Below are 223,204 nucleotides of genomic sequence, written 5' to 3' on the forward strand. Positions count from 1 at the left end.
AAAATTCATGTAAAGAATATAATTTCTTATTTATTCCTGTACCTTTGAACACTAGAAGTAACATGATATTAAATTTGGTAGGCTTGTCTACAAAGAATTATTTTTTTAAAATGTCATTTCTAAAAGATTAAACTTTTATTTGGCTTCTTAGAGGTATTTGGCCCAGTTTACTAAGGAAAGCAGATTTTTGCAACCATAGCACACATGCCCTGTTAATAGGTTTTGAGCACATAGACTGATTTGAGACAATTTTGATAGAAGAGTAGATACTCCTTTAAAGTAATACAGAACTTCAAATTTTTGTAAAAGAAAATACCCAGGGTGAGACTTAGAATGAAGAGATGCTCATTCTCTCCAGGAGAGGTCTGAGAAATGCTACAGCTGTGGCTTCCATCAGCTTGCAAGCAAGAATCACAATTCATTGTGATTCTCACAGACCTGAGTTCAGAAAGGGAAAGCACCGTTATATCCCAGTAACTCCTGAGCTCTGAGGCCGCGGATGGCACATGAGCAATCAGAGTCTGAGTTGGCTTCCAAAGAAGAGCTAAAGTCCAAATGACACTCTATGTGTCATTCTATCACCTCTAACATTTCTTAGCTGTTTTTCACAAACAGAACTATTTTGCTGAATATCTGTGTATTACTTTTATTAGTCCTACAAGTATTCTTAAAACAATGATAGTCTTAAGTCTTAAACTAGAACTTACAGCTCTTTTTATGCAGCATATGTAAGAGGGAAAGAAGACCATTTCTGTGCTAACCTTACTTCTAGTTCAGTATCTTTGCTCTGTTTCCTGTATCTCAACACTCCATGCTGCTCTATTTCCGCTCAATATACCCTATTATTATCCCTGTTTCCAGGGTTGCATAAATGCATAAAATGAGTAAAAATATCCTTTAATTTCTCACTTCAACTTCTGCGTCTGGCTGGCCAATATAACTTTTCAGCCCAGCTACAGTAAAGGTAATAGCTGTGTGTTGTAGACTCCCATAATGGGCTGGTAGCAATAGAGGCCAACATGTCATCAGAGCAATAAAAGACTGTAGAGCTAAATCTTAAACAGTAGAGTTATAGGACAACAAAGTTTGACAGATGTTTGTTTGATCTCTGAGTGAGGATTCATGGAGAGAAACTGGAATTTGATAAGACATTGCAATTGATAGTATTACATAGGCACTAGCTGAAAATTCTTGGGTCTGAGGACAACAGAAATGCCATTCTGGTGTTAAAACAGCTAAAGATTAACTTTACATTATATGAACAAGCAGCATTAAATCACAACAATGCAATGGCAATAAAATCCATTCTGACAAAAAAATACAGATGAACAGAAGCAGCACAGAATTCTTTAAGGGATCTTGATCATAACAGTCTGCATCACACAGATTTCTAGCAAATGTTTTTTATGTGCCTGCAGCAGACATTTGCAGGGTGATTTCCTTAATTATGCTACTATATTAGTACAAATCTGTGTGAATTAGAAGGTTTTTTTTGTAGACCTTAAATACCTAGCAACACAGTGAAGCCCTAAACAATTTGTGGTTTGCAGACAATTTCGTTGTCACAAACAAAAAGATGTCAGACTAATAGTTTTCTCTAGTGTCCCACTTCTAGGGTATGGGTTCCTTGGGAAGCATTAACAATGAATCAGTCAACTGCTCTGTTTAGACAGGTAGAGTACAGGTATTAACCTTCTACAATAAACAAGATACCTATGTGAATCTGACAATTTTAAAAAACTGCATTTTGGCGTGTTTTCTAAACTACTGTAAACACTGTGCATATCCTTTACTATAAGCCAGAATTACCCACCAGATCTGCCAGTCCCCAGAATCAGTGTTTTAAAAGGCCAATGTACAAGTCAGTGAAAAACAGCTCATCATTTTGGTGGTTCAAGATAGGGTAATATTTTACTTTTCAGGAAAGAGAAGTATGAGATCTCAAGAAGAATATCAAGAAGTGGTATATATGAAGCAATGGTACTTAACCTTCTGTTCAGAGCTGTTATTCTAGAGAAGACTCATTGGCATTGACAGAAAGTTAATTTTTAAATAAAATAATCTTTTTGGAATTTAACCAAGTGGAATTCACTTACAGATTTAACATCACACCTTGCTTCTATCTATATATACTGTGTGGACTAAAGCTGCAACTTTCAGACAAAATGCCAATACCCTGACAAAATATATTAAAAAATGTGCCTGTGAAAAATTGGGCATTAATTATAACTGTCTCTAGTGGCTTAAACTACAGGACTGCTCTTGTTGTTCAGTAACAAAGTGCTCACTTGGGGAACTTGTGTTATTATTTTAGAGCAGTTTTTCAGATGAGTTTTCTATTTCAACAGCTAATTGAAAACGATTTGCAGGAGCAACCACATTCATTCACGTTGTTAACCACCTAATGATCTATAATAGGGGAAGAGATACTGTTTCCGTGGAATCATACAGTCATCTAATTCTTCTAAGGTACTTTCAACTTGATATTATTTTGGAGAGGAATGAAATGTATCCACATGATAAACTTATCATTTTAAACATCCACCCCAAGATATTCTTGTGTCCATTAACACAACATAGCTTCCTCACCATATAAAAATCCAATATTGTGCTGATTTGCATAAAAATTATTTAATTTTACTAATTTCTACTGTAGCTTATTAAAATAAAATGTTTCTAAGTTAGAAAGGTTTCTGCAGTGTCTTTACCCAGGTATTTATTGTTTTGGTTCCATTTCTTATGAATTTTAGAAAATACCAAGGAAAGGGCAACAGATACCATAAATTAAAATCCTGTCTGAAGAGGAGTTAAACAACTAAATTAAGCAACTAGAAATTAGGCAGGTGCAGAGTAGCAATAATTGTGATGACATCAGTTTTAAGTTATGCTTTTCTTCTATGGTCTATCCCATACAGATATAGGACACAGCATCTTCAGAATTTTTTCATAGCAAAAAACCAACCCAAATTTATTTGGTACTCTTTCTGCCTAACTACTTTTTCTCTTTTCATCAGTCATTAAGAAGTCAATCATCCAAATGCAGCATATTGCAACCTAATTCCATTTTCTAATTCCCGGTAGTTGAAATCAGTGCTAAGAACACCCTGCACATGATTTCCATGTTTTTATGAAAAGCCAGATCTTAATTAGACTTCATGCTCACCCTTTGAAAAAATACATTAAGTCATTCACCATTTTCAAGGAAACCACCTCTCCAATGCACATATTGTGCTTGATTTCTGATTACTCTTGTTGGACTTTTTAATAAGGTATAGTGAGAAAGTGGACATTATGAGAATTTTAAGGAATAGTCTGAAGTAAGTCTTCTTTTTGACTAGTGGAAAAAATTGCTATCCTGTCTGTCACCTGGACACAATCTCAACATGAGGCTGAAGTGAGGAGGAAGGGCTTCATTCAATGAGGAAAAAAGCTTTAAAAAATGCCTTTGATTTACTTTATATCTGCAGTAGTCAAGACCCAGATGGCGAGATGGCTGAATAAATGGAAACTTGGGCACAGGAGATAGTCTGGTCTGTGGCAGAGCCTCACAGAAGTGAGAGAAGACCCATGAGAGATGAAAATCAGCTTTTGCTTCAGCAGACCTAGGTGGACTGCTGTGACTTACAGTGCCACGAAGGCAGTAGGAACCAGTGACTGCCACTGCCCTGATCTTTGTCACTGGTGGCCCTGAGAACATTCAGCAGCAGAAAAAAAGGTGGGTAGTTCATTGCTGTTTGGGCAGAAGTCTTGCTTTTACTACATGAGATGAACCACATATTTGACTTCACCCCAGCAACTCAGAAATAATGTCATTTCGTGTTCTTCTTGGCCACTATATAATAAATTTAATTGTTCTTAATGCAGCCTATGTCTATGGTTGCTGCAATTTCTTTGTTGCATGAGTAACTCTATTGGTCTCACCAGATGTTCTGTACAGGAAATCTGACTTTGTAATGATTTTCCTCTTCCCACAACTGATTTAAGATTGGCAGAGCTTGACCTGTAACACAACACAAAGTACTTTGCAAGCTTGTCTCTGTATGTCTTCCTACGAGCAATGAATTTTTGGGCTGCTGTTCTATTTTTATGTCTTGCTTATATCAAAATCCAACACTGATTTGCTACATTTTTTTAAATGGCCAATGGAACTTTAATTTCATCCTTTGCAAATATACTGCCAACCTAGAATTAGCTGTTTTGGTGGGAAAAGCTTACCTTAGGAGCCATAAAGCACTTGTCCTTCTTTTTCCATATATCACCTTGTAAACAAGGTATTGTTCTTCTCACACCATGGATTTCTCTTACAAAAAGCACCAATACCAAGTGAGTAATCTAGGAGGCTTTCCACTCCCAAGTTCTTGCACTGACTACCAGATACTATAATAATCTTCATTCAGCGGGTTAACATGTTAACCAAAGGTCTCACTACACGATTCTCAGTGTTAAACCGTAATGTTTTATACTATTCCATTTTAAGTGACAGTATTGCTCTATACACCTTTGTCTGAATCTGACCTTTCTCAAAGAATATTAGAAGAATTCATTTTAAATGTGAGCAAGAACCTAAATAACCTGAGAGTCATTATAATCTGCAAGAAATATATCCCACACAGTAAAATATTAAATTATAAACTTACTATATGTTGAATACCAACCAAAACATCAATTTTAGGGTGTAATCAAACTGATCATTTTGTACCAGTGTCTCTTTAAATAATATGCAGACTTATTGTATTAAAAAAGATGGGCAAAGCCTTTTTTCACCAATGTTCGTGTATAATAATCTGAAAAACCTGTATTGAGACCTTGAGAATAACTCTTGCAAACCTATGACTGCTTTAGGAATTCAATTCCATCTGTATGTTCTACGAAGGTCTCTTTTCTACAGGTATATCATATATTTTACAATACTGAAGAGGATAACAATGCAGCATGCAACAAGGGCACATTGCTAATAATCCCGTTCCTATTAAATATTTAGAATTCTGTCATATTTCATAATTGGCAAATAGAAGTAACAAAGTAGAACAACTCCATGCTGATGAAAATGACTAGTTAAGTATTAAAAGCTGTGCGAGGAAGCCATTGCTTAAAAACAAAATCCTCAAAGGGAGAAAAAAGATGCAGTTACAGTAATTTCTAAATGTTTCTTCCCCTTGATTTTTTGTTTTCCTGTTGCAGTACTAGGGCAAGAACAGAAATTTCTGGATATTCTGGACATGTCTGTAATACCAAAAGAAATAATTTGATCTCTCTCATCTATAAAATTGAAATATTACAGCTTATATAGGCTCGGGGCCGTTCTCATGAGAAATGGAAAACCTTAGTTTGCAGTGATGCCCCTGAAGTTTTGCACTGAGTCAGACCCTGACACAAATCATAGCAGCTCTAATGCTGTTCCAGTTGAAGCAATGGGTACAAGTAGTTGGCTCTGTAGCTGTTACCACATCATGAGATTGGAACTATTAATGAAAAATTGGAAAGTACAAACAGGAAGAGCTGCAGCCTCGTCGGGTTCCAACGAAGAAAGTATTTGAGCTTCTCAGCTCTCAGGCAGTTTTTAAAGGTTCAGCCAGAGACCCTGACAAGCAGTACAGAGCTACAAAGCTACATCCAGTCTTTGGCAGCACCTGCGTGGGAGAAGGGCAGCAGGGCCTCAAACACATGCAGCAATGCCAGGGATTTCTGCTTCCTGTAACCCGCCCAGATTTGAGTTTGCTCTGTGCAGTCAGATCAGAGCAAAGCAGATGGGCCGGGCTCCACAAGTACTGAGTAACACTGGTTATAGCTTTGGATGACAAAACATTGTCCGTTTTTCTTTTAGGAAAACATAGATCGAGAAGCACCCACAATTTCACATTATAGATGCTTTCTAGTCATCTTTACTTTTAAAGATCAGTCTTCGATAATCGTGTTTGAGCTACTTCCTGACAAAATCTGTCATAGTCCATCTATGCCTTTATAGGGGTCTACAAATTAAATGAAAGTAAAACATCTCCAAATATCATAGTTGGACATTCTAAAGGTTTAGGAATATTCTAGCACTTATATTTTAAATCTTATTACAGAAAATGTGTATTTCCAAAGGACAACACAATTTTTATTACCAGATATCCAATGGATTTCACACTGCATTAACAAGTTGTGAACAATTAACAAGATTATTCTATTCTTTGACTTCAGACTTCAGCCTTCTTCCGGCTGGAATACCAGTATTTTAAGATTAGTATTTTGTATCTGAACATTAGAAATAGAACTAAAACCAGTTAAGATCCTTTAAATTAAATCACAAATCATATCCAACATTAAGTTGATATGGTGCAGCACAGAGCGGTCTACAGGGAGTGACTTACTCCGTACTATTCATAACACATGGTTTTATCATAAGCTTCCTTGGTCTGCAAGTGTAGATGATGTGGATTTCCTGAAATTTTGACGTACACATTAAGAGTTTGATTTAGAGTAATTTTCAAAATGTTTACTTGCTTTGCTTAATGTGAAAAGAAACATTTTGAAATTTAAGAATTGCTGAATTAGGCTCTAAATCTCTTACACTCTCAACCAAAAATGCTGATAGTCACTCATGTCATGTAAAATACCTCTTAGATGATTATCCTCAGGGACAACCCAAGACACCCTCTCCTAAGCAATATGTTAACATCCCACCAGCTCTTGAGTAGTGTAAGAATTTCAAATAGGGACTCTGGGCATTTGTTCTATTGGTTGACCTGGTTATGCCTGTGAATGGCATCAGATAGATCAAATATAATAACAGAAGATTTATAAATGCTTGTGTAACATAGAAAAAAGGCTTCCTGAGAAACAGGGAACCTCTGGGCCAGCATAGGCAAAGCTCCAATAACATGGCTAAGAAACTGCCAATTAGTTGTGGTTGCTAATCAGCTGTTGTTAGGTGCTGGTGCTAAAACCAGAACCTTTGCTAGAAAAATGTAGACAAGAAACAAGAATGCATCATAGAGCTTTTTTTTGAAGTAGGTATTTCAAAATATCTGCAAGATGTTATATCTTTATCACCTGCTCAATGCAAGAAAGAAATTGAGTGTTTCATGCTGGGATTTATAATCTCTGTGGACTGTACCATGGTATCAAAGATTAAGTCAGCTACCATCTGCTTCATTTTATGCAAAATGGATGTGGCCCTTGAACTTCTGGCAATTTTCTAATTCAATCCTCCACGCAGATTTCTAACACTCCTGCTTTACCGGATTTGCTATTACTTATCTCAGACAGTAAATTTTACTAATCGTGGTCAGCTATTTGTTGACCACATAGACTGTGAGGGAGTGGCAGGGCAGAAAGGCTTATACTCTTGTTTTTCATAAAAGTCCTAGAAGAGTGTTCTGAAACAGTATGTATATGTACACTTTTCACTGTAATGAACCAAATTCATTCTTTACCACAAGATTTCTGCAAGTGTCACAGGAGTGCTTGATTACTAGGTTTTACTCTTTTAAACTTTTTTTTTGAATACACAAATCCTGTTAAAATTCAAGACTAAGGGCTGAGAAAGATGGTAATTCAAGAAGCCTCATGCAAACAAATATTTTAGCAAACTCAGCCATGTCATTGCAGTAAACATTTTGATTTTGAAGAAAACCTGCAGAATCTGAGATCTTTTTCAAGGTATCATTCAACTTCAATAATGTAAAAATATAATTTTTCTGAATTGTCAATACTGCTTAAAAATCTTTATTCAATGGTTAGATTTTTTATGTTTATCTTCAAGACAGCATTTTATTACATGAGGCTGAGGTAATACTTTGTAGTTACTATTAGGAAAATCTTGTAATATTTCTATCTGCAAAGATTCCAGATGTGGTGGAATGCTGTGACTCTGTTCAGAATGCACTGCAAATTAACACTGTGTTTGTTACATTGCAATGTGTGAAAAACGCTATTGACATTTGACTTCATTTAGAAAGTTCACTTGTGCTTAGTTTTGCATTTATTAAAAATGAAACACGGATTATTTTCCCAAAAGTCACACCCTGATCTGCCTGTAAGATACTTTCTTTTTTAATTTAAAAATGTTGGAACAGGAAGTATAACTCCAAAAAGCTGTAATTGTTTTCACATCATGTTTTTAATTTTACTATTTATTATTAGGAAAGATAGAAATCAAGAATAGCAAGCATACAAAGGTGAAATTAATTCACCTTTTGAACTCCCAATGTACACATATTTAGGATTCGATCCTGGTAGCCCTAAACAGTTTATCAAATCCAGGGACCCATTCATATTCAGATAAAGCTGTGATAGCCTGGCATTTCTTATCTTCAAAGAAGGAGAGAATTCAGAATCTTAATAGAAAGAAAATCTCCACACTCCTGATAAGAACTGTAACTGTTTCCTTTGAAGACTGACACTATGAAGGATTCCTGTTCAGAGAAACCCAAGTGATATCTTTAAGTAATAATTTCTGGACTTAGATGTCACACACTGCAAAATGCAAACATTTTGATGAGAGAGCATGCTAGAATTTGGAACTTCCAGGAACTGCAATGGGTACAGTAGCAGACTGAACTAGAGCAGTAGCATCCTGGAAGTGGCAGTCTAAACAGAGCTCCCATGGTTACCAGCATTTTCCATTTGTTGTCATTTCACTCTCATCAGGGAGACATTCATGTCACAGTGACTACTGATAAAGGAGTCTGCAGCACGACTGCAATAGTGACTCCAGGTTTGAAGGACTGATGGCTTTGCAGAGACATTCCTAGTTTAGTTGCTTATGATGGATTTTGGCATGATGCCAAGACTTTAATTTTGCAGTGTATTAAATAAAAACCCAACCAAATAAAAAGAGCAAAGTATTAGCTATAGTACAGATAAGGCCCCACTTGTCTGTGCAATTTTTTTGGCAGAATGTTTACTTTTCAGGCTATTATCATGACCAAAACCAGAAATTCTAAGGCTTAGGTAGGTCCAGGTGCATATTTACTGTCACATCTCTCAAAAGCTGTTAGTCTATTGTCCCTTTGTTAAATGTTAAGTCAAGAAGTCTGTAAATGCTGTGAGGCACAGAATGTGTTCAAATCGTCTTCAGGACAAGAAAGAGATTATGTGCTTCCTAGGGGCTACCTGGTAGATTCTGGAACTGAAAAGGATGCAACAGAAAGCATTTGGGAAGTTTTGAAGGAGACCGTATAATGTTCCTCAAATGTTATTCTCATACTATCTCATTCCCTTCTAAATTGTGCAGTTTTGACCTTTAAATTTTTCCCCAACTTCCTTCCAAAAAACGTTTGAGCCCACAGGACAATTTTGAAGATGTTTGTCTTCCAAACTTACTAACTGAACTTACTTTGAAGGGGAACAAGGCTGGCAAACACAACAGAGAAGTTATTTTTCCCCTATAATGATATATCCTTTGATGCACAGACAGATGGTCATGATCTCGTCCTCCTCCACCCATGGATTTTTCTAAAATGACACCCAAGTTTTTCTTGGCAGCAGTTAGAAAGTCTGGCAAACACTCACTTCAGCTCCAATTATATTGACCACATTAATGCAGAAGATCAGCAAATGAAATGTTCCATATTCATTTGGAAGAGACAAACTAGAATTCGCAATGAAATAAAATAAACATGAATTAGAAACAAATGCCAGCTACTTACCTCCACCCTTATATCTAAGGATTTCCTATGGCATGTTTTTTTTACAGAATGAATGCTTCTTAAGGCAGTAGCACTTAATAGAATTAGATTTCTGAGAATGTTTTCATGGACAGAATAAAACCACTTGCTCTGAGTGTTTTAAGGAATATTAGAGAATAACACTTTCCTTCCAATCTCCAGGGACACCAACTCTTCAGATGAATGTTATCTCTAGATTTAATATCAAAGCTTTTCACACTTCTCTGTGCTTGTCACAAACTCTCTGGGGCACAGGAAAAGCAACCAAGAATGTGACTATTTCCCACTCAAAGGCTTCTAGCTAAATATTTTTTTCAAGGCAGTACCTACCATCCAAAATATATTTCTTCAGCAAGGCAAAAATGAGGAAATCTTGCTGGCAATTCTTTTTCCACACAGTTACAAGTTAACTTTTTGCTGGTACTGTGTGCTGTGACAACTGCACGTTAGCTGCTGCCTGCTTGGAACTGCTGGGCAGGTTAGTACTTCTCTACCAGTATATGGACCATCACAAACAGCTTTACCTGTGGCAGCTAAATAACAAGGACAAGGTATATCTTAAGCCAGTTATAATTATTTATTCACCTGTAATCATGACTGAAGGCTGACCACATCTCTTTAGAAGGGACAGTAGGTAGAACTGTTTAGCATCTGCTATACACATACATGTATGTATGTAAATACAAATAAATCTCATTTATAAAAATCCTATTTTTTTCTACAAAACTTTAAATACCAACAAGTGCATCAGTGAAGATGTCTTGTGATGATAATTTGTTATTCCACCCAGGCCATCTGATGATCTGATTCTGAGTCTGATTCGTTGGCATGAATAGTATCAAATTAATTGTACTCAAGGTGTTCACGGTTTAAACTATCTAAAATAGATTTCTAATTCTTAGATACTAAGTTATCAAAGCCTTCTGATCATTCTACTTAACAGGGAAACTCTTGTGCTTGTGCAACTGTGTTTATAACAATTGGACCTGGGCAACTGTAATTGCCTAATTCCCAGCATTGTATTTACACACACTAAAGCAAGTTTATGAATCAAATTATCTTCTTTCAGGTCTCTGAATATTTTAAGGAAATGCCCAGTATTGAATCACAGACAACAGGATTTGAAATGACATCTTAAATCTCAAGCACGTCCAGTCCTACTTTTTCATCAATTCTTATCTTTGCCATAAATCACACCCTCCTCTGCTGTAAATATTCATTACACAGCTGCAGCTCCTCCTTTAAGCTTGCTAGCACAGCTGGAGCTGGAGCATGCAGACCAGATGGCCAGTCACACCCCTACTTCCTATTGTCTGCAAAACACAAGAACTATGGCAAATAATCTCTGCTTCTGGGCCCATATCTTGTGTGTTTTAATTAATACCACCATTCTTCCCTCAGTTAAAAACTGGCCTGTATCACACATTCAACACCATCATACTTCCTTAAGGGCTTTTTCTATATTTTATTAGCATCCTCAACTAATTTTTCTTCTTTTATTTTTTCATTAGAAAAGTTTACATTTAAAACACAGGCTTTTTCACCTGTTCTAGCCATATTGTGCAACGGAATTCTATTGTGCATTAAATCCAATATTTGTCTACTTCAGCAAGAGAGCAAAAAAGAAAACAGCTTTTTTTTTTTTGCTCCACACTTGACACATAATTTCCACAATAACATAAACATAATAAAATGATATATATATATTAAGAGCAAATTCATGAGGAGTTAGAGAAAGCACCAGACTTACGGTAGAAAACAGGTTTGGCAGTTCCTCTACAGCAGTTTGTAGAAGCGTGCCCATCAGCTTGAGTAAGTGTCAAGACTCCTCAAGGAGAATAGTGGCAACAGCAGCTTGTAAAAGAAATGGATGAAAAAGCTTGCTATACTGGAAAGATAACAAATGGGATCGTTTTTCTGGTGGCGCAGGGAAGCTGTGTCTTGGTATACTAATGCCTCAGTAATGTTATACTGAAAGGGCTGGCTAAATACATACTCAGTTTTTATTAAGGCTTTAACATTTGAAATAGACAATACTTACCATTAGTTCCAATGATATAGAAACAATATTTAAAATTACTAATGATTTTTCTGTCTGTTTGGGTGTTGAGGTTTTTGTGCAGGTTTGTTTGGGTTTTTTTAAATTACTATCATTTGAAAGGAGTTTGAAAAGCATAATTAAAATAAACCCAAAAAAAGTCTGCTCACCTTGGGAAGTATAACATCAAAATCTCTAGTTTTATTCATCAACTTTTTAAGTGAGCCATTTTGTTGGCAAATTTTTTATTAAACAGGTGCACTCCTCCAAGCCAGTACAGCTGAGGCCTCTCTACTAATATGTTTAACTCCATGTGTGCAAGTTTTATTGCTAATAATCTAATCGCATTTTATGAGTCCAGCCTTTCTGCTGTACCTGTTGTTCCATTTTCACAAGTATAAACCCAGTCCCCTAGTCATTTTAAAGTATCAATCATTTTCAAGTGCAACTGTTGTTAACCCCTGTGCCCACCAGTTCTTTCTTTTTGAACTGTTCCATTTGAAGGGAAGCCAAACATTTCTCTATGGGTAGCTTTTGAAAAGGGGGAAAATATTCCATCACATTTGAATGGCCCTTAATCTCTAACAATTAGGGGGAGAAAACAGAGTCTAAAGAAGCTGAATTTTAAACTGTTTGTTTGGAACATAGAAAAAAAAAGGATGTTTTCAACCAAAATACTCACAATCTTTCTCATTCTTTGAAATTACCCTTTCATAAACCAGTAATGCCTACAAACTCTGTGCAGCAAACAGCAGATAGTGCTTCTCTTCAGAACATTTGAAAGAGTAAACCCACTTCTAATTCCAAAGAGAATCTTCTCAGCAACATCTCTCTCCTGTGAAATTCCTGCAGCTTTCTAGACTTGCTCAAGTTAGCAACACCTGCCAGTTAAAGACCAAAGGGAGGATGTGCCAGTGGGGAGAGATGCTGGCAGACAATCCTGCCAGTGCAAGGCAGCTCCCTCTGTCACCTCTGCTGCTCACCGTGGAACAGAGAGGAAGAGATGTAGTCTCTCATTTAGGGCAAATCCAGGATGGTAACACATAGTTAGCCCAGTTCTTGCAAGACTCCTCCTCCAACACAACCAAGTCAGGATGAAACACTGATGTGATTTGTTTGATTTTTGGTTTCTCATTTTCACCGTTAGGTTTTAACATCTCAAACAGGTTCATTCTCTCAGTGGTCATGAGGCCTTGCCCTATTGAATCAATTACAGTATTCCAGTTTCAAAGTAAAAGGCATAAATCATGATGACTGCATTAAGGAAGGTAGTCTAATTACAGAATCACAGAATAGTTGAGGTTACACCTAAATAGTGGAGTGAGTTACACTTAACTTGTAGATTCAAACAGCCCTGCTCAAGGGGGAGCAGCTAGAGCAGGTTGTTCAGGGCCATGTCTCCAAGACTGGAGTCTCCGCAACTACTCTCAACAATCTATTCCAGCATTCAGTCACCCTCAAGGTGTTTTCTTATGTTTAGATGGAATTTAACATGTTTCAGTTTATGCCTATTTCCTCTTGTCCTGTCATGAGCACCACTGAGGAGAGTCTGGTCATGCTCTGCTTGAAAAAAAGAAAAAAAATATATTCCTGATCCTTTTGAAGTGTAATTGTTTAGTAGCACCTGGAAATCCAATCTACCTCCAAAATTATATAAACATAGGTATGAAGTGATGTGGTAAGCCTTCAGTCATGATTACAGGGAATATCTTCATGCTCATCATCCTGAGCACGTTTAGTAGTGTCTATAGTATATAAACAATTCAGAAAGGGTAGTATGAAAGACAGTGTGAGCCCTGAGACGAACCTTCTCATGGCCAGGATAGAGGCACTCCTTAGTGCAAGAACTGCAAGAAATCTTGTTCAATAGGTACATAATTCTTTCCTGTAGCAAATTGCTGCTCAATGGGGAGGCTAGAGGAATTGGAAGAGTAGTACAAATTATTTGCTGTTGTAGTTATGTTTTGGCTATAACAGATGTCAGCAGCTTGGGAAATGCTCTAATACTTCCTACTTTCCACTGGGACTGGGGTCCCCCTCATCACCATTCCCAAGGGTGCTGTGGTCACTTCCCCCATTAAGACCAGCAGCTATGGTTGGGGAGCTGTTGCATCATGTTTCCCTCATTCTATCCTTGCTGTCAGGCCTGCATCTTCCCTTTCCTTACTGACTGAGAAGCACAAAATTCAGAAACACAGAAAATCTGTCCCTTTGAACTTGTTCCCTGTATGCGGTGAGATGTGATTTTTAAGCCATAGCTTTATTTTACCATTATATGATATAAAGAGAAGGTATGTGTAGAGAAGACAGGAGAATATTTACATGCAATTTCCATTCCTCAGTTCCACTGTTACTCCAAAACAGTCTTTGGATTTATTCCACTGTACTTTAAGATATCCAGAATCATTCTCCTCCTTTTGTAACATTTGGTGAGTCATTTATGAACTTTCTGATATATGGTGTCCCAAATGCTCATAAGCTTTTGAAGACCCTTCATAAGTGATAAATTGTCTTATAGCTGCCTCCAGAATGTGACAGACTCAATTTCCTTGATTTCTCTTGCTTTGGTGTCTGTGGATGCCTTTAGGAAGCTCATTAAACTACAGCTATATCTAAATCTATAGTAAAGAGACTATACTCAAACAACTACTTGAGACATCTGTTGAAAACAAATATTGGTTTAACGAATAATATTTTTAACAATTATTTTATAGTATGCCTTTTCAAATACCTTTTGCTATAGTTAACATATGTATATGCAGATAAATACGTATTTAAATGATTGACAACTGCAGCTACATTCTCATGTGTAAGTGGTCTGCCACAAAAATTTTCATTTAATGATGAGGAATAGACAATTCTAAGAGCTAAAAGTCTATCCTAATCACAACACATTATGAAAGAAGAAGGAAAAAAAAGCCTAGTGTAGAAGTACGAGAAGATGACAATAGTTACCTCTATATACACAATATATGGATTATATTCACATCCTCTCATGCACACAAGAAAAACCTCCTATAGTGCCTAAAGCTTTAAACATATTCAAGTTGTGAATTCTGACAGCCTTCCTGCACACAGGGATAGCTGTTGTGTCCAGCAGTGGCTGAAAGCAGAGGGAGCCCTGTCTACATCAAATGATCACCTGTTGGAAATACTAACTGTGTACTAATACTAAATGTACTCCAGTGCAAACTTGGTAACTGCAGTCAGAGCCAAGAGGGCAGTCAGTGCAGCTCTAGAGACCATTCATGAAATGCTTTCTGGTGCTGAGGCAGTTAGGCCTTGTGCTTTTTGAAGCTTCTCACTGCACAGAAAAATACTCTGTTGTGATTATTATAGAAACTTACGTAGTTAGTAGTCCCGTATCAAGTCCAGTGTGAATTTCTGTACAGATTATTAGAAAGATGCAAAAACCCACTGGAAATAATGTTTGTGAGATAATCCTAGTCTTGCTCAATGTGGGTTGAAATTACAAAATCTTCTGAAACTGGTGCCTCTAGAAGCAATTGACAGATGGGTAACCTTAAATAAAGTGGGCAACAGTGGGAGCCACTTTGTCAGTTCTTGAAGAGCTAACAGATATCATCAAGAAAATTAAATCATACAATACAGGAAATATGTCTCTGAATGCATTGCTTCAAAATAGGAAAATATTTTTGCTCAGTGCCTCATCTGTTTCATGTCAAACTTCATTGACTTTGTGAAATGTATTCAGCCTTGTGAATTGTTCCGTGATGAAATTTGTATACAATATTTCTTCTGTTATACTGATAAAATTCCAGTGAGTGGGGCCTTCTGTTCTGCAGAATTAAACTATAACATTATGGTGATTCTTAATGTAGTATCTCTAAAGATACAACTCCTTTTAATCTTCACAGAATACATACATCATGCCCATAGCAGTAATTCATAAAAATAAATCACATTGACACATTCCATGATATCTTGTAAGGCCCTGCAGGGTGGCAGTGGCTGCAGCCACTTTTATTTAGCATGTGTCTATTCCCCCAAAAGCTTTGTGTCCTACTTTTAATTTGGCTTTACATCATGCTAAACAGTCTCTCAAATGTAGAAAAAAACCTTGAAACAAATTGTCTGATATTTCATTGCTAACCTTTCTAAAGGTTGAGTAGGTCAGAGACATCAGTCCATCCTCTGTGATGAAGGTCTGTATACCTATAGAAGTTTTCCATGTGCAGTTTCTCTGCTGGTGTGAGGTCTTATTAGAAATGTTAAACCAACTAATATGAAGAGTCACAGGACCACAAGATCATAGGGCAATTCACATTGGAAGGGACCTCAGAAGGTCAATGAATCAAATGGTATGTCAGGATGACCAGCTATCCAGATACAGCAGAGCTAAATCAGACCAAAAAAGGTGGCACTGAGCCAGTCACTAGACCAGTATCATGAGCACTGTGAGGTAAATGTAACAGCTCTGGTATTACCTTGTATCGTTGCAGTTGTAGTTCCTTATATACCAAAGTATCGCTGGTTATCATTCCCTGGTAGTCTGAAAAGCAATGCCACAGGAAATGGGTCTTGTCTCGAGAAATCTCTTTAGGCTTCTTAAAACTGTTTTCTTATCAATCAAAATTAAGTCTCTCCCATGGGCGCCTCTTTTTAACAAATAGAAGCTGTCTGGTATTATGTATTCTGTAGTGGGGAGGTGAAAAATATGCTCTGAAAATGTGAAATGCAAATAAGTAATAATTCATAGTAAAGAGCTAAGTTTTATTTTATTTATAAGCTACAGATGACCAAATAGCTGTAAAATTTACTATGAAAAAAATTTCCTGCTTGTTTGGAGTTGCTGAAGGAACAGCCTTGTCTCACAGACTAAGGAGTAAAACATTTCTATTTTTAGATATATATACCTCATGCTCTTTTATAATTGCAGTTTAATGACCATAAATGCAATATAAACTTATATAGCTGCAGCATGAACACAAAAATACCTCGTCCCAGCAAGCAGGTCTCACTCAAATGATATTCCAATAGTTTCTCTTTTGTTATTCAATTTAAGGAGAGTTTAAAGGCTATATTGACATAGAGTTGCAAAATGTTTTACAGGGTTTTTATAATATCAGGTAGAAGGTAGAAACATAGAAACTGTTTCCTATTGAAATGAATACATATTTTAAAATGCGATGAGTGAAATTGGGTGAGTGGAATTTCACATAGAAAACTAAAGTTAAATTCATGATCTTTGCATTTAAAAAATTAGAAAATAATTGCTTTCACAGGTAATAGAAACTTAAGGTATTCTTTAGGTATTTTACAGGTGTTAGGAAATGCAGGTCGTATGTATGAATTCTAATAATACATCTACCGGCAGCAATTTTTGAATATATTTCTCATAAAGTTTGAAAATATATTTAAATCAGTTGTAGGACAGAATGTCTTCAAGTATTTGTGTATCAAATAGCAATAATGAGGGGGGTTTAGATTAACATTATTAGCTTTTTAAAATGAAGGTAGTATATCCCTAGTGGTAAACTGTATAAATTATCTAAGTTTTTTCTTGATATACATCTACCCTATAATCCAAAATTAAAGTACAGTCTTTTAGGTATGTAGAATGTTTCCCAGTTCTAGTTTTAAATGTCAAATTACTTAAAGTCTTTTTTATTATGTGTTTCATTTGAAGATCTTATAGTTTCTTTCTTCTTGGCAAGCCTTTAAGGGAGGTTATTGTCTACTCCTATTTTACATGTGAGGCAACTGAGATAAAGAAAATGAAACTGACCTATACGAAGTTACTTGATTATTGGCTGAGTTGAAAGCCCAGAAAGAAAATCATAGGTCCCCTGAAGAGAAACCTAAAACTTTGAGATAGTTCTGGAGGGCAAGATTCTGCTGCAAGTCTTCTACTTGTGCTGCTAAAATGTTTTCTTTACCATTAAAAATAAGAACAAAGATGGTAATATTTCAAACTATGAACTGGAAGGCAGTATTCAAAATCATCTACACAACAGTAGACTTTTAGAAACTTTAAACTGAGTCTGACATTGAAAAAAAATTTCAAACTGTACAATAATTCTTGCCTCCCAGAAATAAAAGTATGTTCTTAACTTCAGCTTGGGCTCAGCAAACCCTCAATTTTCAGTTCTGAGCCAGGACCCTGATGGCAATGCAGCTGCTCAGGTCTCTAATAACCATCACTTCAATCACCATCAGCAATGAATGTAAACTTTGGAATTGCCTTGAGCTATATGATTAATATAAAATTTTTGTGCAGTTTGAAAAAGAGGGGATTAATACAAAACAATGTTAGAAGAAAAATCTCTTGACTTTGAAATAACCATTTTTCTTAAAGAACATAATGAAAAATTTCTGCATGTAATGTGAATTATTTTGACAGGCTGTGACATTTCTGCTGGAAGTAGTTCTGAAGGGACACTGGATGGGCTGTACTTTGGTCCTCCTTTGAAGCCAGTAGCTTCATATCCATCGACTTTAATCAGAACAGTATTATGGCAAGTACCTTTTATAACTGCTTTATTCTGGTTTTAGATTATAGAAGATAAGTTTCTGCAGTTTCTGCACTACCAGTTTATCTGTTTGTCTTTCCAATAACTTTTAAATATATTTTCCAATTTTAATTCAATTTAATGGAGGGTACTTGTCTCCCAGATAGTAAATTTCTACCACTTTCATGAACATAAGAATCTGGGTAGAAGACCCTGAGCCCTACTAAGTCAAATGCAGAGAGACACTGACCTTTAACCGTTCACCTTGGTCTGCCCAACAACCGAGAGGCAACAGCTTGCATATAGCAGCAAACTAACCATGATACCCTGGGCTAATCACAGCCTGTTCCATGTTATAAAACCTCAACTTTACAACTAAAGATAAGGTGATACAGGGAATGTAAAGTGACTGACCAAAAGTTCATATTTTCACTTGGCCCTTACAGCTTTCAATGGCAATATATTTATCCTGTATTTGATGAAGATCAACCGCAGCTCTTCCCCATCAATACTAGGATCTCCTTTACTGACTTTCAAAGAGTTGCCCTCTTGGAGTATATTTACCCCGTTGACAGTATTAAAAAGTTCCACTAGTTGATGACTGGTTTGTCATGATTTCTGCAAATATGGCTGCTGAGTAGTTAAAATAATTCAATATGAACCAAAGAAATAAATGAAGGATGAGCTCTCAATAGCCACTAAAAACAATAATCAAATGCAACTTCTTGCTTGAGAAATTATTCATTTTCTTATTGGCAGAATGGGGAATATGTCAGGTACAGGATTACTCCGCTCATGCCTGGTTCTTACATACTTCCCTGAGTGTCCTGCACTGGCTAATGATTGATCTTTCTCATTAATCTGGAAATGATGCAATACCAGGAACGGGCACAGAGCCAAACCCATTTCTGCTCTCCAGAATCCCACTGAATAGTCACTACATTGAGAACATATGAGAGACTAAACTGAAAAGAATAAACACTATACTGGGCTGTTATTTTGGAAATAGGCTACTGGTATAGGTGGACCTTTGGTCTGAGCAGCATGGCTTTCTTATGTTCCCTGTTCTTATAAGCTGTTGAAACTTTAAGGTTGTATTTCATTCAGAAGCCTGTTTGCCACAAGCCAGCTCCCCAGAACCTGCAGCTATGGTGGAATTATGGCCCTGGAGGTCATAACTACTACTATATAAGTACAGAGCAACTGAAAGCATAAATATGCTGTTTAGAATGTAAACTGCTCTTCAGAAAAGAAAGTTAAAACTTACATCTCAAAAATTCACTTTCTTTGAAGTGTCCTTTAGCTCTAGACTTGAGACCTGTATAAAACGACTCTCTGCATGGTATAACATTCACATTTTCCTATGTTAGCTTCTAGTTTGAGAGCAGACTCAAAATTTCTGATGGAGATAATTTTGCATGGGATGCTATACTGTTCTGTAGCATCTGGAAACTATGTAGTTGCAATAAGTATCTGAATGTGACTGTCAAAATCATGTGAATGCATAAGACAGCTGCATATGATAAAAGAGAGGTTCAGATGAGATAATACAAACTAGTTCATCAAAAGGACAGGTACCATTCTTGAAGTCATCTGGCCTTGTATATTTGCATGTCTGTCATGGAAACATTTTATGATCAAAATAGCAATATGCTGTGTACAGTAATCCTATCACATTATTGTTTCTGACACGGGTTTTGGTTGTTCGGGTTTTTTTTTTCTCTGAAAAAGAATAATCAAGATAATCAAGTAACTTCAGTAATTGAGAAAACTCCCCCGGATTTTCCTATGTTAAGAGCCACATAAAGGCAAATTATAGGGGACAAGATATATTTTATGAAGCTTAATCTTAAATGATTCATGTAAAAAGAACGTTAAATGTAGTCAATCAATAGTGTTATGGGCAGAGCACCTACAATACTGTTTCTTATTTCTAACAGAAATATTTATGTTAATTTCAATGAAATTATAAATATGTATGTATGATGTATGACAAGGAGACTGTCTACAATGGCATTCCCAAATGAAAATTAATCTGATGTATACTGCAGATACTGTTCGAAAAAATAATATTGATAATATATGAGGAAGGAAATGCTTTAGTATTAACCATTGTCTTCATACAAGAGTCCACCTATGATGTAGCTGCAATGGTACTCAAAATTGGATTTAAACTCTGAGCTCTGTTTTTCTTCCAAAAGGCTTAAACAACTCCATATTATCATTCTACTGATTTAAGAAATTAAGCTTCTTTCCGAGTAGTTTGAAGTGTAGTTTTATATGTGCTTGGTGTAAAGATTTCCTACTATTCTTCAAAGTTGTGATTTTCCTCTGTAAATTTGGTCCTCTCTGTCATCCATTAGTTCCCCAAAGTGCATCATCTGACGGTCCATTAGCTGTGTGACAGACAAGAAACTGTTCCCGTCAGTGCCAAGCAGGGAATTAGTGCTGGGTAGGAATCCCATGCATGAGGGACCCATCTGGGACTGGCTGATGCATGGCTGTAGTCAGACTTCAGTTAAACTCTTTCAAGCAATTTTAGAATGTAAAACATTATCTATGTGTTATATGGCTTTTGATTACTTTGAAGCAATTATTTCCTGGCTCTTGTGAAACTTGGGAGATGAGGAAACATTCAAAAAGTTCAGTGTAAAACAGATGGTTGACTCCACTTCCGGTGGCAGACAGAATACCAGAATTTTTTCTGCCAGAAGGGAACTGCATAAAGTTACCTTGCCCCGGCTTTGCATCGCTGGGTTCTTTGGTCACTAACAAGGATTGACCTTAACTACTCCTTTCTTCAGTAGATGCCCTAAGAGTCTCCTTTTTTTCTCTCCTTTAATCCTTGCTTCCATTACATGCATGAATGTGATCTAATTTTCCTTGGCTGAAATTAGCAAGTAAATTTGTGATTTATTAAGAAAACTCATCCATCCCCATGAACACAGTGTGGTTGTCTGCAAGTGATTTCCTTAGGAAACCAGGCTAAAAGTGGTGATACTCATGTTTTATCCTTTCTGCAAATTAGCTCTATTCTGACTACCTAGCCAGCATGAGAATTTAAGTGAGAACTTATTGGTGGAAGATGCTTTGTCCCAATGGCTTGCACCAGTAGTAATCATCCTAGGGATACTTCAAAACTGCTCACGTTGAACTGTGTGATGTGATGTGATCATCATAAAAAAATGTGTAGTGACAGGCATATAGTTCACGTAAGAAACTTAAAACATTGTATTATTTCCTCACTGAAAATAAGTCCCTTTTATAACCTCAGTTACATGATTCTTTGTTGTAATCTCTGTCTTCTGAGCTTATAAATGGGTTTTCTTAAAATGAAGTAGTTCAGAGTGCTGCAGCTGCACAGCCCCTGGACTGTTTTTGCCAGCAGTCTGTCCCTCAGGTAGCGGGGCCGTGCTGCCTCCCACACCCCGCACCGGCCGCTCGGTGGGACTGGCTGGCTGCGACACCACGCCGTGGAGCCGGTGCTCACCTCCTAGGAGCAGTCGGCATGGCCATGCTGAGACCTCCTGAACAGAAAGGTTGAGATACTTGAAAAAACCCCACTTTCTCCAGGGATATCAATCTGCTTTCAATTTAATGAATGCTTTAATTAAACATCTAAACACGTTTCTATTAAGCTTTAGATGACACTGATTTTTAAAGCCACCTTTAAAGACAATATAATTTAGATTAATTTTATTAAGCTTGTGTAAATCTCTCGTGACTACTTGCTTCCCTGTAAGTAGCAAAGTACTGCAAAAGGAAGAAAACCTTATGTTGCTTTTAGCATAAACTTGTTGATTGTTTTTAGGTAATTTAAGAAATATTGGCTTAAACAAAATGACTACCCAAGCCAGCTTAACGTCATTTATTTATTTAAACTGCTTACTTCTTCACTGGTGGTATTCAGGCTCATTTCTTGAGCTAGGGGAAGATGAGAAGTGTTCCAGGCGCACATGGCCACGAGCTGCGCCGCGCTCGTACGGAGCCCTCGTCCCGCAGGGAGCGGGGAGTGCAGGGCTTGGAGCACCAGCAGGGAATACGGGAAATCAGACCTTTCCCCCCCAGACGAGCCGTTCCCAGTGCTGCTGCCCCGCCAGCCCCGCAGCAGTAGCCAAACCGGCAGGCGCAGGGCGGCGGGGACGGGACGGGGCAGAACGCGGCGCTGCTCCTAACGCGGCTCCCGCAAGGGCCCGCGGCCAGCGCAGCGTTCCACAGTCGCACCCGGCCTGCCCCCGGCCTGGGCGGGACGGGACGGGGCTGGGCTCCCCGGGATTTCGTAACCGGCCCCGGGGAGGGCTCAGCCGACCCGCTCCGCCCCGGGACCTGCGACGAGGAGCGGCCCTCGACCCTCCCCCGCTGCCGCCGCTCCCCTCCCCCGGCCGGCGGAAGGACAAATAGTCCTTGCCGCATTTTTCGGCTCCGCACAACTTTGGGCCGCTCTCGGCCGGCGGGTGGAGGGGCGGCTCCGCGGAGGGGCGTCGGGGCACTCACGGCCGCTCCGGTCTCCCGCGGCGGGCTTCCCGGGGCAGCGGGACTCGGGGCGGCGCTGGGGGCGAGCTGCGCTCGGCGCGCCCTGGGGGCTCCGCCGCGGGGTTCGCGCAGCCCGAGGGGCCGCTGGCGGGGCAGCTCCCGCCGGCCTCGGTGCCGCCGCCCGCCCCCGGGCTCTGTGATCGTGGTCACGGCTGGCGGGTGGCCCCTCTATGCCCGGCCCGGTTCTCCCGGGGGGAGCGGGACCAGGAGGAGCCATCTCTGATGGGGCCCTCCCGCTGCGATTTCTCCTTTCAGTCGCCTTTTTTTTTTTAACCTGCTCTCCCCAGACAACTTTTTTGTAGGAATTCCTCTTGAGAAGAGGTCCCTTACAGCGAGCTAAAGCTTTTACTCACTCCCTGCTCAACCACAAGCACTTGGCAAGCATTTTGTCAACGGCAGAAAACAAGTGAAGTGTAGCTGTCAGTGCCCCACAGAAACAGGTTTTGACTTAACAATAGTCACTCTGCATATGTTTTCTCTGGTCACCTCCTAAGCAGTACTCTTTGGTGACAGGTTTCACCATTGTAGCCTCCTGCAAATGCTCTAAATCTTTCCAATTGTTACATAATATATATGTTATATAATTTTAATTACCGCGAGGTAAATATAGCAGGCAGCAAATTCGGTTATCTGTAAGATGGGCTGTACTGATAACAGCAAGCACTGTGCAATCATGAGGCTTGGGCATAGGAACACAGCTCTATGCTCTTTTGTAGGATACTTTTCTAGTCTGTTTTGTAAGGGAAGGCTGTACGAAGAACAGAATGCCTCCCCAAGAGCTTCATCCAAAAGCTTCATTCATTGCAACAAAAATATTTTAAGTTTTTGTTGGCTCAAGGCAGGTTCCAGGTGAAGGAACACATCAGTGAGAAAATGGAATTGCTTTGTCCATCCTAGTGCAGGAAACAATGTTGTTTTCTCCTTATTGCTGACTCCAAATGAGCATTGCTCTCTGTACAGGGAAGTTTACTAGAAGCAGTAGAAAGAATTCAGTGGTTTAGGTGAGGGTGGGAATTTGTTGTAAGAAACCAAACAAGAACAACAACAAACTGGAGCAGGAAAGAAGGTTTGCTGACTTTTCTCCAGGGCTATGGATTTGCTGAGCAATAGCATTTATCATGAATAAATTGTTGGCTGTGGATGCAAGCTGAACACATACATGTTGATTTAAAGGAGCCATTCCAGTGAAAACTCCATCCTTGGTCAAGTGCTCTGTCGGGGATCACCCTAGGAGTTTGCACAGTTTGGGTGGTGATGGTGAATTAATTCAGCACCTGTAAATTTAACAATAAATAAGCCAAAAGGAGACATGCAAGCTTAATGATTCTATTCACACAGGCATGATACATTAAATAGTAATACAGAATACATTTTCTCACATCCCTGAATGCACAACAGCTGTCTGCTGTATCAAATATTTTTCCTTTAAGGAGTGGGTGGAAAGCAATTCATGAAGGCTGTGAAAACCATGTATGAGCGTGATTATTTTCAGGGAGTTGTGCTCGAGTGATTTGGTTTTATATTCCTCTTAATTTTTTTATGTTCTGTATGTAATTCTTCATTTTCATGGTCATGTTGAAGCATGTGGAAGAATGCTGCCATCGCCATCTGGCAAGCAGCAATTCCCTGATTGCTCTGGTTGGTCGCTGACCATATTGATGTTGGTAGCTCAGCTGTCAGGGCAGTTACCATAAAGATTTATAGTTGTATTGTGTGTTCTGTTAGCATCTGGAGTTCACTGATGACTTTGTATGCAGAGGTTTACCTGCCTATTACTTGCACTACTCCATGAAAGACCGAAGACTTCTCTAAGGGAAGGTTATTTATCTACAACACTGATATTTATCTTGGTAGAAAATTCATTGATGAAAATATTTTTGGGAAAGCAGCTACAGGAATTCAGTTCTGATTGCCAGAGTCCTGGCTTGTGAAATCACCAGCAAAATTATTAGTGCTTGTGATTGATCCTGTATTTTCCTTCTACCCATCTGAATCGTTGCTCACTACATAGTGAAGAGCTTTTATTTTTAATAAAGTGAATGAAAAGAGGGTGTAACAGTCACAGAAGGGGGTAGCATTTTAGCCTGCTACATAATGTGCAGGAAAGGTACAGTTGTGTCACAGAAGGGTTGGAAGGTTTTGATTTTTGTGTGATTTATAGACTATGCTTGCTGCATTTGCACACATGCAAGGAAAGAACCACATCTAGGAGTTGCAGCAGGAATGAGACTGAAAGTATTTTCTTGTTGCAAATGGGAACCTGTTTGAACCAAGTTTCAGACACTGATTTCTTCAGATCTTTTAAAATGTTTATACTATATAATGCTTTGGGTTTGGATTTTTTTTTCTTTTGAATGTTGTCAACATCGATTTTTGTTTCATTTTCTGTGTGGGGGTATGACAGGATAAGAATACGAAATGCATTTTAAAAAAACTTTTATCTTTACAGTGAACAGGAATAATTTATAGGGCGTGGCAGAACTGAAAGGATTCTAAGTAACACCTTGAGCATGGGGTTGGATAGGTGAAAGACAATATTGCATAGACATAGAATATCATGCCTTAATGTTTTGAGTGTACATGGTAGTTCTGACCAGTGTTACATGATAAGGGGTTAAAAATGGAATATGTTAAAGGTTCTGAATCTCACGAATGTGGAAGAGTATGTTCTATACACAGGAAACATTAGGTTAATTATCTTTTGAATTTTACTGTAACGAAGGATGTGATAGTTACTAATCTTCCAGAACAGTTTTAGTCAAGCTACCTGCAGGAGTATATTCTGAAATTTCTGACTTGGCCAACTCACTACAATTTTATGTCCCCAAGCAATCTTCTGTAGGTCAGACTCATGGTGTATTTTGGGTCAAAGCATACCTTCCCTGAGGCCTTGTGTACTTGCTAAATTGTCTGGCATAATTTCTGGAAAGTTCATTTATGTTTTGATAATTTTTCTCTGAGTTTCTTGAAGTTTTTCTGAGAGGACCGCCAAGGTGTGGAGATGTAACGCAGAAGAATGGCTGCTACAATGTGACTTTCAGCAATGAGCATGTTTACTCAGGATCTCCACGAGAAAGTGACGTCATTCTGGAGCAAAGAAAACATAGTATGGTATTTTGTGTAACTTTAAACCCTGTGCCATGTGGATATATCATCTTCCACTCAAAGTTTCTAGCTGCAAATAAAAGCCTATAAATGTGAACCTTAAAATCTGATGTTAGAGGGCTAATACAAAGTATTTGTATTAACAAAGAATCTATAATTATCTATGTCTTAACAAAAATAAGTTATAATTTTAATCGAATTACATGTCACTACAAATAATTGTTAGCATTATTGCTTCCACTTTCTTTACATTTAGCTAGTTTTCTAATCAATGCTTATCAGCATTGCAGCTGTACTAACTGGTACTGAGTGCCACTACTGGTTAAAAAGTAGCACTTCCAGAGAAACAGTATCTTCTCAGTAGGTATATAGGGGTTCTTGTAACAAAAATATGTTAGAGAATGTTGCTCATGAAAAGTATAATGATCTCCTTCAATGGGTACTTTCCTCTTAAGTGTAGTATTATTTATACATCAAAGAGAAAAAGTACATACTTATTTGCCTCAGGGGCACAGAATGGAAGTCATTGTGTTGGTATTTTAATACAAATTGCTTCCTGCATTTCTAAGTGGCAAATATATGAATATTCATAGAATCACGAGGACAAATGATCATCCAGCACAAGGCATGTAAGGGAGAAAAATGGAGGAGAATCTCCAGAATCTCCAGTTTGTCTTTGCCTGGGGATGGTAAGTTTGTTACCACATTCCCCTTCCTTCAGAAGATGTCACAGTCAGGGCCTGGGATGGGGACAGTTGATTTGGAAGGGAAGGGTGTGTGGCTGGAGAGCCCTCAGTACAGCCTGCTGCTTTCCAGAGCTGGGGGACTGCCAAGCAGCAGCCTGTGAGGGATGCGGGCTCCTCCACACAGCGTGCCCTTCCTCACTGCTCTTACCGGCTCCCCCGAGCCTTTCAGGTTCTCTGGGATTTCAAGTATCCTTTTCCATTGTCCTTGTGTTTTGTAAATACCCTTGCTTCAAAAGAAAAATATGCCAGTAGCTGCATAGATTATAGCTTTATAAATCTCACTTTCGGAGAGAATGGTAGGTGGCCCTCGGCAGCTGGGGTCAGAAAAGAGCAGGCCCAGCCCCAGGTGGTGGCAAGTAGGTGCCACCTGGGGGCTCTGCAGGCTCGATAGACGGGTGTGCGACGGAGCACCGGCATCGCACCGGCTCCGCTCCGCTCGGTGTCGGGGAGAGGCGTGCGCTTGCCTTAGGCCGGTACGCTGGTGTGTGAGCTGGCTTTACAAACACGAAATAAACTTCCCAACAGGACAGGCTGGCAGTGCGGTTTTGTGAGGAGACGGAACACAAAAGAGTGATTTGTCTGTAGCAGTGGCAGGACCCAAATGAGGGTGCAGGTTCTTCGCACGCTGCTTCCCATTCCTTCACGGAAGCCCTTGGGCTGGTTCACCTTTAGCATCACCTGTTTCAGAGAGCTGCAGAGTTTATCTGAATGTGTGTTCTTGTAGTAACAGCCATGTTCTTGTGCTTTAACACGTTACGGTTTTAATGGTTTTAAGAGGAAGCTGTTAATGAATGCTTAAAGATTTATGTAATTTAAACGCCATTTTATTTTGAGCAGTAAGATTGTGTATTGATATATTAAAAGTATTCAGGCGTATTTTAGCGTATGTGAATTCGGGGTGAGTGCGATAATGTATCTTGGGGCACGTGCGTTGCCGGCAGTGCTGCATGTCGAGGTTTGCTGTCGGTTTGGCTGAGCTGGGGAGCGGTGGGGAGGGGTCTGTTCCCGTGGGGTGCGTGTTTCCCTGAGCGGCCCGAGGGGACTCGCTTCTCCCCAGCTGCTGGGGCGTCCCGGCGCTGCGTCCGGGGGCGAGGCGGGTGCCGGGGCGGCTCCCGGGGATCCCCGCCCGCCCCGGCCGAGAGCGGCGCGGCGCGACAAGGGTTAAGGCGGCGGTGCTCGGCGCGGAGGGATACGGAGCCGGAGCCGTGAACGTGGTGCTGAGGCTCTGTAAGCAAAAAAATGTCCGCCTGAGGGAACCCACAAGTTCCTTCCAGCGGGGGGGGAGCGCTCGGCTCGTCGCCTCCCACCCAGCCCGCGGCCCGCCCGCCGCCGCCGGCCCGGCCCTGGTCACCGGAGCGTACGGGGGCAGCGGGTAAGTGCGGGCGGCCGCGAGAAGTTGGGAGAGAGCGGCGGGGGGAGGGAAGCGGTGGCCGGGCGCTCGCAGGGGCAGAGGCGGCGGCGAGGGGACGGGGCCGCGGGCACGCGGGCGGGAGTGAGGCTGCCCGGGGTGGCGGCGGGGAGGCCGCGGGGGAGGCGGAGGCTCCGCTGGGGAACCCGAGGGGCGGCAGCCGGGGCCGGCCGCACGGGTGGCGGGGCGGGCGTGCGGCGTGCGGGGGTCTCCGGGCCGCGGACCGCGGGCAGGAGCGAGTCGCCACGGGCGGCGCTCGGCGGCTGCCCGCGGTCATAAAGGACCGGGCGGCTCTGAAACTTGCCGGGGCGCGGGGCCGCCCGGTCCCCCGCGGCGCCCGCCGGCACAAGGGAAGGCGCGGGCCCCTCCCGTCCCCGCCGCCGCACGGGCATTCCAGCCCCCCCGCCCGCCCGCCCGCTGGTGGCGCGCGCGCCCGGTCCCGCGTGTGCGCGTGCGGCGCGCGGGGGCGGCTCCCGGCCCGCCGCGGTCCCGAGCGCGGAGCGGCGGCCGCGGCCCCCGGTGGGTGGGTCGGGAGAGAGGGGGAGGGGGAGCCGGCAGCGGCGGTGGGCGATAATGCTGGGGCAGAGATGGCTCTGCTGAGGCTCGTCCGGCCCCGCTCGTCAGCCCCATTGTTGCGGGGACAGTGAGTCACTTAATCTCTCGCTAATTCTCCGGACCTCGCCGGGCCGTGGCTGTTTATTTGCTTTCGCTTGCCTGAGGGGGACTTAATTCCTCTCGGCGGCCTTTCTGCGGCGTGATCGTGCCTTGCTCGAGCTTGGGGGAGAGGTGGAATGAGGGAGAAGAGGGAGCCTGAGGAAACTTGAAGAGAGTTGGTTAGTTCGGGGAAGCTCCTGCTGCCGACTCCCTCAGCCCGCCCGGCCAAGCGGGGCTCCCCTGGGAGTCTCTCCCCCGCCCCAGGGGTGCAGGTACCAGAGGCTCCTCTTCGCTGGGGGCCGGGTTCGCGCCGTGAAGTGCTGCCTGTGCCTCTCTCCCTGTGCCCTAGAAAGGTGATCGGAGGAGAGGAGGAAGATGAATTCCCAGCAGCAGAGGATGGCCGCTATAGGAACTGACAAGGAATTGAGCGACTTGCTGGACTTCAGTGCGGTAGGATATTCTCCGAGGTCTTCTCATGACTTCTCCGTGCTCATGCGAACTAAGGAGCAGGGGCAGCAGCGTGCAGGGCTTGGCTGGGTCTGCCTCAGCCAAGTTGGACACCTGAACTTTGATGTAATGTCTAGACTTCCAGATTTAATACTGTAATACCAGCTGGGTCAATTGGTTTAACTGGTTAAAATCAGGCTGACCCAGTGATGGCATAATCTAATAATTAACGGTAGTTAATCTGGCGTGTGGCACTGGCACTTTGGCTCTTCGGTTTTTATTTTTTTTTTCTTATTTAAACAAAAGAAAAATTATTGCCCACAAATAACAGAAGTTATTAATTGATGCTCTTGGCTTAGAAAATTATAGGTATTTTCTGTGTGATACTTTTAACATACCAAAAAGACTCTTGATTTATAAATATAGTAGAAAACTACTGCCTCTTAAATGTTGTCTTTGTGCAGTGACTTTATATTTGCAGATCAGCAAGAAATATAATTTGAGTAAAACAATTTAAGACTTGTAACTATTTGAAATTGTCATAGTGGTAATAGGTGTCCTTTTAAGTTGTTTGTGTAGAAATGAGGTTTTAGTCCTATTAATAAATTGCAAGGAGTGCTTCAGCTTATTGGTTTTGTGTGTCTAAACATGCATCTTGCATTCTGTTTGTTTTCAGGCAGAAAATAGAAAAAAAATTGTTTCCTATTAACCTTTTTTCTGTTTGCATTAATAATTCAACACAGACTTTCAAAGCCAACTAAAACATGTCTTTTTCGTCTTGTTTTGCAGATGTTTTCCCCACCTGTTAATAGTGGAAAAACCAGACCAACTACGCTAGGAAGCAGCCAGTTCAGTGGATCAGGTAGGATGCATCTGAGATACATAATGTTCATCTAACTAGGTCTTGGTGTTTGAGCATAGTCTTCATGTTCTCAAAGTATTGTAATCTTTCATTTGTACATATTCTCATAAGATATTCAGATCAGTTAAAGATGTGCTGTTTTGATCTTTATAGAACATTTTGCTAACTTTAACTGTGGTTTTCCTCTATATGTCTTAGACTATTAGTCACAGTACAGTGAAGTGTTGAGCATCTCTAGCCGTACTGACATGGAAGTTGTATATTTGTTATATTAAAAATGAATGACTGTGTTGTTTTTGTTTGAGAAAATCAAACCTACCTGTTCAACTGAAGAATTTCCTAGCCCCTGTATGAAAGGAGAAAGCTTCTGTAAAATGCCAAATAGCTAAATACTCTTGACTCAAGGACATGTTATTTTTAAATGCAATACTTAAGGAAATTGTGAGTTTAATACAATTTTCTAGTACTGTGTAGCTCCCAAAGACTTGACAAGTAGAATTTTCTCATGTTGCAACTTTGTGTGCATCTGGAACATAAGTAACTGTATTTACGTGTTCCATGTGTTTTGTGGCTTCAGTGTATTATCATGGGCTCCACCTAATAGCTGTGTCAGAGACCTTTAAGCTAAGACTGTAATAGGGAATAGTGCAATTTTAAAACAGATGCTTTATATCATTCCCTGAAGGGAATACTTATTAGAAAAGAGAAACCAAAGTAAGTTTCTGATAAAGTAACTTTTTGTGTAGATTCGTCTTGTTTGAATACAGTGAAGTGATATTTTTGGTCTTGTGGATACAACAAAGTGATGTTTCTGTTTCAGTTAATGAAAATAAATGTTTAGAATGCCAGTAGAGAAGTGAAGTAGTGGCTTGAAGTTTTGCAGTAACATCCCCCATTTGCCTCTTAGGTTGTCAGAACTGTTACTTTGAGAGTCCAAATGACACCGCATTTTACTGACACTTGAGAATTTTTGTTTTTAAAAGCATCCTAAAACTTCTCAATTGAGTAATTTTTCAAGCTTTCTAGAGACTGTCTCTCACATTTAATTTAATGAAAATATGTAGCAAATGTAATTGTTGCGTACTTGAAGAAGTCTGTTAGGTTTTCTCTTAAAATATATGACTGGCTTTCTCTTCCTTTTTGAAAGAACGTCAAGTTTAAATTAATGGCAATAGTAACACAGCAAATCTGTTTTACAATGTGGTTAATATTTAAAATTTTTAAAATGCGAATGTTTAAGAGAGTTGTTTCTCTGAAGCTTGTTTTAAAAGACATTCAGGCACCTAAAACCTAATTGTGGGGAGCACAACCTGAGCATCTCATCCCACTTTGTCTTTGCTTTTCCTGAATGAGTAAAATAATTTTCTGTTGAATAATGAAACTTTCATTTTTACTTTAGGTCTTAGAGCACTGCTAAATACTGTGGCATGCCATATTTGTTGGTAATGCTTCCCTTTCTTTCCTTGGATGTCTTAGTAAAATAGAGAATGCCAGAATAGTTATTTCTTTAAGAGAAACAGTGTGACTCCTTGAATTTCTTTACCAATATGGTGTATCCTCCCATAAATACCAATCCTGAGTAATACACCACAACTTCCAAACAAGCTACAACCTCAGCTGAGTTCCCCTTGGCATGACAGTAGTATATATTTGTGGATTTTTATTAAAAACATTTCTAGTTGTAGAGATTTACTGGTTAGTGGGATTATATGCCCTAATTCTGGTAATGTTATGACCTAAGCCTTGACCTAGGGGGATTACTCTGCAGGAGTGAGAGGTGAGAAACTTGTTCATTAGTTGTGTTCTGAGACAGTGTTAAGTATTGTAGAAAAACTGTGTCAAGATCAGTGATGAAATACAGCATTTAATTTCTAAGTACTTTGATTTAATTGTGCTCTTGCTATAATTTTAAGTGTTTTGTAACTTTTAGGACAAGCAATACTTGAAAGCGCTTTTTTTTAACTGACTAGAGGTCACTTTTTAAAGAGAAACATGAAAAGATGAGGTATTTTGTCCTTTGAGCTGTCTAGGACTGAAAATCACACTATGTGGAGATTCCTAAAAAGTACTTCTTTTTTTTCTTCGGATGTTGCTGCCTCTTACAGAGACTTTCAGTGGTTTTATTGGCAATTAGAGAAGTGAAGCTTGCTTTATATCTTTCCCATTAAGCTGAGTTTTATTTTTGTGATATTTTTACAAGCATTCTAAAGGAAAGTGCTTTCTTTTTCTTAGTTGGAGTAAGACTGTGTTCATTGGTTTTTTTTATTATGGAGCCTCTTCTTTCTCATTTAAACTTAAAGTAAGCATCTGAAAACACCTCCCCTCCCCCTCCAACCTGTCAGTGATTTGAGATTCAGCTTAATGGCCCCCATTAAATAGGTGAAGATCAATTGTATGTCTGCATGGCTCTTAAGACTGTATATTTCTGGGAAATCTTATTTAGGAGGAAGGAATGCTCATGATGCTTTTTCCTTACCACCCCCTCGTTCCTAGTTTAAAAGGACAGATTAGTTACTGTTAAAGGATGGTTAAGTATTGTTTGTTTTTCAGGTGTGGCTTTGTGAAGTGTTGGAAATACTGGGGTGTATGTTACTAATTCTGATGCAACAAGCTTGATTTGCTGTAGTTCTGCAATATTTCTGTTTATTATATTTTAAAAATATATGTGTAGTTGGGTTGCATGAATAAAACAGCTAATACAACTGGTCTATATCTTGTAAGAAATTGTTATAATGGATTAACAGAAGAACATTGTGTTTTGATTAAAAGATAACTGGGGCAGGCTTGCTTTCTACAGGTCAATCGTTATGAATGAAAGCTGCAGATAAAATAAGTGAACTAATCTGCTATATCATAGTATATTATGACAGTAAGTTGTGCAAGCTGCTGATAAAGTCAAATAACTTGGTCAGACTACTTTTGAAAATAAACATATTGGAAAAGTAACCTGATATGTAAGCCAGTGAGTTAACCCACAAAATATTCCTTGTCATACCTGTTGTAATTAATTATTGTTTAAAACAGAACTTGTAATTATTTTCTTCTCCAAAACCAACTTATGAAGATAAAGCCATTTCTGTCTTAGAAACTGTAGTAGACGGTGGCAAAGGTCAGAGATTTGTTCTATTCGGCTTTTTAATCAGGCTTTTTTTCAGATTTTATTTAAAATCAAAAATTTCTGTTGCTATTATGGCTAACAGTAGTGTTCGTGATTTACAGTGACGTTTTGCCTTGTTTTGCTTTTGTCTAAGCTACTACACATATGCCAATACAAACTTGGATGGTTACTAATTTTACCCAACACCCTTTATTTATTACAGTAATTCCATTAATAACCAATATCACAGTATGCGGGTGCCTGCCATGAGCAATGGTAATGCAGTTTTCCTATGGTTTTTTGTAGATTTGATCTCAATCTCAGTCTTTTCCGTAACTGATTTTTTTTTTTTAATCTCAGGTTTGGTACCCTAAAATAAATCCCTTTTTTTTTTTTTTTTTTTTTTTTTTTTTGTCTTTTGCAAAGAAGAGTAAATCCAAGGCAATATTTTTCTCTGGCCTACCATTTTCAATTTACTAGCTTCTTCAGCGTACTAATAGCCTTATTTATTATTTTTACATGTGGCTGTGCACGTGCATCTATGCAGTATCAGTCAAAGAGATGAAGTAAGAAAATGTGGTTGTAGCAGAAAAGAGGGATAAAAGTTTAAAGTAAGAGGTACAGTTTAAGAGCTAAGTTGTCAAAATATGACACCTCTCTTGCCTACAGGATTTTTCTGAAGTTCATGAAAAATAAATATGCACTTTTGAGTGTGAACAGCTTTGGCCACAAATCTTGTGTGTACCCAGACATTCCTCATGCATGCAAAAACTTCTGAATGTGTCTGTTTAGATATCTGTATTGCTTTGGTCCCCTTTGATACAAGTTCAAGAGACTGGCTGCCCTTTCCACTTCTCTCTACTAATGTACTGAGTTTGTAAGGGGTGCATTGGATTGAGATAGGCCACTAATTAGTGGCTTGATGCAAAGACCATTTAAGTTGATAGCCTGCCATTAACCTGAGTGTCCCTAAATTAGGGCCATGTGTCTTGAGAATGGACACAACGGCAATTCTTGAGCAGGTCTATTAATGCAGTGTTTTCAAAATTAACAAAACCTGACTTTGTCAGTCCTGTAAACTCTTACTTCCTTTTTAATTTTCCATCAGCAATTCCTTGTAAAAGAAACAAAAAAAACCCCCAAATTAAAAGAAATTGGGAGAGTTACCTGGATGAGCAATGGTTTAGATATTCTGTTCATTGATCTATGCAAGTGCTGAAGAGAAAAGGCACTCTTATTGTGTATTAAATGCTAGAAATCTGGAGTGGTCTGTTAAACATTAGGTCATGCAGCAGTGTAGCTTTGTCATTATTTTTAATTTTTTGGTGTCTAGTTTGTCCTCTAGCTTCATTAAAGGTGAACCAGCAGACCTTGTAACCTGGTATTTCATCTTTGGTCTGAGGGATGCTGAATTCTGCCCTCTTCTGAAGAGCCTTGGGAGAGCAGAAGAAGCCTTGAAAGCAGAAGAAGCCTTGAAAGCAGAAGGGTATCCGTGGCTTCTTTACCTTCTATTTTTTTGTAGGGGAGACGCATGGATTACTCTTCAAATTGGCCCAATGCAAGTGAGATCAAGATTTCAGTCTGGATCTCTCACCTGTTGCATTTAGAAACCTGAAGGGTGAGGCAGAGCCAGTAAATACATGGCTCTGCAGCTTGCCTGTTGGCAGCTCCTGTCTCACTGTTGCTGTCTCCTTTCCTCCTTCCATTCCTGGCCTTTGGAAAGATAAATTACTAGGCACTCCATGAAAAGTCTTGAAAAGTGTAGCATATATTCCTGTGTAATACAGCTTCCATACTCCTGTTTAAGACAGAGAAGGGGAAAAAATGTTGGAAAGTAGAGAGAACTGACAACCCAGCTTTAAAGCAGTGTTTTGCAAGGTGTTTGTGGTCATACGGATATTGGGGTCTTGGGGACTGAGGAAAAAGGGAGAGTTACTGAAACAGCTCAATATTCTGAATCTAGTTTGGTGAGCAGAGAAATAGGTGTTAGTCCATAGTTCATTGCTGTTGACTTTGATTTTGAAAGATGACGGTATGAAGCTCGTGACAATTGGTCAGAAATTCTTTGCTGTTTTCCAAATAGATGATTTGAGAATTTTTAGTAGTGCTGGCCTGTCTTCTGTTTAGAGGTAGATTTCACACCGTTAATAAGGGAAACTGACTTTTGCTGTGTTAGTGTGTAGAAAGCATTCTTTCGAAAAGTTAATCCTGTATTTTCATCAACTTTTTCCTTGGGTGAGAGCAGCAGTGTGGTCACTGTGTTACAGGCACAGCATCCAACCTCCAATGCCCATATAAATGTTCTACTTCGGGATGCAAGGAAGATCTTTGCTATGTTATTTCTGGATGGCTTCAGAAGATCTGGGATTGCAGTAGTGCCTTGTCCTTTCCTGATGTGGAACTACCTTGGATGGGGTACCTTCCACCATCAGCCTCCCCCAGCCAGTAACTGTGTTCTGCCAAATGTTTCTGATCTACTGTAGGTGATGAAGAGTATTCAGATGCTTTGGAGAGTGGTCTTAATGGCATGTGGGAAGGAATATGATTTGAAATTTTGTATTTATCCAGAAAGTAGTATTGATAGAAATGTAAATGCGAGGACTAAAGGTTTGGATAAAGAGAAGGAAGAGAAGGATGAATGAGATTCTCATGTATTTGTGCATCCTTTAATATCAGCGGGACTTGTAATCTTTCCCTGTAAAACTTTTATGTCTGAAGCTTTTGCTAAGTTTTAGCTTTTTTGGGGGGGTTTATTTGTTTATGGTCTCTTTTTGATCTTTAGCAAAGGAATTTCATGTTAAAAGCTTGTCATTCATACGTGCTTGCCAAAGCTCCCCTTCCCCCCACTTCTTTCCAGCTGTCACATAAAGAGGATTTAACCCCTTAGTTGTTTTGCTATCAAGTTGCTTTGACAGCTGTTTGTCTCAGGTAATTCTACTTTATCCATAGCTGAGCCTGCAGATACCATTATATGAGTTTCTGTTAATTTACCTTATACTCTATTATGAACTTGGTAAACTATATTTTCCTGAAATTGCTAAAGGAATAGCGTAACTTTTTTATGGTTCAACATAGGGTGTATTTATGAAGAGAAGGATGTTGAAGGCAGTAATATACTACCATCCCACTTAGTATGACTGAAGTTTATGGAGACTGTTTTTAAAATGGGAAGCTGCACATAAAGAGAAATAGTTTGGTAGACTTCTTGAAATGACCTCTCTTGCCCATGGAGATGCGGTTCATTTCGTTACTCTGGTGTTGAAGGATTGTTTTTGGGAAAATAGCACTGAGTGTTTTCAGAACTTTATAAAATTTATTTAAGTACCCACAGAACCAGATGTGATCTTTGACATATAATAATGACATATAAGTCTTCTATCTTAAATTTACTTTATTTCGTGATGTCGTTTATTGAAACTGAATTTTCAAGTATGAAAATTAGTATTTATTTTTAAGTATGTTCTCTAAACCTTTTTTTAGAGCCATTGTCTAGTTTAATGTGTTAGCACTTCTTCAGAAATACATAGCAAAACTTGATTGGTTCTCTATGTTCTCCTGTGAGGTCACTAGATTTTAAGTAAATAAAGAAATAAACAAAGGCAGTATTTTCTTTTGCATGTGAATTATTTGGAGGTTGTTATTGAATATGCATAACTAGTTTTAAATAGTGTATTCACCTCAATCACTTTTAGTTATTAAACATTTTAGGAAAAGGGGGGAAGTATATTCGTTCAGTTAAATATTATCATTCTAAGGATAGGAATTTTATTTTTAATATCAGAGGGTTTTTTCCTGTGTTAAATTGTAATATAATGGCCACTCCCTCATTTTGTGAGTTTTGTTTGCCTTTTGTTTATTTTTTAATTAATTTGAAAATGTAGAAGTCCCCAGTTGTATTGTATACCTCAACCTGATGATTTGGAGGTACTTTGTGTTACTTGATGGACTTTTAAAATACTACAATGCATTATTTACTAGTGGTTGTAGGGGTAAAGTTGTTTGTTTTTTATTTTTTTCTATTACGAGTCTAAGATGAGATAATGATAATTTTTTTTAATGTCTTGAATGAATGCCTTGTTTTTTCATCTGTAAAACAAAACCGTGTTTGTAAATACAACATTCGAAAACATAAAGGACGTACTTCTTCGGTGAAGATGTTAACTGAATACCAAGAATGATCAGAAAGAGTAGCTTTTGTTATATTTATAATATCTCTCTGTTTTCAGAGGATAATGAGGCTAAAAAGTACCCAATCAATCTTCAGGACTTTGTTAGAATCTTGTATGCTAGAGATGTGATTTATTACTTTTTTTAAGAAAGGGCTGAAATTGCTTTAAAATGCACAAACTTCGTGTTCTTACTAGTGTAATGCAGAAAAGTCTTGCTTGATCACACCAGAATAATTGTTGCTGGTGTTTTAAAGTAGTATTTGGAATGGTGGGGGGGTAAAGTCTTGACTGAAAATGTTTACTTTGCAGCCCTGTCAGTAGGGTAATGCTCTCTTTGAATGGTAGTAAAAACTTACCATAGAACTAAGTAAAGTTTGTCTTGGGCAGGCAAGATGTACAATTTGATATTAGGGCTATGGAATTGCATTTAAAAGATGGTTAAAATGTGTACATTTTTGTTATGGTAGCAATTTATTGTTAAGTGGGAAATAGGTAGATTCTTTTTTTACATAGAGCTGGCAATTTTTTTCTTTCCTGAAGTAAATTTTGTTTATTGCAGTCAACCTGATATCTTGCTCCTGATCTTCTACAGAGGTTGCCTATATGGTTTTTTGTAAGCATGTGAGATATTTGTTACACTTTTCAAGTTTTCTTTTTTTTTTGGTAGCAGATTTTGTTGGGTTTTTGTCTGTGCCAGTTGTAGTTACAGAGATGGTGATGTCTCTGTCTTGATCAGGTTGTTAGTTGTGTGGACTTCTAGTAAGAAGTTGAACCACTTGCTTTCTACTTTACTTTTCATGAACAAAACTGTGGACACATTTTGTGTTTGCCTTGTCTCTGTAAGATCTTCGCTGTTGCTGAAGCAGTGGTAACACAGCAAAACTTAGACTGGGCTGGAGTTCTATGTTGAAATGTGCTCTGAGCCATATTTTGTGAAAATCGTATTTTAGATGGTGTATTTTTTTTCCTCTATATTTAAAAAAAGTATTAAGATGAATAGGCTGAACTAATTGTTAGAAAAACATACCTAGTTAATCAAAATCCAAATTTGGCTATTTCAAGTTTTACATTTTGCAGGTAAAATGCAAATGAGTGTCAGACCACAAGTGTGCATGTTCTGTGTTTTAAATTGAGTTTTAAACACTTTTTACCCTTAATTCAGTATAAACAAAAAATCAGGAGGTATTTTTAGTCTTCTGTAGGAGAATGGAATTCACTGCATATATTTTTTATTTTTTGTTTACTTGAATGCAAGATACTATTGTCTTGGTGTTATCCCAAGAGCTATTGTGGCTACCCTATGAAATGATTAAATCAGATGGCTTCACTTGTGGGACAAACATTTTTTGTACTGTGGTTTTTCGACCATTTTCAATGCGACACCTATCCCGTTCCAGTTCTTTATGCGGCAACTTCATGAGTCATAATCCTTGCAAAAGAACACAGCTTAAAATAATCACTGATTGTTTCTTTGCAATTCTATTCACTGCCCATTGCAAATAAATAAGAGCAGAAACTACAATATCATTTAATCCTTTACTGTTTGCTTTTGACGTGCAAAATATTCTCTTGTAATAGAGAAGTAATCCATAAGGAGGGTAGCTGCTCTTTCATCTTCCTGAATGCTAAATGAAGCCAAGGCTTTTATGAAGAGATGGTGATTTAATGAAGATGACCGAGTTTTGCAGTAATGAAAAGCTTTTGTGTATTTCTAAAACTGATGTCTGGTGCTTACTACCGTAGAGCTCAAATGGCTGTATTTTGTAGTTTGTCTTTGCAAGATTAGTGCTTGTGATGCTTGGATGCAAGAGGATTGAATGGAATGGTAATGCAAAAATTTTCTCTTAGCTGGATTTTATAAAACAAATGCACATTTCTGCCAATTCGTGTATAAATGCATGTAATGTCTGGCATGTGTTCTCTGGTCTGTGTAATACTTTTATTTTGGTAACCTTGGAAATATCTCTGATATCATATTCCCTTGCCAGAGGACAGCAATAAGCACACAAAAAAATCAAGCATAAACTTTGTCAATACTACTTATGACAGGAACATCTGAATTAGATGCTTGCAAGTATTTGTAAGATGTTGAATTTAAAAGCTCCTCAACTAAAAAAAAATAAAACCAAAATACCCAACCAAAACCAAAACAACACAAAAAAATACAAACCAAAAAACCCAATACAAAAGCCTAAAAAACCTCTCAAAAATGCTAACTCAAATAAAACACAAACAAACTAAATTCCCCATATTTCTTCCCTTCTCAGTTGTTAATTTTATTAGTTTATTTGAAATATTTTTTTAACAATCTGTAATATTACTTCTTGCAAAGCAAGTTAGATAATGCCTGATACTTCAAAAGGAAGAAGAGAGAGGCTTTAAAGAATGCAAGACCATATCTTTTCCAGCACATACACCCAACAGTCTTACCAGGCCTTCAGTATGTAAGGGCTGTACAGTACAACCAGAAGTAATCTTAAAAGGGGCTAAACTATTCTAGGCATTGTCAGAAACACATGCAACCATGTTATAGTCTTCATTGTGTACAGGAAAGATATATCTGATTGTCTGGGGTGAATGAACTTAGGTGAGCAACAACAGGCAGGATGTTGTCTGTTTTTGTAAACTAATGTAATAAAAGTGCAGAAATGGATAAATAACTTAAATTTCCTTGTGGCACTTTTTAATGGCTGGTCCCTATGTAGTATTATAAAAAATCTTAGAAGCGTATACTACTTACAAGTAGTATATGGGATGCTTAAAACTCAGCATGCTTGGTGATTAAATCTCAAGATGTCAAGGGTGTGTGTTTGTGAATACATTTCTGGCTAGAAGGTGAAGCATTGTAAAAGATTGTTTGGGTTTCTTTGTAGAGTAGTAGAACTAGAGTTTGTAGCCACATGTGTCTGTTATACTCATTAAATCCACTTTATTTTAAGATACTTGTTGAGTACTGAATAATGGTTTCAATAATTTGCTTCTTTACTATGTACTAACCCTTCCCTTTTCCTTTATCCTCATCCCATTAGGGGAAATTGGGACCAGAAAAGCAGTAAATTCCTGCATATAGGAGATGGTGTGTAATGCAATTTATATTCTGTGCTAATGATAATATTCTTTTTGGCCTTTGAATAATCTAAATTTGTTTAATAAGGTGAATGGTATTTTTTTCTCCTAGATGCAGCAGTTTATAGGCAGGGATCCTAAGTGCCCCGTGGACTATCATAAAAGCCCCCTGCTTTGTACCTTGCATTTCTGCAAGTGCTAACTGGCATGTGTATGACAGAGTGGCTTGTGCTGCAGCGAGCACTCAGTCGGAGTTTGGCCATCTCTTCTGAGTGTGTCACAGGTTGTCTCTGAATTGGATCCTGGAGAACATGCTGTTGCCATAGCAATGAAAGTCCTTCTGAAGGCAGGATTCCTGGCAGAGCTCTTGCATCTCCTGAAGTGCTTGGTGCATTGATCTGAAAGTACCTTGTCAGTATTAGCACATAGCTGGAGTAAAAAGAGCGGGAAGCAGAGATTTCCTTGAAATATGTTATTTCCTTCTTTGGTTGCTTGAACCCAATATTCATAAAGCTACAGCTTTTTAAAATCTTTCTTTGTGATTTTTTTGTGTATTTAACATACTTAACTTGAATGCACTTAGAGGTTGAGTGGTTCTAACAGCTAACCAGGGTTTATTGCAAAAGTATCGCTGTCTGAGTTTCTCACAGTATTTGTCCCTTTTAGTGCCTCGAAGAAATATTTTTTGAGGATTTCATCCATAATTTTGGTTAGTGCAAAACAGTTGGGAAAATATGCTGCTTCATTCATCATCCTTTTCTCATTCCTGTTTTTGTTTTTTATAGATAAAATGGTTGTCTTGCTACCATATTATTTATAAATGTGACACTAATGGGGGAGAATCACTTACAGAGATAAAACGTTCTGTATTTGGCAAATATATCTTACATAGGATCCCTTTCTCAGCAAACTTGGCTAGATCTTTATGTATAAATGCTTCCTCCTCAGACTGTAGTTACCAAATGTTAATTGTTTTCAAATTAAGAAAAGGCTATAAGTTTATTGTCTCACATCAGATAATATAGTTTTGGGGCTTTTTCATATGTGAAGTTTTTCCTCAAGATGAATTGTGGGAAATCAGAGACAATTTCTAGAGCACAGATGCTCTAGACAGCTGTAATATTCATTTCTACATGTGCTGTGAGGATGGAGTTGGTTAATTTTTTGCTTATTTAAGAAGATTAAAAAAACCTTAAATCTGAAGAATTCAAAGAAAAAGTGGAATTTTTTAAAGTTTGGAGACAATGTGATTAACACTGTACAGCATATTCTTTTATGTGGACTGGAACGTCCATGTGTAAGTATTTCTTTTGTATTGAAGGAGCCTCTAGATGAGATGAGTTCTGAAGTTATCCATATAGCTTGCTCCATCCTTTACATCTGTTTATGTAACATAGTCTTTAGCTCTATCACTTTCCCTGAAATAGATAAAAGTGAGAATTAAGCAAACACTTGATTCTTCGTTTTTCTCCTTCCAAGTGAAATTAAGGAAGAATGAAATGAATACTTTATTTTACTTGAAAAGAACTTTCTGTCTGCTGCAGCAGATGTGTGCATGTGCCGTACTAGTGATCTTTAGCTTGGGTTTTGTTGTTCAGTCTCTGTCTGCCCTTGCCCCTTTCTCAGTGCAGGAAAGCAGCATAGCTCCAGGTTGGCTTGGCCTTGGGAAGCACTGCTGAGCTGCTGCTCTAAGCAGTTCAGACAGGACTTGTTACTTACAGTTTCTACATGTGTTGGCCTAACCTGCATAGACAAGTTGTGGTGTAAGTGGCCTTGGCACGAGGACCAGATCCTGTACTAAGCAGAGGTCAGCATTGATTACAAGGAGAGTATGAACCAAGGGAATTGGACTCTTCAAGGTCTCTGCTTGTCGTTGTTTTCCCCTTTTAAGCAAATTTAATGCTGCCTCAGCGGACGTGTGTCCTAAAGCTCTCCAGCTATCCTTGGGAACGAACACAGCATTAATAACCCCAAGTATCCTCTGACTGTTGTGCCAGTTGGTCTCAAGTCACGTTTGAGAATAAAAGGTCTTTCACAGCTCCAACAAATGTTCTATTTATGTGTCCTTTTAGCCTTTGAGTCAGTACGGATTGAGTAGGCACTGTTTTTGGGATTGTGGCAGTAGGGTCACTTACATACATTGAGATAAGCTCATTGTGTTCTGAATATGTGTGTATAAATACTGGCCTGATTTTGTCAGCGTTAACAAAGATAGCATTTAAAATGGATTTAGTATGAGAAGTTAGGTATTTATCTTTCTAAATTCTAATTCTGAAATAATTTTCTACTTGTATGACTAATCCTTAAATGAAAGGCACAGATCATTTAATTCATGTAACAAGCTTCCATATTGAGATATTAAATGCATTTCAATATTCTCTGGTTTTATAATCTATACTATTGTTTCATTGGATCTGTTAAATTATAAGAACGTGGAATACTAAGTAATGAGCAAAATACAATATGCAAGAAATGTGATTTTTTTTTTGTCTGAATGACTCTTTTAATTCATATATAAAAATTCACTAGGAATAGCAAAATCCTAGGAAATATTATTACTCGCTTAGTGCTGTATTTTTGTAAAATTATAAAATTTTGTAGAAAGTTAAAGCAGACTTTTTATTTCCCTTAAAAGCTTTTGTCAAGATTGTATCATTGCATAATGAAGAAAAGATATTCTTGAGTTTTAAAGGACATAGCAAAGAGGCTAAAATTTCTGTTCCTGTTTTGCTCCATTGTTGAGGAACTGCCTTTCTTTTTTCGTTTTCTATTTTCTGGTTTCCTCAGCTGTAAAATGGGGGCTAGTGTTTACACTGCAGAACAGACAAGAAGTGTTTTTGAACTTGCTTAGTTCATGTAAAGGTAGTCTTGGAATGGGTTAATATCAATAACCTCATATGACCTAAGCAGAGTTAAATTAGCGTGCACTGTTTTCAGTGTCAATATTCACTCCCTCCTTTTGTATTTAGTTTGATATCTCTGCTTGTTTAATTCAATATTTTAGTTATCTTGATCAAGTTTTGGGCTTTTTCTTCAGTTCAGTTCTTGCTGTATTCGCTATACAGCTTCTTAAATGTATGCTCTGTTACTTAAAAATGTGGAAATGCAAATTTCAGTCTGGGACTTGTATCAGCATTGTAGAAACTGTTTCAGCACACCTTCACAGATTACATATGGGTCTCATTTCTGTAAATTTTATTTGAATCTTATCCAAATAAGAAAACACAGATAAACACATTTGCCCAATTTTCTTCAAGGAAAAAAAAATCTAGTCTAAAAAGGTTTCCGGATACATAAACAGAAAACAACCCTGTCCATAGCTATCCTTTGTATTTAATGGATTAAATTCACTTTGACAGCTGGATATATGTACCAGTGTCTAGCCTATGGCCATGATCTAATAATCATGGATATGGTAACAAGTCGTCTAAAAAGATTCAGTAATCAAGTGGGTCTTTTGACAAAACCTACTCTGACTGAAACAAGAGATGAAGCTGTGTTAAATGTGGCTGTATTTGCTACTGTATCTGTATTCTGAATACTTAAAAAATATCCTTTGGGTTGTTGTAGACAGAACCTACTCTCTAACAGCACTGGAAAAGCTAATTGTGCTGCAATGGAGTGCGTCTTAAAAGTTAGGAAACAAATTTGATTTAACCTAAGGATCATGAAAAACTTAGTTTCAAACCAATAATTTTTACTTCCCCTGAAGTGCTTTCTAACTTGTTTGTTTCTTCTGTCATAAAAATAGTTGTATATCATTAAATGGAGCTTTTTGTGAAATAGATGATTTTTATATCGTAATTCTGGTATGTGAGGGGAAGTTCAGGAAGTACTGATGAGTAAGTATGTGTCAAAGGGGAAGACTTCAAGCACTACAGATGTTTTGAAAACAAATACTTCACATATTAACAGAGCACTTTGGTCTCAGTTCCATTTGATTAATGAAACCTATTCTGTTAGTAAATATTATTTAAGAGAAAAACAGTGTCTTGGCCCTCAAACAATTCTTTGAAACTCAAAATTCAACTACCTTGTTTTGCGAAACTAGCCTGTTATGACTCCTGTTTTATGTTTGGTTCTAGCTTTTGGGGGAAAAAAAAAAGCTGCTGTAAACCTCATGAAAATGAAAGAAAGGATAAAGCTACAAAGTTTGGATCACTTGTTTTTATCCCAACTTCGTTGATTTTAAATGGAATTTCTGATATAGCTAGTGGGAACAGTATTTTAGAAAACACTGAAAGGGAGAGAGTGCAAATGAATTTAAGGAATTAAACATTTCTTTAGGAAGGTGGGCTAACTATTGACCCCAATTCATAGATTACATTTCATCAGCTTCTGAATGTGATACTTATTTTGAGGGTTTTTTTTTTTTTTGTTTTGGGGTGGTTTTGTTTGTTGGTTTTTGGGGTTTATTTGTAATTCATGTCTAGTTTACCATCTCTTTGTAATTTGAGAGATTTGAGGTACTTATTTTTAATTCACAGCAGCTTTAAGGAGAAATAAGATGTTTACACTGAAGCAAGTATTTAGCAAGTACTAGTATTTTAGACGCAGAAAGATGGGGAAATCAGGAAGCAGAGGTATTTTCCAGGGAAGCCCATAAGATTATCTGGTTGAAACTGTTAGTGTGGAAAGGCTGTTTGCTTTGTGACTGATGTACAAGCAACTTTGGAGATTCTTAGCTTTTCATTTCTTGTTGATGCGCAAAATATGCATTTGATCCTTGCCTGTTTTATTTTTGTAGGTTGGTGTCTTCTCCAACTTGTTTTTGAAGAATGTATGGTTTTAAGTGGTAATGAAACAGAATATGAAAGCAACTTTCATGTTTATTTTGGTATGATTGTGTTATCCAAAAACTTAAAACAAATCTTAAGAGCATCAGCATTTGTAAAAAGGAGTGATTACCTTTGAAGCCAGGAAATAAAGAACTACTGTGCTCTCGGGTTCTTCATGCAGATGACCACATCCACTCCCATGTGATTACTATTGTCCACTACCAGATTTTGTTACTGGTTAAGGTAGTTGAGGATGTCTTTCTTCTGGGCTTGATGTGAGTACTTCTTAATTTCTGAAATAATTATTTTTGACTAAAAACTTAGTTTTCAATTCAAAGGCAAAAAAAAAAAGAGAGGGTGTTAAAGAATTACTGAGTTTTATAGCAGTTTGTTAGTGGTGCTGCTTCTACTAGTAAGTGTTAATGGCATCAATAAAACTTTGCTAATGTAATTGCCATTGGGTAGCAAGGAGAACAGTAAACTTGTTTTACTTGGGGTAGATTTGAATTGGGATGTTTGGCTGAAGTTTATTAATTTTTAAATTTTATTTGGTCATTTGCATTATCCTGTGCTTAGTTTCATCCATGTGGATAATACAGTTAACCGTTCCTAGGTGTGTGTGATTCCTCCAGGCATTTGTACAGTATTAACCAAAGGAATGCCAGTCCTGAACACTGCATTCTGTGTTGTGTTTTCCAGTTAGGCTTTCTAACATCTGTTGATGGACAAAATGTGCAGGGACAATTCAGTAACTTTCTCTTTCATTACTGCTCCTTGTGGTGTGATTTAATGTTTTTTATGGGGATGTCTTTAACAAGAAAAGAAAGTAGGCAGAGAAAAAAAAAGTGTGTGGACATAAATACTAAGAATAGTGACTGTGTTCTGGAGTACAGTTTGATTCACTTTTACTGTAAAGATATTCTTTGAGAATGCCTCAAGATGGTCATAATCACCTTTGAGCAGTTTTAAATATTTTTCCTTTTAAAAATAACTTGTATTAAAGTTTCTTCTCACACACACGTATTTCTGGAAATGTACAACTGAAAATGTAAGTGGGAGGCACGGCAGCGTCTGCAATCACCCCTGAACCAGTGACAGATTTAGTGTTTTGAGACTTTGCATTCCCATGGGGCTGTAGATAGGCTTTTGCATGTTTTTTACCCTGCTTTTTCCTCTGAAACTTCATGATGGATTAAATTTGAATGCAGACAGATTAAAAATACAACTAGTTTCCAGTCCTTTTGGAAATGATCTTTGAAATGTACAATATATAGATCTAATTTGCATGCATCTGGAATGATACTATTGAGAATTATATTAATATTTCTTCATAGGAAGTTTGTTGAACTTATTCAGACAAAATCTAGGACTGCAGGGAAGAACTTAATTTCTCAGCAGTCTGGTAACTTCTTTGGAAATACGGGCCACCATTATGATAAAATAGAAATTTGGTATCTGTACTTCTTGTGTGAAGACTATGCCTTTGTTGGTTTCCTTTATGCATTTTCTGTTTTCCTTTAAAAAAAACAAAACTAACAACCAACTTAATGTAAAGCATGCTTACATGTGTGAAATTCCATGTTGTGTTCTGTAGCAGCAGTAGTAATGAACAAATTGAAAGTGGAACATGGTGCTAACAATGCCAATAATGCAAGTTTGATCCCCATACAGTTCATTAACTTAAAGGTTGAGCTTGATGATCCTTTTGGGTCCCTTCCAACTCAGAATATTCTGTAATTCTGTGAAAAAACACAACTATCTGGTGTCCTGCTGCTGTCAGCACTGGAATATCTGGCCATCTTTTTGAATTCTTTATTCTTGATTACTTTTTCCTCTGACCTTAAGGAATTGATGGAGTACATCCAGTTAGTACTTTCTTTGTTAGTTTTCCCAGATTTTAGATAATTTGCCTTTCTTTCAGTTCAGTTAAAGATGTAGCTTTTGATCAGTGAGCATGTCAGTGATATTACCTGTGTTGTAAGTCAAGCACTTACATACCTGGTTTAGTTGGGGGAGTTCACTGGAATCCTGTATAGACTGCAGAGGTAATAGTGATATTGTAAAGTTCCTGCAAGACTAAGTAGTTTATATGTTATATAATAAAGTAGTGTCATGACCTTTATTCAGACAGTATTTTGCTGTGGAAGTGTAGTTTGGATGCTGGCTTAATAATCGTATACTATTGAAGTCGCTTGCATGCTTGTAGTTTTTACTCTTCACTTTGTATATAAATTCACATGGTCTCAGACAATTTGGGACTATTGTTTTGAATTCTAGTTATCTCTATGCTGTAACATTTTCTTTTCAGGATTTCTGTAAAGGGTGTCAGTGAACAGAAGTTATTGGCATAATGGCTCCAATTGTGCAAATAAATCTTCTGTTGCTGTCCCACAGTGAACAAGCCTTTGCTTAAGTGGCCTGTCTGGTTTTCTTCCTGCCTGTGAGTGATAGGAGTCAAGCTGGCTGGGAGCCATTTGTGAGTACAGCCAGCACTGCACATGTGGTGGGGTTTGGTTGTGGTTTATGTTCTGCAGTGAAATTCATTCTGTGCTTACTGCCAGCCTGTTCTGGAGAGCAGAAAGAGGCTGTTAGGGTTTGTCTGTCTGGAGCGAAAGAGCTCAGCCAGGATGCTAAGGTTTTCTGGGGTGTGGAAAGTTAGGTTCAGAACCTGTTATCTGCCTGTCCATAACTGTTGTAACAGCTTGGGGCAATGCCAGCCATTTGGAAGTTGTCTCTGACCTTTTGTGTTTAAGTAGTCATTCACTCTTTTACAGGATTATTTGTAGGGAAGTCCAAAACAGGTGTGCTTTCATAGCCTGTAAATCTCCGTTGGTTTTTGGATGTGAATGTGGCCTGATACTGGAAGTGCCTTGCAGAGGAGAGAGCTGCCTCTGGGATCAAAGTACACTCTTCTCAATATGCCTCTAACTTACTGCTTCAGGCTGGAGCTCTGTTTTAATATGACTGTTCAAGTATTTCTGTGCTGGATATGACACATTTTGGCCTTTTTGTATTTGGCTTTTCTAATTTGACTTTCTCTTTGAGGATGTTGATGACTTGTCTTAGCACTTTCCTCTTGTTCTCCTTAGTATTAGAGTTAGAGAAAGTAGTCCTAAGAAGGATTATATGCTCATTTGTTTCAAATAAAATTTGATAATATTGCATGTTGTTAAAAAATATTTCCTGTAATATATATGTCTGGAGCTGGGAATGGAAAACTTTTGAAGTAAATGTCATGGTAGCACAGGGTGAACTGCAGTGAAAGAAGTGCCTTGGTAAGCATAGATATTGAGAAGTAGAAGCTTGCTGAATGTGCCTCCATCTCTGTGAACGTGAATTCCCTTTCCTGTTGACAGTGCTGACAGTGGAGGCACTTACAGGTGGTCAGTTGCTTCACATTACTAAAAAGCAACAGCAACAACCCCTTCTTTTTTCTTACACGTCTTCTGATTCAGCTGGATATATTTGGATGTCTGTTATTAAATCTGTACTCTATAGGAGTGGCAAATTGATTAAGAAGTTTGTCCTTTATTTTTATATTGTGGCTTGTAACCAAGTTAGTTTTTAAGGAAAAAATATCCTCTCTCAGAAAGGAGCTCTACTTAAAACTCTCCTTTTATTATGAGGATTATTAGAAATAGACACCTGGCTGCAGGTTTATATTCTACTCAAAGGCTTGCATGTATTTTGATTCAAATTAAAAGAATTAATATATTTTTTTTTCAGAATTGAGTTTTCCTTGTAACAAACAGAAAAAGAAATCGAGGTACTTCAGTTAACAGAAGGGAATTTAAAAAAATATTATTTTTAGTAAATGATGGCAAGAATGGGTGACTGGCTTGTGTAAGAGTATCCTTATTTTAGTTCTTCCTCCTCAGCACACTCTATGCATTGTGCATGCACAATGAGCTCCTGGTAACTCTTAGAAATAAAATGGAATTTATCTGTGTGTCTGTGGTTTGAGATGTCACTTATACAGAAATAAGGACCTTGACTAGTATTTACTTAACAGAGGTTTTGATTGGACAGAGAACCAGGTATGAAGTCAAAGGATGTTGACTTCTACGTTCTATATTTCAAATTTTTTTCCCCCTAATCCTGGGACTGGCTCATGCTGACATACTAAGTAACGTGGATTATTGAATGCTGAAGTACCATTGTACAATTATTTTAATGTAAATTTAGTTACTGGATCTAGTAAGGGTGATAAGGTAAGTAGGATGTTGGTAAAACAGTTTATATGCTGTTTATCATTGCTGTTGACCAATCTGTTTTGGCAAATTTATGTCATTACTAGTCTAGGACTGTAGGAGTGTTTTCTGAAGGCATACAGATGATATAAGAATAGCTGTGTCTGTGTGTGGTGGACATGGGGTTAAGCATGCTCAAAACTGCAAAAGTAGGTGAGGAAACAAAACCAAGTTTGTCTGGTGCTGTTTGATTCACTATAGTACTTATTTCTGTGTACTGATAGAGGGCAGGTGTGATTGGAGTGCAGGGGTGTGGGGTTTTGATTTCCTACCTATTTTTACTTAATGAATTAATGGTTACAGTTCTTGATGCTTATTTAGTCTGCCAGCTTGCTTTTCCCACAGAAGATCATAATATCCCTTTTTCTCTGCATTTGAAAAAGAAACTGTTGTGTACTGAGTTAATGTACATATATTTTTACTGATTTCTTTAAGGGTGTTGGACATGTGGTTTAAATTTTCCAACTATGTGCCATTACACTGTAAATACACTGTTATTTTGAGAAGTGAGATTTGCAAAAAGGAATAATATATTAGGTAAACTCAGTATTATCTGCCTTATAGCTGTTACATGGATCATAGAAACTAGAACACTACTACCCTAAAACTAGCCACCAGAACATGGCTGCTTTATCATCAGTGTGAAATTTTCAACTACATCAAAACTACATTTTTCTGTTGATGTTTCAGGTACTAAGCTTTGTCACAATACCTTCATTATGAGCTTAGGTTGGTCTTCTGGCTCATATGTAGTCATCAGGCTTTACATTTCATTTATAGAAAATGCTTATGAGCACCTTTTAATGTACTGTAATCTTATTAAGCCAAGTTGCTGATGTTTTGCGTTAGGTTTGTGCTTTGTATCCCTTCATGCTGAAGGATGCAGTTGATCATAAATACAGCCTTGACTATTCCCAATTTAGAAAAAAAGATAGCTTTATAAGTACTTTGAATGTATACTGGTATTACATTTGTCTGTGTATTAAAAAAAGTAGTAGCTCTGCTTTGTAATTACAGTTCTTTAGCGTTTGGCACTAAATTCTATTTACTTTTGAGCCAAATATTTTGGGGAATGTTTAGTTTTCATCTAAAAATGTTTTAAGCATAATATTAATGTGTGTTCTTCAGAGGTGCAAACAAAGTAGCTTAGTGATTCCCATTAGAATGCTTTTCACTTAAATCTGTGAGACTTCTCTGTAAATCCTTAACAGTTCTTGACATTGCTACCTCAAGGCGCAAAGCCAGCATGTGCAATCTCAAGGGAGCAGACCCAAGTTCGAATCCCAGACTGCTTGCTCGAGGAGGCATTTTGCTCAAATCCTTAGGGGAATGTTGACCTTCTCTTTCTCAAAAAAGTGGCACCTGCAAGCTAACCAGGGAATTTGGAAGAGTATGCTTTGGTCTTGGTAGGCTGAGAGACAAAACTTGGATCAAGGCTAAAGAAGTACTTGGCTTGAGAAAAGGATGGATAGAAAACAAAGAGAAATTAAGATTCTTGTGAGAGAAGCACTGTTTTTATCCATATCTAATGCTCTTTATTCAGGTCTTTGTACTCACTCATAATATGATTTTCCTTGGTGTTCCCTGTTTCTCAGTTATTTGGATTGTGCTACAAAATGTTTGAACTGCTTGTGTGCAGAAGTAGTGCCTCAAATAGGTGGTGTTAATTAAAACAAAACAATATTTACTTGATTTCAAAATAAATAATTAGATTCTTATAGACCAGCTTAATGCTGAGGGATATCAACAATCCTCCAAGTTCTTAATTTTTAGTTTGGTAGAACGACAATGGACCAAGGAGAAACTGTTTCCTATTTGCAAAGTCAGTACATAAAATGCTATTCACAGCTTTTTAATCTCATTTTGTAGTTTTATGGTCTGTGTATTTAATGAAAAGTAATATATTTGGTAGGGAGCAATGAGATTTCATGCAGTTATTTCCAGAAGATAGCTTATACAAGACAAACTCTGTTTGTCTTTTTTGTTAGATTAACATAAACTTAACCACAGTAATTGTGCAGTTTTGAGCTGAGAGTTAAACACACAGAATTCTGTTTAAGCAGAGTTTTTTCCCTTCATTCCTTCACAAAAAAAACCCCAAACACCAAAAATTTAAATCTTCAGATGCAAGAAAATGGGTGGTGTTGAGAGGAAAAGAGATATAATTTGTATTACATCTAAGTCCAAACCAACTTTTTTTTTTTTTTTTTTTTAAATAAGCTATTGAGTTATTGAGTGTTAAATTCTAGACTGCATTTAGTAGGGTAAATTGCTTATAATTCTGGAAGCACTGATCCTGATAGAAAGGGTGATAATTAGTTTCTAATATGGACAGAATTGCTGTTATTAGCTGTGCTCCACATGTTTGCTTCCCCTGTGGCATTCCTTGAGGTGCAGCAGATGGATGAACCAGGGGCAGAGGTAATGTGTGCCATGATTGGCTGCTGCTTTCCCCTGGGGATACTTCTAGAATGCTGATCTCTTCTTTTTCCTTTTTTTTTTCCTCTCTCTTTTCTCTTTCAGCAACTTTGCTGAGATGTATCAGAATTAATTTATGGTATTACTCCTTTATAATCCATTAATCCAAGCATTTAATACCAATATGTTAATTCTTAGAAAAGGATGGGCTGTTTGTGTGCTGGTATCTTAAATCTTACAAAGTCAATATCGTGCTTAAATACTTTTCTCCGTTCTGTGAGGTTGTGTCATTAATAGTCTGATATTGCCTGATACTGTTATCTAATCTTCTGGAACATGGTCATGTTGAGAAATGGAGCCTGCTATTGAAAAGGATTGGCTTTTTCCTTTAAATCTAGCCAAGTAATATCTGCTCTCATTTTCTTTTCTTCCTGTTCTTGATTAAAATGTAGGCAGTGGGTTGTGTGTGGGCTTTTGTATCTGAGTTTTTTTCATGTTATTTTATTTATTTTTAAAACCAGACCTATATGAGGTAGTAATGTAGATTGCCTTACCTTTTTGTCATCCAAAAAAGTAGCCTTACTTAGGTGAGTACAAGGAGTCTGCCTTTGCCACGCTGCAGCTAGGAAGAAGCCCTGCACTGGTGCAGCTGCTCCCACCTGATGGCACAGCTGCAGGAGCCCAGGGAGAACAGCCCAGGGAGCCCCGGCCTGCTGGGAGGGGGGAAAGGACAGGGAGCTGTGTGTGCACATGTGTTGATTATTAGGAAATACTTTCTTTGGTGCTTTTCAAATGTTTTCACTTTGTTTATATATGTCTCTTCTTTTTCCTTGTCCTTTATTTGTTACTCTCTGTCCCAGCCCATTTCTCTCCCTGTTGGCACTTTGCTGGAATCCACAGTATTTTCAGAGAAATTAGTGATTTTAAACTAAGTGACTTTGAAAGTGAGGCTCCATGGTTAACTACAAGTTTGCCACCAGGGAGATGAAATTTGCTGAAACTCTCTGGGTCTTATTTTTGTGTATTTTTTGCTGTGTAATAGCAATAGAAAAATACCTTCCTCTGCATTTTAAAGATGACATGCGTATTTCAAAGTTGGGTTGGTTTTTTTAAATTTTATTGCTTTTTGTTTTTAACCTGGAGTCTTGATCTGGAATGCCTAAAGGAAACTTCTGTAAATATGTATTTTTATACATGTTTGTGTGTGTGTATGTATATATATATGTATATATTTGTTTTCTTTGTTGTGGAATCATTTCATTATTTTTTTCCTGTCTGCTTTTGCTATCACATATTGCAGATGTGGGTATGCAGTGGAAATCTATTGACAAGGAAGTTGCACCTTCTGTTTGAGATTTGCAATCTTTCTAGCACAGTGACTGCAAGCATTTTTTGTTTGCAGACTTAGAGAAGACATCCTTTATGAGACAGGATTTCAAGTGAGTTTTTGAATAAATGCTAATCCACGTAAGGCTTTCAGAAATGGCTGAGTACTCGAGTGCTTCCTAAAATTAGGTGAAGTTCTAAGGGGACAGTGTCTGTCACTGCATCCAGTGGCTCTGGCAGTGGTAGGGGAAGATCATATTTGCCAGCTATGGCAGTGTTTTCTCCAAACCGTGGTAGACAACTTAGAGTTCTGTGTAACTGGACATGAAACTGGGAGGATGCTGCTGTTGTTGGTACTATTTGTTGATGGTGTGTAGTCAGCAAAAAAGTTTTGCTCTGAAGTAGTTGTTCTGTTATTTGATAGGCTTGCTGTGAATCTGGACAGTGTGAGATATTTAATTTTCTAGTAATGCACTCAAGTAATTCCTTCACACTCAGGCTGCTTAAATAGTTTGAAGAGTGCAGAGCTCCTTGATGCGGGGAGTTCTACTGGTAGGATTTCTCAAAGGTTGTGTTACTCAAAGACAGTTTTTCTTGCTTTGTCTGCATACTTGGATAACATGAATGTTCTGGGTTAGTAGATGGATTCCTTGTTTTTAATGCAAAAGTTGGGAACAGCCAAGACCATGACTTGTCAGAAGGAGGCTCTTAAATAAATGCCTTGTCAGATCCAGCCATTGACCATTGCTGCCAGGCTCTGCCTCATCAGTGATTGTCTGGAGATGGGATTGTTTGTTCAATTCACAGCCAGAGCCAAATACTGTAACTAGAAGTGTATTGAGGAGGATGGAAACTTGGAGAACCTTGAGCAAAAGTATTTCCCAGACGGAAGGTTTGGCAGTCAGAAAATAAATAATCATCTATAGCATGTCCTAAAGACCAAATGCAACGGTAAGCAAGCATAAGAGAATGAGGTTAAACTATTTAAAAACCAGTAAGTTAGTGCTCCACAGTGAAACACAATTTTGTTTAAATCCACTCTGTTCATATAGATCCATTTCAAGCTGGATAACTGGCTCCCGCTTCATAGTGTTGATGTCTCTTTTAAAAACCCCTTTGAATTGCTTTGGTTTTATTGCTAGAGGCTCATAATATATATGTATTTCCTTTTTAAATTTTGGTTTTTCCCTGTGAAAAAGACTAACTACTTTTTTTCGTGAGCCTTTCCTTTTTAGCTTTATAAATCAAAGTCAAGTTGCTTCTTTCTTCATGCAAGGAGCAACCTCACCTGAAATGCCTGGGACAACACAGAAGAATTACGTGTAACTAAAAGAAACAAATCAGAGATTTTCTGTAGCAGGTGTTTTTTTGCTACTTTCCTGCTGAAATCAACAGGAAATTTAGATGGAACCTGGTATCTTGCCACACACTCAGGGAAAAAATGCAATGATCAGAGTTCTTATAACCTTTTTCACCTTATGGCATAATAATATAATAGGTACTCTTTTCTTTCTAATGCATTTTCATGATCTAGTAAAAGATATTTGATTTGTTATACAGTATGTTAAATATTTGAAATGTTTGAGCATGTATTTCTCAGTCTTCCAGAAAGACCTTTACTATACCATATTCATTTTATGATATGAGCTGAGCAAAACTCTTTGCTCTGGGAAGGAATTTTATCATTTGATATACTATGGAAATCTTTTAATGTAAATTTGAAAGTTGCCTGTGCCGTCTATGTATTAATTTTCCTGTTTAATTCTCTATAGAAATTCTTGATATTAAATTAATGAAATATTTAACACAGTGGTGGCTCTTTTCTGCCTTAGGAAACTGGTTTTTATTCAAGTGTTACTCCTGTGATGAGCCAGTTCAGGAATTTTGTTTTCATCTTCTTCCACATTGTATTAATCACAGCAAAATTATTTCCATGCTAAAGGACAGAGGATACATGATGTGTATAGATGCATTGGATTATCATTATTCAATACACATAGCATCAAATTTCTCCAAAACAAGGAATTTGACATTTTGTTACATTTTTACTGATACACTTTTAGAATGCTGACCTCTACAGGTGGTTCATTCTTCTTCAGGCTGTTGGTGGCCTTGAATTTCAGTTGCATTTGAAAGAGAAACAAAATAAATCCTACAGAGATATTTTTCCTTTCCAGTGAGGTTGGCAACATCAAGAGACAAAGAAAAAGCTGGTAAAAACCTAGCTAGAGCAGTTAACTCTTATTTCCCCTTATCTCTCTTCAATAGCATATTGTCTTCCCCCCCCCAGTAACATTCTGGTGCTATAACTATATTTGCAATCACTACAGACAGTATTCCATCATTAAGAGTGCTCCTGAAGTAGATTTTGGGACTATCTATACTTTTTTTTTTTTTTTGGTTGAAATATATGCTATTTGTGGTAACATGTATCATAGGGTTTTAGTTAACTCATGAACTCCGGTGGGTTATCCATCCTTTTATGTTGGTATACTTGAGGCTTTGAGGATAAAGTACTTTTGCCTGTGTTTTTAGTTGCTTCATGTGATTTAGATTCAGTTTGGGGCTCTCAACTGCCATTAGCAAGACTCTGTGATTGAGCTAATCAGCCCTGCTATGAACTGGCTGCGATCTGGAAGTTTAACAGCCTTAAGATTGCTGCAGTTACAGACTTCTAATTTTGGATCTGTTTTAAAAATGGCTTTGAGTGGATTTTCTTGTGTAAAAGATGGCATACACATAATAATGACACTCTTGTTATTCTAGTCAGTATTTTTCTTAGGCCTAATATCAAGACCAATAGATCTTTTTAAAATACAGATGTTCCCTTTTATAGTTTTTATATTTTTCTGTTTAGCAGAAAATTTCTTGTGATGTAAAAAAAGTCTTGTAAACTTTGTGCTAGAATGACAGATGTGGGTGTGAAGGAGATGTAATTGACTCTCAAAAGAAAGTGTTCAGTACAACACTAGATCAATATAGGCACCACAGCAGTTTCTTCTATTACTTCTCTGTAAGTAGCATATAGATGGCGTTACTGTGGATTAAATCAAGTACAGCCAGTACAGAATTTTGATTTCAACTGTACTTCATTTCATTCTTAATGGAAAATACAATGAAGTGGCTTAGCTTCATCTGTGTTTTTACAATCTCTTATAAACTGCTAGACTCTGATTTTACAATGAAAGAGTTAAGAATCTATATTCAATTGAAATTCTGTAGGAATAGGGTGTATTAGATGTTAAGACTTCTTGAAAACCTAATTAGTCCTCAGATGACTTGGAGGCTTCACAGGTCTTAAGAGGTTCCACCATGTGTGAAGTTCTTGTTCACTTTGAACCTTTTTTACAAAAGCAGATATTGATTGTTTTTCTGTGCTCTTCTTACTCTGTTATTTGTCCTCTTTTTAGTGTAATATTTCATAGGATTTTTAAAAAAGTGTTTTTCTCTTGTCACATAATAGACTCAGCATTAAAATAATGATTGCTCTGAGTCCTTTAGGAAAATGAAAACTAAAGAGATCTTAGGGGATAAAATGTATATGGTGTTCTAGTTCCTTGATAATTAGTTAAGAATATCTTAGGGCAAGTTCTGCTCTGATGTTTAAAAATTCAACAGTAAACTTGAAGATGTAGAAGGGAAGGGGCTTCAGATGTATTCTTTGTTTGGCTTTTCTTTAAAAAAGACAAGAAGTGAAATCCAAACAAAAATTCATATTCCTGGAAGTAAATTTGGTGTTGTAGTTGGTAATATACACAGAGTTTTTTAAAAGACCAAATTGCATATATACATCTGAGTGAAGCACATGTTTATTTCCTTTTTGTGACCTTTTAAATATAAGCTTTTTCTGTTAAAAAAATGAAGCAGAACAAAATTACTGCTGGAGCTCTTGTACTTGAATTTTACATTTGTTTCACATGATTCCTGCCAGGTGCCTTAATATGTGTTTAATTCATGGGGCTTTCATATCACTTGTTGAAATTTGGTCAAGAGCTTGTGTTGGTTTGGCTGCCAGGGAAATCCTGTGTGTGTCTGTGGAATGGGCACAAAAGGACACAAATGTCATATTGTTTAGCCTTTCAGTTATGTAAGCCTATCACATTTGTTTGAGTTCAGGTGAAGAGTGTTAAGTTATGAATTCACTTTGGTTTACAAGAATTTCTTAATTTTCTTAAAGGTATGTGAGCCAGCCTTGTCCCAAGGAATAAGCTTTGCATTTTTAGTTCATGTGAACATATGTTGTGGAGCTGTATGTGATATTTATTCTGAATTGCCCTATTACATGTGCGATTCTTCAGAATGCTCTTGTGCATCTGGGAGGGAGAGTTGATATTTTTCTTCTGAACCTTCTTCAGTAATCCTTCCCTTATAAACTGGGATGTGAAGACATTTGATGCCTTATTACCCTTTCACAAAGTGTGGTCTGCAAGTTAAGTAAATTATATTATGTTGAAGAGTAATAATATTCCTTGTGACTGTAATATAAGAAATTCATTCCCAAATACCAAGTCATGGTTGTCTTTTTCAAAACGGCAGAAACTCTGTTCTCATTTTTGTTGTTTTATATATTTAACAGAATGGGAAGAGTCTGTCTTGTGTTAAAATTACTTGATAACCCTTATAAATGGTAACATTTTTATTTTTAGTGGTTGAGCAAATCTGGGTGCTTATACAAATTTCATTGTATTGGAGTGCTGCAGTATGAACAAGTAAAGTACAAAGTGAAGCAAAGTCTGAAAGCTGTTGCCAGAGCTAAAAGCATCTATACAGAGAGCTGCATACAGGATATAAGACAAACAAAGTCACCACCCAAAGAGGCAATGTAGTTAAATTGACTTGTTTTGGCAATGCTTAGCATTCTAAAATGCAAAAGAGAAAATGGGATATTGTAATTCATAGAAGAAGCTTATTGGGCACATAGAACTCAAGACTCATTTTGGCTAAATTTCAAAACATACTTTGAAATTTTAAAATAAAAATTCTTTTTTTCTTTGGAATTACAGAAGAAACAGAGGGAAGCAAAATGCTTGGGTTTTGTTGCCATTTACTTTGAAGTAATTTAGTCTTCTTCTGACTTTTGGCTAAAATTCCAGTAAGTGAACAATAAAGTATGTGTGGGAGTTTTCTGGCAACATTGAACTTCCTGGTAACCTGTCTCTACCCTAACATGGAGCAGATTTGATCTTTTAAAGATTTTTATGAGATTATTAGTGTTTAATGTAATTGAAACATGCATTTCTTCAGTTATTTTTCTCACACACTGGCATAGTACCAATGGTTCAATAAAGTCAGTAATCTCAAAGTAGACTGCAGGATTTTATGCATCACCACATGGTGATAGCTGGGGTTTTTTCTTATTATTTTTTTCCCCTAAAAAAAAAAAATCACTGTTTTTTTTCCTTTTAAATGCAGCCAGTCTCAGAGGTAGTAAATGCTTCAGAAGTGATGGGCTGGCTTCCCTGGCCCTTCTTTGGGGAAGGGCCAAAGACCTGACAACCCTGACTTTAGCTTTGTTTGATTCTCATGCTCTTCCTTTCCTTTCTGCCAGCACTGGTGCTGTTCTGGCCCGGTAGTGAAATACTTCTGTGAGCAAGTCTGGCCAGAAACCAGTGAGGGTTTGTTATTTTTAGGGGTCTGTTTTCTACTAGTTTCTTCCTGAACAGGTTTACTGCAGGTCCCTACAAAACCCCGGTGCTAGTGTGAGAGAAGAAGACATGAGAGCCAGGCTGTGGGCAGTGGGGACGGTGAAGTGTTAAGGGAAGCAGGATGGCCTCCTTTTGGGTGGCAGCCAGCCCTTAGTTGTTGGGAAGATAGGCTGTATTTGCATACATAAGCCTTTACGCATAAGCTGTTGTTTGGCAGTGGTTCCTGCATCAGAATCCCTTGTTGGAGTTGGGAAGTGCTTCTAGCCTGTGTGAAGGCTCACTTTGCAGAGGAGGTTTTGTGGGGCTGTACTTGCAGGTTGGCTGATGGCTCTGTTGGACATTGTGCTGGCAGATTCTAAAACCCACTGAAGGGTTTTAGAATCCTTCCACTTCTTATTCTTGTTCATCTGTTACATTAAACTTGGAGTATTTTTCCTAATTTTAATGTAAAATCATTCACTTCTGTGTTCTGATTAAATATCCCTGGAAATTGGTTCCTAAAACTAAGGTGTAATTTTTACAGGAATGAAGTTATGAGACTATTTGGTGCTTTTGAAAAAGGAGAGACACTTAAAACATCCTGGGAGGAGGAATTAAAGAAAAATACTTAGTTATTGATTGCTACTTGCTTTCTGACTACTTAAGTAAATGTTTTAAAGTCTTTAATACCGTATTATTATTGTAAGAAGGATAATTACTAGGTAAGGCTGCTTTTTGCCATGGAAGAGCTGTCTACCATGTTTTATTGGCTTTCAGTATTTTCTCACTATAACCTACAGAACTGCTGTAACAGCATACTTGAAGAGGCAGCAACAGCAAATTTATTTTGTATTCAAAGTGCAACTTGCCCTCATTTAAAAAAAACAAAGGCATGAGTGCACTTGAACAGCAACAGGTATGTCTGTTCCAGCTGTTAGAGTATGAAGGCAATTTAAATGGGTTACTTGACTATAAATTCCAATTCTAACTTCTTTGTCAAAGTTCTGCTTCTGAAGCATGCATGGTTTCTAGGTGCATTTTATTAAGAGTGTTTTAACTCATGTAACACTTGTTACAAGAAAAGCATTGAAACTCAGATTTCTATAAAAAGTGTGATATTTAGGATTTAAGCCAAGGAGAAATGCTATGCAGTTGAACCAGACTATGGAGTATTAAATGAAAAGCTAGCGGAAGAAATAAAAGGAAGATCAGTAAAGTCTTCAAATAGGGAAAAAAAGTCTTTGGTTAAGAAGTAAAGTTGGAGAAATCTCAACATCTTCACTAGCAGATGGAGATATTTCTGGATTCACTTCCACCAGAGCCAGACCCTGTCAGATTTAGTAGTTATTTTCTAGAATAGAAAAGTAAGTTGGTTTTTTTAGTTAGTGTGATAGTACTATAAGTTACTTTCATAATAGTTGCATGTTTCTGCTAAACTAGCAAAGTTAAACTATTTTAATTATTTTTTAGCATTTAAAGACCACAATGCTGAACACAGTCTTGATTACTCTAGGAAGTTGTTACTTCTGTGCTGCTGATCCTCTAAAGGTGTGATTTTGTTGTTTAAGGGTAGTCTTTCCAGAATTACAAGCTCTAACAACGTGGATATACTACCAGAAGAGCATTAAAATGTGGATTGTCCTGAAGTGCAGCAGAAATCAGTAGATCAGCTGATACCTTTTGGTTATGAGGGGAGAAACCAGTGAACACAGGTGTCATGCGACTTAGTACTGCCATGAACTGTGGTGACACATCTTAGTTCAAGGGGAGGAACAGCCTTTCTTTTAAAAAATGGGAAAGTGTAGAAACACCTAATGAAGAAAAACAAATGTTTTGGGGGATAGAAGGTGAACCAGGCTCCCTCAGACATCTCAGTTGCTGCAGTGCTGCTGTGTATTAGTGCAAGGCCCATTAACATCAGGCACCAGTCGTCCTTCCACCTCGTTTGTTGATGTAGGAGACTGAACTGTATCATATCAGCTTTCCAGCATTGTGGGCACACCATCATTTACTGCCACTCACACTAAGGGAGCTGTCAACACAAAGCCTGCCTGCCTGCCTCAGGAGGCAGCTAACAGCCCAGGCAGCAAGGAGCTTGATTCAGAAAATATCTGAACTGTTGTAATGGTACCTGGCACATTTAAAGACACATTACTCTCCTTTGTCGGAGAACATAATTTTTTCTTAATTTGAGAATGAAATTTAACAATACCTGTAAAATCTCTGTCTAATAAGCTGTTGGAAGAAATGTCTCAGTGTTAAGGAAAGAAAGGTTTCTTGGAGTGCTTTTTTTTTTAGTTTGAGTTTTTTTTAAGGTGTCTCAGGGCCCTGCTGGCAGCACAGGCTGTGCCAGATCTCCATTTGTTCAGACTGGATTCTGGCTTTGACTTTTGGAAGTAATGGAATTATTGAGAACTGTTGGTTTTGGACCTCTGCAGAAGGAGAACATCTGGCAAGAGCCTTACTACATTCCAACTTGCTTATGGAGGGGGAAGCACTTGTTGGTGTAAAATGCATACTGGAAAAAGTAGACCTTGACACGGCAGGCTGTTACTAACTTCCATCACTTCAAATTATCAGTCATATGCATGCAAGTAGAGATGCTTCTAGAAACTTTTAAGTTTACTTTAAGCCTTTTTTTTTTTTTCCCTTCATGCCTAAAATAATAGAAAAAAACACATTTTGCCCTAGGCAGCTTTTTTTCTGAGGCAAGAAGGTGCTACCTTTCCCTTGGACAAACCGGTAGGCATTTCATTGTGCTGCAGGACAAATAGCGGAGCCCTAACATCGCAAAAGCTTCTTTCTTGATTGAAGATGCAGTATGGAGGATTTCTTCTTGATTTTATGCAAAAGAGGAGAGAAATAAGTGAGCCAGGTTGTAATAGTTACCTAAGTCAACATTGGCTATATTTATTTTATTGTTTTTTCCACATCTAACTTAGAGTTAGCCTACCACAGCTCTGGCTTAGGTGCTGTGTTTAGGAGCAGATGTGCAGTGCTTCCATTTATCTATTAAGCATTCTTCCCTGTTTAAATACTGAGCAGATAAACTTTGTTTTCAGAGTTAAAAGAGGGTGTTTAATGCTGAAATTTTCATACAGTATACACTTTCCCCCAGCTGTATTGAAAGAACCCGAAATCTCTCATGACAAACTGAAGTTCACACAACCCTGATGTGTAAGTTCTGTTTTGCTTAGTAATGAGAGTTAATTCCTGCAGCTGACTTAGATGTGCTCTTTAGAGCAAGGAAGTGTAAGAAATAATCTCACTGAAGACATGCCTGTCTAGAGGCAAACTTGAAAACCTTTCAGATTTCTTTGTATTCTACATGCTTTGTTTTATGAAAAATGTAAGATGTTAGTGTATAGTTGTTTTAATGTGAGACACTGAGATGCCATGCTGCTGGTAATAGACTTTTGATTTCAGTATTGTAGGAATGCCAAAAATCAGATAGAGAGATACTGTATACTTTAGCAAAGTATAGCTTTTCTTCCACATTCTTTTATGAAATGGCTTGGTCTAGATCTTCTCAAGTTCCAACTCAGGCTTCTGTGATCTTGACTGTGTATCTGTAAATATCTTTGTTTCCAATCACATTATTGTAAATGTGGAGTTACATTGGCATTTCCTTGGCTATACTGTATAGTATGCTTGCCATTATACTTAAGGCTCAAAATTCTGCCTCACTAAATTACAAGGTTTTTGTCTGATGCTTGATTTCTCCACTGATTCACCTTCATGAACTTGGAAAGTCAAAATATATGCTGTTTCTCAAAAACTTTATCAGGTTTTTCCTCGCCCCCCCCACCCCGACTCTCTGCTTGATATGTCAGAGGGTCTCTTTTTCCTTGAAATATTTTAGTGTTAAAGTATTAATGATCTTCTAAATAGCAACAAAGTAATTTTAATTTGCTGCAATTGGTTATCTTAATTGTGTGTGTATAAAGATGCATGGCAATCGCTAACACCATGAAAAAATACTGACCTCAGGTTGATCTTAGAATTTGTTTTCAAGCGGGTCAAAATTTGCTGGACCCTTGTGATATCATAAATGATTAAAAATACTTTTTCTTAAAATTTTTAGACACGTTGTTAGAAAAGCTGTCGCACTTGCCATGTTTTCTTTGCTCATGAGAGTTAGCACCTCAGTTACACACTGTGTAACTCAGATTAATTGTGTGCCTGAATTGGCAGTTTTCTGTACAATCATGTTGTAATACAGTTGGTAACAGTAGCTGTTGCCTATGAGGCCGTATTAGAATATTTTTGGCCTGGTGTATGCAGTCTTGTGACACTGGCCTTGATTTGGTGTGTATATATAAATATATATGTGTATATCTATATTTTAAAGTGTGTGGTTATATAAAGCAGTTGAGTCATAACTGAACTAACCACAGGAAAATTTGCCAGTAGAATGGATTATTTTGATAGCTGGTACTGTAGGGCTGAGACTTGCATGTTAGAGCTGTTCAGCCTGATACTTCATGGCTGAACACAGAGAGGGAATAAGCAGCACGATGCAATTTAATAGCAGTTTAGCTGTGTGTTTGAGTGTGAATAAAAGCTCTGGGTTGTACCCCTCTTAAAGGCTCGATCTCTAAGCTGGTGTACTTTATTCACATTTGTAACCAGTGAGGCTTCAAAATATACTCTGTGTGCGCACATGTAAATATTATTAGTATACAGGATAATTTATGAAGATTAGGATTTCAGGGTTTTTTTTTTTTAGAATTTTAACCTCAAATTTGATCAAAGAATAATATTAAAACTTGTATTAATATAGGGAATTTTTTTTGGGAGGGGTGAATTGTAGCTTTACTGTATAGTCCTCTGAGCACCTCTGTGGATTTATAAGAAAATTCCTTTTTTTAATAGTTTAAATGCCAATTTTTATAGTTTTTGTCATTAGCTTTTGCTTGAACTCTGAATAACTACACACAACTAACAAATGCATGTTGCATACAATATTGTAAATATGCTCTCCTCTTTGAACAGTACCTGATGTACTTTTTCTGGCAAGATGGGTGTAGCAATGTGCAGTTTTCTGGTTTAGCACAGTTTGTGTGGGAAATGCCAGTTCCAATTTTATTTTGAGTGTGTTGTGTTGTATTTTATTTAAAGTGTCCAGGCCATTCCAGGTCACTTGGTGTGTTCAGTGACATGATTTAGAGTCTAGGAAGCAGAGAATATGAGGAAAGAGAAGCAGGTAATTTCTGACATTTCTGTAAGGGCACTGCTCTTACAGGAATTAATAATCCAGTGTTGTTCTTAGGGAATACATAGGTCTTATTGCAAGAAATGAATAGGACTGTTTGTGAAATCAAGTTAAAAGTAGTAATTGCCTTTTTTTTTTTTTTTATAGCAAATTGTATTTAGGTAATGAGTTGAAACAAATCTAAAACATACGTGATAGTTATACAGGAACCAGTACTGAGTTTTGATGCTAATAGACACTTTAAAAATATATTCAAGATTTTCGTCAGTTGTTCTGAACCAGCATGGATTTTTTCAATTGTTTTCTGGATTTATACAATGTCTTTTGTTGCTTTAGAAAAAGTAGAAGAAGCATACACCCAGAAGTTTAATTCTGTCTGGAGAAAATACTGTTCTTGCAAATAATTTTCTGTATGAAAGTATAGGTTTTAAACAGTTTTACATACAGGGAGAATTCAATTTGCTGATATATTAGATTACAACTAATTTTTAATACCTGCCAATGTTGGTCTAAGTTTTGGTTATTGCCTAGGTAAGTTTTGTACTTGCTGTACATTCCTCCCATTTGAATAATTTTGTTCTTCTGAAGTTTTAATTGTGGTTACCTGTTCTATAGATAGAAATTAACTTTGTATAGCATATCTTCTGACTTTTCTTCAAATAATTTCCACAATGACTGGCATAGTAGATATTTAGTCTTTGCCATGTCAGATAATCATGCTCTGGAATTCTCTGGGATAAAGAATGTTTCAAAAATGAATATAAATTTTTTTGCTACTATTAATAATCACTGTTGATAGTTTGTACACCTGTTTGAAATGATCTTTGCAAAGATTAATATTCAAATGGAAGCCAGTGTTTTATGGGTACTAATTGAGGTAACCAGTGTCCCCTCAGCAGGCCTTCAGTCCCTGCAGGGCTTCCTTGTAGTTTTAAACCCCTGCCATTAGAAGCTGGTAGTTAAAAATCTCAACTCCCATGGTTATGAACCTGGCTGGGCAGGTGGGGAAAGATGTGAAAACTGATAGGTAAGCCCAGGAGAGATCTCACTTTTACACTGCGCAATGAATTAAGTGTTCAATCTGTGACACTACGACTCAATACAGGGAGGAGAGTGAGCAGCATTGTGCAATTTAATAAAATTATCTTGGGAAGTTCCGTGAAGTAATTGTAAAGTCCAAAGTTGGTACTAGATGACAGACTCAAGATGGTGTTTCTGTGACATATCCATAGCTCTTCCATTCATTTTCTCTGGAGCAAAGGTACAAAAAAGGATACTGTTCTGCTACTCCCACTGGTGCCTCTAATAAGCAACTCTGTTACTGGGGAGGAACTTTGTTTTTTGATCTGGAGGGATGGGGGGGAGCTTGGTATTCATATGCTGGAAGACAATTAGTACATTCTCCAAGAAACAGTATGCATTGAGATTTGAAAATTTTTTTTTTCGCACTACCTCTTGCTCCACCTTTATCGTGGAAGGTGGATGGAGAGAAAGTTCTCTATTTATATAGTTTGAAATGAAAGTGGTTTGTCTTTTGCCTAATTATAATGTTGCATCTGAATTTATCCCACTGGCAATTAAGTGGTTAGACTGTTGGTAGGTGGCCTGCATTTCATGTTTCTTCTCAATTTGGTTAATGCCCTCAGCTTTGGATATTTTAAGCCTACCACATTGTATCTATTGTCAAAGCTGCTTTTGGTTTTGAGTGTCCTGCTAGTCCCCTTGTCGTCCATGTTTCCTCCCACTTCCTGAGTAATAAATGTGTGGAACTTTCTTGTCTTTATTTATTGATTTTTTTTTTTTTAATCTGACTTGTGAATTTTGAGTTCTTTGTTAGAAAATAAATATTTTTATTATCTTATTAAAAATATTACATCTACTGTAAAAAGAGAAGTAGTTTTAATTGAAAATACCAAGAAGAGGCTGGAAACTAGTCTTAACCTACTGAAAGTTAAAATATTTGAGTATAGTGTTTCTCCATCCACTCTTATTACTCTTTTCATCTCCTTACCAGAAAGTCTAGACCTAAAATATAATTTTGGGCAATAATTGGTATCATACTTCACAACAGACTTCTGCAATATATGGCCTAATGGTAGATTGATTTGTTTGTGTGTCTGAAATGCAAAACACAATCAACGCTGTTATGGTTTGTGCTGTAGGTTTTTTTGTAATTGATTTCAGATGTTGAATCTTATCTGAAGGAATATCATTACTCTGAAACAAAATTGGATAAAGAAGCTATAAAAGATAGAAACTCATACCTTGAGTACCTAGTATAACAACCTACAATGTGATTTTTTTGTCAAATCATTTATTTGATCAACATCGTAGCAGATGGTAACCCTATAAAGTATATTATCGTGTTTACACGAACATTAGAGCCTGTGTCTCTTGAAATAAGTTTTAAATATAGTCTTCTTTGTCTTATGCCAGCAAGAACAACCTTCATTTCAGTTTGATTGTAAGATCCAATTTTTTTTTATTAGATGAATGTTTGAATCTGTTTCTTGAGAATGAATACATATGTTGAAATAATGAGGCAACAGGTTTCTTCAGGTTTTCTTCTAGAAGAGCTTGAAATGCTCACAGCAGGTTCATAAATGTGATGTTAAGCAAAGCCTGTTTAGAACCCAATGCATAAAGCCAGAAAGCATCCTCATGACTTGGCTGGGTCTCCCCGAGGTGAGTGAGGAACACTCAGCCTTTCCTGTGGGCTGGCCAGGCTCCTGGATTTGGGTTGTGCTCTGTGTGCACGGCTGACCAAGGTCAGGAGTGTCCTTGCTGGGACAGCAGCAGTGAGTGCTGTGGAGGTACCCTGTGAGCCAGCCCAGCCCCAGACTGCCGGCTGAACCCGCTCGAACAAACGTGGTATTAGACTTATGGTATTACTCCCTAATTAAACTGCAGCATATGTGCTATGGAACTAGTCAATTTTAATTGAGAACTATGAAATCATGAGTCATTTCAATTACTTTCCGTCCTCAATGCCTACTAAAAATAGGAAGTGGGGGTAGAACCTTGTTGTACCCCTGTCTGCCTGAATGCAAGTCTGCATTACTGGACCTTTGTAACAACACAGTTGTTCAATTTCCACCTTTTTTGCTTTACCTAAAGTGGCTGAGATACTGCAGCCTTGTCCTGCATGTCTTTCAGTGCTCTGTTAACTGTCACAGCTTTCCCGTGCCCTTTGACATCCATGATGAATTAATAGATAGTGCAATTGTTCACTGCCTTTCCTTGTGGAAGGGGTTATACAAAGGTGATGATCCCCCTAGTTCCTCTGTTCTCTTTTGCATTTCCCAGGAAAACACTAGAACTCTTTTTGTGATACTTATGCTTTGAGACTTTATTGAATTTATTACTATAGATCACTTCCATGTTATTTCTTACCAAGTGTTCACCACTTCAGGATCTTCACATCTAAAAGGTGAATCTGATGGTCCTGGCTCAGTTACACAGAGTTACCTTCGGCTGTGTTAAAGTATGCATTGTTTTTTGTTTGTGCTCATCCTGCTAGAAACTGTCTGGGTCTTTGTCTCATCCAGCATTTGGGTGGTTTTCATCTGTCATCCATGGAAAACGCATTGGTGTACAAAGCAGAAGAGATTCCTTGAACACCATTGTAGGCGCACATCTGATTTCCTGGTTGAGTGTTGCTGAATACCTGGGTCAGCACTTGTTTGGTGTCTTAGGTTGATGGAGACCAAGGGCAGCAGGGGGTATCATTCTGCGTGCAGTATAGGGTTTCTTTTTTCTTGTAGCCTTCACAGAGCATCTAAAATGTGAAAGCATCTTCCTTGTGTGAAAATTTTGTGTAAGGGACAGGTCTACATGCAAGCCTGTTTGGGGCTTGTAAGAATAAAAAAACTGAAAAGGAGGAAAAAATGAAAAGGAGGAAAAAGACACCTGGCAGCAAAAAGGAAGTTTACTACTCTAGCTAACTGTACTGGGCTTTTTTAGAAAAAAGAATTCTGGGAACTAGTCAGAAATTAGTTTTCTTCCCCATCTGAAACAGCTACCTTTTGGCTTAGAGCAGTTTCTTTAAACAATTTATTTGCATAATTCAAATGGTAGAACTAAAATACTAGAATTTTTAGCTGTACATGTGCTGATTTAGCAGAACCATAACGTAAGTCCTTATGTCGCACTGACTCACATTTTTAAATGAGTAGCATGTTTTACTGATTAGGGGTCATGCATCTGAATGCTCTATGCATAACCATTATCTACTGACATATTTCCTGAAATGGGTTGATATAACCTACTGTATCTTAAACTTTCCCAAGGACTTTGTCTTGCAGTAAGATACTTTCCTTTTCTCCCCACACATATGTATCTTTTGAAACTAAGGCAATGGAAGACATGTTATGATAATGACTGGATTACTAGCACTGTTGTTTCTGGCAGAAAAGAGTCAATTGTGCCAAAAGATTACTTTTGCCTTTGTCAGTGCCAGCCACGACTCTTTACTCAGCTCCTGGACCAGTTACAATGAAACAACAACAGTACTGTCAGCTGCAAAATGCAGTAAACTTCCCCAAACTGCTGGCTCAGTATAGTGGTGGTCTTGCATTTTCAAAGAGTGTTCGTCAACCTTGAGGATCTTTCCTGCAGTACGCCAAAAGTGTCTATAGTTTTTATCTGAGTGATTTACTGTACTTTCAGTTTAACGTTCCCTTTTGCAGGCTGTCTTCGTCTAAATAATATTTTATAGTTTCATAAAGCACATTTCTTAAGGAAATAATGATTAGAATAGTAGTGGTCCATAGGTAGTTATTTACAGTATTAGCTTACATTCTATTTTGCAGCATGTCCAGTCTGAGAAATATGCATGAAAATTTTATAGCTGCAATATAAAGTTAGAGTTTAGAGATGACTGTATGGAGTAGCTTACATTCTACTCTTATTTATAAATTGGGACACTTAGTTCTTATTTATAAATTATGACATTATAAAACTTCATAAATAGTTCATAGTATATATTACATAAAAAATTTATGCTATATATCAAAACTCTTTAAGGGAGAAGTTCATGTGATAGGGAAGTAATGAGCTGCATTTTGTAGGCCAAAGTGCTTGGAAGCCTGCAGTTTAGGATGTGTTCCACATATTACAAAAAAATATCTTGTGAAGCAGATAATCAGGAACCTAATTGTTAGAATATTAGCTTTATCCTTAATGAAGGAATTTGCTATAGGAATTCAGGTGCTTTTGCAATTAGCTGTTTGGGCATGTGGTTTAAAGATGGTTTGACCAATTAAATTTGGATAGAAATTGGATAATACATGGGATATATATATGTTCTGATACAGTGTTTAAAGATCTCCCCGTCCTTTCCTTCCCCTTTCTCTTGTGAGCTATAACCTGGATTTGCATAAAGGGAACTGATTCTAAAAGAACCGTTACAGAGTGTAGAAAATATTACTGTTTTAGTAGGGCAGAGACCATGATCCTCTGAGGTTTTTAAAGCCATTGAAATATAACCAGTCTGTCTTGCCTATTTTCCCCATTATGCTAAAATATCTTGTGTGTCATGTAAAGGCCAAGTGGGGGAAATAATTTTGCACATTTTACAATACTTAAGCAAGACATGAGCAAAGAGTAGATAACAAGTATGTGTTTCACACTATGTGCTGCAATATTCAGTGCTTGCTTGAGATGCAGATAAATCGGGCTGTTCAAAAAGCCATGATGTTCACATCGTTGTGCTTGGTTTGTTACTCATGCTAATTTCTTATGGATTGGGTAGGGCAGACTCTGCAGGTTGGCAAATTTCTTGCCTTTTTATGCTCCTGTTTTCAGCAGCTGCAGGTGTCCAAATGAACAGGTTCCTCTGTAGCCAGCTTAATTAATAAGGAAACTCTTCATCCGAAGTTTTGCTTTTAGAAACACTGCTTTAAGTATACAAAAGCAGATGAGTTTACTTTAAGTGTATGGAAGTGGATGAATATATTTTCAGGTTTTATCAGAGAATACTGGTTTTGCTATCATTTCTTATAAGTCTGGTTTGTTTTTTTTTAATTTCTAGGTATGGATGAGCGAACAGGTGCCACATCCTGGGGAACAAGCGGTCAGCCAAGTCCTTCATATGAATCTTCAAGGGTAAGATACCCATGTAATAATTCATAATGAAAGTTTATGGGAATGTACAGCATAAATCAGCAGATGATTTGGCAAAGTTTTTGAAGGGAAACTCCTTTAAGTACACAGATTAGCATATTTTAGAGACTTTAATGACTTTGATGGGCTACAGTAGCAATTTAGATTTCTAAGACTAAAAAATATATAGGCTAAGAATTAATGAAAATAAACCATATGTAACTGTATGCTTGAATGATGAGCATATATTTTATTTACAGAAAATGAAAGTAGAAGTCATGTTACTTGGAAGCAGATTTATTGGCAAAGTGTGGGGAAGGCTTTCCTCCCTGTTAAACCAGCTATAGTATGTGCTGTCATGATGCTGAAGAGAGGCTTTTCTTTTTAAATACTTTCCTCCTGTTCTCGTTCCAGCTTCATCCATCCCACTTACTGAGCTGAAGGCTCTTGATAGTATCTGATATCCTAAAATAACATGACCATTTGAAACTGAACTCAATGGTCAAAAGCAATCTTCTTCCTAGTAACTCAAATTCCCTTTCATCTACTCCATTTTCTTTTTATGAATATTTACTCTCTAAAAGGACAATGAGCTAAGTACCTTAACTGGATATACACAGCATACCTTATGTTCTGATTTCAGTGCCTTTGAGCCAGAGAGTTGTGTTAGCACTTGCACCTTTGCAGCTTTCTTGTGCTGTGGAATGAAATGGGTAGGCTGCAAGATCTTATTCAGCTCACTGGATGCTGTTAAAGCCTCTGCCTTACTTTGGAAGAAAGCAGTAGAAAGATTTCTTACGAAGTCCTAATTTTTCCATTGATCGTTAGTAAATAAATTATAATAAATGTAGAAGTATTTAATGTATTGGAGAAATATTTCTGTGCAACGCGGAAATTAGGCATTCATTTAAAACATCCTGCATAACTTGGGGCATAGAGTAGAACCTTCAAATGCCTCGTCTACATTTAAAATGGAATCTTAATTATGCAGGTTTAAGTAACTCATATTTTTACCATGTGTTTGGTGTTTTTACACTAATTTATTATGTTGCTGATCAATTTTAATCAATTATGAGTTAAGCTGACCTAACTGGAGTTTGAGCTTGTGATTCATTGGCTGTGTGGCTGTATTAATCACTTTTTTTTTCATGTTAGAGGATCAGCCAGCTAATATTTGAATAATATAAAGTCAGTGATTCTTGTATGTTAGCTTGGTTTTTTTTTCATGAGGCAATAAAGAATGTTAATCTGCAATGTCATTTAGGTTACAAGAGTTTTCTTTTAAAGAAAACTCAATTCCTTTTCACAGGAAAACTCTGAATGGAGTTTTCTGTGTTCTCCCCAGAAAAGTGAACACTAGAAATATATATTCTCTGTGTATAGAATTGGTAAGGATTAAGAGTCACATATTAATTTGTCCTGTGGCTGGAATCTTATGTTAAAAAAAAAAAAAAAAAAAGTAGAACACAGGAATTTATCTTCTGAATTCACTGAAAAAGCACTGGACTTTGTTTACCAGTTTGAATCAAGCTTACATGCATAAATTTTGGCTATGATGTATGGCCTTTAGTTTTTGGTTTTCTTTCAACTAATGAGGCAAATTACTGATTCAGGATTTTGAATAACGATAACTTCTGTCTACTCCTACGTGTGCTGCTAGACCAGATGTCTCGAGAAAGTGCTAAAATGAGTGTGTGGGTCTGTATTGTAAGAGTATAGATCAGTTTCTCAGAAGGCGGGGCAAATGATACACAGCCTTCTACATTTCTGGGTTGTTCCATGTGTTGATTAACACAGAGTTTAAATAAGTTGTAATTGTCTTACATGTTCAACTTTCTAATCCAGTGCTTTTCCCCATTATTTCAATATAGAATGTCATTCTTGTCCTAATTTTTCTTACTGCTTCCTTGTCTGTTTACAGGAAAATGGCAGTCTTCATGGAAAAAGCTCAGACCTCTCCACAGACATAGAAAAGTTGAAATCTCAAGAGGTACCACTTATTCTTTTTATATTGTGTGTGATTTAAAATTTTTTTTAATCAATGTGCAGCCTACTACTGGAGTTTTCTGTTAAAGGTTACAATATAGTGACAAAATATTAAGAATTTAAAGTGTTGGCTCACTAGTGGCTGGAATTTCCAAAGACACAGAAAGTTAAGCAGTTTTCAATTGAATAGAAATGGAATTTAGTGATAGTTTAGTGCATACCTATTGAAGGCTAATGAAAAAAGATGGTGGAATACTGGCTAAAGGACATTTTTCTTTTCCAAATCCTGCCGAAGGTCTGTTCAGGTCAGTACAAATGGTTTGATTGTGGCCAGCAATGATGCATAAGGAAAGAGTGTAAGTATAGGGCAAATATTTTGCCACCTTTACTGTGTTCTCTCTTAGGAAAACCCCAGCTCTTGGCTTAGATTTCCTGGACAGAGGCAACATTTTGGACATAGTCCTTACAGCTATTGGTGGGCTTGCTCTCTGATATTTGTGATTTTTTTTCTGGCTTTGGCTATAGTTTTGACAGTAATTCTGAGGATTTTGTCCTAAAACTTATTGATTTTTTTGTCTTATATGTGGCGCCCAGTGATGTAACTGATTTCCACCACGTTTCTGTGTTCCAAATAGTAATGATTGCTTGTTACTGATGTACTTCATAATTTTTATTCTTTTCCTCACAAACACCTTTATTTTACATGCCACCTCTATGTTCTCCTCAACCAAGCTGGGGTATTGTAGTTTATTCGTATCTGCTTGTATAGCAACTGCTCCTAACCTGCGGTTAGTTCTTGGTGCCGTTCCCTGAATCTTTCTGCTTCTTCTGTATACCTTCAGAGTTAGGGTGATTATGACTACGTGCACTAGTCGAGAGGAGAGTATACTGTAAATTTAGAGGAGGGTATACTGTAAATTTCTGCCTCACGTAATGATAGATTTATTCTCTGTTCCTTTCTTACTTGTTACTAAGTCATTTTTTTGATTGTCACTGAGCTGTGAAGTGATACTCTTTTAAAAACTGTGTAGAAAAATAGTATTTTCTCTTACGTTGCACCACAGTTACCACATTGTTATGACATTAAGTTATTTTTGAACATGTTCATTTTGTATTTATTTGCACCAAATTTTATCTATTCTTTTATTACCAATTTCATGGAGAACTTGCTTTGCAACTCTGCACTAACATTTAGTTAGGATTATTTAAAATTTTGTTTTGTTATCAGCAAACTTTACTATCTTTGTTTACCTACTCTTTTTGATTTATTTATGGAATTATTGAAGAACCTTGGTATGGGTACAGTTTTTTGGGAAGTGGGGAAGACATATTGGTAACTTTTCACTGTGGAAACTAGACATATATTCCTGTGCTTGGGGCAGGGTGTTTGTCAGGTATTTTAATCTTTTCATCAATAATTAATTCAGACTAGAACCTTCTCTCGTATGTAAGAGCAGTTTATTTTATTTTAAGAGTGTCTGGTAATACCTTGTTGAAAGCTAAACCCTTCTTACTTCAATAGTGTTTTGAGGTAACATTAAAGGTAAGGAATCACAGCAGGCTTGAAAAAACCTTATATAGGAGCATTGTCTTTTTATTACCTAATGGTAAAGAGTGTTCTAACACCGAAAGAGCAGCGGGTATTTGTTTGTTTTTCCTGTGATGATCTTAGATTTGTGAAAAAGTACAAATCGAGACATTAATGACTTCCGTGAGCAAATTCTCTTTTGCATAGGCCAACTGTTTTGTTAGAAAAATGAATAATTTGAAAAGATACCTGTTGGGGGGAGTGGTGAAAAAAGTAGGAAAGCCTTATTGTTTGTAGGAATAATTCAGGAAGGGTAGTTAGCAAGTCAGTGCAATTCTATGAAGTGCTGATGGCCTGCCTTATTCTTGAATGGTTGTACTGAAGTCCAGATACAATACTGTGTACCAAGTTTGTCTTTTGTGGGGCTTGTTTTTCTTTCTAGTCTCCAGTCTTGTTTTTACCTTTCTACGTGCAGTAGTAGTGGGTTTTCAGTGAATATCTTTGGTTGGTGTATGCAAGTCTCTCCCTTACCTGAGTGATACAGAGCTACACATATTTTTTGCATGTGTTCATAATGCCTTGCACTAGCTCTTAGTGTGTGTTGCAGAGGATGGTAAAGCTGCTTTTTGAAAGTCTTGCTCTACTGAGCTCTTAGAAGCAAATTCTGAGGTACTTGACTTGAGTACCTTGTCTTCTGCACAATAATATATTGCCCTACAGCACTTGAAAGTTTTGTCTTCTTGTTGTGAGATGATACTGAACCTTTTAGCTTTCCTGCTGTATTTGGGAGTCATAATTTGTACTCATAACATAGCAACAAATTGGTATAATCGCTTTTTTTGGGGAGTAAGAGTGGTATTGTAATTAAACATTTTTTCTATTATATTCATTATTGTGGTGTGGCTAATGATTGCTATTTCATGAAGAATAATGCTCTGCAAGGTTTTCTTTCATTGTTTTGGTTTTGTCGTAACACGTCTTTACAATAAAAGGAGCAAGTCAGTTTTTGATCTGTTTAGATTGCTGTCTCCAAATCAAGAATATCTAAAATGTTTTTCATAAGATATTTCCTTGATGGATTTCCTTTTATATATACATACATAATAATTGTAACTGTTAAAAATTTAACATAAATTAGCTGAGGCGTTTTTCTTCCAAAATCTGAATTGTGGGCGTTTGAAATAACTTGCAACATGTACATTGCACTAAAAGCTGTGAGTGTGCATTTTGACCTGATTTAACATGAATCTAGCTTCAGTACTGAGGGTGCAGTTTATCCTCCTGTTCCTTTGCATAACTCTGCTAAGTATTTAATTGAAGCCGGAATGGAGCCGATCAATATCGCACTGCTAGATTAGATGGTTTTGTAGCATCAGGCAACAGGTTCTTCCCTCTACTGTATGTAAAATACTCAGACATGAATTGGAACCTGAAATACTTTATGCCCAAACTGTAGTCCCTTCCAAGCAGTACTTTTAATTTGCAAAGAAGTCAAAAAATAGTAATGAGATAGCAGGTTTTGAAATAGTATTTTATACCTCTTAATCTCAGGTACATAACAAGAAGGAAAGCTGTTAAATAGCAAAACAAGACAAGAGGGACACAGAAATACAGTAAGTGTTATCAAGTCTGTTGTATTTGTGTCCTTTTTGTCCTCTTTTTTGTTTTGTTTTTTTTGTTTTGTTTTTTTTGGTTTTTTTCTGGGGAGGGAGGTTGTTTGGTGGTTCTGCTGCTGGTTATTTGCTTTTCCTGATGTATTCTACAAGGTAGCAGATGATTCACTGTGGAATTAAAGCCCATATTAAATATTCCATATTCAGTGCTCAGGACACTTGCAGATGCACCATACTTTATAATTTGATTAATGAGCAGCACTTTTCAAAGCAAGTTTTGTTTCTTAAATTCTGAATGCTTTAGTTAGGTTTTCAAGTATTTTCTTTAAGCACTTGTTGGCATATAGTCTGTTGGCTATATTTGTATTATTTTATTTCCTGATTTATAGCTTAGATAAGAGCTAGAAAAATCTGGTTTCCATCATATGAATTTTTCATTTCAGCTATGTTGGAGAAGTGGATCTTTTGGTTGTGGCTTTTGTTTTGTTTTTATTGCAACTACCTACCGCATTGAAATTAGCATTGGAATCTGTTCACAGATTAGTTTTCTGTGTGGCCAGGGAATTGTTCCATTGAATGTCATGTTGATATTTGTCTCACAGGAGTTTAGAGAGATGTAATTGGCTATTGGGTTTAGTTGTTTAAAATCAGATTTGTCTTTCAGTAACTTAACTTCTTGGAAGTGGATTTAGAGCTGGAGAAAATGATGTTTATTAAAAAATAAATAATATTTGAAATAAATTTGAAAAATAAATAAACTATGTTTTCAATTGTTCTCCATTCCTGTACACACAGTTTTCATGTATTTCAACTTGATATGTGAAAAGAAGCTAATGAATAGTTTTAGAACTCTGTTACCAAGCAGGTTACTTACAGTGACACTTAAAGCATACTTGTGAAAGCTCTCTTGACTTTTCCCAATAATATGTGAAATCTGGGGTAGTGATACCTGCTTTCCCCCCACCATGTAGCAGGTGGCCAAATAACGGAAAAAGCTGCATTTCTGTCTTTAGGATATTGTAGTTGTATGTTAACGCTTGCTGATGATGATGAAAAATGAATCATAATTAAAGCTAGAAAGTGGAGCTAGAAAGCTCCTTGTTTTGGGTGCAATTGGGTGATCTCCATCAGCAAACTGCGTTCATTCCTGTGTTTAAGGATTTTTGTACAATAAAGGGAGATGAGGTTGAAGTACTGGCTGTTCTCAGGGGGCTGGGAGGTGGCAAACATGGAGCTTGCAGAAGGAGAGGTGTTTGTTTCCTGGCACAGCAAATGACAGCAATATGGATGAAACAGTGTAAGGACTATGGGGAGACTCCCATCATCATCCATCTGCTCCAGACTTTGTAATATGATTTTGGTCATTGCTTGGAAACATTATTCCTACTGATAGTTTGTTTCAAGACTGTTAATGATTTAAATGGAGTTATGGCCATGACCTGTGACAATGTGATGTTTCTTGATGTTCAGTTAAGATCAATGAATGTAGTGCAAGTGATCCTCAAGGCAAAAAGGAAGAGTACTCTTCTGTGGATTTATTTTTATCTTACCTTAATTTTTGCAGCATTCTTCTTCATCTGTGTGTTCAGTAGACCAAGCCAGGTTTTTGGCTCTTTTGTCTCTCCTCTAGGAGCCATTGACAAATACATGGATTCAATGGCACAAAATACTCTTTATTTTCTTTATTTTCTTTATTTTCTTTATTTTCTTTATTTTCTTTATTTTCTTTATTTTCTTTATTTTCTTTATTTTCTTTATTTTCTTTATTTTCTTTATTTTCTTTATTTTCTTTATTTTCTTTATTTATTTTTTTTCCCCCCCCCTTTTTCCCCTCTTTTTTTCCCCCTGTGTATTTCTGGAACCATACATGATCATATAATCCATAATCTTTTTAAATTCACTAGGACACCTTGGTGTGGCTGATTGTACAGAGCCTCTTGTCTAACCTTCAGTCAGTGACTCAGCACAGTGTTCCTGGATGTAGTCAGTCTCTCTGGTCTGTCTCTCACTGCCTCTGCATCTTGCTTTCTTTCCTCGCTTCCCCTCCCCCCCCCCTTGTGTTTTTTCCCTTCTTGTTTGTCTTTAGAACTTTCAGATTAGTTTGAAGAGCCAGATCATCTGAAAGAAAGTGGATTTTAGCAGTAGATTCACTTGTTTGTTTACACATTAGTCATTTGGATGACTGTTGCCTGATTCATAAGTTCATTGCCAAATTTAGCTTGCAAGGGACCTCAGTATTCCTGAGCTTTAAACAATTAATATTTGTTATTTAAAGTCAGCCAAACTATAAAACTCAAGGAATTGAAAGCAGCATTCACTAAGTTTAATCTTTTGGTCTGCAGCCACATCAAACTGTGAACTCAACCATTCATTTTAGTGGAATTTTAATGTGTTAAGTTTAAAGGCAATGATTGAACCATATTGTAAATGGCTAAAATGCAAATACGTGCTTAGTGGTCTGGCAGTTTGGTTATGAGCCTTAGATTTTGGTCTGTTCCCAGGGACTTGTGTAGGAGAGGGCTTGGGGCTAAGGGAGGAGAAACAAAACCCCTGTTATCTCTAGTCTAGCAGACTTGAGCAAATGAAATTCTGTGGAGTAGTAAATCATACAGGGAGGACAACTCAATGAGTTGAGTATGAACTCAATAAATGCATAGGAAAATGGTGTGCCTTCTTTTTTCAAATTTTACCCTGAAATGGAAATAGGATGTTTTGCTTATTTAGAAACAAAACCAAAAACCCCACAACTTGAGTTAGGGTCAGGAGTACAGTTTTGCTTCTGCATGGACAAATCCTGGTGTGACTTCAGAAAACAATTGCTATGGGACAATAGTTTTATATTTTTGAAGGGGAAGTAAACGGGAGAGGATTAATCCCACAGAGGCTCTGGAACCAGTGCAATGAAAAAAGGATAGGGACAGTGAACTGGGAAAGGTTTTCGACTTGTTCTTAGGTGAGTTCTGTAATTAACTTGAACCAAAATGACAGAACTTTAATGGTCATTGAAAGATACTGAGTTTTAGGAAGTTAATTGCCACTTTGTTTGTAAAATGGGGCATAGACTCATTGTGTCAGGCCTTCTCTCATGGTTTGGTAGGACAAACATGCCTAGTAAGGAATGTGTTTCCTCTGGGTGTATGGGCTGGGATTTTTTTTCCCATTTTTTCTTCTGAGTCTTCTAGAATAATACATTATATAACATAATTTTCAGGTGTCCCGTGTACAAATGTTTATGATTTTGTAAATAGTGTCAGATTTTTAATTGGTTTGGCTGTGTTAGCATCCCTGTGCTTGGAAAATCCTGATACAGATACAGCCTAAATCCCTTCGGCACTTGGGGCATCTTACCTCAAAGAGGTAGGAATGAATGTTACAGCTGTGGAATTTTTTTTAATTGGTGGACTTTATTTATTGGAATGATTAGAGAACATCACTCTAATCCAGTGAAATCCCTGAAAAACGAATAAAGTTAGAGCATTCAATGTTGATAGTGCCTGCACTACTCAGTTAAATTGCAGCACGAATTAGTAGTAGTCTTTCTACTGCATTTCGTAACAGGTATTAGTAGACAATATTTGTTGCTTTTATTTGTAGATGTATCTGACCTGGTCTTCTGATCACAAACATTCAGTCAGTCTGAAATCCAGGGAGAGGCCTGTGCAAAATGAACAGTGACAACATTACAGAATGCTGTAAGGGAACAGTTAACCCCAATTGCACTTTACTTGGGCTATAACAGCACAGAAAGAGAAGTTTTGTCTTCCTTTGGGAAAGTTAAAGCTTGTTTTTGTAATAGCTATGTAAGAGGTTGGAACAAGCAAGATAGTTTTGAGTTTACAGCTATGTCATCTAATCATATTCAAAATCAGTTTGCTTTCTGCAAGCAGAAAAATGCTCTGAGCTATCTGCAGTCCCTTCAGAACAGGGTGCTTAGAACAGGAAATGAATTTGTCCAGTAACTCCTATTTTGTAGACTTTTTGCCAGTTATTTGCTAAACACTCCAACTGTGCACTCTGATGTATACTAATGCATTGGTAGGTTTGCTGAGGAGCCACAGAGGCAGAAATGGGGATGTGTACTCAGCATGGAGTGTCTCTTTCCAGCCTTTCTATGTTAAACGTGCCCTGCAGGTAACAGGAGGTAGAAATGCTCCGAAGGGCTTTGGAAGCCCACCTGTGGTCCAAAGAATGACATCACCAGCCAGAATATGTACCATCAAATAGCTCTTCCCAAGAGGGGACAGTAACTTTTGGCATGACTGATTAGTTCCTTTTTCTGTGTGGCGTCTGTCCCAATCCAGCTATATTAAAGCGAGCTTCAGTAGATTAGTCTTCAAAATTGCCAGGAACTGAGATTTCCTGCCTTTCTCAGAAAGGCAGAATGAAATTTGGCAGCATATATTATTGAGTCTTGCTTAAAACATGGATTTGAAAAGGGTCTCTGATAGAATTTCATATAAATCCCCTCCCGCCTTCTGTTGCTTTTGCCAGCTGATTGTGTCTTCTCTTCATTACTCAGTCAAAAAAGTGGGGTTTGTCTTTTAAAAAAACACTATCCTCCATTGGTATTCCAGACTTTTTAAAGCTCTCAACTGTGTTCTTCTTTGAGCAGTAAGCATATGTTGTCAATTTGCACTATTGTAGTTGTTAAATACATTTTTAAAGCTTTGATTGTGTGACTAGGAGCTTCCAGTAGCTTTTCAGAAGATATTGGAAGGTTCTAAAGATTTATCTGTGTTTGGTTAACAACTCTTGGCAGGAGTAGAGCTGTGCTGTTTGCTCTGTAGGTTAATACAGATGCAAAAGCAAGGAATGGTATCAGGAATGCAATTTTATTTGAAGTACAGCTTAAATGTGAAGAATGCTCTGAAAAAACTGTGTAATTTAAATCACTGTCCTTAGAGCTCTTCTGATTTTTCTTAATTTGCTTTTGTGAAGTACAAAAATTGTTTGTTAAATCAAAACTGCACTTGTTTGTGGTTATTTTGCGTTCATTTAGTGTGGGTGAGCTGTATGTGGGAACCAGCCCAGGGTTTTTAATCCCAAACAAAACTCTGCAGCCTGAGTTGATAATCCATACCTGAATACTAAGACTCTGAATAACTGGTGTCAGACATGGTGGCCAACATAAGACCTCTTTACATTGGTCCACTGTAGATGAAGGCATAGGTTACAATTTGCACAAGTGTAAATTCTGTAGTGGCAAATAATGAAATGCCTGATACAATGAATTTTAGGAATTGCATTGAAGTCCAGAAAAGACCAATTCAGTTTAAAAGGCTTGCATATCCCTTGGTACATTTTCATCCTGTATACCAAATGTTTTGTTTTCAATGGCTTTGGTGTTGTGAAGGATAACTTGGAGCATTTCCACATAGATGAAGTAGTTCATTTATCTGGTGGTGTAGAAATACAACTTGGATACTGTGGTAGTTGGTTGCAAGTGCATTTTGGGAAACTGAGAGGGTATATGAAAAGAGCATGATATCAAGTATTCTTTGAAGGAATTTTGATGATAGAAGGAAGAATATTCCTTTTCATGTAAACTGCCCACCCAGTTCTCCAATTCCTCTATTTTGTGAATGGGATATGCAATATTAACATGGGGAGGACCATTAAGAATCCTGTGCATTAGGCAGATTGTGTTGCATGATGTGCAACTGTATATGAAATGAGTTTTACTCCTGTTATATTTTCAGTAGTTCCTATTTACTTTGTAAATAAAGATATCTTAAAGATTTTGGTTTCTGGGCCTCATTTGGGCACCTCTTACTGAATGTCTGAGAGATATGGATCCTCTTTTATCACTGATAGTGTCCTTTATAGTTTCCTTCTTTTAAAAATAAAGTATAGCTGAAGTATTTCCTTAGGGGAAAAGGTTTTAAAAAAACAACCATGATAAGGAGTACAAGCAGAGACACAAATAGGAAGCTACCTACTTAGGAGCTTTGGTTTTCATCCTGTATTTGTAAATTTTTGTGTCTTTATTCAGCAGGTTTAATTTCTTTCTTGTTTCATTTCAGCATAAAAATAAAGCACATGTGGTGACCTTAGCTAGGAGCCACTCCATCTCCTCAGCAGCTGCTGCTACACACTGTTTGTCTGACAGACGGGGCTAGGTCATGGTTTCCAGAGGACACCCTTGTGGTCATAACCAAGTTGTAAATGTCACTAAGATTGTTTCTGAATGCCTATCACAAGTGTATCACTGATTCTGAAGCAGATAAAGTCAGCCAAAGATTCAGTGGGGAGTTGGCTCTCCCGGAAGATTGCTGTGCAGCCGAACAGCAGCAAGAGCTGTGACACGCATCCATAAGCAGCGGTAGTGCTGTGACAGTTCTTTAGCCCTCAGTTAGCAGCCCTTTGGTAGAACTGACAGCATGCCTGCAAAGATAGGGAGGCCTGTTTCAGCCCCATTAATGTTGTCTTGAATGTGAGCCTGCAGTCTGGAGAAATGATAAATGTTCAGTGATTGATGATTTTATAGTACCAGGGCACTTGGGATGGTTTCTGGTAGCTGTGAACAATTTTCTCTCCTCCCTTAATTAGGCCTGAGCTTTAGGTTTCTGAACAAGAAGTGACTAAGTGTGAATTGTAAGATAAGGTTTACAAAATGTTTGTCAGAACTTTGGCTACAAAGGAAGTACAATTTTGAGTGTCAGGTCTTTCATGTTTTGGTACAGAGTAAGTGATTCAGTGTGCATTTCGTAAGTCTGAATGGCAAATGGCATATTCATACCTTAATATGGAAAAACTGACGGCATTTCGAAATGTATTGAGAAGAGCTTTACGTAACTGGTTTAATTAAATAATACGTACATCCAAGGACTTCTTTGTTTTCCATCTCTGCCTTTGGTGTAAGCTTTCAATAAGCCAGTGTTTCCTGACTCTGTAAGGGTTGCTCCCAGTCTGGTAAACTGGCTGTGCTAATGGTAGAAAAATGCAAAATAGTATTTCATTTTCAGTGCCTGTTTGCAAATCGGATGACAAAGTTGTTTATTTAATCGCTGTATGGAAGTAAACCTTTTGTCAGTGAGCTATGCTGTTTAGTAATGTGATAGTGTCAAAATGCCTATTAATCTGTAACATTAATAGCAGGCTGCAAGAAGAAATGGAGTTTGTTCTTCTCACCTACACCAACATTTTTTTCTTAACATCGGTGACTCTTCCTGAACTTTTTACTGTCTTTTATTAATGCAAACAGAAAGCTTAGGGAAAAAAAAAATCAGTTGCAAGTTCTTCAGACTAATTTTATTCTCTGTGGTTAGTGACTTAACACTAAGAGGATTCAAATATCAAAATATCTCTGTATTATTCAATTTTTAGAAATCTTGTCCATGAGGACACAGCTTATTAAGAAACTATGTGGTTTCTTTTTGATGGGGAGAAAGTAATATGTGGGCAGAGAGTAATTTCTGTGAGATAGACCTGAAAGCCAACTTTTGTGATTAATGACCAATTGTGACTCTGCACATTTAATTAGGAAAGTGTCATTACACTCAATTAGCAGGGCTGCCAAATAATCTGTTTAATACTCTGGTCTTTTTTTCTCTAGGGTTTTGCAGACAGTCCTCATTACAGTGATCACTTGAATGACAGTCGATTAGGGCCTCATGAAGGATTGTCCCCGACACCTTTCATGAACTCAAATCTGATGGGTAAGTAGGTAATTCTTTACGAGTATCCCCTCAAAGCCTCTTTGGTCAGAAAGAGACATTTTTCATTCCCTTGTCTAGCCCTGACATGTCAAGCATCTGGAAGTTGCTCTGTTTCTCATAGCAACACTGACTTTCCCATTCAAATCTTTTTATGTTGGGTGAGTTCCTCATAAAGGCAATTATCCAGGACTTTTTAGAAGAAGGAAATACCAAGATTTTCTCAAGTTGATCTAGAAAGCTGATATATTTGGATTTGATGTAAATTCTAAATTATTTTAAAGATTAATGTTTCTTAATTTTGTTTGAGAAGACATTTATAGCAATTTTTAATCTGTGCTTTAAAAAAAAAATATTTTTCTAACATTCAATTCCTGAACGACCTACCAATTCACTGTAGGCTTTCCTCAATTAATAATTTGAGGGCTTGCTTCTTATTTCTAATTTTCTAATTTCTTTGATATTTGTTATATTAGAAACTCTGTCACTTTTAAGAAATAGATGGAAACTCCTGCTTCCAGACCTGTTTGACATTTTCTGCTTTTGAAACTGGAAAAAAAAGCAAGCAAATGGTGTATTATATTGTAGCCTTAGGTATTGAAAGCTTCTGTTTCATTGCCTGCACTTTGTGTTACCTGAAACATGTTAATGTGTTGATGGCATTGGTTGAAAAATCTCATTTTGTGTGTTCCAGTTTGGAACATTAAAATGTTGATTTAAAAATATTTAATTTGGCAGTACATGGTCTTGGGACCATTTTTGTTTTGTATCTTAGATTTCAGGATGACTCTGAATATTTGTTCTGAATTTGTACATTTCACATTGTTTCACTTCTATATTCCCCATCCTGTAGACATGACCTATTTTGTGGTCTCAGTATTGTCCTTTTAAGACATAGCCATGGTAATCTAAGTGGATTACTTAAATCCAAATCCTGGTGGTCTGCAATTTCTTTTGGAAATCTTTCTACTTTGCTCAGTCTTTGTTTACTACTTTAATTTTCTCTGAAATAGAGGCAGACAAAGCTCAGTTATTGCTGAAAACAGAATTTTGTTTAAACTTCATATATGAAGTGGAAAACACGCAGTTTTAAAATGCCCGTCTCTGTAGACTTTGATTAGAGAGAGTACATGTCAATTGGTCAATGACACTTCTATCTGAAGACAGCAAAGCTAAAATGCAGTAGTTATTTTGCTAAAGCAGAGTACACTTTCCCCGAATACTCTTTCAGACATGTTGTCTTTTTGCTAATGCAAAAAGCTAAAAAAAAGACAAGTTACTTCAATTGCTTCTCCAGTATTTTGGTCAGTAGCATGTATGGAATGTCTCTAGGCTTTGTAGCTGATACTGATTTCATTTTACAAAAATATATAGCAAAGTTTGATTTTTTTTTTATTTTTAAATTCATGTTACCAAAGGCAAGTTAATTGCTTGTGTTTTTAATTTAAGCCATCCAATTTCTAAACAATATATGCCTTTAAATATATGACAAAAATAATTGGTGCAACTATATGTTCTTGGTTTTTCATTTTTATTGAAGAGATGATTCTATTAGATATAATAGAATTACATCATTAATACAGATTTGAGACAAAGCCTCCATTTAGATGATTTTGTAGAGAGGATTAACAAATTGCAAGATATGTATGTGTCAGTCACCCAAAGCAGCTGAGGACTGAAATAGTTTTGTAAAGCTTTATGGCTAAGAGTTCTTAGGGATTTTATTTTCTTGGAGCAAAAATACTTCATTTCCTTCTATATGCAGCCAAGAATTACAGAAAGCTTTCAGTATATATTGCTAAGATATGATCACATCAAAACTCTGAAAGTATGCCTTTCAAAGTATTCCACTTGTGGCTTTTGGCTTGTCATAACAAAAAATTTTGTTCATTTTACTTATGTTACTGTGTAGGATGCAGCTTTGTATATTTCACTTATGCATTGTATTTTAATTGATGGTGAAAGTTTTGAGAGAGGAATGATAAAAGCTTCATGAAAACATAGAGTAGTAGTTTTCTGTGTAGTACTATTGTCTGTTTGTAGTTTCTTTATCTATTACTAAGAAAATGATAATTCTTCTAAAGGTATTTTAGACAAAAAGATACTGAAAGTTTTTTAATACCAAATTGTGGACACGTTCCCACAAGCAGAATGAACACATTTATTTTATTAGCTAATGTAGACATATGATATTTAAGGTGTTGGTTCATTATTTTGTGATCTTTGGAGTTTAAAAGGAGATGGAGGCTAAGAACATAAACTTGATGAGCTTATAGGAAATATCTCACCGGGCTAATAGCAGTGATTGAGCATCTGGGGTTCCACAATGAAGATCTAAGAAATACATCCCTTCCCAACATTTTATCATGACTGAAATACATTTCTGGAATAGTTAAAAACTATTAAAAAAGAAGAAGAGAGAGCAACAACATATTTCACCATTGCTGTCAACACTTAAGAGCACCATTAAAAGAAAGAATTGTGTGTCAAGGGGATGTTGTTGTTTTGTGTATTATGTTCAGCCGTAAGCATATTTGCCTGAAGAGATAGTGGATTATAAAGTGCCACTGTCTTTCATGATGGAGCTCTCAAACATTTTAATGATCTTGTACATTGCAAAAGAGAGAAATTTTGTCTAACAAGAGTTGATAATGATTCAATAATGAACAATTTACCACAGAAAGATGCATTTCCATATTCATTTAGATATTTTTTGAAGTGTTTTGCAGAGGAAGTAAAGCTATTATGCTGGATTAGTTAGTGTTCTTCACTAATGAATTCCAGAATTATCGTGTTGATTTGGTAGTATAAAAAAAGAAGGCCGTTACTTATATTTTGAGTAAAACCACTGAATCCTCTTGGGACCAGCATAGTCTGTTGGTATCCATAGAGATATGTAGAAAATCGGGCTAAGATATACTGGTGGTATTGTAGCTCCATTTAGACTTGATAATCTTTGCTTATTCAACACTTCTCTTTTAATTACATTCTAGGAAACTATTCACAAGGATATGAGATTCTTTTCTCTGTAATTATGCTGCCTTTTAGTACTCTGCACTTGCAAGGAGAGGTCAGTTTTTGCTAGGACCCTTCAAGCATGTGGTATTGTATCTGCTGTTGTACTGTTCCCTGGACTTTATTCTACTGAGCATTTTTGCTACTACTTACCGGGAAGAAAGAAAGCAGATTATTCTTGAATATAGCTTAAAGGGGTTTTTATTGGTCTGTCTTGAAAATTTGAAATGGGCAAATTACTTTCTTTGTGTGTCTGTCTTTCCACAAGAGGTAGAAAGGATAACAGCCATACTTTTGTGCTCCATGTTCATCATCTGTGTACTGCACAGTTCCACAAGGTTGTATATGACAAAAAGTCATTAGAAAATTTAGTCAATAGTGAGTGAAAAGACAGTGGTTGGATATCAGCTTACCATGTTGAAATCAGTCACTTGAAGTAGAGAGATCATTCTTCCAAGTTTTCTTTCAAATATATTTCCTTGTTTTCTCATTATTTCGTTAACTAGTTCCTTTAAAGTTTAATGGGGTTACATTTTAGAGTTTTAGGTATTTCTGCGCTAACAACAAGGTTTGAAGACCTGTCAATGAAATCGGAGATTTTGAATGTATGAGAATGGAGGATTTTGGATTATCTTCATTTTCCCATCCTCATTTACTCACTGACTCCAGTAGACCAGCTTCAGGTTGTAGTTACTAGTTTATTTCATACCATCTGGTGATGTTGTAACACTCACGTCTCTTAGCATCCTGATGGCTTTGCTCCTCTTCCTAACAAGCTTCTGCTGTATGCTGGGTAATGCCATGGTGCTTTCTTATGGCCAACATTAAGAGATGGAGTGACTGACCATGTAGAGAAGTCAAGATGCAACAGCTGGTATTTACATGGTGGGAGTAGAAACTTGTTACAATAATTAGAGCTATAAATTATTCAGATTGATAATAAAAATACAGCTTCTTTTACTCTGTTTATAATGTGAATATAAAGGGTAAGCCTGATTCTTTTCCTGTTTGGAATAAATAGGTGAAAGAACCAAAAATAGTACTGTCAAGTGGAAGCAGAGTAATACGTGTTCGGGTTTTTGCAGTGTGACTTCCTTTCCCGTTGGTTGTACTTGATGCATTTGGGTTGCTTGTGTGGTTTGTCATCAGGCATCACAAAACAGGGTTTCTGAGTAAATTATGTCTATATACACCATGAATTTTACCCTCTCTTACTGTTCAGCAGTCTTGTTCCAGTGTAGCAGGGGTTAATAGGTATGTGCTGTATAAACTACTGTGTGAAGGTTGGCAGGAGCAGAGAGGTGCTTCATGGGTGGAAGCCAAATTTTGAGAATTTTCAGATCTAGTCTTTGGGTTACTGTGAAACTCACAATGGATTTTGTGTATTAATCATATGAATGAGTGATCAATATCTGGATTGCGATGCTTTCTGGTTTTAGAGTTACTATTAATTTAATTGAGTTGGTTGCCTTATTGTGCAGGTTTCTGAGAATGGCTGGGCTTCTGCCAGTGCATCTTTCGAACTGAAATTACGGTCTTAATTTTTATTGTAAAATCTATTCTTTGACTTGTAATTTAAGCACTCCAGTTGGCTTGGATAGAGTAGGAGGTATTTTTAAAGATGGACATTGGAGGGCATTTTTTGAAGCAACATGGTAAATAGCTGAAGCCTTTGTAAGCCTTCCAGTACTGATACAGTTCTTCAACAGCTGATGTAAGCCTTTAAAACCATAATTTGTGAAAGGTTATTCTCAGTAAAAGGTGAGGCTTTTGAACTTTAAAATAGAATTAAAAGAAGGCATGCATCTGAATTGGTACTCAGTTAAGAATCTAACTAATCTTCAGGAAAATTGGTAGTTTTCTTCCTCAGTAACCCTTCAATAAAAGAATTTTGGAATTGAAGAGAGAGATCTTGTTATCAAATGACTTTATAATGGTGAAGGCATTAGTAGGAATAGTAGGAAACCAGCAAGGGTAAATAGTTATTAAAATGGCACACATTAAGAATGATGCCATTGTACTTTTTGCTAGGAATCTTGTTTTAATTACCTTTTAGGAAGGGAGAGGGCAGATGCAAGTAGGGAGTTGGCGGACCCTCTATTTGTCCAAAATAATAGTAGATTTCCTTGAATTGCTTTCTATAGTCATTGATATTTCAAAACATGAAGAAAACCAGGCATTACAATGGAAATTATCTCCAGAGATGTGAGTAATAGCAAGATTGATCTGAAATAATTTATATGCAGTTACATTGTTATTAACTTGGAGAATGGTGTAGACAGAGTATTTTATATCCTTTGGAGAATTCATTAGGAAGAAAGAGGAAAATGTTAAAAGAAGAAAATGACAAAACCGTGACATAACAAAGATTATGACAAGTGGTTTAGTCCATCTCATTTTACAGGGCAGTAAGTTGAAAGAAAAATGTAAAAGGATAGTTAATAAGATTCACATTTTGCATAGTTTTCTGTCAAATATTACTGAGCTTAGAAAAAACTTTCCCTAGTAAAAAACACGAGTATACATTATCCAGAGTTACAATAAATACTTAGAGGTAGTGGTACTGAGTCCACCACAAGCCATAGATTGTAAACTTCCTGTGCTGAAAAAGTTCCTTAACATTGGCTATACATAACTGTATTGTGCAGTTTCACAGTATTATGTTTACGTTTCTTTGAATCACTTATTGTTTTGATTATTAAAGCTAAAAATACCAAGGTGCTGGCTCACCTCTATGTAATACATCATGGCTACTTTTCCCAAAGTAAGTGTTACCATTGATTCACCCCAGTAATGCTTCTTGTCTTTTTGCTTCTGATAGGCTTATGTTTTTTTGATAATTAGCATTTTCCAAATCATTGCATATAATGAATCTAGCAAAGTGAAGATTTCCATTTAAACTCCCTTCTAAGATTGTTTTCCTTTTGGGGCATGTCACTGTTGAATTGGTGCTGGTTTTATATGATATAGATTGGCTAAAAGCCTATTGTGAATTTTGTGGTATTTTGGGTTTTATAATGAAATTTCAAACACAGAGTAATGTTTTAAGTTAAATTTCAATTATTTCTTCCTCTCTTTCAGATAATTATTTGAATAATTTTCTTCACATATGAATATATAAAACTGCCATAAATAAATTGAGGTTCCTTTTTGTTTGTTTGTTTCTGTTTTGAGTGCTAGCAGTTCTTTTGTTCTGGAGTGTTTGTGCTTCTGGCTGTGCCCCAGCTCTGGCGTGGTGTGTTGGGCAGAGGCAGCTCTCAGACCTGGGCTCTGACACAGTGGTTACTGCCAGCACAGAGCTGCTGCTCTGTGGGCTGAAGCTTTCTAGAGTTGCAGTGTTTTGTATCTGTTCATACAGTTTCAGATTTATATATTTTTTTTTTCCCCAGGTATTACATTAAATAAATTCCACTCACACCAAAGAACTGCTCTCATCTGCTCTTAATTTTCCTTTTGTGAAAGCTAATGGGTTTCTGGGAAATTAAATTACACAGTCATTTAGTGAAAGTGCTAAGTGCAGGGCATTTTTACCCTTGGGTTTTTGCTCACGAGAGCGTGTGTTAAGCTTAGTTTTCCCTTTTGTTTACGGTAATATTTCAATCAAATAGCTTTCCTAACATTTCTTTAACTGCAGTAATACCTTGAGGCTTTCTCCACTCGCAGCGGGGGGCTTGTGTCCTTTATAACGTTATGCTGTAGCAGGTGTCCACGTGTGCTCTCTGCCCCTTGAGACTTTGATCTCTCTCCTGGTGAGCAGCTGCAGCAGAGGGGCCCTGGTAGCGCTCCTCAGGTGGTGCTCAGGTGTGGCTGTGCCAGGTAGGTGCGTGGGCACAGCTGCCTGCCTGCTCTCCTGCCTCCGCTCACACGCGGCGTTTCCTGCCTTTGGCAGCTCCCGGCGCAGGAAGGTGAGGAGGGGTGAGCAGGTGCATGGTGAGCGGCCTTCCCCCCCTTCGGTGATCCGCTCGCTGCAGGAGTGTGCTGGAGTGTTGAGACACTTCATCCTTAACCATGCTGTAGTATTGTACACGTTTAGACTATGTTTGTATCTCCAGATCAGTGTTGGAGTTGTTAACAGGCTTAGTCTGCAGTGCTGCGGTTCAAGGAAGAAATCAGAAAGGTTTTCTTTCTGTCAAATAAGCAAGTGAATAAATTTGTTCTTGAAAACCCATCAAGCTGTATGATTAAACATTGTGCTAGGAAGAGCTGATGATTTATTTTCACTGGATACTACCAGTGCCACAGGTATCTTGACAATGCACAGTGTGTCCCAGAAGCAGAACTTGCAGCTCTGGGGGTCCATGGACGGTGGTGGTGCTTGCACTGTGCACTAACGGAGGAAAAAGCTAGTGCTAATTGTGTTGGAGGAAGATGAAATGTTGCCTCCTTCAAAATGGTCTCACACTTGAACCCAGATTTTTTGTCATACTAAGTACTTTTGAATTGCCAGTCTGGGAATAAATATGCAAAGTCTGTGGCTTTTACATTTTGAAATATTTTAGTTCTGATAAAATTTGTTCTGCCAAGCTTGGGTTTTAGTTAATGCAGTCTGATACATTTGAGTGTTGATTTATTCACAGTGTACTCTGCCTCTGAAAGGGGAATAAATAGTAATCTGATGAAATTTTTAAGTCTTGTATTTCCTCTTTGTTATAACATGTCAGTTTAGCTGCTGTAGGGTATGTTTATCTGTTACAAGGCTCATCAGTGCATGAAATGCTGAAAGGGCATATTTCTCTCCTGTGGTTCCTGCCATCCCTGGGCACTTGTAGATGTGTTCCAGTGGATGGGATCAGCTGGGTGAAGCTGTAGGATTTTTAAATTTGAGTCTGTCTGAAGGCGCCAACCTCCCTTCTAGGGAGGAGGGGGTGATTCTTTCCCATACCGGTGATGTAACTTCCCCATGAGGCAGTTGCTTAGGGATCTACATAATAACTATTATCCTGTTCAAATAGGAGACTGTAGAAAGCTCACTGGTGATTAAAAGATAATTTTGTAATTTTTCATGGCTTGTCTTTGTTTTGTAATAAAGATGTTTGCTTATCGCCAGGTGCATAAAAATCATTTACTTAATCTCTATTTCATTCCATGAATTTTTTTTTGTTCTTGCATGCATGTAGCTGTAGCCTGTGAGTTGCAGTCCAGTTTTTAATAAATGCAGCAGCCTGTATCCAGTGATTAAATTCCGAACTGATCAACCAAAATGTTCTAACTAGGCTGCTCATGCCAAAAAAAGTGGCTTTTGTGATTTGGCACATTATAGTATTTGCATTAATGTGATTTGAAGTTGCTAATAGTTTTCTTTAGAGACTGGGTTTTAGTGAGTCAAATGTTTTGTTTCTGCTGGAAACCTGACTTTGTTTAGATAACAGACATCTCTGAGGGGAAAACAAACCAGATGAAAATAAAAGATGTAGGTTTATTTTTCAGGTGCATGGGGGTGTTGGACCTCTAATACTATGGTATTGTGAGTTGCCTGAGCAGCTGCTGCATTTTCCATAGAGCTGTAAGCTGCTGTAGGTATGTAGTGCTTCAGGTACAAAATAGATTAATAGGTCAAGTATCATCAAAAGAAAACAAAATTTTTAATCTATATTTTTGGTAAGAATATCTGGACACTTTCACATCAATCTAATGTTGTATCAAAGTTGTGTTTTGGAAAAGTGGATGACAGATTTTCATGTAACAGAAATGTGCAAAGACCAAAGGAACTGCAACTCATTCTGTTAAGAGATGGTTATACCTTGCTTTATTTGCAAGGCTTTCTTGGTTGCTGGCTTTTTATATTCTTTCTTGGAGGCTGTCAGCATTGTAGTTTTCCCATAGGTGTGCAGCTTCTGTCGCTCTGACGTGTGCATGTATATCGGGAAATCAGGAAAATTCTGCAGAGTTATTTCCTTGGCATCCAGATGGAGGGTCACTTGGAGAAATAGTGCGTGTGGAAGCTTCACCAGGATGGCCTTTGGTGGAGGAATGGTGCTGCTTGGTTGGAGTTTTTTTGGAAGATGCTCACATGGGTCCTCCATCTGAATATGAAATAGGAGGGAGAGTTGATGCATAATTTTGTGATGATGTGTTACATACACAATTAAAGAAATTCACACTCTTTGGGTTTACTGTTACTGAATCTTTTAAAGAAAGCAGTAGCCGTAAGTTGAGAGGTAAAGTAAAAAAGGTTCATTGAAGTGGGAATGAGGAACAAACACAGTGGTTACTATTAAGATGAGTTGACTGATTTTACAGTTTTTTATAGAACTGGCAAGGTCTGGCCACAAGACTAAAGGTAGTAGGGAACCAAGTGCAATAAAATAAATGTGTAAATGTACAATGTGTAAATTCAAACTGGAATTGTACAGACCATGGGCAAAACTAGTGCTATTGTCAGAATAACTGCAGTGAAATTTTAATTCACTTCCCATTGTAGTAGGGACCTCTAAAACAATCCTGGCACTTCAGATATGTGCAAGACAAGTAAGGCACCTTGCAATGTCTGCCTCTTATATAATGGGACATAGAAAGCGGAAATCTTGAGAGTAATGTGTGACTTTTAACAGTCTTGTAAGCTTCAAGGCTGACCCCTGGGGTCTGCGTTGAATACCTGAGTGCGTGACTGTATCATAAATAAACTTGTATGGTGTTTAAAAAATGTTTTGCAGTGATAGGAAGGAGTGTACTTGCATGCTCTTTATCAGGATACTGCAGTTTTAAGTATGTTTGCTCCATGGTAGGAGCAAAGAGAAGTTTGTCTTATTATTTTGATGTGATAAATAACACTTCTGTTTCTGACTGAATTAATTTCTTTCCTATTACATCATTTATTTATTTCACATATTGCTGGTCCATTACAAGCTGTCATCTCAGATTTAATTTATTTATATATTTATTTGAAGCCTAGAGGTACTTCCCAGCTTAAACTGATTGACCTGCTAGAATCAAGATACACAAAAGTAAACTCCTTACAGAACCATATTTCTTAAATTATGCCTTACCTGTCTTAAAAGTTGCATTGCATTATGAAATACTGTAGAGAATCTTCTGATCATGTAATTCTAACTTCAAAGGAGTTTGCAGAAGCTCTTATGTGTTTTACTATAGAAAGCACTTAGCACACCTTAATATTCTACCTATCAGGCAAAAAATGAGAATTTCTCCCCCATATTTCTTTTTGCTTTAATTTTAGAGGAGATTTTGTTTCCTTATGGATGTGCTGCATTATTATACAGCTTCATGTTTGAAAGGTACTGAAATTGGTACAGATATGCTAGATCAGAAACTGAGCTCTTGCTTATTTTCCAGGATACAGTTTTTACTTTGTATTTAGAGAAATGTCATCCTTTCACCTGGCATGAATTAGACCTTTCTTCTCAATGATAGGTGAGGTGACTTTTTTTTTTCAGCAGTGCTGTGTTCTGCGGTGAAAGATCAGCTACTATATTTTACCCCATCACTGAAACAATTTTTTTTTTACATCTTCTGGGATTGATATTTTTAAGCTTAAGATAAATGTTGTTAGCATTACTAGTTTGTTTGAAAATGTTTCAAAATTATTTTAGATATAATAAAGCTGAGAAATCCACATGCCTTTTTTTTTGTGTGTGTGAATCTTATCACTTTGCTGGGTACTTTGCAGGTTGAGCTGTGAGAGCACAGCCTGAGGTCACTTGTTCATGCAATGCTCTGTTTACCTTGCACCACTACGTTGCTCTTGCCCAGCATAGCCCAGCGTAGCGGGGGCTTGAGGGTTATTTTGTTTTGTTTGATTACAGAGTGGTGGGAGGAGGAGCGATGATTGCCTTGTCTTTCTGAGGCTTGGCTGCATTTTTAAAATTTTTTTGTTCACTGCTTTTATTCATCAGTGACAATTTATAAACAGTGCATGTTTCACAATGATTTCAGCCTTGAGTGCCAAACAACTGTATGATTTTGTTTCTTTGTTTGACAGCTATCTGGCACTAAGCCCTGGGCACAATTATAACAAATAGTTTTGTCCAGTATACTTGTATGTTCTTTATTTCAATTACATTTTTGCTATTACATTGGAAGTGTATCTTCCTAGAAATGTGGTTCAAAACGTACATGGTAAAAAAAAAAAAACAAACCCACTTAAAATCAGATAAAGGAGTTGAGTATAAATTTGTTCCTTCAGTATTTTGGAGTTGGGGGGCAGCAGGGTAAACAAGACGGGCCAGTAGAAAAATACTGCTGGGTTTAGTTGGTTCAGTAGCACAGTTGCAAACTATGAAAAGGAATATGGTTTGTTGGCAGGAGGAAAAAGCCCATGTGTTTCTCCAGTTGGTGACCATTTTATCTAGGATAGTTTGCGTATGTATAGACCATAAACAGTGGGCTTTCAGCTATTTATTTAGGACAGAGTAAAGCTAAATAGTATTTTAATATAGAATATTTTCTGTATTGATTTATCTCATTTTACTTACATAGAAGAAAATTTAGAGCCCAAATGTATTGAACTCAAGGTTCTACGTTTAGTTGGCTTGGTTGACATTCTACAATATGAAGGAGGAACGCTTGCCTGTTACTGTGCGCCTCGGAGTTTCTGTTTTGTGTGCCTCCTCCTCTCTCCCCAGCTCAGACACAGCTTGGTCTCATGATAGAGACATAGTGCAAATGCCAGTAAACCAATGTGAAATAAAACACCAAATGGAAAGGCAGTGATTCATCAGGAGAAAATGTTATCCAGGCCCCAGTAACTTTTATTCTTCTTTTAACCTGTGCTCTCAAGCATTGTTATTCCCTTGATAATCACTTTCAGCACCGTTATTGAACTGAAAGCTGTGTTTTTAAAGTTGCCACTGCCCTTCTACTGATCTCTCCTTCTTTCTTGATGGTACTTTTATGTTGCTTTCTTGTTTGTTAATGCAATGCAATTGTGTCATTGGTCCAGTTTATTTTCTTCAAAAAATGCCGAAGCCTCAGATGTAGGAAATGTGTACTTTAGTTTACACTAAAATAATTAATAGAATTATCTGTCCTCAAATCTATAGAGTATAATTTTACTGTAGTCTTACTTTGTGGTTAAACTCATATTTTTGTCCCTTCAATGCACCCGTCTGGATCAGTACACTGTTCTGCCTGAGCACTTTCATGAGGCTTGTGCTCAGCTGCACTTTGGGATTTTTCCTGTCTTTACCTGGCTTGTCGGTCTGCCTGCCTTGGTCTGTTGACTTGTTTTGGCTCTTTTAACAAAAGACCATTTTTTTGTGGTTTTGTACAGATGTGTTGCTTTTTGTAAAGATTTTTTTTTTTTCCTTCATCTTGAATATAAAGAAATTCTAAAATTGTTTATGCTCTGTTACTTGCCATGTGATATGCACTTGGCTATAATGCCTGACTGTTGAAGTCTAGACCATATAATTTTTTCACATTCTCTCTGGGCTTTTGTGGTTCTTTCTCTGTGCACCTCTTAGTGGCCAGTGCTATCGGTGGGACACCATGGTAGAGGAGTCTTTCTCCAGCATGGGTCTTTTTGTTTGTTTGTGAGACATTTGTATGCTCAAAATGGGCATCTTCTAAGAGGCCTTTAAGTGCAGATTTGGAACAGGGGTGCTGTGTAGCAGTGTAAATTCTCACCTTCACAGGACAGATTATTGGGCAATAGATCTGGAAGATGAAAATTTCATATTGCAATATAGTTATAGTAAAGTATAGCAATGTATAGTAATGCATTCAGTGATTCTCTGTTAGAAATGCTAGAAGTTGTGGTGAATGGAGAAGAGAATAACAAAAACCAATATAGGAAAATACATTTTAAAGTGGAAAAATAATAATTTATTGATGGCCAACTTCTAAAGGACATCAAAGCTGCAGGACTACGGCTTAGTTAAGTTAGAGGAAGGAATATGAGCCAGATGATAAAATTAGACCTGAAAGAGTTTGAATGCAAAATTAGTAAAAATTTGCTTATTTCAGTGTTAGGCCAACAGTATGGCTTGAAGGGGAACTTTGTAGTTTTCTACTGCAAAAAGCAAATTCAGATACACATTTTTAGTGTCCAGTATTTTGTTTTTTGAAATGTGTCTTTTTTACTGAAGCTTCTGAGATGTGTGTGGACGTTTTTCAGAATGCTTGATCCCTTGTAGCGTGTACCATGCTGCTCAAGGCAAGAATCTTTAGATGTCACAGTCATCTTGCCACACATGATGAATCACTTTGCCTAAAGATTTTCTGCCCACAAAGCCTCTGGGGTGGCTCTGTCTCCCTAAAGATGTTCTGTTCAACTGGCCATCTGAGCTAACTGTGCTGTGACCAGTTTGTAAAGTACTAAATCCAAATTTTTTCACATTTTTATTTCTGTTTATACATAATAAAAGAGGTCATATGCAGAGAAGTAGTTCAGCTTTAAAAAAACAGTATTGCCTTGAACTTGTTTGAATTTTTTTTTGAAATTTAATTTGTCACAAGAATCACATCAAATTATTATAACTGCAGGATACCATCCAAAATGTGTTTTTCTAGATTTTCCCTTTCTAAATTTTTTTTTTTTTTTAATATTGCCAATAAACCAGTGTGTGTAATGAGTTTTGTGGCTTTCCTGATCGTGTCCCTCTTTGGATACAGTATTTGGTTGTATTGGCCTGTGAAACAGAGTAAGTGGCAGCTGGTAGTAAAACCTGAAGTTTCAAGATACTGAACAGATATCTGATTAACTGTTTTCTTGCAGAGGTCCATAAACTTGCTGAGGGGAACTAGGGGGACCACTCTAAGAAGAACATTTGAAATATAAATGTTTTAAATGTTTTTAGGATTAAAAAGCAATTAATGCTTTTTAAATAGTTCAAAATTTGGGGTAGGTAAACTTAAATTCATATCTTGCTGTTCATTTTTCAAATTCCGTGGGCTGAAACAACATGCATTGAGCACTTTGTTGTGACAACTCTGTAGAAGTAGTGTATCAACAATAAGACATAGGAAGTGACAAACGGCAGCAAGTAAATTTTATTTTCAGCTTTCTTTTTTCCCCCCATTATTAATTATTTATATTCTTACCCTTCCTGCCTTTTTGCCTTTGGCTGTCTTTATGATAATATGTATTCCTGTGTTCTCCCCTTCCCGTGTGATCACTGGAGTCCCTAACTCCCTTTGTAGCCTGTTCAAGGTCTGTTGTTGTGAGGAGGAGGACGTGGCCCTTTGCCTGCTCTATTCCTTCCCCCTGAGAAAATCCATGAGCAGACCTCAGTAGTGATTTAAAAAGGGAGTGGCAATGTAACTACAAACTATTAGATGGCTGTATTTCATCTTTTGCATTTGTACAAAGAACCACCTTTTCTAACTTAGGCCACCTTTCTCCTTTCTGTCCTGTTGACCCTTTTCAAATATTTGCTTAAATAAGCATTGATGGGAGAACTTCTCATCTATTTTCTTTTTTGGAAGACAAATACAAATTAAAAACTTTTCCCCATACTTCCCCTTTTTCCCCTGTGGATATTGATTTTTTTTTTTTTTTAAATAACTATCTATCTTGCAGAAAATATTTTCACTACCCAGAAATAAAATAGCTCTGAGTAGTGTATACATTCTCTCTGTCATAACTTAGAAATACTTTTTGTTGAAAATGTAAAAGATTTCAACTCCTTAAGAACCAGCTCAGTAACTACAGGGAAAAAAAGCCCAAAATATTCCTCATAGCTTTTTAAAAAAAGTTAAACCAAACCCACCCTCAGCCTCCATGCTATTCCAGCTCTTCTTTGCAAGGAGATTTTTACTTATAGAAGATAAATTCTTGGTCCTTGTCCTGATTCTTTTTCTCTCATTAAAGATTTTGGTTTTGTTAGCTTCTTTACATTTGCAGCTCTTAAATAGATGCAGTCTATGTCACATTCAAAAGATTGTATTGGAATGAATGTCTTATTTAATACCTGAAAGTATAGCATGATTAGTTTAGGAAAATGCTTATTTGGAAGTCAAAGCCAGTTACGCCTGCCCAAGGTTTAATATTCCCTTTTTTATGATGAATCCAGCTGTGAAGCCTGAATGGAAATCAGACAGCTTGACGCTAACAACTGATCATAAGGAGTCCAGTTAGGAAAAACGCAGAATGATTCATTTTTGTTGACCCTGGATAAAGCTGAGTAACGTCAGTACAGTTGATTAGATAGAAGGGAGCAGTTAGGCAGTACCTAAACTCTAAAGCATTCAATGTAGCTGGGTTTGAATGTTTCTGTAGTAGTTAAAGAAAATTCTTAGTAGCACTGAAGATTTTCTTTGGATTTGAATGCTTGAAAGAATTGCTTTCATGGAGGGAAGTATAGTTCTAATTTGAGCTGTGCTTTCAGTTTTAAGTTTCATTCGTGGAATGAATTTTTTAAGACTTCTTTTAATATTGGGCAAATGTGTGTCTTTTGTTAGGGTGATGTTTGCCTTGCCTCCCTCTCATTTAACCATTTTCACTCAAGAAATTGCAAAACTCTTTCAATCTTAGCTATCTACTGTCATAAGCTTCAACACATTCTTGCTTATGTTTATTGTAAATATTAATTTTGCTTTATTTTTCATAATGTGAGTAGTTCTTACAGAAATCCATTTCAGGATATTGCACTGACAAGATGGGGCTGTTTTGTTTTTTTTGTAACTGTGTTGTTAATTAACTCCTAGCTCCCTCTTTCCAAACAGCGGTGCTTGTCTAATTTTTAGTGAATGAATACATCAAATCTACTTTTTGCAAGATAAATTTGCTAATTTATATGCTATATACTTGTGAATTATATATAATGTTTATTGATAACTTTGCTTCTGTATATTTTGGGGATACGAATTATAATGTATCTTCAGTTGAGTCCTTTGCTGTAGAAAATGCTTCAGGAGTTATGTATTGGTTTTTTTTATGGATTAAAATTTGTGTTACTGTTGTCATGATTCCTTCACTGATTTCAACAAACTGATTAAAATCTGTTAATATTAATCTTTATGTCCTTACAGCCTATATAACTTCCATAACAATTAGATCCCTGATACCTGTGCCATGCACTTTTTAAAAACTCTTCTCAGAAGTTCACTAAAATGTTTCTGGTGCATTCATCCTGTCTTTGTGGAAATGCCCTTGCTCACAAGCAGTACCACCTTTTGCCATCTTGGAATACCCTTTCTTTTGAAGTTTTTTTGGTAAATCTTAATCCTTTTGTGCTCTAGTTTCCATGTGTTGAACTGAACCTTTTAAAGGTCTAATTATGTCACAAGCAAGCGCAAGCAAAGTCCCGCTGCTTTCCCGTCCTAGTTAATGAGAGGCTCAGTTTTATCTGAGGACCAGAGGAGGTTTAGTGGCTGGGTTGTGCTGCCTACCAGAGTCCCCTATGCCCTTGACTTCACTCAGACAAAATTTTAGTACAGGGAAGGGAAGTGAGATGCTCAGATGGACCTGGAAACATGAGCCGTCCCCTTGCTCATCTTACTTAATGCTTCCAGGTAAGGGTAGGGTTTACTGAGGCTCTTTGATTTTGGATGAGATTCTTTGTCAAACTCCTCCCAGCACTTTCCATTGGGAATGTCACCAGCTGTTAATTTTTTGGCTCTTAAGAGATGTCAAGTCTGTGGCATAGCCATCAACTTGCCCTGTGTTGCATATGAAGTGTAGTGAATATTAGTACTTAATTCATTATATGATTTTCATTTCTTTTCAAGAGCTTTCAAAAGAAAAGGAGCTGAATTTAATCTAAAAACTGGATCTTATTAAGGGAGAAATTCTGATTTTAACATTATAGGTTCCCCAAACACTACAGTAATTAGCATTCTGTAAGTGCCCAAAATAGAACCAGTCGTCAGGCCCTTAATTTAATATTTTATTGATTAATGATTTTTGTATTCTAGTGAGGGAGAACACTTCCTCTGCTGCTGGTCAACATAATTCTGCAAAAGGATGTGAATATTCCTTTGATAATACTCATGTTTGTGCTTTAACCCTTCCGTGCTCTTCTGTTTAACGCCAAGTGTGCTCCCTTTTTATTGTGTGTAGTTTTTGTATTACAGAATCAGATTTGGCCCTGTGGTTCTGTGAATCATACCCAGACTCTGAATTGTTAGCAAAATATAAATACTTCTGTGTATTTATCTGAGATCTTTGTAATAGGGAACGAAGGAAGTCAAGGAAAGAAGATTAGAAGGCCTCCAGCACCGCAAATCACCAAATTATCTGGGTGCTAACTATAAAAACGTGTGCTTTTTGCTTTTGACATTATTTTTCCCCCCTCCTTGTATTAATGAATTAAATTATGCTGTAGGTCCTTTGTGTAGCCTCCCAGATAGGCTAGGAGAAATTGCCATTGACCTAACGCAACATGTAGTGCTTCAGAGTGCAACCTAACAACTGTACTCCTATCATGCCTACTATACTTATTTTCCCAAATTCTCAGCCATTTATGCCCAAAAGCAAAACTGAGTTGGTTCAGTAGGTGCTATATTTGTGTAATTTTTAACTGTAAAGTTTAGAAGTGTCTGCTCTTCATATAATCAGTTTAAGGAATACATAAGTAAAACTAAGCTCTTGTCTTTGGTACCAAGTGGTGGAACCCTACCTACCTGGGCACTTACAGGATTCTTAACATTGTATGTGTGTATTAGTCATTTGTTTAGTCTTTTATGTTTCAATTGCAACTCAACTTTTGGCCCCGAGGCATAATGTAATTCCAAGAGAAGATGTGTTCCTTATCACATTTGCTTCCAGAGTTTCTTTTTAACAGTGCAAATCTTAACAGTATAGTGTGATATGCTCTGGCAAAAATGTCGCCGTATCCTTATGTCCGTAGTGTTTATTGTACTCCTGAGTCATTAATAACACAAACATAAATTAACATTTGTAATTGACCTTTTTTGCAAACTAGTCAAAAGCAGCAAGTGCCCTGATCCAAGTCTTGGTGTGTTGGGATCACGTCACATTATACACTTTTTTATCTGCTTGTATTACAACTAATCTGTGATACTTGGCCTAAAAGAAATAAAATTATTTCTTTCCCTGAGAGCATTGGTAAGCATATCAATAATTTTTTTAATAGTTTTTTTGTTGTTACCGGTGTTCCTGTTTGTTTCAGAATTTTGTCTTGCATATCACCAGGTCCAGCAGCACATTCTTTCATTGATTTTTCATCCCGCTTTGTCCTTTATCTCTGCTTGCTTGCTATTGTTCAAGGGTCATTTGGTGGAAGGTGTGAGCATCGTGCAGAGTTTATTTTGGCAAAATGAATAATGTTGCCATTGATCTGGGTCTGAGCCGAATCTTTCCTCGGGCAGAAGTTCTTAGCTTCAGGTTGTTTCCTTCTTGCAGGCTCTGCTCGAATTGCAGCGTGGAGCCGGTGGTTGAGCTCTACCCGGCACTCTATTAATATGCACAACATGACCGGTTTCGGGGGAAGGTTATTAGAATGCTGGTTTGTATCCTCCAGTGAATGAAATGATGTGTGATTATGAAGTCATCAGGCATGGACCAGTAAGGCTCGAGAGAGCCTCCCCCCCAGGTCCTGGGGGTGCCATTGATTGGTGACCATGTGTTTGTGCCCGATAGACTGTGAAATGGTGTGTTGCTACACGGCTGTGTTGCACCTGCGCCCCACCGAGGTGATTGATTGGTTTGGTCATGTGGAATGTTCCCATCTGGTCTGCAGTAATGTGTTTTTTTTGTTAGGGTGTTTTTTTTTTTTTCCTTCCTTCCTCTTCTCTCCCATTTCCCCTTCATCCACAAGCCGCGAGTGCTGGCTGGGGAGTCAGAGCAGGCAGTCGCAAAAGGCAGAGCTCGGCTTTGCCTTGAGAACAAAGTGGAGCTGCTGCAAGCGCAGCAAGCACTGCTCTCATTCCTGCTCAGAGATCAGATAGTCTGGGGGGGGGGGGGGATCATGAGCAGCTTTTCTAAAAAAAAAAAAAAAACCAAACTGGAGGAGGGACGGGATACAACAACCAAACCCCAAAACCTACATGTCACTGCAGATTTCTTACTGATTTTACAAAAGCGCTGTGCTATTGTAATTAGATTACCCAAGTAGCAGTGCATGTGGAAGATCTTATTTAACCTCAGGAAAGTAGTAGTTTATTTATTGAAAACTACTGATGTTGCACTTTAAATGCCAAGAAATTATTTTAGTTCCTTTAAAAAAAATTCTATGGTTACATTGGGCGGTCTTGTTTGATATTTCTTAATCTCACTCCTTTTTCATAATTGATCTATTCATTCCACTTAATGACTAATTACATATCAGAGCACATCATCAGCAGCATTCATCATTGTAGAATGTAATAATCAATGACATTTCAACAAAGGAAAAAATAAATATGCAAATAAGGACTCATTAACATTTGCATGAGCTGTTTGAATAATCACGTTGCTGACAAGGCTGTAATTAACAGAAATTGATGCTGAGTTCAGTATTTGATAGTGTGTTTTCTCAGCGTTTTATTGTTGTCACTGCGGGGGCTGGAATGAAGTTCTGCTCTACTTGTACCTTGACTTAGGCTTGATGTGATGGGTTGTGCCAGGTAGCAGAGGCTTCTGGGAGTCCTTAATTCATCTGTGACCTACACTTAATGCATAGAAAGATATTTACTGAAATTGCCATAGTGCTAATGAAAGATTGTTAAATTCTTGATAATTATCTAACAACTGAAGGCAAACCTTCTTTCCAAAGTCAGGAAAACTAAAAATTTTTCACTTTTTTTTTTTTTTTTTTTAACATTGATAATCTTTTGCATGAGTTTGAAACTATAGAATATGTTATTTGCATTGAAAATTAGGTACTGATGTAGGGGTTTTGGGTTTTTTTGTCTCTTGTTAATCTGGCACACTATCAGTGTCAGGAGCCTTGAGCTTTATTGTAATTGAAAATCACTTGCTAAGGAAAATGTTGTGTAATTATGAAATGTACAGTCTCTGTCTCTTCCCCTCCCTTTTTATTATTGCAACTTTACTGCCTCCTCCTTCCTTTCTTTTTTTTCTTCTTTTTTTTTTCCCTCCCACCGAAGCTTCCTCTTTTTGTCATGGATATCAACTGAAATGCACAAAACACAATAAAGCTGTTTATGTCAGTTTTTTTGGATGACTGTAAGTGCTGATTATAACAAGTTTAAGGAATTTCCTTTGTTGAGTGTGTACCCACACCATATGGCTCAACATGGAACATTAACTTGACAGGGATAATGGATTGTGGTATATGGAGACAATTTTGCCTGCAGCTTCACTATAACTCATTCTGGTTGGGGATCACAAGTTTATAATATAGGATGCAGCAAACATCCAGATGGATTTACTTTACATAAAAGAGTTGCGTTTCTTTTTATTTCCTGCCTGTAATTGGAAAAAAAAAGACTTTTAAAAAAAGAATTAAAAAGTAGTAAACAAAGAATGGGCCTTATTCAGGGAAGAAAAAATCTTAGTGAAACTGTGTATATATGTAGCTGAAGTGTTTTGGATACATTGAAACATGATAGGTGAACTGTAACTTACACACATGCGCATAATTTTTGAAATAATATCTCACGTGCTTTCACTTTTCAGAATATTTCAGTGTAGCTCCAGTTCTAGAAATACATAATGTTCGAGGATAGTGTGAAAAAAAGCTATTTAAAACATATATCTGATTTTTACTTAAAGGCTGTTTTTGTCATAAGCAAAGTGACTACTTAATTAGCATTGTGGTGCTCTGGTAATGCTTTGATAGTACCCTGGGTTTTTTTAGGAAAACAATAATCTTTTTAAGATCTTTGTGATATGTACAAAGAAAATACTGCTGAAATAGTTTTACTTCACTGTTTACCTGATATAATAGAAGTGTCCAAATGTCTTAGAAGTATAACAAAAGTCAGTATAAGTCTAATGAGTCCTAGTGATCCGCACGCCCAAGGTAAGTCCTAATTTTACGAATACTTCTGCATCTAAGAGACTTTAAGCACACATAATCCCGTTAAGCATGTATGTAGCTGTTTGAAGGATCAGGGTCATAAATCCATATTTAGGATTTCAAATAGAGCTACATGAGATGGCGTCAGCATTCCTGTGGACTTGTGATTGAGTTATACTTCAAATAATATTGGGTACTTTGCTATCTGAAAAGCAGACATCTTTTAGCTGTGAGTTTTGGAGATTCTTTTAAAACACTATTTTTTTGAGACACTGTGAATTTTGACCTTCTGTATCCGAAATAGCTGCTTTAATTTTTTTCTCTTTGAACCACCATCACATAGGTAAAAATGTATTAATTTTTTTCAATTTTCTCTTGAGGTAAGTACCTGAGCAGATGGACAAGACATGGTTCATGGTTGGGGAAGAGAGATACTGGTTGTGATTATAATAGATACTGTTTGTCTGTCCAGTCTTCCTCCCCTGTTACTGACTTAATAGGTTGACATCACAATCTAGCATATTTAGATATTATCCAAAGTTTCAGAAAGTAAACAGCTATAAAGAATCTGCATTTGAGAAGGGAGCAATAAAAAGGATCACTAACTATTGACCTATGAAGAATCTGTGTTAGCTTAAGATGTGGGGTTTCTTTCAGGTTTTCATGCTGCAAATTATACTTGAAAAAGCTTCTCTATGTTCATTCATCTTCCCCCTGCATGCCTGGCTCTGTGTGTGATAATCACAAACAGGTGGGATTTTACTATGGACTTAGACATTGTTGCTTGTATTCTTCCTATGAAGTCCCTTATTTGCTACTGCCACTACAGCTACAAAAAGACAGTCTCGGGAAAACACATGGATTTATCTTCAACATTTTTAATAAAACTGGCACCATATTTGATGTAAAGGAACAAAAACATCATCTCCAATATAGCAGTCAGATGGTGGATCTTTAATTTATTGTCTGCTGTTTGGGAAACACTAGGATAGGGAAATGCACACCAGTGTTGCAATAAAGTTGAAGAATTTATAGATAAGAAAATTCTTTCCAGGAACTGTAAGGGGAGTTGACTATTTCTGCCAGCTTCTGGACTTCTTGTCTCCTTTTAAGCTTCAGAGGGAAAAAAGGAGTCAAACCCTCAGCAAACACTTAATAAAATTGAAATTTTGAAGATAGCATTTTTGTCCTGTATCAGCATTTACTGACCCACCAAAGAACTTCTGCAGGACTCTTATTTGCAAAAGAACGTGAATGTTCTTCCTAGGTTACAGTGATGACTACCTGCAACATAGATTATACCCCAGTCACTGGAGTTCTGTGAAGTTGTAAGTGCTGTGTTGGCAATAAGAATGTTGCACTCTGTGTGCATGTTTCTTATTCAGGCCCTGGAAAAGCTACAAAAGCAAGCTTCACTTTTTTTCTGATCTTGTAATCTGTAGTGGCCTGTGGGGAGTGCACTGATGATCTACTCTTGTTAATGGCTTAGTGTGAGGATGTGATAAAAGTCCAGTAAGTTGTCAGTAGAAAGGCCATCAATAGAAATTTATTAAGAGTAATGCTTGAAAGTGAATTCCACTGGCCTGTGACAGTAAACTGCTGTAACACTCTTTGATCCTGAAGGGTCTGCTGAATCTCAAGTTGAAGTCAACGGTTTGAGTATAAAGAGCAATGATTTAATTTCTGTTTCGCTAATGATTTATTACTAAATATTGCTGCAGCCTTTGGATTACTGTTTTTCTTTATGGAGCTGTACTTTAAAGGGATTCGGTCGGAAGGGGAGTCTCGGTCCGTGCCGGTGTAAGGCGGTGCCTCACACCAGGTGACATTTTCCGTGTGCGGTTTCTGTGGCGCTGCAGACGCGGGGCCGGGAGGGGGCGCTCTGGGCACGGCGGCGGCCGCGCCGCGGGGAGCGGGAACGGGACCGCGCCGGCGCCGCCTCCGCTGCTGGCGCTGCCCGGGACGGCATTGTCACACCGGAACGGCGGTGCTGGGCTCCCGCCGCTCCTCACACGGCGTGCTGCGAGCCACCAACATGTTTCTGCCCTTCGAGAAGGTGGATGTGTTACTACTGTATTTATGGCAAAACCAGAAATTCATTTCTACCTTAAAATAGCACTTCTGTTAAGTTGCAAACTGGTTATTATTGACTTAGTACTTTTTCAATATTTCCAGTAATTTTGACGGAATTTCTTGAGAACTACATTAAGAGTAGGCTGGGATGATGTGTCTGCCTTTGTCAGATTTCTCTGTGATCTGCCTGCAGTCCCCCATCAGTCTCCTAAGTGTGTAGTTCATATGAGCAGTCCCTGCTGAATTTAGTCCATTTCTATACCTGGAAGTAGAAATGTGCTTAGTTGCTTTATTGTTTTCATGCCTAAACCTACTTCTAATAAATGTGGAGTATTGATTAGGTCCTGTTTTCAATGGGACCTTCAGAATCAAAGCAATGGGATTAAGTCTCAGTGTTTGTTTAACAGTAGTATGGTGACCATTGTGAAAAGGGGAATGACCATATACTTAAACTGAATCTCAAACAGATGAAAAGTTAACTAATATGGGGCAGGATTAAACTATTAGCAAGTGGAAGTCTTGCATCTTGCCCTAAAACAGAAGACTGTCTCTTATAATATCTTTGTTCTAAAGAGACATGCATGCTTTAATGCTCCTTTTGGGGAGGGAAGCAGCTCTGAAAGCTCAGTGCCATTCCTTGTCTCTGGACTGCCACGTGACTTTCTCCATTTGCCAGTTTTAAAATGGTCCCTGTAATTTTTCTTCAACAGCTTACTTGAAGCAAGTGAGTTGGAATTGTATCAAGGAGCAAAGTTTAAAATTCTTTGGCCAAAAATTTCTTTTTAACTATGGGGGCAGATGCTACTGTTACCGAAGCCGTGTTTCTGGTTATGTACTTTGTTCGGTAATTTGGAAGACTTAGCATTAGTATCATTACTTACAGAATTGAATAACTTTTCATTTCAAGACAGAACAGCAGCAGGATTTGAAATGTTTGAGTTTGGCAAGAAAGGGCTTGTCTGTAAAACAATGAAATTGCGTTGGGGAAATACAGTGCCTCTGTTCAGCTGGGGCAGGCTGAGGTACACTGCGAGCTGTTGTGAGCTGCAGCTGCATTTACCATCAAACACTGAGCTGGTGCCGATGAATGTTTTGTTTTTAGTGTCATGGAAACTGTGAGCCAAAGAATGGATATTCTATTCATCTGGGAAAATAGCAGTTCGCTGCATAAAACATCAGTTGCTTCCAAAGCAGTTCTTAAAATAGACTTTGTGAATATAACCCTAGAAGTAAAAGTGCAGCAATTTAAATGACCTCAGTACTACTTTGTTTTTTTTAAATTAGAATATATGTGTGAATTAAATAAACATAGAAGTAGTGAAATTTCAAGATACAACTGTGGCATAGAACTCCTACAATGATTCCATGTTTTACTTTACTATGCAACTTTTAATTTAAAAAATGGAGAAACCCAGACATTTCAATATCAGTCTTAATAATTTCTGTGATTCTTCTTCAAATGGCGTGCTCGAAGAAGGATAGTTTTGGTCATCATTCAGTATCATTTACTGTTTTGTACAGCATAGTACAAATCAAACTCATTGCAGAGATCGGATATCCAAGAGAGTGCTCTCATGGGCAAAGAAGAAAAGAGGTATGGAATGGTGTTGTCTGGGTTTTTAAATGCATGAGCATTTTTGCAGAGCCAGTATGTAGTGAATAATTAAGGGACTTAATTCAGTTGAATTGGAAAGCTTAAATTTGTTTCACTAAATTTTGATGTTGAGGGAAGAGTAAATGTGAGAGGCAAGGAGAAACCAATACAGAAAAATAGATATACAAAGTCATTGCAAAAGGAAGCTGAAGAAATTGGAATTAGTTTGACCTGATGGAAGTTGGGGGGAGAATTGCCAGTTGCAGGATTTCAGAATCCTGGATTCTGGAATGGATGTGATACTAGTTAAAAGAAAGGAACTTTTGCATCCAGTGAAAGCAGTGGGATTCTTTCTGTTTATTGCTCTCTAGCTTAAGGTTGGTTGGTTGGTGTTTGTGTGCTGGTGAGGTTTTGTTTTAATTGGGGGTTTGGAAATTAGATGCAATATTTTTGATCTGGTGTAAGGCGTGCTGAGCAGAGGTGGATGGTCACTGCCCTGGCCATGCTGTCTCATGTGCAGCTGCCCCTTCAGACCACCAGTCCTTCTCCACACAGCTGGATCCCAACCTGCACTGGTGCAAGGGGCTGCTCCATGCCAGGTGCAGAGCTTTACATTTGTTATGGCTGAATTTTATGAGGTTCCTGTTGGCCCAATCCTCTAGATTGTTTCTATTCCTCTGAATGGTAGTCCTGCCTTCAAGTATACCAGCTGCACGTCTGAAACTGGGGTCTGTGCAAATTCTTTTAGGGTGTGCTCTGTGTTTTCCTCCAGGCTGATAAAGACAATAAGCAAGTAAGGTTCCATATACACTGTATAGTTGATAATAACAGAATTATAGATGAAGGGAGACTGATAAAAACATACATTTAAGTTGAAAAATCTGCATGAGAAGTAAAATAGGTGCTTCAGAATCTGAGACTTAGATCAGTTACTCAGTACAGGATCAAGAAAAGTGTTTTCTAAGTGTTTATGACTGTTTGATATCAAGAACTAATGTGTAGTTGAAAGCTTACAGCAGAGATAACAGCTAGGTATGAAATGGGAAATGTCTTTGAAAGTAATCCTTGTTTCTGTATTAAAGGCTTCCACAACAATATGCGAACTCCACACTATCTGTTCTATAGTCTGGGGAGTTGAAGTACAAGCAGGAAAAATAGATAAAAAGATACAAAACCCATGTGGTTTTACTTTCACTCATTAATACTGTTTAGGCTTAGAAGGATGATTTTCAGTCTGCAATACTTTCAGGTACCATAACCACATATCCTTAACATCAAGGTGGACATTTGGCCTTTTCTAGTGAACACCTCAGAAGGTTCCCTGTGGGATTTTCCAAGGCCAGTAGGCCTTTTACAGAGCTCTGAGGTAAGCCAACAGGAAAGTTTAGGATAATGAAGGAACATGGAAAGTTTCTATAGCTGCCACCCTCCTCCTGAAGGGTAAATCCAGGTCCTGGCTGCACGGCCATGTCTCAGTCCCACAGACATCCTTCTGCGCTTGGCTGAGTAAGAGGCAGTTTGCTTCCTTAAGTACAGTTCACAGCATTCCACCAACCTGTCTTCATTTGTTTCAATCTGCCAACAAGCTCTGAATTTCCAGTAATGCATTGGAGATTTAGACTGACAAGCTGATGCTTTAAAAAAAAAAAAAAAAAAAAAAAGACTAAATTTAGGGGCAAGGTTTGAGTCATGTTGATGTTTTCAGTTGCATTTAAAACATTGTCTGGTGCCTAGCTTTTACTCTCTTTGTGCATTATTATTTTAATAGAGTAATAAGGTTATTCCTTTAAATTATTATTTTAAAATGTATCCTATTATTGTCAGTTTTTCAATGCACATAGCTTACAACATCGATACTGTACTGTGCCAGCTTACAGTGAAAAAACCACACCTTTCCCACAAATTCAGGCTGAAGGGCATTACCATTAGCCTATTAATCCTTTATTAATAAAATTCCATTTTGGTGATGTCGGTAGTTACGATTTGCTATCAGAGCAATAAGTTATTTGTGTAATCATATTTGTTTCTTTTAAATATTTTACAAAATGAACTTTCTTCTGGAGATTTTGCACTTTATGAGTATTCTAAGACTTAGTAAAAACCAGTCTTAATATCTGAGAAAACCTCCTAGTTTATATATATTTGAAAAAAAGTATTTTTAATCCTTTTGGAGTCAGGTTACCTCAACCTGCTGATACAGACGTGCAGAGTGTTAGCAATTGCTTTTACATTCTCCTTGCTGTTGATATAGAAAGTATTTCATCATTCTTATTCATATGACCATTTCTATAAAATAATTACCAATATTGCAGTGAGTGTTCTTTTTGTTCTTAACATGCTGAAGAAAAGTGTTTTCCTTATCTGCTTTAGGTCATTTAAAGCCTCTGGAAAGCATGTGTAGCCAAGCAGAGAGGTAGTATTCATTGATATATGAAGTTTTATTCTTTAGTTCATTGAGCAGCTCCCCATGTTCCATGGTGTTTTTAAACCTGAGACTTATAATCCCCTTGACTATGTCTGGACCTGGATTATTACTCTTAATGTTTCTTCAGTTGCGTTCCCACACCTGTTATTATCTCTTATAAATACTGTGACTTAAAAATCCAGTATTCATCCTTGAGGTGCCTTGGCAGTAAGGTATTGGTGTTTTCGTGAATACACGGAGATGTGAGGTGCCTACAGATGAGGGATGGTTTAGAGAGTTCTGTATTTTTTCAGTGTTTTTTGGTAGACAGTTAAAAGTTCATTCTGTGTGTAGCTCCAATAGCAGTTTACATTTCTGCAGACAGTGATGTTCTCTTGTGCAGTTATTGTCAGTGTTTCAGGGCTTGGGAAGATTTCTTTCAGTTTTTGAACAGTCTAAAGTTCCGTACTGTAAATACTGTTTTTCTACTAAAATAAGAACACCTATTTTAAGCTCTAAGCATTTTAAGTATTTTGCATTAATCTAGACTATCTAATTATTTTTTATGGGGTTTCTGTTTCACGTTCTTTTGGCTCGATGTGCCTTCATATAATGCATGTGAATAGTCAGGAGTTTCCAGCCCCCAAACAGGAGATGGCTGCTTTCAGGCACCGTCTCCTGAGGATTTCCCCTCCTATTTTAACAGGTAACTTGATTATTCTGTGGTGCCTGTGGGAATTGTTTCTAGAAGAAGTAATACTCAGAAAGCACTTAACATGTTGTTTTGTCTTCTAAAATGTGTTTTAGCATCTAATGTGTGTTTGGGGTTTGGTTTTCTATGTTGTTTTTCTGTGTTGTTTGGTTCTTTGGGTGGTTTGGTGGGGTGTGGGGTTTTTTTCTGTTGGTGGTTGTTGTTTTTTTTTTCTTCAGCCTAACTGAAGAACTAGATACTGCTAGTTTGGAGCCCACAGTTTGGGAATTCCTGTTTTACAAACCTCTGTGCAATTGAGATGGCTGTGAAGGGTGAAGTTAGAAAAAGTTATGCAAGTCATTCAAATAAGAACAGTCAAAGGTGTTGTACAATGAAGGACTATTGTATGCATTTGCCTTATGGAAGATGGTTATAAATGTTTGTTGTGTTTGTGCCTGTGTTTATACAGAAAATGGGCAAGGGGGGAATCTTTCTTTGTTGACAAGCTGACTTTTCACATTTAATGAGAATTAATAGATCTTGGATAGTGAGAGAAGACATAGATATCTGCAGAATTTTTTTTTTGTGTGTGTATATATATATATATCTGAAGTAATCTAGTAATTTGTAGTAAGTAGTGTCACCAAAATAATCTTTTAATTGGAGACAGGTGTAGCAGTTTGTTGTAAAGTGTGGATTCTCTATTCATTTCCAATTAAAAAATCCTCTTGACTTTAGACTTAAGAATCTAATTGATGTTCAAAGTAATTTTTGTGCTTAGATCTGGGACAAATTCCACACCAGGAGAGCAAGGGATGCTTTTCATGTTAACTATAAGTAGCAACTTTGTTAGTTACTTGAGAATTTTAACCGAATCCCTTGGGGATGAGGTGGGGGAAGATGGCAAAAGGAGAAATATTTTAATAGACAAAGTGAAGACACTTGGATACTCTAGAAAAACATGGGATGGATAGGTGAGGTAAGTAAATGTATATGACAAATGCCACCAGTGTGGAATGTTTGTGTGTTCATATGCAAATTCACTTTGCTTATTGTTTTCTGCATATTCAATATCCCCGATTTCCCTCATTTTTGGTATATTTTTAATCTGTTTCTCACTGGATGTTCTCGCTATGTGTAACACATATTAATGGGTTCATAGAGTGTTAACATTATTTATGGTAAGGTTAGCCTGGGGTAGACATACTAGTGGAGAATTTGAAACTGCATAAAACAGCTATTCAGGAACTCTTTGGATCTCAGATACTTGCCCACATATGCTTGGGGGAGGAAGAGAAGAAAGTTCTTTCTTCAGGTTTGTACCCCTCTTCCCTCAGTTACTGCTGTGCATTCTTCCTGCCAGCGACTTCAGTGCCTTTTAGCCTTGCAAACATTTGATTTGTTATTCAGCACAGTGTAAGCCTGCTAAGTGGAGGGACAGGAATAGTACTGAGGAAGGAGCCCTCATGGATCAGCCTCTGTTGGAATAGAAATGTTCTTAGTTTGACATGAGCATATAAATTATGAGTTCATAGGGTCAATCCAAATATAATGTGGAATTTAGTCCACCTTTACCTCCTGTGTATTTGAAGTACATAAGAACGTTAATAAATTGTTTTTATAGCACAAGATCTGTGCAGTGATCTGCAAACTGACAAAATACTCCATCTTTTCTTAGATGTACTTACAAATCAATGGGATGGATGTGTCAAAGGCATGTCTTTGAGAAGCAGGTCTTTAATACCTCTTCACACACTGACATTATTTTTTAAAAAAAATATTGTGTTAAAGAAGTTGTGAGAAATTCCTTGACTTCTGTGTTTAACATCTTTATAAATATACTCTGAGATTTATTGCCTGGCTGGTTCAATCAGTAGAATTTTCATAGTGAAAGGCATCTGCAAATGCTGACACAACTGTAAATATAAAAACTTCTGATCTTTAGAGTCTCTGGAAAACAAACTGAATTTTTTTTCCAGATCATCTTGTCCAAATGTCAACAAAAGCAATAATTCAATATTTGTTCCTAAATTGCAAAAGTTATAATGGGAGGTTGGTTACAGGTAATTCCATCTTCAGAATTTTCACATTTTGGATTATTTGAATGTGAAAAGCACTTCTTGCTCCAAATAAGTAATAGGACTAGCTAACAGAAGTATAATGCTGTCTTCTTACAAATGAGAATTTAAGGCATGGAGAATCCTTGGAGATTCCTGGCAGACCTGAGATTGGATGGTTAAATCCCATAAATCTCATTCAAAATCTTAGGCTTTTACTTCTTGACAGTCATTAATTTCATAGGATCCCAGTCTTTCAAAATTTTGGCCAAAAAAAGGAGGAGGGAACAAATCTGTAGTGTTAAAACCAAGTTTTTCTAAAACATTTACTTCTGCTGTCTGGGAAAATTGGTCTTAGAAGGTGTCACAGTATGGGGAAAAAACACTCCAACATTTTTTCACTAAGTGCAGTCTGTACATATAATTTTTATGATGAGCTATATAGACTGCATTGCTGATAAACACTTGGGCATGGCATTTCCGGGTAAGTATGTTTGTAGTTTTTCTTCTGTTCTGTTACTTTATTACAATTTTTCCAGTAATGTGATTTTATTGTGTATTAATTACTTATTAAACTTAAGGTTAAAAATTTGTCCTACAAGTTTGCAGATATTCCGTATTGTGTAGGTTTGACTGCTTTGTTAAAAGGTATGAGAGCATGGATGAATTTGCAAGACTTAGAGGGGTATTGATTGGGGAAGCTGCTTGCAGTCAGAAGACTGAGCTAAGATGGAGCATGTGATGAGATAAAGGCTAGGTTAGGAAAGTGATTACGACTGGGGACCTGCTAATCACTGACCTCTGTAGGGATCCTGTAGTTTATCACTAATCTCACTTGCACTTGGCATTTTCCTGTGTTGCTGCTTCATTGTTCATAGCTGAGTGAGTAATTTGGCTTGGGATGAACAGGAGGAGGGTGCTGCAAGTCCAGCAGCTGCACTTGTTGGCACTGGGTTGTTAAACATCCTTAGTGCAGCCAGCAGCATGCTTGGCACACATCAGCCAATAATACTTAAACATTGTCATGAAGAGAATAGGAGGTCATTTGTTTTAAGCCATTTCTTCAAATTGTGTTGCTCCAGATCTGTTTCATTTCCAGGAGTTCTGGTCTCAAATATCATAAGGAAAAATGTATGTTGTATTTTGATATGTATTCACAATATATACATGTGTGCATTACAGATCTTTTAAATGCTAGAGAGAAGATACTAAAACTGTTACAGCCTCTATTAATGAGTAGGCTATATAGCAGTAGAAAAGGAAGAAATTATTCCTCTGCTGCTGTGGGAAATGTATGGATATATAGTAAAAATTTTTATGGCTGCATGTGTCAGTCTTGCCTCAATGAAGGCAACACAACAAGTCCTAGGAGCAGGGATGGACTTGTGTTTTAATCAAACAATTTTTTTTCCACTGTACTGAATAATTACTGAATAAGAAATTTTTAATGCCAACAAAATTTTAAAAAATAAAGAGCAGACCTGCAATAATCTTATTCTATGAACTTTGTGTACTTTCTACTTCATGGTAATTTGGAAAGCAATATTGATTAGTAGCAAAATGTCTTTGTTGAAGGTTTTTCTTGTATCTTTTGTATGTGCCTGTCAGTGTAGCTTGTGAAGCTTGTTCCTTGATACATTGGATCTGCATATGAAAAATTATTTGAATGTATTCATTCTGTGGGTAACAAAGACACATACTTTGCTGGATGTGGAGGGGGAGAAAGCTGTATAAAAATTCATTTCTAGATGAATTACCAACACTATTTTAATAACTTGAAAAGAAAAATAAATTCTCAAAGTTGTCAACAATGTTTTGTTATAAACTGACTTTTGGGTAGGCTATCTGTAGGGACCAGTTCAAAGTGTTATATCAGTGATGAAATGATGTTTAGAAACTGTAAAAACAAGCTTCAGTATTCACTTGGATTCTCTGTACAAGTAGGGCAGACATATTTCATGTCTGACAAACAGAGCAGCTGCCAGCTGTGGTCACTATAGCATTCATACTGAATGATAAACATTGCTTCATTAAAAGATGTTGTTGCTTTCCATATTGCCAACCAAACAAATTCTTAGCAATGCACAGAAAGATCTTCAGTCTGTAAAGGGTTAATTCTGTGGGAATTGAAATAATTTTTTGAGAGTTCTGTCATCTTCTCATAAGCCAAGCATTATCTAGCAGTGGGAAAAGGCTGTTTTATACTGGCAGGCATTTATAGCACATTCACTGAAGTAGTCCTCAACTGAGTTAATGTAGTGCTGTTTTCAGCTCACTATCACTTTGCATCTTGCTGTTTCAGTTCGTTCTGTGTTAAGAGTATTTAGGCTGCACAGCTGTTACACATGTAGATGTATTGTGGAAGACAATTCCTCATGTGGTATTCAAAGGCTATATTAAGTTGTGAGCATATCACATTTAGACAAGTGATTGCAAGAGAAAAAAAATTATTTACTAAATGCCTATTAATGTTTGAATTGATAGAGAATGTGTCAAGGTTTTAAATTTACACCGTTGGGAAATATTTGTGGTTCCAAATGCCTAGTGGGATTTTCTTGGTTGGGTTTCTTTTAATTCCATAGTCCCTGAACTTTAAGCCTGTTAGGTGGTGACTCGGTCCTTGAAGTTTTTCCTGATAAAAACACATGAAAATTCAAAAAAACCCCGAAATCCCAATAAAGCACATTAATTCCAAGTTATTAAAATATTCAAATGCCTTGTGAATTGACCTGTGCAAATGTAAATTTTTTGTATATAACCATCTCAATTGTTTTTAAATGTCTCTTGCTTTATTCCAAATCTGCTTGGAATGCACAACTCTGGTATGTAGAGCCACTAGTACATAAACTGAAGAAAAGTTTACCATGATGCTTCTTTGTAAGCAAGACATAGATTTTTATTCTAAAATGACAGCATCTAACTTTTTTGTTGTGTGAAAATAAAATCAGATCTGAAGAGGAAATAAACTTCATCTGGGCATCTGCTTTACCTTCCCAGCTGATATGTCTGCACATTTCCTTACATCCATGTCTACACAAACCTGTGCAAATGAAAGTGTTCGATGAGGATTTTGTAATTTAGTGTTTTTTGCAGACTCCTCTCCTTCTAATTAATGTCGGGTGCCATAGTGAATTTCCTTATGTCCCCAAAATGCCGAGCATTAGTGTTTCTGAATTTCCAGCTGTAATGCAAAAGAGACTACTGCTATCTGTGTAGTGAGCACTGACTGAGACAAGACCTGAGAGGGGGTGAAAAAGACCCAACTGCAAGTCTTCTGGGGTAAACCTGCAAGTCATTTCAGGGTCTGCTTTGGCTCTCAGTCTCACTGTATTTTTAAAGTTTGCATTCTCATAAGCGCTGGCACTCCAGTAGGTTTGGGTTTTATTGTAACCTCTACATTTTTATGCTCTTCTGTCAATCTGTAGAGAGTATGAGTAAATAAGAAAGGTATTTCATAAGCTAAAAACCAACAAAGGGACTCTCCTTTGATATATTTGGCCATGTGTATGAACTTTACTGGATGCTAGAGGCTGCCCATGCATTGATCAGAGAGTGTGTATGGGACCTACCTTCTTGTAAACCAACAAGAATGTTACCCACCTTTCAAGTACTTGTGAAGTATTGCTAAGTATTTTCTCTTTCTATTGAGAAATAAACATTACCTGTGACATTAGCTTACAAAGGTTTGAATAGTGAGATTAGCATTTTGCCTAGACTGGAGCAGCTGAAGTGTGTTGAAATGACAACAGGCAATTTGAAATCTGTACTGTCACCTTTTCCATTGTGTTGGTAGTGAAGTGCTATGGCCAGACAGCATGATGCTGGGCAACCTTGATCTTTTCTCACTGAAGCTTCAGGGGCTTCAGTGAACTCCTGTAATGTGCTCTAATGGTGCCCAGGATTGCTCACCTCTGTCCCATCCTTGTGCTGTGCTAACCTGACGATGAAGTTGCTGACATTGTTCCAGTCCCACATGAGGGACCACAGGGTGCAGTTCCATAGTTTGAGAGACAGCCAGGAGCAGGGCTTGAGTGTGGGCTCGATGTGTGTTGCTGTAGTGTGTGCCTGTTAATTTTTGGTGTTTAAAAAATGTGTACCTTTAACATTGTGGCACTACTGCAAGTTTGAGAGTCCTGTCTAAGTGCTTGCACTGGGAATGTGTTTAGGACACTATCTGTGAAAGGCATCCTCTCATAGTTGATCCTAGGTTGTTTTCCAAACCCTTCATTGAAAAGCTGAGGCATTTGAACACAGGTTAAATGTTAATTTGCTCCAACTAATTTTTGATAAATATTTAGGCACTACAGCATCAGAAAGCCTTGACTTTTCCTGGTCACTTCTCAGAACCAAATTTACCATGGATTGGGCTGTTCTAGTAAGCTTTTCTCCTTTAATATGAATCTGCCATACTTTAAAAAAATATAACATTTAAATAACTTTATTTTATGCATTCTTATCTAACAATTTCTTGCTTGCTACACAAACCATAATTTACATCATAATTTTTCGAGCCTGTGTAATTGACTCTTGTACAAATATTTGTTTTAAAGCCTGCCTGGAATACTGCATACTTCAGTCAAAGTTGTTTATCATGTGATATGAGATTCTCATTTTCTGGAAAGAAAATGCTGAGTCTGGTTTAATATGAACAGCATGATTCATCCTACTACTTATAATTTTGCATGCTAGGTATTTTATTTGCTTGGTGCTTGATAGTTGTTAGAGGCAAATTGCTTCGGCAGAAAAATGTAAAATTTTTCCTCCCTTTGTTACAGCAGAGCTGCCATTTTTCAAGCAAACTATTGTTGACCATACCAGTGCTAGTTATCAAGATTATAATCTTGCAGAGATGTGGTTCCAAGAGATTCAGACTTGTTTTTCCTCCCTGCTTACACAAGATGCACTTTTAAAATGACCAAAAAGCATACTTTATATTCTCCTCTTATGAAATTATATTTAGGGATTTTTGGTACTAAGAGAGAAAAATCAGAAAAAGCAAAGGAAGTCCTATTCTTGAAGTGCAATTGCAATATCATGTAGCTATTTATCCCTGAAATGGGAATGTGGAAGAAAGGCTACTTTTTCTTCTTATTAGGACAGGAGAACACACACATTGTTTGCAAAGGGAATGCCTAGTTGGGTGAGATAGCATTCATTTTCAAATGGGTAGATCTGGTTAATTAATGCTTGCTTTTGGATAAGACTCTGAGTAGTGGTACAGGGTTTTACTGAGTCCTAACTGTGTCATAATTAGGGCAGGCACATGCACGGTGTTTTCTGTTATACACATACTTGATGAGTGTCTGATGCTTGGCATTGTTCAGCGGGCTTCTATTCAAGATTTTTTTCAAGGTGTTGATCCTGAGCTCTACTGGAGAACTTGCACACTGAGTTTTAATATACAAATATGCCATTTTGGTGGCATACCTAACAAATACAGCAGTAAGTAGTTTTCCTGGAACTGGCAAACCCATTGCTAATGTCTTGTGACCTCAGACAGCAACATCAGAAGGCAGCCACTCTGCATGAGGCACAGTGTTCTGTATGTGCTACCTACAGGCAAAGATTGCATATTTGGCAAAAATAATATATGTTTTGCTGTCTTGCCCAGTTGTCTTGCTTGAGTTTTATACCTGCTTATCATTAAACATTAACACTAACATGTACATTAAACAAAAAGATTTTTAAGGATGTAGGGGTGAGTGTTGAGCTGAATGAATCAGCCGTGGTTTAAGGTTGGCGTGAGTTTTACTGTTCTGAATGAAGTTTTTGTTTGCTTTTCATGTGGTTTTATTTTATTGCTCAGTATATTCATTGTCTAAGATGGATACCAGCTAAGTGTTAGTTTCATGCAGGAAGGAGAAATGTCTCAGTGTCTCTACCTTTGCTTGTTGATAATGGAAATGAAAATGGACCTTTGCCTTTTGTATTTAAACATACTGAATAGGAATATTTTATAGTAACTGACTGGTTACAAAAGGAATTTTATTAGGTAAATATGTAATCTATTATTGTAGTGTTGTTTGAGTGTGTGAAACACAGATGTATAAAAACCTGATTTTTTTCATTCAACTTGATGTTTGTAAATTTACTATGATGTGAATAGATTTTCTGAATTGCATATATACGGACAATTGATGTGGATGTCTAGGGGAGTTTAAAAATAACCACATTTTAAATTTCTTTCTTTTGTAGGAAAAACCTCAGACAGAGGTCCATTTCCACTGTATGGTAGAGACACGGGCTTACCAGGCTGTCAAGTAAGTAGAGTCTCTTCATTTTAGAGTGATGATTTCCTTCATGTGATTTCTAATGAGCCAGACTAAGCATACTTTGATCATTGTTTAAAAGTCTGTTTCGAATGTACAGGAAATTTGACTGTTAGAAAAGTATAATTACCATGTGATTACATTCAGTGTCTGTTGATAAAGATTTAAATAACTAATATGTTTATAATTCTAAGATCCTGCTTTATGTTTATTTTCTCAAAGAGGAATCTTTTTTTAATTTTACTGTAGGTTGACTATTTCCTTTGAACTGATATTTTCAGGGGTGTCTTTCTTCTGGAGGATAAAATTTAGCATATGAGTTTGACATCTTGGTTTTTAACTAGTAGCTTGGGAAGTGTGAATGGGCAGCACCATGTGGCAATGCTTCCCCTATTAAGAAAGGATCATTCTCATAGCCTTTACTACTTCTCTGCAACGCAGATGTGGCAAACAAAGACCCATTTGTAGCTGTATGGGTGAGCTTTCAGTAACATTCTCCCAAAAAGCAGTATAGCTCTTTACCTTAAAGTTATGGGCGTCACATTATTGCCAGTCTAGACAGTAAAACATTGTATTAGTGTTGTTACTATTGTTGAAATAACTCTGTATGTACTGTATTTAAATATAATAACTTAAACTTGACATTAGTTTGGAAGCAAATTAATTTCCACAGTACTCTTTCATTAAGTTAATGTTTTGTATTGGAAAATGGTTTTATATGAACTTTGCATAAAATCCTATTCTGCTTTGCAGGAACGAGTGTAGTTTCTGTTGTTTGGTTTCTCAGTGAGGAAAATCCTTTTATAACTCTATATATTTAGGATTGTTTCTACCTAGTACCATTTAATATTAATTTTTTACATATAGCTATTTTAAACCTAGAATCTTACACATATTTGTTTCTATTAACATCTCTTTTAGTTCTGTTTATCACTTTGATAAGCTTTCTACTATTTAATCTCCCTCAGTTTCTTTTTCTTTAAAATGTTTAGTATGTGGGGAGAATGTTACTGTAGGTAAATCTGTATTGGTTTTATATTCAGGATAATAAAAAGTGAACATAGAGTTAACCTTGAATTAAATTTTAATTCCATTAGATTAATGTGATAAATTACAGTTTGTATTTTATTTTGGTCTTTGTCAGGTAAATCTGACAGTGTTTGAATTCATTTAACTTGGAATGTGGTGGGATTTCTGAATCTTTAGAGGTTTTTTTTGGTTTTGTAAATGGCATGGTAGCGCTTGAAATACAGCTCTCATTGCAGCTCCTGTGTTTGAAATCTGTCATAGAGAAGGTCTAAAGTGATCATGAGAGGTCATTACAATCCAAATGAAGAATTGGCTGCATTGTCCCTTACAGAGGCTTCATGTTCTCAGTTCTCAAAAAAGTCTAGAGATGGAAGAGACTGCATGACCACTCTGGGTCTTGTTTTCCACTACTTGAGTGTAGTTACTCTCAAAAAGTTTCCCTGGTGCCTTATCTAAACATCACTGTAATTAAAGTAGCTAGCTCTTGTCTTACAGACAGTGGACATGGAGAAGAATCTATTCTCTTTTAAGCCTGTAGAGGCTGGAAAAACCATTAGATGATTAAGATGATAAGGAGTCCTTAGAAAAGATAGACATAACTGCAGTTAATTTTTACATGGGTGTGTATAGTGCAGGTATATTTTAGCAGTGGATATGTAACAGGTTCTGTCTCAGACTGAAATATTAGTAGAAAAGCTTATGCTTTGCTCTGAATGTTCTCCAGTAGGTTCACAACCCTAGGGAATTCCAGTGTTTTAAGTGAGGTCAAGGAGCTCACCTTTAACACTATGGCAAAAAGAAATTTCCTGGATCTTTCAGACAATACTGAACTTTTTCCTGTGTGGTATTTGCCTATTTTGCTAACAAATCTCCAGTCTCAGCTACATATTTCAATCGCAGTGATCTAAAATTTTCCAATACCTTTTTATGGTAATGCTGGCTAGCTTGTTATTCCTCACCCTGTGTTTTTCAGTTTACAGGTTCCATGTACAAAAATCTATTTACTTTTTTAACACGTTCCTTCTACAGTCTCTAAATTTGTTAGTGCAATTTTGAATTCCAGGCTTGCACTGCATTTGTAGATCCTTATGGGTTATTTGCTTTGTGAATTTAGTAAATGTAGTCTTCATTTTTCATCCAAGTCACTAATTAAGAGGTGGAATGATGCCCAAAACAGATGCCTGCAAAGTCTCAGTTAATACATTCACCCACTGTTGATCATAAACTCTTGACTGTTTTTTAATCAGCTTCGCTCTGTATTCAGCATTAGTTTTAGTTGTCCTCAGTTCCTCTGTTCACCTGTGAAATGTGGAATTGGTAAAAGCCTTATTAAAACACCTCTTATGCAATCTGAGAAGGAAATTAATTTTACATACTGTATTCCAGCTGAATCACTATCAATTCTTCATTATCTTCTGAAATTTGTAGTCTATTTCTTCCAATATTCTTCAAAAAAAAAAAGGAAATTTAGGTTGTTGAGGAATTACAAGCCACTACTTTTCTTCCTCTTGGAAACCAACCAACGCCATTCTTTCCTAGTCTCTGCTCTGAACCAGGAGTTCAAGGACAGTGACTAAGGTTTCTGAAATGGTAAAATGGCAAGAGCCAGTCAGTCTCCTGAGTGTGTTATTAGGTACAGGTGAATTGAAAATACCTAACTTCCCCAAATACTCTTGAATCCGTCCTTCTTCTACCTCCTTTCCTTATGTTACTTGTGTAAAGGGTATTAATAACCTGGTACAGAAGTGGGAGGAGTTTTAAGTTTTACTTTCTGAACTTACAGAAGGCTGCAATGAAAATTTTCAAAACCACTGTAAACTGCGATGTTTCAGACTCATTCTCACCTTTTACTGAAAATAATCTAAGCAGTGATTTGTAGGGACTGTTCGCTACCTACAGGCTTTATATTTAGGCTGTAGGAGTTGAAGTGTGATTGATTTTCAGTGTAGCTTAAGAACCTGAGCAATTTAGGTAATGGAATCTGATTCAGCTGTAACATTTAGTCACAAGAATGTAAATATGGCTAATTTGCCAATATTTTATTAGCAGGAAGTGCTTGTTTTCAGGTTTTTGTTCCATCAGGTGTTTTAAGCAAGCCAAAAAGGAGAATCCAAAAGTATATAGACTCTAAGTGGATAGGTAAGATGACAAATTGAGGCTTATGCAGAGCTGATTTAGATGAACATAAAAAATCTTTACCTGGAGAAAAAATTGACAGCTTTTAGAAGAAATATTAAAAACTCTATTTTCCTGTCAGAATGAAATGTGATGCTACATGACTTGACACAAAGTCTCTTTTTTGTGTCTTTGAATTGGAGGGAGGGTGGTGGTTTGTGATTTTTGAGGGGACACCACTATTCCTTTTGGCCATGTAATTGCAGTTTTGGGAAGGGCTTCTTTTCACAAATTATAAATCAGGTAAAGGTTAAATTTTAAGAAAGCTTCTTGTAATAAAAAAGATTTTAATCACATTTGTGTGATTTAGTACTGAAAACAGTAGCTTATGTAAAAGAAAGATTAGACTTCAGATATTGAATTCATGACTCCTATTTCCAGTATCATCAAAAAGGTCCCCAGCTGTCACTGCACATTGGTTTGACAGGTCTGAGCTCAAAAAAAGCCAGGGGTCTGCACTATTTTTAAAGTGAAATTGAGATAAATGTGCAGTACATGTGTAGCTGTTAGACTAATTCTTCTAATTGTTTGTGTGGGTCTTCACAGAAGGTAACTTCATCCCCAGGAGCCCATGAGTGCCCTGGATAATTGGCAGGGGGGGTGCTCCTTTGGCCTCACAGTGTCTGTTCTCATGTGCCTGGCACATTCTCTCCCCACTGGCCTCACTAGGCTCAAGATAGTAAATTGTTGGTGACTATTCCCTTAATGTTCTATTTTCATTCTAAACAATCATGCATGAAAAATAGACATGATGGATTTTTTGATGTGTGGTGATAACACATTTATCCTCCCTTCATAATAATTTGAAGGCTACACACTGTCCTGTGTTTGGGAAGGGAGGTAGAATCAAGTGCTGAATGTAATGGATGCTAGGCAGGAATAAAGAGGCATTCACTACTTGTGGTTTAAAGCGTGGCCTTCCTGTAAAGAGTCGTATCTTAATTTACTCCATTTTTCTTACTCATTAATCTCGATGGTCTACATGATGATGGGACACTTCAGAAGTTGTAAAACTGTTAGAAAAAACTGCTGCTGATAAAACTGTAGAATACACAAATGCTGGAAGGAGCTACGGATTGAATTTACTAAATACATTTCACTTAGACTATATACAATCCTATATATATAAAATAATGTATAAAATATACACTACTCTATAGTACCTGATATTTATACATACTGCATGAAATATATAGCACTACACTGAGAACATGTGGACAATCTATATGATACTGTGTATGCTACCTATGTTTTATTTAGTGGCTGATGGATTTTTAACTCATTTCTGCTGCTCTTACTGTATAAGTTTTGCGTGTGTTGGTAATAAATAAGGCAGCTTTTTCTTGGATGAAAAAAATTCAATAGAAAGCTGGTCCATCAATATTTCCAGTAATATTGCTACCCCATTTTCCCTTCAATAGCCATCAACTCTGCTGTTGCCATGAAGCTAATGTGAGGTGACTCATTTAGCAGCATATTATTGCATCATTGCAACATGATGTAAGGCACATCAGGCTTTATTAAATTAGCCTGAATTTTGCAGTATGACAGTAGCATTTTATGCACATTAACACCATACTTAGTGCTCCTTATGGGAATATACTTCAAGTAAACATATTAAGACATGATTTCAGACAACTTTTCAAAATTTACCAATTTCTCCTTTCTTCACCATTTAACATGGAACTTTAAAGGTTTACATCTTGTTGTCTGCAAATTTAGCTATTTATTAAAGAATAAAATGGTGGCATGTTAAGACTGTATCTGTTAGCTGTAACATCCTTAATGGGCTCAAAAGTTTGTTTTATTTTTGTGCAAAAAAATTTGTTTCTTAGCAAACACTACAAGAACTTTTGAAATAAACTCGAAAAATGCCTTTAGCACCAATTTCTTGGGCAATTTAACAGATGATCACTTCAGCAAAAGAAATGTCTGCAAGTGTGTGTTACTTTGTCTTTGCATAGTCAGTAATTTGCCTCTTAAAAATTTAAAGAGACTTTAAAGCAGCTTGAGCAGAATTCAAACCTAAAGAACAATTCTGCAATGTCGGGGCAAGTACTATCTCAGAGCTCACTCTCTAACAGCTATGGAAGTATAAGGGTACAACTCCAGAAATTTGAGCTGTCTAGGGAGAACATAAAAGCCCGTTCATATTGTGCATAGGCAAAAATGGCAACTTTTTTGTATTACTGTCAGGGTGGTGAGGATTAAGCAAGCAAAAGTTAAAACAAAGACATAGATGCCAGTTTAATGCATAGAGAAAAATTAATAGAAGAAAATAGCACCAACTTAAACGTAGTTTTAATATGTTCCTAAACTATGTAATTGTAAGATGTGTATTTGGTGTAATGGAGAAGAGTAACTGATTTTAATGTTTTTAGTAAAGCATCAGGTAACATTAAACAGCTGTAAGAATAAGCATACAGACAAAAATGTGAATGGTAGGAGATAAGAATGTGTAAAATGTATGTGGGAAGCAAAAATGAGATTTACTGACAAAAATGGAAAAGTAGTGAAGAATATGAAAAATGTAATTGGAAATACAAGTTTCGTGAGAACAAAAAATTCAGAAGTGACAACAGTGAAAGAAATGAGTGATTATGAATAGTGGGGTAGAGTAGGGTTTTAGTGGCTTCTGACAGCTGAGGGGTTACTTAAAATGCAAGAGTTAGACTAGAAAAATATATTTGTAGCACATTGAATTTTCCAAGGTGGTTGTTCTTCAGATGGGTATGGAGGCACCCAGATAAATCATCCTCAGGCTGCAGGTGTAGCCCCGAGGATCAGTGTGGCAGCCTGACACTGCAGTTGCTCCTAGGATGCTTTGCCAGGGTTTCTGCTAACCAGTGTCTATTAAACAAGAAAGCTCTTCTTCCTCACTCCTAGTGTATGTTTGAGGATGCTTTAGATGGATCTTTCCAATGAGGCAGAAGATTACATCATTTTCTGGACCTTTCTGATGAGTGAGACCTTAGAAAGACTACAAGCGGTGGCACCAGTTGCTTTTCTTCCTTCCTCACAGTTTTAGAAACAGTATAGAGAACATGATGTCTCCTTAAATCCAAGTAATACTGAGTTATAAGTATAAAAAATATTAAGGCTTGTACATGTGTGGATTTTTAATACCAATATAACTTTAAAGCTGAAAAACTGATTTTATTTTGTAAATTTTCTCTTTTTAATCTCTTCTTCTCTGACACTTTTGATATCAGGTGTCTCCCTGAAGCAGATTTTTACAGCTGAGCTATCAATCTCTAAGAAATGCAGCTGCTGAAGGAAAGGCTGACACAATGTTAACTGAAGCAGTGACTCTGGATGCTGCCAGCTGATACCATCTTAAAAGATTGGGACTGGGGAGAGGGATATATAGTTTTAGGGCAGATGGAATGCCTGAACTTTAGTTTATTTTGCTTCATTTTACTTCTCGAATAGAATCAAGCAATATTAACTTTCTGTTCACCATGATTTATTAGAAGTGAATTACTTATTGTGCTATTGGGAAAATATCTCCTGTCACTCAGCAGATAAGGAGTCTGCAGAACCTTTTTAGAAAGTAAAAATGTATGGGGCACAGGCTAGATTTCTTTTTCCAGTGCTGGAGGTGACCACCTGAAGTTAATCAGGGAAGACATTCCCCCTGGAATGAAGTGGGTAGCAGGTGTTAGGAATTTGTTGTAGTTGGAGGAGGGATGCTATTTTTAAAGGGTGAGCAGTTCCGTAAGGAATAATTTTCAATGCCTTACCAGGCAAACAGTTTCTTGTCTTTGCCCTTCTCTTTCTCACACTATTTAGGGTTGTCAAATTTTCTTGCCACCTTTATTTTTTGCTTGTGTTTGATTGTATTTAAGGTTATGAATATTCTGTAAATTAATATATATACACACTATCTTGCATGTTGCTACATAAGGAAGTAAAAATAATGTTATAGCACAGAGTGCAGATAAAACTTCTTTGGTGAATTACTATTTGCATCCAGCTAAACTGACTGCCTCAGAGCTGGGTGCTTCTCAGTTACAAATTTATGGTATTAGTGGAGGATGGGGAAAATATTAGCTCAGCTCTGTACTCCTAGTCATGCCTGTTTATCTGAATGAGCTGGATTGCCCTTTGGATTTTCTTGAAGTATGTATTCCTTTTGTCTGTAATTGCTCTAGTATGTTAAGCCCCCATTTACTTTCCTTTTTTAATTAATAGGTAGGTAGAGTCCCTTCCCAAACTTCACATCTGCACAAATAACTGGTGTCAAGAGTAGAGGCCCTGAGTAGGATTGGGATGGGGGAGTTGAGTGATGTAGGCAACCTCTTACTGAGCAGTGCTTCCTGGGATGGGTGGGAGAGACTAGAGCTTGGGCAGTCACTCAGTGGTGGAAGGAAGCACAGGATTTCTCATTTACCTTCCTCCTTCATGGAACTAAACCATCCAGCTTGTATTAGTTTCAGCTGTGTTGTGGAGTGCTTTTCGAGCCACTGGTGCTCCTGATGGTACAGGTTTCTAAAAAAGCAGGAAGAGAAGTATAATGTTTATTCAGGAGAGAGGACTGTAGCCTAAGATATTTCCTGGCCATTTCCTAGCACCCTAGTATTGAACTGAGCTCTCCCTTGATCACATGTGAAAACATATGACTTCTCCATGTTAAGTCCTAACAACTAACTGGTTGCTTTATTAATGTACCCTCATCATGTTAATAATTTTCTGACTTGGTGCTTAGAGCAAGAGAGATTTTTTTTCTCTTAGTTGTGTGGGAGAGGAGATGTACAGCTTCCATACTGTATGCATGAGATGATCTACTAATGTTCTGAAATATTTTTAAATAATTTTGCTGAAGATGCAGAGGGATGAACAGATGCATAGTTTGAGCTTTATACTATCCTTTATAGTCTGGCTTCTGTAAATAAGACTCAGCATAAGATCTTTTATTTAAATATTGACTCCTCATGCTAATATCTTATAATCATAAAGGAAAGCAAGGAGGCTGGTACCATAAAAATTAAAAAAATAAATGAATAACCACTCAGCAGCTTCTCTTGTAGAATTTTGGAGTTCTCCAGAAAGTAGCTTTTGTATAATCATAGTAAGGAAGCTGTTCAAATTACTGTTTTCATAATGTAGTGAAAAGATTCAAAGGCAAAGGGAGGGGTGCCTGACCTGTAATCACAATGCTTAGTAATGCCTTCCTAGAATTCAGTCAGCAACGCAAAAATACCTTGCCGGGGGGGATGAATGAAGACAAGCTGAGCCAGCATAACCTCCGGGATTGGACACCAACATCAGCAGGGTGCTGCTTTAGAAGCGTAAAACTGAATTTGTAGTCTTGCCAATATGCAGCATCAGTGCAAGAAAGCCAATATTGCAAAGGAGAAGGAAGGGACCCTTCAAAATATTTGTATTAATCAGGGGCTTTAAAGACATTTAGATGCAAAAAGAATACAAAATGATTCCTTCCCTTTGCATTTAATCTTTGCTTTCCTCACTGCTAAACCCCCCCCCCCCCCCCCCATATATGTAATTCTGAATAAACTCCTTTCTTCTCTCTCTTCTGTCTCTGTGCTCAGTCCCAGTATATTTACACATGAACAGAATTTGCCATGGTAGCAGCCTCTGCTTAGGTACACACATGAATAAGCAGCTCATGGTGATCTGGAAAAGCATTGGCATAAAAAGAGAATATATTGATAACTTGATCTTCATTGGTGTAAACATTAATTGGAAAGACAGTAAGGCTAAATGTTATTTTGTTTACGATGTTGCATCGCTTTGGTATTTAGTACCCTAGGTAGCTGGTTTTTAATCCAGTGAGCTAGATTAGCCTGATTACACTGGCAGGATGCAGTTGATGGATGACTGTCATTATCTTCTCAAACCTGCATGATACTTTAGGTATAGGAGATGATAATTAAATTTTCAAGAGACTACATTGAGATTATAAGACCTAAGTATTTTTTAAAAATGAGGGATATGTTTGCAATTATCAACATGTTGTTAGAGGATCCTCTCCTGAGATGTTTTATTAGCAACCCCTGATTTCCTTTAAATTGATCAAGAAAAAAAAGCTCAAGTTATCATATAACACTTTAGATGTTGTTTTGGTTTTCTAATTCTGATATTTTCCTCCACCTGAAACAGACCAAAAATGTATCTGATCAAATCTATTGGTAATGGCTTGAAGATGTACAGGTTACCACAATATATTTAATGAAACCTTGTTTGAGACAAAACACTAGAGAGGATCATAATTAATGCCTCATTTTCTGCCAGTTGCTATTGATTACTCATTCAGAGTCCCTTTGTTCTCAAAATGGTAACACTGTATTTCACATTACTATTTGATGATATTCTCAGGATGAGATTCTTTAACAACATGCTGATAATTGCAAACATATCTCTAAAATTTAAATTTAAAATGAATTTACATCATATGTCAGTGTTTTTCCCAAATTCAGCTCCTATTTTGGAGTGCATATTCATTACAGTTTCCAAAGACTGGAGACTTGAGTAAAGTGAAATTCAACACTTTATATCTTAGTTATATTTTTGTCTTAAACTGCGTGATGTGGAACTTGAGTGAATGGTCTTTTTACAGCTCTAACCTCTCTACCATACTAGGATTTCAGAGCAATTATTTGTTAATGTTTTAGTGTTGTGCTGGGTGTTCCTTTGGAAACACCATAACAAAATATACAACTTTGCTGAGGGATTTTGCAAGTTTACTAGAGTTTGGCTTTTCTTTTTTGTTATGTTCTTTTAACCCAGCTTATGCAAATTTTTCATGTTTATCTATAAGGCAAGACATGCAATACTGAGACACATTATATCCATGCTCTAAGTCAACCAAAGAGCTCATTGAGTAAAAACGACATGCACATGAAACTTGTGCTCTACCCAGGACAACATTTCGAGTTTACAGTAAGGCATGGAATGCACTTGCCATCTGCTCTGTGTAATTCTGAGAAATAGAGAGATGCCAAGTGAGTTTGTCAGCGACTGTGGCGGGATAATGGAGGGATTTGGTTGAGATGAGTGGTGTTGCATTACATTATTTTGTAAAAGTAAAAACGTATCCAAGCTCCCAATTTTTAACTAAACACTCAAGTACTTATTTTTACCTCTAGACAGTTTTCCTGCTTTAAGTAGGTACAGCCTGACTACTAGGACTGAAAGCATAAACTTTATGAAAAGGAAGCTAATGCAAAAAAATAGAAAAAATAAAATCTAGTTGAATCTAGTTGACTGTTGGGGAGGTTTTCAAGATCTAAGTTTGCGGTTGGTGAGTTGCAGCTCTCATTTCACTGCCAAAGCAGCCTGCCTTATTATGCCAGCATAATGGGCCTGTCATAATCAGTTGCATATAATGGGCTAATGCTTTTATTCTCAACCATATTATTCTTTTGATAGAAAATAATGAATAATGTAAAGGCACACAGTTGTATTTGGATGAAACTATTGCACAGTTTGGCTATGGTTACACTGGGAAAATTTGAGTTCTTAAAAGTGTTTGCCAATGTTTGTGTTTAAGAAAAGAATGTGAACAAGATTTCGACCAAGAAGCACAAGGCTACCTGCCTATAACAAATGCATTTTTGAATAGGTAAAACTTTATATAGGCAATGTATAGAGTCTATTTGTTAAAACTGCTTGTGTACTTTTCAGGACAGCTTGGCTTTCCTGTCTGCATAGAGCCTAAATTCTAGAGAGCTGCAAGGAATATTACATAAGGACATCTGTAGGCCTTTACTTGTCCACTTTCTTTTTTATATCAAAGTAAAATCAAAGAATTATTTACCAACATGTTAGAATTCTGCTGGCTGGTGTCCTAGAAGTTCACTGAAGGCAGAGCAGTGTTTTGGCATCAAATCAAATCTAAAGAGTCACAGAGTTGGGCTGGGGAGAAGAAAACTTTGGAATTAGTCAAATTACTTTTTACTTTCACGCTTAAATTCTTTGAAAGAATCAATTTAAGAACCATTTAAAAATAAGTTGACTAAGGAGCTTTTTTTAAAATCTCAGGTATATCATTTTGATATAAGCATATGGTTGATTGGCTTGTTAATTTGAATGGAAGTTACCTTTGCAGCTGCACTTTCGTGCAAGCAATGCAAAGTTACTTGTTTTCTGTGACAAAAGTGCATAAATCCACCCCCTATATGTAGATATGATTCTTTTTCCCTCACCCTTGCAATTCTTGAATAGATGACTCCCCTGCATTTCATTTTTATGAGAATACTCTTTAGGATAGTGACCCCTTTAAAGCATTTGTCGATATAGTGGCCCTTGTGAAGGACTTTGCTATTTGGGTCAGGCCATTTCCCCTGAGGCTGTCAAAACTGTTTCTTGGTTTCTCTGAAAGGGATAAATCAGAAAAGTAAAGCAGGCATGTTTACATCTTTTTCTCTTTTCTCTTTGGAATCAGGCTTGCCGTGCTCTTAGCTGATTGTAATAAAAGCCTTTTTTTCCTTTTTTTTTTTTTTCCCAGTTGGTTATTGAACACTCATTCCTTAGGGAAAACATTTCTTTAAATAACTTTTTGTGTATCTTGAGACTGGCTATATGCATTATAAAATCCAAACAGTTAAATTTTTAGGGGTGATGCCTGTTTATTGACAATGGTAATACAGACAAGGACTCGGACAAGCATTCAGGAGAATAACCAGTCATTGATTATTCTTTAGTAATTGGATGTGTGCTTGGCAGATGAGGTTCAGAGTGAGCATGCAGGTTCTCTGTGGAGAATGCCCCTAACTACATGTGTAAGTGATCTGCCTCTGCGCAGGGACCTCGGGCACTTAGTTAGGAGAAGCTTGATGCTGATAATACAAAGCTTTTTTGCTATCCTCAGTGGTATTTTTGTATTCCTTTCTTTATCAGATGCCCTTAGGAAAGGATCAGTCCTAATCAATATTTTTTCTCAATTGGTTCAAACAGGCAGAAAAATCAATGAGCTGAACTAATGACATCTATTTTTATTTTCTTTTGGAAGATTGAGGAACAATTACAAAATTCTAAACAGATGTTTCATTTGATTGGACCAATGGTAGAAGAGGGTTGTGGTTTTGTGTTGTTTTGGTTTTTTAATCCTTTTTTATAAATAAAAAAATTCTTACCCCAAAACAGTATAGATCAGAAAACTTCTTCAGAGTGTGTTGCACAGCTTGAGATTTACTGTGTATTTACTATAGTGATTATATGCTAACTTAATGTTATTGAAACCAGGCTGCTTTGAAATTCAGGGTCCGGTGAAAATGTCAAGAACTGGAACACTTAGGACAAGAGCAAGAGTGGCAAATGCCATGAAATAAAGGTTGGAGGTTAAGTCTGGAAAAGTTACAGACTCATGCCTTTTAGAATGACTTTGTAGAAATGTATTCAAGAGTTTTTACTTGTTGGTTTTTTGGTTTTTTTTTTTTTTTTTTTAAATCTTTCCCCATCTCCTAATGAGTAGGGGAACAGAGGGACTAGGAGCCTTCCCACCCCCTTTTTTTGGAAGCATCTGTATGGATCCCATTGCATTTCCAAAATCCCTCCAGTGATCAGGAGGGAGGGTTGTCTTTAATGTGAATGGGCCGTAGCTCCTAATTGTTTTTGGCAGCTGCTCTGAGCAAGCAGGGCTGCAGTAGCTGACCTCCAGAGGTCCCTACCAGCTTCAGTGGTGATTCTGGGAGGGGGACCTTGCCTCAGCTACTTGAAATGACAACTATCGTAATACTTCCTCCCTTCCCCACAGGCTATGTAAAGAAATTTTCCTTCAGTCCTGGGTATTCTTGGTCAAGAAGGTCAAGTGTTGGGCTAAGTGAGAACTGGTTTCATATCTTCTTCTGGCCAGTGTTGGTTTGGAGGAGCTGCTTTTCACAAAACATTGGCCATGTTTCCCACACAGTGTTCACCTCTAAAACTGTAGTAAATGTTTAGAATAGTATCTTTGCTAAATTCAGATTTATACTGAGTAAGCCAGATATTCTGCTGTTCATAATATTTTCTGCAAAACAATAAACTCTTAACTATATGACCAAAACAAAAATTAGAAGACCTTGGAACAGCCCACCAGCAGATTTCCCCATGTGTGTATTTGCTGTGTACTTTTGTCTCCCCTATCAGAGTATCTCATTTTAATATGAGTTTCAGATTAAGAATTCTGATTCAAAGACTTTTGTAAGAATAACAATGAAGAAGTTGAACTGAGGGGAAGCTATTTCTATGCACTAACATTTTTAATAAATTTTGATCTTCTCACTTTCGTATAAAATAGTGAACAATCTTGGGCCCTCCTTTAGTTTGTGACGGGGTGATTCTTTCACATCCCACTCCATTCAATTAAAATATAAGATTTTCATGCTCAAATTAGTCATCAAACAAGTAAGAGAGAGAAATTTCAAAGGTGATACAATGCAGAGAAAAAGCTTATTTTGTAAATATTCTGTAATTCTATATGAAGTCTGCATTTTCTGCTAATCCCAGTGCATGGCACGGTAGAAGGCATTTAGTGTACCTTACTGTAAGATGTGAGAGTGAAGCTTGCCTTTCACAACTCATCATGCCAGAAGAATCACCTTCGATGATCTAGTATAATCCAAAAAATACATTTATTTATAAATGAGGTATTTGGGCCTCAGAAGGGAAGGTGAGGAGAGGCAGGAGCAATGAATGGCCTCTGCTGCTATCCCAGTGGGCTGCTGTATCCCAAGCAGGCAGCAGCACTGGAGTGGTTCCTGTCATAATCCAGCCCACAAGCAGGTTTTGTGAAACCTCTGGAACCTTCAGGGGCATGAGGGCTCCTTGTGGAGAGCAGTTTGAGGGGATGAGAAATGTTGGCTTGAGAACAGTGAGGCTGAAGGAGAAATTTGGTGGGGTTTTGGTATAAAAGTTACTCCAGTCAGCAGTTTCTGTCTTAGCATCACCTGACAATGATGAGTCTAAGCAAAACAGCTGACAGCTATGCTTTGCCCCCTTATACTGGGAAGGCTGCACCATGTACTGACCATGGCTGAAGAAATCAAATTGCTTCTGAGGCTCCTTTCTGAGGAAAGCTGTATGCAACAGCCAGGAGTGAAACACAGTGAATTTTTACCACCTGGTACATTTTCTGTACAGTTCCATGGGTTTCACTCCAAGTCAGAATTTTTCAGACTAAAACAAGGCTAAGTGTAGCACCACCTGTGGAAAAACTTCATTCTTCTAAATCACCAACATTCATTTCAGTTTTACAGAGGAAATCCAAATGATGTGAGGTCAAATAACATATAATGCACTTGTTAATTGTTTAGAATGTTTTCATTTTTACTGCATGAAAAGGGAACAAAAAGAGTAGGGTTCAACTACATTGTAAGTTTGAAGTTTTTAAAGTGTCAATTTATCATGTTCTGTTCATTAATTTACTCTGTTATCTCTTGTCTGCATTTGGTTTTTTTTTGGACAATTTTATTCCATGTTTTTATGAACATAATCTAAGTCTTGATTTCTACGTATGTGCTAAAACTTAATGTCACACTATAAACTCTTTGCAGTTTTTATCAATTATGTTTATATTGTGTAACAGAAGAGGTGTTATATTGCAAAATAAACAAAGCATTATGATTTTTGTTTAAAATTTAAATATTAATTGATTCTTTCAGATGTTTTCAATTGAAAATGGTTATGGCTTTTTTGGAGGCTGACAGCCGAACTTGATCTGCCTTTCTGAATTATGCTGTGGTACATACTCTGAACATTGATTTTTAAAAGGTCTACATTTTTTAAAACTCTAGAACCTTCACTAAATCCCAGTAAATTCCTATAAATGCCAAGAGCAGTATGTGTGGTTAATAGTTTGTTAGCCTGGCATATTAACAGCTGCATTGTTATAGAGCTTACTTTGACTTTTCCCTGTGCGTTTTTGTAGTCTAGTCTGCTTCGGTCTGATATGGGGCTTGGAAGTCCAGGTCAGCTGTCATCCTCTGCAAAACCTGGAACACCCTACTACCCATTTTCTGGCACGAATCAGCGCCGAAGACCACTTCATGACTCATCAGCTCTCGGTAAGTAATACAGACAGTTTTTAAACTTTTGTTCATGATGCTTTTCTGCAGACTTTATTGTTTTCTATGACAGTTCATTTAATATACTGGAGATTGCTCTGTATTGAACAATTGAAATTACACCAAACTGCTATATAAGAGAAAAACTGGAATTATTAATGTTTTCTTTGAGACACTAGCTTGGATTCCACACTGGTCAGTATGGCTTACAAAACAAACAAGAAACTCTAATAAAACCCTTAATTGTGAAAGCAATAATGACAGATGGATAGGAGCTGATGACCAGCTGAGTGCCCTTAACCCGTGCCATCATTAACTCCTGGAAATGCCTGACCTTGAGGTCATTACCATTATTTAGTAGGGAAAGGACACAAAGGGGAAACAATTATCCTTTTATATGCTAAAAGTAACTTTATTCAGGGCAATATATAGTTCATTGTAATTGGTTCAACATGCCTTTAAAGATCTTAGCAATTGAAGGCTAGTAGTTTATCCTAAAATCAAACTACCTTGCAAAACATGCAGGCAAGAACTTGCTTAAAAATTGCTATAATCCTGTGACAGTATTCATATTTTATTCTGGGGATAGTTGGAGGTGAATGGAATTTTTGTACTTGGTCATAGACAGTGGTAATATTTTATAGCTCTCTAATGCTGTTGAATCAGAGAATCAAGAATGACCCAACTGTTCTATACTATCTTCTATAAGACTTTTTTGAATAATTGGGTGTGCAAACTAAAATAAAAATCTTTTTTGGTATAAAAAGAGAGACCGTAGCCTTATATTCTAGTTTGCCATATATTCTAGTTATATAATCTTATATTGTAGTTACCATATATTTCACTGTTAGTATGATAGGTCATTAGAATTTCTCTAGTTATATGGTTGAATCTTTAATGACCCTCATTCTGTACAGCACTTCTATTCCATAGTAAAACTCTTGTTTGTTGGAACCATGTAACTCCAACCATAGCTTACCCAAAATAAAATTTTCAAATGCAAATTGCTTTATGAAGTAACTTCATAATAATATTAACTATAACTGCAAACTTCTTGAGCACTAAAATAGTCCTGAACATGCTTGAAATTGTTTTTCAAATCTTTGTTTATAAAAATATTACTTTGGAACTTAATCCTATATATCATGGGATCATTTCATTTGAAAAAGCCCTCTAAGACTACTGAGTCCAGGCTTTAACGCAGCACTGCCCAGTCCACCACTAACCCATGTCCCCAGGTGCCACATCTACACATCTTTTAAATCCTTTCAGGGATGGTGTCCACCACCTCCTGGGCAGCCTGTCCCAGTGCCTGACAGCCCTTTCAGTGAAGAAATTTTTCCTAACATCGAACCTAAATCTCCCTTGGTGCAGTTTAAGGCCATTTCCTCTTCTAATATATGCGTGTATATATGTGTTTTAAAATACCATATTTGTATGACTTTTTACCTTGTTGTTGAGCCAACTGCTGTTTAACTTGGGGTTGGCTGTCTTTATGAAGATTGTTGTAAGTATTCCTGTTGCTCAGAATATCAGAACAAACACAGCAGTTCCTCACACCTGTTTCAGAAAAGGAACAGTCTTAGAAAAGTTCATTAAAATTGTTTACACTTGAAAGGGTGGCTGAACTTCAAAAGAAAAGAATTGGGTTTTAAGATGATGATGGTGTGTTAGTTCACATTGAATCAGTTTTAGGGAGAAGCTAGTTACAGTAGTAGCCTGCCCTGGGTTTGAGTAGCAGGGGGCTGTTAGAGCTTGGCTTTGGGTGCTGGGCACAGGGTGCTCGAGACCTGCAGGAAGGTCACTGTGTGCAGCAGTCATTGAGATGGTCCTGAATGAGATTCTTGTTTCCTATGCAAATTGTATAGAGTTTGGGAAGTTCTCAATGTTATTAAATTAAACAAATGGAAGTGAAGTGTGGTGTTTTCAGAGTGTATTTAGCCTTTTCTTTGGAAGAGAAGCTCAGGATAGATAACGTGTTCAAACTGGTAATATTCCTCTTTCTGTCGTAGTTGAGTCTGGGGATTGTAACCTGGGATATGGTGGGTGGTGGTTACAAATTTATGGAAATGTTTTTCCAGGAAAGTCGGGAGGATGAAGAAGTACACTTTTATCTCAAGTATTTTCCAATGGCTTGAGAGAGTATGCCTGAATTTTAATTTTTTTTTTTTTTTAATGGACTTCTTAAGTGCTACAAACCTGCTGCCTGAGAATTTCTAACAAAGTCAAATTATGGCCATTTTATCCCTGAGAAGGAGTTGTCTGACCAGGATTATAACAAGCTCTTGTTAAATTTCATATTAAATTTCACTGAAATCAACCAGTGTTCTCTTCCAGGTGACACTCAAAATCCAATGTAAATATCTCTTCCAAAAGTCCTTTCCTTTTCTTTGTGACCATGCCCGATGGGGAATGATGAGAGTAAAGATATCCAGCAGATATTTCACCTTATCTCACCTTTATTTTGTCATATCATCATCAGTGTTCTAAATGAAAACAGAAAAATAGGAATTTTGTGTTTTAATTAAAGACTCAATTGGTTAACTGTAGAGCTGGTAATCTCACCAGATACTCATCTTCAAAACATCAGTTAACTTGTAATTTCCATGCAGTTTTCAGATTAATTGTATTAGCATCTGATTAAACTGGCTCAGATTCTTGGTTTAGGTAGTGAAATTGCTGGGTACTTCTGTTATATTACAGTAACTATTGGAAGGAAGAAGCAGGTATCATACATCCAACTTTACTATTACATGCAAATTTGAGATGTATTGACTTTATTACTCAAGGAAAGTAATTAGGTCATTAAATTTGCTGTTTATTTACAACCTTGGTAGTGTCTAAAACCTATAAAATTTACATCATGTTAGTATTCTTAGAGTATAAATCATATTTTAACATGTCAAATTCCTTTTTGATAGTTCTGTCTTTACTCTGATGTGGAGAAAAAGCATTTCTCTTGCTAATAAGTCCCATTTTCCTCCTTGTATGTCTCAAAACCTTACTTTGTTTCTTAGGAAGTGTATAAGGTCATAAGTGTACCCTTCAGAGTAACTGTTCTTAGGAATAACTGTTTTCCTTAGGGAAACAATTGAAAGTAACTATTCAGCAAAGCTTTATTTTAGAGAACATCGGTATGTTACATTTTTATATTGATGTGAAAGACAAGTCTCATTGCCAGAGAATAAAAAATACATGAAACTGGAAAATAAGAAATTCATCATGGAAAGAAAAAACTGAACAGTGTAGCTATTTATTCTTTTTCACCTGTAACGTAGATACTTGATGAAATGCTATTTTTCTGTGTACAGATCCTCTACAGACAAAGAAAGTAAGAAAGGTGCCCCCTGGTTTGCCTTCTTCTGTAAGTACTACATTTTTTACTTATAGTGATAAAAATTAGGCTTAAATTGCATTCTCTTTACCTGCCATACATACAAATTACTTAACTTTAGCACTAGGAGGGCTATCTGCTGGACATGAGCAGCTAGGCTAGGTAATTGGGAGTGGTTCTGCAGGACTAAATGCACATTTGATGTGGAATTTTTAGATTTCATAGCAGTGATTTGTAGCTCGCTCATATGCTCCTACCCACTTGTCCCTGTCATTTGAATTCCTCTCTTGGGAAGAGAGCTGGGCCAGGAGCTGTCAAAGAAGATCTCCTGTACAGGTCTTTTGATGTTTAATTAGTCATTATGTTGCTGAACAGGAGGACAGACAGAGATTAATAGCTGAGAATCTTAGAAATTTACATTTGTAATAATCCCAGTGGAGCTGAAGACATTAAGATTCGGAGGACATGTACAGCTCAGCTTGCCTCAGTAGGACTGAGGTTATTAATATGCATAAATCACCGAGTCAGATGTTCATTGTGAAGCCCTGGTGGATTTTAAAGCCTTCATTAAGCCTTTCCTAACTTCAGCCTAGCATCAGGAAAGCTTTCAAGCAACTAGTTTGTTGATCCCTCTTTGCTTGAAAATTTATCCTTCGAGAATAAAGGGCTTTGATAAAAAAGGTTGGAAGGGTTTTGGTGGAAAAATCATTAATGGCTGTGATAATCTAATGCTATAGGGGTGTTTTGTGGTATTAAATATGCTTTATTCTTAAAAGGAAGAAAATTGTTTATAAATGAATCTGCATTTAAAAATCCACGTGAAGTGAAAAATCCCCAGTGAAGTGAAGGACAGAATTATTTTTTCCCCTGCTCAGAACAAACAGGAGGGGAGGGGGAAGCTCCGCTGCCTTGCGGGATACGTCTCTTTGTTGTGTAAATGGATGTTGGGCTTTTATTTGGCAGTACTTAACACATGGGCGCAGGTGCACTTGGATGAGTCATAACTCAAAGCCGGATAGGCTGAATAGAACATACTGCACAGGCAACAGTAATATAGTGGGAGCAAAATGGGGCTGAGCTTTTTATTTTGTACTGAAGCTGAAGTACGGATGGTGTCTTCTAGTCCTTGCATCTCCCCTGTTCTCTCCTCCCTCTCTTTCCCTTCTCCCTCCCCCTGCTCACGATGATACAGACAGAAACCGGGATCTGAAATCCTATTTTAACAGTACTTCCAGATGGAGCCGAGATAGTGTGGATAGCCTGGGGCAGCTGTGCTCTGAACCTGCAGCCTACCTGGAAGCCAGGATTGCAGCTGCAGGCACTCTTAAAAGCTTTTGCTTGCATAAGCACTTGGGCCCCACTAGAGGCTGAATAGCTGCTTGATAAACAAAATGAACACAATGCCTCAAATCATTATTCCCGAGGCCAGGAATATTCTTCTTTCCCCCCCTCCCTTTTTTTTTTTCCCTTCAGCAGCAGCTAAAAATAGTTTGGCAATTTACATTTTAACAGTTGCGTGTTATGTAGGGTGGCTTTACAGTCTAGCAGATGACTTCTGCTAGATTAACAAAAATATATTTAAAATGTCAGAGAAGCTAAAACACATAGCAGTGCAATTTTCATGTAATTTATTACTGTAATTCTAGGCAGTAATAAAGCTTACGCTACATGTTTAATATTTAGTAGCATCCGCCAGGTAAAGAGATCATTTTGGAGAATGAAAGACTTCTCTCATTTCTCTTACCAGGATTTAATTTTAACAAGCAATATTTTTCAAATGGTTTTCATTTAATTCTTCTTCTGTAAGAGTGGAGACAATAAAATGCTGATAGATTTTTATTTGTATTAACATTGTACCAATCTGTGCAATTAAGTGCAGTTACTGTGAATAATCAATGATTGCAATGCTGCAGGTTTTAAGCACTGTTTCTCTGTCTTTCAATGCTTTCACCGCTGAACAGAGCCTTGAAGTGACACATTACCAAAAAATCCAAAAAATTATACGAGATACTGTAATTGTGGAAGATGAGACAAAACTAAATTTCACTGAGCATCATAAGAAATTTAAATTGAGTAGATCATTATGTAAGTGTAGTCTTTATTTTAAATATACCTCCATAGGAAGTGCGAATGTGTTGTGGGAAAGATAAAAGTTGCTGTAGCTAGTAGATAGTGCAGAAAAGTTTAATTATAATATGAAAAGTCAGAGGAAAGATGATACAGATTTGTGTAACAAAATTAAGTATTTTTTAGTTTTTCAGCGTCTGAAATACTGGTTTCTGCAATGTTTTTGTTAGCATACGGCTGCCATGTCAACGGATACTCAGCAGTAATTTAATTTCCTAGATAACTGTAATTTAATAACAGTCTTTTAAGTAATAATGATTCAAAAAACCCCAAACAACCCTTCCTCTAGTTTGTTTCCTTTTCTCTTGGTTTTGTATGGTACTTTCTGAAATTACTTGTTTCGAAGTTTATCTTTTTTAACGTGTTCTTATCAGGGCCTAAAATAAAAACAGTTACAGATAAAAGTACTGGTGAATTGTTTGGCTTCTTTCTGGAATGCATCTCAATCTGAATATGTCCTCTTACTGTAAAAATTAAATGTTCCAGGCAAATGCATTTTTAAGTTTTTGTGTTGTAACTTGTTAAGTGGTGACTCACTGCTCAAAACATTTTGAATGTTGACATGTAAGCATTTATGTTAAACTACAATGACTAAATTTAAAGCACTCCGAGGAGGACAGAAGTTTTGAAAATCTGGTTTTTTTCAATCCAGGTTTGAGGGAACAGCAAGATTATGATATGCTGTTTATATTATAGGGAGGGGGAATACTGTTCAATGAGTTACATTATCTTCAGAGATTGAACACTTGTATTTCTGAGAATTTTTCTGATTGTAGGAATTACCTTAACTAAGCCAGACACTAATAATATCATGTATCTTGAAACCAGTGTAACTCCTTGGCCCAGAAGAGCAGAGTGCCAGGGTTTCTGGAGAGCTGCTCAGGCTGCAGAGGGAGAAGACAGACAAGTGAGGCTCACTCAGAAATGCCCAGGGAGATTGTCATCCAAAAATGGATGGGCTGTGAGAAGAAATGCACTATTTACATGTGGAGTCAGGAAATATTTCAAAATAACATTTGTTACTAGTACCATAATCAGTGGCTATCATGAGGTCATAATTCTAAGAAAAATAGTGTGAATATCTATCATCATTCTTGTGCTATTTAATTAGTGTCATATCAGAGAAATAACTGGAATACATTGTATCTGTTGATTTTTGTTACAGAAAATGAGCTGTGACATATAGACACAAATGTCTGTTTGTTTTCTGTGTCGTTTCTAAAAAGTTTTTTGAGCATTTTAGGCTTTCCATAGTACCTGAGATGATCAGCTAATATTAAACATTAGATTACACTTATTTAATAAGAGATTGTCAAATTAATATTTTCTGGTAGCAGGGATTTCTTTCTAAATTCAAACTTCTATTTTTCAATACATATAAGACAATTTGTAGTTTCATTATAAAGGGGTTCCTCATATATCACCCTCTATAGTATGTGTATAGTCCATGGGTGCTAATTTCTTGCAAGAATTATTTATGATACAAAAATACAGCAAACTTGGTTTGCATGCATAGAACTACCACCCATTTAAGGTGCTTTTCTTTCTGTTTTCCTTTTAAGACCAAGCTTCTAGAGATGTTTCAAAACATGTAACATAAAGATACTAATGGTACAAGAAGAAAAATAATAGGTGTTACTCCCTTCTATGCTCTCTCCTTCCTCCACCCCTCCTAAAGGATAAAAGGAGATTTTTTGAAACGGTAGAATGGGAAGTATCTTTTGAAAGATTATCTAAAACCCAGTTTTTGAGAGGTTAATGTTTAGACTGTATTAGATATAACATTCACCACACTGAGTGGACTCTCTCAATATTAGCAATTTCCATGTGTATTGAAGTAGCCTCGTGTAAAGCAACACCATTGGAATACTTTTATGAAGTCTATGGATCTGAATCAAAACTTTGGAGCATGCTGGGTGGATATTTGGTGTGATGTTGAACTGACTGTGATGCTGTGTTTAACTGACTTTCTAGGGAGACTTTTTTTGTGGTAAGATTTTTTTTTTCCCCATTGTCCACAAATGGTGCCCAAATGTAAAAAGCAGGATTTAGTTAGTTCAGATCTGTTCTGAATCGCCCTGCACAGTCAAGTCATACATTCAACTGTCACTTGTCTTTAATAGCTAGAGCTCTCAAAGACAGCAGTAGCTCTCCTGACCCCTCTCCTCTGCTCTGTGCTGTGTTTTAGAAAGCAATTTTAAATAACAAAACTGAGTAAATAAATTCTTATGGATAATGCAACACAGAACTTGCGATTTCTTCCTCATGACACAGTCTTCCATCTTCTTCTGCTTTATGCTCATTCTTTGCTCACTTGATTTATGGGATGAAGATTTTAGGGACTTGCTAAATACTGCTTTTTAAGCACTGTGTTCATCTATGAACTTGAACAAAATGCAAATGTATAAAACATCCAACTCCTAAATTATGTTACAAACCAAGTAAAAATGTTTGAGATTTCATGTGTAATAAGAAAAAGGTCTGGTTTTTTGGTTAGATTATTGTAGGGTTTTTTTTCAACATGGCCTTTATTTGAAATCTGTCTGAAAACCACAGTAACCTCAGATTATAGCATCCCACCTGCTCTTTGTTACATGAGAACATTTAGCTGTCATTAAACAACCAGGCAGCCCATTGCACAGTCCTGCTGTGAGAGTTCAGCTCGAGTTCTCACTGAATTAGGGTGAAGATACTTAAGCAACCCTCTCTTAAAAGCTTTTTTAAAAAATTGCAATCAGATCATTTTTCCTAACTAACTGTCCTGTTGTCTGACTGTGGTGAACTAATGTGAGGTTGCTTAATTGAGAGATCTTCTCTGAAAATCCTGTGTATACGTGCATCCATGATGGATATATAATGATGTCAAATAATTTCTCTGTGTTTGGATTTACTGGAGATACTTTATTTTTGAAGTTTTCACAACATATCAAAATGAGTGTATTAGATGCTCTTAAATTAGAGTGTAGATTTGCATAAAATAACCTTAAATTTTGTGCATAGTTAGAAAAACTGTTACTAAAAAAATACTGAATTGCAGTTCATGTTATTTAGGGAGAAGTTACATGGAATTTCTGCAACCTCTGCTTTACCTCAAAGATGAATGTGTCCATTACCACAAATTGGTGTGGTGTTTTATAACAATAGATAAGGATACAAGCTTTTCTGAAGACTATTTCTTATTATCTTTTTCTTGATAATACTTGTGGCTTTGGTGGGAAGATTTTTATAATGCTTGAAGTCAGCTAGGAAAGTAGTGAGGAATGTTGTGTTGCTGAACTTTCATGGGCTGTTGAAGTGAGTGGTTTCCCTTTGCTTGCTTGCTCGGCCCAAATGTGGGGCAGGTTGCTTTGCCTGTGACCTGGCCATTTGGCAGAAATGGGCAATACAAAAACAAATGCAAAAACAAAACAAATGCTTTTTTGAAAGAATGGTACTGCAATTAAAGCACTGCATAATCTTGAAGTAAAATTTCAGATGTAGATGTGTCTTTACACAATGAAGCAAAGAAATTGAATTAAATTACCTCCTAGTTTAGTGCCACAGTTTCTTGTGGCATCAGGTTTTATAAAGCAAGCAAGTTGTTCAGTCTTGGAGATGTAGTTGTGGGATTTCGTTCCATTTACACTGGTAGCGAGGATTAGTTGTTAGTGTTCTTTCCTTCTGTGAGGTACAGGTGGATTCCTGACTGTGGATGACAGTAGGATTGCCCGTTTGGCTTTTGATAGCTCTCGGCTTGACTTGCAGAGCACTTTTGCCAAGCAGCGAGTTGCAGTACAGAAGAAGGCGAGGGACGCAAGATCTATGCCGAGGCACAGTTAGCTCTCTGCGTTTTGACTCGCCATGTTCCAAAGCTTCCCTGACAGCGAATTATTTACCCAATCTTGGCAGCGTGTGCGAGCGCCGGCGCGGGCCGGGCGCAGGTCGTGCCTCTGGAGCCCCCTGCAGGCCGACGGCACCAGCGCAGGGCCCGGCTGGGAGGGGAGATCCGCGCTGCGGGCCGGGGCTGGGCCGGCAGAGGGACCCCGCAGGCACCGCGCAAGTGCTCACAGAAACTTTCTTGGCCATCTTGAGTTGATGTGAAGAGATCTGTAACTCAGGTACTCTTCTGCGAGTTTCAGTAACAGCCTTGCTAATTTACGTCAGGGTTTAAAACTCTTTTAAGGTCTCTATAGGTTTCTAGATTGGGTAGGTTTTTAGCACATTTTGTGATGATTATCTGGCTTCCGATTGGATAATTTATTGCCTCAGGATAATAAACATGTTTGTTTACTCTTTAATGCAGATATGGCTAGTTAAGACCTTCCTAAAGAGACTTTCAAACTGTAAGCACTTTATATTTCCAGCAAAATAATAGAACTTCCTGAATTTGAGCAATATCCTATCAAAGTTATACTTGAATGATTTCAAAACAAATTTTAAAACTTCCTCTAAGAAATTATTTTGTGATTGATTCTGAAAAATGGGATATACAGCACTTTTTTCTTATTCTTCCCATTCCAATAAAATATTTGTGTAATAACTTAAATATCTCATAAAATTGGATAAATTCAACTTGAACATTGAATAAATTCATTATTATTTGGAGAACTACTGAAACAGAAAAGTCCTAGCTGCAGTTTCGTATTAAAAAAAAAGTTGATTTTTTTACCCATACCTGCCAGAGGTAACAGGAGTTTTTTTGCAGAAAAAAAAAAGAGCCCAAATCAACAACAAAAACCCCAACAACCATCCCTCAACCCTGTAGTACTGCGAGGTAAAAGTAGTGGATAGCAATTAATATCCATTTAATTAGTATTTACTATCTATTCTCTATCCCTTCAAACTCTTTCCCTGGTTATAGTAACATGAACGTTAAATGTGCAGTTAAAGACACATATTTTGAAGAGGAATACCACCAAACTAATTTAGCTCTTGTGTAGATTAGTAAATTAATTTGGTTGAAACATCGTCCTTTGGATATTGGCGGGAAGGATTGCCTATAAAATTTAGTCTACTGAGTTACTTTAAATTGCCTTCCATACAGCTCATCTGCTCCATCTCTGCTGAGCAGCATGCTTAGTGGTTGGTTAACACAGAAGGCTATCCTTCCAGGATTTTAAAGTAAATTAACATTTAGTTAGCTGATGAATTACATAGAGGACAGTATAATAAGCATTGTGTTTTCCCCTGAAAACAGACAGGTTTCTTTCTTACAGCTTGAAACCTTGTCTATTCTGACAGCTACATTATGCAGCATATTCAATGCCTCCCATTAGCAATGGTCCTTACTCTGGCTTTGCTACAGTTAATCATCATAAATGTTTGGCTTTAAAATAAGTTATATTGGGAGTCCTAATATGTATAGATTTTTTTTCTGAATTTTTGCTGGACAAACAGCTCAAAATTACTATGTATATTTTAGTTAGCAACAGGTTGTTCTGTATCAGTTAGAGTCTGTCTCTCCTGTTCAGGTTCCAGTTTTCTTAGAACTGATAAGAACTTTATCACTTGTGAAACTTCTGTTCCTCTGTTGAATGTGGTTGAGATTGATAAGAAGTTCCAGCCTTGGACAGTGTGGGGTGGAAAGGAGGGAGTTCTAGGGCAGTTGCCTTTACCTTATTTCCAAAGCAAGAAGGTTAGCCTAGCCCCTAAGAAATTAATGGAAATTGGTAAGAGCAAAAGATCTGGTTTCCCCATGGAAAGGGGAAAAGGAAAGCAGGCTTGGGCTCTCACCATGTTACTGTTTTTTTCCAACAAGACTGAAGCTAACTCTCCACAAGGAGACACTTGATACTTGGGTTTACACACCACAGTTGCTTTTGTTGGTGAAAGAGGAGCTTTAATTTCTAGTAGCACATAATCTAAAAAAGATTTGGTGCTTTTTGTGTTAGAATAAACACATTTAAAATGACAAAACTGTGATAAAAGGCATTAACCTTTTTAAAGCATTTTGATATTTCAGTTTTGTGGAGTATGTTTGACTAGAGAATGGCTCTCATCTGTTGAGACAGTTACATAACTATCTTTCATATGGTATAACATTCAGTGATCTGTAGAAATTATGTTTATTTTTTATAAATTCAGATGATGAATTACATATGCTCTATTGTGTATTTGCTTTGTGGCTCTGGCAAGTTGAACAAAAAATTATTTCACGTGAAAGTTTGTTTTCAGGGAGAACATGTGGTTCATTCACAAAATCTCTTAGTGTTAAAATCATCTTTGAAAATATTCTCTTACAGGTAGCTTTGTTTATTTTTAGGTCAGTATTTCACTCTGCATCAGCTTTCATAATCTCTTTGCATACTTTAGGAACAGGCAGTTTATTGTTTTTGACATACACTACAGGGTCATGAGTGGAAACAATTCAGGCTACAAAGTGTGTGTCAGTTCAGTGCTCCTCTGCTGACGGCATGTCTGTCTGAAATCAAGTTTAAAAAATTGGCCCTGTCTCCAGCTGACTTGTTTTGTCAGGCTGAGTCATAAGATTAACCCTTGACTTGTCACCAAGGAAAAATGGAGTAAACAAGTGTACCCTGTACAGTATCGCTGATCCAGCTATGATTCATTTCACTGTAACATGATTCTCTTAAGAAAACAAATTTCAGAGCAGCTGTTGCTTGGCTTAAATGAGGATTAGAAAAATTGCAACCACAAAACAAAAACTTGCTGTGTAGCTTTTGGAATTGTTATCTGGTAGTAGTTCCTGCAAATACTGAGTTATTGCTAACAACATAGCATTTTTTTTTCAGCAGTCTTTCAAATTCTTCCATTTTAGGTTCATATTTTATCCTGGGGAAAGTAAACTTCTGTGGTTTAAAGTCTGATATGCTGGTGGAATTATGGCCTGATCCTGTAAGGTGAATCAATGCAACAAATGTGAGAAACAATGTTTTCGTACAGTAAACGTAGAGCAGATACAGTGGTATGTTTCAAGCATTGGGCACTCAAGATTTTATTCCCAATGATGTAACTGAGTGTAGGACAAATAATTTCCTTTTTGGTAAAATGCAATTGTTATCCTTTTGATTTGTGGGGAAGGAACTCAGGAGCAAATTCATTTAGTGACTCATTATGGAGGGACCAGTTTGTCTACAAACAGACGTTTGCAGTGGCGTTCCTCAGTTTTATTGATCATAGTGTTGCTTTTGTCTTACCCATGTGCTGGTGAACAAGGTTAATGTTTTACTTCTACTGATAAATGTTAATAGTGTTAGTAAACATTACTAGTTAATATTACCTATGTATTTTTTGTTACATTGCTCTTTACATGTATAGAGCAGCTGTACACAGAGCAGCCCCCCACCAATGCTACACAGTCAGGTTTTTCTGCTTGATGTTTTTAACATTTTTCCAATTGCTTATATATAGGTAGATAATGGTTATTGAGAGGGGGCTTGATCATGCTTTTCATCCCTAATACAACTATTTTGAAAACTGGACATGTGTGCATGGAGGTGCAGTAGCAATTACAACTATGTTGTTGATAGTCTTTACTTCAAAGAACTGACTGCAGTTACCCTGGAAGTACTTCTAGTGTTTCAAAAGTTTGCATGCTAATTTTTTTTTTTTTTTAAGGGTTCTCTTACTACTACAAGTCTGTAAGCTGAAAGCACCTTCTCCAGTGTTTAGGGTTTTTTCTAAGTTGTACATTAGACTGAAGAAGTGTTTTTAATCTAGTGTGCTATGACAAGTAGCACATGCAAAGATCTGAAGATCTTTTAGCATGTCTCATCTGTAGAGTCCTGCACATTAGTGAGAAGCTTTAAGGAATGGCATTGTTAGCTGCAAATCAAAGCTTCTTACTGACTCTCTGGGGACTGAAATGGGTCTTTGTGGTCCCTAGGGAAGAAGGAAGCCGCCAGTCACTCTGCAGGCCTGGCAATTTAATAGTCTGCAGTATAGTGATGTTCTTTTTTGCAGCTGCTGCTGCTCCGCCTTTTGTATTGGAGAGGAGTTCGGTTCAGATATCATTAGCTTTGCTGCATAGTTAAACAGTTCTGGATGTGTAGTTTGACTTGCAGTAAAAATGCAAGTGTTCTTCAGCAGATGGAAACTTCAGGGTGTATTTGCCAACATACTCTGAGCACGGTAGTCTAATTGACTGGAAGAGTTCACTGAGAAAGCATTTGAAGCTTGAGATGTGAATATTTTTTGTCAGTGTGTGTATATTCTGTATATTTATAGACACTACAGTAGTTATATCCCGAGATAATGGACATTATACAGAGATTTTTATCTGATTGTAGTATTCAGCTGCAGTCAGTTTATCACCCTTGTGGATCTTTTTAGTTCAGAGGGTTTCGCTGACGCACGAGGTGCTTGGCTGCTTGGCGGAATGAACCAGACTTCTGCAACTTGCTTTCTCTCCCTGTAAATGGCTGAACTGAACTTTACCCATTTTTTTCCTTATCCTGAAATATTTTCCTGCTTTTGTCAGGAGGAAGGCAGGGAGAATTCACAGCATTGGCAGTAGACACAACTAGAGGTGGAGAAACGTGGTTGTGTGTTAACCTTTTTTCTCCTGGATTGAAGTCGCTATCTGACTTAGCAGAAGCTCAGCTGTGTTCATTTGTAGAAAATTTAAAAATATACGTCTCATTAAGAGTTAATGTTAGTTAATGCCACTGCTCAGTGAAGAAAGCAAAAAAGACCTACCAGGCATTGATAGTGTGCAAATATTGAGGGATCTTTGTGCTGGAAGTTGCAGTCTGTTTGCTGTATTGAATAGTTCATTGAATAGTTCACGTTTTTCTGATGTGGCGAAGTTGTTGGGGTCCTCTTCCCTTCTCTGCCCTGTCTCATATCGGCACATATGTGTGCTTTATTCATACAAAAATGTGTTAGACAATATAAAGAGACCCTGGACTTGTGTTTCCAAGAGAATCCTTCCTTATAGTTTGTATACCCCACCTTAAAGATGGATTTTGGGTGATTCCAGAAAGTGAAAATATTTACTGGGGTTTTTTTTAAATTTTTTTTTTTTCCTTTTTAAAGCCAAGCACCTTGTTCAGGTGTTGTCCGTGTCAGGGTCACTCCCTGCCCCAGGCTGCCATGCTCGGAGGGGCTCGGGAGCGCTGGGTGCTCGGGCTCTCCCATGGGACTTGCTCCCAGCAGCTCCCCGCGCCTTTGGGAAGCGTTTGCCAAAGTTGGAAGCAACTTTAGGCAGAGCCAGATGGCCGTGTGGCTGGAGCTGCATCGAGCAGCGTCTGCAAGGCCACAAGTGCTCTAATTTAATTAAAACAAAAAGCAGACGATTATCTCGGGGCTCAGGACGTGCCCATGTGCGGGTTCCCTACGGCTCCCGCCGCGTTGGGCTGTGTGTGCCGAGCCCTCGGCGCCCACGGGCCCGTGCGCGCCTCCTCCCGGGGCCGGGGCCGGGGCGCGGAGCGGGGGCTGGCGCGCCCCCCGCGCCCAACCCCCGCGCCGGCCGGAGATGGTTCAGTCCTGCTTTGCATAAGCCGCCTTTGAGCACTCCATGTGCGCGGCGGCGGGTGGATGCCGTGGGGAGCGGGAGGCGGCGCGCTGAGCCCGGCCCGCGCCAGCCGCGCCATGTACTGCGCCTACCCCGTGCCCGGCGTGGGCAGCAGCTCCCTCATGTACTACTACAACGGCAAGACGGTGAGCGGGCCGCCTTTGTCCGGGGCCGCCGGGCCGGGCTCACGCAAGTTCTCCGCGCCGGGGCCCCGCCAGCCCGGCTGCGCTGGGGCTGGGACGGGGGCTCAGCGCGGGGCGCACGGCGGGTCGGGCTGTGAGGGGACCGGGGCTGTGCGGGGACCGGGCTTGGGCTCGGGGCCGCTTTGTGTGACGGGGGACGGGCGGCCTCGCAAGACCCGCCGAAGTTTGTGTTCCTGCGTGCCCGCCGCTTTTCTTTAGGGTTTGTAGGTTTGGCTGGGGTTATTTTGGGTTTGTTTTTAAGCAGTGCCCTCCCCAGGGGCTGCAGGGCTGCCCTGTGCAGCGCTCCGCAGCCCCCCGGCTCCGGCGGCCCGAGCCCCGGCCAGCGCCGCGCACCGGGCCGGCCGCCAGCGCTGCCCTGCCCGCGCCGGGCGCTCGCGGTGGGAGTTCGGAATCATCAAACGTTCCTGCAAACACGGAAGGGGGGTGGGCGGAAAAAGCAGATTCCGCAGGGAGAAAAAAGAAAACCAAAACCAAACCTCTGTGGATTTAACTTTGTGGAAATTGAACTGAATATTTCTGTTTCGTGGTTGATACCAATAATTTTTAAATTAGACCACCAGTTCTGAGTTTTGTGTGTAAAAATTAGCATAAGATGGTAAATTTAACACGGTGTGTTTCTTCCAGTCTGTTTATGTTGTATGTGGTTTTGGCTTTCTTCTATTATAAAAATAGTGATAAGTAGGAAAAGGGGAGATGCTGATACTGATCTTTTTTGTGGCTTTTTGTTTTGTTTTGTTTTTTTTATTGCTGGTCCACCTCCTGTGGGCCTGTGTGAGTTTGCTTTCATTAGTAAACTTTTTTTTGCCAAGATTTTTGCTCAGTGGTAATTAAATTGTGGATCTTTATATTCATAAAGGACGCTGTGTATGAGCTTCTTGAATAACAGCAAAAACACTGGAGGAGAGGTTGGGGAATCAGTAAAATCGCTTGGTCTCTATTTCATTTCCTTTGGTATAAATGCCAGCTGTCTTTCAAATATGAAATGATTTTTCTTTCATGTCTGCTCCTAGGCTAAAACAATCTGTTTGAAGTTTTATGTGAAGATATATATAAGTCTTAAGTAAAATTAACTATACAATACCCCTGAAGCAAAGGGAATATAACTTGCATGGAGTTCTGATTTTATTCTTTCTAGAGCACAGATCACTCTATTACAACATTTCTCTTTGTTCTTGTAGCAGGAAAAAAGGCTTTGATCTTATTAAGTATTTCCAGGCATATAGTAGATGGAAGTGCTGGTACTGTAGGAGGGCATGGCTTGAAAATTGATAGCATGTGCCTGTTACGGGTCAGAGGTGACCTTTATGAGCTTGAAAACTTAGTAAATAGATGACAAATCATATGATCATCCTATATCATGTTGCCCAAGGTTTTATTTAATTTTTTTTTAAAACATCTTAGTAACTTTTATCACTGTTTCTCCTAGGAATACTTCAAGTTGGCCTAAATGACTAATTTAAATATACATAAGGAGGTTATGTGAAGTTGTGGGATTGGTTTTTGTGTTAGTTTTTGAAGCACACCTCTTGGTGTATATGCCAAATCTTTGTATGTACCTTTCTACAGTGACAGAACAGTACATACCCTAATTTTGATGTCTTAATGCTTTTATTTGTATTGTTTGATAAATTAGGAGTTGATAGTTTGAACCTCATTGTTCAAGTTGGAGATTTTTATTTAGATAATTGTATTAGATTTTTGATGTTATACCTGCTAATGTATATAAAATTTGATTTATATACTCACAAAATAAGTGAGAAATCATGTATAGAAAATGTAGTTTAAACCTTTTTATTAAAATGTTTTGTTCTTTTCAACTTCTTTAATTTGTAAGCCAAAAAAAAGCTTAGTACTATGCTAAAAGCCAAGTGTCTGATCACTGTGATAGATGGTTTGGTGTGGACTGGCACATATATTAAAAGCATGAAATATAAATCAGGGGGTTTTACTATTAGAAGTTGTTCAATTTTTGTAATTTCTGTGTGTTTTAGGAAGGACCCATGAAAGTGAAAAGTAGTGGTTTAATACAAGTCCCTTGCTAAGGCATAAAATTTTACTGTTATGTGTAATAGGTGCTATAAGAAAAAAAATACATATTTCAAGAATCTCCTTCAAATCAAAAAGAAAAAAGACCTTATCTGTTTCATAAGGAAAATGAAGCACTTGCTCTGCACTAGATGTAGCATGTTTTTTCTTTTTCTTTTTTTTTTTTCCTTGTTCTTCACCTGTTGACATATAAAAAATACTCTTCAGTTTAAGAAAAGCTTACAACATTTTCATAGAGAGCTTTTGGTAAAAAAAATTGCAACCGTACTTAAAAATTTTTTCTATCCATAAAGTTCTATCTTCTCTTTCATTTTAGAGCCATGCTGCAGAACCCCCCAAAAATCAAAATACGTAATCTCCACTAAAAATAAAGCTGCAAAAATACTTAGGTAGAGATAATAGCACAAATGTAAATGATACCTTTTTTTTTTTTTTTTTTTTTTAAATTAATGTGTAATTAAGCAAGCATCTTCATTCACTGTAGCCTTTTCATTTAGATTTCAGGGAATGCAACAGTACTGAAATAATTTTTAATAAAAGTTTGATACCATCTTTGTGCTTACCGAGTAAAATAGATTTGCATGATTTCCACTGTTCTCAGTTCACCTACAAGTATAGAAATAAATTAGTTATTTTCTAAATGTACCGTAGAATTATTTTAATATAGATGGGAATACAGTAACTGTCAGTTATCACCAAAATAAATAATTTTTGAAAAATACCGATGATATTTTATTTTATATCACCTATTACTGCTACTTCATATAAGAACAGATTTGTGAATATATTCACTTTATTGTTTTATTTTGTGCATTTTATCGGTTGATTTAATATACCTGTCTATGTACAAGTATTTTTTATTATTGAATAAATATTTGTTTTTCTCATCATAGGCTGAGATTGAGCTCTTCTCCAAGGTGGAGAAGCTGCATCTTTTACGGTAGATTTCTACAACGCCTATTTAAAAAGGACAAAAAAAAAAAGTCAGGAGATAGAAGTATTTTGCATACGTATAGTGCTTTCTGATTTGCTTGTTGGTGAACTAGCTTATACTGGGATTTTTTTTTTTGAGAAAATACTTTTTTCCTTGAGAATTTTGAGGGTTTAAGAAGCTTTTTATAAACATGTTGCTGATGGGCACATGTGTATAGATGAACAAATACACACAGGTGTGAGAATAGCTGTGTATATTTGGGGATTTTTTAGTGTAGCAAATGCCTGCCTGGCAGCCGTCACTCTCGACGTTGGAGCAGAGCAAAACATGTTAATAATCCTGCGTGATGCTCAGATGACACGACAGCATGCCTTGCTGTGGCTGTTATGCAATAAATAATGTACTTAGCCTTCTAACATCCATGTAAAATGTTTTCAGTTTGTAAATTTTGGAGCAACCAGGTGCTAAGATTCAATTTTGCTTTTATTAGTATTGGGCCAGATAGTACACAGGGAGGAAGGTACAATTAAAGCTGTTCTGTACCATATGCTGCCCACAGCAACTTACACAAGGTCAAAGCTAACATTTGTGAGTCAGGACAAATATAAGATCATCTGGAAAATCTCTAGGGGTACACGGCTGTGGACATTGAATAAAGAGAGGTAGTAAACACTGGTCAGCTGGATTTTTATTTTCTTTCTGTTTCTTGCCCTTTTCTTTCCCCTCCCCATGCCACTAAAAAACGATGAGTTACAATTCATCAGCCCAAGAGAGTTTTCTCTGCTCCACTCCATTGGGTTGAACTGCCAATCTGCTGAGCAGTGGTCCCCTGCCAGAAGGGTGTCTTGTCTGCAACAAGCTTTATTAATGCTTTAAAGTGAAGGTTATGTCCATTTCCTTGGGTAAATGGCAGCAGCTAGGGATGGGCTCAGGTGCTGTATGGGGCAGATCTATATTTCTCAAAACGTGCGCACCAAAGAGGAACACGCCCCATTTGCTCAGTGCCTGGGCTCCCATTATCATGTGCATGTCTGTAGAAATACAATAGTCTGTGCTGGAGGTGCAGAACCAGAGAGTGAGTTCAGAGGAGAGAGGGACAAATGAAAAAGATGGCCTGTATCCACTACTGCATGTGCCTGTGGGCAGTGCTGGTGCTGGGGATTCCTCCCACAGCTCGAGTAGCCTTCTGAAATACCGGGAACAGGTTAAGAAATAGGCGGAGTAGTTTCAACTGTTCTGGTTTTTGTTTCCTGAAAATCTGAATTTAATCAGGAATTTTTGAAGACATAGTTGCATGTGTCCCTTAGTGACAGCATGATTTGAAGAGTGTGGTGAAGAGATTTTGCTTAGCAAATAAAATAAAAAAGGAATCTTCAAGCAGTATATAAATATGTATTTCTTTCTAATGTTGTTTTTGCTGCCTTGCCTTCTTTTTCCTCCCCTCTCTAGTTTACACTACAATAAAAATAAAAACTACTACAAATAATAATAAAAAAACAAACCAGGCCAAAAGGTTTCTATATAATGAATTTGAGATTTTTGCAGTTTGCCTTTCACTTTTTAACATTGTTTTAAAGTAGTCATTCCCTAGGGAAGAAGCTAGGAAGTACTTGTGCTATGTATCATTACAGTGGGATTCTGCATTTCAAAAATATCCAAATAGGCATGTATAGCATGCCTAAACTGCATAAACATTTATTTAAGATGGAATTCAGTTCATCTACTTTAAGAAGTTTGAATTTTATACCATCCTTTAAAAAGTATGGTTTGATTTGCACACAGGACTGTTCTCTTAAAGGAGTCTTTTATTTGCATTCTGGATGGTGAGAAGAGTTTTTTAAGTACACAAACCTTTACTCTTGGTATTGGAAACAAAAGTATGGTTGAGGATATGGTTATACTGACTTTGTATACTAGGGCTCTTCGTTTCATCATCTTGCTTAAATATCAGTTAAACAAGAATTTAGACTGGATCTTGGGTTTGGTTGGGGTTTTTTTGAAGGCTTCTGTCTTGCTGTAAAGAGGAGTATGGAAAATTGTAGTTAATATTCTACGTTCCTGAAGTCTTAGTATCTGATTTTGTCAAAAATACAATGAACATGAAAACAAGTTCTTTTCCTAGAACTGCTTTTCAGCAAAATTAGCTTTAGCTACAAAACCTGCAGATAATACACTGTAAAGTTTTGCCACATGTACAAATCATTCATCACTGCGCACTTGCATGACTGATGCTGATGGAATGCAGATAGGCTACTTAGCAAAGTTTACAAGCTCCAGAATAGGTTATTCATCTTTACTGGTTTCAAAAAACTGTGTCTCAAGCAGCTTGACAAATATTTTCCTGAACTTCCAAGAATTGCTAATAACTATGCTTAAATGAGTAACATAGCTCATAATTTCATAAACTGTGTGTGTGATGGGAGCCTTGGTCTTGAGATAGCATGAGCTTATTGGAAGTAAGTTTGGTTGCTCCACTGCTATTTTTTTAATCTGCTTTTAACATTAATATTAAACATTGATAAATATTTAAGAATTTGAAACAGGAAAATTGCCTAAGAGGATGGATGCCAACAGGAGGACTCCAAGTGTTGTATTTATTAAATGCATTTATGGAATGAGACTTGGAAGTTTTACTTAGCATAAAATTTGGTAGACCCAGATCTTCAAATTACTGTTGATATTATTGGCACTTGTATTGGTAAACAGAAGCAACAGTGAGTAATGCTTGAAATGTTTTAGATATATTGGATCCATATAACTTTCACAGTAGTGTTCATTACCTGTGTTAATCCCCAAGGCAGATTTCTGAACTGGGATGATGCTTTTGTTTTGATTAAACCTTATGTCGCACAGCTAATGTCTCCTCAGCTCTGTTCTGAAGTCTGCCCCCACCACTACCTCTCATAAAGAAATCTGAGTTGTCATCCTGCCTTTCCTGCTGGAGAAACATAAGCCAATTCAGGGTGCAGGAGAGACTGATGTGGGTCTCTGACTTGATGTCCTCTGCAGCTCGTTTGTCCTACTTGCCTCAGCAGAGGCTATCAACCCTTCAGGAGCACCGCAGCGTTAGGATTGATGTATATATTAGCACAGCTCCAAAAAAGTCAAGTCCAAGACTCGATAAGTCATGTAAAAAAACTGGTTTTGGCTTGTGTTTATCGGAAGGGGATTTCCCATTCATGATGGGAGAGTGTTTTGCTTGTCAGCATGGAGACACGGTCGGTGCCTTTGGGCACAGTGCTTTTGAAGGGATTAAAGATGGGCTCCTCTTCTACCTGCTGGAGACAGCCCTCTTCAAGGAGACTGCAAACAGGCTGACCTTTTAACAGTATTCCTTCCTTGTCTTAGTGGGAATGTCAGCCAGGAAAAACTGGTTTGATGCCTCCTGGATGTCAGTGTTATCAGTTTAATAGCTAAAAGAGGCCGTCTTGAGCAGCCACGTCATATTTTTTACTCCCTAACTCAGCTGTTGCAGAAAAGAAAGCTCTTTAAGTAGGACACAGAGTCCTACTGGGGAGCCACTGCACAGCCATGCCAGCAGCCACAGGGGTATGTTTGGCTGGGTAGGGGTCCCAGTGCCTATGGGCCTTTCAGAGTGAACAGACCACTTGTGCCGATGCATTGCTTCCCAACTTAAAAATAAAATTTCATCCTTTTTGTCAGCTTTCTTATTTGAAACCTTTGTATTTTGCATCTCATAAACTTTGGGTAATTTTAGTAAAATTTCTCCTTTGCTTTTAAATTTTGTTTGTAGTAATGCAACATAAAAATTATGATTAGATCATTAACCAGAAAAAACCCGGCGCTCATCTGCAGGTGATCAGATGACATCAGAGGCCTGGTTTTAATTTGTGGGTAGTTCTGATTGTAACTAAAAGAGACTCACTCCTTTTGTGGAATTGGCTGGCTATTTCCCCACATCTGGAGTTAATGAAGTCTTTGAGACCACATCAGTTGTGTTTTGCCGCAAGAACCCTTTGATCTGAAAAATCTAGACTGGCACAAGTGCAGCTTCATAACATTGCAGCTATGTTTTTGCAAGCTATAGTTAAGATACCAAAACAAGCAGAAACTATATGAAGTTATGTGTTTGTGCTAGGACTTTCATGTAGCTGTTTGGAAGGGCCTCTTTTACGTTTATATAATTCATAACATTTTTATTATATTAATGACTTGTACATATGTATCTGTAAATTACGCATTTGTAGGAGTTTTTGAGCTCAATTCCCCTTTTGAGATAGTGTTTAATCAGTTTTATATTTATAAATCACCCAGTTACGTAAAATGTTAAAATTTCAGTCTGAAGCTTGTATTTACAAATCTCATCGATAACGTTGCAGTTTAAGAGAAGTATATTCGTCGCTGTAGGTGACTTGGCATTAATCAGTGTGCATCTCCATGGCAGTGCTAAATGTCATAAAGCTTTGTTTCCACTGCTGTCCTGTGACAGTGATAGATTATCCATCAGCTATAGCATATGCTGTGTTATTCTGCACAACAGAGAACTTGTAAATTAAGCCCAGTTTTACCTAATATGTTTGCAGTCTTATGAGTGCGTCTATTTACAATTTGACAGAGTGACATTTCTGTTAAAATACATCTCAGGCATGGAATATACATGCATTCATCATATAGAGTAAATACATATGTACTGCGAACATTGCTCAGAATGTATTGTCATTCTGTCACTCAGGTCTGGTAAGCATCTCTATTTTACATTTATTCCATAAACTGAAAAACTTCGAGTAAAATACTGAGCAGAAGCTTTCCGAAAAGCTTTCTTTCCTAAAAAAATTTCATTTATTTTCAATAAAAACCAATGGTAAACAAGCATGTAACTTAAAGTTCTGAGCTTTCCACTTGACTCCTAACCAGGTGTCTGTTTACCTGCTGCCCTTTTCATTACGTGGCTCATCCCGACAGCTGTGCCCTGGCTCCATGCCCTGTGCCCTTGTCCCGTTTCCACCATTGTGGGATTGGAGAGCTTTTGCTGAAATGGTGTTGCTGTAGAGCGAGGCCGAGAGCAGTGCCTGGGTGTGGGTGATGTCAGAGCGCGCTGGCTCAGGCACATCCCGGCCATTTGTTCCACAGCAGCAGGGCTGCAAAAGCCATCGGCAGCGGGAGGAGGGGGATTGGGATGCAAATGGAGCGGGACTTGCCCACTTCACTATCCTCAATGTCCCTATCAGAACAGTCACCCTCCGGGAGGACAATGGTTCTTTTTTTAGGGGAACTTAGGCTTTTTTGTTGGCTGGCTTGGTTTTCCTGGCCCTTCTCTTGCTTGGTAAACAACATCTCAGAAAGAGCAAGGCAGAGTTTTGAAAGCCGTAGAAACATGCATGTGCCTGTATGTGCATAGGAGGGGATCAAAATAATCACTTGTGAATGTTAGGGCATAGTGCACTTCTTAAGTTGCATTATATAAGCTTTAAAGTTGTGAAATTATTCTTCATATATGTATTTATGAAGTTATCTGTATTTAACAACTTAGATAAACAGATAAAAATACCACATTTTTTACTTCATGGCAAAAAGATGCTCCAGTATCACTGTAACATTGTTATATTTTTTGCTGCCATATATGTTGATTTGCTTTTTATTTAATTTATCTTGTAATATACCCTAATCATTGCGATATTCGGTATAGAACAGCTAACTATGGGTAGAGTCCTCGACTCCGTGAATTCTGGGCCTCGTTCATTTTACTTAACTTATTCCTGAATACACTTTATATTTCTTCTTAGAGTTGCTGCAGTGAAAGGCTTTGAGTCATTATCTTTATTTGGCATCTTACATTTTTAACTTTAAAAGAAAATTTGTTGCTTGCGAGTTGAGAATGGGCATTCCACTGGCATGTTAACACCGAAAAAACAGTAATACTGCTTTTCTTTAATGCTAGGCCAGTGTGAAAATTATGTGCTCACTGCTGCAGTTTTAAGATTATTCCTGAAGACTTGCATGCATGTATTTCTGATGACTCTCCAAAGGCGTGCGAGTTTCTGAATGGATGATACAACGGTTGCATTAAAACCTTCCATTTGTCACTAGATGTTCTTTTTCTTTCTGATTGTTGGGATGCCAGCTAATTAAATATTCAAGCAGGCATACAGTTGTTTTAAAATAAAATTTGTTTGGGGCCCAGTTGTTTTATCTTGCTTTTTATCTTAAGCAACAAGTCTGTGCGAGTCGTGCACTTGGAAAGCAAAATCAGCATTCAGGCTTTTATCAGGCCACCTGGCTGAGTTGGCACACCAGAAAGTGTGTTGTTAGGATCATTCTACTGTAGTTCCTCTGTACTGTGGCAACTTGCTAAAAAGCAAATAAAACAAGGGCAACAAATGCTGCGGCTTGCTACACTGTTCTTTTTTTATTTGTGCTTTCTCTCTGTATCTGTATGCTGTTGTGGTTTTCTTAATACACGACACCCAGTTATTGCTAACCTGCTTTTATTGCTCTCCAATATGTAGGTGTATGCACCATCCCCAAGTTCTGATGATTTCAACAGAGAATCTCCAAGTTACCCATCTCCTAAGCCACCAAGCAGTATGTTTGCTAGCACTTTCTTTATGCAAGGTGGGTAAAACGTCACTTGTCCTTTAGGCAGAAATCTGCAGTCAGACACTGTTTTACTGGGTCAGTGAAGAGGTGTAAAGGGAGCATATTGTGCTAGAGCCTATGGTTAAGTTTTATATACTTTTAAAAGTTAGATGAAGGGAACTGACTGTTGATGTAAAGTTTTTCTCATGACATTAATTGCTGACTGAAATTTAAAGGGATTACACACCAGGCCAGATGGACAGAATTCCCATCCTTTGATTTGTAGGGGCTTCAGAGCAGCACACTGGAGTGATAGAGAAAAATGACGTGGGGGCTTATTGACTCTTCTGGAATTTGACTGTACAACATCAGCTAACAGTCTTATGTTCTCAAATGCTTGTATATCCAGCATGCCAGAAAAAAGGGGGTTGCACTGAAAAAAACAAGAGCAGAAGAATCCATTTCCTCAGCCTCACGCCGCACAATTAGCTCGTGCTGCAGTCTGGTGAGGGTTTGGAGCACATTGAGAGCTCAGTGTCTCAGTGTGGGAATTCACAGAGCACTTCAGTTTGTGCTACAGAAGGGAAACTGCACTGACACACAGGCTAAGGCTTATGTAATGTAGTCATTTCAGCTACTTAAATCTGCTATTTTGAAATGTTGTTATATTTTTGTGGTGCTAGGGTATCTTAGTCTATGAATTGCTTGTTTTAGGTAAATAGATGTTTTGCAGTGCATGTTTATGATGAGTTCTGTTTGGCCAAATTTCTTACCCCTCCACCACCTTTTTTATTACTTCTTTCAGTCTGGACTTTTTATCAACACTCTTGATTTAAGTCTGGCCTTACTGAAGGTCTGTGTAATTAGCAGAAGTGCTTGGTATTTTCTCAGCTGTGGTTGGATTATATTTCAGCTATAAAGCCTCTGTTGTTTCTTTGTGGGGTTTTTTTGTTTTTTTTTTAATAAATACAGCAACAGTGTGGTGGCATGAAAATAGAAGATGCAGTATAAACTGGTCACCATTTCCCTGCTGATGTTAGTCTCAGTAGCTGAATTATGTATTTGTTTAAAATAATCTTGTAAAGGAACAGAGAAATCAGTATTCTTCTTTAAAAGTATTTTTCTTGTTTTCTTCTCTATTGAAAAAATACTAAAAAAAAAAGATGGGACCCACAATTCTTCTGACCTCTGGAGTTCATCCAATGGCATGAGCCAGCCTGGCTATGGTGGGATGCTTGGAGGCTCGTCTTCCCACATGTCCCAGTCCAGCAGTTACGGCAGCCTGCACACACATGACCGTTTGGTAAGACTCAGCACACATTGATCTGTTTATAGTCATGTATGGAGATCTAACTTAGGAGAATTAACTTCTCATTTGTTGCTCATGTATGTCAGTTAAAAACCCAGTTGTTAGAAATCACAAACTTTATGTATTAGATTTATGTCCTTTTAGTTATGTCTGTTGTATAAATAAAAATCTGTGGCTGTGTAGTGGTCTGTCAGAGGATGGATGAGTCCCTTTCTTCTGTAATAAAGAGCTGGGTATTATATATTTGATATCTTAAAATATCAACATTTATTTAAGAACTACTTAATGTCTTGTGTCTGCTTCTCTTCTCTCCAGAGCTATCCCCCGCATTCAGTCTCACCTTCAGATATAAATGCCAGTCTTCCTCCAATGTCCAGCTTCCATCGTGGCAGTACCAGCAGTTCACCTTATGTAGCTGCCTCACACACTCCACCTGTCAATGGATCAGATAATATTCTGGGTAAAAAGTTCTTCCTGCCTTTTTTTTTTCATTTTACAAGAAAATGGAATTTAGAGCTGCATGACGCACAAAATTAGTAAGATTAATTTACGGCATGCTTGTAGATCAGGAAAAATTCACCACTGTAGTATTTCTGTCCCCAGTTTAGCTAAGATGAGGCATATTGGTTTTCAGTCAGCTTAAGACTTACTGGTTTATTTGCTTTCACAGTCAAGCCTATGCTCAGGGGCTGGATCCATCTGACTTAGTGGCAGCTGTCCTTCTGTAGTTCAGTATATGCACATGTCCATATAGGTAGTTCTGGTGCTGAAGTTTTCAGAGCTGTTGTGTCACCAAAGCACTGCTCCAGAGAAAGGCAGGAAGGCTGTTTCTTTGGGGAGGTTGATAAAGTGCATCGTAAATTCTTATCTTAACTGTTTTAGAGATTACAGAGTAGCCAGGATGGTGGCTGGTTCAGTCTCCTCTCTGCTCACCTAGGAAGCAAGAAATACAGGGTGATCGTCTGTTCCTTGCACATATTTGCTCGTCTTAAGATACAGCTGTAGAAATTAAATGCTTGTAGATGCCACTTGTTGGTTCAATAGGATTTGCACTTAGCTTCATTTTAAGGAAGTGGAATTGAGTTAGGGTGAGTATGTTAGCTTTGGTTTGGGAACATGTTTTACACCAAGATGTTTAAACAGAACCCAGAATTTGCATGGTAAGTTCAGGCTGGAAAATCCAAGTTTGTCACAAACTTGGAAACGGTGTGTGTTGCATTATTTGGATTTCTGATGTGAATGACTTACATTCACATTCAATATGTTTTTTGGCTTTAGAGGTTAATAATTGGAGAAAAAAGATTTGCTTTTAAAGGGTCTGTCTCCTACAGCAAAGCAGATATTTCAGGGGATTCAGTTGCTCTCTGTGTTTCCAGTTGGCAGGGCTTCAGACTTCCTCTTGGCTTAATGGTGTGTGGAGCAAAAGGGCACGCAAAGCTACTGACATGCAGCTGAGAGCAGGGGTGACAGCTTGGTGCATCAGAGCTTCTCGGGGACTTTTTAAACTCAAGATGAGAGTACAGCACAGGGAATTAGAGCAGGGGGAGCGAGGAGGCACCTAAGGAACTATTCTGTGAATTTGGCTTTAAGAATTAATTAAACATGCAGCACTTTGTGGATAGCAGTTTAGAAATAAGCTGCAATAATGTAATTTCTGATTATGATTTTTCTCTTCACATTTCATTAGACTATGATCCTAGAAAATAATTTTGTCTTCTAGCTGCTTTCACTTGTTGGTCCTTAAGTTATCACAGTGATACTGTGTTTGCCTTTTAAGAGGAGAGCATCTAAATGTAAATCTAATTGTTTTAATTAAATTTTTAGGTCTAATGAGAACTGATTCTATTGACACTGACTTCCTCAGAAAATCCATTTAAAAAGTGGTTGCTCAACTCTGTGTGATGAATAAAATAATAAAAGTAAATAAAATTTCAGCTTTAAAAATAAGTGTTGGGTTTACTTTCCACATTACAGGAAACAGAGGAAATGGTGCTGGAAGCTCACAGACAGGTGATGCACTTGGAAAGGCATTGGCATCTGTAAGTAGCAGTTAGAATATTCAGATCTGAAACACATATTTTAATCTGTTATTTATATGTCATTCATTTTATAATATCAAATCAGGAATTTTCACGTATGAAGTCAAAACAATGAACTATGATGCAATTTCCTATACTACAAAAGTGTCTTTTTAAATGCAAGTGAAAAATACTTTTATTTGGAGAAGACTCATTCTGACTTCCTTTTTCTTCAGGTGATCAAAAGATTTAAGGCAGGTCTGGTTTAAAAAGCTGGTTAGACAAAGTAAAAGATAATCATAAAAAGTTAAAGGTTTGATTTTTTTTTTTCTGTAGTGTTTTAGGTAAAGTCAGATATTTTTAATATTAGTCTTAGAGCAGATCCTGCCTTCTCAGTGGCCTTATAAAACTGAGAGGTTTTGAATGCTGTGTTGTATAGCTATAATTTATGGAACAGTCTTTAGAATGTTGTATACACATACATTTCAACTTTTAACTCCTGTTGGAATGATGTAAAACATGGCAAGTATCTTCAATCTGCTGTAAGCTCTGTTTCCATGTGCATGCATACAGTAATTATTTTTTTATTGGTACTATCAGATGTACTTTTTATAAAGAGTAATTGATATACTGCAGCAGAAATTTCAGAGTTGGGAATGGTGGCTGGGGAAGCACTTAGTATTTCTTGTGTGGAGCAAACTTTGAAGCCCTAAATGACCATCCCTGTGTTGGGTTCTGCATCCCTCACCTCATACTAGTGAATGCAAATGTGCATATTCATGTAGATCCCGTTACCCTTGCATCCCTCAGAGAGTCCTATCTTAAAAGATTACCAGATATGATAATGTCTGTAATGTCCATATTGGGGAGGAGAACTCTGACCTACTGGCTTTGAGGAGAAAAATATCCCTGTTGCTTTTAGGGATTCAGCAAGTAGATAACAATTCAGGAGTCCAGAGGGCAGTTAATGCTCTCTTTTGGTCTGTTTGAGACCTGTCAGAAAAGAACTTGGGATCATTTTGCCTCCTAGAAATAGCAATGCTCACATACTCCAGGCTGTTCATTGCTCTGCAGATGTATTTGGGTGTCTGCTGTTCTGCAGCCGGAACAAAATTTCATTGTTAAGTCTGACACGCTGGCCAGTTAGACCTGGGGGACTTTGTGACATTTTCCACTGCTCTCCTTCTCTAAATGATTTTCTCATCCTTTCAGGTATTTTTGTCCAAGTCACTAGCTGAGAAAGCCAGGCTGATGTTTTGGGGAAAAACTAAATATATTGCGAGTGGAAGTCAGGGCAGAAATGTTTAATCTAACTGGTGGGTGGGCTCTGGTTGTCATAGAAACTTGTTTCTGTCATCCTGTGTTGTTGCTTGGCAGGAGCAGCCAGGTCATTCCATAAATCATTTCTGTCATAGCTGATGGTGATGCATTCCATCTGCTCTATCAGTGCATGCCATAGTCTGCACACTTCAAATCCCTCGCCTCATCCATCTGCTTCCCCCGCACCCCGCACCACGCGCACCCAGCACACTCCTTGCGCTCAGCGAGAGCACGGCTCATGGCTGGGTGAGGAGGGAGGTGGGCTCTCCTGCAGGTGAAGCTGACACACATGAATTTTGACAGCTAGGAAATCAAGGATATTCTTCTGTTTGAACGAAGTTACATTTAAATACTGCAATTGTCGTGCCTGTTTTTTTTCCCCCCTGAGATGACACTATATTCCTTTCTGTTTGGTTTTTAAATGCTGCCGCTGCAACTGTTGAGAGGAATTTCTAGTTCTAAAATTCTGTTGATGTATGTCTCACAATAGGCCTTTCATCTGCGAAACATCAGAGGATACGACATTTGTTCTTCAGTTTAGGTATTAAAGACCATACAGAGTAGTATGTGATTAAACATGTAAGGCCAGATAATACATTTGCAAAGGTTCTTTTATTTTAGGTTTAAGCCTGGATAATTGTGGTCTTAATCTCAGGGTAGGCAAGAAAGAGAATTGTACATGAAAGTATTTACACAAAGTTCCCAAAGCCCTGTGGATTATGCATTAGTTTGGATAATGAACTAGTATAGATAGAAAGAAAAGAAAATCTGGGTATTCGTGCCATTTCTAATGTGTTTCCCTGAACATTTGCCAAACAATAACCCTTTAAGATTGTGCCCATGGAGGGTTATATGGCAGGAGAAACATCTGGTTTATTTCATTGCCTAATGCCAAATCAAAACACTTGGTCTTTAATTTAGAGGAGATCAAACAGGAGGACTGTTTAACTTTGTTGATTATATCAGACCTCTTTGTGATAACTTATGTTTTGATTCCTACCTCAGCACTAGGGTAAAGGCCTTTGTACCGTCTCGGTAGTTAAATAGCCACTGGTCCCTTCACAAAAGAAAAGAAAATGTAGGGAAGTTGACTTCTAAAAGTAATTCATGAATTAAGTTTCTTTGTTGCTTTAGACTCAATAACATTAACATAACAAAGCCTAACTGAAATGTACACTGTAGTGTTTAAAAAATTGGACTAACAGCTCCGAGGTTTGGCTCTGCAGGCTCTCAATTGTGCAGCTTTTGTCTAAGAGCCTTTTCATTAGACCCTGGCATATTGGCACCCCACTGATTGGAATGGACCATGACTGATAGGAGGAGGAGTCTCATTTGTTGCAGTAAAATGAGTCATGTTACCGTTTAAGCCTGGCAGAAGGTGTCAGGGTTGTTCATCATTGGTCATTTAACAGCGCAGCAGCCAGGGACTTCGTGCAGAATGAATTGTGACCTCGTGTTTTAGTGGGGGCTTTGCTGTACTGTAGATTTTCCCTTTTATAAAATACAGCAAAATAAAGTTGGCAGGTAGACCTGTGGAAAACAAGCAGTTTCAAAGAAAACTTTGTGGCCTCTGACTTTATTTTAATTTTCTGTATGTTATCCCTCTGAAACTCTCTACAGTTCTTACACTGACACCCAAGATTTATTTTTATGCTGATGTACAATGCATGAATTTCCTCCGGTAGTATGAGGTAGTTTGTTCTAAATATATTTTCTTTCTAGCATGTATGAAAAGGAGGAAGCATTTCCATTAGGGAACTGATGGTCTTTTCTAATGGAAAAGTATGATAGACCAGGAAGGAGCATGTGGTCTATCGGGTCCTGGTTTTGTTGGTTCAGAAAATACAATATGCAACTTAATGAAGTTATTGACGGCTAAATGCTGAAATGTCGAATTGTCTGTGTGAAGAGACATCAACCACACTGCCAGTGAAGATTTTTTTAACTGCCATCTGATGACTAACAAATCCTGGTCTCTGCTCAAGTAAAACAGGTTTGAACTGATGACCTATAAAAATATGTTCTGAAGTCCATAGTCAGCCTCTAAATCTATTCAATTCCCTTTATAAAATGAATTTTTCCAGTGTTTTGAGATTTTAATTTTTAATTAAAGCTTTAAGCATTATGTCTTCTCTTTTTATCAATAGTTTTTATAATTTCATTAATAGCAAGGAAAGAATTGTTGTAAGTTGAAGTTTAGTATCTCAAGAGGCCAGTTGATACTGAAATAAGAGAAACATGTTAAGTGCTGCAATACATTGCAAGAGGAACAAAATTTCAAGTGTTTTTTGCTTGGTAGGTACCAATAATAAGAGAGCCTGAATGCTTTCTTGGTATTTTGTGAAGGATTAATTTTTAGAAGATAACATGTGTTGACTACTAAAATCTCTCTGAAGTTTGGAAAGTCATTATTCATTGGCATTTTCCTGAAGTTTTGTTTGATATAATTAACTGTGTACTGTGAACTCTTACGTGTATCGTTCCCCTGCAGTGACAGAAAGGCTGTAATTCATGCTGCTCTTAAATGAGAAGGAAGGCCAGTTATATTTGTGTCACTATGAAATACAGGTTGTGCTTATTTGGACAGCTGCTTGAAAATGAAAGTTCTTTGGACATTTTTAGAGCCTTGAGTGGAATAAAGCAGAGCTGTGATTGGAGGATCAAATTGTGTTTTTGATCAATCCAGAATCAAGAGTGAAAATTAAAACATGAAAAAGAATCCTAATAGCTTTTTTCCCTGTGTATTATAACATATATTGATATACAATCTCTTCGTCTGTTGTCAGATTTATTCTCCTGATCATACCAGCAGTAGTTTTCCATCGAATCCATCAACACCAGTTGGATCACCATCGCCTCTTACAGGTACAGACCGGCCATTTATCAGTAACTTTGTTGTTTTGAAAACGTCCTGTTTGGAATCACAGTGAAATCAGCATTAACTTTCTTGCATAACTGCTTGTGCATTTTGGTTATTTTTCCATTGTACAAAACAAAGATTTATAAATCCAGATTCTGAGACATTTTGTTAGGGGCATTCACTTGAGTCCGGGCAACTGGCTTTGAAAATCAGCTAATTAAAATAATGTTTGGAAGCATTAACTGACCATATATTATCAGAGCTATAAAGATATCTGTACAGATTTACACTGAGAGCAAGAAGAGTGATTTGATTTGGTTTGGGGTTTTTTAAAGCTATATGTTAAGGCTCTGCGGCAGCTTTCAGTGACAAACATGGCAGATGTGTGTTCCTTTTAATGAAAATATAGTCGGCTATGAGACTATCCAATTTTTTTCATTCATATCTTCAATGAATGTTTTCATTCTATGGGAGAAGAATTTCTGGCATTTTTTAAAAGAAATGCTCTGTATTGCAGCCACCTCTGTCACCTGTGCTTTGTGTGAATGTGGGAAGAAGCATTCCAGTGTGGAGATGAACTGTGGGCAGCTGCCTACAGCTATTTGTGGTAGTGCAGCTTTCACAGACACTGTGGCCTCAGCTGTCTAGTAAAAGTTGAACAGCTGTTCTCCGTATAGAGAGGGCTGTGAAAGCTCCATTGACTTAAATTTGTTGTTTAACAAAGAACTAGAATTACAAGTAAGATGATGTAACTTTAACCCTGTTCTTTCCTGTAGTGCAATTTGTTAAATTATTTAACATTTCTACAACAGTCTGTTTCCCTATTCTCTGTTGTTTAATATATCCCTGCAGGCTCCTGGCCATTGGTCACTTTTTTGCAAGAGTATTTTGCTTTTTGTAAAATAATAAAATTACTTTAAGGTGAAAAGGGTACAGAACAAGCCTAGCTGAACACTTTTGTAATCCAGATGAATAAGTTAGTAAAGGTATTGCATGCAAAATGCAGTCATAATCATGTCTATGTGAATATGCATATCTCTGTATGCAATGTCACTCAAAACCTCCATCATTCATGCTTCACTCCTTCACTTTAATGGACACTGCTCTGGTTTTCTGTGGATGTAATGGATTAATGAGTATCTGACATGGCTTACCTGAGCAGCTGCTTTGGGCATTTCTTTTCTATTACTGAATAATCCACATTGAATTGAGTAATGATGGGATTAATGGGATTTTTGATTTAGTGATTACAGTTGACAAAAAATATTCTGTGTATTCTCTTCTACTGAAAAGGCAGATCAGAAAATTACTATTATTTTCTTTTTTACATCAAAGCAAGGATTGAAAATATTTTGTGGCTGGAAGAAAGAAGTTCTGACATTTCAAAGTATTTCAAATTTTACAGATCCCAAAGAGGTTTTTTTCAAGAGTTGCCTAATTAGACACTACACCTCGTTTTGTAAGCATGAAAGCACTAGCTAATTTCTAGGTTTAGAATACAAATTTGAGGTCACTAAAATTTGTGTTTTCCGTTTGATGTTGTTGCTTTTGCCTGTTGCAACCTGTATGACACATAAAACTCTCCAAAATTTGCACTTTAATTTGTGTTCCTTATTCTGGATTCTGATGTCTAAGACAGTAGTAGACATAAGCAAATAATACTGAAATCCTTTTCAGGTTCAAACTTAGCATCTGCTTCACATTTATACCCTCCCACCCCCTTTAATTTCAGTGATACTGAATTTATCAAGCCTTTGGTAAATTGCTCCAGTAGTTAATTACCTTCATTTATGAATCTGGACTTTTATCTTTATTCCCAGATGAGTCACTAAGAACACGGTGAAGCACAATGTGAAGTAATTACTACTGCATTTACTGCTATTTATACTCCTGGTAGCCATTTTCTGTCATGACCCAAAAAGTTATTGCAGATAAAACAAATGTTTTATGTGTACTAAAATAATATATTTTGGAGCATTTTAGCCTTCATTGTCATTTTCCCCTTTTGCAGTTAGGTATTTGTTTAGTTAGCATTCGTAGTATTAAAGATTGCTTGAGTCATAATTTGCCTATCCTTTAATTGTAAGTTATGGTAGGAGTCCTCTGTCTGCCAGGGAAAGCACTGACAGATACCAGCGTGACCTTGGGGTTCATAAGCTCATGACTGACTCTTTGGCTCTTACGTTGCTGAATGAGGATTAATGACGTTTTTTAATTCAGTTAAGTAAAAGCTTGGAGAACAACTTGATGAAAACCCCCAAGTATTATGAGACAATAGTGTGTGTCTCGCCTTCCCTGCCCTCATTTAATTTCTAATTTTGCATAAACATGCCCAGAACTGAGCGTCTTGCATAGTTTTGATGATTGTGTACATGCATGTGAGGTTTATATGGGGATCTGAATGGTGGGAGCCTCGGTATTTTAAGAATCCTTCTGCCAGGATCAGAGGCATTCAGGAGGTTCGGTGGGTTCTGAGGATGCAAAGCCAGCCCTCTGCAGCTCTGTGTGTGTTTGAAAGGGGAGCCAGAGGATTAGTGTTGGGGAGACTTGGGGTAAGAACAATACTGCAGTGATTGCTGTCGGTGACCCCTGTAAATCCTAACACTTGCCTGGCTTATTTGTTTTTTAATGCTGTTGTGTTGGTGCTGCATTAAAAGCTGCAGTTGTTAATTGCAGGGCTTGTGGTGCCAGGATGCTTTTTAACTTAATTGGTAGATTTCATGCACAAACTTCTAGGAGGGGGAGTGGAATGAGGCAAGCAGGAAATCAGTGCCATCTGGCAACCTGCAGCCATGGAGGCAGAGTGCCACCGCTTGGGAAGAGCCCCGGCGGTGATGAGGTGTGACTGAAAGCTGCAGGTTGCAGTTGGGTTGGGCATTGGACAGGAGGAGTTGGTTATTCCCTCCCCTCTTTGCTTTTTGTCTCCTTTGTGAGATGTCCCACTCAGAGTTTTGTTCTGGGCTTACATTATAGAAATAGTACCTTCTTCAGTTAAACCCTCCAACAAGCATGTCAGAAGAGGTGCACAGGATTTCAGTCTGCTGCTCACATGGCCACCTTCCTGCTTCATACTGAGCTGCTGCTGTGCTGTAGGGAGCGGTACTCTGAGTTCTGAGAGCAGGAGTGCTCCTGATCACAGTCTTGTCTTTAAAAATGAGTCCTGACCAAGGAAAAATTTGAACATTATGCTGAACCAAAATACTCTGTAGTTGTTTCATTAATGGCTGTGCAAAAGTAAGTGGGACTCCAAGCATTATTCTCAAGTTGGGGAGTGACAGTAATGCAGACGGAGGCTGCGGGTCCAGACTCAGAGTAGCTGTGTGAAGTGAAAATCAGTAATTATAAACTTACTCACTGAATTCTTTGTATTTTAAAAGAGAATTCCAGCACAATTATGGCAGCTCTGGACTTTTATGAAATAGGAGATTTTTTTTTTTTAATTAGAAAGGAAATATTTAGGTATTTTAATAGCTGTGCAGGCTGTACTCTTTTTGCTAAATACAACCTTGTCTTTAAAAGGTAACTACTTGCAGCTCTCCGAACAAAGGAACTGTAATGTTATTAAACCTTTTCCCAGTTTTCCAGATGTACAGCTCTGGCTGTTATTGAAAGAACAAGCCCACAGGCTCTTCCTTTAATGAGCTGCTTTGGATTGTATGTCCATAATTTATTAATGTAATTGCTTTATTATTACATTTGTATGGCTGAAAGGAAGCTGTCTCTAATGGCCATAGAATTTCATGTAGTATCTTTATAAAAGATGCATTATTAGTTTGTGAGAAAAATACATGTTGTACTACTTCAGGCTTTGTGTTAAAAGTACTGCTTTATTAGTTACTGCATTTCACATCTAATTATTTTTAAAATTTACATGATGATTAGGTATATTTATGTCAGATTAGAATGGCTATGTATTTGAATTTGCAGTGTATAGGTAATATGAATTTAATTGTCCATTTGTTGGACAATCAATGATTCTTCAGCTGCTGATTTATCTTAAGTATATCTGAAATACCAAATGGGAATGACTTAGGTGTATTTTACTCTTCTAAAGTTGGAATGCATTGTAATCTAAAATGGTGTGGTGTACAACTAGACAAGATAAAGCTTTTAGATCCAGTTTTAAGTTTTCTTGTTTAGTAGAGAGGTGGTGTAAAAATGGTTCGCCAGTTATCCTTAACTTGGTGTCTGTTTGATTTCTTTAAATATTTTTGTTGTGCATTTTAATACTATATTTATACACCTACATATATGGGACAGAATCTGAAGAAGAATTCAGCAGGTCTTTTATGGTGACACAGGCAGAAGCAGGTATTTCAAATACGGGGTGTGTGTGTATTTAGTGCACTTTTTTAATGTTGAAGTACTTTGAAGGTGTCATCGCTTTTGTCACTGACAATGATCTAACCCTACAGATGCCAGGATATGAAAATTATCCCTCAATAAGGCAGAATGAAGGAATTTGTCCTCCTTTGTATACCCATATGTTAGCTTACCTTTATGCAGAATATGTTTGGTTTAATTATGTTGAGAAATACAGTCTCTGCTTCCCACTTCTGCTGTGTAAATCTGTGCACTAACCTAGACAATTTTGACAGGTGCCAGTCAGTGGTCGAGGAGTGGAGGACAAGCCCCCTCATCTCCCAGCTATGAAAACTCTCTACACTCCTTGGTAAGAATTGTTGAAAGCAACATAGTACTTTTTACTTAGGAGTTGGAGGCTTGGTTTTGTATAAATCCTGCATATCATTAAAGGAAACAGTAGGATAGCATTACAAATGAATTCTTTGCTAACAAATGGCCTGTTCAGTTGAACAATATAAGACGTGCAGGGTGTGTCTTTCACCATCTGTTCCTTGGGCATCAGGCTTCTGTGCTGAGGACAGCTGGTGCTAAAGCGCTGTTATGAGATTCTGGTACCTTTTCACAAATCCATAGCTAATTCTTATCTAAAGTTCAGCCTGGAGAAAGATAAAGACTTCATGCCTCCGCATTTACTTGTCCTTCCCCCTCTCTCCCTCAAATGGCGGTCTCTAGGGCTTGTTTGCATTACACTGTTATTAAAGTATTAATATATTTTATTTGTAATTATTATTTGTTATGGGGAATGTTCATTTATTAATTAAACATTTTGCTGAAAAACACACAGGCAGTAGTCTACAGCATTGTAAATCTTCTTCTTTTGAGGATTCAGCAGAGGATTTAAGTTACTGACTTCCTTCTTGCATTTCCGATACAATATTGGGAAGGAAACAGGGAAAATTTGAGGGAAGGTTTTGATTACGTGCTTAATATTTCTAGTTCCCACAGATGTAATTTCTATTTTTTTCTGTCTAACAAGAATAAGTTATAAGTTAAATCAGGTTTCTTTCCTTCAATATTTTTGCAATTAAATATAATTGTTACATACATCTTAGAATCCTAACATAACTGCAGTGTTAAATATTAGCCTTTTCTTATCTTAATATAATCAGATCTCTGTTGCATTAACTTGACTAACAATGTATTGCTGACATGCACATCAGCTATTTCCTCACCTCTTTTTTGAATTAATCTTAACCTGTGCTTTGCTTCCTGTTCTGTCTTGACTTTGCCAGAAAAATCGAGTTGAACAGCAACTTCACGAGCATTTGCAAGATGCAATGTCCTTCTTAAAGGATGTCTGTGAGGTACTATTTCACTTTAGATGGTGCCTTTTTGTGTTTCAATTAACGCTTCCTTCGGATTCTCCATTAAAAACTTAAATTAGTGTAGTGTATGACCCATCTTTTGACTCCCAACATCCTGCTATTTCAGTTTCTAGAGCTGCAATGTCAGAATTGGTTTTGCTTTGGGGTTTTTTTGGTATTCCTTTTAATAAGAGAAAGTAATTAAAAGAAAGTAATTTTAAGACAGACTTCGACAGTAACCCAAATAGCTTGCTTTTGTTTCTGAAATACCTGAATAATCTCTTTGAAGGTCCATTTTAAAAAATGGTAACTTAAAGTTTTGTCCAGTTTTTTTTGTAATACAGATTGTCAAAAAACCACTGCCTCTCTTAATTGTTTCCAGCATGGTGAGGCTGATTTTATGATCGTTCTTTCTTGTCCTGCATTAGCTTATTTTGTAGTAATTCCTTTTTTCTTTTCATGCCGTATAATAGCAGCTGAGTAACATTAACCTTATAATAAGCTTCACTTTCAAAGCTGCCACCTTTTTGTGGAATGAATGCTATCTTGAACAGAATCTCCAGAAAATATTTTCTTTTTCCTGTTTGTTTGTAGTGCTGGTAGGTGCTCTCAAAGTCTTTTGATACTATTTTGATACCACATTTCATCTTCTGTCTTTAATACCTCCGAGACAGACTCTGTTGTGGTGTGAGGAGCCTGGGGATTTATTCAGTAATGAGTGTTCCTGTCCCTCTTGCATCCCCACAGCAGTCCCGGATGGAGGATCGCTTGGACAGACTCGATGATGCCATCCATGTCCTGCGGAACCACGCTGTGGGGCCTTCCACAAGCCTGTCAGGTGGCCATGGAGATATCCATAGTTTATTGGGACCATCCCACAATGGGCCAATTGGAAGCCTGAACTCGAACTATGGAGCATCCAGCCTTGTAACAGCCAACAGACAAGCATCCATGGTAATGATGTTATAGAACATGAGTATGTTTATGCAGAGCAATTGCAGCTGATGCATTGAAACTATTGAAGAGCCTACTGAGGTAGAACTGGGCTGTAAGACTAATATTTATCAGGAAGAAACCACTTGAGATTCTTGTGGAGGAAAAGATGGCAGACAACTTGCACCTGCTATGGGTTTCCAATTAGAATGTTGGAGTGGGGGTGGGCAGAAATGGGGGGGAGGAAAAAGATGGGAAAACTTAGACTTTGGCCTGGTCAGTGGCCCATAAAATCCTGCTGTGACCATATGCAGAAAGCTGAAACTTTCTGCTGAGAGCGTTTCAGCTTATACATGCATTTTTTCCAGATGTGTAATAATTGGCAGAACCGTTTTCTCCTTGAAATGGTGAATAGGGAGATTGAATGGGAAAAGCAGTCAAGAAGGACTGAATTTCAAGTGTTCTGGTCTGGAAAAGCTGTTTATTGTAAATTGGAACTAGTCTTCAATAGCAGATGCTGGCAGAGGACTGGGAGGAAGCTGTTGGAATGTGGAACCGTAGTGTGCGCAGGCTCAAAATTTAAACTTTTTTTCTAAAAGAAAAGAGTTTGAGCACAGCTGTAGTGTAAGTAACAATGAAAAGGAAACAACTTTCAGATTAATCCCCAAGAAGGGTGAAATAATTCAAACCATCTCTTTTAGTTTCTTTAAAAATGTGAACTGTTTCTGAAGAAATGTAGTCGAACTTTTTATAGATCAGAAATATGCTAAAAGCATTACACAGTAAACTAATCTATTTGTAGCATTGCTCACTTCCCTTTTTCTTTCTTTTCGTTCCTCCCTTCTCAAAAATGCTTAAAGGAAAAAGAGCTTTTAAAAACATGGTTGGTTTAGTGGTGCCATGTGTTTGCATGTTTACAGGGTAATTTTAAAGACCTGTTACATGCTGTGAAATTTTCTGTTATAAAACAGATTCACAGCTGGGTACTGTGTGATCAAGGCAAAATTTCACCTATCATCAAAATAATTAGGTACCCCAATTGCTGAAGGGTTTGTATTCTATAAAACAGAATTAGTTCCAGGCTCTCCCATTCGCACGTCACACATCCATTTATATTAATTTCAGGACCACTGCAGTAAACATCAAAAAGAACTGGTTGCTTTCTATAAGCTGCGTGTGTTTGGGGGCTTTGTGGAGGGGGTACTTTCCAAATGCACATCCAACTTCAGCTTTCTATACAAGTTCACAGTTACTTTTTGTAATGAAAGAAATGATGCATGTGTACTTTTGCATTTTTTCATAGTATCTACTGAGATTTAATATTTAAAGAATGTGGTAAAGTTCTGCCATGTTCTGGGGTAGACTGAAATTTAGTCGTACAAAAGAAAACTTTTTTTTCCTCTGGTCTTGATGTGGCATGAAGCAAGTGGCTGAAACTACAGTGATGAATTTGTTCTCTGACTTGAGGAACCTTCTGATACCGCTAAGCCAGACACAGTCAAATAAATACAGGTAGTGCCAAAATGTACATAAAAATCTCCGTTTCCCTTTTAAATAGGCTATGATAAATATTTTATCAACTCAGTTTTTTATTAAAATAGGGGACAGTGGAAGATGACTCTCCAAAATGGACAGAAAGAAGTTCCTTGATCTTCTCTACTTTAATGTAGTTGTGTAACTTAAATGTTATACAGACCTAATTTATCATCTAATTATTTGACTGACAAATGCTTGTTGTCTGTTAGAAATAAACTTAGATTAAGACACTAAAAAAAATATTTGCCTGTACATTTCATCCTCAGTGGGTGAAACAAGCTTGCAGATCAGTTTTGCCTTGAAAAGTGAGTCAGCTAAAGAATTTCTTGGATTAACCTTAATTTTATTACATCAGAATAATTGGCTCCAACAGAAGGCATCCTGTTGTGGCCTTGCCTAGTCCCCAAAGAGCGCCCTTTGACATCATTTGCAATTGCAGAAACTCAGCGTGACTTAGGATGGAGTCCTGAAATAGGTACAGAGCAGAGGTTGGCACATCTGGCTGTGGTGCAGACTGGGTGCTTTATTAGTGATGACTGCACTGCAGTAGTGCCCCCCCTCCCCCCAAGTATAAGGGGTAATTCTTCTTCAATAACCAATTAATTTCAAACTCTTATTTACTATTAGGCTGGCATTCTTTTTAAGTAGTAAGTAGGAGAGCAGAGAAGGAGAGCAGAGAATTTGACACGCAGCCTGAACTGAATGAAGATCCAGCCTTCATTCTGGATTTAAATACTACTTCACTTGAGATGACATCCAGTAAATTTTAAGAAAATAATGAGTATTGGGCTAACATAGTGAGAAATGTCAACATTGATAAGGGTGATTACCTATTTTTGATGTTTTGTTTGACATAGGGTCAAGAAATGTTCATTGGAATTCAGCACTGAATGAAACTTCCTTGTTGAAGGAGGGTGGGATCTTTGCACAAAACATTTTTGCTCTTTAAAAAAAAAGGGAAAAAAAATTTAATTTCCCTTGAAGATGATGATCTTGGCAGAAGGAGCTAGGAAATGAGTAATTTAACTCCTTTTTATGTAATTAGTGTAACCAGGCATGGTTTTATTTTAACATTTGCTTAATTTTTGAGCCAGATTTATTTTACAACTCTGGTTGACTTCATTTCCTGCTTGCTCTGAATGGTCTTGTTTTCTTTTTAGCTGGGCTGGCCATTAGACTTATTCAGATAGATTTTAATATCTCAAACTCATCAAATATTTGCTAACTGGCCTTTGAAGTTGATTTGTATTTTATTTCATGTATTATTGAAAAGTTAAGAAGTAATACTTTTTGTTCTTATTCAAGCTGCTTTCTATTTGTCATTGTACAATGGAAAAAGAACAGCCTGAACTGATTAAAAATAAATAAATAAAAGGCCTGGAAACTCAGTTAAGGTTGAAACTCAATCCTTAAGTCAGAGGGATTTTTCAGGTATAACAGGAATCTGAGAAAATTGGTGATCTCCCTCTTTGTGCCCTGTGCCTGCTCCAGTGTAGAAGCACGAAAGGACAGTTAAGCAGCTTTGCCAACACCACCTTCTGCTCTTGCTCAAACCCTTCCAGAGCTGGTATTTCCTTGCAGATTATGCTCCCACTGAACAACTGTGAGCTGTCTAAAGTGTAAAAATCTTGATTACAAAGCCCTTTTCATTGTCTTAATTATGTACACCTTGGCTAAAATGGTGTTAATGGCCATAGCCAAATTGACCGCCTAGTAGGGCTTGAAAGATTCATAGACTCAGACCAAGAGTGGTATTTTTATTTTCCAGTTGTCAGAAGCTTTCATTGCTAAGTGCTCAAAATAAATAACTAAAGTGAGATGCAGAACCAATATTAACAGGACAGAGATGTCCTTTCCCCACGTGTCACTCTCGGTTCTCCTACATGCAGTTGTGTGTCCTCACTGTCCATGATCTGTCTAGTTTTTATTTAGTTGCCTGAAATACTTAACTGGTTTTCTGGTTTCAGATCCCAAATGTTACCACTTAAATCAACTGAAAGATGTTCTGCACTCGGGTTAGGTTTGTTTTTTTTTTTTTAATTTCCAAGTGTCAGTGGGGCTGCAGATTGTCCTATGTACAAGTCTTTGTTGAAATGCATAAAAATTAATACAGTTCACCTGGTAAATTACACCAGTGTACAGTCTTGTAATAGGGTTACTGTTTTTCTTACGCTGGAGTTACTGAGTGGTAAGTTTTTTGTGTTTGCAGTGGATGCCAGACCTGTGTGGAGGAAGCAGGCAAAAGGCCGTAATGTGAACGCGTTGGTACCGAGCGCGGTGTCCGCGCTGGTTGCCCCTCGGAGCAGATCCCGAGCGCGGTGTCTGCGCCGGCTGCTCCTCACCGCGGTGTTCTCCCCGCGCACTGCGCGCTCTGCCTGGCTGCGGTGTGGCGGAGCCCGGCCTTCTGTTTGTCTCCCATTTTGTGCGCCTGGGGAGCTTCGGGCTTTGCTTGGGAGGAGGGACCATGGAAACAAGGGTGGATTAGCGCCGGAGAGAATGAATTAACTCCGAGTTTGTTTGCTTTCGCGATGAACTGCCGCGAGTCACGAAGGCCGGCGTTCCAGGGGCCGGGGCCGCGGCACAGCCCTCGCTGCCGGCCCGGGCAGCTGTATGGAAATGGGGAGTGCTCGGGAGCGGCGGCAGCGCCGCGATCGCGGCGCCCGCATCGGGGCACTGCGGGAGCCGCCCGCAGCTCGCTGCCGCTGGAGCTGGCCCTTGGCGCTAGGAAAGCGCCTGACTGGGAACCGCTTATAAATAATAGCGATAAAACATGTCGAGAGCTCGTTTGTTCCGAGCGCCGCGGAGCTGATGGCCCCGGCCGCCTTTCAGAAGACTTAAAGGAAGCCCGAGGTTGTGCTGCATTGAAATGCAGATGGGGAGAGGGAGCCCTTTATCTATGCAGTGCAGTGAAAGGAGAGCAAACTAAATTTTCGCAACTCAATGTTTTAAGATACTTGAAGCTTTGGTAGCTTGAAGTAGACACCGATCAGTTGTAATGTAGCAAACAGAGCTGTTGGCCTCCGCATGGGATGCAGTGACTTTCAGCCAATAATTTTGTTGGGGTTTTTTTGTTTGCCAGTTTGGATTTTCTAGTATATCATAGATCAGAGATAAAAATCAGTGTTATGGTCAGTTTTGTAACATTTTAGCTCTTAAGATTTCTGTGTAAATCCTGTTAACCTAAATAGTATGCTTTGAATTTATACGTCTTGGTTTCAGAGGGACTGGAACATGGGTTTGAATTCAGTTTTTGTTTCTAATCTATTCTCTGCTTTTATCAGAACTGATTTGCTAATCTATTGCCTTCATATTAACTCTAGATTTGAAAGTTACCAGGGTTCTGGCAGCTGCTATGTTTGTACACACCTTTAAGAAATTTTTGCCTCTTTTAATAAGTAGATTTCGGAACAAACCTGGCCCTGAAGCAATTAATAGTCTGTAGCTTGAATAAAAGCACCCTCAAGTGTTAGGACTAAGCATGACCAGAAGAAGAAAATAAAACACACGACCTGCAAGGCAGAATTAGGGAAAGACTCATTTTTGAAAAGTTCAGAGTGAGAATGAGCATCACATTCCAGTTGTAAAACGAGTTTTGTCTCTTAGGCTGAAAGACCCAGCTCCTTCCTCCCAGCAAGTTCATGACTCTTGCAGGAGCTGGGCTGACTGTATCCAGAGTAGAACTTCTCACAAACAAAGCCTATTACCAGCAGAGGAAGATAAAATATACTTGAAATAGCAACAGATATTCCACAGTATACAAGAGGAGATTTTCTGCAGAACAATGGATACAAATAGCAGCCCGGAATGACCTGATATTAGTTGTGGGTTGTTGGGGGGGGTGGGTTCCCCCTTTTTTTTTTTGTTCCTGTGCATTAGCTTACAGGAACAAGTGTATATTAAACAAAGGATAAACTTGCATAAGGGTATTTATCTCTCTCTGGGTAAAACCCATACTAAGACATGAAAGGTAAAAGCTGCATTAATTACTCAAGAGGGATTCAAAGCTCAGCAGTTTACTAGGATTGAAGGATTTATTGAAAAACAGTGGTTCTCATGTGTAACTCCAGGCAATAAACCTATTTAATTAAAGGCTTAATCTTCTAGTTGACATGTTTGCTACTGTTCCAATAAAAAGCTTCATCTGTAGCCAGTTTTTGTAACTATACAAATAATAGTAGAATCTCTCGTCTTTGTTCATTTTTTAACTGTTTAATTGTATTATGCTGGTTATATTATAAATATTTAAGGACTTTTGTGTCTTTAGAAATTAAAAGCTTTAAATGGTCTGTGTTCCAAATTATTTAAATATAGGCAGTGTATCTTTGCCTCTTTTTTCTCAAACAAATATTTTTTAATAGAAGTTGATGACAGTATTCTGTATTGAGCAGAAGTTTTTTAACAAATTGCCTCTTCATGTTAGGTATGCACACTCTTAGCTGTCTCACATAAGTATCATTAATTCAAGTTTATGCAAAATTAGAATTTTTCAAGACTCTTCATCTCAATGCTTTCTGCTCAGAAATTTAATCATGATGTATTATGAAGGAACAGATCACAAAATAGGTGGTAAGAATGGTTAGATACCTGGATTATTTTATTCCAGACAGGGTTGGTCACTGCTTGAGACATGGCCCAGTCTAGTAAGGTGTAATCAGGTGTTTTAATGTAACAGCATCTATCAACTAAACCTTTCCTTTACTCAGTGAGAATTTTAACTCTGTTCTCTAATCCAGCAAATACATTCAGTGTTTTAAAATTCTATTTTTGGACTATTTCTTTGAATCACATGTTTAATAGAAATCTTTGCTTTGCCTTGCTTTAGGTTGGGACTCACCGGGAAGAAGGTGTCAGCCTCAACAGCAACCATTCAGTTCTTCCCAGTACAGTTTCTGCTCAGAGCACTGAACTAAATCATAAAACACAAGACAGCTACAGAGGTAACTTTCCAGGATTAAATGCTGGACAGGGTCTGCAGTAGTTCAGAGCCAGTGAGGCTGTAGATCTTGGTGAAATGGCATCAGTGCAAGGAATAGGGGCATAGATAATGCTGAAAAATAAAAATTAATAACAAATCCTATATACCACCACTGTTAGGGACTTCTGCAACAATTTTGAGGGCATCCCTGTCTAAGAATTATCCCAGTATAGTTTCAAGAGAAGGCTGCATTACAGCCACATCCCTCCAGCTGTAGGGGCCATGATTCACTTGCAGAGCTGCAGCCTTGCCCAGTCGGCCAGGAGGGCTGTGGAGTGGGCTGAGACCAGAGTTCAGCCCAGCCAATGGAAAGAGGGCATTCCACACCAGTGTTTACTGCTCCTTCCACTTTTAGCTAAAGAAGTAAACTGCAGAAAATAGAAGTCAGCTCCTTTATTAGTGTGCTAGTACTATTTAGGGGGTGTTGCACACTTGGCCTAAACCCAAGCCTCGATGTCAGTGCATCTCTGGCCTTAAATTTGCAGCCCAGACATCAGGTGCAAATTTCCTTACTTCACTCAATGCCCTTTTGTCTTAAACCATGTTTTCCTTAGACTAAGCTGTTACCAATCAAGCTGCTCTGTGAGCTGTGATCGCTTTATAACCCATGACACATGTCCAAGCACAGCAGTGTTACCAGGATTTCTTGTTTCTGTTAGTTCTTCCTGTTGTCTCCCCAGACTTGTGCTCAGCTCTGGCCCCTCACGGCCATTATCTATTTGAGGTTCTGTGCAACGTTTCAGTGCTGTGACTCTCACCCTGCTCTCTGGTTGCTTGCAGCACTGTCGGGTGGCTTACAGAGCCAGTCTGTGGCTATAGGTCCAACAGAAATCAAGTCTGAACATAAGGAGAAGGACGAAAATATCCATGAACCCCCCTCATCAGATGACATGAAATCAGATGATGAGTCCTCCCAGAAGGATATCAAGGTCTCATCCAGAGGCAGAACAAGGTGTGTTGCTGACATGACCTGGAGAATCTGTGCTTTGTTAATGCTCAGTAGCATGTTGTCCTTACATTTGATAAATTTATTGCAAGGCTTTTGTGTTACTGCAGTGCATACACCAATAGGCAGCTGAAAGAGAGAAAAAGTTTATAGTATCTGTATATATTTAAATACAAGGTAGAGAATTTGCTGGGAAAACCACCCAACAAGTGTGCATTCCCTTACACTAGTGCCATGCCTAATATCTGCCTGTACGTGGAAGCAGCAAAAGATTCAAAAGGCCCTGCCCAGCATAGAGGATGGGACAGTGTCAGAAATTTGCAATACCTTGTACCTGGGCCAGGGTTGCACTTCTAGATGTGAGTCTGGTGGTGGAGAGCTCCAGCTCCTGATCTGGAGGCTGAGGTGAACACCATGGCTGAATATCCCCTTGAAACACTGTGTCCCCCCCAAGCCACAGACACAAAACTGGAGCTGACACTGGGTAAGTGCTTCTGGATCTGCCTGATAGGCCTGACACAAGCATTGAAATTTGAGGTAAGAGTAAACAATCAGAATTTTGCGACCACAGGCAGCAGAGTCTGTATCAACACATGTTTAATGGTATTTTATTGTGCTAATTTTAGTAGAACAGAGGTTTTGCACAGTTTTAGACTAAATTGGACGGACCCGTATTAAGGCTATACAACTTGATATCATTTGAGGCAGTTCAAGAATTCTAAATACAACTGTTTAGCTCTACACTGAGTAGTAGAAGAAAAAATAGTTCTAAAATTGGCCAGTGTGGTCTTTAACAAAAATAAAACTTTTAAATAAGCACATGAGATTGAAAATTCCTTGAATGCGTTTTTATATAAGCTGATGTATTGGAAAATAGCAAAAACTTTAAAAGGTGTTTGAGTTACCTCATTAACTGGCTTGGCTACATCCTCTGCTTCAAAAAGCAGTGTGTTACCACAACTTTTCCTAGAGATGTTTACCTGCTCTAGACAATATTCCGTGGGTATTCTTCAGGCAGAACATTTATTTTCAGGAAAAGGCAGGAGCAACAAGAATTTCCTTGAAAACTTCAGCATTGATACCTGATGCTTTCTTAGTTATCCAAATATACTTCAATATGAAATGGATTAAGTGGAAAGTTTAATTTTGTCAACTGAAAATTTGGAGTCAGCACCAGGATCACTTGCTTGAAATACCAGTGATATTTCAATATACTGTTATGTTTGCTTTCTTGCAGCAGTACTAACGAAGATGAGGATTTAAACCCAGAGCAGAAAATAGAAAGAGAAAAGGAGAGAAGAATGGCAAATAATGCCCGGGAGCGTTTACGTGTGCGAGACATTAACGAGGCGTTCAAGGAGCTCGGCCGCATGTGCCAGCTGCACCTGAAGAGTGAGAAGCCGCAGACGAAGCTGCTGATCCTCCACCAGGCCGTGGCAGTGATCCTCAGCCTGGAGCAGCAAGTGAGAGGTCAGTAGCCTTGGGGCTGGGCAGGCCTGTGGCAGCTTTGTCCATGGAGCAGAGTGGGGCTCTTGAAACCTGCACAACCAGATGCATGAGCAACTGAAAGTGTGTTTGCTGTTCTGTAATGATGCTGAAATTCTGTAGAAAAAGCAAGTAATTACTTTAAAAAAAATGGGAAAGGAGTGAGTGTAAGGTTTGTACTTTGCCCTTTCTTTTTTCCTTCAGTTAGTCATCTCTTCACCTAAGTTTTCATGGTAAATTCATTAATTAAAATGTTGACACATCCACTTTAAATTGTAACAAGCACTTGTTTAGTAGGAGAAAAGGTTTAGCAACAATAAGAGATCTGTTTTAAGATGAACCCCATATAATTGAAATGCTACGCAGTGAATTTGTTTGTATTTACTTACTTTTTTGCATTAAACATGTACTGAGGAGGGAGGAAACTTACTTCTGCTGTAATTGAATCAGAGCTGGGTTTCCATGAATTTTCTTTCCTCGATTCCTTTAAATTTTTCCAAGAAAGAAACAATACGCCTGCTGGTAGGTGCAGAAGGAAAACTGCTTTGTGCCATTCACTCTCGTAAGGAGAGATGGTTCTAGGAATCATGTTTGGTTCTTCAGCTGTTCTGTTCTTGTGAGTTGGTGAAGCCACAGTTGACTTTTAATCTCCCTTTCTACTTTTGTCAAAGATGTGTTGAAGTTCTGGGGCACCTTGCTGTAACTTCTGGTCAGCCCTGAGTCGGTTGGCACTCAGACTGGATGGTGGCTGTGAGTCCCTTCCAACAGAAATAGTCTCGTTCTGTGGAGGTGGCACTTCCCAAATGAGTGTCCTCATGTTTTGCTGTTTGGGACTCATTAACAGTCATCTTCCTCAGTGTCTCACTGATGGAAGTGACTGGAAAAGTCTGAGATGTGGATATGTCAGTGGTTGTATTTGCTCAGTGTACTACATCTTTGAATCACTGATGTCACAGTGATAACAATGGCTTATTTTTGTGTACTTCATTTTTACTTCCTTTTTCTCATTTGTTGCTCGCATTTTGCACAGAAGATCCAAGCAGCAGTTAAAAGTTTATTGAAAGTGACTAAATAACTAACTTAACACAAACTTAGGTACTTCGTGCAGTAAGGATGAGATGCTGTGTTTTCAGGCAATTTTATTGATCCAGCTGTCAGTAGAGAAACACACAGTCTCCAGCCAGAGCTCTTCCAAGGCACAGAGCAACTGTTCTGCAGATGAGACAGCAGCTGGGGCTGTTGTAAAACCCAGTTTAGCATCTCTGAGGCTTGGATCTCGGGCACTGTTTGGTCTGAAAATACTTGCCATGGTCTAGAAGATAAGGTTGAATATTATGAAGTCAGAGGGACGTTAATCAAACATGGGTTTTGATGTTTAAAAAGCATCAAGTCCATCTCCCTGCTCTCAGGTTCCGTAATTCACGGGAAGCTCCATGGTAATAAAATCACTTTTGCCTTGGTCAGAGAACTTCCAATCCTTGTGTCTGTGGTAGAAATCTTTTTTCTCAATGTACTAACAGCTAGTACTAAACTGGCCCCATTGTACAGGCAGTGTAAATGGAGAACTTTCCCTTCCTCAAGCTCCCATCTCCCTGTGTGCTCTGTGTGTCTGGGGCAGGCCATGGGAAGTGCATGGGGCCTCCTGGAGAGTGGCCCTGGCTCCCATTTGTCTTGCCCGTCCCCCTTTGCACCTGTTCCTGTGAGTGAGTGACCGGAGCTTTGTGTGACACCCACAGGAGCTTGCACAGTGCATTATGTAATTGCATAAACAATTTCCTCTCTGCTGGTAATGAAGCTTCTCATTTTGTGATTGGTGCTATTCAAAATGAACCATTTCAGATCTAAGCTCTCAGTGTAGGCCAGAGGTTTTATCTCCATTTCCTAAATCACTGTAAATTAACTTCCTTTCAAAGTTTCCATGTAATTAAATCTTTAAAACTTCAAGGCAAGCCACAGTTAGACAAAGAAAACTGTGATTAAGAAAAGTTAGCAGGTTTTTTTTTCCAGTAGAATCTTTATGAGTGCTCATCCTTAAGGAAATGCAGTAGGAGGCTGTTGATAATGACTTTGGTGACAGCAGAACTATCAAGTCCATCCAAAATAGTCTCTGTTGGATGAGCTAAAATGCATGAGGGTCAGTAAACTGCAGTTACTAGAGGGGTGCCTGTGCAGTGCAAGAGAAGGGCTTGTGCTGTCTGTTCAGTTTTGGCAGACTTCTTGCAGTTATAATTGTATCTGCCATCTCCAACTGCAGAACAGAATTCACTGACAGCTAGAAAATACCTTAAAATTATGATTAAACTCAACAGTGGAATATATTACATGGGTTTTGTGTGTCTTTTGGGCCCCTGTGATTTACATCTTCTATATTTTGATTCACAAAAAGCCATTTTGAAGAACAGAAACAGTTGACTTTTAGAAACTGTCATTATTTGGAAATGAGATCCAAATCTACATCTATTGAAGCTAAGTGGGGAAGTGGAAAAATACTGATGAAATACCTTGATAGCTGGTCCACAGCTGGTTATTGTAAAGTACTGACTTTAATGTGAGAGGAAATAGGGTTTGGAAAAAAAATAATGCTCCTGCTGTATGTGACTGTCATCACAGTCTTTTGATTGATCCAAGATGGGCACAAGGTGATTTCACAGATTGAGGCTGTTGAGAACTATCCGTTCAGGATGTGCTCCCTCCCCTGCCCTAACAGGTGGCTGGTACTTGCTGGGAAGAAAGAATCAGCAACGTTACTAAAACTAGTGTGATGTCAGGAAGGTTGGTAAGACTTCAGCCTACCAACAAAATGTATATATCTCCATTTTATTATAGTGTAACTTTTAGACACTTCTCATTTTGCACTTCAGTGTCTTATGGTGATAAAGGAGGTGCTTTTTGAAAGTTTCTGAAGCTGTATGTAGGCAGCTGAAAGGGGTTTGGTTTTGTCTCTTTGGTTTTTTAAAATACCAGTTTAGGAGCTGTCTGGCAGGACTTTCAGTAGTGATTGTCTGCAGCTTTGGACACCTGCGAGTGAACATGGGGTGTCAGCAGCTGAAGAGGGAAGCTGCAGAGCTATTTTTACTCCAGGGTTAATGTATCGATATTGCCCATGGTGTCGGCGTATGGGATATGAAGAACTCTGATTTTTCTGTTACAGAACGAAACCTAAACCCTAAAGCAGCCTGCCTTAAGAGAAGGGAAGAAGAAAAAGTTTCTGCCGTATCGGCAGAGCCGCCAACACCACACCCAGGAAGCCACCCTGGCCTGAGTGAAACTACCAACCCTATGGGTCATATGTGAACACCAGCCAGGTATGTCAGGGGATGGCTCTTGTTGCTTTGTGTTGGCTACAGTGGGGGAGACACCTGGATATGGTGGGATCTAGTTCCTGAGCTGCCAGCAGCACCAAACTTCTCTGTGCTTTCACATCTCTGAGCAGAAGCAGAAGGCTGCAGATTTGTTTGGGTTTATAATAAAATCCCAAGAAATTATCGTCAGAGTCTCTATTTCCGTGCCTTGTTGCCAATGGCTACATCTCTTGGCTCAGGTGGCCTTCTTGGCATGACATCAGAGGAACAGTGAACAGCTTGCTAGATAAGCCAAGCTTAATAGAGATGAATTATACATCTTTAAATGGCCTAAATATCACATCAGTTCATTTAAAAATCCACATATTGTTTCCCAGTGCTAATACAGAGTTTCAGGGACTCCTCATCCCAGAGAGATTTGCTCTCTGGCTCAAGGCCAGTCATTCTAACTCCTCTCATTTGCCCAGCAGAGGCTGGGAACTGTCTTAAGTCAGACGATCTGTATTGGTGAAGATAGTTAAGATTTTAAAGTAACATTTTCAGCTTTGCAAGGTAGCCCAGTATGTAACATCTCATTTAAACTCGCTGATGGGGAGGCCCTACAGGAATATCAGTCTTTTAGGTTTATTCATGTTGTTGGTTGGTTTTCTAAATAGTTGAGAAACCTTGATTTTAAAAGAAAAAAATTGAGTATTCCAGTAGAGCTGTTGCTACTTTCAAAAAGAAGAAAAAACCGGGTTCAGTGCCTTTGTTTTAATCCAGAACATTACTAAATTTTATGTTTGGGGAGGTTTTTTGTTATTGTGTATATTATAATTTTAAATGCTTTGAATTTCTTTAATTTTTTTTTTCATACCAGAGCAATAGGCTACTTTGGAATTGTCAGATAATTTTTGATTTACAGCAAATTTAGTCTGTTCTTGCCATATAAATATAAAGAACCACTTTCAAAAGTTTGGTGTCTTTGATTTTTTTTTTTAATAGCAGTAACTTTGTGGGTTGACTGAAGTATGACATTCACAGAAAAGACTGTACAGGAACATGGCAATTTACCTTCGGGAGGGGGTGAACTTGGCACTGTCTCCTGCTTGGTTTGGAGAGCAAAGTCAGACACAAATTGAAGGTCTGAGATGTGCAGATTATTCCCTCTTCCATATCCATGGGGGCCCAACCAGAAGGCTCTTTAGAGTAATCTTTTCAATATATCATGTTCAATATGGATATCTCTGGAATGGGGGATTTCAGGGCCTCTCAGTGTGATTTTCTTTTGCACCTAAATGACTGAAAATGCCACCAAATCCAGTTTAAATTAGGTCTCTAGTGTTGATACTAAGCTTTTAAATTATTCTTTTCCTAATAACCTCTTTCTTCTCCTAAATTTCTTTTTAGAATTCCAGAATTATTGGTAGGGATACACAGAAGGTGACCTTTCTTCACAAGGACACAGACAACTAACATTATATGAAGACACAAACCTGACAGGAGAAAACACTTGAAGCAAGAAACCCAAATGCAATCTTATGATCAAAGCTACTGGTCAACACCTGCATCAGGAGTGAAGATACAAGATCTTCAGACAGAATTTCAGCCCATGAGATAACTCTGAACATATCATTCTGTTGCAAGCAGTGTGTCGCTTCTGCACAATCAGAGACTGTTGTGATCTCTCCACTCATTGTGGAAGTTGCCTTGTGCCTAAACTGAATTGACAAATGCATTGTAACTACAAATTTTATTTATTGTTATGGAACTGTAAAGGTCTACATATAAAGGGAAAAGTTAACATGTTAAAAGCTGATAAAATTTCAGCTGAATGCCAGCATTTACTAAAGCTGTTCACATTCAGAGAACAAAGCAGTGACAACCGTCGACCCGTAGCATTCCCAGCATACCTATTAGTGTCTTAAAAAAGGAAGGGAAAAGTCTTTTGTTGTCCTTTCCTCTCCTTTTGCCATATGACTAGTGTTTTCCATGCAATAGGAAACTATTCCTTGGTATAGCTTTTTTTATGTTATTTTTGATCTCTGGTAATCTGAACAGTTATGGTCACAGTTCCCCTTCCATACTGAGCTCTGTGCCTCAAGCCACTCAGAGGCCTCATGAAGGCTGCAGGCTGGAGCAATACTGTGACCATAACATTTCTTGGATTTAAAAAGTGATTTTTATTTTCCCTCAGACTGTCCTCAAACATTTTTTTTTTTTCTAATTATAAACAAAACCTTTTTAGGCTTCTAGGCTTCATAGTAAAGCTTGTAACGTGAAGTGTAAATTGGGTGGGGAGAATCTACTTTGTTAGAGTTGCTTTGTTTTCCGAGCAGTAAGTACTACATATAGTACATGTAAAGTGTTAGCTGTATGTAAGCACAAAATGCATTAAAATACAAAGGAGATTTTTTTTCAGGCTGTAATTTTGGTGAATAGTAAAATCCTAAATTCACCGTGGCAGGTAGTGTGATGATGATATAACCACCTGCAAGGTGGGCTTATTACGTAATGGAATCTTAAGAGCAATGGTCACCAGTTTTTCCTTCCTGTACATGTTAATTATCATGTCATGTTGTATGGCTTGTCAGTGGAGAAAAAAATAGTGTGAATCAAATGCAAATACCCCCCGTCCCAAGCCATATTAGCATTAAACCTTTAAATGTTTCTCCACCAGAACAGTGTCCATAAGTATTCCTTTGTCACAGATGTGTTGAAATGGTTAAAATCCCTTTGAACTTCCATGGAAACTGTCTTCCACTGCAATGACCATGGGAGGAAACTTCCTAAGCCAAGGTTGTCTAAGCTATTGTTTATATAGTGCATCTTTCATCACTGGCAATTGGTTCACACACAAAACAGGAACAAAACTATAATTTTTATGAAGTCATTTAATTTGAAAGAACAAAAGATGGATTGATAAAATAAACTAATGAATTTAAGCTCATGTTTTGGATGGTTCCTAACAAAACAGTTTGTGGAATTAGTGGACTCATTTCTATTACTTTAATTTGCATATATCATCAAATAACACCTGATTATATCTGTGGCCTTGTTCTTCATTTCAGTGTTTATCAGCTAAACGGAATTTGTTGCTTATGACGTGTGAAAGTGATCACGTGCCACTGCCTGGCCTTTTTCCTTCTAAGCTTGTTGTCTTTTTGGCTATATTAGACTTTGCAGTATGCCCAGAAGCTTTCCTTCATAAAATAGAAAGAAAAAAACATTTGGCTTATTTTTCACTGTAGCTAGTCTTTTATACAATAATCTTGTAAGAAAATTTCTTGAATTCTAAATATTACTCTTTCTAGATTTTTGAAATCAAAAAAAGTTTTCAGTAAAAAGTTTCTTACTTTATTTTACTATATTAGGTAGTAAAAATGTAGGGTTATTTACCATAACCTGTTCATTAATATCAGAAATTTACAATAGCATTGTAAGACCATAGTAGGGTTCTAGCATACCGTGTAGTACCTATGGAGTATTGTAAGAGCTAATTGTCCGAGATGAATTGCTTCTCATCTTGTTCTCCAGTTTCCATTGTTGGTTTATTGCAGATTTGTACCCTGTGTCAAATTTCAAGGTATTGCTGATAAACCTTTCCAACCAGCAGCAAGAAGTTCAAAAAATTTCTGTCAATGTAACAGAAAACACTATGTATATAACATTTATGTAGCAATAAATGTGCCATCTTTTTTTAACATGGTAAATCAGTGAGTTTTTTACATTTCTCTCTCCTCATAGGCAACATGTTGTTTGAAAAACAGTGGCGAAAGTCTCTTCTGCCTTTATCAGAACAAAGCCTGACACATTCTCAAGGAGCAGAGTACGTTGTAGGCACAAGAAGTGTTGTTGCTCCTCCCTGTGAAGCCAGGCCACCAATGCCCAGTGCCTGAGGAGCAGCAGTGCCTGAGCTGCGTTCGCTGCTGCAGGGCAGAAAGGGGATTGCACAGGCAGACAGCAAACCAGGAGCAGCCGATCCCATAGGCACAGCCTCTTCTACAGCTCACTCCTTTCCTTTGGCTGTCCTGAAGACAGGTTGCTTAGATCTGAGCTCCCTTGTGCAGGGAAGTTCAGTGCCAACTTACTTCTGAACTGATTGATGCATCTGTGTATGTTTTGTGGACAGGGGGGAAAAGTCTGTAGTTCAAGCACATCAAAGACAAAAGCGTCTGTGTGCAGTGCTGATGTTTGAGTGTGGGGTGTCAGTACAGCTGCTGTGCTCGGCACTGCTTCCGACTCCCGACTCAGTCCTTGGTAACCTTAGAAACTGCTCTGATCCCACTGAGATCCAGTGCCCAGCATGCAGATCCAGGCACGTGTTTGTTACAGCAGCACTTCTACCAGAGACAAAGCTCTGACATGGTCTGGCCAAACAGGGGAGGTCAGACCCAGCCATGTCAGGCTGCCTTTTAGAATGGCTTTAGCAGCAGCAGTGCGAGAGGTGCCCAGTGCCTTCCCCAGCACACATTCCCAATTTAAACTTTACTCCAGTAATAATTCTAAATCCAGCCTTTGAACATCCATCAATACTCATTTTCCCTTTTCTGAATTAGACTTGTTTGTCACCTCTTTCAGAGAAAGTAAAAATGGCCATTTGCCCATCTTAATCTTTTTTTTACCACACTTCTGCTGTCCTATTTGCATATACTTTCTGATCACGAGTCCATCTTTTTTTTCCATGTTTCCTTTATTTTTTCCATTTTGTTTGTGTGTGTGTGTGGAAGAGATCTATGTTGGGATACCTTTGTTAAATACAGTTCTAGAATTAGCATTTGGAATATTGTAGAAAAGCTCTCCTGTAAATCTAAATCATTGGGAAAGTCTTGAAATGGACTTCCTTTTTTTCCTCCAGCTACTGAGTAGTTGCTGCTACTAAAAGGATTCTGGATTCTTCATTAATTAACATTTCCCCAAGAATTAAACATTTTCCCCCAGCATCTGGAAATCATGGCAGACCAAAAATAAAATGGATCTGTAGAAGACAAGCAAGATAGTGGGTGCTAAACTTGGCTGTTTGTTTGTAACACCAATACCTTCTGCATCCTAATACCCCTTGCCTGTGGATACTGAAATGTCCTGTAAAAGGAAGAAACTTTAAAGCACTTTAAAGCCTGGCAGCGTATCAAGAGTGGGTCTCCAGCAGGCCCAGCAGGGATGAAGGAGCAGGCTGGCACCTTCCTGCCTCTGCACACAGGCCCTGCTCTCAGTGCTCTGCTCCCTACTCCCAGGGCATCACCAACCCAGGGCTGCAGGGGTGTCCCTGGGGCAAGGCAGGCCCAGCTCCTGCCTTCCTGCTGCTCATCTGCCCAGTGCAACGAGGTGAAAGTTTCCCGGGCTGGGGGAGAATGGTGCTGAGAGGAGACTGCTACAAATCCTTTCTTCCCATTCTGCCCCTCAGGTCTGTGCTGCCACAGAGCAGATAAGTCAGGTGCCATTTGGAGGCTATTTTGTGCTGTTCAACCTTCATTTCTTTTACTGAAGTTCATCCCTCTGTCAACCTGCATGCCTTGGCAAAACAGAGAGCTCAACTGCTACCACAAGCACTGCGTTTGCATGTTCAGTACTTCAGCTGCTTCAGCAGCTGACTGCAGTCACCTCAGGTTCTTTCTATCAGTCAGAAACTGTCCAGACCAGGCTCTGAAACTACAAATTGTCTGGGCTGTAAACAGAATCCCTTTCAATTCTCTCCTAATCCCAATTTTTTAAATGTTTTGATGCAATTAAAAACACCTGTTAAATAGAACCTGATTTTTAAAAACATACAAAATTATACCAGCTGAGATAAAAATCTTCCCCAAAATATTGACCATAACTGATCCTGGAGAGACAGATCTGTTAGAAAGTCAGTGGCTGGGCTAAATACTTGGAATTCTGGTTATTTCAGGTGAACTAGAGAAACAGAAATACCAAGGCTGGTTCATTTTCAGGAAGGATCCACTGTAGTTCTAATAGTATCATCTAAACATATAGAGACAAAATGAGTTAAATGTAAACTGTATCAATCAGAGCAGTAACTGCTGTCAAGTGAATGGATGAGAAAATAACTGACAATGTAACTCAAAGTTCAGTCTATGTTAGATGTAGAGCCCTGCTAGTCATGGATTTCAGAAAAGCATACAAAATGCAGATCCTATAGCTGGAGCAATTTCTTTTCATGAAATCACTGAATACCATACTAGGTTTTATTTGTTTTGGAAAATTCTACATTTTAGCTCTTAAAAAATTAAATCCAGGAGGAAATTTTTCAAAGTAAATGGAATCAAACTCTTGTACAAGATGGACACAGCAATATCTTGATAACCTAGTAGTGTGGATTTTGGCTCTACTTTATTTTTGTGCTGATGCTTTTTCACTGTATCTTGATGTCAATGGAAGACTTGGAAATGCCAGAACAGGCTGGATTACCAGTTTGCTGGATTATTTCTTTGTATACGAGTAAGTTAAGTGGTTCTTTATGCTCATGGAAGTTCTGACACACAACATTGCATTAAATGCACGATCTCTCTGTCTACAATGCAGAAAGGAAAAAGAAATACTTGTGATGGTCCAACACAACTAAAGAAATTTCATGAACTTGAATGAGTGTGTATCAATTATAAAAATAAATTCTCCAAACTTGAAGTTATAAACTCATCTGTAGAATGAAAAGTCTGAGGAGTACAGTTGTGGCTCTGCATTTTACTTCACACCAATAAATGAGCAGAGATGATCAGAAGCATTAGTTAATCACAGAAGCAGAATTAATCACCAGCCCTAGTTGTGTTTGCTTGGAAGAAAGCAGATAGCCAATTGTTTGCTGCACAGCCAGATCAAGTGCTCCAGACTGCTCCCAAATTACTTTCTCTGACTGCTGAAATAACTGATTTCACAATCAGGTTCTTTAGGACATTCGAGGGCTTAATATTTCCTCATCAGCTTTATTTGCTCAGACTAGAACCTGGATGTGCCAGAATGAGAGCCCACTTCTCAAGATACTGAATAGCCACTCTGTGGAAGAGAAATCTCCTGTGTGTAAATATGAAATGATAAGGTAGGGGAAAGTTTAGAATGATGTTTTGAATGTTCAGTTCACACCTGCAAAAGCTAAAGAGAGTATCAGTATTTCCTTTTCAAGGTGACAAAGAAAGTAAGTCTTGCAGATACATCTCCCATTCTGTTTGTACAATACAGAGCAGGAGAGAGCTCCTATCTGAACTCATCTTCTGTGTGCCACAAAGACACAAATGCTAATGCATTTGATTATGAATATAACAGTTAAAGTTCATTAATCCCTAACACTACCTGACTAATTAAGATAAATGCATGCAATATTGGTTTTAAAGTCGATGGACTCTGCTTCCAGTTTACCCATTTAAATGGGTAACATTTAATTAAATAAACATTTAATTTGTTTATGTGTCTAATTAATAGCTGAAAGTTTAATTAAACATAAAGGTTTTAAAATGCTTATTCCTTTCCTAGCACACAAGAACAGTAAATGTGAGCATCATAAAATGCAAGTACAAGAGGGCAAGAATGCTAAAAATTAAAAGAAAAAAAGGGTAACAGCCTACAGAATCTGAAGGTAGTAACTGTCATTATCTGTAGCCAGCTGTTTTTCATTATCCTGTTATATAGAAGTAGAACAAATGTGTCAATAAAGCTCTCATTAAAAAGTGTTTTGGATATAAATGCAGATTCTGCATTTACAGGAGTATCAGGGAAAAGAGTGTGAATGACACCAAAATTGACACATCAGGCTTTGCCGTCTGTTTTTTCTGGTGTGGCGATTTTGCCTGTCTGGGATAACTGATAAAAAATAACTGCACACAGGTTCAGTCCCATGTTTCTGTACCCCTCGACTTTTCAGCTGGAAATTTACTTCAGCTTTTCAATTTACTTTTCAATTCTGTAAATTGAGCTGGCTGTGCATGCTTTCACAGGCCCTCCTGAACTTCCTTCCTTGGCCCTTCCCTGCCCCACCCCATCCCTAGTTTCTGTTGCATGAGATATGGTCTCCAAACTATGGGTTGTAAGCAAGTTTAAATCTTCTGCTCCTCCCAGGCCCAGTGCTGGGGCTGCCTCAATCAGGTAAAGCAGCAGCCACCTCTTCCACAAAGAGCAAGGGCTGGAGCAGCTCTCCAGTGCAGACAGGCCAAGAGAGCTGGGGTTGTTCTGCCTGCAGAACATTACAGCACCTTCCAGTACCTAAAGGGGCTCCAAGAGAGCTGGAGAGGGACTTTTTCAAGGACATAGTGACAAGACAAAGGGTAATGGGTTTAAACTGACAGAGGGCAGGTTTAGATTAGATATAAGGAAGAAATTATTCCCTGTGAGGGTGGTGAGACACTGACACAGGATGCCCAGAGGAACTGTGAATGCTCCATCCCTGGAAGTGTTCAAGGCCAGGCTGGATGGGCCTCTGAGCCACCTGGTCTAGTGGAAGCTGTCCTTGTCCATAGCAGGGAGGTTGGAAGTCAGCCCCTCCCAGCTCAAATCATTCCATGATTCTATGAGTGACAATAATCTGTTCATTGGAAAAAAACCTGTAATTTATCCCACATTTGTTTTTAATTTATTTCATATTGTTTAGTAATATTTTAAGCTCCATATGGAATAAGAAGGAAATCTGAAGGAATTTTCATCTTAGATCTGAACTGTTACATTATAACCATATAATTCTTCTCTTCTGCACATTTGCTAGAGTAATTTTTTCCTCCCTAGCCTATTAAAATTCCCTCTGCCCAACAGCCCTTGATCCTACAAAGAGATATGCAGTTTATGCACGGGATAGCCCTTCTCATTTCAGTGGGCACACTTCTGTACTTCATACTGGGTTTGTATTGTTTCTTCACAGGTCATGAGTCTGATGCTTGCAGATTTTTCTGGGTTTTCTACAGCACCCAAGGTAGGAATCTGTGCAGCAGAAGCTTCACTGCTTCTTTTCTGTTAGAGGCCTGAAGCCAAAACCGCCAATACAGCTTCTCTCTGTACTTCTCTGAAAGTGAAGCAAACCCAGTATTTTAGAGTAGGAGGCTGGGTGTGGAACATAAGCACGTTGTATCTGTGCCTTTATAAAGCAATGTGGACACATCTATTTTGCAACAATTGGGAAGAAACTGGGTGGGTGGTGTAGAAGAGGGGAACTGTGAAGACCAAATGTTTAGCTGTATTCAACTGTAAACAGAGTGATAGTCAGTAAACAGTCCCTCTGAAGAGAGTAATTAATAGGCACATGTGAAGAGATGGAAAGAAGATGTATCCTTCCTCAGCAGACATCAAAGGGCAGGCTGGACAGTGAGAAATTGCGCATACCCCAAGGAGGCCACACAGCTGTATGTACATTCAGCTAGGAAATGTGATGCAGTGTAAGGAGCTAGGAAAAAGAGGAGCGAGGGGTAAGACAGGCAGTGAAAAAGGAGCCCGACAGTAACAAAGGAAGGAGCAACACGCTCTGTGGGGATGGGACCAGGAATGGAGAAGCAGGGAGGTCTAAGCAGGTCAGCTCTTTCTGCAGAGGGGTCAAGTTGCAGAGAAGTTTTGCAGGATTAGAAAGAGTGATAAGACAGCACAGTAGGTAGCCTCAAAATAAGATAAGGAAACAGAGGAGGAGCCACTGAAATGAATGGTTCTTCATTGTGATTCTCCTGCATCGTGCTACATCTGAAAGCAGAACCCTGTGGCAGTTGGCCAGTTTGACAGGGAAGGCGATAAAAATAAATTACATCCTCTGTTTCCAATACGGACTGAGATGTTTCCAAAAGAATGGGGGAAGGGAACTTATTTGCAGGGAGAAAAGGTACTCAAAAGATCCAAAATTCATTGTCTGTTCTTTATAAAGTGGTGTCACCACTGACTCCATAACGTACGTACTTGGCTCCAAAATGGGATTTTGGAACATTCCACCTCTGGGACCAGCTGCTTGCGTGAATGTTTCATTGGAAGAGAAGTACTAGTTCAAAATGAAGGAAATGCTCTTTTCTGTCTCAAAGAGCACAAATGAAGCTGGGAAGAACAAATCAGAGAAACTGAGGCCAAGAAGTTTGAAATTCCCAGTGTCCTGGGTGGTCTTTGCTGTTTAATTCTGTTTGTGTCATCTGTGGAGAATGTTTCCCTTCAAAACCTGACTAACACTTGGACAAGATAGATTTTCCCAATGAATTTGATTTACAGTTGAGCAGAATACATGCATGTCAGCAGTGTGGTTTTGGCCTATTTTTTCAAATCAGGTTTTGTGCCCCAAATAGAGTCTAAGGAAACAGGCTATCTTCAAATGTCTTGGCCCAACTGGACGGCATTTTTGCTGTAAAAGCAGCCTTAGCAAGGACAAATAACCTCTCTTAGATACAGCACTACAGGAGTGTTTTTGCACAAAACAAACAAACAAAAAAAACCCCACCAAACAAAAAAACAATGAGAAGGCTGGACCCAGTATCTAAGCTGAAATGTTTGTAGCACTGTTGTGATAGGACAAGGGGAATGGTTTTAAAGTAAAAAAGGGTAGATTCAGACTACATATAAGCAAGGATTTTTTTTACTATTAGGGTGGTGAAACACTGGAACAGGTTGCCCAGAGAGGTGATAGATGCTCCATCCCTGGAAATCTTCAAGGTCAGGTTGGATGGAGCACTGAGCAACCTTATCTAGATGAAAATGTCCCTGCTCACAGCCAGGAGGGTTGGATTAGATGGCCTTTAAAGGTCCTGTCCAAGCCAAACTATTCTATGATCCTAAGAAACACCCCCTGTCCTCTTGCATGGGCATTCCTCTTGGGTTGTGCTCTGTGCAAAGTGAGGACTGCCCTGCCTTCTCTGATACTTCTGGCTGATGTGTCAGGTGACACATGGAGGGGAAATGTATCTTGCAGGGACAGTAACTGTGGGTCATGCAAGGCAGGGGATACTTTGCACTCTATCCTGTGCTTAGGCCATCAAGGCCATTAGGCCCAACCTAAATCAACCATTAGGCCCAGGCAATTGCCCTGTTAGTAATTTACTCTCCCATTAAGAAAGCAGTCCAAGTTCTTTGTTCAACCACTTATTGTGGAATAAGCCATCATCTCCCCATGAACTGGAAATCAAAAAGTAGATCTCTCCTTACAGATTCAGAACAAATATATTATTCATCTTACCTGGATATTTGTCCCATACCACTAGTGATTTTTCCAGAGAAAGATGCCGCATATGACTAATGGCATTTTTTGAGAGTTAGACATTCCAAAGATGTCTACTCAAGGGAAGAAATTTCATGTTCCAGCAACTTAGAAACATTGGCTGCAGTTACTGCTAAGAACGGAATTGCAATTAGTCTTCTACAATCTTTACAGGCATGCCTAAAAAACAGAGATGTCAATATTGCAAATCTGAGAGGTCAGTGAGGCAGTGTCCTTTGCTGATAGACAACAGACCATTCCACGAAACTCCCACTTGCTGGGCTGGTGAAGATAACATTTGGTGTGAGACAGAGCAGCTTTAGTTTTAGGGCAGGGGTGCTGCCTCTGTGGTTCTTTGGAATCCTCTTTGCTGGAAAAGAACGTTGTATTATCCTCCAGAGATCAGCCAGGGCTGGTCTCCCATCTGTTCGTGTATCTGCACCTGTTTTTCATTTCACCAACAGTGGCCACATGGCCTAAGATTGTGGGGAAATACAGAGAAGAAAATGAGGGGAAATACAGAGAAGAAAATGAATGTGTGGCTCAGGCACTGGGGTTGTATTTAGAAGTTCTGACTTTAAATCCTGACTGTGTAGCATAAACTTGGTAAATAATTTCATTTTTGTCTGCTCCGTAATGGAGACAAAGGAGTGAATATTATTCTGGAGCCTTCTCCTTACCTTTTTTAAACAAGAAATTGGAGAATTTTTTTTTTCTTTGCTTCTTTCTCACCCATCACAGAAGTCTTTACAGACTGTATAAAACCTGTCACTTATGATTAGGAACACCAAACATGTCTCCCATCCATTTCCTTTGCACTTGGAAAATTGAAGGGAAGTTCCTCAAAGAAACTGCTCAGTTTCTGCCTGTGTGAATGACAATGCTGCTTGGAGATTGCTCCAGTAGCAGAGAACCAGAATACAGGTGTTTTGAATGTTTTTTTGCAAATGGTGCATGGGAATCCAGAGTAGCCCCTGTTTGTTGATTTGAGACTGAATACATTCTAGCTGCAGCCAGCTTCAGAGACATACAGAGGCAGGTGTGTATCAGTTCCCTGCCTCTCTCGTGTCTTGCACTGGGCATGCCATAGATGTGGCATTGTACATTTCACAGTCCTTACACTTGCTTAGAAAAAAGAGGCGAAGTTGTTGCCCCTGCTCTGCCCACTCATTCTATTCATTGCTTCATCAACCACACTCTGTGTGTTTATGCTCCAGTACAACAGTTTGGCTGCAGCTTTTGTTGACAGTCTGGAGATTGCTTGGGGCTAAATAAAGAGGGTAACTGCTGTCAGGTTCCATGTAAGTTCTCACTGGGCATGGCAATCCCATGAAACCTGGGAACATGCTGACCTTGCCAAATCCTATCAGCTTCTGCAAGTGTCCCTTAAAATGCTCAGTGTCACAGATCCTTTCAACTCACTCTTTGTGAATTCTCAACTTGTGCACTGCTGGCAAAAAAATTCTCTCACATTTTTTCTGTCCTAACTGGGGATTGAGTTGATTATAACTGCTCTCACAGTTGTTTCTCACCTTGAGCCTCACTCAGCTTCTATTGAAATCTGCTGGGGTTTGTCATTGACTTCAGTGGAATTAGTCTTAGGCCTTTATCAGAAAGTTTGCTGCTTGCTGCAAGTTTGATTTCCATGTGATACATCTGGAAGCTTTCAGTTATCATGCTGCCTTTGAAATGGAAAATTGACAAACTGTTATCTCTGGGAGCTTGTTGGGTTCAGATTTGTTCCGTCAGATCACAAGTAAATTGGCACCAAGCAAGGTTCCTATTGAGTTCTTTATGTTTGATCCTCATATTAAAAGCTACCTGTCTCGTTGGTGTGCACTTGAGACTGTCAAGTGCACTTGAGACTAGCTGTTTTTTTCTGAATTTTGCAACAATGGAAAGGGCAGGTCTTTTGCATGACCCCTGGATTAGGAGTTTTGTGTCAGCTTCAGAAAACCTCTAGAGGTCTGAGATACAATGTTATGCTGAACACTGCAAATTTGCAGGTGCTGTGGCCAGAAGAGACAATTATGATAATTTATTTTGACTTTCTGCAAACTACAAAAGTGCCTCCTGTAGTTTTTATAAAGGACTATACCTATCAATTTAACCAGTCATTAGAATTTTAGGTTGATTTAATTTCCTCCAATCATGGAAAATTGGTTGCAGTCTAAGGTTTCTTTTCTTAGTTTTTAAAATTTGTTCCTCATCTCTCATCTGAACCTGTTAATTTTATTTCATGTAACTGGATGTTGCTCTGCTTTCACCTGTGCCTACTGCTGGACTCTGGCTCTGTAGTATCCCATGTAGATCCTGATGCACTGCAGTCAATCAACTTTTTCTTCTCAACCATTTTCAGAGTCAGGTATGTATTTCAGGACTCCATTCACTCCGCACTCCAGTATTTATATTTTCAGAATTCCTATTATACTATTTTATCCAGTTTCTGGTGGCCCAAATCACCATACTATTTTTAAATATTTTCATTGAAACTCTTGTGGTTCACACTCTCTCAGCAGTTTTGTAAGGCCTACTATAAAATCAGTTCTTTCACACTCAGATGTGTAATCTACATTGGACTCTGTGGAAACATCCTTTTTACCCAGGAATGGCAAGATCAGACCTTAAACTAGCAGGCAATTCCAATATGGTGCTAACCACGAAGATGTTAATGTTGAAAGAGCCAGCTACTGAGATTTTCTCTCTATTTCATGACTCAGCTTTCTTTTATGGCCTACCTTTAAGTTAATTCCATTACATCAGGTTTTTTCAGAGAATGCTATAAATGCATTTGCTAAAAGGTAAACTAATTTGGAGCCAATGCTCTCAAGGTATGGAGTAACTGAAATGGAAAGGAACCTTTGAATGTCACCCTGTATAAAACCCCATTGAGAGCAAGGTGGAGTTTGAAGTTAGATCCAAGTGTACTCATACGTACAACTGCAACTGCAGGAAAAGGTTGAAATCACCTCGTAAAATTAACCATTCATAAAGGATGGGACCTACAAATACTATGGCAGATTATTGCAACAAGGATGTTGCTATTATATTTTGCTAGGCACCTTTTCACTGTGCATCCTTAACATAAATTTTGGAGCAAAACTCTACTAATGACTCCAGAATCAACATAAACTCGCATGGAAGTGTAAAAATTACTTTGAAGCGGCCCAAGAAATAACCCTTATTTTAACCATATAATGTGCAACAAGTTGACTTAAAATGTTTTCATTATCTATATGCATTTGTATTTTAATTCCACCTTGTGGAAAAAAAAAAAAATTAGTCTTCCCCCTTATGGAATGATCTTAGTAAAATTAGACTTTTGACAGAAATCTGTAAAGTGATTTTTTTTTTTAATATAAAATACTGTTGTAACATTTGCTCTTCTGGTCTTATTCTTTATTTACTACAGTTTTTCGACATCTGTCCCTGTCTCTTTTCATCAAATATTTATCCGCAACAGCTGAAAGAGCCTCATTTGTTTTAATTAAGAATAAGACCACCAAGCTGGGATCACTTCCTTGGCTCTTCCATGGCTTGCACAGACAGACAGTAGATCTTGTGAGGTTTCCTGAGGGTGGCCCACTGACAGGCTTTCCCCCCCTTCCCATATCCTTTTCTTTTGCACCATGTTTATTTTGGGATAGAGAAATGTAATCAGAGCCACATTCCGAGCAAAGAAACTTTTTACAGTTAACACGCATGAGAAAGGAGCAAGATCATGTTGTGTTTCATTTGGTGTTTCACTGGAAGAGACTATTTTCTGATTTGTGACTTCTGGGATGGAATTATCATTGCCACATAAACACAGGAATAGCAATAAGGCCTCTAGTTCAGCATGTCAGTACTGACAGAGGCAGCAAGTGCATAAGGAAAAATTGTAGAAATTCAGCCGAAGAATATGCTACGGACTAAAAACATTTTTTGCACTTTTCCTCACTAGCTGAGATCCATTTCATCTCTTTTGTTTTTCCCCCTGTTGATTTAAGAAGAGGAAAAAACAAGGAAGCGACATAAAATAACTTCTTTGTACAAAGTTAGTATTCTAAGGTAGTGGTACAGGCTCGTGCCTATTGCTACTAAAGTGTTCTAAAGAGTATTTGGGACAGGCTGTTTTCAGTTTTATGTATTCTAGAGAAATACTTTTGGAGTACATAGACTGCTCATGACTTCTAGAGATGGTGAGATGTCTTCTGGCCTTGGGATCCCAGTTAAGTTGCATATATAACAGACCTTTCTCAGCCATCTTAATTATCTTAGTCCTTGCTAATGAGACAGTTTTTTAAAGTAAGCTTTTACATTTATTTAAGATGAAGGAGACTAATAAGAAAATCTTGGTTTTTTCATACCCCATTTTCACTTCAAGTTTCATCTTACAAGAAAAATAAACATTAAAATAAGCCATCCCTGTGAATCAGCAAATTAAGGCTGTAATATCCTCACCTGGCAAAAATTACCTTCAAAAAAGATCCTGCTCCAGTCTCCCTTGGCAATACATTACAGCAGAGTCATTAATGCTTACACAGATATTTCTTACAGTTGTTAGTTAGATACAAAACACTGATTACCTTTAAGATGAGACAATCTCCTTTATTTGTAGATTTAATCAGCTTAAAGCTTTACACTCTGGATGTTGGAATTTTCTCAATTCTGAAAAAAACCTGTCCTATCGGACTGAAAGCCTGACAGTAATTTCTGCACCTCTTAGTTGATTTTGCAGGCAAAGTGGAAGGAAAGCTAGGCTGATGTGATCTTACGTATCAAAAATTACCTCATTACAGCTATTTTTTTCCTCATAATACACACATGCAACAGGCATATATACACCACACTTCCTTACACTTATATAAAAGTTGTTGACTTACCAAGAGGTCAAAGGAGATTTTGTCTCAGCACCTTTTCCAATTCACTCCTATTCCTATTATCTCCTATTCCACAGCACGTGGTAACGGGGCTGCATAAGGTTCTCATGTAGATTGGTTCTGGATTTGAGACATATGGGTAAAACTGACATGGAATTTTAAGGGCAAAGTTTTCAGAAGTATATTATGAGTATAAATTAAAATAAGAAGTTGATCCCTACATTGTCCTTTACTGACTCACTATATTGTATTTACAGTACCATACTGTAGCTTTCTAAGATCTTGATATTGGCATAAAGGAAAAGAATCAATTATGTAACTTGGAATCAGAATTTAATCCTTTCCTTGCAAGATACTAAGACAGGAGACAGCACCATTGCTTAATCAATTGCACAACAGAAGGGCATGCAGGAACCTAGATTTTCTTTCCAGCACTGCCACTGGATTGAGGGTGACCTTCATCAAATACTCTTTCTGCTCTGTAAAATCTAACTATAAATTCTCCTTCTAAAGACATCTGAAATTAGAAAGTACTGTTAAGTACTCTAGATTTGATACCGATTGCTTACAACAGTAAGTGAAATCAGAGTTAAACTAATTTAAGGGAGACTTTATTAACTGGAAAGATTATGAGCTTGTCAAAGAGATATTAATTAAAGTCTGGGGACTGCTTGCCACTGTCATTCTAAATTAATTGCTAATAGGTTACTCTTAAAAGTGGAGTGCAGCTGCAAGAACATCAGGCTCAAAGGAAACTGGATTTTGTTTATCATTCATCTTTACTTTGTTTAGCAAAGGATTTCTAAATACCAAAGAAACCTGAAACTGTTTCTGGCAAGGATATTTTCAATTACAAAAGTATTTCTATAATCCAAATGGCAGGATTCACACACTTACTATAGAACTTTCTACACTTTTCTCTCTTTCTGTAAATTTCTGATAATATAAAAACCTTTAGGACTGTATCTTGTGTGTCTTTTAAGAGGCAAAGAAGCCAAAAAAGCTAACATAAAGTTAGCAGCACTTCTAGTGACCCCCAAATCATGTGTGGGTGGCATCATTCTCTTTGGGGATAATATTACCCATGAGAGCAATTCAGAACAGGCCAGGAATTTCAAGGCCTCCAGTCTATAGTTACATGTGAAGGCATGGGGTGGGCATGGGGGTGGGAAGTGGTTCATGCCCACTTCTGTCCCTATTTCCAGGCTGTGCGTTCTAGCTTTCTGTGTATGAGTTTTGCTGCATTGTCTCACAGAAATAAGTGCTTCAGGAGGACAGATAGTTAAAGGCTGTATTCTGATCAGACTTAAACTAGGGAATTTCTTTGAAGACGGTATAGCTCCACTGGTGAAAAATGTGGGAAAATAGAACCTGAAGAGTGCAATCCCTGCTGGCAGGCTGAGGCTGTGCTGGCAAAAGGCCTGCCCTACACTGAGCTCCCTTTCTTGTCAGTGATAGAGACTCCCTGATTCTGACGCTTGGACAAGACTTAGTCAGGCTGCCTTTCCAGTCTGGGCATGCAGAGGGCTTCTGCAGGTACTTTATTTTCCATTCAACAGTAGCGAGCAGCCACCCACGATACAGAAAAAATGTACCCCACTGAACATCTGTTGAGTTATTTATTTCGTTATTTTATGCTACCTGATAATATAAGCATTTTCATCAGTCCCTGGGTTAAACAGAAAAACAGATCACTGTTTTAAAGGAAGTTGGAGAGCTCTGTGCTACCTCACACAGGAATTTTTGAAAGAGTGGGAGTTCAGTGAAAGCATTTATTTCTTTTATATATATATATATATATATATATGTATATATATATATATATATATATGTATTTCATATATATTTCTTCTATTACCAAAGAAGGAAGTGATAAACTGTTACTTTTTTTATTCCTACAGTTTCAATCTGAAAATATGAAAGCTATGACTACATATAATTCTGCTTATTCAGGTAGGTTAAATCCTGACAAGACTGTCAGACCCAAAAAACACAGTTGGGGCTTTGTGGAAATCAGTGACAAAAATACCAACTGATTTTAAAGGTGTCAAAATTGTACCAAAGTGTTTTAGTTTTTGACCCCAGAAAATAAGAGTGTGATTTACACCTTCCCATATTGATCTTTCTGTTTAGACAGTCATGATCTTCCTTATACTGGGACACTTCAGTGCTTTGTCTTTTATTTTGGATGCTGCCATTTTAGCAGTGTAAATATGAAGTGATATGGGAATATAGTACTTCGAAGAGCTGATGACTATTCCGTTAATGGCTTAAGAATATGGCTAGCACAGCTGTCTCCATATTGCTTGTGAAGTCCTCTTCTGTTCGCTTCACAAAATTAGATGACAAAATACTACTATTAACTTTCAAGACTCTTTAATATACTAATTAAAAGTCATCTTCCTAATATTTACAAAACCATCTCAGGAAAGAGCAATGTAGTACTGTTACATTAACTGTCCCATTTGAAACATCCAGACTCTAAACCTATGGCTTCAGAACATCTAGCAGAATCTGCCAGACAATTCTGTTCAATACTGACATGACCAACTTCACAGCATTTTTCTTAAGGGGGATTTGAACCATGGCCTGAAGTTTCCCTTCCTATCCGGTCATCTATTTATCCTTGAGCCATTGCTTCTCTACTTGTACACACATACACTTGTGGTTTTCATAGCTGATACGTGCAGTATGTGGTATGTTGAACCAAGCAGGGGGAGCACCGGCAGCTAGAGAAATCTTTATTGACAGAAACTTTAAGGAGTGAAGTACTAAGTCTTCCCTGGAAGTGAGATAAGCTGGAATGATGGAATAACTTTCTGTGTGCCATGTTTGAAGACTCCACACTCGCTATTGCACTGAGAAGAAAAGAGGAGCACCTGTAGTGCACCATGTTGTGACTCAAGAGACACTGTACAATGCAGAATGAATTGACAACAGAGTAAGTCCTGTAAGAATGCCATAAAAAAACATAGCTGTGCTTACTGATCATAATGTAATTAAGTAATATGGACATGCTGCAAGGTGGATGCCATGCAGTGTCTGGTTGGTATCAGGATTCCTTTAGATCCCATGCACAAGAAAACTGCACGATTCACAGACTGAGCTCAGAGGAGATGTAGCACCCTGGCGACATGAAAGTTGGCAACTGATTGTCATGAAGAAAAGCTACCAAGTTCCTTAATGTTAAAAAATGTATTCAAAAAGAAGGGTCAGAGAAAACACAGTTAATATGTCCATATTGTCCTACCATGAAAGTATCTTTGAACAAGTGCTAAAACAACTTACACAAACCTTATAAGTGAGGTTTATAGATACATCTTAACTCAGATTCATGAGAAGTCTTACTTTACTGGATGCTCCAATTTAAGATTTCCAAGCATCCCATCTAATATTCTAATCCAATAATCCTAAAATCCAGCAATTAAAGAATGTTTTGACAAAGCAACCTGAGGCTCATTCCTCTAATCATGCTGCACAGTTTAGGCTCACTGACTTCAAATACTCAGGTTTACTCATGTAAAATATGCATTCTTTGTGTCTGGATTCACTGGAATCACAGACACTTCTGCAGAACTCAGCCTATTAACAGCTTCATCCAAACTGAGACTGTATCAAGGCTCTGAGGGAAGCGTTAGGAAATTCTGTTTCCTTGCTGAGAGTTAATGCAATTATACCTCTAACACAAAGTCATAACCAAGACCCAACAATGTTTAAAAAACCCCAGAATTTAATAAGCAGCTTTTAGAAATCCCTCTTATTCTGCCATGTGTGTTGGATTTCTCCTTAATATCTGCCATTTTGCTGGTGTTTCCTATCAGAGGGTGCAGAGTCTGATGATTCAGAGTGACAGACATTAAATGTTGTTCAAGTACTAAAGTAATGGAGAAATTGGAAACTTCAGCGATGCAGGGAATTTATATTATGTGTTGTTTGATTTAAGATAATAATGGAGTGTATAGGGTTTGCCCCAGAAGCCAGAAGAGAAATTAAATGATATATTGAAGTTGTTGTAGCAAAACCCTGTAATAGAATCATAGAATCATTTAACTTGGAAAAGAACTTTGAGACCATTTGGTCCAACTGAGCTGTCTTTTCAGAATTCTAAACAGGACTCAGGTTAAATATGAAGTCTGCACTATCACAGTCTGATACAGTATGTGTCTCCAGTAAAGTACTAGTTTGCTAGCAAAACAAATTGCAATATTTTCTTTGTGAGTTCTGTTGACCTTCAAACTGGTAAGAGGATAAAATGTTAAAAAGCACAGAAATAGACAAGAGTGGTTTTTACAAGTGGAACCTTTGTAATAGCAAGACTGTATGAACGGAAGGCTTGGATTATTTGTTGTTTGTTTTGGGGATTTAGGGGGGTAATGAACAAAGCACTTACAAGAGACAAAGATATGCAGCTTTTTTCTTCTCCCAACAATCTAGAGGAATTGAATCCACTGGCTGCCTGAAGTTCATTCTTATAATCCCTTCCTTAACCCTTTCATTTAGTGAGCTCTCAATTTTCCACTAGATGCAACTACTTGCGTCTCTGCCCAGATTCTTGCTTCATTTTTATGCTGGGCAAGAATCCTTCTCTGTCGTGTTTGGTTCCTTTTACATGCAGTAGTCTATTCTCAGACCATGTCCAGTTTTTCCGGTGTTGGCAGCATTGCTATCAAAAATACAGAGTACGGTGACATTAGTCATCTGTTCACATTGAATCTTTCATATTTTCCTAATGATCTCCCATAACTTCACAGATTTATAATTTTTCTATTGATTTAATATATGCTTTTCACAATCCTTAAGCCAGGAGCTAAGGGGTTAATTGGTTTTTCATCATATATATATTGTACAGACCAAGATGAAAGCCATGGCTCAGCAAAGTCTTGCTAAACAACGTTATTAGCATCAAACACTCATTCTAAAGAGGTGTTGCTATGCACCTGCTATTTTAATGTGTATTAGGTTTATTAAAGTCAAAACAAAGTGTCAGACTAGAAACAGAGCAGTGCTATGATCTGCCAGAAGACATAAAATATAGACAGATTATGAAGTCTGATACGGCTACTGAGTAATGTCTTCATTTAGACTAGTCTTTCTGTGTAAAATTTTTGGGTAATATCCTCAGCAGAGATAATTGGCACTGAAGCCACAGTGTCTATATCAGCAAGATCTCGATCCATTTTTTCTTGCATAAACCATGAATTACTAGCTTTTATGCAGTTGTCTTGCCTACTGTGGTTCTCTAAAGAAGAGGTGCGAAGGAAATAGTTTTTGTAAGTAAAAGCTGAAAAGCGTTTCCCTCTTGCAAGGCACCCACCCTTGAGCACTGTTCACAACAGGATACTGAGCTAGATGGGCTTTTGGGTTGACCCAGCACTGCTGCCCTTAACTTCTTACATATTCCCTCCTGTCACCTGGAACAATGCCTGTTGTTACTCTTTTGCTTCTAGCCCTGGTCAGACAGAATCAGGGAAGCAAACAACTGTACTGCAGTAACTACGGAAAGAGTCTGCTGGGATCAAACCCCTTGTGTGAGGTACTGAAATGGATCCTTTCTGCCCGAATTCTCACTACCAAGTGAGAAGTTGGTAGATGTTGGTATGCTTTGGATCTTCTCTCTGCCAACAGGAGAATCATGCATTTTTAAATTACAGAGTGGGGTACACAGTTTGCCAACTGGACACTTAAAATACCGATCAGGAGTTATTCCAAGAAGTTCTGACTGCCTGTTGGAATTGTATCTTGCAATGCTGCTGACATCCTGCTCTGTGTCCCAGAATATGAGATAATAATATGTATTACCTCAGCTAGGAAAGATGAAAAAGAAAACATTGCTTGTCAATAGACATGGACAAAACTGTTTCTCAGAAATCAGGTGACCTGAAACTCTGCTATAGCAGCTCTAATTCTTCAAGATTGCATTAATTTTCATAATTTGAACAGCACATGAATAAAGAATTTTAAAGACTTAAGATGAGCAAAGACATTTAAAAAGTATAGAAGTATCAACCAAGCCTGGGGATCCAACAGATGCTTAATTGCAATGAGAAAAGGAATGAAATATAAATGTCAAAGCATACATACAGAATACTCTGGTAGTATCTGTAACTACTTAGTGAAAAAACTGAATAGATCAGATCTTTCCAAGTCTAGAGATGTTTTAGTACACAGATGGCCTAGAATTCAGTGGAAACAAAAGTATCACATCATAAGTCAGTTGTTTAACATACTCTGTGTTTATATATACTATGAGTAGACACAGCATTACTGTAATACCGTGGTTGAGCAATCAGGCACTCGGGGGTCAGAAAACGCAGCACAGGTCAAACCACAATCATAATTCTCCTCTTTTCTTGCTTATGCATAAAAATATGAGTCTGGATGTTCCACTGACTTATGTCAGGGGGCCTGAGTGAACCAATAGGGTTTAACAGCCCTGACCAACCTCACCTGGGGCCTCTACCCATACCCCTGCCCATGGGCCAGGGGCTTAATTTAAGCTCAGCCATGGATATTTAGTCTCTACCTGAGCCACATCTCAAGTGTGCCTGTGCTTGGCCATTGAGCCTGCTGATCAGATCATGAGCTGGGCTGATTTTCCAGCTTTCTTTCATATGTATAGTCCTGCCTGATGATTCCTGACTCTGTGATGAGCTGACTCTCTGTGCAGACTGCCTACCTTGATGCTGGACCTGCCTTGACACTGCAAACTCGCCCGGTACCTGGACTTTGCTTAACCCCTGCTGCCTCCCCTACTCTCTTGTTCTGGTATTGTGGGACAGGGCTCTGGCTGATGAGGCCTCTGCCATACTGGCTGTAATATTATGTTTAGCTTCTTTGGTGGGAGCCAGCCCCTGCTGTTACCTGAACACTTTATCTTACTATTTCTTAAGAGGGAGAGTGTGACTTTCCTATCAAATCCTACTTCTCCAGCAAGACTTGGAGGCTAAGTTGGCATTCATAGTTTGCAGCTATGGATTACTGGTTAAAAGATTAAATTCAATTAGTAAAATCTTACAACTAATGCCACAGTATGGTAGCATAATGCTAATGATTTGTACGTTGAAACAAATTCAGGTATAATTTTCTCAAAGCCTTGAAGACCATTTGAGTGACATTTTATAAGAGATTTCACAAAACCATTTTTTTTGGCCTACTAAAATTTGGCTCTTTGAATTTGTTTTCAAAAACTTCTAGATTTCAGTTACGAACACTAGGATTTTTTTTAACAAAAAGAAATTAATTATTTGGAGGTTGTTGTGTCAGAAATACAGGAGTGTTCCACCTCTGCCATTAGTTTTTCTAAGACCAACAGTTCCATAAAAAATATCAAGAGAAGGCTGGAGCAGTCTCAAACTGGTGAAGCATTGCATGTTTCTAGTCTTCAGTGGTTTTAAAGAGAAGAGGTGAAAAATTCTAGTATCTTAGAATTTGGTGGCTCCTGTTGATTTTAGGGGAAACAACATCTTGCCCAATGGCTAAAACAGCGAGACCACTCTGTTGAATGAAACATTGCCAGAGACAAAATAAAATAAATAATAATAAGAAAAAAAGTTAGGAGATGGCTCCTGGGAAGATTTACAATGCACAAGAGAAACCTAACTGACAAAAGAGATACTGCTCATAGACAAAATATGTGCTTACTTTGTGAAGCCAAGGAAACTTCAAGTACTTAAGGGTGGGGGTGTGTGCATGTGTGGAGATCTTAACCTGTTGTATCTCAGCAAAGTATGGTTAGAAAGCAACAATCAGTGGCTTTGGCATTGGAAAAACTCAGGCCAGTACCTAAGCAGTCTCTAGTCTGTTAAAGTTCATTTGCCAGTTTCAAGATGAAATTGCAAAGGCTTTTTCAGAGCTGGAGAAATTTGAAGTCAGAAGAGACTGGGGGGAGAGGAGGGGAAGCAATAGATAGGGGAAAAACAGTCTTTTGAAGTTTTGTATTCAAGGCAAGACCTGGATTTGTGCCTTTAAAGCAAACCTTCCTGATGTTACAAATTCCAAAAAACTCATTGTGGCGAAAAGCCACATGGCATACACTTATCTTTGAGAGGAAGGGGGAGGGAGAACAGTTCACAAGCAGGAAATGGCTTCCAGGTGTCTCCCTACTCCACTGCACAACTTGATCGCTACAAACCAGTGATGCCAGGTTTAGTAGTCCCAGCTGTCTTGCTTCTTCTCAGGGATTTGGACTAATCATGCATTATCACAGCCTTTCTCCTGGTGACAAAGCATAACCCTGGCTCTGGAGCTATGCTTGAACAGCTTACAGGCTGTGGGTGATTGAAAAAGTTACAGGTAGTCCTTCTCAATCAAGTATGAGCATGTGGAAATAAGCAGGGTACCTATACCTCGGTCTGCATAGGCACTCAGGCCCATGTGCATAGAAATTCAAACCACATCTGTTTCTGAAAGTGGACAACAAAATCAGCTACTCTGCTTCTTGGTGTGTTGTGGAAGGAAGTAACTGAATGTGGCGATCTCTTTCCATCACTGAGCTCTGTACAGCTGGAAGAGGCAGGAAAAGATACACTTAATTTCTTCTGCCTCCGTGTTGGTTTTAGGTTTTTTCCCTCCCTTCTTTCAACAGCAGAAACACTTCTTTGTTGGGCATTATTCTTTCACTGTACAAATGTGGTAGGAGGAGCTTTACAATGCCTCATTCCACCTTGTTAGTTAAGAACATAAAAAATTAATTAGCTTATATCTGACAGAAAGGAAAGTTAGTTTTAAGGAGTACTGTTTAAACATTATTTTGGCCTTTTCCTCATGTAGAAGTTCGAACTTGTAGCATTAAGCTGACAGAAGAGTGCTGTATCCATTCGACTCTATTATTTACATCAGTAGGAGATCATGGTGCAGTAGAACAGTGTTGTTCTATTTGGCAATGCAGTTTTTTTCCCAGCTGGGTAACTCTACTGTTTTCTGGTTAACCAGAATAAATGTAATATTCAACAGGGAACATGACATCTTGAGGAGGAAAAAGGAATAATAAAGAAAACTAACAGTAATTTTATTTTGATTGAGTATATGGTGTCACAAAATAGTGATCATCTACTTGGCTATAGAAGCGATGAATATTTGTATTCTTAGTGCTGGTGAAAGCTTATCCATTGCTTCCCCAAGAGAAACTGTTTTCAGTGTGTTCTCTGGAGGACCATTTTGAACAAAACTCTTGAAATTTGCATTTAAATATAAAATTTTTAGTGACTATTTCCCTTTCAAAGATGAGTGAAAGTATAGCAAGCAGTTCCTTGGTGTGGAAAAGGCTGTACATAATGGCATTTTTCTCAAGATACAACAGCAGTTTCCCCGTGCCAATGGATGAATCGATTAGTGAAAAGCTTAATGAAGTAAATATTTTAGCAAAAAGCAGTCTGAAGTGCAGGAATTAGCACTGTATTTTCATGGCAATGCAAAAGGTGAGATGGATGGCATGACACCAGCCAGCACCAGCCACACTCATGCTATGCCTGTAGGTAGTGCAATGGCAGTTGTTGCAAGCCTGCGTTGTGGCTTATGAACAATTATTTAATGTGACAGATTGCATTATATTGGGCACATAAGGAGCCAAGCGACCACCTTCTCTCCTTCTCAGTCTTTGTTTTCTGACAGTAACAAGCATCCTGATGATAAATGCTCTTACATCACTGTGTGCTGGGTCTATCAGCACTCAATATTCAGCTGATGATTTAATGAAGCCCTGAGATATTTCCACAGAGGTGTAGGGTCATGCTTTTGTTTTTCCTGACTCACTATTTAATATTGTAAGTTTTAAACTTTATTTTTCAGTGTGTGAGAAACCCTAAAAAGCTTTAAGCTGTAATCATAAATTCTATTGTCAAAACAGGAAAACTCTGACTCTGTATATCCAAGGTTTTATTACCTACTTTTTGTCTAACTGCCTAGTTTCTTCCCAGATCAGTCTGTTTCAAAATTAAGCAGACTGCTCCTGCACCAGATGTCCAGATGCTCCTAGGGAGAACGGAGTTGTTTTTCAATTGGCTCACTGTCTTTTAATGAGGCAGGGGACTTGTGACCTCAGTGCATTGTGGCTGATAAATGGTAGGACGTACCCACACAAACTCACAGAAAACCTGCAAACACAAATGAGTTGTGGGTAATCTCTAGACTTGCCTAGGGAAAGGCAATCATGTGGGCAAACACTTAAGCAGAAAGCTAATGCTTAACAATATGTGATTTTAAACTGCCAGTGCACAAGCCTGTCAACATTTATTTCCAGGTCCTCTGATCCCTTTTATTAGTTTCCTGTCTTGCTTTCATCTTAACTAAGTCACAGAAAGGAATGATTTTCTTTTGTTAACAAATATTCAATTTTTTTCTTCAAATCTGTTTGCATTTCTCAAGGATCTGAACAGGTTAAAAATGTTGTTTGTGCTGCTTGAAAGTAAAGTATGCTCTTAAACAAAAAGTTATGTAACTCATACAAAATAATATCACATGCTAGACCATTATGCTAAAATCTGATCAGATAAGTAAGCTTTGCCTTCATTAAGGGCTTTAATCTTCACTATACTCAGGGCAGCCTCTAAACAACTTTGGAGTTTTCCTCGAAAGGATCTTTCATGCTTTGGTCTGGAATTTTTCAAGTAACTAACACAATGTTTTAAGAAATCAAAAGCAACATTTTTTCCCCTTTGCTTTCAAAAGTAACAGGGTGATGACAGAAAAACTTCCCTTTGGCAATAAACTGGGTGTTATAAATAGCCAAAAGTTAAATCCTAGTCTGGGTTGAGGGGTTTTTAAAATTTTATTTTATTTTAATTTCTTTCTCCAAGATCTCTTTTCTGGAGATGAGTTTGAGCCTTAGATCTCTTTGCTTGCATTGCTACAGAACTGATGAAAGTCTGAGATCTCAATCAAAGGCTTAACAAAACAATAATCCTCTATTGCCCTAATTCTTCTCGGAAACATCTCTCTCTGACAAGAACAGTCCCTAAGCTTTTACATCTATTTTTCTGCTTAAAATTACTTTCCTAATTAGAAGGAATTGTTTCCTTCCCAAGTCTTTGTGCCTGAAGAACACTGTATTTATGGGAGAGATCTCTCAGACTCTTTAGCTCCCTGCCCTCAAACACCATGATAGTGATCACACTCTACATCCTCCAAAAATTCCAACTTCCTTTATAAATGAACAGAAGAATTTAGTAACATTCTTCATAATCAACCCAATTTCATTGAAGCAAAAATCAGAAATAGCAGGAATAATCATGAATCACACAGACTTTGTGCATAGTGTAAACACTCACTCTCAAGCACAACTTTACAATTTAAAATTAATTTTCTTTCCCAGATATACTTACTTTTTACACTTCCATATTAATCCTGACTGAGTTTTTACACATCATACTAAATAGGAATTAGATTCAGAGTGTGTGAATGCAGTATAGGTAGAATTAGTTAAGTATTGGACATTAAGAGAATGTAAAACAGATTTCCATACCAGAGGGGTTTTTTTTGTTTTGTTTTGTTTTTTGTTTTTTGTTTTTTTTTTTTAATCTCAGCAGCTGCCCATCCTTACGGGTGATAAAGGCCCCATTTAAAGAAGGTATTTCTGCAGGAATAGAATCAGTAGTTTCAAGTATCTGAGTAATTCTGTCCACCTGGGCTGGACACATGCTCAGATGTCATCCTGACTTGGTTTGTCATAATAAATTTACCTGCCAGCAAATTTGAGTGTGCTAACTGCGGACAGGGACTATGCTCATGGAAGAAGTTCTTGACAAGCTGCAGCAGGATTTGGAAGGTCATGAACAATCAATTAAAGCAGCTGAATTTGAGTACCGCTGAAAACCAAATAATTTATACTGAATGAGATGACTACGTAGTGTGGTTTGGAAGAGCACTGAATGAAATTTGTTGGTGCCTTTATGAGGATGTATTCAATGTGAAGATATAATGATGGCCATGGCTTCTGCATCTAAGTGGTTATTTAAGCATCTATCCAATAGGCATGGCTGCACCTGATACTCTTTTTTCAGAGGTGAATGGAAATAGCTGCTCTAACAGCTGACTGTCTCTTTCTATGCCCGTGAATACCATTGTTTAAATGTGAGAGGAGTGTTGAAGCTGGAGAAACGATCTGTCTTGTACTTAGCAGGAACCCATGTTAGAAAGGCCACCACTGACTCATGGCAAGGTCTTAAATTCATGTCCACTGGATATCGAAATCTGGGAATGGACCATTTTTCCTCATTCAAATTCACATCTCAGTAAGCATGCTGCAATCACATAAAAATTCCAGATGTTGAGAGTGATTAGAAACAGTCCGAAGAGACTTTTGTTACGCCAGATTTGTGAAAACTCATGCTACTGAGCTGAGACAGAAAGTAACTAAGATCATGAGGTTGCATAAAGCAATGAGTATCAGTACCAATGTTTTCATTGCTGTCCTATTGAATAAGAAAAGAGCATACAATAAAAAAGGTCAGATATTAAAACAGGGTTTTACAAGTATCTCTTTCCCTCATCCAGGTAGCTAAATGCAACAGGACATTAATCTGATGGGATTAAAAATATGACTAAATAGTTAAATGAATTACAATATCATCTTCTTATGTTCACTAGGTCAAGTAACTTTATTTTTCAGAAAAATTCTTGATTATTAGTTGGGAATGGAAAGTGCTGCATACTTTGGGTATACATCATCTTTTTAATTAAAAAAGAAGTTCTAGAAAATATTTTTTTTTATTCTGAAGTTACTCTCCTTAATTAATCCTAAAATTGCCTCTGAAAATCCTTGAACACATGGATTTAGACCCTAGAATTTAAAGTTCTATTTCTATAAGAGATGCTACTTATGCCCTTCTTTTGACATCAGAGGATGAATGTGGAAGATGTTGCTTTTGTTGGCATTGTTACTGCTCACAGCTCTATGAAGAAGTTATATTTCCGAGTAAAGTTTGAGATGTGTCATTAATGATAAACATGCACATCTATGCTCTAACAAGATCTTCTAAATGAAGGGTCACCCCATAGTTTGTATAGTTTCACAGGTATGCAGCTGGAATACAAGAGAAAGTAGAGGAAGGATTCGTCTTTCTCACAGTTTGAGTCTGCCAAAAGCTGGTAGACTGAGAAAAGAAACTTGTGCATCTGGACAAACCATATCAGAACAGAGAAGTGCTGAACTGACCTGAAAACAAGCAAAATCTGTGAAACAGATCTGATCTTTTGAAGAGCCAGTGCAGAGCAGCAGAAATCACAGAGCAGAGGGGCCATACTGAAAACTGACTGCATCATCAGCACTCATGGCAATGGGAAAACTCTTTGGATTGACAACAAATAAGCCGATCAGGCAAAATACACTCAGCTGCTTCACAGGTCCACATGCAAACTTGGAGGAAGCTGAAATGCACAGCAGAGCCAGCTGGCTGTTCCCGAGAGTGGGCCCACTGCCAGGCAGCTGTGACAGGGGGAGCCAGACTCGGTAGCCACCCCCTGATGACCCGGGCTACCCTGGGATTGACTAATACTTATTTATTAGGAAGGGAGAAGCTGACTACACTTTGTGAAAATAGCCATTGATTTTGTTAGTTATTATTTAAAGATCTCTATACAGCCCATGTCCCACAGTCTGAGCTTGCATTACAAAATAATGAAGAGCAGAAGAACATCTCTGTAAGAGCACAAGAAAAGGTTTAATTCACTTTTTCCCCAGAGGGAAGTTAGAAATGAAACTCTAAGCAAGAGCTTTGAGACATTGCTATCTTGCCAAGAAGAACTGTAGATATTGAAACTGAACCTCTTCGCTGCCAATTCAGAAATTTAAGTTTTGATCCTCTGCTATGTTTTTTTTTTTTAATTTTCTAATGTGATTGATTGTTTATTTTCTAAATATTTAATGCCTCCATTAGTTCTCTAGTTTCACATATGGAAAAGTGTATGCCTGGATGTGGCTGGATAAGGACACATTTCAAAGACAGGGTAACCCTGATCACAGAAGGAGGCTGTCAAAGCCACTGCATAAGCGCAGGTCAGCACATTTGCAAACCGAGATATTTGTCTTTCTTCAAGAATTAGGGGTATCCCTTCAGTGAAGTACTAGAAGATGCATAAGTGCAAACACTGCCAGCTGCCCCTGCTATTGCAACAAAACGAAACAAATATTTTCACTGTACCTCAAAAAAGAAACATCACTGACACCCCCTACCACTCTTGTGTTTCGCTATAGGGTATGAAAATACAGGCAACCACAATGTATGTATGAGGATGCCATCCCTTCTCACCTTCGTGGATTTCAGAGAGGAAAAAATTCCAGAAAAAAGAATGAAAATAATTTTCTGCACCCAGTGTCTGCACCTGGAGCCTAAATGAAGGGAAGTAGGTAAATAGTTCCAAGTAATTAATGTAATGACTCAGAGGGGCCACAGAAGGAAAGGGGAGTTTCTCCAGTTTAAATGTTTGCATTCATGCATTGCCTAAAGGAAAACAAACTATCTGTCTTCTGGTTTGCATTTTCCCAATGAAAGCTTCCATTTGTCTTATTGTCATTCCAACATGTGCATCATTTACAGCTTTCACTGCTTGAAATATGCAAGTACTGTACAATGCAAGTTTTTTCTTCCTGAGCTTTTAAGATTTTCTAGAATTGTAGAATGTGCTGTAAAAAGTGAACCAGTAAAGGCAGACTCAATGTAGAATGTGATGGGTATTTTTTGTAAGTGGCTACAGCTTACAGGTACTGTGATATTTGCTGTATAGTGGAGTCTCCAACCCAGAATGAAATGCATTGGTCTTTTCACACTTCAGGAAAAGAGAATCCACTACAGGAATGACTAAAGTTGGTAAGTTACATCCAGACTGGCCATTATAAAGAAAAGATGATGGGTCTTTAATTCCATCTGTTTCTGATATTCTGGTCCTTTAATGTGAGCTGCAGAGGTGTGAAAATCTACAAAGTACATTCCTGAACTCTCTCCTAGAGTTAAAAATTTATGCCAACTTTTTCTTACAAAATGGGAGGAAAAGTATTATCTGTTTTATCTAATAGCTCAGTGAAGAGAGGAGGGAGTCTGTGTTCGAGTCTTGACTGAGCATACAAGATCTGCATTTCTAACTTTCCATTTGAAGAACCTCAGCGTAAGGGATGTTTAGGGGAAACACTTCTCCTAGGGAAGTGAAAACACTGCCCACCAGAAATACTGTGATGGGAAGAGAACTAAGCATGACTATTTGTCTTAATAGTTTGTGTACTTAAGGTTGAAAGAGGCCTAGGTTTTGTTTGGTCAAATCGCTACTTAAGCCTGAGGAAGGAGAGCTCTATGAGACAAAATCCTTGTCTCTGGCCAATCATTGCGTTCCCCTATTACATGACTTGCAACAGAAATATTTTCCACTATCAGACCTCAGGCAGCACCATTTCTTCTGTTGAAGAGACTTGCCTGATGTGTGGGGACAGTAAATTTTTTCCAGCTCTCACAAAGAGAGATTTTCATTTGACTATGGCAAGCCTGCAGTCACAGTCCTAGGTAATGTCAAGTCCCCTTTGTATGACCCAGGGACATGCTCTAACCTGCCAGTTGCTAGTAATGAATTTGATGTGGAAGATGGAGATTGGAACAGGTTAAGTCCATCTCAACCGAAGCCAGCAAACAGCTATTAAGCTTGGTCTATGCTTGCAAGGTTTCCTAATGTAGTGGTCTTGGCAAAGTCTCCCTAGAATAGATGCTGCTGAAATTGGCCAAAAAATGCTCAGAGGGCTTCCCCAGGCAAAATAAGCTACACTGACTTGTATGCACTGAACTGGGCCTACAGTAGAGCTGCTGTAAAAGTGAATAGTCACAGCCTTTGTGACACTGAATCTCAAGTGAGTGATAACTGGTGAAGTCTGAGAAAATAGACTGAGTTCACATCTAAGAGTATCTTCTCAGGGTAAGTATATAAATGCAGTGTAAGAAGCAGAGTAGCTGTTGTTAAGAAAAGTTTGAACTGGGAAAACCCTGCTTCTGTAGTATCTGTTTCGTCTCCCGTCAGTATAATGACCTCCTAGGACAACGGGCTGTTCTGCTGTTGCAGTGCAGTTCCGGCAGAGGTTTTTGACAGCCCGGTCAGTCAAGGATCACACCTCCCCAAATCCTGGACTCAGAGCAGGGCTGGCACAAGTCCGTAGACTCATCTTGGTCTCACAGTAAAGGTCTTGACCTAGGGAATGTTAGTCCTCCTTACACTGCTTTAAAATGGGCAGTTCTGATTTTTAAAACAAAATTCTTATCTTTCTGAAGTTTATAGACTTCACTCTCACTGGAAAGAAACAACATTTCTTAAGCACACAGAATTAACTCAACTGTTTATTGGCTGTACTGAGGGGAACATAAAATTTTATATTTTAAAAAAAATATTGTATTGTTGAGAGAAGAGTATAGCAGGATATATTTTGGTTCAGTCTATTGTATCTAGGATTTTTTTTTCACTTGCTAATTCAATTTAAAAAGTATAAGAAAACAGATAGCTTGGGAGTGTGGTAAGGCAATCAATAAAACTACAGACAAACTAAAGTAAAATAAAGTTAAATCCCTCCCAACAGAATACCAGATAGCACAATGTGGAAGCATCAACTTCATGTAACTAAAGATATTTTTTAAAATATTTAAATGGCTTATTTGGGCCAATAAGCTCTTATTCAACTCTCAATGGCCTTGCAACTAAAAATACACTCTATTTAGTATTTATTTCAACTTGTTTTAGAGCACATCAATAGTTTTCTCAGAAGATACTATCACTGTTTGGCAGAAACATACTTGCAAAAATAAACTAAATCCAGAAAAGTTTCCAGGAATGTTTCTGGATGCAAATGTGGATAGTGACTCTTGCCCACATCAAAAATAAAACACACTAGCTCTACAATGTTCTTTGCTAAATATAAACATCCTAACATTGATAAGCTTTACAGAAAAAGAAACTGATTGCCATATATTATTACCATCTCCAGTATTTTAAGAGCACCCTCTACAGTCACAAAACACTAACGAGGAAGAGTTGCTCCTCCTAAAGAAAACAGTATTAACTGAAAACTGGAGTAGCAGTTTAGTTCATCAGCATATTGTCAGATCTATATGAACATATCTCTCCTGGTAAAAATGAGCAGACTTTGCATTAGTGCCAAAGAGAATATATTGCCTCACCAAAGCCTCCATATTTGAGGATTTAAAATACCTTATATATTCTGTACTGACTCATAATTAGGCTGTATGCTTCCTCTCTTAAACTAATGGATGGCTGTGGGATCTGAAATGGAAACACATAAAACACAGTTTGTTATTTTCAAAGGAAAGTGAGGAACAAACCACGGTAAAGGTCAGGATGAACTAGTTCCCCTGAGTTCATGTGATTTGTTTGTTCAATTCTTTCATAAGAGTTGTGAAAATTGAGTACTTAGTTCATATGAGGAACTTAAAAATTTCAAAAAAATTTAATTGTCCATGAAATGCTTATTATACACATGTACATTCTAACGTTGAAAACTCCAGTCCTCTAAAACCTGTCTTTGTCTTTCCGTGTTTTGCCTAGATTCACAAGATACAGTTATTTTCTTAAGTCTCCAATGTATCAGTAGCTAAGTTACTGCAGGTGAATAAGGAGTGATTTCCTTTCAAGGAGAAGGTTTAGTATCTCTAAGTCGATTCTTAAAGTAATTGGACATTACTAAAATGCTTACATCTCTTCGAAAATATTGCTTCACGAAACTGTTTAAATGGTTTCCTCATCCAGTTAAGAAAAGTGGCTGGAAATAAAAACAAACGTAAAAATCTTAAAGATGATCCTTTTCCCCGGTCTTTTATTTTCAAGCTGCTCGGGAATGTGTCAAAGCACCAAACTGTTACAGTTACCAAGGCCACCAGGTGGTGCTATTACCCCACAGCACAAAAGGACCGTGGCCATTCCCCCCAAACTCAGCAGGAGAAAGGGCTTGGATCGGGTACTGCTTTAGGCTTTCACAAACGTTTCCTTATCTTTGTCCAAAAGTAAAAAAAAAAACCACCCCAAACCGTAATGACTAAGACATCCATGCATGCCTATAAGAAAAAAAAGAGTTAATTTTTACTTGGGATAGTGATGCTTAGGTTTAGACCCAGGTAATTTAACGTTTCACCTCTCTATTGAAATAAATAAGAGCCACATGCATAAAGAGCATAAAAGCCATTTCATTTACTACATTACTATTTCTGTGATAAATTAATCAATATTTACATCTGCAATGACTGAAACGATATACCCTTTAAGCTTTCTTCAAATAAATACATTGATAATGCCAACAAATTACTAACTTTATGTATTTGTGGAAACAGAGGCTCAGACTATGCTACTCTTAAAAAATAATTTTGTTCCTGCAGCCTGGACACAGCTAAATCCCAGCAGCCCGGCTTGGCCAAGGAGAGCTGCACAGATCACAGCTGAGCAGGTAACAAGTACAATGGTTTCTGGAAGCTTAATGTAGGTGCATTTGGTAGTACTTAGGCTTTTTGCAGGCTCCTGGAAAAACACTTTTTTCATTGCTAGGATTAGTGAAATAAGAGTAGTGGAAGCAAGGCTGTGTCACTAAGGTGAAGGAAGAAATATTGATTTAGCCAAAAGTTGTTCAAGGAGAAGAATGGGAGATCAGAAAGCCTCATTGTGGCTAGATGCTGAATAGTGTCCAAAATCTTCAACTTAAAATTCATAACAGTATTAACTACTTAATTACTTGATTGTGTATTTTTTCTTAAATGAATATTGAAACTATCATATTATTTGTGATCAAACTTTGTGTTGCATGTGTTTTCCCCTCAGCAGCTTTTAAAGTCAATGGTACCTTCATCTCACTCTTGATTTCTATGTGCATAAGAAAGGTTAATAATTGTACAGTCTTACATTCAACATGAAGAGTATTTGTAAACTTGAGCTAACCAAAATGAAATTAAATTCTATAGAAGACAAGTTACAATTTAAATCTTCATCTCCTAAGTTTTTCCTTACCATGTATTAGCTAATATAAAGTATTTTCCAGTGTTGAAGTGATCTGAAAATATTAAACTCTTGGCTTACAATTTAATCTTTTTATACCTTTTATTTAATAAGTCTTATTCTCCTGCAATGTAAATATGTTCTTGAATATATGGCTAGGCCTAATGGCTAGGATTATTCAGGCTGTTTTAGAGCACACTGTGTGCTAGGGTTAGAGGTAAAGAGAACCCTGTGCTCTGGGTTCTGTCAGCAGTACTTTGTTTGACAGCTGTACGTGAGAGAATAGAGAAATGGGAGAAATGTAAAAGATGGGCTACCCCCAAACAAAAAGAGGGAGGGGGGGAAGAAGGAGGGAGGAGACAGAGAAGAGGAAGAAAGAGGAGAGAGAGAAGGTCCTCTGTGAAAAAAGGGGGGGGGGGTGCAGAATATAAGAAAGGTGGAAAATGAAAGACCACCTTTTTTGGTTAGTTGTCTTTTGAGGAAAAACCAGAGATCATACATTAAAAAGCATCTGATAAGAGTGTACAATTACATTGCTTCAAATACCTCATCTCCTTCTCTGAAAGTAAAGACTTGAATTTTTAAGATTGTTTCTTGAAATAAGAAATAAATTATAATAAGAAGTAAGATAAAAATGTCTATTTAGTAGCTTACTGAATACAGTAGTAAGAACGGTAACTGTTATTTCTTAAGCAACAGACATCTAATCTTTGATAATAAAGAAAATTTCCAACATATATTGTAAAAGACGAGTCAGAAGCAGTGCTTCAATGGAATTATATACCAGACTTTTTTTCTCCCCTACTTTCTACTGTGATTATTGGATTAGATCCTTTCCTGAAAAGGAAATCGGGGACTATAACAAATTGCCAAAACTCAGTTAAATATGTAGTGGAAGAGCAGAGAGAGAGAGGTGCATCTTGCTAGGAGCCAAGCCCAGCTCTAATACACCAGCCTTTCAACACAGTGGGACTCACTGCACAAGCAGAAACGAATGCAGGAGTGCTGCTCAGTTCCCGAGGTGTGCTGGAGTAGCCAGCAGCTGGAATTAATCTACAGCACAGGCTGCTAGGGCATTACTGTTTGTTTTTGCTTTAGCTGCAACTCCATTTTGTATCGTGTTTCACAACGGCCTGATAATACACTGCCTGAACAGAGGGACATCAATCATTGTGTCGAGCCAGTTTTGTAAACAAGGACCAAAACCTTCATTTAAAAGCAAGGAAAAGAAAAATAGGTGGATGAGGGGTGGGAAAGGAAATGGCAGCCTGCACAGAGAAGATATTCTGTATATGACCTAAGTCTGTCCTCAGTGCACTTTTAGCTTATTGCTGGGTTTGTATACATTCCTTCAAAAAATTCTTACCTCACTGGATAACCTTGTACTTTTGCAGTATTCCAGCTGGACTATGGCTCTTACTGAACAATTCATGTTTGCAGCATTAGTATAATCAAGTACTTGTAAAACTCATGTTTAGCATATGCCAAAGATATGTAAGAAACTGTTTGCCAAAATGTTTGACTTAAACTACAGTTTTAATGAAGTATTAAAGGTTCAAAGGTTCAAAATAAACTTTCCTTGAAGGCTCAAGAAGTGTTGGATAGAGCTTTGAGGAAGCATAGGATAGAGCTTGTGAAAATCCAGTCAAAACTCTTTGGTGTGGATGCTCACAGCCAATACAAGTAATTTAGCAATTGTGCTTGTCCCACCTTTTTCTTTTTTTTCACCCCCCCATCTTTGATACAAAAAAATAAATGAAAGAAAGAAATAAAAGAAAGAAAAATGCCTTGGCATATTTTTCTGAAACTCAGCACAGAACAAGAAAACAGTTTTCTGAGCTGTTTAATGCTGAGCATGACAGATAGCAACTGAATTGTCTCCTGAGCTGTTACCTGAGAGGTATATAATGAAAAAAAAATTAATTATAGACTATAGAGTAATGACCAGAAGTCATAATAGCCTGGTTGTTCTAGCAAGAAATTAATCTTATGTTTTTTCCTTTTTCTGATTTGCTTCTAAATGCAATGGAAATGTATTATTGTACAGCATCATTGATTAATACTGTTTTCATTAACCTCTAACAACAATGTGAAAATTATAGGTGTATACACCTCTTTAATGAAGCATTTTGTTTTCTATTAAGTGCAATTCTTTCACGTTACAAAACTACAATATGAGGCTGAACAAACTGTCAGCAAGTTTCTTAATACTCTAATTGTAATAAAATACAGCCTTTACAAATGTCTGTATAATATCTGTGAATTCAACTGAAATGTTGTCACATAATTCATGTAACTGAGGGGAAAAAAAAGTTTAATTACTTTCTTTTCTATTCACTGTTTCCCAGTTTTTTCAGTTGGGGTGAGGGGATGAACTTCGTGTGCTTTCTTAAAAACTACAGGGAAAGGAGCTAAGCAAATGATATGCATCTGTTACCTAAACAGTTCCAAGATTATGGGGTTATGTGGAAAAAATGCATATGAAAAGCAAATGTTAAATGGTAAAGTGTGTAGAAGATCAAGATGGCAGCATAAATTTGGGCTGTTCTGTCTCATAAACACCTTGTTGTTAATACTAATGGCAGAAAAGTCCATATATCTATGACTTTCCTCTCAATAACCATTGTGAGGGAGAATCAACTTAATGCTTTATGTAGACATGAAACAGAAGTCCACAACAGAAGTCTTTATAGATCTTGTCACACCAAATACTTCCATCCTCTCAGCAAATAGTCAGTTGTCTGCAAACATCTCACTAGCTGCCTCTTTAGTTTATAATTGGTGCAATTCCTACACTTTACAGTTCTTTCTACTGATTAACCAGCAGTATAGTATTTTACCACAAGCAGTTCCTGTCAGACACTACTCTCTATCCTTGTTTTGCTTTTGACTGTTTCGTGAAGAATCAATAGATCCTTTTGAAATACTGACTTGTAATACTACCAATATACATATTTTTTAAAAATTATTCGACTGCATTTAATTTTCTGGTGTGAATTTGTGAGAACTTTACCTTTTTTTTTTTTTCCCAACACAGAACCCAAAGCTGGATACAGTGTCCCAGCAGTGTTAATATTGATGTTGTATCTGGAACACTGCCTTTTCTAGTTGAATCTCTTCTGTTCATACATTCTAATTAAGACAGGGCCATTCTCTACAGAAAATTAATACAATTATATAAGATTCCATATATATATACACAGTACTGTTTGCTTATTGGGCTTTTTTTCACAGATGTGTAACAGGTATCAGAGCAGCTCTGACAGAAATTTGAGCAGTGACCTCCAGCACCGCTGGATTTGAAAAGAGGATGTGTTCCTATTCATGCTCCTCCTGTTGAACAACTTTGACACGGCTTTCATGACTCATATACTAAATTTTTCCTTCTCATGTTCACT

General features: G+C 37.9%; 1 protein-coding gene across 8 annotated transcripts; it reads left to right on the plus strand.

Moving 5' to 3' along the window:
* The first annotated feature begins 27,783 nt into the window (after positions 1-27,783).
* TCF12 (transcription factor 12) lies at positions 27,784-188,554 on the plus strand. Of its 8 annotated transcripts, none has more exons than XM_082290808.1 (22): positions 27,784-27,920; positions 28,960-29,060; positions 29,847-29,919; positions 69,894-69,967; positions 71,886-71,954; positions 82,647-82,749; positions 118,601-118,665; positions 133,748-133,883; positions 137,195-137,247; positions 158,449-158,554; positions 159,682-159,821; positions 160,143-160,287; positions 161,802-161,866; positions 165,952-166,030; positions 170,624-170,697; positions 171,623-171,694; positions 172,442-172,648; positions 178,986-179,100; positions 179,919-180,090; positions 181,322-181,554; positions 184,721-184,874; positions 186,261-188,554. In XM_082290808.1, the coding sequence occupies exons 2-21, from the start codon at positions 28,986-28,988 to the stop codon at positions 184,861-184,863; spliced, it is 2,199 nt and encodes a 732-aa protein (XP_082146934.1). In that variant the 5' UTR covers positions 27,784-27,920; positions 28,960-28,985; the 3' UTR covers positions 184,864-184,874; positions 186,261-188,554. The 8 variants fall into 8 exon arrangements, with proteins under 8 accessions (XP_082146934.1, XP_082146937.1, XP_082146936.1 ...); XM_082290811.1 differs by having other exon boundaries at positions 181,325-181,554; XM_082290810.1 differs by having other exon boundaries at positions 172,445-172,648.
* The last annotated feature ends 34,650 nt before the right edge of the window (positions 188,555-223,204 follow it).

Source organism: Coloeus monedula (genome assembly GCF_965178545.1).
Source record: "Coloeus monedula genome assembly, chromosome: 14".
In the NCBI taxonomy this organism is placed as follows: domain Eukaryota; kingdom Metazoa; phylum Chordata; class Aves; order Passeriformes; family Corvidae; genus Coloeus; species Coloeus monedula.

Bases quoted from the DNA above. Each gene is read 5' to 3' on its own strand.
- TCF12 (XM_082290808.1), top strand. From the start codon at position 28,986: ATGAATTCCCAGCAGCAGAGGATGGCCGCTATAGGAACTGACAAGGAA. The intron at 82,750-118,600 runs GTAAGTAGGTAA...TTTCTTTTGTAG, and splicing joins CATGAACTCAAATCTGATGG to GAAAAACCTCAGACAGAGGT. The intron at 180,091-181,321 runs GTGTGTTGCTGA...GCTTTCTTGCAG, and splicing joins TCATCCAGAGGCAGAACAAG to CAGTACTAACGAAGATGAGG.